This window comes from Buteo buteo, chromosome 22 (assembly GCF_964188355.1).
Source record: "Buteo buteo chromosome 22, bButBut1.hap1.1, whole genome shotgun sequence".
NCBI classification, from domain to species: domain Eukaryota; kingdom Metazoa; phylum Chordata; class Aves; order Accipitriformes; family Accipitridae; genus Buteo; species Buteo buteo.
In genome coordinates this window covers 16,139,510-16,358,121 of record NC_134192.1, presented here as the reverse complement: position 1 = coordinate 16,358,121, position 218,612 = coordinate 16,139,510, and the positions used below count along the sequence as shown (strand labels likewise).

The window sequence follows — 218,612 nt, the reverse complement described above, 5'->3', positions numbered from 1 at the left end:
CACCTACAGGTTGTTAACTGGGGCAGGCAGAGGCAGCGGTGGCTAATGAAAAGACCCCTTACTCTTCGCAGCCGTTTCACGTGCGTAGACTTAAAAAGCCTCCCTCGCCGCCCCGCTGCTCTGCAGCTCCAGTCAAGGTGGGTGTGGAGCTTGGACGTTTTTCAAATTTTGCGTTTCTGGCCCCGCCGAGGCTGCCCTGGCTCACCACGATGTCACCGCGCGGGAATGCGCTTCCCCTGCGCTGGGACATCTCTGGCCAACACCAGATACCCTTCCTTCCTGCCTGCTCCCATGGTGGGGATTATTGCTTTTGGCTTCTCCTGGCTTTGAAAGGCATCCAAAGAGCTCAGCTCTCACAAGCTGAGAGCGGAGACAGAAAGCCTCTCCCCGCCTCACCTGTTTGTGGTTATTCAGCTCCCTCCCTTCACGCTTTGGCACAATAATGGCCTGAAAGTAAAACAAGAGGCAAGTTCTCCCCCCGGCTCAAAGCGCTGAATGAAACCCAGCCAGCGGGGCCTATTGAGACAGCATCGAGACAAATGTCAACTTTAACACAAAGAGGCTTAAATGACTGACACAGAAAGGAATAATCTCGGATCTGTTTTCCAGGCTGCTCCCCAGCATAGTTGTGCTGCAGACGGAGACAATTTTCAGTTCCCCAGGGAGATTGTATAGCCAAAAAAAGATACTTGGTGGTGATATGCTGTAAGACTAGGTCATGAGAATGGATGTTTGGAATAATGACAGAATTCACTATAGGCAAACTAAATTAAGAGAGTGTCTTGAGAAACATATGGGGAGGAAATTGCCACTGAAGCCCTGCAAAGTGTAGCTTTATTTCTCATTGTGCTGGGCTCTCCCAAAGGCCTCTATGAAACAGGACAGGGGGTTATAGGAGTCATTTTGTGGCAACTCTCTGAAACGGTTGCCTTTTTGTTTGCAGAGAGGGGAGGCTGTTATGGCTATTTGCCTCTGAATTTTCTGGGAAAGTAAAAGTAATTAAGGCTCATAATGGTATTGAAATGAAAATACAGCCACCTTCTCCCCAGAAGCGAGAAGCAAATAATGTCCTAATTGGTGTCTTCTCAACCTTGCTCAGACCTTAGCAGCAAAGCGGGCTGAAGCGCGGGTGCTGCCCTGCGTTTGCTGGTGCCAGGCACCGAGAGCATCCCTGCCTGTCTCGGTGCTGCATTTGTCCATGCCAGGCACCGAGAGCATCCCTGCCTGTCTCGGTGCTGCATTTGTCCATGCCAGGCACTGAGAGCATCCCTGCCTGTCTCGGTGCTGCATTTGTCCATGCCAGGCACCGAGAGCATCCTTGCTGCTCCTGCAGCACCTCCCGAAGCAGCCACTGGTCCAGCTGCGCCTGGCTGCAAAGAGCAGCCCCTAGCAGCCCCTGTGGGGCACGTGCCTGGGTCCTTGCCGGAGGCTCCACACAGGGTGGGTTTCTCCCTGGGGTGTCAGAAGGAGCTGAGGAGCTCCCCGGGAGGCCCCAAGGAACTTGAGTTGTGCAGGATTAATGAACCCTTGGTCCTTTCATTAGGATTAATGAAGCCTCGATCCAAGGGATGTCCTCCCCAGGACCTCCATTCCTGCAGGACTCACTCAAAAGTGTATTTACCTTTTGCAATTATCTCTTAATTCAAAGCTGTCTGGTAACAGCTGGAAGCCCCAGGAAAGGTCGCCGTACCTGTGTGGCCAGTGGCCCCATGGTGCTTTTTGGGTGGCAAATGGCTGAGCAGGGACTCGGGACCACGACCATCGGCTTCCAGCAGCGAGAAGGGTCCCGGCTCAGGGCCAGGTGCCCTCGCCCCGTGGAAAGCTGGGGCACTTCTTGTGTGTTTCTTACTTGCATTCCTCTGGCGAAGAGACTGCGGGACTGTAGCAAGGAGCTTTGAAACTCATGAAACAGCAAACAGCTGGAGTATAACAGGGTAGCATTTAGTAGGAAAAAATCAGCCTGGAGAAACTCAAGATGAACAACTGAAGGAGAGGGGAAATTAGGGGCTTTTGCATGCTTTATTTATAGTTGTACATATATATAGGTAACACCTATATGTACATGCCTGAAAAGAATTGAAAGTATGTCACAAATCCAGAGCGGTGTTTGCCCAGAGCGTGGCGCAGGAAAGGCAGGAGGATGCTCTGCGTAGCCAGCACCGGTTAGCCTGGCATCTGTCCTGTGCTATGTAATGGCAAACGTGGTCCCAGATTCAATTAGTAAAGAATTAAAGGATTGAGATTCAATTAATGTGGAGCTTTAAGGAAATAATCCTTTTTTCCAAAGAAACCTGTTTTCATTCTTTGCCTCCCCAGGATCTGTAAATCAAGGTGACAGTGAGGCATGACGCATTTTTGAAAGATGTTTAGCTTAATATTTCAGGAGGTCCCAGTGGTGGGATATGGCAAAGTGTTTAAGAACAAGCTAAACAAGCAACCTCAAAGAGGAGCTTAATGGGGGTCTACTGCAATAGCGTCCCTGGGTCTGGAAGAGAAGAGCCATAGTTCAAAAAAGTATTACTGTTTTTGTTTTGTTTTGTTTTTTAATTTTTCCTCAAAAGACCTTTCAGTGTTGGAAGGGTTTGGGGCTTGGTCCACTGGGAATTAAAACATATAAAAATATATATATACTTTTTGTAAAGTGTTGGCACTTCAACTGCCACTGAGCCCGAGATCTTTGGGGAAGGCTCTGCCTTCTCCTGGGTGGTTTGGGGACCGGGGCTGGGGGGGGTGAGACAATGCGCTAACCCCAGGTTTTCTGCCTGCGCTTAAAAGGATTTGCCCTTGCGGTTAGCTCTGATGCGGTGTGGAAAAGGAAAGGGACGGGGAAGCTCAGAGGAGCTGACAGAGGCAGAAAAAGGGTGTGAAATTCTTACTATCTGGTGTGTCTCCTTTGATGTGTCACACAGAGATTGTGCAGGCGCTCAGACGGGAAGGGGTTAATGCGTTTCTCAGTAACCATTGAAATGGGGGCTGTTATGGTCTATTTAGGCAATGATCTGTTACAATATCAATGGCATTTTCGATGGCAGTGTCTCCTATTCTTCTATTGAAATCACAATAGCTTTGGAAGTTCATGGCCATGGCAGGCTGAGGGACAGATTTCTGTTCATTTTTCTTTGTTGTGAAGATTTTTTCTTTTTTTTTTTTTTTAAAGTAAATTAACTCACACAAATGCGAAAGAAGCATCAAGTGTGTGACCTTTAGACAAAAGCTTCAGATTTGTCATTCTCTCTCCTTAACTTATGCCTCCGCCCTCAGCAATGCCCCAATACAATATATAGCCCAGCTTGGGCTACCTGGCCACAAATAGCTGGGCAAGGCTGGAGTGACAACGTGAAATCTCCATTTCTATGCTGTTGTCAGCTTCTAACACTTAGGGAAAAAAGTCAAAGTTGGGGAGAGGTTTTTAGCTGTCTGCCTCCCATGCATTTAGATATAAAGGGAGCCTCCCAGCTCGGCCCCTCTCTGCTTCTTTAGAAACCAGGGGCTAATGCAGTCCCCAGGACTGTCTGGAGAGGTTACTCGCCCAGCCTTCACTTTGATGATTGATGACAGTGGAGAAACTAATGATATTTTATTCACCTGTCAAAAAAATTACTTGCCCTGGGCAAGGCAAGGCTAGCACAGCGGAATTTCAACACTGCCCTTTTTACAAAAATGCAGTTATCCTATTTCCCCTAAATATTATCTCAAAGGGAAAAGTGCTGTCCTGCCGAGCCCATCGCTCTGGGATGCTGGCAAGGGGAATCTCTCCCACCTACAGAGTGCCTTGAACTTTGCATTGGGAGCGTGAAGCGGGCATTGCAAGTGCATTCCCAGGGGGTCCCATTGCCTCTGCCCCTCGCTGCGTATGGGCAAGCAAAACCCACCAGGGCCTGTGAAGGTTTTGAAGTATCTTTGCCAAAGAAGGCAAAGTATCTTTAGATCAAGAGAGCTCCCAATAACTGGTTGTGCCTTAAGTATTGTGAGTTTGAATCTCCACCACAGACAATTTCCTTGTGTTTTATCCCACTTGGGTGATTTATTTTTACTGTGTGCATTTATATTTCTTGTTTCCATGTTATTACTATCATCTCTTTCTTGTCAAGGAGCGAACTAAATGTTACCTGCTCCTGCAGCTGCCTGTTATAGATGGCTCTTCCTAGACCTGATAAATTACATGTAATTGTTGGCAAAACCATTAGTTACCCTGCTTTCTCTTAGGTGTAGCTGGCTGTGAAGCTATGTCTATCTGCACCAGCCAAGACATCCCATCCAAGCCTGTCTTTTGGTTCAAAGTGAGTAAAATAGGTCGGAAAAGAGTCAAGTGAAGTCAGAGTCGTGGGAGCTGTGAAGGCCTTTTTTTGGTGCACCCTTTATCAGCAGACCAGATTGCTCTGCTAGATGTTACTCCGTGCTGTATCACCAGTCAGGAAGGAAACGTCCACCAGAGCCCAGCTCTTCCTCCAGCTTCCCCGTGCTGCAAACAGGTTGCGTGGGGTGGGATGGTTATGAGCTGACCACCGACGAGTGCCAGATGAAACGGGGCTTTTTGAGGCTCACTGCGCAAAACATTGCCTCCCGGGGAGGGACATGGAGAGCTGACCATGCTGGCAGCAGGAGGGCAGACCTTGCCTCCCCTGCTGCTGCAGGTTGCCCATCAGAATCTCCCTGCACCTGCGGTGGTTTCCCGTTAGACAGAAATGGCAACAGCACAAATTCATCCTGCTTAGGGTCCCGTTGTGTTTGCCGGGGGACATTCCTGTGGCGGAGTGCTCCCGGCTGGCTCTTGGCACGTGCTCCTGAGCCTTTAATCATTCGCAGTGTTGGCAAAATGTTTCCTTGAGGAGACAATTGATAAAGCGGATGAAAAGGGATCTAAATTCCTAGGCAAGCTCAAGCTTTGAAAAGCTGGATTCCCGCAGCACGGCTTAAAGTGCAGACGTATGAAAAGTAAACATTTCATCTTAATGCCAGCGCAGGTAGAGCTGTTCAAATGGGATGCAAACTGCTCTCAGCAGCCAAACTAATCTGAAGTACCATTAAAATTCATCACAAAGAAATCCGTGGCGCAAAAAATGGCTTCTTTCGACCTATTTCTGAGCTTGCTGTGTCGGGGTGCTGCTGTGGTCCCCACAGGGAAGATGAGGGGCCCCCCCCCATGCTGAGAGCAGGACCTAGAGGGCCAGAGTGCCTCTGCGCTTGGGCTAGGGGGGCTTCTCCGCCGCTCCCCAGGATGACATTTTGAGCTATGCAGGGCAAAGCAGACCTGCAACCTGGTCCCAGTGTGACAAGGTCTCCAAATGAGTTCAGATACAGTGAGGAAATGGAGTTGCGGTGTTTCTTACCTGCTCGATGTGAGAACAAAAGGCAATACATAGTGCCACCCCCTCCAGCAAGGGCCGCTGCTGATGCTCCAGTGCGTGCTGGGTTAGTGCACAAGGGATGTCGGCGAGCGGCGATGCTCACCGGTTGCAGGAGAGCCCTTCAGGTGACTTTGCAAGACTGTACTTCTGCAGGAGCTGTGATTAGAGTGAGAGGTGAAATTGAGGGCTTGGGTGAGGTTTGAATAATACCATTATTTTTTTTAGCTTGGCTGATTTTTTATTTTTTTTTTTTTTTTAAATTAGATAACGTGACTGCCACTTTGAGTTCAGGGTCTGGTTACAAGGACTTACCTCTATTTCACACCAAGAAATTTGTCTTGACATTAATCAATGCAGGTTATAAAAGAAAAGAAAAAAGAGAAACTTAAAGCGTTTGCAATGTGAAGGCTCCAGTAATTTCAGCCCCTTCTCTTCCACCTCTGTGGAGAATACCAAAAAAGAAATGTTGTTTTTGACATCTCCAGTGCAATTATGGAGATAGAAATGAAACTTATGGAAATGAAAGTCGCTGCACCTCAGGGATGCCAGACTTTGAGCATGGAGCCTCCCTGGAAAGTGTGCAAGCTCCCTCTCTTGAAAATCTCACTTGACTTTTTAAAATTCTGCCCTGGTGTGATAATTACTGTGTTGTTGTTATTGCTCCCTGTAAAATCACAATCCCATGATTTATTTTCACTACTTCCATAGAAAATGCTGACATTTCAGCAGAAATTTGAGAATCCAACTCTTTTGCTTCAGAAGAGCAGTCGCAACACTGCAGGCAAGCAGGAGCTTGGACGTGTCCTCCCCTTGCACTGGGAATTCCCATGAGATATGGTGCTGGGTGTCGGAAACAGCTCGCTTCACTTTCCAGAAGTTTGGGTTTTCAGCAAGAAACTTGTATATATTTTTTCTCCACAGACGACAGACCCTTCTCATGGGGTGCAGCAGCAGCAGACCCACCTGCAATGCTGTATCTGCCTTACCGGGGGGGCTGATGGGCATTATAGCACTTCCAGCTCTGACCTGTGAAAGTCTCTTCTAGGTGTGTGCTGGTGGACACCACCAAACCTTCTTATGAACGAAAAGCACCGCAAGATGCACATTGCCTTCATAACAGCCTTGATATTTTTAATGTTTTTTCCAAAGGAGATGGGATTTTGTAATCTTCTTCATAACCTGTGGAAAATGCGTTGAGTGGAGACTGGATTATTGAGCAAGTAACCTGCCCCACACCTCTGGGGAGAGTCGCTGAAATACCAGATGGATTTGCAGGGCTGTGGGTTTGCTGGTACACCTCCCCGAGCTATTACTTTACATTGCCACTAAGTGGCAGTCAAGTAAAAAATATAGTAAAATGAAACTTTCCTGTATAAGTATTTCATCTGATGTCAATGCAAGGTGCAGGAGCAAAAAGAAAATTTCTGAGCCCTTGTTCTTGAGCTCCTCAATGCCCCGCTCTTTACCCCGGGAAATTAAACCTCAGGAGGAGACAGCAGTAGCAGAGATTGCAGGAATACATAAAGTTTTTTCTTAGGAAAAGCTGAGTGTGCAGATGGATGCGTTGGGGATGGATGAACAGTTCAGCCAACTGCTGCCTCCTGATTTGGCCAGTGTGCTATTCAACATTTAAAAAAATCAGCCAAAATAGGTTTGGGGCATCAATAAGTGGCATAAAGGTGTGCACGGCTGGAATAAAGGCAGGGAATCAGGCTGGCAGTGTTCCCTACTCACAGTAACTACAAATGATGCAATCCGCAAGCAAAACTAAGATTCCCCACATAGTGAGCCCCTGGGTAACATTTGGCTCTGATGCATTATTAACCATTTTAATTTTTAAGTGGTTTGAAAGATACTCAGGTAAAACCTCCTGAAAGCAAGGCAGAACTAGGTCAGACACAGAGTACGTTGGCTTTAATTAGCAACCGTGCACATTTTTTAACCTTTTGTGAAATTTAGGGACCTCCGGTACCTCCCCTGCTCTGCTCTGGAGCCAAAGCAGAGATGACCTCTTCAGGGAGAAATGGTAATTGGAAGTGTCAGTTATCTGAAACTTTTATCAGAAAAGACAGGATCCTGGGCACTGTGCCAAGGTCCTTACGTTTCGAATATTTTAAAATATTTGAAGAAAGTAGCATGCATGGCATAAATTTTAATGTTGAAAGTACTCCTGAGATAACTTTATTTTTCAAGCGTAAAGCAAATAGTAGAAAGGGAAGATAACCATTACAAAGTCATCTGAAAATGCCAGGGGAGGGTCTGTCTCAGCCACCAGCAAAATCTGATGGTGCAGACCTGCTGAATTTCGACGAAGGCCAGCCCAAATTCAGTGTTACAATTGCTGGTTCTGCGTATAGTTTTTCTGACCCACACTTAAATTGCGCTTACAGGTGCAACGTCAGTCTTGAAGCCAAGGAGGCAGCACCCAGTTGTCCCCAGTGCGTGGGTCCTGGAGACTTCCAGGAGATGTTGCAGTGGGGATGACAGCAGTGTGGATGGAAGATGTTTGGGGTACAGAGGTGCTGCCCATGCTAGGCCTATGGTGAGCCAAAGCAGCAAGCTCAAATAGGTGTGGGGTGGGTTGTGATCTTCCCTCCGGCAGGATTTCTTGGGGTGGTCCTAAGCATCCCCCCACCTGCTGTGATTTCCCCCTGTTCCCAGAGCATCCCTGTGTGGAAAGTCCCCTGGGGAGGTGGCAGCACCAGCCATGCTCTGCTTTGCCCTGGGATCTGTGCTGATCCAGAGCATTGCTGAGGCTTGTTTTCCCTCGTGTTTTCCCCACACAGGGCTGAGCTCGCTCCCTTGGATGTCTCACCACCTCCGGATGCTGGCACACACACACAGTACACTTGCAGCGGGAGGTAACCCCCGGCTCTGTGCTCGCTGGTGGAGCTTAAACACTCTTTGCAGGATCGATATTCATTCAGCGGGCTCCCTCACACCTTCCTCCCCTTCTTGACATTGCCCCTTGTTTCGCTGGTGTAGGTTACACATGGGGCCAGGGCTCTGCAAGGGCACTGTCCCTGTATGAGCTAATTACTACAAGCAGCCAAAAAGGGGCCAGGCATTTCAAACTCTACCCAGGCTGCTATTTCCTACCATTTTTTCAAAAGGTCACACCAAGAGACCATGTTTTCAGCTTTGAGCCCATCTGTTTCCAATGCCACCATTATTTAGTCTTCGGAGGGGCAGGGGGGAAAAAATTAACCTTGCTTCAAAAAGTTATATTTTTGGAAAGCCTAAATAATGCAATGCAAAAGCTTGGCTGAACATCTAAGATGTGCCCAGGCGTACGCGCCAAGCTCCCCCGGAGGGGGTCAGAAAGCCGTGAGATTTCGAGTGTTGTTTTGTCCAGAAGATGAATGTTTCCAGCACAAACTTGTGCCGCTTCCAGACCGCCCGGGTGCAGTGGCAGTGCCTGTGGGATAGCCTTGGCACGGGTTTAGCCGGGGACTGGGACGGGTTGCCCGGCTCGTCCAGGCGCCGTTGTTGGTACCCGCTCCTCAAGGTGATGACGGTGGGATGCTGGGGGGTGGCTCAGTGGAGGGTCCCTGTGCGTGAGGCGGTTTGCACTACCACGAGCCCTGAGTTCAAAGCGCTGGATGGGCGGGCGGGCGGCCACGGGAGCATTATCTGCGCTTTGCAGATGGGATGCTGCAGCGTGGCCGGAGCCAAGCGCTGGATGCGGGCCGCGTGGTGCTGGCAGGGGACTCTTTGCAGTGTGCTGCTGGGGAGCCCGTCCTGGCGAGATACCTTCTGCTGGAGCTGTTTTTCGTCAAAACCTGGCGTGTGTTTTCTTTATGGAGCGGCAGGGCCCATTCTAGGTGGTGATCCTGAGCCCCTCTGCTTTCCTAAGGGCTTTTTCCCTCACCTTGGGTCTAAGTTTGCAGCAGCCTTTCCTATTTTTGAGCAAAAACACTGTAGCACAGATTAATCTGTTTATTTTTGCTTGCTTCTTTTCATGTGCTGATTTAGACATCGGGTTTCCTTTGTAGTTTATCTCAGCCTCCCATCTGGATTCACTCAGATGCTGGGTACCGTTCCCCATCAGTGTCACACCACGAAAGAGCCATGAGCTGCAGACAGTGTTAGCTCTGTGGAGGGGACCTGCAGGCACCCAGGGAAGCGCAGAACAAGAGTTGTCTGAGATGTGTTTTTGGAGTTGACGGCATCCCATTTCTGACCAGTTGTGCACCCAGGATTTACAGAGGAGAGTGGAGCTGTCTCAGGGTCATTTGTCTCCAGCCTGTGACATCCCCTGAGTCCTCGTTTCTTTCCTGAAAGCACCCTGGGAGCGATGTGCTGACCCCCAGCTCTGTTCCTGCACCGTCAGGTTCCCTTTGATTTGTTGAATGTGTTTGTTTCATTGGAAATCAAATGCTCGGCAAATAGCAAATTAGCCCGTGTTTGAATTTCTTCTGCTTCCCACCTGGTGACTCTGCCACCAGTTACAAACTCAGATTATCAAATGCTTTTTCCTTAACCAACATCTCAGTAGAAATTAGATACATATGAGCAAAAAAACTCTGTTCCAAGGATGGCACAATATATTTCTGACTGTTTTAACCTTGTCAGTGAAGTACCAAAATGGATTGGCTGTTGGAAAGCCTACGGCACTATTCTTTGTTGCTGAGCACAGAAGGGGAAATTACCTTCCACTCTTAAATCTGCAACTTCTGCCTTTTGCATGATGATGAATAGAAATATTGCAAGCTATTCCTTAAAACTCTGAGGTATTAAGGTTCCCTTTTACCAATAGAGGGAGAGACATCTAACTTTAAATGTGTGATTACCCCTTTATCTTCAAAGGGAGAGAGCTGTAGCTGGAAGTTTGGCATGTCCTGAGGTCCCTTGCTGAAACAGCGCCTGACAACAGAAGAAATACAAGGAGCTCAAATTTGCCATTACCGGTGCTAAGACTTTGCTTTAAGCAGCTGGAGAAGTGAGTGCACACAGGGATTGGTGCTGAGGTTCCTTTCCAGACACCAGCTCAGGGACACTTGCCGTTAACAGAGAGTAAAGTATGCAGGGTCAGACCCTCCGCTGGAAAAATCTGAGGTGTTCTGCTGGCCCTGCTGGGTCGGCACTGATGTGTATCCAAGAAGGTCTGGCCTTGAAGGCTTCTAGGGGTCTTTCACGAAAGTAGCGCCTGCTGTTTCTTGTCAGGTTTTTTCTGAACCTGCGAAACATCAGCTTGTCTTTGCACCTTCATATTTATTTTCAGTGCACGTCTTGCAGCTAAATGGCACTAAATGTTGTGCTGTTACTTCATGCAATTGGATTGATTTATATGGGGTTGCAGTGGTCTCATTAGGAGCAAGATTTGTTGCTTCTGTTAATACTCAGGGTTAACTTTTGTGCATGTGTGTAAGATAATAACGAGAAAATGTTGATAGGGAAGAATGACTTCTATAAACACAAACATATCGGAGAACTCTGGGAGATCATGTCAGTCGGCAGCAATAGCTGATCAATCACACCGGGCAGAGCATTACCTTGCTGAGGATGGTCCATGTTGCCCCAGCAACACAACCCCTTACGCCGTACATGTGCTCGGAGGTTTACTGGTGCACTAGGACATGACAGGGCTGAGGAATGGTGAGTATTCATCTGCATCTAATTGTGCTGACAGCACAAGGCCAAGCAGCTCATGCCCAGCAAATGAGATCTAAGCAAATATACCATAATGCATGCCTGGGCTTCAGCTGACTTCTTAATCCCACAAGAGTATATAAATATGAGTGGTTTGGGTACCACTGGAGTCCCAAGGCCAGCTCTAATCCATCTGACCTCTCGCCTTGCTCACATATCCCCACGCTGCAGGATAGGCAGTAGGGAGAGGAATGTACGATGGTGTGCCGGCATCTATTTTGGGGAACTATGGCTATGATTTAGGGCAGAGACTTACTTTGTAATTCACAGCTCTAGAACTGGGTCAATTAACAGAAGTTTACTTCTAGATGCTTTTAGTGTGAAGGATGCTGTCGAATTGCTTGTGCTCCTCCCATATAGCCTCTGTTTTTGCTTTTTCAAGTTTGATTTACAGATTTCCTTTCTCATTAAAAGTGGTGGTGATATTAAGCCCGGGAATCCTTGATGGATTTCAGATTGAATACTGTGAGCCTTGTGTTAATGCAGGCTAGCTGCAAATAAGGAAGGAAATCCATTAAGCATGTGGTGTGCATCATAAATATTCCATAACACAAAAGTGTTAATGTAATGATAAGAAAAGAAAAGCAAAGGTGTAGGAGTCAGGAACTGCTGAGTACTGAAAGCCCACTCTGAACATCTCTAACGTCTGCATTAACAGCCCTTCAGGTTATAAAGGCCACGCTGGACTCCTCATTGAGCACTGTGAGCAGTGCACCTTTATTATTATTATTTTCTCTAATGAGACTTTGAAATCTCACTCAAGTTTTGCCTAACCAGCCAAGTTTGAGTGAAATAGTTAATCAAATGTAACACTGAAGACCAAGCGATTGCGATGTAACCAGTAATGACTTCAGTGAAGCTGTGCCCACTGCTGACCATACATTTGTCCTTTGATAAACAATCGGGTAATTGAAGCTCCTGTTTGTCAAATATTAACCCAGAATGAGGCACTGTGCCCTGGAACCACGTAAAGTACATGGGAAGCCATGGTGTAACACGGCAAAGTCTGTGCCTCCAAGTCTGCTTCATATGTTTGCAGTGAGACCATTACAAAGTATAGGTAATTATGAGAGTTACATTAGAAATCAATCCAATGCATCTGCCTCAGAGTATAAAAACACTGAACCGAGCATGTGGAGCGTTCAGAGCAAATACAAAGAAATGCAGCGTATCAGCGAGGTGTGGAAGCCGCTCTGCCAGCTACAGAGACAAATGTTCTGGCTGGATTTTAATAGGCGCATTCATTACTTGTGCAGCTATGCACGCCGAGGCAAGGACGGAGCAAACCCAGCCCAACAAACACACACTCACAGAGAGCCCTGCGGTACCCAGGCACATTCGGAAGGCACAGCCTGCAAACCTCCCCCATCGCCTGAGCTACCGCTCCCCGTATCGCCCAGCAGAAGCGATGCTGTGTTCTCCACCGTGTGCACTGGCTTTTCTGGCTTTTTTTTCCCCCAGGTGATGTACAGTGCACTGTTTTCCAGGCAGCACTCACTTACTGTTAGCAAAGCAAGGAGGTTTTTGTGGTTATTTCCAAAATCTGTAATGGTGGAGGGGAGTGAGGAGGTATGACCAACCCTTTGGCAAGCAGGTCCTGCCTGTTGAGGTGTTTCTCAAGCTGCCCAGCACCCTACACGGGGTAATTTGGCCAGCCAGGGGGTCTGGTGGCACGGATTGAGGAACTGGCTGCGAGACTCACAATTTTTATCAGTTTGCTTTCAACTCCCAAGTCTGAGCAGCACAAGAGGTGGGCTCTGGGCTGGGGTGTGCGGGAGTCACTCAAAACTTCCGCAGGTTTCCCAGCAGCGATGCTGCTCGGTGCCAGGTAGAGATGTTGCAGCTTAACATCTGGCAGCTGCTACACGCACGGTGTGAGCAGCAGCGCCTCGACGGAGATATGCTGGTAGGGATGCTCTGAGCAGTCCGCTGTCTCAGACGACTCTGTGCAGCCAGCAGAGCCCAGCACCACAGCAGGACGGCACCGCTCGCCTCCAGGACTTGGCTGTTTGTCCATCCCACCCGTGACTGTCCTGCTGGAAGTGCAGCACTGCCCGAACCCTGCACCAGGGAAGCACGTTGGGTACAGCTCGTGCGAGAGCCCAGCTGGGCAGACAGTTTCCACCTTGTAGGGTGAGCGTGCAGCTCACAGCGCTGCTACGTAGGTGACGGTACCTCCCGTGGTGTCATCAAAGTACCGGGATAAGGAAAGCGGTGAAGCCAAAAGAGCGTGGGCCTTAATACGAGTCAGGACTGAGCTAGCTGCTAGCTGCTAGTCCGCGTTAAGCATTTGCTGCTGCTGTCGCTGGTGCTAACTAGGCTGTGCTGACATCCTCTGGTGACACAGTTATTCTGCTGGGGAGGCAGGACTCAGCCGCCGGAGCCAGGAGCTTGGGCTGGAGCTCATCCCTTTTAGTATGGGGCGTATCTTTTCTGTAATTTGTGCTTGGGTTTGTTTCTGGAGAGCCCCTGCAGCACCTTGGGGCTGTCGTGCTTTGCAGGATGAGAGCGTTGCTGTGTGGGAATGCCGGCAAGATCTGCCTCCTCTGCACTGCAGGGCCAGGGCTCCCTGCAGACAGCTGACAGCAGCAGCAGACACGCTGCGGGCGAGGGAGCTGGGGTCTCGCCTCGTCTCAGGGCTCCGAACTATTAACACGATGTGTCCGTGCTATTCCGGTTGTCTTCAGAGCCCCTGCCAGATCACATCTCGAGACTGACTATCCAAAATTATCTAATGCATTTTGTTGTCCCATCTAAAAATCAGTGCTGCCACTATCGCTCACTATTTTCATCCTGAAGCAGCACCCAGACTGACTGAAGCCTTTGAAGCCCAAACCTCTTTGAGACCAAAGCTGTGTTGATTATTATCAAGCTGGATGGCAAGGACTGGAGGCGGGGCAGCAGGGGTGGGGAGCATTCTTCCATCCTTCCACATGTCAGTATCTGTCCTGGGCCTCTCCGATCACCCAAATAGAGTGTCATGGATTTTTGCAGGCAGTGATCTGGCTGTTGGACAGGAGCAGGGCTCTCCGCAGTGTGCACTACAAAGTATTTTCAATTCGGTTTCAAATCCAAGGTGGTGGCTGGGTGGTTCTTCAGAGCCAGATGTTTGAGCTGCTGTTTCACTTGGTTGAATGAATGACTGACACCAGGTTGGTTTGGAGGAGACTGTGAAGGATCGTGTCATGTTATGCTGTAGATGATCTGAGACCCCAAATCAGCTAAGAGGTCTGACAGCAAGCCAGTGGTAACTGGCCCTACAGTTCCCTAGGCTGCCTGTGGTGTAGTGGGCTGGCTGTCTCCGTCTGTTTCAGCATCCCTGGGCGCCCTGATGAAGCTGCAGGGAAGTTTGCTGAGGGGCTTGTGTGCTTAGCATCAGGATCTGTTGAAACATAAATCTGATTAGAGGAAGAGTGAGGGGCTGTATGTGGTAAGGCTGGTTGTGGTTTAATTCTGCCTGGCCGGCTGCCTACATATAGGGATGGATAGTGTTTTATGGACATTGTCTCACATGTATGTAGGAGGCACATGAAGTTTACCCTGACCTTGCTGGGGAGAGACCCTTTGCAGAAGATGTCATTGAATCAGGCAGAAGCAGGTGGCCTTTCAGTCACTTACACAGAGATATGCAACCTTTCTCCTTTAGTTTTTTTCTCCAATAAATATTTATTTCTGTTCACAAGGCAAGCAAAACCTGTTTTCCCTTGCTTTTCACTTTGTTGCCATCTATCTCTGGCTTTTGATGGTGCTCACGCTTGTTGGATTTGGGACTTTCTTATTTTCAAATGTCTTGAGGCTATTGAGCACCAGACGATGAAAGATGACCTTTCCCTCAGGGATGCCTAGAGCACCATGTCCTTTGCTGAGGCATGTAAGGCTCGCAGGGCTGTCTTTCGCTTTTGTGCTTGCTATTGTGTGAGGGGCAGGAGGGCAGATGCTGGGGAACAGCATGGGCTCTGGCTGTGGCAGGGGTAGAGCAGCAGTAAGAGTGAGCTGGTTTATGAGACTCTTTGAGCCCTGCCTGTGAAACCAGTTAGTTTCTAAAATGTCTTCGTAGAGTATAAAGAAATTCTGTACAGCGAGCTGAAATGGCCAGATGTCCTGCACTTGCAAGAGAAATGTAGCTTCAGTACAGATCTAACAAGATGCTGTGCAATGTGATGGATAGATATGATACATAAAATGTGACATGTTTCTTTGAAAATAACATTAGAAATCCTTGGCTTATTCTTGGTTTATTGGTATGAAACAAAAGAAAAGAATATAAATCCATCTATTGCAGAAAGTGTTCCAACAAAAAAATACGGGAGCTTTTGCCACATGTTGTTTCTACGTAACCGACATTTTCTTTCCCAGAAGCTTTTGGTGTCTTGGTCTTCATTCTGTGCCCAAATTAGGCATAAGAGATCTCATCAGATGTTGCCTTAAAGTAATTAAGTAGTAGAGGAAGAGCAAGGTTAAAACAGGGAAGAGGCAAATGTACAAATGGTCTGTCAACTTTGCAGAGCGCAAGTTGCTAATTTGCAGTAGATCACCCTGTGAATTAGCAAAGCAGCAGGAATGGGAATGCTCCAGTCCAGCTTGCTAAAAGCAAGCCAGTGGCCAGGCTCATCATATTTGTCTCTTCCTCTGACCCATTTAGATTCCTTCCTCTTAAAGGACGTTTCTCCAAATGACAGTGTTTAACTAATGCAGAATTCCTATGTCTGAAGGACAGTCTGTGATCCAGTCCATTGACTCCTGATTTCATTTAAACTGCAATTCATTATTTTCTTCCTGTGCTCATTCAAGAACCCATTGTTCATTACTCTTTCATCACTCTATGATTGGAACAATTTGTATCTGTCGTTCATACATTGGCCAGATAATGAAATAATCATTTGTGCATCTACACAGTATTTTACATTTATTTTTCACAGTGTAATTCACTTCGTAGGGTCATTTTATCATTCTGGAACAAATTGTGATCTTGTTTAAGCATTTGCTAGTTGGTAACAGTCTGCAACTGCCAATGTCAGGACACATGTCTGAATATTGCTGTCCGCAGACAGAACAGCAGTAAAATAATTGCTGATCCTCCAGCTAAAAAACCAACCCATCTTCTAGGAGGAAGGATTCTGCTGGCCATGGTCTTGATCCAAAGTACACTGATGTTACTGAGCAAAGTCCTGCAGTCTTTCCCAGGGTTTGGGTCAGTCTTTCAGAGAGAGACATAATAAGAAGGGATAAGATTACCTTAATAAAAATTAAACTAGATGATAATGCACCCAGAGCACAATTATGGTGCTATTCAAATGAGCTTCTATTCTCAAGGAGGTCAGCAAGGTTATGATTTCTAGAGGGGTCAAGAGATTAGGAGAATAAACTAATTATTCTGACATCAAATAGATAGAAAGGTGATTGCTGATTGGTTAATTCATTTTTCTTCTGTGAATCTATTTCTGTTCAATTAATTAAAATGACACATATGTTATACTCTCCAAATATCACACACATTATTATGTAAAGGTTGAGTTAGTCATTATGTTGGAAAAGGTCAGGGCTTGAATTTAATGCTGGAGGGAGATACTGTCTTCCATTCACTCGTCTTAATTACCATCCAGTTCCTGTCCTACCCGCTGATGGGATCTCAGCTATGGTTTTCAAAGGACTTGCCACACAAAGTGTTTTGGGCATCCCTCCAAGAGCTTCTCCAGCAAAAGCGGGATTAAATCAAATAATGCAGTCCTTAAACCCATTGCTTTGGCACGGGAGCTGAGCTGTATCAGTGGCAGGACGTGTAATTCTTCTGTCTTCTACCTATCTCAAGGTATCACCAGGGGCCTCTAGGAGAGATGAAGACTCATTTGTGTTGGAGACTTTGCATGAACAGCTCTGGGAGATGTTTGGTTGGCCAAGGTGTGCATGCACAGAACAGACCAGTGGTAGAAGAAGAGTGGAGGAGCTGAGGAGAGGAGAGAAGAACATGGAGGAGTGGGTGACTGTGCAAGGGGGACTTTGGTTCAGCCTCAGACATGCTGACCTCAGTATCTTACCTGATCAGCCCTATGCTCCTAGGCAGGTCTGATGCACACAAGCATCTGAGGCTCTTTATGGTAGTGAAGCTCTACAGGGCAACATAAGAGCAGAGATTTCTGCTACTGGTCAGCAGGTGAGTGTCAGTGATGAGTGAACCACAAAAACAAGCTGTTCTTGCTGTTAAACCTGGAGTGTCTTCTCACAGTGGTGGCTGGGCTTAGAAATAACCTCAAAATAGCCAGAAACCTTTGCACATGGCCACCTCTAGCAGTGCAGACAGAAGAGAAGAAAAGAATGTCAGCAACGGCAGGTTTGGTGTGAGTATGGACAAGGCATGGAGACTGGTGTTCCCACCTTGCCCTGGGAATGACTCCCCATTTCAAGTTCCTTGCGAAGGTTATGCTCTTGGTGCATCTGCTATATGGATATGTGGAGTTTGGTCTTCAGGGCCATCACTCCAGGACACTCCTCTACTCATGGGCTCTTCCCCCAGGAAACACCAAATCTTCTAGAAATGGTGATGATCAGATGGATATTTACTGGCCTTGTAAAACAGCCACAGAATATTCTGGGTTACTATCAAGTAACAAGTTTAAACATTTTCTTATGCTGCTTGGAACAGGAGTGACTGAGGGGACACATGTGGCCATGGGCTTTGCCAGAGTCTGTAAATATAAATCCGTTGTCAAGTTTGTAATTTTAATGCCTTATGTGAGACATTTTACACTTATTTTAATGGCCTAGAAATATTGGGTTTTGTAAATATATTAATTCTTCTTAGTTATGCTCCATTAACTGGAGTTTAGTCAACGTGCATGTAGACTGTATCAGCCATTTTAATAGAACAAGAAGGGGAAGAAATGCTATAAGACATGAGCTGGCATCAGATTTATCTGGAGAGAGAAAATATCGGCAGAAACAAACTGTCGCAGGATGTTAAAAAATCTCCTGCTTCTTAGAGGAGATACAATTGGGTAACGATCCATGGAAACATGAACATTTCAGATTGCATATCTTCTATTCAAATTTATGACCAGCTGTCAGAGCGCTGGTGCCCCTCACTCCACGAGAGGGATTGCTCTTTGCCAAACCATAATGAGCAGATTATGGGTGGCGCTAGAAAAAGTATGGGACTCTTTGAGAAATTGCAGTGCATCGTATTAACTTCTCTCTGATGTTAGCAATTTCCCATCATATTGTATTACCAATCACTGTCACTAATATACCATGAAATTCAGATGTATAATGTAGTGTACAACTCAACCTCTCATTTCAAAGGTTTGTTACCCATAATCCTGCATGAGTCATTAGTAATGTCACTGAACAGAGTAAAACTCATTCACTTCTTACAGTGTTTCCCCTGCTGGCAAATAACTGACATATTACATGTGGGCACAATGCTTAATTCTCCAGGGAGCTTTGATTGCGGCATCGTGAAATGTGTGCCTCTTTAATGGGCAATCAGGTCTACGCGCAGCCCTTGACTATCCCTAGTCTAGCATGCCCTGCCGGATGGCTGAACAGCTGGGTACTCTGATAAAGCATCTATTTTGTTTTCTTTAAATTATTTATCTATTGAAGTGTTGTTTGTGGTGTTTTAAAGGCAATATCATGCCAAAAGGTAAAAATACACCCACTAAAAATGGAAAAACTTAAGGATAGGCTCAAAATTTGGAAAATAACTTAGGGGGTTTTTTTAGGACTTGGTCTCTCTTGCAAAGGTCACTTAAAGGCTTGTGGCCCAAGCTTGGGAACCAAGGTAAGCACCGAGGTCCCCCAGGAAGCAGCAGCACAGAGGCAGGAGCGAGGCACACTGCTATCCATCTGGAAATGAGGCACGGATGAAACCCAGTTGTTGCTGGAAATGCTCTCTTAGTTTTAAGTGCAAGGAGGAGCCCTCAAGGCAGGCTCAGCAGAAGGTTTCACAAGGAAAATCTCTTCCTCCAAGAGGAAAAGGGATGGCTTTAGGGTGTCTCAACCTACTTGTTGGGTTGTGGTATTCCACAAATGGCTTTATTGAACTTCACCATGGTGATGTCGGGCCACTTCTCCCATTTGGGGAGGTCATCTTGAACCATGAGCCTGTTGCCCAGAGTGACATCCCCCCTGTGCAGCCATGCGTTTGCAGTTTTGTTGGTGAACTAGCCGTCCTGCCAGCAGAAGGACAGGGCTGTGTTTGTTGGTGAGCTGCAGATAATCACTTTGAGAATGTAGATTTGTGGTACATTTTCATTTAGCTTCCATTTCCTCATTTTGCTCATGTGAAAGTTAAAGGGGATGGTGTCAAGAGCTTTCCTGAGCCAAGATGTATCACATCTACCACTCCCCTTTGCCTCCATGCTAATTATCCTGACAAATTGGTTTGCCGTGATTTGCTTGGGAAATCTGTTGGTCGTTTCCCACCTTCTTATTGTCAGACTACACACGTAGTGTTCAGTTGTTTGACCCGGTCTTTTTGCAGGCGATGGTTTGTCCGGCAGGTCTGTGCCTCCCAAGGTGCCTCCTGCATGGCCATTGGGCATCATCCTCTATGGAAACTTGGAGAGTTGGTGCTTCTGGGTGAACTTCAGAGCCTGCACCTCTAGCAGCAGCGAAGGTAGGTATGGTAGCAGCACAACATGCTGGTGGGTTAGACCTGGTGGGGGTCACTCCTGGAGGAGACTGCTCTGGATCTGCAGCCTGTGTTGCTGAATGTCAAGGTCGTGCTTCCTTCTGGTTCACCCTGTTTCACGGTTTACATAGAATATCTGGAAATACCACTCTGTTTCTGACTCCTGGATTAGAAATACATTAATAGATTGCCTATTTATTCAGTTCCTTGTTTAAATTAAATCATTCTTTTTATATATTTTATTTTTAGTCCTTAATGTAAGCTTTTTCTTTTTTTTCCCCACCATTCTTTCATCAAGTCCAAGATCAGGTCAACAGCTTTTCGGCTGGCAGGTCAATCTGTTCATGAGGGCACTGACAGGTTGACGCTGCAGCATGTTTGAGGCATTTAAAGAGAAAACCCCCCACATTTAAAGAGAAAAAACCCCACATTTAAAGTAGCAGATGAAGTACACAGCAGGCCGAGTAGCAGGGTGGCAGTGGGTCTGTAAGATCACCCACCAAGGCATGGCTGTAGCTTTTTAGTTTTGCCTCACCTGGGCTGTGTGGAGATGACGTTGCAGCTGTACTCCCAGCTCACATGTCTGACAAAGCTGCAATCATTAATGCTGAAGACAGTGAGGTTCATTGTCGATTCTCCCAGCAATAGTGTGACAGGCCCAGTGGTACCTGCATCGTCAATTCAAGTACTTAGCCTGCCATTCCCAATTTATTTCATGAAGTGTCTGCAGTCTCCACGTTTGCTAATGTCATGATGGTGATGTATCTATTCTTGTCCCTGAAAGGATGCAAAAGAGGGACATTAGAGCCAGCACAGCTCTGTTAAATACCTTGTTGGCAGGGCATATCAGAAATGCAATTGTTTTTTGCAACACAACTTGCTAAAAATCATATTTCATGGAATACATGTTTATTAGGAGTGATGCTTGTGACAGTAACATACATGGCATTTTAGCTGTTGCTCTATATGATCTGGCTGAGCGATGGTTTATGATCTGATTGGCACACCAATATTTTTGCCTATAGAAATAACCAGACAGCTATACTCAAACTGCAATTAAAAATGCGATCCAAGCTGTTACTAGTTTAAATCAAGCTAAAGACATACCAATCCAGGAATGATAAACCATCAGTGACACTATCAGTAACCTACAGTAAATTAACTTTTGCAGCCTGGCCTGGGCTGAGTGTCACGGTGCAGAAATGTGTTATCTGGCAAAGGCTGTGATCCCACATCTGGGTGTTATGTGATACACAGAGCTAGTCAGAAACTTTCAGCAAAACAATTTCTCATCAGAAAATATTAGTTTATCCAGCCCAAAACTTTTGGCAGAGAATACTAGGTCCAGCAAAGCACAAGGGTATGGCATTCACCAGTGATAGCTTTATTATCTAAACCTTATTTTCTGAAGCCCCACGTGAGTGCTGAGACTTCCGAGACCCAGGCTGTGCTGGCTGGCTCTCTCTCAATCCCCAGTTCATCAGGATTCAATTTTGACACTTTTGAAGTTTCAGATCTATTTCTGGCCGCCTCTACCAGTGTACCCCTGCTTGGTGTTTAAATGGCAGGAGGAATAGCAAGGAAGCCTTCACTTCAAATCCCAGTTCAGCTCAGCACTTCTGTAAATTTGAGAATTTGCATAAAAACACCGAGTCTCTACTGCGGTTGCTAAATTGGGCTTTAGGAGAAAATGATTTTAAAAAACCTCATGAGTGGAACGGAGGGATATCTACATGCCTACATATCTCTGACATCTACATGCCTGCTTTTTTGGTAAAATTTTCTGATCTAAAGCCCAGAGTGGCTCAAAGGTGTTCAGGTAAGCCAGATGTTTAAAGCCTTGCCCAAATGCAGCTGCTGAGCTATGAGAAAGTAAAACTTCAACTAAGCCTAATTTTTAGTCATTTGTATTTATTGAGTCACACTGCGGTCCAGGTCTCATTCTGCCCTCTGACGATTATATCTGCTCATTAGAAAGAGGTGCTGAGGCTGGTAGATATGGGTGGGACCCGGAGGCTGGGATTTCTTTGGAGCTTGGAAGCTAGCAAGGCAAGTGGTGCCTTGGCTGAGTGCACGGGGCTTTTGCAGAAGAGAGCGAACTTAGCTGCAGCTTGAGAGCTCATCAGCACAAACGAGGGAGCTGTTTCCTCTCCCAACATGTTTTGCAACTGTGGCACTCATTGCCGCAGGAGGCTGTGGTGGCCAAAAGCTTAAATGGTGCAAAAAACCCAATTAGATGAGTTCATGGCAGAGCGATGCGGCAAGGGCTATTACACACCAGAAGACCGCGTCTGGCTCAGAAAGTCTCTAAGCCTGGATCACTGGGGACCATCAAAGCACCCCGGGCAATTATCATTGTGCATTTGTCCTGTTTTTAATCTTTTCTGTAAACATCTGCAACTACTTGGTGTTAGAGACAAGGTACCGGGCTAGAGAGACATCTCACTTGAGCCAGCCTGGCCATTCTCATAAAGTAGAAGGAGATGACTTGTTTTCATCTCTGTTTTCAACAGCACTTGAAGATGTGAAGTCTGTACGATCTCTTGGGTAAGCGATGTGAGTTCTCAGTGTCTCTGAGAGCTGTTTCTGTTACAAAGAGCCTCAGCTCTCCATTAGGAGACAGTCCTGAGGAGGCTGGCAGTCATTCCTGTGTCCTGCTAGAGAACATCGTGTCTGTGCTGAGGTCTGTATTGGTTCAAGTTAGTTAGGAGTTGGAGAAAAAAAAAAAGAAGATAGAAAAAAAGCAGAGGGTGATTTGGCAATTCCAGTGTCAGCAGGAGCTGATCCCAGCAGTTCAACATAATCACTGAAAGCAGAGAAAATCCAGGAGATTTCACTGGAACTGAGCAAGAGCTAGACAGCTGGCAAATGCTAATGTAAGTAGGCAACTGGGAGCGAGGGGTGGAGGGAGGGTGGTGTCATTTAGCATCGCTTATAGAAGTGCCATTTACGTCTGAAGAGAGCCTGTAGAAAATGTGCCCCTTTTTCCTCAGCCTCCCTCCTCTGTTGCACATGTCTGCCTGCCCAGTCCTGCCGTGCTGGTGGGCGTTTCGGCGCTTGCAGAGCCTCATCTAATGCAAAGCATCTCCAGAGCAGCCTCGGTTCACCCAGCGTGAGGAAACCTGCCTCCTCCGCTGCTGTCTGGAGTGTCAGCACAGAGATGCTTACAGTGCAGCAGGAGCATCCTCCTGCTTTTGCTGAACCGCTGGTTTCTGCCCCGGGGATGGGGAAGAGAAAAGGTGGCTGATGCAGGGCTGGCACCGAGCAGAGCTGGGTGTCCAGCCTCAACACACCACCATATTTTTTGTCATGTGAATCTCTGCTCAAATAGCCTGTTTCTTTCAGTGGAATGAAGGCTGGTAACATCGGTGAATGGCTGCTGTGCTTTTTGTGCTGGCAGAGTTTCCCTGTTTCTCACCAGTTACTGGGTTCTCTGGACACTCAGCATCCAATTTCATTTCTGTCTTACTGCCACTCCAGACTTCTGGCAGGACTTCATCACCAAACGTAGCCAAATCTTTTTTTGGATAGCAGCAAGCGTGGCCATTTTTCTTGTATTAGAGCTAAAGTTCTTTCACGAACATCAAACCCAAAGCAATATTCTTGCAGCGGCAAGTAGGTGCCAAGCATCCATGCTGTGCTGCAGACAGGATCTACCCCACGTCGGTCCAAGACTGCATCAGAGTAGTGTGCACAGTATTTAGGCTGTCAGTACACCAGCAATAACACCCTCTGCACCTAGCAACATTTCTCTGGCTATTGTCCCTCTCTGTACAATTAACTATTTAACATTTGACAGCTCAGAAAAGCTTGATTGTGCTCCAGCAATGGTCTATGAGCCTGTTCCACAACCTAATGCTCCGAAATCGCTCCCTGGCCTCCATTTCCAGCAGCCTTGTCCAGCTCATGAAATAAAGAGCTGAAGCAATTGGACCATATTCACATTCTAACATCAAAATTGATTTTTTCTGCATCTAAATAATAATTCTGTTGTTTCAGGATAAGCTTTTTTGGCCTTAGAGCTCTTGCTTTGATATTTTCTTTCACAAATGCCCGATCACATTAGATATCCGTGCTGGACACTGTGCTTTCCTAAAGGAAAAAAAAAAAATCAGCAAGCGACATGTGAAGGTTGTAACTGCAAACCACAATCCTTTCTCATTTCCTGAATGGCATTGTGCTATTCAGAATTTCAGAGGTATCGTTTCCTGTCATAGACCATATGTAGCATGGGATACACTCCAGTAATTCTCCGTAGAGGCTTAATATTGAACAGTTAAATGTAATGTTAAAGAATCAGATTTACAGGAGAGTGTTTTGCTTTGTTGACCATGTTAATAATAAATTTCTGCAGGAAGATAACATCTGGGTTTCTGTAATCCAGCCTGCTTTCGTGCAGGTTATTTCTGGCTTCCTCTGAAATGTTTAGTCTTAAGATTCTTAATAACGACTTGTATTTGGATGTTTCTGCAGGCACCGTTGAAGCGATGCCTTGCTGATGATAGGCTTCAAGAGCTTGTGGGTGTGTTAATTTGAATTAATTACAGCATATTTGACTTGCCTTTGCTATAACATTCACTTGCCTAATTTGCCCAGTAGAAGTTGTCACTATTAAATCCAGAAGGTTTATGAGGATAAAGGTCTTGGGATTCTGGTGACCCTCCTAAACACTTAATCAGACCAGAGCTGAAATCAATCAAACATGAGGTCCCATTCCTGTATTTAGGGTTGATGAGTATCCTTAAATCCAGGTGCATGCAAAACCCAAACATTTTATGATTTGATATTATTCTAATTCAGAAGTTGTGGGGGAGTCCCCAGTCTCCTGGGACCTGCATTAACTACAGATTTTCACTTTTTGTTTCCAAAACCAGCAATAGGTAGTCCGGGCAGGGGACAACAGAGATGTATGCAGTTCTTGTCACTTCACTCAGTGGGGACAACTTCATTAACGAGCGCGACAGCTCCTGGGAGCCGACGCTGCAGATGGAGACCCCAGGTCTGCAGACCCTCGGGGAAGCTGGTTATCACATGGCGAAGGACCAGCGCCAGCTGCTTTGGTAAATTAAAAGGTAACAGCAGTTCCCACAGGACTTCTCAGCTCTTGGGATATCCGTTTCTTTGGGATGGGGGGAAGAGGCTTATGCTGAGTCCTCCAGACACGCTGGACCACGTGCGTGCCCTGGACTGGGAATGCTGGTATGCAGCTACACGGCTGGCAGGAGCCCTGCCTATGGTCTGTTAAGGAAAAGCTTAATCAAAGGCCATACATTTCTAAGGATTGTTTCTTACCTGGTGCGTTGATGTTTCCTTAAGGAAAACATTGCTATATTGAATTAACAGTGCTGAGCTGGCAGCCTCTCTGTGCCTTTTAAATCTAAAAACTAGAGGGAATGACGCAGTCAAATGGGTTACAGCAAAAATACCCCAAACGATCATAAGGAAATATATTTTTAAAAGGAGAGACGGGGAAAGCCATGGACCTTGGTGGTTAGGGGTTTACCTGGGTGGTCCAGAGAGGCCAGACCTGAGGTCCCACGTGCCGTCCCCAGGCTGTGCTGGCAGGACTGAGCACTGCAGAACCAGCACCCGTTGTGCTGGAACAGTCACCCAGGTCTCATTCATCACTGTGGAAAGTTTCCGCTTCAAACTGCTTCCCCCCAGCCCACCGCTTCTGTTTTTTTCTATGTGAGGAATAAGGGGAACAGGAAGGAGAGATGAAGTTTTGTCAGCAATTTCTGAATGAGCTCTAATGTGAGGCTTTTTACCTTTCAGTGAGAATAGGAGAATTATATGCTGCCCTACTGAGCCAGACTCCAATATCCTGTCCAACACACGTGTGGCTAATTTGTCTTTTTATATTGTTAACATTAAGACACTTTACACCAAGATTAACTCTGCTGGTAATTTGACTTCATTGGTGTTTGGAACACTGCACTATGTAAGCTGCATTTTTATAGCTAATATGTGGAAGAAAATTTTTGTCCTTTTGCATGAGCTTCTCTTGGGCTTTATCTTCATTAGCCTCAGAGCATGTCTAAGATGATAAAAAGATCTGCTCCTATTCATGAGCAAAGCCAGAAGAGTTTCATACAGTCCATGCTACAATTTTGAGAGGAGGCTGATTTCTTGTTCAGACTTAAATGCTGTTTGATTAATAAAATATGTTAATTTACATCCAGTTGGAAATTAAATAACAGCTCTGATGGGAGGCACAAAGTGCCGTTTCAAAATACGTAAGAGCAGGTTTGGGGACTCTCTACCGTACAGAAGATACAGGGGTTTGCAAATGTGACGTGTTGCTCGACAAGCCCTCGCAGGTCGCTGATGCAACCATCTCACTGTCAAAATGATTAAATGATATATATGGCAGGGACTGTGCGTAGGAGAGGTGGTGCAATCTGAACTGCAACACGAAACTGGAAACAGCTTCTTAAATTGGCAGGCTTTTTTGCATGTAATAAGAAAACTAAGGTAAGAACAAGATAACCTGTAAATGGATTAATTAGAATAACTCAAGCATTGTTTAAGCTATGTTTTCCATAATAGTCTGTGTGGTTCAGCCAATGTAGAAATGAAGAGTTTGGTTGCATTGTGTTTTAGACAATTATTAAGGATCAGCATGGAATTTAAGGATAAATAATCTATGGGGAAACAGGAGATAAAATTTTGCAAATAAGTTCATGAAACAGAAATGACTGAATATAGCATGGAATGATAAAACTCAGGACAGATGAGATGTGATGAATGGGAAGAGCAGTCCAAGTGACCTCACTGAGCAGATTACGTCCTGGAGGAAGCCAGCTTGCCAAGGCAGCGCTGAGCTCCTGCTCCTCCGTGGCAGGGAGGGTTCAGTCTTGAAAGACTGCCCGGGGGGAACTGTGCAAGAAGCTATTCAAAGTGGTATTTCTTCCCTGAATCTTGCTGTGCTGAGGATTACCAATTAGTAATGATTTTGTGGTTAGAGTAATTCCATATTTCATTTGTTGTGTTTATTGTGTAGGGCATTAGCACACCAAGTAATGAACCTGGAGCAGCTGACTGATTCGGCTGAGTGTTTGCTCGAATGATGAAGATGGTTGGTGATCAATTATGGTTTTGTTGTTCAGGAGAATGCTGGTTTCTAGGAGCATTAATTTCTGTGTGTGTAGTTACAGTGGAAAGCAATATGCTCTGAGATAATTTTATTGTAACTAGTTCTAGAAGTCCCAGTATTGGAAAAATGAGACTTAAAAATTATGCTTCCTATGGTATTTTACATTAATTTTAATCATATTATTCTTCCTTTTATGAAGTGTCTCTCTGATGCTCATAAACTACAGAAATTGATATCATCTCCTCTGACTACAAGTTTACATGATAAGTTGTTAGATGCAGAATTTGCCTGTTTCTTTATGAGAATTAATACCTGACTTTGTTTTGGCATTAAGAACATTTTCCGTAACTTTACGTATAGGTACAATCCATTCCCTGCTCTGGGCGTCCTTCACACCTGTCAGAAACGCACATAAAAATCAGACATCAGTTATCTCAAGATCAAATCAAATAACCCCACAACCGCATGAATGCAATTAAGATAAATGTACTCACAAAACTCCCAGAGGATTCCACCCAGTCCTGCCAACCTCCCAGCTTACGGTTAGAGAGAGGTGGGGTTCTGGCTATACTATGTGGCTTTTCTCTAAAATTTTTCTTTTCCTTTTTCTTTTCCCCTTCTAAATTTCTTTTAGGTTTTTGGTGTGGACCAATTTTTTTTTTTTTTCTTGGGAGTTTTCTGAGTTTGCGTGTGTTCTTAGCTTTCTGCTAGGGGCTCTCCATCCTCGAGCTGCCCGAGCAGGCACACATCCATTCCTGATGAAGATCCTGTTTTCTTTAGGCTTCTCCCATCAGCTCCACCTTTGACTCATGGAGTATGTGTTAATTAACCACCCCGTTGGCTGTAAGAGAAATATGCCTGCAAATCCAGGCTGACAATCTGCAAGAGGAAAAATAGTGCAAAGGAAAGCTTGCTGTTAGAATAAAGAAAACTCTGCAACTAAAATTTGGTTCACAGGAATGAAGCAGCGTTTTATTCAACAACTGGTTGCCAAAGGAGCTACACACACATGAAAAATCAATATAGTTGATGAATCCCCTTCTATTTTAAAGTTAGGGACAATTTATTTCTAATGACCCTCAGTATGTGTGTGCGCGAGCATCAAATAGGAGGAAGCACAGTAACTACTGCAAAAATTTGGCTTATGCAGAAGACCAGGACACCAGTTTCTTATTGCTGGGGCTTTCTGTTTGAACTCTAGGAAATGTAATAGAATTTAATAGAAAAATGGAGTTGAGCACACTGTTGAATAGCAAAAAAAGAATATTTTATATATTAAAAAGTGCTTCTAATGACATCTATTTTCATAATCGTGTTTTGTTGAATGAACGGCTTGGACAAAAGCGCTGGTAATCGACCGAAACGAGACTGCCTGGCACTCAAATAGCTGCTAATGGTAGGTAGCTCCTTGACTTCTTGTTATATTTCTCTCTTGCATTTAATCCTATCCTTCTCAGTCCATTATGCAGAAGGACACTGCTTTGCTTAAAGGGTTATCAATGTCGCCAGGCATTGGAAAAGATTCGGGTACATTTTAAACATCTTTTTGCAGATGAGACTCACATGTCCTATTGAGATTCAGCAGAGCATCGCTGAGGTTGGAAACCTTCGGAGAAGACCTCTGGAAAAGCTTTTCTGCTGCTTCGTGGCAGCGAGTCTCCCCAGGGAAGCGGAACTATCAGCAGCCGCTCCATCACTAACCACGCAGGACATTTTCCATTTTAACTCCTATTTTTGCTCCTTTTCCAGGGGAGTAATACTTACAGAGCAGGAGCTAAATCTCTCTTAATCTTAACGGTATCTTTGGGCTCAGCTACCCTAATCTCATCTTGTCTCCATCGGGTGTTTCTATGGCAACTCCCCGGGGAGTTTTCCTGTTATCTGGGTGAAGTTAACTGGAAACAAGTAAATATGCTTGAGATGAAGTGGTGGTGGAGAAGACTGATGTGGCCTTCAGAGCGTGGTCTGAAAAAAAGCTGAATTATTTGCAGGACACCCCCCTACACACACCCCCCAAAGGGGCGTGAAGCTCCTGCAGTCAAAGATTTTGCCTAAAGTGCATTTGCCCTCCGTGGTGCGAGCGCAGTCCCAGGTAGAGGCAGATTTTGCTGCATTAATAATAAAGCATACGGAGCCCAAACCAGCCAAGCCTGGAGGTGCCTTGCCAGGGAATGGGATTTTCACAGGCAGTTTGAGAAGAATGATAGTCCCCATTCCAACCAAATTATAATAAACCTGGTGTCATGTCTCATTAGCAGGCATCTCCGTGTGGTTTCATACCGTGTGGGTGAGATCCATCTCCCAGCTCATCCTGGAGCTGCCGGGGGGAAAAACCACCTTTACCACCCACCTGATGGCAGCATGGGGGGGCCTGGACCCGGTATCACCCCTCAGAGGAGGCTGCGCTCCCGAAAGTGGGAGTGAGGGATGGGCCCGGCTAAAGGGATGCTCTAAGGGGAAAGAGTCTTTTCTGCAGCTTTCTGCAAGGAGCTCGGGGGCTGTCGTGGCAGCTTTTCTCCAAGTGAATAACCCAGATTATCCCAAGTCAGAAGATTTGTGTCCCAATTCAAAGTCCGCTCGCTCCACTCTCCCTCCCATTTCAAGGCTGTGGCTTGGACCTTTCCAGGTTGGTGTGGTAGCCGACCTTAATACGCTTTTCCTTTGCATTTTAGACCACCATAGACCGAGCTGTTGGTGGGCCAGCAGCTATTTGAAAGCTGCCAGACATTTTCTAGCTGTTGAGCGTTTCTCTTTGAGCTTAAGAAACGTCTCCGACGGGGAGCTGTGACCTCCCACTGCTGTCACCCCAGGGAATGGAAAACCTGCCTCCTTTGCGGCACGAGCTGCGGATACCAGCCGGCTCCTTCCCCCGCTTTAATTTTTTGGATACCAGCCATGGGTTGCTTATCATTGGTTCTGATCCCTAAAGCCGAGGTGCTGATTCTAATCTGTGGCTGCAGCCGGGTTTAAATCTTTATCTGCAATCGGTGAGTCTGAGCGCTGAGTGTGCAGAGACGTTATTAGATTATTAAATCAATGACACTCAGGTTATTAGTCACACTCATCCGCATTACCTGACACTGTAATGATGTTCTATTTTTACTTCCAGCCTGCTAATGTCCCAGAGGTACTGAAATTATGACCAGAAAATTAATTTCTATACATTTGAACAAGAAATAGAAGTATAGGGAATAATCCCACATCGACAGTATAAATCCTAATGGAGTTGTTTAGAAGAGCAACAGGGAAAGGGAGAGGGTTGAGAACTGCATCTCGCGTGCAGCCTTCCCTCCGAGCTGCCAAGCTCTTACGGGTATGGTGGTTGCTAATAACTGGGCCAGACTATTTTAGCTTGTAATTCATTTGGGACAATTAGGACTCCTGAGCTGGCATTAATGATTTTACTCACTCAGCCAATACTTTCTTGCAGAATCCCTCCACCAGGATGTCACAACAGGCTTTTTATTTTCAGGCGTGAAATCAAATCCAGTAAACAGGAAAAGGCCAGCACATGGCAAGATGTTGTTTATGTTTTCAGAAATTACTCCTTAAGCACAGGCAAATTGTCATCCCAGCCCCCAGGTTGAGTTAAGAAAGGAGGCCCGATCTGGTGACGCCTGAAGACTGAATTAGCTGTTATTTCTGCTCCGCATGACTAACCATCTGCAAGTTGGGAGGAATCTGTTACTGTGGAAAAATACCACGGGAGATACTCAAAGTCCATCCCCACCCTTGTCTAGCAGACCGGTACTCACATCTCACCCCTGCAGCCAGAGACCTGTAGAAAAGTGGCTTTAAGGGCTCCGCTCCCCCCTTCAAAGCCCCTGGGTGGGAGCTGCGGGGGGTTATGGGCGTGGGGTGATGCTGGAGTGGGATGAGGAAAGCGCAGGCATGGGGACAGAAGCCCGAACGCAGGGAGGGTGGCTGGAAGAGGCGAGCTCCGCAGGGGCACCCGCGGCGCCCAGCCAGCTTTCAGCCGGCGCAGCCCTCCGGCACACGCGCAACTTTTACGGGGGAAAACGGGGGGAGCATATGGTGAAACACCCCACGAGGGAGAGCCGTTCGCACCCTTTCCCCCACGCCGCCCACAGCCCCAGCTACTTGCAAGTTCCCTGAGCTTATTGATTACCGGGTGCAAACCTCCATATTGCTTAATTATAGCTTGGTTTTAATGTGTATCTGCACAGTGTATTTATTTCGTATTTGCAATTAATTCCAAAGAGCTCACTGTGCCAGAAATGGAGCAGGGTGACTTTCTGAGGTCTTCAGCTGAGGAATTTCCACTTAAAAATGGAGAGAGACATGTGAGTACAAGTGTGGGAGTAGATACCCCTGCTAAATGCATGTTTCAGGATGCTCTCATGAGCAAAGTTTGTAGTAGAATTATAATGAGCTGTGTTGTTTAGGTGTAATTAAAAGATGGGGTGAGAACTCGCATGGAAATCCTTTTCTCCAAGCTTCGGGAAGTCTGTTAATAAGACGTAAACATTTAGCAGCTCAGCTGGAGTATGGTGTGCTCTTTGGTTAAACATTAAAGGAGCATTGTCAAGTGGTTTTAATTAATTAGCTAGGTTTTAAATGAAATCAAATCAATTTGGAGCGGTTAGGTTCAAAATTAAAGTTGTTTTCACCTGGTGGGAAATGTCCTTCAAATTCTGAACATCTTAAAGACAATGAAAATTAAATATGCCTTTAAGAAATTGCATCCACATAGTTCCCTTTCCTTTTCCCATTTACCCAGAGAATGGCCAGTATTCTCATGAATACGGCATTACTGTAATTCTATAACAACAATATGTCTAAATCAGAGCCTTTTAGTTTATGTCTGCTACAACCAGCATTTACACGACATCTTCTAGACATGCAGTACCCAGAACCCATGTCAAACCTGGCTTATAGGGTCTTGAATATACTGTTCTCCCTTTTTATTACAACTTTTCATGGTGCAACATAGCCCTTACACTAACAGGTAAATAAGGAGGGTGGGCAAATAAGTCAGTTTGCCTGTCATTAATGCTGAACATGAGTGGGATATGGGTATTTTATGCCCAGCCTCCAGTATCTATGAGCTTTCTGGCCACTTTGGGTAATGGGACAGAAATTTCAAGAATTACAAAATTCTTACAGTCATTGTGAAAATCCACAGCTGGGAAGGGGAGGTAGCCCAAACGAGTGCCTGCCCTGAAGGGAGATGGAGCAAGGTGAGATCAGAGAGGAAGGCAGTGGATACAATCTCATTCTCTGGTCAGTGGAGAAGAGGAGTTTCTATTTTTCTTCTTGCTGTTTCTGGAAAACAAAAACTATTCTCAATATTGACTTTTTAAAAGTACAAAAAACCCCAAAACCCAAGTGAGTATTTAGGCATTTCTTATTAGGCTGGCATAATACCGTATATTATCTTAGATGCTTTGTGTTAGATTTAGGGGGGAAAAATCAACACAAACTCCCTGTGACACAATAGGCCATAACTGCTGGAAGCCGTTATGGGCTATTATGCGAAGCCGTTACAGTCTATTGAGTAAATAATCTACAGATTAAAGCTTTCTAAGTACACAGTAACTTGATAGGTAACCAAAGAAGCCATTACGATATGTCATGTCAATAAGAGGAGGATTAAGGTCCCTTACGCTTGGTGCGGTGACAGAGTCTATCTGCTGCAAACTGGTGTTAAACAAAAGCGATCGCCTTTTAAAAACACCTGCAGTGCAGTTGTGTTCTGGGGCTGGGGACCGGGGATTTGGAGAGAGGCAGCTGCCTCTGCTTTAATTTATTGCAACCCAAGGATGATTGTGCAAATGGGCGACCGCGCTCGGTCTCCAGCCCCCCGGGCTCACCTGCTCCGTGGGCCATGGGTGGCCGGAGCCAGGGCCATCTGCCACGGAGAAAGGAGCGAATCGGTGGGTTTGGGGGCAGCTTCCAGTCCTCTTTATGGAAATAAGGCAGAGCGCTTTCTCTCTGGAATCTGGGAGAAATGCGTGTGCAGAGAGCCTTGCTGCGAGGCAGCAGGACAGGAGGACGTAAAGCCCCGCAAGACCCCGCATGGGGAGGAAGCAGCATGCTCGGTGGGAAGCCAAGGGGCTTTCCTCAAGCAAGAGAGATTTCTGCCTTTCTCCCTCAGCCATCCAGCCAGCCACCACCCCGGCAAGCCGCGGCAGGGAGCCTGGGATGCCGCTCCGCTCCCCTTTCCCAGAGCCCGGCTCAGCGCTTCCCCAGCCGCCAGGACACCCCGGTTCCTCCCGGGGACCCCTCCTGCACCTCCGTCTTTTGCAGGGGCCTCCTGGCTAAGGCGCATCCAGCATCCCGCCTCCCCCCTCCGGCATTTAATTACTCCAGGTTTCCAGTCGCTCTGGTGAGTTTAATATGAGCTATGTAAATTCCTCCCAAGAATGATAGGATTTTGACAGCCTGATTTGCCTCGCAGGCATCCTCAAACCAGCTCATTTTCTCTTCCCTGGAATTTTTGAGTGGTCGGGTGGCATTTGATTATCATTGGCTGGCATATCTGAGCTCTGGGGTTGAGCATAAAGATATTTTAAATTTAATAGGTTTAAGATGTCATTATTTCCATGCTGATGAATTTATACTTGTAACCAGAGAAACTTAGAACATTTAATGAACTTATTTAGATATCATGGTGCAAGCTTTAAATCCAATCCCCAGTATAAAATTAAATCAAGTTGGATAAAAACTAACACCCAGAAGCAAAAACTGAACTGGATAAATGAATGAATTTCAAAAGACAGAATAAATACAGACATAAGGCACCTAAGGGACAGATTTACTAAGAGTTTTTGCACTGTTTTCAATGGAGCTTGTAATAACATAAAAGTATTAAATCTGATTTACTAGAAAGGATTATTATAGTATTTCATTGCCTGCTTCCCAGTGCCAGCAGCCCCTTCCCCATGTCTCCCAGCTCGTTAGCAGGAACTCTGGACACAGCCGAATGTGCAGCGGAGAAAGCTCCAGCTTTGCTGAGAGCATGCAAGCAGCCAGAGAAGAAAGTAACGCAACTGTTCAGCGATCCAAAAGGATTAACAAAGTGATTCTATGAAAATCAATTCTCATTCCAAATGGGTCAATATGGAGCAGCCCCGCTGCACCGGCCGGCAGATGGATTCTGCACGCTCACCCGCGGGACAGTCCTGCCCACCCTCCCCGGTACAGTGGGGGTTTGGGTTTGCCAAGTTAGATTTGAAATCTCTTTCCCAGCTTCTCGTGCCAAGGATTTTCTGAATATCTTTTAAATCCTACAAACTTTCAGCATTCATGCAAAGAAAGTGTCCCCTTGGTAATAAGGGAGGCTTCAGTTTTCCCCATAAAGAATTGGTTGTGTCATGTGGGGTGATGACACACAGGCCAGGTTTGGAAACACCATAGGTGACATTTTTTTTTGGAAACAATTAGAGAGCCCAGGTGAGGGGAAGCCGCTCTTGATTTATTCTTGAGGACCTCATTCAAGGTATAAGTACTGATGAGCTGCTCTAGTAGTGACTGTTGTTATCAAATTCAGCATCCCTATGGAAAAAACATCCTATCACAGCTATATTTCATTTTAAATGAAGACGCGAGAGGAGAATGGGAAAACAGATTAAGAAGAAATTGGAAGGAATTAAATTTAAAAGTTTAAAAAAAGAAGAAGAAAATTTGCCTCAGTGCTACCTACAAGCAGAGATTGCTCATTTAGTGCTTACCAGAAGCATGCAAATGCACCAGAAAGCAAGCTGGCAGGACTGAATGATAGAAAAGAATAGCCAAAAGGGCTTAATGGGACTAGGCTTTCACAAGATTAGTCTTCTGTGGACTGGTAACAGGTAGGAAACCAGGGCTAGGAATAAAAAGTCCTATGTCAGTTTTTACAGTGGGTGGAAATTAGAGTAGAAATCCTGCAGGTACCTGTGCTGGACACTGTCAGCATATTTAGAAATGATCTGGAAAAAAGACGTGACTTGGTGAGGTGGTGAAGTTTGCAGGTGACACAGATTTGTCCAGGGTAGCCAGACCTAAAGCAGAGGTTTGCAGAAGGATCTTAGAGAAATAAGTGTCTGGGTGATATGAACTGGCAGGTGAAATTCAGTGCTGATAAATGCAAATTAATGCCCTTGTTAAAACAGGTCTACCTACATATACAGAATGATGGGCTTTGAATTGGCACTTACCCTTAAGCAAGAAAATGTGCTGGAGCCTTTGTGGCTGCTTGTCTCCCAACACTGGCACCATCCTCACAGCCACAGGGAGGGTGGAGGAAGGCTCCGAGAATGAGGGGCATCACTATGCCATGGTTAGACCCCTGCACACCCACACCTCCGATCCTGCGTGCAGGGCTGCTTGCCCATTGCAGAAAGGCTGCAGGAGAACAGCAGAAGGTACGGGGAAGGCAAAAAACTCTCATTAGACATAGGCACCAGCCTCTGTGGTAGGAAAAGCTCAATAAGTTTAGGGCTCTTGCTTGGAAAGGACATGATTGAAGGGAAAAGGGTAGAGGTCTGTGCCACTGTGAGTGACACGAAGGTGGATAGGGATGAGCGTTGCTTGTAATGCAAGAGGGAGAGTGCGCGGTTTGGGGAGAACAGGGCTTGTTTCTTTATTTATTAATTTATTTCAAAGTGCGACACTCAGCTGTATCGCTGAATGATCAGCCGCCAGTAGAGCGGGTCAACAATTTTCCAGCAGAATAGTTTTCTGAGCCACTTTCTGTTGGAAAATGCTGATTCGATGGTATCAAGATGCTCTGTGGGAACATGTCAATGCCATCAAAGCCGTCAGCAGAAGCCAGACATCTGCCCGGCCTCCTTGCCTGCTGCCCAGCTGGCTGGCTCCCTGGGACAGCTGGGGCCCTGCGCCGCAGCCAGCCGCCCGTTTGATTTTTCTTTACTTTGTCGTTGTTCTATTTATATTGCATTTTCCCCTCCATTTTCATCTTTATAGTTTATATCCAATGTACTTAGAGCATTAGAAAATCCCCCGTTGCCTATCAGAACATCAGGTGTCAAATCAAAGTGCAAGTCACTCAATGAGAATAATTAATATTATAATTTAAATTAGTTTTAAGCATGTATTTTAAGGTATAAAAATAGACAAATGTAAAGAACACTTGCAGTAAAAAGTTGGGTTTGGTTTTATTTGTATATCATGTCAAATATTAATATGAAGGCATATTTTATGTTGTATAAAGATTGAGTGCATGAAGCCAAAATGATATTTTATATTTGAATCTCTTTCTAACTCACTGGGCTAAATGGAAATGGTGTTTTTGTAGGACACAATTTCAGAATTTCACTCCCTGGGCAATTTCAACATTTTGCTGTGTTCAGTTGCTTCTTTTCACAGATGTTCCCATAAAAAGCAGGAAAGCTGGACTGGACATTCTCTCTACTTAAATGAAAATACCTGTTCTCAACCTGAATCAAGGCTAATGTATCACAGAAAATGAATGAGCTAGATTTTAAATATAGGTGGAAAATCAGCCATATCTGGGGTAAAATGGGCAAGCAAAACCCCTTCCCTAGTTATCGCTGGAAATGGGAGCAGGAGCAAACTATCTAAAATACCCATCTTTGTAATCCAAGATGGGAATAAATCAGAAGAAATAGATAATTTTGTGACCTGGGATGATTTCCAGCATTTTTGTTTTGTCTGCAGCAACCAACACCTACAACGGAACAGAAACGTCCACCTAGACGAATAGTGCCTGTGCTACGGATGAGGTTGTCACTGGCTGCAGGTGGTACCAGGTCTGATGAGATAACTAGCCCTTGCTCATCATTAGATAAGTAACTCCTTTGCAAGTCTCACCAGGCTTATTTTGATTTGAAAGGCTTAAGTTTGGTCCATACAGCCGTGTGAATGAATTGAAAGATTGACTTGGAGGTTTTTTTCCTGGTGAACTGGTGGTGCCGGAGCAAGTTAGTGCAACTCCTGCGTGCAGCAAGCTGCAAGAGGGTTTGTGCCCGGCGTCCTGCCTGCACGGCAGCGCGTTACCACCGTGGCCACCTCTGATGGCAGCTCAGGTGAAAGCAAAAACGCTGTTTGTGCCAGCAGCATCTGCAACTCTCCCAATGCTTGGTGTGACGATAAGTCCAGCTCGTCATGTTTATGAGACTCCTCTGCCCTCAGAGGGGGGATAACGGGGAGCCAGGTGATGGAGATGATGTTTCAAGTCATGTATGGTAAGCCACCCCACCATCATCCCCAAATCCTGTGGCCACTGCCACTGCTTCTCTTTTTCTGTGGTGATTATTTTCAATAAACTTGAACACTTGGCTGAGATAACTTCAGCACAGGGAGCCGGCGCGCCACGGGACACCATTAGCAATTAAAATTAGATAAAAAATTAGCCTGTGAACTTAGCACCCGGCCACCGCTGCCTCGAGAGCCGCTGCAGGAGCCCCCCACAGCTGCTGTATGGGCCGGTGGTCCCCAGGTCAGAGCAGCGCTGGCGGGTTGGGATGCAGTGGGATGCCTAGAGGAGGTGCAGGCATCGTCGAGGGGACTCTGGGGTATATAGTGTTATTTATTATGCCTTCAGTTTCTTTTTCTTCTCCCCTTCTTCATCAGGGCACTGGAGGGAATAGGAACATGCTATCTAATTTCCTAATTTTCCTGTCAGCTTTCTGGCTTTCAAAATGATTGCAGCAGAAATCTATAAAATGAGGATGAGGGAAGCAACCTTAATACCGTTGTAAATCTCCAAAATGGATGCAGAAACACAGTACTCAGATAGGAGTAAATAAAAGCAGGGAGAGATTCATTCCAGTTTTCTCCTCTGTAAACCTACCGGCAGCTTGGAATTATTCAGAAAACAACATTTAACTGAGAAAAAGGGAACCCTGTAAAATAGTAAAGATTATACTGTAAAGCTAAGCACCCTCCATAAATCATAGCTGGGAACATTGCTAAGTTATAGGAACCTGCAGATGGCTGTCATTAAAGGGAAAGAGCCTCTCCTGGCTTGGCGGGCCATGCTGGGCCATGGTGTATAGCTACAAATCGGGCTGCTTTCATGGGGGAGCCACAAAACTGGTTTTAAAGTACGAATTTCAACCAGAAGCCACGTGACCTTTCAGTAGGACTCAGGCTTATTGAGAAACTGCAGTGGTAATTCCAGGCCTGATTTATAGGACACTCTAATAAGCCTCCCCTGTTTAAATTAATATGGCAAGAGTTCATCGGTAGTGCATGCCCAGGGCTAGAAGAGCAGGTATGGGGCAGGGTGCTCTGCTCCCGAGCCTGGCATTATCCTCACCACAAACAGGGACAAACCCTGCCTGTCCAAAGGGTTGAGGGCGACTGGACCAGGTAAGGGGCTGGGGGTCCTGTCTCCCAGCTGGTGTTTGGGAATGGGTCGGGACAGACCAGCAGGCTCCTTCCCTGCTCTGGACACATTCCTGTGTGCTCACCCAAGGCATCACTGTTTTTCCCTTTGGGATGAACTCGTCTGGGGCTCCAACTCAAGAAACAGCGGGGGAGATGCTCAAAACAAGCCTGCGAAGCTGAAAATAGCACACACCGGCTGCTGCTGCTTTCAAGATAAAGATGTCACCAGGTGAGCTCTTCTAGGATTATATATTAAGCCACACCATGACGTAGCATCAAGACACTATATAGCCCCCGCGGGGCGGTGCCATCTATCTAAGCCGTGCATCGCAGATGTGCAGGGATGTCCGTGCCAGCGCTCAGCCGCAGGGTGCTGGGGGGGAGCCTGGGCTGCGCCGGCTCCCCGGGAAGGGCTGTGCCAGGCACCGCTTCCCAGAGGCGGATCACACTATCTGCTTTCTCACGAGAGCCTCTATGGGGACTTAATCCTAAATAATGCCCCGCGGCACAAGCGCTCCCTGCAGTGGTCCTGCACCAGGAGGTTCAGATGTAGGTCTGGTGATCAGAACACCCAGCGTGTAACCAGACGGCCACGAACCCAACCTTACTCTGAGGTTGGAAGTGCTTTGTCCCACTCAGCCACGCTCACCAGGGTTCACGGTTTTTCAAGGTCACCATCTCTAACAAGGTCAGGGGCCTTTCCTGATACAAAATGGCACAGCAGCAGATGACGTTGATTTTAATTCCCCCCCATTTCTACTGTACTGTTCTCATTTTCCTTTGTCAGCATTTCTGCAAGAGCATCATCTACCTGCAGGTGCTGGCACACACTTGCTGGGCTCAGTATTCACCAGGCCAGGGGCTTTCCCAGGTGCTAAGCAGGCTCCCTGAAAAATCTGTAGTCACAACGCTTTCCAAAAACATGGCCAGGAGGAACTGGATCCCACAGTATTTTTCTTCTTCTCTGTCTCTGTGTGAACTCGAGAACTGCTCACTGCATCTCTAACAACTGTGTTTAGCTCCTTGTCACAACCCCCTTTTGTGCTTCGGTAGAAAAGGCATCACCAGCAGATGCGATTTCTTTCAGTGCTGGAATTGTGTTTATTTTACTGGAATTGTACTCCATTTATCTGGTTGCAAAGGGACTAGGCAATTTATATTGGCAGCACTGAATGTACCGAGATTGGCAGTGGTCGGGCACTCACGGCTTGTTACCCAAGGAAAGTTTAGCGCATACTAATTTATCCCACCACGGAGCAGCAAGAGAACAACTGTACCGTTGGTATCAATCAGTCTTACATTAGTAACACTGTAAACATTTTTTAAGATGGTAAAAGATCCCATAAATCTGCTTTATTCTGTTCCATTGTAAGGTCCAGTTCTTCCTTTCCATCATACAAACAACTTACAGGTAATGGAAGGGATATTGCATTCGCTATTCACAAATCACAGTTTGACCTATTATTTGTAATTTTCAGTGCCTGCCTTCTTATGCAGTGTTCATAAAATGAGATTAGAGTGATTTACAATAGTGAGAGATGGAAAAAGACTAAGAGGAGATGTGACTCATTAGACATTATCATGTGGCTGTTGGAAGGAACCCACATTGCTCAGGAAGATGTGCTGTGATTTTCCAAAGCAGTCTAGGGGATTCAGATGTACATTTGAGGGGTTTCAGCACCAAATGTCTGTGTTCCACCTGAAATCATGACTCACCAGTCCTGCTTTTATCTTGTATAAAGCCAACCAAGAAATTTGGTGAGGCTCCCAAAACTCCTTTCCAACCCGCTAGTGCTCTTCATGATATTGCTCTAAAATGGTGTCCTTTAAATGTTGTGTCACTGAGCTTTTCAAAAGTGAAAAGGTTACTTTTATTTACATTCAACATGGGGAAATTATACTTTGGTTGTAATGGTGCTTCAAAATTTTCAGTATTAGTTATGGTTCAAGTGCTTAGCTGCTGTATCTGGACTTAAAGAACTTGCTACCCTGGTGGACAAACCAAAAGTATTTTCATCTGTCCTGTTAACAGGTATCAATTGGGCTTCATCGAGCAAATGAAAAAGAAATAGGAAGGACACCTGAGGGTTTATTTTAATGAGCAAGGAAATGAACTCCAGCAGAAGCCGGTCCACCTCCTGGAGTCATGGATAGTACTGGGATCAGGTGAGTGGGTTCCTGTCTGGCCATTCAGAGGGTGGTAATAGCCTCCTTGGTTTAGTATCTCCTGCTGCTTGGTTTTCTCTTCTTGAGCACCCGCATATTTCTGCCAAACTGTTTAGTGCATCTCCCTTAAAAAAAAAATTGCTTGTCAAGAAGCAGTACTCGCTTCTGTTCTCTCTGAGCAGACAGGATCTGTAACAAATGACTCACATGCAGTAATTACACTCTATTTCTTCCTATCTTGCATTGATTATTCAGATGTAGAAAGAATAGTTCTCTCTTGAATAAAAGAAAAGATCTGAAGACCCAAATATTGGATCTTTGTTATTTTTTCTTCCTCCTCCCCTCCCCTTTGTTTTTCAGGTACTGTTTACAGCCATACTATACTGAGGAGATGAAACATTTATAAACAGAACCTCCTGTCAGAGTGCTTGTAGTTTATGTTTGTTTAAAGGACAATTTTGTGTCACCTCTTTGTATTTTAATAGTCAAAATAAATTTTGCATAATAATTCAGCTCCTCTCTGCTGCCTGTAATGACTATCTGCATTTTTCTGATGGATGTTTGTATTTGTTTCCTATGATTTACATGACCTGACGTCTCATATAATGAGCTTCCGAGCACAAATGCCATTTGTGATACTCCGTGCAGCACTAATCTATCATTTGATGACCTTACAAGTGCTGGGGTCATGGATTCAATCAGTAAAATGTTTCAGGGTGTAATTAATTAATTTCCCCCTCCCCACTCTACAACGGTTCACTTAAAATTTGATGAAAGCGATGTTTTTTTGTAACACTTCTTCAATACATACGGTTTGTTTGTATAATCAATCACGCTAAGTTGGGGAGTTCTTAGTATTCATGGCTTTGTCTTGCTTGAAACTTCCAAACGTTTATTTTCTAGCATAATTTAATAGTTTAATTAGCCAAACAACTAGCTACTGTACTTTTGAAAGTACACACAGGTTGTGATTTAATAACGTGTTTTTGCCTTTGCTAAAGCTGGGCTGGAATGCACCGCGTGGGCAGCGGAGCCGGTCCGGCTGTGAGCGGCACTGCCGAGCTGGCTGCGTCCCGCGTCAGCCTTGCATGATGCTGAGCCGTGCCGCAGCCCATTGCAAGCCGTGATAGATCTGTTGGCTCTCTACTTTAGGCGCCTCATCAAACAAAAAAGGAGGTTTCTGGTCTTGGCCTTTAGCGTGCTTTGCTTGCGCCTGTATTGCTTGAAAGATCATGCAAATGTCAGAAGTGAGGGCTGCGGATGATGGCTCTTGTGCATAGAGCCATGGGATTTTCATGCTGTGGTTCAGGCCACCCTCTGGATGTCTATGGGTCTTTTCCAGAAGTCCGTGCAAAGCAGCTAACAAAAGCTAGGCTTCAATTCCCTTTCCTGGGATTTGCATCTTCTCCAGAAAGACATTGAAACGTGCCCACTGGGGAGCACTGACACCCACTACAGCAGCACTGCACGACCTGGTGCCATCGTCGCAATGTCCGCCTGTCCCAGAAGCCCAGGTTTCCAGCAACCTTCTCCAAAACAAGGGCATGAGCTTCCTTGCACCTGAGGAACATCACAAACCCCAGCTTTCTGCTCCTCCCACAAAGAAAGACCAGTTTGACTCCTGATATTTCTAAAGCAAAATGCTTCACTTTTTGACAGCTCTCACCCTGGAGATGGGAAATGCAAAAATCCAAATTTTTGCTGCTTTTCTGGGGTACTAATTAAAGATACACCAGCATGAGGTGTTATCTAAAAGGCTGTACTATATAGGTGAGACACACATGTTCCCATCCCTGGTGTATGTTGTAAAGGGTCTGGCATTTTGTCTCTGCCTTTGACTTTATGCAATGTTTTGTAGATTTTTGTTAATAACAGAAGCAGGTGTATTTTTGTGTGTATGCAGCCATCTTTTCACCTAATAATGTGAATCTCTAATTTACAGATGGCTCTGGAGCTGTCCTCCAGGTGTGTGTTGGGAGAATGAGAGGAGATCTTTGCCAGCAACACTCAGGACTAAGCTGCTGAGGCAGCTTGGAAGGAGCAGAAAGCCCTCGGTGGCTTCAAAATGAATTCCTCAAGATGCTGTTATTATGTTAACAGGTTTTCTTTTACCCTATTGAGGTCTTAGGGAACCTTTCTATTGACCATTAAGGCAAAGCAAAACAAAACATGCTGAAATTGAGAACTGAATGCTTATGGATGGAAATCCTATAATGTTATGATTCAATTTCTCTCCAGGCAAATACAATTGTTTCTGCAATCCTGCTGCTTCGCTCACTGAAGCCCAGGAAAAGACTCAAAGAGAGGGAAGACAGAGATGGGGGGGGGGGGGGGATAAAAATTGGGAGAATATTCCAAATCCACCTGATAAATTGGGCTTGGAAGAGGCACAGATATGTCTTTAAGGGAGAGCAGCCCATTGGTGCAGGGCAGTAGAATTTGGAAATAACGCTGGTGGCATCTCCCTGAGGTTGGTGGCTTTTGTAAAGGGCTTCACACAACAGCAAAACCTCTTTAGAGTGAGGGGTTAAAGTGGTGCTGGGAATGCATTAGATGAGACCAGGCTGCTAACGCAGTCCCTACTGCTGCCTGTTTGCTGGACCAGCGTTATCCCGTGTGGAGCTGGCCCCACACTAGCATGGCCTTTGTAGGGAGGAGGCTTTGGGAAGAAGGTGTGGTGGAGACAGAGGCTGGGAGGTGATTCCCCGACATGGCTTCAGTCACTGCTCCACAACTTGCTAGAAAGATCTCTTTCTCATAAATGATGTTTTCTTTCCTCCGTTTTGAACACACTGTGGGTAGTAAATCACAGCGACGCTTGGTTGGAATAATGGACTGATGTGAATTGGTGTAGCAATGAGTTTTGCTCATAGTCTGTAGCCATTACTTTGATGGAAAACAGGCAGGGAATGCAGTGGTCCGACGTGCTTGGGGTAGTGTCTTAGTCCCATCCAACTCTGCAGTGTGGCTCATGTTTATAAACACACATGCAGGCATTTGCAGAATTAATGCTTAATACATTATTTCACCAGGAATTGGCTGTATCCAGCATGAGACATGGTCAATATTGAGAATAATACATACAGGTCTGCTATATAGACTATAGCCATTGCCATAGTGGGGGAATTGCTGTTGCTGTACAAACTTCTTGCAGTGCTATTTGGGCTATGTAGGATCTGTGTTTTCTTTGAAATGTTGGAGGTCAGGAATGACTAGTCCCAGCTAAGAACTAATTGCCTGGAGCAAAATTTCTCTATAGTGTGAGAGTATGGAAGTAGCATCTGAAACTACAAAAAAGTCACTGTGCTTTTTGCTCTATCAGCAGACTTTAATGAAATTTTGAAGGGGGAAAAAATTGCTTCTTGGTTTAAAGCATGAGCTATGTTATTAATCTCGGCAAAGGAGTTTTATAATTGAAACGCCAATGGAACGGCAGCTCTACTGACTCAAACGATGACCTAACAGTATCTAATATAAGCATATATGAGGCTGCATAATGCTATGCCATGATTGTAAGAGTTCCCCATAATGTGGGCAGGCTGAAAACTGTGGCTTACACTCTTAGCTAAATTCAGTTCCTTTAAAACTGTTTTTTGCCGTCCTCATGGCATCTGGTTTCTGCGTGATACCATAAGGACTTGGACTGTCCTGCGAGGTCACATGTACTGCAGGGGTTGTCTTTGGTAGGTTATTGGCATGGCTTATGCTGCCTGTTGGTAAAATAGTATTAACTTGTGTTGTCATTTTTAACAGTAGTTTTAAAAAGAAAAGTGATTTTAGTACTTATACTGACAGTGCCTGTGATCTCAGGTCAATAGCTGGCCATTAGGAAAGACAAGAGTGTTCTCCATACTGCTCTTCTCAAGCTCTCAGCCAAACTGTATTTGAAAGACAATTTCTTGGCCAGGTTAGCTTGACAGCCTCTTGGCCAAGCCAGAAGCTCAACTTTTCCCAGCTCATCCTGGTCTGCATATCTTATTCTGGGTTTTTGCTCTGGTTTGCTGTTTTTGCTCCAGTTTGCGCAGCCCTAAGGAAACCAGGACTTCACAGGGCTGGCATGCTCAGGGAAACCTGCTCAGATCTGCTCTCTGAAGTGCAGACATCTAATGGTAATTTTTATTCTGATTTCTTTATATTTTCCCCTTCTTGAAGTTTCAGAAAAACTGTGAAGAAAGAGACATATAAATTACTTGTCTCAGCCTGTGCCTTTCTGTGTGTGTTTCTGATTAATACACACCAACATGCCTTCATTATGGCCCTGTTTTGTACCTACCCGTCAGATATGTAAAACAAAGCCAATATCAGAGAATCTCGTCTTCTTCTTCCCTTTGTTTGAAAGTAGGTGAATGTGCAGACAAGGTAGGATATAAAAAAAAAAAGACTGCAAGAAATAGCTTTGGCTTTTTTAAGTAACAACGGGAATGGCAATGTTTAAGTGGACAAGAAATGCAGTGTGTACTCTCCCTGTCTCATCCTTTTCATCCAGGCACTGGGGAAAGTTTAGGAAGATGAGAGCTAAGAGGAGATGGGAACAGAAACCCGTCTTGGAATGGAGAGCTGGGAGGCATCGGGAAGGGCCTCGCTGGTGGGAAAGGCAGCTGAGAGCACTGCATGGGCAAGCAGGAGCTGCCACACTCCTGCCTGCAAGCTTTGAAATAATGCCAATTATTTCTGGCATTATCAGATTTCCGCTTTGGTTATTTAGACCTAGCATTTCTACTTAAACAAAGCGCATTTCACTTGCCAAGCAGATGCGTCTCCACGAGAAGGGCAGTGCAGGGGAACCAGACCTTTCCTGGTGCCGCAGACCAGCCCCGCTCTGCAGCACCGTGGTGGTTTCCCCATGAAGATGCAATCCAATTTGGACCCCTTATGGGTGCTCAAAAAGCTCTTCCTTAAAGATATTGAGGAGCCATCAATGCCACAGAGACCTATATTTTCCTGGTATCTCCTGATCCTGAGAGCTTATGAAAAATGATGCCCTGGTGGTATCAACTGGTTTAATATCTTCACTTTATATTTATGGTACATGCAGTTCTTTGTGGACCTTTTAAATGTTACATTAAAATACAGAGTGGCGCCAGCTTTAAAGAGTTGAAGCACAAAAGCTCCTTTCCTGCTCTTGTCTCTTATCATGAAGAATTTGCAAAACTCTCAGGGAGGCTCTTGAATTATGGCTCTTCCTCTTCCTCATGATGCATGGAGAAAACAAATGTATTATTAATCTGTCCACTGTCAGAGATCTCTGCTCTCTCTCTCTGCCTGTACACAAGGAGACAGATTGACAGGAACAGCAGACGTATGCAGAATTGCCTAGCATGCGCTCAGGCTGGTGAATCACCAAACGCTCGGGATGATGAGATGCTCGGTTTGAACCGGGACTGCAGAGCTCTGAAGGGATTTGCTGTAGGAACATAACTGTGAGGAGCATCTTGGTCCTGGACCACGGTATCCTTCAGACATTTGCAAGCTCTTTTTTTTTTTTTAAGCCTGTTGGTTTGAGGACAGCCAGCTCAAGACACAGTGAACTGCATTTTTTAGAGGACTTTGGAGGACAACCTGTCTGAAGTGTGTGGGTGCGGCGCCTGCAGGGAGGGGAGTGGGAGCGGGTTGGGTGCAAGCCCCAGCACTTGGTGGGGATGCCAGGAGTGATGTGGCCTGAAGAAGCTCAGGCAAAAGGGACATCCCATCCCTCCCTGAGCTCCTTGGTGTGTGCAGAGCAGCCCAGTGCCCCTGCGCACCCACCGGCTGCATTCCTGCTGGGGCTCCGCTCTCTTTCTGCTCCAGACCAAATGGTGTGGCTCTGTGCCACTGCCTACATCTAGGAGGGGGGGATGGAGTGGGACTAGGATCTCAGCAGGGGCTTGTTTTAGCTTTGGAGAGCAAGAGCCAAGCAGGAGTCGGCAGACGTGAGCGTGTCTGCATCATGACTCAGCCCCTGTAGGATGCGTCTCTCCCTCGGGGGAAGCCCGGCAGCGCAGAGCATGGCAGCATCGCCTGCATCTTGCCAAGAGTCCTGCTGAGCTCTGCCTTGGCTCCCAAATAAAGAGGGATTTAGTCTGGATGTGTAAGCATGGGCTTTCCCACAGGGTCTGTGAGGTTCCTCATCTAAGGAGAGGGAGGGATTGTGCTCACAAAGGAAAGACCCCTGGGGAAGCAGGGAGGGACTTGCTAAGGTGAAAAGCCTGGGCTGGAAGGTGACACTCGAACTGCCGTGGGTGTTGGTTGCTCTCAACACCCACTGGGTCCTCCCTTAGAGATGACAGCCCTTGGCCGTGCTGTGCTTGGACTGTCCATCCTCCTTCCAGCTCAGGGTGCTGGGATGCCCAGTGGGAGATGGGGTGCTGGCACGTCCAGTGACGTCTGTTCGTATCATAGCATGGGGATGTTGTTTGCTTGCTCTGCTCTGCTTCTCCCTCCCATACGGACCGGTTCCTTCATCTATGCATAGCTCCAGTGGGAATGCTCTCACTCTTAGATGGTATTCAAAAGGAACTGGTTTCATATCATATCATGCAGCTCGTTGGTGGTTTGCTTTTTGCAGCTTCCTGAGCTTAGCTGCAGAGCTTTACAGCTTCTAGAAACCCTAGATCTATCTGCAAGAAGACAACCAGTATATCTCACCCTCCTACTCCCACAGATCGGAATATTTTCTATCAAAAAGTCTGTTGGAGTATCTGGGCACCAAGTGCTGCCATGCTACAGCAGCAGAGATGACCACACATGTGTCATTCATATGACGTGCAGCTTTAGCACCTCCGTAGCGGGGATCCTACCACTTTCTCAGCCCTCTCCTCGGTCATATGAGAATTTTGTTTTGTGGTTCTGGGTTCCTGAGGACAGGAAATTTTGCCTTTCGTGGGCCAGAGCGTGAGGCTCAGTGCGGGACAGTGGTTACAGGACATCTGGTTGCAGTGGGCTTGGAAGAGCCGGGCAGGGTGTTGCATCTTGCCCACTGTATGCATCCCTGACAGAGCAGAAGAAGGGTAGGAGAAAAGCTGTGCTTCCCATGTGAATTGGTAATGCCTCTTTTAAGGCTCAGTTTTAGTGGTTTTGCTCTGTTGTTATTCTGCTGGTGCTTTGTTGGTTCTGTTTAGTTCTTAGTGAGGCCATCACGTTCCTATTGCATGCAAAGAAATTGTTATTTTCTTCCAGAAGGTCCCATTTGTGTTTCCTCCTGTTTTCTGAATCCCTTTGGAGGATGGTCAGGGTCTGTTCCCAACCTGAGCACCATGAGGTGTCGAGAGGGAAGGTTGTATTTGTATGAGCAAGTTAACAGTCTGGAGACATGTATTGATGTTAATTGATTTCCTGTCTCTTTTCCATGTCCAAATGATCTGCTATATCACTGCTATAAATATCAATAACCTCTTGGCTGAAAAATGTGACACAAAGTTGTAGCCTTGTTGCTGCGTGTGCAAAGGGCAAGAGAAACACCAGCTGCTGATCAACTTGTAGGTCTTATACACTACAAGTGTCATAAAGAGGCAAACGAAACCGCTGATGCTGTGAAAACAGAAGTTTAGAAGGGATGCAATATATGAGGAATGTAAGAACGGTATGACTTGGTGTGAACTGTCTGGAAGCCCTGTTCAATAGGTGGGTAAGGTTGAGAAATGCCTGGATTTTGCATTTGGTGAGACCTCTCTGATAGTTTGGTTTGGCCTAGAAATCCTAGGGAGAGGAGGGTCCCTCCACTGAGTCTTGAGTTAAGCCAAATTTCTTTTGCTTGACCAAGGCCATAACTATTACTTGGCATCTCTTGAAGTAGAAGCTCCCAGCGTTAGAGAATTCACCACAGCTTTTGAGCTGGCAGTTAATTGCCTTCCCTATTAAAAATGAGGCTGTCGTGGTTTAACCCCAGCCGGCAACTAAGCACCACACAGCCGCTCACTCACTCCCCTCTGAGCGGGATGGGGGAAGAGAATTGGAAGGGTAAAAGTGAGAAAACTCCTGGGCTGAGATAAGAACAGTTTAATAATTGAAATGAAAGAATAACAATAAACTGTAATGAAAAGGAAAATATCAAAGAGAGAGAAATAAAACCCAAGAAAGACAAGTGATGCAAATGAAAACAATTGCTCACCACCAACCAACTGATGCCCAGCCAGTCCCCGAGCAGTGGCCCCCCTGCCAACCTTCCCCCTAGTTTTGCTGCTGAACATGACATCCTGTGGTCTGGAATATCCCTTTGGCCAGTTGGGATCAGCTGTCCCAGCTGTGTCCCCTCCCAACTCCTTGTGCCCCCCCAGCCTCCTCACTGGTAGCATGGGGTGAAAAGCAGAAAAGACCTTCACTCTGTGTAAGCACTGCTCAGCGGTAACAAAACCATCCCTGTATTATCAACACTCTTTTCAGCACAAATCCAAAACATTGCCCCATACTAGCTACTGTGAAGAAAGTACCCCAGCCAAAACCAGCACAGAGGCTTACCTTCATAAAAAGGGAAGCTTTGGGAAGGTCTGATAAAAACCTGTGCTCCTTGGTTTGGGTAAGTTCTGAGGTTTCACATCATAGAAGGGGAAATACAACTTCGTCATAAATTCACTGTCAATTAGCAGAATCATTTTGACAATCCTAATAACAATCCTATATCTGATACTCATCCAATTAATGTTGAACTGATTTCCTGGCAAATAACCATCACTGGTAAAATGTTAAGTGAATTCTCCGCTAGGAAGTGGGTAAAGGCTGTTCTGTGAGAAACAGGAGGGCAGTAAGATGGTGCTGGGTCTCTACCAAGGCAAGTTTCATGAAAGCATTGCATGACTGGCTGTTTAATTTTGCAGTCTAGGAAGGGCCACCAGAGGCTGTTGTGGTGTCACTGTGCAGATCCAAACTGAGCAGAGATGTTTGCACACTGCTGTCTCCAGTATGACGCTCCTGATTATTACAGAGTAAGTCTGGGCCAAAGAAACTGGGGTGTGTGGAAGGTACATCCCACTCTGATGGCAACCAAGGAGGTCCTAAAGGAGCTGTACTTTGCAATTTTCTCAAAAGGTGTCCCAATTCATTAGTCTGAACAGAAATGGTTAATCTTAGAAATCAGGGACAGTTTGAAGAGCCTGGAGAAAAGCCCTCATCTGCCCAGTGCTCAGGGAAGGCGAGTGACATGGACTGGGTCGTGATGTTGGGTCAAGTAATGAAAGACCAGATTCTGGTGAATGAAGTGCTAAAAGAAGGTGAGATAATTCATGTCAGTCACTGTAGGGCGGTGAGAACATAAACATGATGTTGTTTTCTCATTAGATTACACCTGGGGTCGATAAAACCAATAGTATTGACCTAGTATACATAGATGTCTGTAAGCATTTATGATTTTGCAAATTTTTACTATCAATCAAGAGTGATATTTAGTCATTAGAGCACACATTAAATGGTTCAAAGGGTGGCCAGCCGATGTCCAAAACGAAAACTGGTTATCTAATTTCTTGTTCCTAAAGATCAGCCCCTGTTCCTATGCTTTTTGTAATATTTTTATCTACAGTGTAGAAAAAATATTCTGAAAGTACAGATAAGTTTCCCAAGTGATTTGAAGACTGGAAATGTGGTAAACAAGGAGACACTTACTGATATACAACCTGGGCAGCTAGCTAAGCCAAGGGCAAGCAGACAAATCTGCATCTCACGACATGCAAATACAAGGTCAGGCATTTAGAAACAAAGAATGTAGGTCAGGCTTGTGGAGGAGGAGACTGTCTCAGGAAGGAGAAACTCAGGAAAAGGATGGTGGAAAACTAAATGCATATGACTTCCCACTTGTGGTTGCAGCTGAAAGACCAGTAAGATTTCCCGGGTGTACAGCTAAGTATAGTAGGCAGTAGGAGTAGGGAGGTTGTATTACCTCCGGGTTTGGCACTAGTGCACAGCTGCTGGGTGCTGTGCTCATTTCTGGTGTCCACACTTCCGAAAGTATGGAGAAAAAATTGCGAAATGTCGGAGGAGAGACACGAGAATGATCAAAGTGTTGAGGAACCGCGCCATGGAGTTTGTGAGAGTTGCCTCATTTCATTTATCAAACTGAAGGTTAAGGAGTACTTTGAATCACAGTTGGTGAACGTGTTGGAGGAAGGCAGCTGGGTGGTACAGCAGAGTTCTTCCATCTCCAAGATAGATAAATTCAGGTGGAAAATAAGTTGCGAACTGTTCACAGCCAGGGCAAAGACCAGTTGCAATGGCTGCAGGTCCTCTACCACTGGAGATCTTCACAACCAGATTGTTTTTTTCCAAAGAGATGTATATTCCCCTCCCAGGACTCCTCCTAAGGTCTGTGGCCAAGGTGGGGTGCGGGTTACCTGATCTCCAGGCTGCTGACCAACCCAACTGACATCCCTATATGCCCCATAGGGCAGCAGCTGTGCCGCAGAGGCAGGCAGAGGGGTGCAGGCAGGTTATCTGGGAAGCGGGGTGGTGTGGCTGGGATCAGTCCTTGGTGTGCGCTGCTGTAAGTGTGCCTTAGCTTACCCTGCTTTGCATCTCGGGGTATGTTTGATACCTCTCTGGTCGCTTCATTGGCTGATTTCACTGCTAGGTGTTTTTGTCTGTTAAAACATCTGTTTGCATGCAATTTGTTTTCTCTTATCAATTCATCCCAGGTCCACCTTACGCTTTTGCAGGAGTTATTTATATAAAACAATTTCTTTTCCCATAGGTCTCTCTGCCTAAAGTAATATTGTAACCTAATTCCCTCTGGTAAGCAGTCTTATCCAGACTTTCTGTGTTCATCTAAAATCCAGCAGTATAGTTTTTAGAGATCCCAAGCCCCAAGATATCATGCTGGAGCAGCTGAAACCAGTACAGGAGATCAAATATTAAAGCAGATGGGTCAAGGTGGGGTACAGTGCTCCACAAGAAGCTCTCAGCAGTGCTGCTGACTTCTACAGAGACTACATTATCAGATAGCATTTCGTTGCATGTTTGTAATTATTGCTGCATATTGTCATTGTTGAGTCTTGGATTTTTGGTTTGCCGTTCTATTGCAGTGCTTCTGCACTAACAGCATGTAAGAAGCGTTGCCAATAATAAATAACCCCTGATTTTAACATACTGTTACTTCAAAGGTTAGGTTGTCTCTATGACAGCTTGACATTCAAGGATCACAAAGCTTCCCCATAACAACAATGCATGGGATGATGTAATTATGCTTTGACAGGTCATCCCACAAAACGATTAGGCAGGACTGGAGGTATTTTTTCATGTTGCTGTGTGTGCTACATGTCAAAGACATGAAGGTAGGAAAACTTTAAAATAAACAATGCTTTCAGGCTAGCGGCTGCTGCTGGGGTAACCTGAGTGATTCCCTTTCCTTCCTCCTCCCACTCCCTGGATGGAGGCTGACTTGTACCAGCTGAGGTTGTAGCTCTTAAAAACTTTGTCTGCTTTTGTCTGCTTTTAGCTACGGCAAATTGTTTAGGAAAATCCTTTTAGTGACTGGAGAATTTGGACCAAGTGCACCTGGGGCTGCAAAATGCAGCAAATAAGTTCCCTGAAATATTTGATTGAATTTGCCTTGGTGTGTTCCTTTGGTACTCAAGCCTTACTGCGGTGCGGCTGGCTCTCTCCTTGCTAGCACATCCTGTGCTCGTTTGCACTGCAGGTAAAGTGTATTTCTGCCCTTATAGCAATATTTTGCTGGCATGTTCTTTTGATTTCAATGGTCCTGCTGGGCAAGGCAGGTGGAGCAGGTCAAGTGAGACAAGGAGCTTCACAACACATAGTGGCTATGATGCCCAGGCCAGGTACATCTTTGGAGTGATGGCAGGAGAGCCGTTCCCCATCACCTGGAGCTCCCGGGGCTGGGACACTCGCCTCTGGACCTGAGTCAGCTCAGACAACGGCAGGTAAAAGCTGGGCTTTCCCAGCTTTTCTCCCTTGCTCCACCTATGTGTGGTTCAGCCCTGGGCGAAAGCCCAGGTCGCGTCACCCCTGGGAACAGCATCGCCACATCGGCACGTGTTGCACTGCCCCGTGCACGCTGAGCCCCTGCAGCCCAGAGGGGCTCTGCCTGCGGCCACCTTGCGATCACACAACGGTGCTTCCCAGCCTGTCTTCTTCTGGCAGCGCAATGCGAGTGTGCAAGTACAGAGGGGTTTTCATTCCAGGGCCCTTAGTACCAAGCTGCAAGCTGGACGAGTACCCACAGGTAAGGCAGCCTTGCTCTGCGTTGCCTGTATCAGGAATAAAGAAAAAGAGTGAAGTCCCTGGCTAAGGTCCTTTCCAATGGATGGTTCTGGGGAGAGCTTCTCTGCAGCAGCTTAATTGCTACATGCATAGTGTAAGACCCAACCACCCTGGTGCTCTTGCAGGGATGCCTTCTTTTATTTTGGAGCTAGTCACAGTTGTATGCTAAATTATGACTAAATGCTTTGTAAGGAAAGCACCAGCAGGACCAAGCTGATAGTTTTTCCATGAACTGTACCTTTCGGCTCGTTGCTGCCTCCTCTACTGTAATTTAGAATGAGATATTGTCGTGTTCTTGGCAATAATTACATGTGTATTATTATAAAGGTTTTGTTGATTAAAAAGCTAGAATGCATTATTTAAAATGGTCCAAATATTGTTTCCATTAAGATAAAGGGTTTATTTAGTATAATAGAATGCTGCTGAGCATTTATATGGCATTCTTCCTCTTCAAAGCACTTTACCAAGCTTAATCTAGGGAAAAGAGTCTTCTATAAAAACTGGACGATAGCACTGGGGTCAAGGGGACAGTTCTCAGAGTTTAATGTTTTATCATCATCTGCTGAAAGGCTGGAACTCTTCAAAAAGGCTTCCCAACTAATTTTGTTTAGAAGAGCAGAATTTGACCTGTTTCACATGCCTGCTATGCAGGAAAATGGTCCAATCCTCTGATCAAACCTCCAGGAGAAATAGTTTCCTATTTTAGAGAGCCTGTGCCAAGGTTTGGCCCCGAAGGCTGGGCTCTGAGAGGCCCTGAGCATTTAGAAATGTGCTGTGGAAGGAGAAGCAGAGTCATCCTGAGCAAGAGGAGCCATAGGCTCTTGCAGCACCTTAAAAAGGCACTGGGAAGCTTTTCAAATTATTATCCCGTTGTCCTTGGTAAATGCCAGGTTAGAAGATGCTTCATACAACAAGTTATCTTTCTTTTTAAAATAAAGGTTAGTTTAAGCTTATCAAGAAAATTAATTGCCATTGCAATGTACCATGGAAAAAATGCTTTCACTCCATCCTGAAGACAGCTGTGAGGCTGTAACTCTCCTTCTGGATACAAGAATAAGTTCTTTGCCAGGGTAGTAATTATCTCAGCATCTGTCTCTTCCTTTCTCTGCTCCAAGAGAATCGAAAACCTCTGACAAGGTTTGCAGATCAGCAAACACGAGGGAATTCTCTGCCTCTCTCCCCAAGGAACAACATTTATGTCCTTACCTTCCCGTACACTCTCTCCCTTTCCTTTGCTCCAGAAATAGGAGCCGTACTGATGTCCCCTACTCAGGGCTGAGGTGCGTTCCCCCTCACTGCCAGCCCCAGCAATGGGAGGGCGTTTGCAAGACCCCCTTTGCCATCGCTGCACGGCTCGGCTGGCACATCACGGCTGCGGCATGGGCTCCAGCCCTGCATGCCTCATGCACGAGTGCTGGCAGGAGAGATGTGCATATGGCTCCTCCAGAGGCAGGGGAAGCCATGCTTCCCCCTGGGGGCATAAGGAGGAACAAAAAAAAAAAGAGAGAATTTGTTTTATCAGAGCTTTACCCAGAGTCTTTTGAGAAATTAATCTAACCAGCATCAGCCCTTCTCTGAAGGGCTCTCCTATAGCTCCTGAAGAGTGTGGTGTAGTCGCAGACAACCCTGCCGCCGGTGCTTTCAGCTCACATCGTGTCCCCACTCACCTGAAGGCTGAAACATTGGATGTTATTGGACCCAAAGGAGGAGCATGAAGCCCAGTTCTCCCTCCTCCTCCTCTGCCAGTGCCGTGCCCTGTCCATCCCATCTCTGAGACCCATGTCCTCACAGAGTGCTCTCCCAGCTGCCGTGCCGGATCCTGGGACAGCTAATCTTAACTGCTTAGTCTTCGCTCCATGGAAACATGTCTGAATTTGTGAGCTCTCCTTACCTTCAATGTGTTGCTTATGCTCTTCCCCATACAAAGAAATCAAAGCCCACAGCACTGCAGGATTTGCTCATTTTCCTACTGACACCAGCATCCCTTCCCACCTCTGGCTGAGTCCCTTTGGCACATCCTTGTGATGTGCATCTCCTGCTCCCTGCGGTTAAGTGCTGCCCTTGAGGGCTGAGCTTTACTCATTATTCGTCTCTGCTTTGTTGTGTGAGATCACTGAGACGAACACCATCTTTGGTGGCTGTCCCTACCATCATTTCACGTGCTCTTTGCATGCACCTCGCTTCTCCTGTTCCGAGCTGGAGAGCATTGTCCCGCATGTTGACAGCTCCTCCGTGATTGTTTTGTACTGTGAACAAATTGCATTGCTGGTCTGTGCCTTCATCCTTCCAGGTTATTGATCATACAAATTAATTAAACTGATTCCAGTATTGATCTCAATGGCAGTCTATATTTTGCAACCCAGACTGCTTTCATTTAACTACTCGTTCTCATCAATATCACAGCCAGTTCTTTCTCCACTCCGGCAGCTCCATCTATACAACAGCCAATACCCACGTAATGACCTTCCAGAACAGCCCTTGCCAATTCTTCCTCTTATCCAAACCCTTCTCTACAGTTTTCTGGGGTGTGATCACTTTTTCTTATGCTCCTAGCAGGAAAAAAAGGGGCGATGCAGGCTGTGCGAAGGGTTTAGATATGGGAATAATCATGGCTGGAAGGAGGGAAATCATACTCTATACAAACATCAGCTTTCACTTTAAAAGGCAGCACTTGCCCATGCTGACGATGGTGCAGCTTCCCAGGGCAGAGCTCCCTATTCCAGGCAGGCAACAGGCAGGGTCTCTGGAGATGCCACGCTTGCTTCTCCTCAGAGGATAAGGCAATATCTGTCCTCTCCAATTGCACTGACCTTTTATTGGCAATCATCACGCTTGTGTTCGGCAGAGGTGTCAGTTTGAATCTGTTTAACTCCCAGGGGTCTGATACGTCTCTCTTCCCCCCGCACTGTAACTTGAAGAAAGCCTCTCTGCCTGTTTCCAGTTTATCATGATCCTCTGCCTTGGGACTGACACTGCAAGATCTATTAATTTCTCATTGCTCTGAGTTTAAAGTGAAGACCCTCTTGTAACCCACTCATAACCTTCATGGGAGAGTGGAGTATCCTTGCCAATTATCTCAGAGATAGCTTTATAAACTCATTCCCTCCAAATATATTTTACAGCAGGAATAACTCATATGAAAAAAAAATTCACCTTCCTTTCAGCAATGTCATTGGAGTCACAGCAGATTCAGAAAAAGTTGAAGCACTAACAGGACTCGTATGAAATCTCACGCGCTTCCTCCTTGCTTCTTGTTTTCCCTCCGCCATCCCTCCTGGCTGTCAGAGCTCCCAGTCACATCTTGAGCAAAAGAATCTACATTTCTAAGTCCTTGTGCCCTTTGACATAGTCAATTTGTCCTTACCTCCCTTCAGACCAAAAATAAATGGGAGACTTCTTCATTATCTTCCAAATGAGATGTGAAACTGAGGTCTTGACCACTTGTGATCATTAGAAAAATCCCATGGCACTTCTTGCAAGAGCAAGACCATTAGCCCTGATGTCCTGGCAGAACTCCAGTTTGGGTGATTATAATTACATTTTGCCTGCTTTTGTAGCTTCAAAAGGATAATAGAACTTCCCTCCCCTGCTGTCCCAGCCTGTCGTGCAGGGCAGCAGCGCTGGCCGCCCTGCTCCCCCATCCATGGGTTGGGGGTTCCTCTGCCAGGGCAGGTTGACCGAGGGCTTGCTTGGCCCAGGCAGGCTCTGGGAGAGACAGGTCATGGGCTGCTGCTTTTCCAACTCTGGTTGCTGTTCTGGGTTCCTAGAAAGAGTCTCAGATCTCCATGCCAGACACCTCCAGTCTGTGCACTGGCTGCATCCCCAGTAACTCTCCTGCTTGCTGCGAAAAGACCCCCTGGGCAATTTGCTGGTATCTCACTGTGTTTTCTTGCTCCTGGACATGGCTCTCCTATAAAAACATTCCAATACACAATCTTGGTTTTCCATTCAGTCCATGACTACTTGTATTATATGGGATTGAACAACAGGTGCTTTCCTGTTATTGCACTTTTATTTTTGTTATGTTTTGAGTTTTTACAGCCATGCAATCAACCCGAATAACATGCCCATCTGCTTCAGGTGGAGGAGAATGAATCTTTACTAACCTTTTGCATGGCTGCCTCTTGCACCTGCATCTAGGAGGTGTCTGTCTGCTCTCCATAACTTTTTGGAGAGCCAGTTGCATTAGGTCCTAGGAAGACACTTTTAAATGCAAGTTATGGGTCAGGATCCAACATCCACTGAAGTCAATGGAACTACTTCCAGTGAGTGCCATAGCTGTTGAGTGAAACCCTAAGGCTATAAATAGCTTACCCAGAGTTTGAACCGTGCTGAGGGAGGGGAAACAAATTGGGATGAATTATTCTTCAGAGCTGACTCAATGGGAATTAGGTGTCTCTGTCCCTTTGAGGATGTGTTTCAAAAGCATTCATGGGGCACTGTGAGCAAAACAACACGAAACTGGGTAATGCAGCTGACACCCTGTTTGTTGGCTGTGTCATAGTCTTGGGGGGGGAGCTTTAGGAAACCCAGGACATCTAAGCTACGTATTTTCAGATGCATATGTGGCAAAACAGTGCCAGTGCTAAGAACCACCTCTGATCATTTGCATTTAATGCAAACTGAGTTATGGTGGACTCTCCAAGTCAGTGTTGACCAAAACATACACAGGAGGAGGGATTTTTTTTTTAATAGCTATCAAACATTATTAAAGACTTTTCTACAGAAAACATCAACTTCTCTGCAAAAAAAAAAAAAAAAAAGTTAAACCCTGGAGAGGCAGCAGGATCTGGGAGCTCAGGCCTCCGCAGCCCTTCTCCCCTTGGAGGGGTGGGATGAGCAGCCACGCTGCCCCAGAGCTGCTGCACACCCACACTGGTGCTGCGACTGTGGGGCAAAGCTTGGAGCTGTGGATCTGATGCCCTCTGGACATGCTGGGAAGCCACCCGGCTCTTTAAGACCCTTCCAATTTTCATTTTACATCCAGAGTTTTGGTCTGAGTTCATTTGGTCAGAGACTCTGGGTTTTTTGCCTGTGTTTATTTGCCCATCCGGCTGGCTCAGTATGTGTTTCATTTCCCTGGCTCCTCTGGCGTTTCTTTGAAGTCTGATTAGAGCAAATATGCAAACCACCTTTCCTAGTGGGAAATTCCTTCTGCAAACACGCGGGTGCCAGCCTGGCTCTGCAGCAGCCAGCCCAGCTTGTCTGGGGGAGCGGGTTTAGGAGGGGCGTTGCCGCCATCCCGCAGAGCCACGCACCAGCCAGGATCTGCAATGCTCATTCCCATGGGCATCACGTGCGGACTCATGCCAAGCTGAGCCACCGCCTGCACCACACGGACCTTCCCAACAGCATCATCTTCGCCGCTGAGCAATGCAAGGACAAGCAGTGGCCGTGCTGGCGCCCAGGACGGTGCAGGATTGGCACACAGGACCCAGCGCAGAGCAGGGCTCCCTGGCTCAGGGCTGGCACAGGCCACGCCGTTCTGCGTAGGCTGGTGAAGAGCAACTCACAGTGGCTGCATCCCTGCAGGAGATGAGCAAGCATTTCTGGTCAGGGCTGCCTCTCCCCCCTGCTCGTTGAGGAGGCTCCATGCACCCGGAGGCTGCATCCCAGGCAGCCACAGAGAGGGTGAGTGTGCAAAGTCACGAGGAATCCTTCATTGGGCTTGGAAAGCTGCTGCTCACGTTGTGCATAGACACATTTTGGCATTATTTCTCCCTGCTGCATCCTGGAGCGGCCAAATACTGCGACAGAGAAGAACTTGTAGAAACAAAAGATATTTCTCCCTAAGCCAAGTGTCGCTGGAAAGGGCTCAGGCTGCAGTAAGCTTTCACTCCCCTATCTCTATTCGTAATTAAGCTTTGCATTAATATCAGACGAAATTAATGCTCAAAGCTCATTCCCTATTAATGGAGAGGGTGGTTGCTGTTGTGCATATGTGTTTAAAGCAGAGTTGTACCTGCTGATCTTGATGAATGGGTCATTTGTGCTCTGAGTTTTCTCTGGAAATGAGGAGGAGACTACACAGCCCTGGTGCTGATAAGGGATGCTGTTATTTTGTGTTCTGTAGCCATTTCTCCAGGAAGCCGTTGCTTCATTTGTATTGCTTTTTTAACCTTATATGCTCAGTGGGCCCAGGCGAGGCTTCTTTCTTCTTGAATTAAATGTAATCAGGCTGAGCAGCGAGGAAGAAATGATGAATGAGGACATCATTTTGGAAAACACATATCTCCTGACTGCTTATCTCAATGACATAAGAGGACTTGAATACAGTATGGAAAATAAATGCAGATGGGGGCTTAGCATATCATGCTGGAGAATAATAGCTCAGAGGGTTAGACCTGGCCAGAAACTATTTATTATTTACAGCATTGCTGTTGTAATTTATAAAGGTTAATCATTAAAACTTTAATTCTCCTAGAGGAAAATGGCTGAAGAACTCTGGCATTTGTCATGCTTGCAGCAAGAAGGGACCGCGGCAATGAAAGAAGCAGCCTTGCAGGGAGAGCCAGTGCCCGTGCTGACCCATCCAAGAGGCCATCATTGTCCTTTCTACCTGCAACCAGATCCAGGGCCAGCCGGACCCACCGTGGGAGAGCTTTGGAGGCAAGGATGGGTGGCAGGAGGGTGCGTGTGAGGAGGTGAGGTGTCAGCGATGCACAAGAAGACTTGCAGACCTGTAGTTACAGCAAGGAGCTGTTGTCCTTCAGGGAGGGCACCAAATAAAGTCCCGCTACCTCGCAAGGAGCTCGTCTCCTGGCCACCCTCCCGGGCTGGCAGCAGCAACTCAGAAAATGTTGCAGCGCATGAAGTCTCTAGAGGACAAGAGGAAAAAGGGACTCAAAATAAAACTTCATGAAGTGGAAGAGCGTTGAGATTGTCTCATCATTTCTAAGGCTACACTTTTAGCCCAGGGTGCATTTGTTAATGGCCCTATAAACCAGGAGAATAAGGAGGAGAAGAAAGGGGGAATACTTGCCAAATAATTTGCTTTTCAAACACTCCAATGTACCACTGAAGTTATTTATTTGTGATGTGACTTCTTCTAGATAGAATAAATCTGATAAAGTCTGGCCACGCAGAGCTAAAATAGCATTTGAGCCCACTTGTTCAACACAGGTCAGGGTGTAATTATGGAAACATTCACATTTTCATCTGGAGCAGAACAGGCCACTTTTTGCCATGAAAAAGAAAGGGGCCTTTGCAATTTCAAGTCATCAAGTCATGGCTGTGTTCTTGGGGGGGAATGCTGCTCAGCCCAAGAACAAGGAGTATGGCACATCCCAGAACAAGTCCAGGGAGAGTCTACGTTAAGGGAGTATTAATTATGGTAAATAAAGATGGCAGAAAAGTTAGCGTTTGGAAAATACATGGAGGGCTAGGCCCAGCTCAACCCATGCTCAACCTCAAACAACCCTCAGACTTTGAATATTTGAACTTTGAGATTGGAGACAGTCTTCAGTGCTAATTGAAAAACGCTTATGAATGCAACACAGTGCAGTTTACCAGACCCCCATGTCAAGTGCATTTCATTGCAGAAAAGGCCTTGAACATCGTGGGAATCCTGGCTCACCCACCAGCAGGGCTGTGCAATAAATCAGCTTACATTACATCTCATTGCCCAGGGAGCAGCCAGATTCCTCGCGGAGCTGAGGGAAACATCCAGCTTTGCTTGAAGGTTTGCAATATCCGGATGTGGGGGAAGAAGAGCTTTGGTTAGCAATCTGAGTCCTAAATGAGTTTAATTGAAGCAGGTATTCATTAGTGTCTCCGTTTATTGGCATTGCCATAAGGTTTTCCGTTAATTCACAGAGTGGCTGTTTTGCTTTGCCCATGAAATCCAGGTACCAGGGCCCTCCAGGTCCTGGGATGCAGCCCTTCCCCGAGAGCATTCCTCACACCACTAGTGTGCAAAATACACAAATGCAACTGCTGGGAACAAGGTGAAAGCAGCAAAGAAAGCATTAAATTTATGTACTTATTCTTGTTGTTGACCTCCCTCATTCCTGGGAGGCATAAGTTAGAGCAACCTCAGCCTGGTTGGTATCTTGCACTTACCTGTGATGCTACAGGGCTGCTGCAGCCCAAATATTGAGAGTGCCTGGATGTAAAGCATTGATTTGGCCGTGTGTAGCCTTCGAGCAACATGCAGCTTTGGTTGTCCCACGGAGCAGGGGGTGGGATGGGGTTAAGCTGGGGAAGGACTTAGGAGCGCTGCTGTCCAAGGCAGCAGCAACCCTCTGGATCAGGCACTTGACATCCCTCCTGACTGCAGCCCGTAATGGAGGGCTAGAGGATTTCATTCAGAAAGCCTGTGGGTCCCTGAGGAATGGGTGCTTAGGCTCTCTGCAAAATGATGGATCAAGGTTTAGCAAGGCAAACTGAGAATTGGGACTGACGTGGTTTTGGAAATCCTTCAATGGCCTCCTTACCAAAAATGAAAATTATCCTTTTGGTATTTCATTCTCCTCTTTTTTTTTTTTTATAATTTCACTTTTAAAGCATATGTTTTCAAGTTTTTATTAGGTCTCCCCTTGTTTCTGATTTACTTTGGCAATTATCTCTAAGTAGGACTGCAGTGCCACGAACTTGAGGTGTTCTTCTGCCTGCTGAAAAGCCACTAAATCTTGGAAACTAACCATGAAATCTAAAAACAGAACAGAGACAATGGCTGGAGGAACACTTCCTCAGAAAAGGGGTGGTGGAAACCTCAAACACAATGAGCTCTTTGCCTTTAAGATGGTGTGTGACAAAAGAGAGGGTACCACACAGGGTGCTCCCATCCTGCTGCCCTGGGCTCAGCAGTGGCACGCTGGCTGCCAGCGCTGAGATTCAGCCTATGCATGGAGCTGCCCTGAGAAAGATGCCGCCTTCTCCCTCCCTCTCTTTCCATCTATAAATTGGGAATAGAGATAGCACCTGCAAATCAAAGTCAGGCAGGGAATGCTTTTTGGCAGTACTTATTCTGAAGACCACCGCGCAATGATCTCGCGGATCACGCAATAAATGGCAAAGCGTTATGTGTGACAAAGGGAACCTCTGGCTTGTAAAACAACCCTTTTTGGAAGTGCCATAGAAACCTGCCAAGTGCTCATCCTTCAAAGTGGCTGCTGCGTAGGCCAAGGGCTCCTCACTTGCATGCAGAACAAAAACAATGTCTGTGAGGTAAGAAAGTGTGAAGGGGAAATAGTCTTCCCCTCCATATTTGCACACTGGTCTTTAGATTGCATCATATAAATCAGCCCCACCAACTAAATGTGGAGTGTTCTGAAATATTGTATTTGCTTTGGATCAGTTCACAACCAGATTGCTTTTATTTTGTTTCATAAGAAGTTGAGATTGGAGATGTATGGACATGTTACTCTTTATGTTTGCATCTGCCACCCTGGCAGGAGAAAAATGGTTGCTTGGGTTTTGCAAACGTTCTCCAATTATTTTCCTAAAATGGTTTGGATGAAATACTGTTGGTTCATATAATTAGCTGAAATAATAAACTGGCAAGAGTTTGTTTTTGTTTCCTTTCAGAAGGAAAAATACTGCAATGAGCTCAACACCCCGTAGTGCAGTTGGCATGAACTGTAATGCCATGATGTGAACAATTTGGGGCGGATCACAGACTGCACCCAGCCCCAGGGGTGGTCCTGGGTGGAGGGACCTGAATTCCCAGTGCTCTGTCTCCCCTATGGCCATAGGTTTTCCATTCAACTCTTACAAAGGCAGTACTGCTGGGATGGGATGCGATATCCCTGCAGAAAGGAATGTTTCCAGGTAGGCAAAGGGAGCTGCAGAAGAGCACGATGCTTCAGGTGTGCATGTTCCTAACATGCCAGAGAAGCGAGCTTAGGTTCACCTTCTCTTTTTCTTACCAGCATCATTTTCCAGACAGTCTGAAAACTTACTCCAGTGAGTGCCAAAGGACAAACCCCTGATGCACACAAGCAGAAAGGAGAGATGCTCCCAATGCACAGCTACTCATAGGTAAGAGAGTACTGTGGCAGCCCCAGTATGCTGGGCCAGAAATTCCTGGCATTACGGTGGGCAACTTGGTTCTCTCCTTAATCCTTCTTTCAGCCCTTGAAGCAATTTAGTGATTTTATCATTCCCTCAGGAGGAGGCACAGGTGAACTGGGCACATTTGGGTCTGTTCCTCAGGGCATCGGCAGTCTCCACATTGCAGCATCCACTGGTTCTGGGGGCCAAACACAGAAATTGCACTGTGGCACATACAAACCTCTTCTGCTTCCATTGCCCATGTTTAATAAAAGCAAGCAAGCAACAGTCTAAGTAGCAAATGCTGCAGACTACTAAAATAATCTAATTTTGAGTCAGCTTTGGAAAAGATGTGTGGGTTTTTTAAATGCTTTTGAACCTGACAGTACCAATTTTTATCCCTGACCTCTACAACAACCGTGCCTTCCTTCCCACCTCTCAGCATACCCTCTCTGTGCAATAACCTCTGCTCCTCCATCCTGCATGAGTTGTGTACACTTGGATAGTGGATCAATCACCATAATAGCTGTTGTCTTCAAGGTTTATTAATGCTTTCCAACTGAATTCCTGTTTTCCTGCTAAGAACCCTACCAGTGAAACACTTTTGTGGACACGCAATTATTCATGTGGCAAACTTGCCACCCGAATGGTGGTAGGTAATTAGTAAGCCTTGAATTCAACTAGAAGCAAGTCATTTTTAATTTCTGCAATAGGCTTGAAGCTGGGATTATTTCACGGCAGGACTGTCTTCACCCCAAGCAAAGTTTAGGAAGGAAGAGCAGCTGATGTATGTGGAGGGAATGAGACGGGCACAGGTACTATGCACAGGGATTCGTTTGGCCCCACAGTTCATATTAGCAGGCTTGTCCCTGCACTTTGACTTGTAGAGGGCAACTGGAAGGAGGAGAGGTCTGATGTGAAGGGGGTAAACAGAAGCTGGGGGTTTGGCCCAGCTGCTGCTGGTAGCGATGAGGAAAAGCTATGTAGAAAGAGATATGTCACGGTGGTGGAACAATGAAGTTCCTATGGGGCACGTGTGGGTCAGGCTTGTTTCTGCCTCATTGAGCAACAGTGGGTTGGGCAAAGCCACGACAGAAATGCTTCTGCAGCAGCAATGAGGAGTTCTGCTATGGCGAAAACCAGGCTGGGTTTATTTATGCTCCTCTTGTTTAAGCAAAGCTGCAGGTATCACTTCACTAGTTCAGCTAATAGCCACTATCTGTCCCCAGCAGTTCTCTGTAGTTTTTGGTAGATAGGCAATGCTCAGGACTAGATGCAGCTGCTGGGGTCAGCTCCAGTTCCCTGTGGTAGAGGTAGATATAGGGCTGTATATGGACTGAAGATAGTACGTGGTCTTTTGCATTGTTATGCTTTGTCATTTTAGTGTATATTATGTTTGGCAGTCAGAATAGTTGGCCAAGCTGGAAGTCATCTCACTGCTTCAAAATAGTGCAAGTTGGCAGCTGTTTATCTTTTACTGATTCATTTTGGTGGATGCTAGAATTTGAGAAGTTTAAAAATTAAAAGGAAGAGCCTGATTGCTGTAAAGTATGGGGTTTAACTTGTGGCTTTCTTTTTTTCCTTACACTTTCTTTATTGGCCCAGGCACGAGAACAGAGCTATCCATGCAGGCAGTGTCAGTATTTTTATGCTGACTGTAAAAATACCCTGAACCACTTACTCTGAAGAAGCCAGCACCTCTCTCAAATACAGCATTGCTGGGGCCAACGTATTCCTCTTCCAGACAACTGAATATGGAAAAGAATGCAAAACACACTGAAAAAGCAGAACCTGTCAGTCATCCCTTGGCGGCTGTCAGCGTCAGAAAGGATGGATGCAGAAGTCAAACACAGCCATCTTCACCCAGGCACTTGCATGCCTAGCTTAGAGGTAACTCCTCAGGAGGTGGGATGCAAACTTTTCTCTGGGACGTGCCCTAAAAGTCTGTGGCTTTGCAGCTGAGTGGATGTACTGCTACAGGGCAGAGTGAGGCCATTGCCAGCATGTGTTTGACAAGAGGCTGGGGCAGGGTGCAGAGGGAACAGGGGTCCTGCAAGGCCCCTCATCAGCAGTGGGACACCTTCAGCTGATGCAGGAGCTGGGTGTAGGGTTATTCTTGGGGAGCCAGGCATTGCCGGTGCTGCAGTGCAGCCCTGATGGCAGCTTCTGCAGCAGCTGTGTGTGCTGGACCTGACCCCAGTCTGCATGAGGATTTAAGGGTTGGTGGCTTTATCATCATGCCAGAAAGCTCTTGCAGGGCTGCAGTGACCCTACCAGCACCCTCTTCCCCATCCATCTCCTCCAGCGTGAGCAATACATGATAAATGCATTGCCCTGCACACACGAGTACAATCCTGACATTTCCACAGTCAGCAGCAAGCGCCCATCAATCCACTGGAGTCGCTTTAGACTGCTTTTATTCTATTTGTTTCATTATGCTGTTACGGCTCTCCTCAGACACAGTGCTAATTAATTCAATCCTATCCTAGCACGTCCTGGCTCCCACATCATCTCCAGGGTTTCCAGTCCAGGGAATTGTAACAGATCATTTATCCTAGGGGGTTTAAATGGATGCTTTTCCATGATGGAGCTAAAGGCAGAGGAACTCATGATTGCAAAGGTGCATTCAAGTCTCTAATTCACTGTGTAGCATCAAAATTTGTATAGATTTTAAACAATTTGTCATTGGGCTTCGCTATATTTAGTCATTAAAACTAGGAATCTAGAATTTTGTTCTGCAGAGAGAGTGTGTGTCATTGTCAGAGTTTAGCTCTGCTACCCGTGTCCATGCAGAGGAGTTCAGACAAATTAAGTTGGAGGAAGTGACTGGCAGCAAAAGATACAGGAAAATCTGTGACGCGTAATAATGCCATGAGAGCCTCCAGGCAGCTGTGGGCTGGTGATGCTGGTACACAGTCCAGCAGGACGTACACTGCCGAGGTGTTGAGAGACTTAATTAGCAAGGACCATTGCCTGGGATTGCAGGGTTAGAGCCATTTGCCCGGTCTAGGTAAGGTCTTTGAGCTTCAACCCATGAGCCACCAGTGCTTGGGGACTGTCTCCGTCTGTTGCCCCCTGTTCTGTATGTGGATTGCAAACCACTGGAGGCAATTGCTCTTGCTCTTTGCTGTGTCCTGCCTGTGACTGTAACATAGGCAACGTGGACACTTGTACCCGTTAGCAGGCACAGCTGCAGGAGTGGACTCTCAGTCACAGCTGGTAGAGACCTGAGGTTTGGCAGATTCCCAAACCCGCTGCAGAAGGGCTGAGTTCCACTGCAAAGGGGTGGTTTAGAAATATGGACCCATAGCTTCATTTTCTAGCTACACAGTTTCTGGTCTGGATCTGCCTCTGTGCCTTTCTTGACCCAAAGGAAGTCCTTGAGAAGGTGCTCCAGTAGTGATGAATCGGGAGGGTTCTGCATGCAGCATCTCCCAGACAATGAGATCTACTCAGTGTGCCTAAAGTTATCCCAGCCACAAAGTAATCTGGAGCCTTTTGTCCAAATGATAGTTTGTTTATGTGCTGCCGTTCAGGAGGGGGTTGATTCTACAAGGTCTCAACACCTATTCACCTCGACAGGAGCAGGAAGCACTCAGCACCTCTCCTAGGATCTCAGCGCATTGCACAGGGTTGAAACCTTTTGTCTCCCTCTTGTTTTTATGCATTACAGTCACATTATAAAGAAGTCCTGCAGAACATTCAATTACTTACTGCACAATTATAATCATATTTATATACCTATAAGTAGGTCACCAGTCTCTTAGGTTAATCAATTATAATGGCATTCACACCGGTTTCTTTCATAAATCACTGGCTTTTAGTGTATCCACTGAGATAATGGAGGAAAACCATCTAATTTTGATCTAACTAGAATGAAATGTGAACGTGCATAATTTGCTCTTACAAAGTGTATCTAATGTTCTCTACATCTGTATTTATTTGTGCTGTTTCATGCTGCATATCACTTAAGTGGCAAAAAACACAGAGGCTGCTGCACTTAAAACTAAATGACCCAGAGTAATACAATTTATCTGCATTTATTTTACATTGTTCATCATGACAGATATTTTAATAACCCACTTCTGATGGCTGATGCACTGATTACCAATCACACTGAAATTTGAGGCCCGACAGCAAGACTGTTTGGTGTGCCGCAAGAACATTTGGGAGAGTCGTTTTGCCACGTAAACTAAGTGGTTAAGTAGAGAGGGAGGACTTTAGCCAGGCTGGAGGCTGCGAAGGCTTTAGGGCATAGCTGGATGCCACCAAATAGTGAACATCCGCTGAGCCACTGACACCGCAGTGGCTTTAATGCCTACCCAAGCTGCAGCGTTCAGACAACTCAGTGAATGGGATAAATCATAACTGAATGGTTTCTCTTTTCTGCCCGCTTAACTGAGGTGCCTCAGCGCTGCTGTCAGAGAAGATGTGTGGGACATCCCCATGCCACCCTCACTGGTGGCCTGGGGCAGTGTTTGCTTGGCTGGCTCCAAGGGAGTGGGATGTATGTTGTGAAGTACAGAGCAAGACCTAGACCTGTACTACCAGATCTGGCTGATCCCAGTTTAACTGGAGAAACTGGAGAGGAGAGCTATGGAGATGTTCAGGGCCTTGGGATGCCTGCCCTGCAAGGCTCTGGCTGATGGGCCGGGGCTGGTTTAGACTGGTGAAGGGGTAAGTTAATAGCAGCCTACAGCTACCTGCAGAAATGATGGAGCCGAACTCTTCTTGGTAAAGGCAAATGATCTTACAAGGCACAACACCGGCTTGGGAGGCTCAAACCGGGCATCTGGAAAGACTTCTTCCCCGTGAGAGACATGCATCCCTGGTCACCCAGCGGGGTTGTGGCATCCGCGTCCTGGGAGTTTTTCACACCGTGGCAAGACAAAGCCATGGCCAAGCTCATTTAGTGCTGGTGATACCCCTGCTCTGAGGGGAAGGTTGGATAAGAGGCCATGGAGATCCCTCCCCACCAACACTGCAATCCCATGCTTCAGTACCCCTGAAAGGGTATTCAAGAAAGGTGACACGATGGGGTGTGAACCCTTCCCTTCATAGCAAATACACCTTGGCTTTCGACTGTCAAGAAAGTGCAGACTGATCCGTCATCCCTTTATTGAGAGACACACCGCTACAGGCAATGGTGGCAAGGAGGTGGAGGGTCTGGTATCGGCAGAGACAATTCCCTGCCACGAGCATGACAGTACGCTCCTTCCAAACAAACTCGACGTCCGCGCGATGCGTTGGCTCAGTCCCCTTGCTGAGATGCAAACCACTGCTCTCCATCCTGCCCCTCTCAGAGCAAATGTAATACAACCGGCTTTAGCTATCTGTCTGCATGAATGTCTGCCTAAGCAGCCCTTTGGCTGCCAGCCTGGAAAATGCCAGTGTTGGAAAGGTGGCAATGCAGGGACCGCATCCTGAACAAAACCAGTGTGCAAATTAAAGCCAGAGAGGGCTGCTGGGACTCACCTTGTGCTGAGTTACTGACTACTCTGGAAATGAATTATTGGTTAGGAAATGGATTCTGCTTAAGTGCTGTCTATTTTGGAGCTGTGGAGCAATTTCGTGCTGATTTCTAAACAGGACCTGAAAGAGCAGGTGAGCGTCTGAGCTCAGCTTTATGAGATGGCAGCTCTTTGGGTCTTCCCCAGCTTCCAGCAACGCTCCCTGCCTAAATCAGCGCGGCAAGCTGCAGGCTTGCTCTGGGCACGCTGCACCTTATGGCTCACTTCCACGGTGTGAGTTCCACCTCCCAACAGACTCAAATGGCTCTCTGCTAGCTCACAGGGCTGCTGTCATACTGTTAATCCCAAACCAGCTCATGAAGGGGATCTGACAATACAGCTGGGTGGAAATTGCCCTTTTTTTTTTTTTTTGGCCTTAGTTGCAACCTTCTACTAAAAATCTCCATATTTTCAGAAGAAGCTGCTACCTGAGAAATGAACAGTGTTTTCAAACCCTCTTGTGAGGATTTTTCTGTATATTTTGCATAAAACCAAGAGTTCTTATACCTGAATTGTTTTCTGCTTTTCTTATGGAAAAAATAGCAATTTTTATCCAAGGGATGCTTGCTGCAGGGAGCTGGGTTTTTTTGACAAAATTTGCTTGCTTTTTTTTTTTCCTTGAAATTGTTTACTGACAAAAAATACTCCAGCTACTGTGACTTGGCCAACTGGAAGGTCTGGCTCATTATTAACATAATTATTTACAGTTTTGTTTGTGGCAGCAGCAAGAGCCCTCAACATATCCATGGGCTCATCAGTCTTACGAGTTGCTCAGGTTCCTGTGCAGATTTGGTGACGGTATCCGGGGATGGCAACGTGCTGAGGTGAACGAGATGGGGATGGCACCCTGTTTTTGGCAAGCATCCTTCGTGCCCCCACATGCACAGCACGGACTATGGGAAGGGGTGCCAGCCCAGCCCTCCGTGTCGGTTGTGCCGCTGCTCAGCTCTGCTCCGGAGAAGCTTTTGTGAGGATTTACGTGTGTCGGGCTCCTATTTTAGGAAGGAAATGTGTCAGTAGATCATAACTGTTCTGAGTGATTTACGTTCACCGGTGCGGGTGTCTTAGCCCCAGGAGTAGATAAATTGTGGTTTAACGTTTTATTTACGCTTTCAGGGAATTTAGTGTCTTTGGAAAGTACCGGGTCAATAGTCCCGCAGGGAAGTTGACTCCCGGTGGGATGGATAACCTGCGGGAAGGGCTCTGCTCCCCAGTCCCGCTCTGCACAGGGCATTGCGGGAGGGGTTGAAAAGCAACTTATCTCTTAAATTGTTTTACATCTGAGTAGATGGTTTTAATCCGTTTCTATTTCTATGGGAGTTTGGAAGTCCTACACATCTGAAATGACGGCAGATGGCACAATAGAGGGTTTAGCTGAGTTTTAGGTATGCAGACAAGTTAAATTAATTAACAGTAATCTCTTTAAAATGTATGGCAGAGTAATACCAGGCTAGTGTATAGAAAGATTCTTTGGGACTTAATAAAGACCTGGGAGTAATTAATTATGCAATAACCCATGGTTAAGCAGATGATATCGGCCAGTCGGTGGGTAGAGTTTGGATTTGCCCTTTTCCAAAGAGGATCCTTTGTGTTTGCTATGTGGAGTCAGTCTGCACCGGTGTCTATGAGGAGTGCCCGTAGTCCCCAAAATTCCCATGTGGATCACAGGTGTAATTGCCCACGCTTCACTAAAGGAAAACTATTATAGCATAAAGCATGCAGGCTCAGAGCAGGTACAGTGGCAAGGGAAAATGGAGTATTGTGTTAAGAACAGATAGTTAGCTTATTACCTTGTAAGCACCTATCTAAACTCTGTTCAATTAATGAAACACGATTTAAAGCAAAAAGGATTGGTACCAACCAAACCATTGCACTATAAGTTCTTCTAATTATGCAATAAAATAATGTCCACTAGATTAAAATTTTAATTAGCTTAATTTAGAAAAAGAAAAAGCATTAGATTTCTAGTTCTGGGACACCTAAAATGACCTCAAGGGGCGAAAAAAAAATTGAAAATCAGTTAAGCATTGTGCATGTCCTCGTGTCTGCTGTTTTCTGCAAGACGTCAGCAAATCCCAGTGGGTTTGGGCTCCCGGGTTTGCTTGCAAGAGGCTGTTTGGGGGGGTTGTGGGGGCTCTGGGTGCAGGGGCCAGTGCACAGGGGTGCCCTTGGTTTTCCCCAGCACTCATTTCCAGCCCCAGCTGCCTGCAGTCCCTCTCACTCAGCTTTCAGAAGGCGGAAACATGCTGGCTATAATAGGGACTTTTGTTCTTTTTTGTTTTTTCTCTTTCCTTTTCCCTATTCATAGATTTAAAGGCCAAAACAGACCATTAAATCCAACTAATCCTACATCCTGCATGACAAAGGCCATCCCGCCCATCCCCTAATTCCTCAATACCATGGCTGACCATGACCATGTGATTATATACCCTCCTGTAAATGCACTGAGAGCCTCTGTGTGCTCCAGGCATGGAGCAGGACCCTACTGAAAACACCGAGTCTGGATTTAAAGACTTTAAGGGGCGGATGATTTATCACATCCCTCATGAAACCACTCCAATGCATAATTACACTTACAGTAAAATAAGTCATTGGGGCTGAAAGCGTGGGGAGCCATAACATGCAAAGTGCACGGTATACAGTTGTGTTTGGTTATGAGGTAAGGAATCCAACAAATCTCTTTTTATGTCTTTTCGGGGAAGAAACAAAGATGTTTGAACCATTTGCACAACACAGAAGCTCTCCAGCCCACATCTTGAAAGGGCTAGAGGTTTGCTGGGGAAGCTTTGAGGAGAGGGAGTAATAAAGAAAAGAGGGTTTTACGACGCAAGGTCGAATGGGAAACTTTTATTGGAGGGGCTTGGCCAGTTCCTAGTCCCATGGGGGAAAGGAGGAGGAATTTGAATGCAGCGTTTTTCCCTTTTGGAAGGTCAAAGACATTCCATACAATTGCAAAGCAGCATAAGAGAAATACACTTATTCCTCTGTCACAGCTGTCAAAAATGGAGGAGGGGAGGAAGTCCCAAACACTACATTTCATCAAAGCCCTGAAGGTAAAAATGATCCACTGGCTTGGAATTTATCTTAATGAGCAAAATCCAGCCAATGGAACAGGGTGCAGATGAAAGTGACAGATGGGATCATTTAAAGTTTGATTCTTTGCATGAAAGAAAATAATATTTTTGATAAGTTATTTTTCTTCTGGTTGTTACAGTGTTCTGCATAGTGTCACAGCCTCCCATTGGCAGGCCCAGGTCTCTGGCAGATTAATTTATCCAGAGCGTCTCGAAAATTCAGAATTAGAGGGAGCTGCTGGAACTCTTTGGCTCACGTAAACCAACAGAGCTGGTCCAACAGCTGGTGGCAAGCGGAGATAGTCTCCTTGGCCAAGAGATTTTTGCTAGGGAGGGACTGCAAGCAAAGACATGACAGTTTATAACCCAATGCGTGCATTAATCTTTTAGTCGGTGGGTTGCTCCCAAGAATGTGTAAAGGCACAGATCGGTTGGGGAAATGCATTTTGGTGAAAGTCCTATGGGGCAGGGTGAGTAATCCTGGGTTGGACAGTCTCAGGGAGAACCTGTCCTGCAACAAGGTTCTCCCGCAGGGATGGCTGCAGCAGACTCCTCTTTGGGAGCGCCTTCTCTGAGGCAGGACATTGAGTATGAAGCTGTCCGGGATCAGCCCTCGAAAAATATGAGCAGGCATCAATTGGGCCGGTTGGAAGAGTGTATAGAAATGTATCAATTTGTTCCAGAGTATTTTCAGACACAAACAACTGCAAGAATTTACCACTGCTATATAAAAATATCGCTTGGGACCTAGGCAGGTCCGTAAAAGCTCTGCACAGTTGGAGGATGCATTTCCTTGTAGGAGATCTGCTGAATTTTGATGCTGAGAGGTGCTGCTGTCATACACCCCTCAGGGTGTAGGACCATATTGTTATGTGTTGCTTATCTTTAATAGGGAAAGATGAGCAGGAAAAGGAGTGGAATCAGCCCCGTGCGTTAAAATAATAGCTGTCTTTACCATCTCTTTGCACAGGTAATTTTTGCCACAGTAATCTAGTGCATGCACAACATCTGTGTATAACAGAGTGGACACACAACAGCAGCGGACCCTGCCACCCGTGACAGGGCAGGAACAAAAGCATTAACCTTCTCTGCTGACTCACTTTCTGATTAGATTAATCAGCAGTTCACAAAGGTTCAAGACAAAGAAGAGTTCCTCTGTTAGCTTCTCTTACTTAAGCAGTGTTGGACTAGATTCTACAATCCGCATGGCAAATGTTTGACTACGCAGCTCTCAGCCCGGAGGATGAAGAGCTCTCGTTGGCATCAGATGGGTGAGGGGATGCCGAGGCTGCAGTGGGGCTTCTGCTGGTCCCCAGCCATCCCTTCCAGGGACCTGCAGCACCCCAAACCTACTCCAAGGCGCTGAGCAGGAGGCTCGGACAACGACGGGGCCGGTCCGTGCTGCTCGGTCCTCACCAGCCAAAGGCGTGCTCGCAGCAAGGAGCGGGTACCCCCACATCCACCTCTCCCGTCCGAGGCAAGGATGGATCCGGCCAGGGCACGCTAACCACACGTGCGCTCCCTGCCACGCGGCTCTGTGTCAGCTGGGGAGAGAAGAAAGGGATCGCAAGGAATTTCTTCAGATGTATTCCAGCAGCGGATTAAAATAGCTGCTACTATTTTAATCTGGCGAAGTGGCAGCTAAGGCACATGCAGGACTGGCAGCATCTCCCACAAAGCGGGGATTCAGAGAGCAGCCTGTGCCTTTAGTAATGCAAATGCAGGGCTGGCCATGAGCGCCCTGGGAAAGCCTGGCCCCAAGCCACATGACCCAATGGCTAGAATTTAGCATCAGGAGGTATAAAAATCATACTGCCCTGCTTTTCTTTCAGTTATTGCAAAGTGTTGTAATGCTACAAACCCTAAGTTTTTTTCCAGAAATAACAAGAAATTGCTGTGCTCAATATTCTTTATTTACATCCAGCCCAGCTGGGGATTGTCTACTAAATTCTGTTGTGGTGACATCTAGATTTTACACGTTGATTTTTGTTTTCTTATTCTAGATGTTTCAGTATAATATAACACAAATATTGTGTTTCCCTGTGGATTTGTGGCAGCGGAGGAGGGGGCTACAGAGAAAGGTGAGCTTTTTCTTTTTTAGGAGTCCTTTTACACATAACTGGAAAGTGAAACTCTTGCTTTGTCCCTCATTTTTATTTTGTAGGGGGATGTTTGCTGTAGGCCTTTTGCAACTGGCAGAACTAGATTTGAAATACAGGAAAGAAAATTTATCTTCATGTCTTCAGAAACTGCGAATTATTTATTTGCTATCCCTGGTAAATCTGCTTTTGCAAAATCTCACTGTGAAATGAACGTTTCTTTGTTTCACTGGACTACAAGATGAGTCCCTGAAGATTCATCAGCCCTGCTGCTCGGGAGGCTCTGGGAAGAAGCTGGCCTCAAAGCTTCTTTTTTTATTGTTATTTGGTAATGCTTGGGGTTCTTCTTGCTTCACCTTCATTTATTCTTTCATTCACTTTACAAATTAGGTAATTGCATGTACTCATCTGTGGAAATTGAAGATGTCTTCCTGCAATCTTTTTTTTGCTCCTGTAGCTGATTCCCCTCTCACACAGGTTAATCCCACAAGACTCTGTTGCCCAAATTCAGCATCAATTTCAATAAGCAAATATTTATACAGCATCTGAGATGCAGTCTGTGCACAGAATGACACCAAATTAAGTTACATCGATACAACTACTCCAGGACTGAAGAGTGTCCAGACAAAAGGGTGGTACCAGTTTACCTAAATCTATTTCAAAACCAGTGTGATTAAACTGGAATAATTTCACTGTGAAAGGCAAATTTCACCTTTCAGATTTCTTGAATGCCTTTGGACCACTGTATTTACTCCACAGGGGACTACCTATTGAGATAGCATTAGGTAATACTGTGTCTTTTCCCACTGTTCCTTTCAGGGCCATGTGAAATAATTTCCCCCTTGGGTTTAGGAAGATGCAACAAATATTTGTACGCGTCCTTTCACAACCTTTCTCTCCAGCATGAAACCACTGCTGAAGACCACTCTACATTATCAGAGTTAGTCTCTTACCTACCTTAATCGGGCACATGCTGCAGGTTTTGTTGTGAAGTAGGTCAGATAGATACACCAGGTTTGCATTATATACCTTGGAAGTGGGCACCAAATGTCCCTTGGACCATCTGGCCTGCAGCCCTGGGCTTTGCTGGCTCGCACCCTTTCTAATTCCTCCTAATCTGCTCATAAGCACCTCCAAAAGGGTGCTTCACACACCTCACCAGTAATCTCTTTCAATGCCTGGTTGCTCTTTGGCTCTAACGCCAGATGGTATTAATATACCCATCACTGTAATTATTCAGACAAGCAAACAGTGGCAAGAGCGGTCCCAACTTCTCGCTTTTCCCACTGATTCAGAGGCATACTTGAAAGAGCCCTTTCATCCCCATGGATGCTGTTCCCTGGAGTTGTCCCAGGCTGCCCTCATCAAAAGAGAATTTGATGTTTCAGCAGTTTCTCAGCCAATTTCATGCTGGGATAAGAATCAGTGGTGATGGGACAGTATCATTTATTCACTCTCTGACTGTTGCCCAGAAGCTTGGTACATGTCCAGATGCCAGCCCCACATCAGGTCCTCCTGTAAAAGCTTTCACAGGACCGAGATCTATTTGCGAAATGGAAATGCTACTGGTACCTTGTAACTTGAAAGCTAGCCTGCCTTTTGTCTGGCTCCAACTGATGGTGAAAATCCAAGGTTTGCTCTAATGGATGGTTTCTGATGCTGTGTGTTGGGAAGAAGGTACTTCTGAAAGAAAGCTTCCTGCACCCAGCAAGTACTGTGCAAATACCTCCCACCAAGTTCATCTTCCCACGTGTGAGTTCTACAAAGTTTATTTAGCGATCAGTCAGCAGCAAAATGAAACCATAAGGGATTATCTTGCAATCTCTTGCAATTATCTTGCAAGGTGGGTTCCCTGAGTTTCCAGGTCTTTGTGTCAAGCTTTTAAAGGCTGCCCAGTTTCCCACACACCCAAAGTGCTTTGGGCAATGTTTGTATTCAGGAAGGCAAGATCTATAGGTAGAGATAACTGCTAGATCAGTTCAACAGCTGGAAAAAACAGAGGTGCTTTTGGACACCTCAGGCTCTCCAAGACCCATCGCGTGATCCAGAGCGAGACGTCATGCTTGCATCAAGTGTTCCTGGTTTTAGGAATGAGCAGCGGTGATGCCATAGTGACAAGAAGCAAGGCTTTGATGCCCACATTACAAAGAATATGCAAACTTGTATTATTCCTTTGATTAGCTGCTCTCTGATATGTCAAGTCCATGAATAATCAAGCTTCATTTTCTAATTAGTTTTACTCATCACCCTGCTGCTCCATGCCTTTGCTCATTTGCATACCCTTTCTCTAGATAAGGGCCTTATTCTGTGAGGTGCTAGCAGAGTTTCTGTCCCTCTCCCACCACAGCATTTCTTTGGTCCTTTGCTGGCTGCTTCCTTGCTCTTGGCCCTGCGTCTCCTCCTGTGCAATGACCATCTCATTGCTCTGTGCTTTTCCACTCTTTCTAAGTCCTGTTTCTTCAGGGAACAGGGTGGTGTCTTCATGCTGTCTGGCTGTCTGTCCCCCAGTGATATCTTTTGGCTCCATAATCCAGTTTTACCCAGCCTCAACAGAGAAGTAAAACTATCAAAGTACTGGGTTTGCACATGTCTTACAGAAGCAGTGGGGGGAGCGGTCCTGCTGGGGCACGGGAGGACAAGGCTGGAGCATCCGCTCCATGACGTTGAGGACCCACGATGGGAAGAGTGGTTTTGAATGCTCTGGCCACAAATCTGTTCAGCCATCAGCCGCTCCAGCTGGGAGAGACAATTCCATAAAAGAGAGCTGCAGCAGTTGGGCTGGTAATGGTTGTGTTTGTTATTTTAATAAATATGCTATTTTTATGACACGAGAGGCTTTTCTGTAGTGATTTCATTTATCTTCTCCCCCTTCCTGCACAGGTACTGTAAGAAGAATCACATTACAAGGAGATTTAGCAAAGCAAAGTTAATGGCTCGTTTGCATTTCTTTTAATCAAGTTATTCTAATTGCGCTATTGTGCAAATATAGTTTCCCCTCTGATTTGAAGAAGACCTCATCCTCCCAGCAGCTGCGGGTACCCCAGCAGTCGGGGTTACCCCAGCCCAGTCCTGCCTCTCTGCCCAGGGGGTTCACAGCTGCCTGCTGCAGCAGTGGCGCTCGAGCTACTCTGGTTGAACTGACATGAAACCTCGATCCTTTCAATAAGCTGGAGGCATTAATGCCTAATAAAGCTCAATTTTACACACTGACAGCCCGCTTACCTCAAAGCTGATGTGTGTTTTCTTTTGTTAGGGCCAAGCAGTCACCATTTGCCAGCCAAATGCAGAGGTGAAATTCAGATGCTGTGGAAACAAAGGTCTTCAGAAAATATACAGGGATGTGATGATCAGTCCCGCACAAAGAGCTAACAATAGTTTCCTGAAGCTGCAAAAAATCAATTTAGGGCTTGAGGCACAAGGCGTTGTATTGATCTGTCTCTGGGCAAATACCTGGTGCCTTTGCACACAAAACCCACGCCTCTCTGACCGCTTTCCATGTGTAAGTAAGGGGGGGGTCAGCCCAAGATGAGATCCTGCACCAGCTCAGCTTGACCCTGCTGTCGCATCTGCAGCAGCAGGAAGGGGGCTGGGACTGGAGGCACTGGGGGAGGCTGTGCTGGGGGGCGCAGCTGCTGCTGGGGTGGGGGGGCCAAAGGGACCAGCCAGCGGGAGAGGATGCTTGTAGGCAGGAGAGAAGAGGAGCACTGGCCTTACCCGTGTGCTCGTCTGGGCACAGCCATGCACGCACATATGGAGGTGGGGGGACCCCCTGTAGCAGCGGAGGACAAGGGTGGTGTGTGGGGAGCGGGAATAGGGACCGTGTCTTTGGGGACTGGGGGGATACCGCGTGCCGGGAAGAAGGCAGAGATTTTTTTTTCCACTGGCATCACTAGGCGCTCGGTATTTTTGCTTCACCTCTTAACTTAAACCAGTTGCTGTGCCAGCAGTCGAAACTTGCCCGTGCTGTAAAACCTTATCAGCTCTGTTCTGTCCTACTTTTATCTGGTTCGGGGCAATTTTCATTTCTTTAGTGCCTAAGCAAATGTTTTGTGTCCCTGGATCAAAGCTAGGGAGCATCATTTACATACTGTGGGTGAGAAGGCAGCAGACTGGAGACCATCACTCATCAGTGAAAGGATGATCATTGTTTGTTTAGCCCATTCCAAAATAATGGCTCTGCTGGGAACACCAACCCAGTATGCATCATATCTTTTATAGTATATATTAATTTAGTGTAGACATTAGGCCATCATTATTCTCTCCTTTTAATTCTCATGTATTAGCATTCAGGATCGGTTTTAACCCAGCACACATCTTTGTTATTTCATAATGTAAAATAAATAAAGCTGGAGGCAAACGGGCTTTTTTTGTATAAACAACTGTGAGAGAGTGATGGATATAAAGCACTGAAACATCTTTATAATTTTAAGGCTTGAATTTCAGAACACAGCGTTTTCATTAAATGGTGCAATCCATTCATTTTGGAGATACAGATATAAACAGAAGCAAATTAACTCAGTAGTTCTCATGCCTAGAATCTTTGTGATAAAATTGCCTATTATTGTGAGTGTAACTGTTTTCAAAATATTAGAGACAACTGAAGAAAAATAGGAAAGACAGGATGGGTTGCTCAAGGATGAAAACCATAAAGACAACCCCTCCAAACACCGCATGTACCTGGTGAAATTACTTAAAGTGAATTGCTGTGAGAGGAGGAGAAAGGAGGCAGGCCTTTTTTTTTTTTTTTTAATGATGGATAAAGGTCTGGGAGAGTGTTTTCAAATTATTTTCTTTGCTGTCTGCTGTGCATATGAGAAAAGTCAGCTCTCAGCTGAGTGGCCAGGCAGAGAAACAGGAGCATCACAGGCAACAGGAGAGTGAAAGCCGAGGTGCCGCGGTGGGAAGGACTGCTCCCTCCGCCTACTCGGGAGGGGAAGGAGAAGCTCAGACATTTCCAGCCCTGCCTAAAATCATGGGGTTTTGAGAGGGAAGGAGCGTTGCAAGATGCAGCACCTCTGTGTAACATCTGCAGCTGAGCCCACCAGTTAAACATCGGAGCACATCAGTTAAACTGGGGGCAGCCAAACCCCAGGTCCTGCCCTGGCTGCTTTTCCTTGGAAGGACAGAAGGACACCAGGGATGGGGCGAACACCTCCTTTAGCCAGAAGCCTCATTTTTCATTTGCTTTTTCTAAGTCACTCGCAAGGCTGCAGTTCTCCCAGACATTAATTGCCACGACACCGGTTGCACCCAAGAGGGAAAGAAAAAGCCCAGACTCGCTTGCTGTGCTGGGCTCCCTGGCCCTGGCGGGCGTTTGCAGGCGGCGGGTGGGTGTCCCTGCAGAACGGTCCGTGGCGAAGAGCGGCTCTGCAGCCACGCTCGCAGCCCGGCCGGGGCGAGCACCCGTGTGCTCCCGTCCGCTAGGCCCCACTGACGACGCGCCCGGAGCTGGAGGGCTGAACGCCATTTGCGTATAAGCATACAAAGGACTTTAATCAGAGAGCAACCCGCAGAGTCCTCGTCATTATCGTTTCCTTTACGAATGCTCTCGTTGTGCAGAGGGGTTTCAAAACACGCCGGCACAGACAGCGCATGTGTTTGCTACCGGAATCCACTCGGGGCGTCAAGACAGACGGCCGATGCGCTCAACCGCTCCCCGCCAAGCCCCGCGTGTTAGTGGGCGGCGTGGGGGGAAAGCAGAGCTTTACAGGCGGGCTGGACGGTGGCACTGCGGGGACGTGCCGCGCCGCTGCCGTTAACTCGGGTGTTCCCTGCCGGACCGGCAGCCGCCGCCGCGGGGTGCGAAGGGTTACGGGGCCACGCGTGGACTCCCGAGGGGGCGGCACTCCTCCGTCTGCCGCGCGGTCCGCCGCCGCCGCCGCAGCGGCGCCGAGCCCCCGTGGGGCGGCTCGGTGGCGGGCCACGCTCGGAGCACGGCTCGCCCACCGCCCGACCGCGGCTCTGCACCGCGCAGCCCGGCGGAGACTCTCCCCGGTGCCGGGCTCGGCGCGGCCACGGCGGGGGCGGTGCCGCGGGAGGGGGCGTGTCCCGGGGCGGTGCCGGGGCGGGGCGGGGGCGGCGCGGGGGCTGCCGGGAAGGGCCGGCGGCGGCGGCGGCGGCGGGGCGATGGCGGCGGAGCGCGGCCGGGGCGGCCCCCCGCGGCGGCGGCGGCGGCGGGGGCTGCGGCGGCGGCTGTGAGCGGCGGCGGCGATGCGCGGCGGTCCCGGCGACGATGGAGGACCGGTCCCACAAGGTGCTGCTGGCGCTGGTGATGCTCTTCCTCTTCGCCGTGATCGTGCTGCAGTACGTCTGCCCGGGCACCGAGTGCCAGCTCCTGCGGCTCCGCGCCCTCAGCCCCGCCGCCGCCGCCGACCCGTACCGGGCGGAGGACGAGACGCCGGCGCGTTTCGTGCCCCGGTTCAATTTCTCCGCCGGCGACTTGCTGCGGCGGGTGGACTTCAACATCAAGGGGGACGACCTGATCGTCTTCCTGCACATCCAGAAGACGGGCGGCACCACCTTCGGCCGGCACCTGGTCCGCAACATCCAGCTGGAGCAGCCCTGCGAGTGCCGCGCCGGGCAGAAGAAGTGCACCTGCCACCGGCCCGGCAAGCGGGAGACCTGGCTCTTCTCCCGCTTCTCCACCGGCTGGAGCTGCGGGCTGCACGCCGACTGGACCGAGCTCACCAACTGCGTCCCCTCCGTGGTGGACAGCAAGAAGGAGGTGCGGCTCCGGCCCTCCAGGTGAGGCCTTCCCCCGGACCCCCCCCCCCTCCACCGGGATGGCCGACGGACCCGCTGGGCGCCGACGTGGCGGGGATGCCCCCCGGGGGGAGGTGGTGGTGGTGGTGGGGAGTAGGGGGGGGTACCCAGCACCCCGGCACGGAGCGGGGTGCAGCGAGGGCTCCGGCAGACAAACCGGCCCGGGGCTGCGGCGGTGGGTGCTGTGAGCCTTGGGCTCCGCCGAGCAAACAAAACCCTGACCCCCCCCGCTGTGCTGCCGGTGAGGTGGTTTAAATGACGTCCCGTGGGCTGTCGCGATCCGAAGTGCCGGTGGGGAAAACCCGGGAGTTGACAGAGCCCGGTCCTCAGCAGCCCTGAGCATCCCCGCACGGTGACGCGCCGACAGGCCCCGCAGCCCCACGGCCCGGGGAGCGCCCGGTGCGGCTCTTCCGCGGCTGACGCAAAGACACGAGGGTCCTCCGGCTGCCTCCAGTCTTGCCCCAAAGCTTTTCCCATCTCCGGCAAATCGCCTCGTCGTACTGAGCTCCCCGGGTGCGCGCGCTGGGGCTCCCGGTGGCTTTGAGAGTGCTCATTGAGCCGCTCTGTCTTGGTACGTCTGAAGTTTAGCTTATGCGGATGGCGGCCTTGCAAAGTAAACGTTACTCTTATGGCTCAATTACCTCCAAATATTTGCATTGTCCTTTAGCCTTAACCTTGATTATTCTGTGTTTACGTTTTGAATTTTAGCGACGCTGCTCTCTTCATCCCTGCGCCTTTGAAGTTGCTCACCTCGCCCCACCGTAGCTAGGTGGTTGCCTGAATGCTGCCCTTGCCTTTCAAAAGCCCAGCTGGCGGCCGCTCCTAAGCAGCGAGGACCTGCTTCCTCTGCTCCTGGAGCTGTTTGCTTACAGCCTACCTTCAGTTGTAACAGGCTGAGTAGCTTGTCCGTGGCTGTGCACGCAGCTGTACCGTGTAGCAGAACAGCTCAGGGTTTTAGCGTCTTTTCACATCGCTTCCCTGGGAAATAAGAAGCTAGGGTATCACTCCTATTGGACTGTTAGACTTATGGCAGGTCCCCTTACAATGAGGGTACTGTTATATATCATGCTAACTGAAGTCAGGTCTAAGCACAGATTCACTTGAAATAGAAAGCAATTTCTTTCTAGAATTCCTTTTATATAGTGTGACACTACACTGCCATCTAGTAGAAAAATGGTTAGCGTCATTATCTTCCTGTACCCAAGAAGCAGCTCTTTATGAGTCTTGGCTATTGTGATTCCTGCTCTTTTGTTTTCCCTACCGCTTTAAAATTTAATTGTCTCATTTTTGTGACATCCCATTTGCAAACATCAGGAACCAATTCCTTGCCCTCTGGGTCAATTAGCTTCCCGGTTTCAGGATGCTGAGCCTTGCAGGCTACGTAGTTTATTTTACCTGTTCTATAAATATGTTGTTTGTCAGCAGAAATGGAAATTGCATAACGTGTGCTGTCTTTTGCTGAACAGCTTCCCTTGATCTTCCTTTCTCTTCCCCCGCAGATGGGTCTGGCCTGCAGAGTTGTAGTTGTGGGGCACAGATTCCCTTCCTTCCCCCGAGACAGGACTGTCTGTGCTCAGGGTTAGTCATGTCCCCCAGAAAATGGGGATAGTCCTCGTCCTGAACCCACCACCTTAAGCAGAAGGGAGTGCCAGGTTTTGAGAGCTGAGTTTTTGTCTGTAGCTTTTGGCTTGGTTTTTTTTTTTTTCCTGTTGGATTACCAAACATGCTTTTCCGCATCAAAACAGAAGCGTTTTGTGTACCTGCCCAAGAGTTCAGAGCGAGGGTTTCTCATCCAGCAAACCATGTACGTCGTCATAGCTGACTTCTGAGAGGTCGCTAGGACTTGGGACTTGGGATTGAAGCCAGGAGAGAGGGAGGAAAATGAAGCTGTGATGACTTTGTGTTAGGTTGAGGTCTACTGTCTCAAAGGCTTCAAAATGATGTTATATTTTTAATAACCTCATTACACAGCTTGCTTAATAGCTGCAGTTGTTCTCCCAAATAATGTCTTGACAACTTCTAAATGTTTAAAAATACAGGAAGAGAAGAAATTCTTAAGTGAACAATAGTCCCTTCAAGTCTTTGTGCCCACTGTAATACCCTGTCTTTAATTTTATTTTGCGTTCTCGATTTAGCAACATTCAGCTGACAACTAGTTAATTAGCACCTATTCCTAATGCCAGTAACAGACGCTAATCTAAGCATTTTCTGGACAGATAATAGCTTCTTTCAGAGCAGCAGTAGGTGTGGGATGAGGGGGTCTGAGCAGAGGAGCCTTGCTGGCTCTGAGCGGGGCCAGCCTGGCTGTTCCTGGCCTGGGGTTTTTGGGGGGAGGCCGGACTGTCCCAGGTGGTGTGTGCTGGGTTAGCACTGGTGGGGAGGGAAGGAAGGGCACAGCCCTGGTGTGCGGATCCTGAGAGAGGGCGCAGCGACTCGGGGGAGCGCAAAGCCCATTTGAGGAGCATTGTCAGGGCAGAGAGCAGGATTTGGTCGGGAGCAGAGGACAGTTTCCTCAAGTGAGGCTTGGCTCGATCAGGGTGGGAATTCCTCCATTTATAATCAAGGTGATTAAAAAGTGAGACCTGCTGTAAGAGTGATCTGAACTGCTTGGCAGCTGCATAATGCAGTCTGTAGTTGCTGTCTTTGGGCTGTGTAGCCTTGTCTGGCAGCAGCCAAATGAGTGGTCCTTGTTCCAGCAAACTTTTTAAGTTGCACCTGTGTGTGATTAGTTTGCACAGAGGTTTGCCTTGAGGGGCATGGAGAGGCTGCTTGTCAGCTTGCTGATTAGCTGGGCTCTTCTGTAGGGGCCTTTTCTTTTGTTTCGAAGTTGAGCCTTTGACAGTCTGGAGGATGCTCTGTGCTGGATCTCTTACTGCTCAGCACTAGGTACAGAGTATCACCGTGGTATGATGTGATGGGATCAGCCTGGATGGTGTGTGTGTGGAGAACGTAGTTGCCTGCAGCATTCATCCTCCAGCCTCTGCCCTTAATCCCATCACCAGTCTACCTATGTTTTCTTTGGGAATTGCAGGCTTGGAGGGTGGATCCTGCACTGGAGCAGCAGAAATACTCAGGATGACTGTTGTGATTTTTTTTTTTAATTTTATTTTTTATTTTTCTTTAACACAATGGTGCTTTCCTGTCTATGAGCATGTAGGTCCCCCAAACTTGAGTTGCTTTGTAGTGGTAGCCCGTGCTCCTTATGTGAAGTAAGTAGCTAAATGGATCTCCCTCTCCTCCTTTGGTCCTTCCTTGCCCTAGAGGAACACAAATCTCTGGGTGCGGGGAGAGGGTTTTGGTTTTTTTCCTCCCTGAGTCCCATTGGGGTACATGTTCTGTACACCCCCTTTCCTGCTTGTCTCCTGTTCCACCAGTGCCACTCACCACTGCGGCATCTGGAAATCTCAGGAGAAGGAAGGGGGAAGGTGCAGGCACAGCCGATGCTTTGAGTGCTCTGGATTTGCTGCTTGGGAGGTTGGCGGAATGGGCTGATGGTGGTGGCAGAAAGAAGGGGATTGTCTCAGCCACTTGGCATCTGTGGTGAGAAAGGAGAAATGTGCTTTTTCCTAGTCATGAGTGACTGACTTTGGTCACTTGATTGATTGTGGAAGCCTCAAAGCTTTTGGCACGCTGAACGGAGACAGCATCCAAAGTAACTGTGCGTGAGAGCATCACAGAACTGAGATTTTGCTCGGCTCTGGCTAATTATTATGGGAAGTATCTACTGAACTTGTCTATAGCAATAAATCCAATGCCACCATTGCAAGAAACAAAAGGCCTTGGGGTTAGACTGAGAAATGCAGTGAGACATGGGAGCAAATACAGATACCTACATTCTGAAGTGGTGCTGTGGTTTTGTACCCTCATCGGGTGAGACACTTGGCTGTGGGTAAAGGTTGGGCTGTATTTGGTGTCCCTCCCGGCTAGCATTAAAGGAAAGAGGCACTCTCCATTGAGAGAACGAGCTTGCAGAACTGCCTCTGGAGCCAGAAAGTCTGAGATTGGAAGAAATGTTACACTGCTGGTACAAGCCTGTTGGACCAGGACCAGGGATGGTGCCTGCTGGCTTTTGGGAGGGCTGGTGCTGGCACCGTGTTGTTGTGATGTGGGACAGAAGCCCTTGGCAACGCGTGGGTGTTCTTGTCTTGTCCCTACGTGTTAGTTAAACTCTTCCAAGTTGTCTTACGAAAATCTAAAGAAAAGATGCATTAAAACATTTCCCAGCAAACTGGAAGTGTTTAATGTGTGTGGCTCTCTTGGCTGAACAGATTAATCCCCATGCACTTGGAAACGTGGTGGGATTTGCATCTGCGAATCTCATCTGCTCTGTGGTCTGCCGCGGCGTGCCCGACTCCTCGCGAGCCGGACTGCTGGCAGAGCCCCGGGAAGAAGGCGGCTTTGCCGCAGCAAGCGTTGCCATCGGTCCTGGCATGAGCTCGGATCCTCCTGGAGCAGGCTGGGCCCTGCGCGTGGGTTTTCCCAGTAAGCTGCTTCTGTGTGGAGTGGTGGGGGTGAGAAATCATGTAATGCTGCCAGGGAGAGAAAAATTACTTGGGGGTTTGCTTCTTAGGGAGAAGCGTACTCAACAGCTGCTGTTGAAACAGCAAAGGTGATACATAGCTGTGCAAGGGGATGAGCTCCGTTGTTTCACCTGTAGTGGTGGAACTTGGGGAATAGTTAAGCCCTGTAAATTGGCCCTAAACCCCTTGTAGGCAGGAGAGATGTTGTGGGGTCCCACTGTGCCCCGACGCTTGGGGTGGATGATAAAGGCTTCGGCGGGAGGCGGACAATTTAAAACCTCTGGATGCTGGTGGAGCAGATGCCATTTCCAAGGATGGAGGCCCCCAGCGCTGCCGCTTTGGGGGCAAAGCCTGGCCTGGGGGGGCCTGCTCGGGGAGAGAAGGGGACCAGCATGGCTGAGCTGGAGGCTGTGAGCGAGCAGATGGGGTGACCTGCTGTAACTTGGGTCCCGGCCAGAGCGCCGGGAGGGTGCCTGCCTGCCCTTGAATACGCATCACTGAAACTCCCTGGGAAAAACTCTGCAACAATTATAAAGGCCCCCCCCCAAAAAAAAAAAAAGTAACGGAGCGTTTGCAGAGATGCCGCCAGGTCGGAGCAACTCCGTGCCGCTTCATTTATCAGCGGGATTTCCTAATGACCCTGCTCGTTGCGGTGTGGTGGCCGCTGTGGCTGCGGGATGAGGTCGGTGGTGAATATTGCCTCGCCACCTGCGACTGTGTGTGTGTCTGCGGAGCTGAATTTCTCCGCTTGGTGCCTGGTGGGACCGAAGCTGGGTCTGGCGTTGGGGCGTTGGAAGCGGTGGGCCAGCCTGCAGAGCAAAAAAGGGGCTTTGAGGGGAAGGGCAGGGGATTATTTTCCGAAGGACCGGTGGTTCCTTCACCTAATCCCATTACAGGGCCTGACCTTGAAAGTCTTGGTTATAAACTTAAGTTTGTGGGTTTTTAAGTTTGGACTATAGGACTTGTAAAGGTCTCTAAATTGATATCGCTTGTGTTGCAGATAAAGTGTTGGACTTCTTAAACGACATCTTAAAGGGATTAAAAAATCATTTTCCCTATTAGGTCTCTTCAGTTCTTCTCTAAATCTTTAATAAAGTGCAAATTGACTTTTAGTTATTTAAAAGTATATGTTTCCTACTGCCTTTTATTTTAAATTGGAGAATTTTTTTTGTGGGTAGAGAGAGGATGTTAATTGTTGTAAAAATAAATCCCAGTGATTGCAGTAGAGCAAGAAATGAGGCACAGGTGTTATTTTTTGCACTGTTTGTTCTATTTGTTATCTGAGTTGGTCCTCCCTAAAGAAGGGAGGGGGGGAATATGAACACTGTGACATGGTGCTGTTGTACTAAACATGATTACTTTTTCTTGAGAAGGTGCCTTTCTGCTAATTTTTTCTGGGAATTTATAAATATTAAAATGAAACTATAAATACATGCTTCAACTGTATTAAAATAGACACAGATGGTGCCTTGTGATCCCTCTTCATAACTTTATAACCTTTAATAAAGGTTATCAAAGGCGCTTGGAAGTCAGGCATCACCCATAGGTTATTTATTTTTATTAAAAGAGAGATTTTTAAGTTTAACAAGTTGCGCATCAGTTCCAAGGTGTATTAACTGAGATTAATTTGTCCCTCATTTATTTAATCTGAATTGTCAGGAATCATGTTCTCTACTGATGTAAATGTCGGCAAAAAGGACTTATTAGTAGATTTGATTGCTTTTTAAATTTAACTAGCAGAGATGCACTGGCATGCCTAAGAGAATTGGTCTGTTTCTTGTGAACGGTTCAGTGCCTAATGAATCACTTCAATGTACTTTTCTGAAGGAAAGCAGAGCAATTTAAATGTGCAATGCATTGATTTACCTCAAATGGATTAGGCCTCTGTGTGCAATCCTTTGCATTAATTTACTTTCTCCACAACTGTAATAATAAAAGCAGTGTTTCTGTACGGCATCAGCCCAAATTAGGTCACGTAACTTCCTAGAAAGCAAAATAATTAATATGTGGCTGAAAATGGGATGCAAGAATGGATCTTTCTGAGAGGACGCGGGTCTTCGGAAGTGCCTCTGGGTTCAGGACGCCTCTGGGAGCTGTGCTGGGTACAGGACCACGGGGCTGGATGGAGCCCACTGTGGCCAGGACCTGGTGGGGGCTTTTTGCGTGCCCCATCTGCCCTGGCGAGCACTGACTGAGTGTAAGGAGGAGAGAATTGTGCCTAAAGTAGTGGTGATTTCTTGACTTTATTATGGGGCGGGATAAAAAAAAAAAGTGCTTGTAATTTGGTGGAACTTTAAGAGATTTCTTTGATGTAGTCAGGCTTGTTTTTTAAACTGACTGAGGAAAGAGTACAAAAATCTAACTCCAGCAGATTCGAACATATTTTATTGCCGTAGTAACTTTTTGGTCCCCTCTTCCCCTCCCCATCGCGTCCCATCTGCCATGCAGTCCCAGCATTGGGCTACAGCAGCCAGGATGCAAAACTGGGGGTAATTCCATATTTAACCACTTAGCTGCAGAAATGGCGTCCGGGCTTTGTTTCGCTCTGCGGGGATTACTGCGGCCGAGCAGCCCTCGCAACTCTCAGCCCTTTTTGGAATTATCGTTGTAGGCTTCTTACATACTTGCGAGGATTAATCTCCCCTCCCCTTCTCGATCGGCTAATTCCCGTTGCTGGGCAGCTGCCTGCCCAGATGTAAACCCGCAGGGAAGTGAAGCGATGGAGCATCCCCAGCCGCTGCCTGCCTTCCTCTCTTCGGAGCCCGGTTCCCTGCTCCCAGTTTGAGGCTGGGATGCTCGCCCGAGCAGCGCCTGTCGGAGTTTGCAGCATCTTGGATGGAAGCAAAGCCAACCAGGACAGGAGATGCGGGATGGTGGTTTTGTGTGGGAGGACGAAGGCAGTGTGGTGACCAGAGTGGGGAGGCAGTGCCGCTTCTGCCTTCCTCCTCCTCCTCCTTTTCCTTGGCAGCTGGCACCGGAGAGCAAGCGTGGATTATTGTTTGTGATTGATTTGCTGATGCTGGCAATTGTACAGTGTGTTCTGGGACTAATAGGGTAGCACCGAATTATTCAGGCGTTAGTGAAATGAATCACATTTGTGATGAGTAATAAGTAGCAGACTTTGGTATTTATGAATAATTAACACAGTAAAGTTTTTCTTAAACAGACATGAAGAAATGATTTAATTTCTACTGTGAACACTCTGTAAAATTAATGAAAGATAATTGCATTTGCTAATGTGAGACTAAGAAGCCAAAGCAATCTATTTTTTTGTGTTTAAGTTCATATTGCTGATGTAAACAGTGAATGTATAATTCCTTCAGTATGTTTTCACTGGGTGGGACCTGTGTTTAACATCCAGTGGGGTGGTTTTTGTTGGAATAAAAAGTCTATTGGTAAACAAATCACAGTTGCCCTTTCCATCCACTCATGTATCTCTGGGTGGGTAGCATATATACATATATAACAAGATAATGGTTTTGGATGAGTGGCTATTAGAACCAGCTTTTTTTTTCCCTCTTCCCTGACTCTGGTCTACTTCCTCAGCTGTTCATGCCTTTAAAGACAGAATCCTTTTAAGATACTGCTTATATACAGCTTTGAGTGAAATCTCCACTTATTTAGTCTTGAAAAAAATCGTTAGTCTTTAGAGAACTGGAAGTCATAAGATCCATTAGGGGTGAGACTCAAATCATGTTACTTCTTGGTTCTCAGCTGCTTATCCAACTCTGAGGGAGCCAAACTTTTGATGTGATACAACTAAATATATGCAGCTATGAGGGAGATAATCTTGCAGCATTAAACGATTTTGCACATCTCCATAAAAGCATGAAGAAGACTATGCCTTTCATGAGATCCTTGTAGCAAATGCTCCTAATTTCCCATAATCAAAAGGACTGTGAAGTTTTGATGCTCTTAGAGGGCCAAGTAGCTGGAAGATCAATTCTTTCTTTACTCCATTTTGTGTTGGGTAAATTAAACATTGCAAGGCTCCCAGCAGTGGGAATCTGCTCATTCAGACTGCTGTTTGAACTGTGGGATCCTTCAGCAAACGCCCAAATCAAGTGAGTAAAGCACTCTCTGTGACTGATTATTTTCTCCAAGCTTCCTTGTGTTCAGAGTAAAGCAACTGTTTTAACCTTCCTATTAAGAAAAACAGTGTTCCCTTGGTCAAAGCCAGAGAAGCTGCTTTTGAGAGTTGCTTTTTCAGGGTAACCGAGGGGAGAGCATTTCCTTTTGCCTGTGGGAAACTACTCCCTGGAGCAATCCCAAGCCATTCTGAGGTTGTTGTTTTGTTGTTTTTTTTTTTTTCTCTTGCGGGTTCAGAGAAAGTTATTGGGAATGTGCTTGTGTCCTGCTTGAGCAAAATCTACCAGCTACTAACTTTTTCCCTTTTTTGGCAGTAGCTAACTCATCTTGATAGGGAAGATGCTGTGGGAGTCGTCCTCCCATGGTACTCGTTGCCCTTGGAGGACTTTAATGGGGCTGGATGTGGGTGGAGGCATCGGTCCGTGCGAAGCTCCCAGAAAAGCAGCAGGCTTTGTTCCTCCTGGAACTGATGTCACCAACTGGAGATGGGGAGGAAGGTGGCTGCGTGGCTTCTGCCTTTCACAGAGCTGTTTGTTTTTCGGGGGGGGGCTTGAATCTAATCAGTACAGTGGTAGCACGGAGAAGTAAGACAAAAGTGCTCAAGGAAATGTCAGACGCAACAGGATGCGTCTGCCTGATGATAGCTGAGTGACTTGCAAAAACATAAATGGCATAAATTAGGCTTTAACTCCTTCAATTGTTGTGTGCTGCAAGTCAGTCACTGGTAAGAGAAAAAGCTTTTGTGTTGGCATGGTCTCCCCGTTACACTTTCTTTTTTCCTAACTGTGCATCTTTAACTGAAACTTCAGTAGGTTGGTTTTGGATTATGGTAATTTCCAATAACTTCAGATAATAAAATGTGGAGTAGAGTTTGGCTTTGTGGTGGCAGGTTGCTGCTGGGGTCTGTCTTCTTGGCTCTGGTCTGCGTGGGCGAAAAGTGGTGGCTAAACATGCGAGTGGGATGTGAGAAGCTAGGACTTTACACCTCCATCACCATGCCCGTCCTCTTCTTCTTGGCCTCTGCCTTGTCTATGTAACGCAGCTCTTTGTGTCAGGATCTCTTTCGGTGTGTACGTAGCATAAAGGATGTTGGATTTCCTGGCCTGACTGCATATACGTGACTAATCTTAGGTGGAGGCACTGGAAGTACTTTTAAGTGTTTAGTTTGAATTCAGGGAAGCTGTAGTTTTTAAATGTCAACCCAACGTACCGTACTGACAGGTGACTCCAGCCTGCCGTGCACGCTGCCCCGTGCTGGTGTCGCGGGGGGGCTGTGGTGGTCCTTCTGTTCCCGGGAAGGGAAGAGGGAGGGAAGCTCCCTGAGCACGTAGCTGCTGGTGCGTTCACACCAGAGCTCTTGCGTGATCTAGTTTTTACCTCCTTTCAGGGATGAAGTGGTCTCTGACTTCACTCTTTGGAAGGAGCAACTTGGGAAGATCAGAAGCCCGGTAGAGTTGTCCTAAAGTCCGGTCTAAGCATGCCCTAAAGGTGTGTCTGTGAGCCTGGTGCTCTGGCTCATAGAAAAGGGTAGCGAGGAAAGCTAGGACCTGCTCTCCTAAAGAGGAGGCATCGGGTATCTAACACCAGATGTCTTGACCATAGTCGGTAGGAATGAAACATCGCTGCTCTGCTTTAAGCTTTTGCTTTGGATGCAGTGGGTGACTGTTAAGGCTGCATCTGCTCAGAGTGGAGAGGACTAGACTGTCAGAAGGCAGCGGTAGCAGAGACCTAAGAGAAGCTCTAGTCAGTTCCTTATATCTCTTGAACACTGTTAGTTTGCAAAACTATCCTATATAGCCATTTAAACCAGTCCTGCTTCTGGAGCAGGTCAGATAGACCCCAGGTGAGCCCATGTTCTTGAATATAACTGATGGGTTTTGCAAAGCAGAGTTATAAATGCCTTTTTTCATCCCATTTCCAGAGGAGAGGCAGAGAAAGCAAATGAAAAGAGGAGTTGCACCTGCAGCTGCTTCTCCTGAGAAGCTACTGGCTCACTTTCCATGCTGCTAGTTGTGTTTTGGATGCCAGCAGCATTCTGGGTTGGAATATGAGCACTCCCAGAATTTTTATGGATAGAGGCAACTTCCTCACTAAGTTAGATTTAGGGGGTGGTGCTGAGGTTCAGCTGATAATACCTGCTGGAGTTTGGAGATGGCAGCTGGCTAGCAGTGATGCAGAACAGCTGAAGAAGAGGGCGATGGCTAGGGATGAATTTTGACTGGGGAGTAGTTCTGCAAGCTGTCTTATCACCCAGTGTTTTGTGGCATATTTAACATGCTACCACATGCAAGAAAAAAATTGCAATTTTGCTAGAAATATAGTCAGCAGAAAATGTTGCAGGGGAAATGTGTGAGTGCTGCCCTGTGTTTGGATTACTGAGCTCTTTGTTGCTTGCAAGGACAAAAGCGTGTGAATAACTATCCTTGTCTGCAAGCGTGGCTAAGTGCGTTGGACCTGAGGTTTGGAACAATATGGCTTGTGGAAAAATCTGTCCTAAATCTTTTTAAATTTATTTATTGGGGCATTTAACTGAAGGCATATAACAGAACAGTGCTGATATTTCTGGAGAAGGGATTGGAAGGACGTTGTGCATCACTAGGTTTAAGATGCGCACAAACTATATCTTGTCAAGCCTGAACTCTATTGTGTGAACAAAAGTACTTAAATATATATTGCTTAAGCATATACTTGAAGTGTTTAAATGTATTGCTAAGTGCTTTACAGAACAGGGGTCACTCTAATGGTGTGAGCACCTTTTGTTGCCCTGAGGTGGTGAAGTTTCCTGCTCTGCAGAGTTGGGATTTCATGTGTCTTTGCTCTTGTTTGGGATGCCAGCTTTCCATACTGTAATTCTCCTTTTCCTACAATTTGGAACTGGTCAGTGCTGCAGCTGTGTGTGCACCAAGACGAGCAGAGGGTGTAGAGTCTAGAGACTTGCTGAGACAAGTGAAAATTGAGATTCCCTGTTACAGGACCCAAAGACCTAGAGAGCAGCTTGGGTAAGTTGATGCGTCCATGTGACGGTGTCCATCCTGGCTAGTATATCAGGTTTGGGTTGGGGACCTGGAGAACCAGAAGCAGCAGCTGTTTCAGACTCTGTATAACAGCCAGTCTTCTGCGGGAGAAAGCTGTAGGAATAGATGCCTTTCATGGGCAGGTTTGGTTTGAGGCTGTAGGGGAAAAGGGGAGTTTTAGACCTCTTTTCCACCAGCATCTGGGAGCACATACCCAAAAGGCCAGCTCCATCTGACCTGAATCCGGACCTCCCGTCAGCCAATCCCTTTTATAAAATTGGTCAGTGTATCAGGCAGCACAGGAAAAAAAAACCACAGAAAGGACTTAAGAATAGCTGAGCTCATGGTGAGATAAAAATTTCTCAGAGCCTGGATTATGGAAGGATCCGGTTATTTGTAAAATATATAAGCAGATTCTCTGCCTCGGCCACAGTGGCTCGGCAGTCGTGCTGGAGGATTTGATCGTGCGCTCAGCCCATCCTGCTGCTCTCTCGGGTACAGCTGAGGTCTGGAAATTGAGGTTTAAGGCTGATGACAACTTGTGTATTAAATGTCGCAAGTTAACTGTACTTTGGAAACTGCAAATACAGGCTTTTTAAAGGAATCTAAGGCTCTCTTGTTTCTTGTCTAAAGGGTTGTTTTTGCTTTTCCTGTCATGTTATGTTATTTTCCTGGAATTAGCAGGACAGCTTTGCTTCTGCTTTTCCTCATGTATCAGCTGAAGTCATGAAGGTGAATTGCTTCCTGCAATAAATGTGTATTCATGGAAGAGTTATGGGTATGAAGTACAGTATCATATTTTTTCCCTTACAGTAAAAATATTTAATGTCTTATATAATGTTCTATCAAGATAAGTGAAATTGTGGTCTCTTTACTCCTGTGCTTAAAAGATCTTTTTAAGGATATTTATATGTCTTGGTACATACTGGAATCCAAGTACTTGTACCTGTTGCTTATAGTGGAGGGTAGGTTGGTTAAACCTGAGATGTGCCATCTCATGATGATGGATACTCAAGCTGAAATCTGATCATTGAGAGAAACTAAAACAGTCTGTGAAGCAAGCTGCTCTTTTTTGGCAGCAGGCATTACCAAACTGAACCTGTTGCCTTATTGAGGACAGCTTTGGGGTGGAAACCTCATCTCCTCCCTCCAAACACAGGGCAGGTAGAAGTCTTTGGGCACATGAGCGTTTGCAGATGGCTTGCCTGTCTAGGGCCGCATCTTTTACAGTGCAGCTAATAGTTTCAGTTACGACAGAGGACTGACTTAATTTTCTATAGAAAGGAAAAGCGGGCACCTGGGATGTGATATAAAGGCAGCAATTGCAGTTCTGGGATGCCAGAAGTCATTGTCTTTTTGCATTTATGGAGTTTGTGTTGGGCTCTGTTACAGGACTTGGGAGACACACTTTCTTTTGGAAGTGGGTTATGGTAGGATTTATAGATGCTGAAGAACATGTTGTGTCCCAAGGGCATGACCTGTGCAAGTGTAAGTGATCCTAAAATCTGCAGTGTGCTAGCTGGCTGGTGGGAGTCAATTTGGGATGTTTGGAGAAGGAGGGAGCAGAACAGAGGCTTTTTAGCTCATGTGGACAACATCCTTTTATTTTACAGGTTGGTTTTCATCTTTGCTTGAGCAGCTGAGATGAAACATGCCTTTCTGTTAAGAACAAAAGCAAAAGCCTTCCCTTTAATGCAGGTACCAGGGCTGGGATGTGCTGCAGTCACTTACTGCATCGCTTGGCTTTGATCCTTGGTTGTGGTGTAAGAGTGCACAGTACAACTCAGGAAGGTGTGGTGGTGAAGTGGTTTTAAGTCCCTGGTCTAGACTGATGCCTGTGTCCCTGGCCCAGAGTAAGTTAAGATTTCTCCAGGCTGCAAGCGCTGTCAGGCTCTTCAGGGTCACCTACAGCAGTCGCATCCCCTGGTGCATGCAGCCCAGCTAGCTCTTCCCTTACCGTCTGCTTTCCCTACTCCTGTGCCCCCCAGGCAGGGAGACTGGAGGAAAAAATGCTGGGAGGAATGTCAAAAGGCTGTCTGTTCCCTTCCCTGTTTGAAGATTGGGATTCTCTTACTGGTTTTTATTTTCTACACAGTTTTTGTATTAAACGAGCAGCCTTTTTGCAAGCTCCACTGCTCCTTGGGCTGGGAGCAGGGTGAGTATCTGCCTAGCAGAGATTTTGTGGTAAAATTTATTGTTGCTGTACTTGAGCATTAACCTGAGGGATTTTTTCCCTTCTCTCTTTAAACAAGCTTTTTTTTCCCCCCACTAATGGAAAATTTCAGCTTGTCTTCCACTTAACCACAGTCCAGGCTTTTCCAGGAAAATGGAATGAATCAGTAATGCTTCCCTCCTTTGCTTATTGTGTGCTTAGCTGATTGCATTATTTTTATTGTGGGTTTTGATTGCATACAGGCCTTCTTCTGTCCCCACCAAACTGGTGTTGTTTTCTAGACAAGAGAGGACAGCCAGGATCTCTAAGGTGGTGCTTCTCCCTCCAGGGCTGTGTTACCCCCAGACCTTCAGAGTTTGGAAATCACGGATTTAGGAAGAGGATGAAGCTGAACAAGGGCAGGCAGACACTTCTTACAGGGCAGCGTTTTACTGTGGGCTGAGGGCTTTTGATTCAAGTGATGTGCAGGGCTGAGCATCCAGGAGCACAAGGGCAACTTTGAGCTTACCGTTTGGTGGCAGGGAGCAGCAGCTTCCATCCACAGCTGTCAGGGAGCCTCTTGGTGCTGCTCGGCTCGCTTGCTACCACTCGCTCCGCTGACCTACAGGTTTGTTCTTGGTTGTTTCACCTTTCACATAGACTCGATGCTCTCTAGATTGATGTCTTGAAGCGTGGGTTTAAAAATCAAATAGCAAATGGCTGCACTGTAATGGATGATATTGCACTAGACATTATATTATAGAAGTCACTGTGGTTAAGTGGAGTATCTCTGGAATCTTGTTTTATCAAGACGTTTATGTTCCCCTCCAATTTTTGTGGAGAGTCGTTTAGATGTTTTCCAGATTAGAGCATAATGGAACTGCTAGCTATAAATGTTCGGAGGAATCCATTACACATGGTGATTTAGTGGTTAGTCACAATTACTTTGGAGCTACAGTGTCAAATTTAACACCAACCTTCAAAACCACGTATTGTGAAATCCGGTCATCCTTCCTGTGAGATGCTCCTCTAGCCTCCCAGAGAAGAAAAAGACATTTTGTACAGCAAGATACAAAAGCAATTTGGAGGGGACAGGCTGATGCTGGAGGAACAACTCAGTGTAAGAAGCAAACCAGCAGGAGGTTTTTCCCCATAAGGTTTTAGCCTTTTTCTCTCCTCTTAATTAAAATCCAGAAGACTGGTGGTGGCAGCGGGTTGGTGTGCTTGTTTCCCTTCCCGCTGGAGGTGCAGGTGGAGGCAGCGACTGACGGAGCTGGAGCAGGACGGTCCCACGTGCCGCAAGCCCGGGTCTCCATCCTGCAGCAGCGCTCAGCACGGGGCTCTGGCTCCTGCCGCGGGACAGCCGCCTGCTCCCGGACGGCAAAGAGCTGGTCTCCTCGAGACCTCGACTGGTGGTTTTGTTAATGGTGGTGGAGATGTTCCTGCGGGTTTGTTGAAGAAAGCACCACGGGCTGTAGCTAATGACTAGAGCAACTTTTGCATAACAGAAGTATCAACGGACATTTTCACTTACTCTAACTATATATAGGCACCTGCTTTAACCACAGCCTGTGAGCGGAAGCTGTTTCCCCTCTTTAGCTTTTGAAATACCACGTTTCCCCGAGACAACTACCTGCTTGTTGCAGCTGGCTGCCCGTTCCCGTGTTTGACCCAACGGGAGTTGTGTGCGGTGCCTTGAGCTGCACCTTCTGCGACCTTCTGGGGTAGAAATTACTGCTCTGGGTTGAGTGACCTGCATCTTGCTGGTTTTTGTTCGCTGAGCAGAGGTTTTATGACCTGCAGGGCTGTGTGTTTCCTTCCTCTCAGCTTGTGAGTTGAAAGTGAGTTCATCTGCAGACTGTTGTAGCACTCTGTGTCGCGGGTTTTAAGCCCAGGGTGGAGGCTGTCAAAATGAAATGTGTAAACCTGAGATTTAGAGGATGAGCAAGTAAATCCCATTAAATTTGTGTGTCGTAGAGTCTCGGAACAAAATTTGGATTAAGGGACGAGCTCATGCAGTTGGGTGTCCCAAAGCTCCTCAGTCGTCTCTGGGCGTATTTGTTTCTGCAGTGGTTGGTGCTAGAGATGCCTGCAGGATACCTGAAAACGCTTCTCTGTCAGTATTTTAATAGCAATGATTTAATAGCACATTTTAAAAAGAACATTATTTGGGATTGTTAAGACTTGGCCTCGGTTTGGAGTTCCTTCTTGATACCTGGAGGAGATCTTGAAATTCTAGGTTTGTGCAAACTTGAAAGGGTCAGTGCTCTGATCTGTAGCTGAGTTTATTAGTAAAGCTTTGTAAAACATCTAGGAATTTTTAATTAATTCAGGTCAGACCCCCACTTCTTACCAGCTGTCCAGAAACTTGAACAGTTTAAAACCTGTATAACACACAGATCATCTAATCCTTTCATTCCCTTTGGTTTAGAATGTTAGTCTCATTCATGAGCACAAGATAAGCTTTTAGAAGAGGTAACATTAGAGGACTTGAGTTTTGTGATGAAATTAGAGTTTTCCAGGAGCTGCAGCATAGCAGCAAGGTTGCCGGGAGTCCGAACTGCCTGGGGAAGGAGTTTGTACTTGCTGTCGTGCCTTCGGCAGCTCATCCTCAACTTGCTCCTGGAGGCATCTGAAGGGCATTGAAAATGTCAAAGCGGACATGGTGACCTGGCGTGCGCTCGTGCTGCCCGTCCTCTGCGTCCTGGGGTGCTGCCAGGTTTGATCTTGGCTTCGTCTCCGGTGCTGCCCAGTCTGGCTGCTGCGTAGCCGAAATTAGCACACTCCCCATCGTGTATGCCGTAGGCTTTGCAGGGGTGATGCTTTCATGGCCTGACTCATCCGTGTTAGAGACAACGGTGCTCATCCCCTTGATTGGATGAAGAGCCCCATTCCCCGGAGGGGTGGCCTCCCTGGAAAGGAGATAATTCATGCCCCGCAGCAGCTCTGTCTTAAATCGGTTGAAGAACGGGATCTGGTTGGCTTTAATGATAAGAGCTGGGGTTTTGCAGTGTCAGCCGTTTTCCACACGGTTAATGCTGGGACCACAGAACTCATTAGAGTTGTATGATGGGATGAGAGGTTAAAAGCCAGTGTGATACCTACAAAGTGCTCCAGCCGTACAAGAAATGTCACTGCATCCTCCTTAAACACTCGTAATTAGTAATTCCTGATTTGCCCTGGCTCTTCGGAGCAGTCTGCTGGGAGGACAAGCTTGTGAACAGCACTCGGCTGCCTGGCTAGGGCTCTTAAACAAGTGTGCAGGTTTTGACATTCTTAATTTTTAGAACTGGGTTTCCACATCTTGCTTTAACTGTTATCATTAGCAATTTGCTGGGCTTCATTTTGGTGATGGAGAGCATTTTGTGATCTCGGAAGCATTCTGTAATGCAGCAGTGTACAGGAGTCATAGCACATAAACCGGAACTGCTTTCTAAGTGTGTTTTTTAAACTTTTGTTCTTTTAAATTAATTCTTCTTGGCAACTCAACTGAGCATATGTATCATTCCTAACATTTTCTTAAAATCAAATATGGTATCTACTTTTTTTACTGTTGATTTTAAAGGACTAATTTATTTTTTTTAGTAGACTGCGTTCATCCTGCTGTCATGACTTTTTTCCTGTTTAGTTGCTTCAGTATTGCATTGCATTCTGCTTTCACTTTTTAATTGGCAATCATACAATGTCCAGGGTGGGAGAGAGGGAATTTCACTGTGGAATTGGAGGCAGAGATTTGGACCGCTGTGTTTTCGTTTAATGAGGAAAGTACTTCATACTTCTTTTTAAACTGTATGTGCTACAGCAACAAATGGTGTCTGCTTAAGTGAAGCCTATCAGACATATAACACACACTTCAACTCTCTCTTTAAAGAATGATAAATTAGGGCTTCGATGACAACTAATCCAGACTTTGTGCCATGGCACAGCCGAGGAGGAAGGTTGGTGCTGGCATCACGGCGGGGATGGGCTGCCGTGGGTGGTAGGGATGCGGTCAGAGAAGCCTTTGCTCCTCTGGCTCCCGAGTGGGTGGGTGAGAAGGGTCTCACCTTGGCTCGTGGACAGTTCTGTACCCTCTTCTGTGCTCCTGGGCTTTGCATGGCAAGCTGGTCAACCTGGCATTAGCACGGCAGCAAAATGGCTATAATCAAGATGATTTCAAGGTTAGAAATTTCTTCTTCCCAAAGGGTTGCGATGCCCTTGCTGCCCTTACGTTCCCCATACGTGAATGCTTAGATGCAGCTTTTGTGCATTCTCTTTGCACTGGTTGCACTGGGAGCTGGCTCAGTGTAGAGCTATACCTGAAACCGGGCAGCACAGCTGCTCATACTTCTGCCAACTTTTCGCCCCGGGTCCTGTTTAAACCACCCAGCCAATTTTGTTAGCAGATGAACACTTCAGCCGAGTTAGTGTATAAATAGCTTTTGGTATAGGAGTTCAGCCTGTATAAATGCCGTAATGTCTTGTCTGTGATGGTTCCTGCACTTAATATTTTAGGGTTCTTAGGGTATGGCACAGACTACTATTGATCGCTTCTTATAGGTGCCTGTAGTTAGCATAAAACAGGAAAGTACAACTCGTATTGTGGGCACTTATTTATAAATATCTCGGAGCATCCAAGGAGCCTCGGAAGGCGCAGTTTGGGCCCCCCGGCGTGGGGCTGCGTACGTACTCGAGTCACCCCAGCGCCTGGACCGGGGAGTTCGGAGCCGAAACCTCTAGCCCTGCCATCAGCACACACCGCTGCCGCGCACCTGGAGCTCGCTGCGTGGGTAAGGAGGCGTGAAGGAACAGCAAAGCAAGTTGCACTTTTGCATAATAACTAAGAGTCTCGTCTTGCCACCTGCCCAGGCATTGTCGCTTTGAGGTCACATTGATGCAAATATGCTGTGCTGTATGCAGGGAGAGCGTGCATCTTTCCTGCCACTTTACCCTTTTGAAATGCATGCTGCGCAGTCCTGGAATTCAACTTAATCAGAGGCAGGAATGTTTGTACCAAGATTGGCTGATGTATTTATTTTACCCAGGATTAATTTATAAACTCTATCTCTACCTGGAGAAGTTTGATTAGCATTATAAATCCAACGTGCGTTGGGTACTGAAGGAGCTTGATCTTAAGAAAAAAAAAAAAAGCTGGAAAATTGGTGGGAGAATTCAGATTTCAATTGCAAAGCTACCTATGGTCCTGGAAGAGCTGAAGTTGCTAAGGTCGTGTGCCCTGAAAAAATGTAGCACATTTGGGATTTAATTTTTTATTTATTACAGGCATCCAGAACATGTTTAACAGCATCTGGACATGTCTTAATGGTTTAGATGTGGTAACAATAACAGTACTTGTGGAGTTTTTTTTAAAAAAGCATAAATTTAGTTGCTAAACTACAAGATATTTCATTCCCTAATATGACCCATGGAAATAAAAATGGAAATCCCAACGAGCAGCTGTGATTGTGGTTTTTTGTATCTGTGATGCACAAGATTTTCAGCAAACATTAGCTGATGAAATGGTGCCCATGTGAACATGCATCTGTGCTGCAAGCCAGATGTGTGTCTGAGCCTTGATCAAGCTCCTTGTGGCCATCCTGCAAACATTAGCAGAGCTGCTGCTTGCAGGATTTACTTCTATAAAGTTCAGAGCGCTGGGATTTTCCTCCAAGGGCAGACGCACAGCTTAGGGGACAAAGGGAGATCTTTTCCTGAAGAGTGGTGCCCAGTATTGATAAAGTTTATTATTGACATTGATTGTAACTGCAGGCCTGTTTGAGGGCAAGGGATATTTTTATAGAATAAGATATTTCTTTTTTCTGTGTTACTCCCAGAGAAACACTGCTTGTTGCAGCTGCCTCTAGGATTTTGGAGTCATTGGGGAAGGTACTGGTCTATTATTTTTTTTTGTTTGCTTTCCCAGCTGTTCTCCACTACGTGCTAAATGGGTCTTGTAACCTAAATGGACGCAGCTCATGGATGAAGGAAGGCAGCTAGAGGGAGAGAGGAAGAAGTGAGGAAATATTTCATGATGCAGCTGAAGTGAATGATTTTGCTGATTGGTGAGGTGGCAGGTGGCCATCTGCTTGCTCTCCCAATCCTTTCCAGTTGACCTTAGCTTTGTTCTTGGTGGATTTCTCCTAGAGCCCGTCACAGAGTTGTTGGAGAAGCATTTAGGGAGAGGGAAGACCTTCACCACAAATGGATTCACAGGAGGTTACTCCTTTATCTCAGACCTTGCCTCTCTTGTACCAGGTTGCTAAAGCCACTCTTGCATCATCTGTCCTTATCCCAGAGCAAACGTTAATGGACCCAGCGTCTCTGTACTGCTGACGCAGGCAGAGGGTCCTTGAAAGCAGGCAGTGACAATGCAGAGTTGGCATTTTCCACTAGGTCTGCTAATTAATTAAGGTCACATGTTCCAGCTATTAGTTTGGCCATTGCTTTTCTCCATTAAGCAGGCAGTGAAATGCCAGGGAAGGGGAAGAGGGGTTCTCCCCTCCACAGAGCACCACCACGAGACCTGGGTGATGGTCGCAGGGTGCTGTTGAGCCGTGGGTAGGCCAGCCTGTTGATGGAGCAGTATTGTTTGCGGCTCCAAAGAGGAGAATTTGGTTTATGTGACAGTAAATTATCAGAAATTCTGCCTGCTGGAATGTTTGCTTGATCGTTGTAAGGGTCTGCTACGGGAAAGGCTTGCTGGAGAGCGAGGTGTTACTAGCTAAACTTGCTAGGTGCGTGCTGGCAATGCTGAGAAGCAGGCTTTGGTATTTTTAAATAAGCAATCATTGCCCTGCTTTTTTTAAAAAAAAAAATATTTCTAATCAAGACTTATTGTTGAAATCTGGAGGACATTCCAGTGCGGAGTACGTCACCTCCGTGATTGTCTAGACAGGTTACCCGTGTCCCTGTTAAGCAACCTCATTATTTATTTATAGTTATTTATTATAATAAATGTGATTGCCTGCAGTAAGACGCTAACTCCACTGAGTCATATTTCACATCGCACAGCTGTGTTGGTTGAATTTTCAGAATAAATAAAACATTTGCAGCTGCACATAGAGCAGCCTCTGACTCTGATGGCTCCAGTAGGTGCTGTTCCTGGGAGAGGTGCAAGGGGAGGAGATGCTCAATTTTTGGGAGGAGGAGGAGGCGTCCTTCAAGCTCGCGTGCTGCCTGACCTTGGATGATGTCCTTGCGGGGTGCAGGAGCTGGTGGAGCTTGCTGTCATTGCTGACTTCAGCAGGGCTAGGATAGTACCCTGGATGCTGCATTTAAACCCTTTAAACAGTTTGAAAACATCCAGTCTGTACACAAAAATGGAGGGTTTATGGATTTGGTGTATTATCGCAGGGATCGTGTTCTCTGCTACCGGCCCACTGACTTTGGTAGAGTTACTTAAGATTTGCCTGTCTCAGTGGCTATGACGAAAATTTGGTGTGTGTTTTTCCCCAGAGTTTTGTTGTGCAGAAGGAGCTTGTCGGCATCCTGACAGCTCTGGTTTACTGGGAGAAACCAGCAGCTTGCAGGTGTCTGACTTCTGTCCAAAGGGAATGACTTCCTTTTGACCGTGTACACAAAATCTGCTGTTGATGAGCTGTTTGGCTGAGGAGGGGGGATTGACAGTAAAGCTAGAGATCTCTGTGCATCCTTTCCTCAACACAGGAGAGAAGTGACCAGGGGAACAGTTACCTCGCTCACCCTTTCTTAATTAGCGTTCAACCTAGAAAAGGTCCTTGCTTTTCCTCCCCTTGGAGTCTCAGGTCTGCATCTTCTGGGACTGCTCTTGCTGCTGTGCTGGTTGTTAAGCCTCTTTCAGAAGCTTTGCAAAGCTCCTCTGTGTGGAGTCCACTAGATTTTGGACATGTGCCTGTCCTCTGGGTGTATTGTGATTGCTTCAGCTCCTTGGCTCTAGGGACAAATAAGCTCCTTTATTTATCCTAAATGAGATGTAGCCATCACACCCATCTGTCAGGTGAGGTGGGACCCAAGCCTTAGGCAGAAGACAACCTTGTATGCTGCCAAGGAACAGTGGAAAGCTTTGCCAGTGGTATATTTTATATGTATTCTGAGTGGCAGGATTATGTATAGTAGATCTGTTTTGGTTAGGTTGATCTGATGGCAACATATGGTCAAAATGGTTGAGCTTGGCTGGACGGATGTTTTCTTTCCTGTAGAACTTAATTTTATTAAAGTGCGAAAGAACTTTAAGTTTGGCATTTTATGCAATTACTTGAGGGAATTGAAGTTAGTTGTTCCCTGTAGCATTTGATAAAATACACAAAGGCCAGAAGGAATGAATGATTCACTTCTCGACTGTCAGCTGTGGTGGAAAAATGAGGTGAAGCTGGATTCGTGATTTGAAAATCTGTTCATCAGCACTGGAACTTGTCAAAACATAATTTCATCTTGTTAATTTTAGTGAGTTATTGACTCAAAAGTAAATCATGAAGATTTGTAGAAGGAGAGCAAAACAGTGTTTTACACTGAGTGCTTTTTTTTTAACTTGATTTTTTTAAAGGAAGTTTTATTAAAACTTCCTGCTGTTATAAAGTTAACGTGCTCTGGCTCCAATAACACCTGCCTGATTGCAGAATTTGAGGTTTAATCATGCACCATCAAATTCTATTTTCAAATTTAGAGTTAAAACAGTCTTTCAGGCTTAAGTTAACCTGCTCATTTTCATTTCAGTGCACACAGTGGCAGATAATTATTGTGCATGCTGTATTGCTCTCATTAACATTTATAGGTTAGTATTACAGCTTCTGCCGGACCACAAATAATTGAGGGGTACTTCAAGTATGACTTAAAAAAAAAAAAATAAATAAAGAGAGAATTTTCAAGGAGTTGTATGCAGTGAGGTAATGAGGGTCTTGCAGCAGAGACCAGGTAAATGAGTTAACAAGTCCAGATCAGCTGGACTCAAATATAAAACCTGTTCAAGCTTGTTAGCTAATCTCATCCATAAAATTAACTGCCTATTCTTCATGGATGTTAACCCGGTTATACTAACGTTTTAAGGTAAAAAAACCTACAGAAGTGGAAATGTTACATTTGAAAAGGGAATAATAAATGAGCCTTTCTGCTGTAATTAAGCAGACTGTTGATTAAGCAGACCTGTAGGCTGATTCAGACACTACTGTTTGTGGTGTACAACTGGTTGTGTTCAGTCACCGCTGTTGAATGTGATTGACCAGCCGCATCTTCAGCAAGCTGCCGGGACAGGGACTTCCAAATTTCTATGCCAGAGTGTGCATGCAGCAGATGGACTTCTACGAGAGGGGAAGAAGTAGGCTGGCGGTGGGAAGGATGTACGTGGAGGGAAGGAGCACTTACAAGCCCTCTTGTGTCATCATTGACTTGGATGAGTTCATGTCTAGTAATATATGCAAGTAGTGCAGCATTTTAGGTCTGCAAATTACTCTAGGATGCCTGGATGAAAAAGAGTCTATTGCTATGAATTGCTTATAAGTGGTTTTGCTGGAGCCCTAAAGAAATAGCAAGACTTGAGTGGCTCGGGCTGTTCTTGGGCAGCGCAGGGTGTGCTGTGTCCTTCCTTCCTCCCGCCGTCTTCAGAAACACTCTGCGGTGGAAAATGCAGAGAGGCCCCGTTTTTGAAGAGGCAGTGGGATGTGTAAAAAGTAGCGCTCGTCTTCAAAACTGGCTTGTCTGGCAGGGTCCCTCTGCAATGCTTGTTTTTTCAAGTGGTCTTTGCTTTTTATACTGTTAAAAAGCAGTGCAGTCTTGGGATCCAGCTGTTCTTCCCGTCGCCTTTGGAATTGTACACCGTAGAGGTGCTCCAGGGTGTGTGATGGTCCCACCTTCCAAATTGGCACAGGAGGGCCCAGGGCAACCATGTGTGTTGGCACCACCAGCAGAGACCTGAGGGAGCTGGAGGCTGAAGGCTCTTGTAGGCACCTCAGGGCACTCTTAAAAGTGTTTTTCTAAAAGGAGGGGTGCTGGTTTCCAGATGCTTTCCTTTATGGAGGGGCTTGCTATGGGAGAAAGCCCAGAGGCTGGGTGGTTTGCTTGGCTTATGGATGGTGTGGGCAGCTTGGAGGTGGGAGTCAGCTCTTCCCAGCAGGACTGGGAGGTGGCGGTCAGGAAAGGGTAGGAAGGGCCCGGAATATGAAGCCAAACAGCTGGCTTGGTAGAGAAGCAGGGATGGGGGAATATACGGGTGGAGGCGCAGTCAAAGTTGCTGGCTAGGAGAAGGACCTTTCTCCCCAGCTTTCCGAGTGGAGATCGGCAGGGCAAGATGCCTTTGTCAAGGTCGAGGAATGTGCTGTAATTGAGTTGTGAGATGAGCGGTCCCCGGGTGGGAGCTGCTGCGTGTGGCTGGGTAGGAAAGGCTGTTCTTTAAATCTTATGCAGAAAGAATCAGCAAACCTTCGATACCAGCCTGGCCGTGAGGATCTCAAGTGGTTTGTTAAAAGCATGTTCGACGAGTGTAGAGATGAAGGGAAGATGGGGAGACAGACGGAGAGACAAGTGGCACCGGAGCCTGGGAGAGCAAAGCCCGTGTACAGGGGGAGGGTGACGAGGCGGTGGGCAGAGCGGGGCTGGGGGTCGCAGCTCCGGGGGGGTTCATCGCTCGGGGTGCAGCGCTGCTCCTCGGTGCTTTGCGGTTCTGGTGGCAGACTTGGAGAACTGGCGTGCTGTGTCGCCAGAAGGAATAAAAATCCAAATGCTGCTTTGCTGTTGAGAGTGCAGGGTGCTTGTACAAAAAGCTGGAAGAAAGGCAAGCGTTAAACAGGGAGGATAGTTCGACCCATTGTCAGTCTTCTGCTTGCTCCCTCCTACCAGTTTGCTGAATTTTAATAGGGTCTTAATAAGGGAGGAAGAAGAAAGTATTGTGACCAGTTTGCCGTTATTTTGGAGCCAGTTTCTGGTGGCCGTGGCTGCAGCTGGGGTGGGTGGGCATTAGGAGAAGGAGTCTTGAGCCGAGAGATGCTCCCTGGAAAACCAAATCAACCTCCCCAGTTGTAACCAGCTCTTACTCCCCATGTCCTGCTTTCAACCTCTGATTAAACTTTGCTCATTTTAAAGGGGAGCTGACTTCCAGAAGAGCTTGATGGTGTGTTAGTAAAACTACTTGGCGTCGGGTGTTTCTGCTGTTTCCTTTACCAGTGCTATCGAGACTGAGCTCTTCTGTGGTTTCCCACCTCAAATTCTGCATAGGGGGTTGTAGGAGCAGGGGGAATTGTTCACTCTTTTCCTGTTAGTTTACCCTGTAACATACCCATGAAATTGGTAGTTGGCAGGATCTTCAGTATATATAATCTATCAAAGAAATATTCTTGAGCTGGAGGTGAAGAGCTGCAGTAGTAATTCGGGGGGATGTGTTTCTCCCTTCTTCAGCATCTTTTTTTTTTTTTTTGCTGGTGTTAAGATCAATATTGAGTAAGTGCTGTTTTGAAAAAACTGACATTCAGGTGGCCAGAAACAGTAAACAACAGACAGCAGTTGAAACAGTCCTAACATGGCCGGGTGGGGGAAGGTGATCATTCATCACACTCCCAGTTCGTTAGAAAGATAATGTTTGAGGAAATTAAAGCACGGTGCAGAACTGCTCAGGGGTTCTTTCCCTGGACCATGCATATGCTCACGCTTTATTTGCAATTATTCTGCTGTTATGTATGTTTGGCTGCTAGCAAGCACATGAAAATCTAATATCAGGCTCAAACTGTGCCTCCTTTGTTTATAAACAGCTTTTCTTTTGCGTTAGGCTGATAGAGCATGATACAGAGACATCTTGCGATAGACTATTTCAGTATAAGGTGCCAAAAATGGAAGAGGAAACATTTTATGTGATTAAACAACTGAGACGTTCTGACAGATGTTTGCCTGACAGAGTTTGCAGGAAAAGCAGCGCTGCTCGGATCTGGTTAGCGCTCGTGCGTGTGTTTGTGCCCCAAATTCAGGGGGAGGTGTTAATAGCTGGCTGTCTCGTGCAGACTTCTAGGACCCCTTCCCATTTCTGTGGGCTTTGCGGTGTGCATTGCGCAGTGCCTCTGAGTGCATTTGGCATGGACTCAGTTCTTGGTGCCGGGCTAGCTGCAAAATCCTTTCCCATCCCTGTCCCAGCAGCTTTCTCTCCCATTTTTCTTTTCTAGAGAATTCCTTTTTCTTAGCATCTTTGCTTTTGGTTTTCTGGATCATGGCTCTGTGTTTCTTGCTTGTACTTCAGGAAGTTATTAACTGGTTTCAGTAAAAGCTTTTAACGTAGATCTTGATAAAATAAAATCACAGCGAAGGTTCTGGTTCTGACCTCTTGGTCCTGGCTGAATGTCCTTCCACTTTAATTCCCAACCAGATGTTTTTGTGCTTTAAGGGCTTGGGACTTTGACAATTTTTTAGTATTAAAAGACCTTTAATTAGAAGTTTGAATTCAAGATAATACAGCCATGGCTTTGGAAAATTTGCAGTTGATTATTTCCTATTCTTATGTAGGTGGCCGAAAGGCCCTAAGTATTTTGAAATTGTATTTGGAGAATAAATAAAAATGAATTCAGACCTGTCCAAGCTATTCTTTTTTTTTTACCTCAGATTAGTTAGAGCAGGATGGACCTTTTTGTGATGCGTAATCAAGTTGGAAACTTGTTTTGAGTCAGACCGCAAAAGTTTAATCCCCTTCAGGGATTATGGTACATTTTGCATATTGCCTCCAAGTGCCTATCCGAGGATTCAATGGATGCTTTAACCCTGCTGCTATCTATAGCACTTTGGAAAGCATTCATTCATAAAAATGGATTTTAACAACAGCTTTGCAAAGACCTGAAGGAAAGCAAGGGTGCCTGGGAGAACAAGGAACATCACTGATTGCCCGGGAAGACATCATGATTCTGGCAACTGCAGTGATGAAGAAGGGCACCTACCTTGTGTGCCAGGAGTACTATAACTCATTTGGGGTTGAGCTCACCCCAAAAAGGAAGAGCAGGGTGAATTCATACAAGAACAATTGTGGGCTAGTGAAGTTGCAATGCTCCTAGAGCCAGCTTGGACAGTTTTCACTCAAGTTTGCCCCCTTATAATGTGCAGATTTGGAAATAGGGTGAGTTTAGAATAAGAATACCCAAGAATGGCATCCTGTGATTAAGTCAGATAATACATATTTCTCCTCCCCCCAACCTGTGCAGCCCTCTCCTGGGGAGTCCAAGCAGTATTCGTTCTCCATAGACTCCTGCTGCGTCCTTCTGTTAAGCCATCTCCCCAGCTTATTGCCTGCCCTGGCATGAGTCACAGCACCAACAAAAAAAGAAAAAAAGGGTGTATGTGTCATCCTTTAGTCTGCCAGCTCCCTGAACCTGGTTTTCAGGGACCTGCAGGAGCACTAAGGTGAAGTCTTATGCCAGCAGTATGTGCCAGGGATGCTCCTGTCCGGGGGGCACAGCTGTTCTCTCATGGCCCTGTTAAATTGCCAACTGTATTGATACAGCGAAGTTAAATCCATGTGATACTGTCGGCACATCTGCCGGGTCAGACTAAAGACCTGTCCGGCCCTGACAGCAGATGCTTGGGCACAAGTATAAAAAATAATCCAGATCTTTTCCCTTCTGCATTTGACAGAAGTCAACAACCCAGTGTAAGCTGTAAGGCATAGCTAAAGTGCATTTTTATATGTGTTTAATGGCAAGAATTGTCTGATTTTTCGTCAGTGGGACTCAAGATATTTTAGCGATGAATGGCAAGATCAAGAGTGTGTGTTTGCTTTCCTAGGCCAGCTCTCTGCTTGTAAACAGCTGGTTGTGTTGGAGTAAACCAATCATGGTTTGCCATTAAATCTTAATTACGTAACAAATGGTAATGTATTACATTATATCTATTTAATCTCATTTGCATTGGGTGGAAGGTAGCGTGAGGACTCTTACTTGTTGGTGCGTGGTTAAGAGGATTAGACTTGGCTCTGGAAAGGTGTGGGGAGCTGGGAAGGTGGGACAACGTGTGCCATAGCATCGCTTCTGCTGTAAACGTTTATATAAAAGAAAACTCCCCCTTTAGCCTGCTGTGCTTATGTTGAAGGAAGCACATTTGTTCCTTTTGACTCGGTTGTGAGAGAATACTAAATTATTGCTTCAGCCTACAAAGGCACTTGGTGAATGGGGTGGGGAGATAGCATAAAGGCTAAATAAGTGTAAAAGATTTAAGCGTTTCTAATTTATGGCACAGCGCTCACAGGGGAATACGCTCACGAAGACCTGCGGCATCTTTTCCTATTGAATGAACGGATTAATGATGGCAAATTCTGCCGTGTTAGGGGCGTGTGTGAGGTCACTCCTTGTGGTTGGCCGTAGGAAATACTTCAACTGGAAAAAGCCACCGTTTCCTTGCGGCTGCTTTGGATTCTGCTTTTACAGTTGAGAGAGCAGACTCTTTTTCTGGAATAGTTTTGGAAAATATTTAATTAAGCAGCTCTAATGAGGGGCCATTATAACTGCAAACAGAATTATTGTTATCATCATTTCAGCTGTTAACATTTTAAGGGCAGTTGTTCACAAACTGTTCAGTAATTAGGGCCCAATTCACTGTGGAAAAATTGTAGTTGGGCTGCTGTGTAACAGCAAGCAAGTGTAACATGGAAAGGAGCATTTGAAAAGAAGTCATCCTTCCCAAGGTGTGCAGTGGACACGTGGACCCATCACTTCTCCGTAACGTAGTCTCTCTTCAGTGCAGGCTACAAAGGTTTAGATCCTAGAAGTGATGTGGGTTGCTTTGGCATATGCATGATAAGCTTATTCACTGTGGGGAGTAGCGTGAGATTATTTCATGGTCCTTTTTTAGGTGTGCAGAGCAGAGCAGAGGCTTGGGACAGAGCTGTGGAAGCTTGTACTTCTGGCACAGCTGGTGTAGTGATCATGGTCTATGGCAATTTTGTGAACATAGTGATATCGTTACATTAATGGCCAGGTGAGCCTTTTAACCTCCGAGGAAATTAAACAGTACAAGGCGGGGAAAAGTGCGAATTACCTTTCTGTTCTTGCTAAGAAGCAGCACCTTACACAGCTTGATGCAAATTGTTTCTAGTTAAGGAATGTCTTAAAATGCAACTCTGCAGGGTTGCTCAGCTGTAGCTATAGTTAGAGCTGCAACTATAGATAGCATTAAATTTATTTAAGTGCTAATAAAGTGAAGTTTGGCATTTCCTTCGAGACTTAATTTTAGAGCAAGTCTATCTGAATTGTTCAGCAGCTTAGTGCACCTCCTGTTCAAGCACCTTTGTACTGCTTCGGCTGGGCAAGTTAACGCGGGGCTCTGTCGGTGTCGGGCTGAGCGGGCGCTTTGGTTCCTCAGCCTGCTTTGGGCTGGTCCCGCAGGAGCTGTGCTGGTCGTACCAGCCTTCTGCTGCTCCTAGTCCCGGCAGGGTGGCAAAGTGCAGCTGGAGCGTGGGGCTCTGCTCCCTTGGGGAACCATCTCTGGTATTAAACTAACTTGGTGTAAATCTCATGCTGAGAAACCCCGGTTCCTCTGGTTTTGCTTTCCAGATTGGAGCACAGGCTGCAACTCTTGATTGGTAAATCCTTTCTAAGCCAGCGGCAAATGTACAGTGCTGGGCGTGCAGAGGGCGGGTTAGGAGCTTTAGCTCAAGCATGGGGCTTGGTGGTGGCACAGAAAGAGCTCTGGAAAATGTTTGGTGCCATGTCTAAGCCCTGAGACTCTCTGAACTTTCTTGTATTTTCTCCTCTTCAGCTTAAGTAAATGTCTTCTCTCCTGAGAGCATATATATAACTTCTGTTGGATCTGGGCAAGGCATTTTCCAGTTAGCAGTGGTTTGATCTTGGCAGAGGACGTGGTTAGGAAGTCATTAGTGGTCTCAGAAGAGGTGCTGCCAAAAGGCCGTGGAGGTGGTGGGAGATGACGGTGTCCCTATCCAGCGACTCGGTGGGAATGCGTGGCCTGTCCTTACAGGACCATCCCTTGGAAAGCGGGCCTGGGGATTAGGGGTAGGGACCCTGGATGGGTTTCGGGCTTGAGACCTGGCTTCCTCTGTCCTGCAGAGCTGCTTTCCCATTTTACAGGTAGGAACCGTGGATAAAATGGGAATCTGGTTTGGCACTGCGTTGCAGCTGTGGGGGAGCCAGGGAGTGAAGTGCTGTGTAGTTTTGGTCTGAGAAATGGTGTGTTTTTCCAAGGGAAGGGGAGGATGCCTCATGCCCTGAACGGTAGCTCGTGGTGTACCTGGGGCTACTGCAGAGAGAATTAATGGTGCCTTCAGAGACCAGTGAGCCAGCCAAGGAGTGTGGTAGCCCCAGGATGTGTGCGGGGGTGCGGAGGAAGCTGGTCCCACTCTGCTTCCTTGCAGGCTCGTTCCTGGAGATAAGGCAGCAGCTGATGGGGCAGTGAGCTGAAAAACCCGTCTGAGTTAGCATTTCCACTCCAAGGAACAGTCGTCGATACCCTGGAGCTGAAGTCTTGTTGCTTTGCCTGCGGGATAGAGTCAGGACAGGCTGAGCAGCATCCCGGTGAGCACTCCTCACCTCACGGGCAAACTGTTGCTCCTTGGGGGTCCCTGGAGCAAAGGGTGGTCTGAAGGCACTTTTGGGAGGGTTTGAACCTCAGCTCCTCAGCAAAACAGCTGTGACTCGTGGTGAATCATGTGCACACTCTCTGCCTCAGTTTCTCTTCCCCATAGAAAGATCTCCTATTTTTTGTCTTCTCTGTGTAAGGTACAAGCAGATCTGCAGTGCTTGGAGCGGGGAGCTGTTTGGTGCCCTTGCAGATGTCCCAGCTCCTTTGCAGGTTTGTAGCGAGCCAGGCACAACCATCTCATACAAGAGCTCCTCCACTGCTGTACTGCAAGGAATAAGCCAAGATTTCCAGCACTGGAGAAGGTGATGCTTGTTTCCATTCCCATCCTAAGCAGTCTGCTAGCAGAGGAATTTATGATAACGAAAATATTTTTTGTGCAAAGTGCAGTAACACAGAGCAATAAAACCCCATAATTGCAGCAGGAATATTCCACGTTAAACCAAACTATCAATTATAGTTTGCATGGAGGTTTTCTAGACTAAAAAGGTGGTGCTTTCATGTGAAAAAATATTCATTATCTTCTTTCAAACACACCTTAATTGCCAACATCAAAGTTATTAATTAAGCAATACATCTTGCAGAACTGGATTGGCTCATCCAGTGCGTGTGGAGTGTAGTAGGAAGGGTACGGGAGAGCGTATGAGCCTTCTGGATCCTCGCAAGGGAGAGAGCTGTTAAGGTGAATCTGTTCCTCTCTATAAAGGCTATACTCCCAGGAGTTGATTTTACAGGAAAAGCCATGCTTTAGGGTGCAGCGTACCTGCTTTGGCAGCAAAGCTGTCCCAGAAACAGCGACAAATTCTTCCGCTAGTCCTTTAGCTTCGGTTCCCTGCTCGACGAACGCTGCGCAGTCCTACGCTGCAGCCGGCGCCGGGGATGGTGCGGCTTTGCGGTAGGCGTCACTGCTGCCAGGACTGCCTGTCCCTGGGGCTTAGTTCCAGATGGTCCAGGTGCCCCAAAGCGTGATTTGGAAACACCCATAACAAGAGTAATTGGAGCAAGAAAAGGCAAGGAAGGAATTTGAGTTTTGTTTTGGTCGTCTGTCCCCAGTTGTACCTGTGCTGCTGGTTTCTAGTTGCTTCCAGTGCTGTTGTGAAAAGCACAGCTGCTTTAAAAAACAGAGCTATCCTTCTTGAGCTCCTTATTCCTACATACTGGAGGCATTTTGTATTTCCATGCTAGCAGAGGTCTCTTGCCTTGGATAAAATTCAGTTTTAAGACTGCAGGTTGAGACCTGGGAATTTAATTTCTTTAGCTTCTGGTAACTCAGTCGTTGCTCAAAAATGGCTGTTCTGTATAATGTGGTTGGTCAGCATCATATCCGATTAGTGCAAGGAGAATCTCAGATCAGTTCTGTTGTGTATCAGATGCTTGTTCTTTTTTTTCTAGTTTCCTTTCCTCTCCTTTGTTATATCACTCAGGAGCTCCCCAAAATTCATGGTGAAAAGCTGTCACAGAGAATGGTCCTCATGGTTACAGGTGAGACTCCAGAGTACAGCTGGACCAGTGGGTGTCCAGTTCATGCTGCGCCAACTGGACCTTCCCCTCTGGGTGCCTCACTGCACCCTCCGTGGGCAGAAACTCTCCTCACTCTTTACTTACGTGCTTAAAGCCCTTTTTGTGCTTGACCCTAATTTTGTTACAGGTGTGAACTTGCCATGATAAGGATAAATAATTTTTTCTCCTCTATATGATTTTGTATAACTTCTTTCCCACTAGCTCTGGAGGAAACCATACCTCTAAAGTATTTGTCTCATCAATTTGCAAAGACATCTTTATTGCCCTTGGTGGATCATAAAGGCTGGTTTCCAAGAGGGATGTTTACTGTAAAAGCTAATGAAGACATCATTGCTTTCTGTGGCATCTCATAGCTTGTTCTCCAGAAAGAGTGATTGACTCCTTGTTGTGGCTGTATTTTAACTTCTGCTAGGTGTGTGTTTTTATGAATTTTTTATTGGGTTGTTAATGGTGGAGTTGAGGGATCAGACAAAGAGATTGTTGTCTAAACTCTTGGGCTTGCTTGCAGCAGGCAGGGAGGATGCCTGGGCGCTCTATTTGCTCTCCAGGTTTTCTTTGAATAAGAAAGCGTTATTGTGTGCATCACTTAAAATTAGACATTTAATAATTAAACAATTTTTTTTAAAGATTTTTCTCTCCCTCATCTCGGTGCGAGTCGGAAGAGTGTTCCCAATTACACTTTTATAACTATAGATTTTCCACTTCGCATTCTCAAGAGCATGAAAACATGATTAATGTAAAAGATTGTCAAACAGCATTAATCACTGTTGATTTCTTATCGATTCCTGCCCTCCCCTTTTCCCAGAGAGCCAGTGTGCTTGCACTGGCCGGTCAACTTCTGTGCAGTGAATAAAATCTTATACCTTTGTTCATGCCCTCTTACCCTGTGGTTTGAAGTAGTACGACGAAGAGCCAGGGAGCTGCTCATCTGGGATTATTGGGAAGCTTTAGTCACAGTGGAGAGAAATAATGGGTGGAGAGGATAAGCATATTTTATTTGATGCCGTTGCTTCGCTGTTACATGCACTAAACTATGCACGCAAGACAAGTGGTTTTACATCTAATGTATATTTTCAGCCAGGGTGGCCTTTGCAAGACATAAATGACATAAGGTGAACAAACTGCTTATTAAGGTAAGACAATGAAGGCCCAATTTTAAAAGGTTAAGATGTACTAGAAAGTATCAGTGCATCCTCCAAGTCATTAATGCTATACAGAATGCACAGCGTGTGGTATTTTGAAAGGCCACTGTAACCTTTTCAAGCATGAAGCATGCTAAAAGGAATCTATTTCCTTACTGCCTTGAAAAGGGAAATCAGTCTTAAAAAGCCTTAGTTTTTATTTGTTTAAAAAGACCTTTCCTTGGAGTGTAAAAACAGAGGGAGGATCCTCAAAAGCTAAGTGAGCGGTGAGCTGTCTGTTGAAAGGAGCAACCCTGCCAGTCCGTAAGCGATGTGAGATGTGAGATTTTGTTTTTTAAAGAGAAAAACATTCTCACTCTTGTACTTACTTCCCCAAATCCTTAGCTGAATTTTAAACTTTGCACAAGCTCGTTTTTGTCTCTGTTCAACGCAGCGAAATGCAGCGGGTGGACGAGCGTTGCGGTGTGGGATCTCAGCGCATCCACACGCGGTGTTTGCGGTGGGGAGCGGCAGTGAGGAGGCTGCGGAGCGGAGGGGGAAGGGGCAGCTTCACCCACCCGTGTGCGAATGATGTCCTGGGCTGCAGGACCTCAAGCATTGAAACAGCGGTTATAGATGAATGCGTTTGGAAGGTTTGTGTTTGGTTTGGGGGGGGGGGAGGGAAAAAAAATCCAACAGACAAAGTTTTCAGGCAAACAAGCTACAAAGACCTGAAAAAGGGTTTATATATTCCTGAAAGCTTGTCTGGTATTTTGAGTTAGATTGTTTGGCCTTATCTAAGGGACGACAGCTCCCCACAGAGCCAGCCTTGCTGTCCTGTGCTGTCGGGCAGCAGCACCACCGCTCCCACTCGACAGGTCTCTGTGCTTCACAACCTGTTGCTTCTCATTACCTGCCAGCGCCTGAGAGCAGGAGCAAGCGTTCCCTCCTGCCCCGCGCACGGTGCAGCCTCGTGCCCGTCCGGGAGGTGTTTTGGGGATGGCAGTAGTACCCAGACAGCAGCTGATTGACCTGCTGCCCCGCTCCAGGTCTGTTGAGGCAGGTTGGGCAGTACCACGCTTTTGAAGTGCTGTGGGCGTCCGGTCGTGCCTCCTCTTGCTTGCGTGGTGCAACTCGAGGACTACTTTTTTGTATTGTTCCCCTGCCTGCTTTGCATTTGCAATTGCATTTTAACAGGGAAGGCTGTGAAGAGTTAACAAGCCTCTTCAGACTTGAGGAAGCCCCCAGGTTGCCTTTTGCTTAAGTCAACTTGACTGTTAGATGGCAACACGGAGTTGGAGCAGCTGGGCATTGCAGCAGGCATCTTGCTTTTGTTGCTGAGAAGGTCTTCATGAAACAAATTAGCCAGATGCAAGTTTTGACTTAAGCCCACTGGGAACTAGGAAGATAGCAGACCATCTTGCTGTAAGTTAGATATGAACACTATGAAAGAACAATGTAAGTGCTACTTGTAGTCTGTCCTTGGCATCTGTTGGCTAAATAGCCTCTTCAAATATACACTACAGCTCCAACTTCACTTAGCTGCAGCTAAGCTCCTGATGGCAAGATGCTTTTTCCTCCTGACTATTCAGCCTTCGACTCTTGCGGTGTCAGTGGAATTAAAGAGCATAAAGAGCAGGGTTTTACGGTCAGTGCTGCTGCTTTTGCTCTTGAACCCTGAAAGCTGCTCCGGAAGAGCAGAGGGAAGAGATGAATTAAAATATTCTATCTCCTCCTGAACACAAGAGAGAGAGAGTCCTTATGTTTAGATGATCTCACTCAGTGGGCGTCTAAAGAGTGAGTGAATGATGTGTAGTGTGCTGGGGTTTTCAGTACATGTGGCAGGGGAGTGGGCTTTTTTCCTGTTCTGAGGGGATGGGGGGAGATTTTGGTCCATCTGGGGTTTCTCCATGTTTGGGATTTGATTTGCAGGCTAGGTTGTGCAGACTGGCAACCAGGCAGTTGTCACCCATGTCTCTCCTTTCAGACGTTACAGCTCCATCTCCCACCTCTAGTTCTCGTTTTCCTGAAAACCAGTGGCAATTTCAGTGACCTCCATGGGACTCCTGTGGGACTGCTCCTGGTGTGACACGTTCAATGATCAGATCATAAAAGGGGAATCTAGAACATGCAAGGAAGGGACAAAGCAAGGATCTTGGCAGCTCACCAGCCTTGCTATCTTTCTTGGCTGAGGCTTGCAAGCATCAAGTTGCACTCCTGTGTGGAGGAACAGTGGTTTAATGTTTGATAGCGATCAGATCAGGAGGAGAGCAGAGCACCAGGCATCCGACAGGTTGTCAAACCTGTCACTTCCCTGCCTTTTCTTCCCCTTGACAAGGTTAGCCACTGACTGACAAGGGTACACTTTGCCAGGATGGCAGCAGAGCCTTTAGAAGGAGGAAAAATGCTTTCAAAAATGAGTTCGGCTGCTTTCCACGTATTGTAACATCTCTGTGCAAAGCTGCATTCTCAGATGTGCCTTTGCAATGACTTTGAGTCTTTTCCTTTCTCCTCTTCCCCGTTACTGGAAAAACAAACACACGCAGCGCCTTCTCCACAGGCTGCAGTCACTTGTTGGGTGAGACGTGGGTGGGCTGTGAGCAAGATTGCGGGGCCATAAGCATCCCTTACGATGGCTCCTGGTGTGGGATGGACACCTGTAGTCTGAGGACAGGGTGCACCCAGCCGTGCAAATACACCTTTGGTGACATTGGTATTACAGATACGGAGACTTTGGGAAGGGATGAGTTTCTTGTCTGAACTGGAGAGGTTTCTCTCTTGATCCCTTCGTCCCCTACCCACCCTTGCCTCTCTTCTTTTTTTTGGGATATTGGAGGGTTGAAAGTGCCACAGTCTGTCCATCTGTTCCTTGCGCACAGTGTTGACTGCTGTGTTGGTAAAACCAGTTCTAGCTAAATATTTTTAAAATGCACATTCAGTACTCCCTCACTCCCAAGTGCCTGTGAATTTTTGCAAGGCACCTTGGCTCTAGGATTTTATAATGCAGACCGGTGTAGGTTTATGTTGCACACTTTCCCCTGCTGTGTGCACATAATCATACATAAATGCATGTGCCCTCAATGTTTGCTCTCTTTTCCCAAACCGTGGCCAACCTCAGTCGCATTAATATTAAGACTATAGTTTTGAAAAACCTTAGTGGAATCTGCATTCATTGTAGGAGTGAAAGGATGTTTGTTAATCCTTTTCCCATGACGCACTTTATACTACCTTGGATCTGGTATAGTTTTTGCACTGTTGAATCAAAATCATGAAGATGATCGTCATAAGGCATAAAAAAGTTAGCATGCTCTTATCTATTTTAATTTTGTTTGAATGATGCCATCTGCTTTTCTGAATATGGCAGGTAGTTGAAGGAGGAGAATGTACCAGTTGGGAACTGCTGGAACAAAACAATAGTATATTTCTTATGGCTGATGGATTGTTACTTCGTCTTTTTCTTTTAACATGCTCAGTCATGAGTGAGAAAGCAAAAATCAATGTTAGGGAGAAACAAACAAAGAAGAAAAATTGAATTATCAAATTAGTTTGGGTAAAAAAGTGAATTTTAAGCGAGAAAGCCATGCATCCCTGTAGGTCCTTTGTGCAGAGTTCGTTCAACAACCTTTCAGAGCTCTGAGATCTAATTGCAGTGCTGGTTTCCTCTAACTACCAAATTGCCAGGTAATTGTAGCCAGAAAGAGGTAGATATGTGTGTACTTTTGCGAGGTAGGTTAGCTGCACAAATTTCCCTTTTGGGAATAAGTTGGGTTTGCACCCTCTTTGTCAGTTCCTTGGCAGGATGAAGGCTGCTTACCTGTCCCTCTGCTGTAGGAAATGCTGCTGGGATTTTATTTATCCCACGAGTGAGGATGCACTTGCTGTGAGACAGATTCCAGCCTTTGCAGATGCAGGTGTTCCCTCACCTGCATGGGGCAATGGTTTGAGATTAGGACTGAACTGCAAGACTTTCAATGAACACAATTATTTTTCTGCTGAAGTATTATGGCAACAGAGCAGGGTGTATTATGTAGAAAGCCGCATTTCTGGAGTACTCACTGCTGTTTGCTATCAGATCCAGAAAGGTATAAACTGCTTTTTTTTGTTGTTGTGGCTTTTTTATTAGAAAGACAAGAAGCAGCTGCTTAGCTGAGTGTTGGTGCACAAGTTGGTTGTTTGATATTCATCATGTTGCTCTAAGCATCTGTTGACAGGTGGGAAGAGTTCTTGGTGAGCAGGCTCATGGTTTTATTGCCTACTTGGGTATAACTGCTGCTTGGAAGGCTGACAAGTTAGCAGAAAACCACTACTTTGTGCTGTGCAGAAATCTGTTAGTATGGGTGGATATGGACCAAGCCAAGCAGATAAGAAAGACATTAAATAAATGCCCTAGACATGAGAATGAAGAGCTGAAGCTGAGCTGTTGTCATGCTAATGCTGCACAGGAGCACGTTGTTAAAAGTGGTGATGTATGGCAGTTGCTTCGTTGTATTTAGTTTCCATGTCATGTTGGGAATTCAGTTTAACTCTGGAAGACAGTACTTGTCCGATGAAACTGGTATTAGTGCCCTGCCAAGTGAAATAACCAGCTTTGGAGACTGAGAGGACATTGGGCTCTGGAAGGTATTCGCCGTGAAGTTGGGTAACAACTTTGTGGGTGTAGAAAGCACAAATGTTTAAGTGGGGTTCATGCTGCCTCTGTACTTCTCAACTAGAACCTTTCCATGTTCTTGATGACTAAATGATCTAAAAGACTTTAGTTGGAAAAAGAAAAAAAAAGTTCATCTTTTGACACAAAGCCTTATATCTATTATATTCTTCAGAACGTATGAAGACAGTCTTTGACCTGCACAAATATCAGAGGTCCATACAGTTGCTCTAAGGTCGCTTGAATAGCCCTGTAGAATAATATGCTGGCATTGCCTTTGACAGATAGCCTGGACATTTGCTTACTGAAGCCAGTCTTCAGAGCCACTGTGTCTTGGTAGCAAAGACTGTAATAAAATTGTTCGGTTCAAAACAGACCATTCTTCATTTTGACTCGTAATCGATAACTGTCTGTGGCTGGTGTCGCCTCAGACTCTGTCTCACAGGGACTTATTGTACAGTGAAGTCCTCTATGCTAATCTGTGTCTATAAATAAAGATCCATCTCTGTGAAGACTTCTGCATCCTTCTTAGGCTGGTGGAGAGCTAGGGGCTGAGAGGGGAGCCCTTGTTGTTTAGGGGCTTGATAGACTTTGATTAATTTGTATTCTGGATCTGCTTTTTCCTGAAGAGATACAGGATTTAGTATACTTAGCTGGACAAGCGGTATGTTTGCCACGTCTTTGCCAAATGTCTTTGCCTTCTTCGAGGCTGAATAAAACAACAGCCACAGTGTTTCTGGCAAATGCGCGTGAAAGGCAAGTTGCGGCTAACCCATGTTGCACGTGGGGGACTCGTCCCCACGCCCAGGGCCCCCGGGTCGGTTGAGCCAACTGCCCAAAAGTTGGGGCCGGCTCTCGGTGGGTGCACAGGGACGGCTTTGGGAGCAGGGCAGGTCTGCGGCAGTGCTTCCCTGAGCCCTCTGCTCGACGGGACCATGCGTCACGGTGGTGCCCCGCTGCCTTCCAGTGAGATGCTGGTTGGTGATGGGGATTTATTTAGGGATGTGGCGAAGTGGCACAGGAGTCTGGCTGGCTCCCTGTGTCCCAGTTTAGCAGCAGAGACGCTGGGAGGGAGCAGTGGGCAGAGCATCCCGATTGAAACGTGAGGCTCATGTGGGATCTGCTGATTTACAACTTGCCTCTGCTCTGCTGGAGTAGTGGGATTTTTTTTTTTTTTTAAAGATGCCTGCAAAGGCGTCTTTATATGGGTGTCTGAGGGAGAGGCTGGTGGCGTGGTGGGAGGATATTGAGTTACTCTGAGCTGCTGTAGGATGCAGTGTCTGTTGAGCAGGCAAGTCTCTATTTATATGCGCGGCTGACGGTGGGCGTGTGAAAGCTCTCGGGCTTTTACACGACCTATTGTCTGTGCTGATGTGAAACAGCCAGATGGATGCTGGGGAGGTCAGAAATGCTCTGCGTTCCCAAACAGGGGCTGTACATAATATCTGATATATTTGCTATCTTAACTCTTGCCATAAGCACGTGCAGGATGAGACCTAGACGCAACAAAGTACCCACCTTCAATGCCACGGTACCCGCCGGAGAGGCACGGCTGCAAGGAGCAGTAGGAAAAGGGATGCGCGACCGTGGTGTGGGGTTATTCCTACAGCCGTGGTGTGGGGTTATTCCTGCAGCCGTGCTCCCTCGTGGGCACAGAGCAGGGGTTTAGGCACGGCCCAGCAAGGGGAAACGCCACGTGCTGGGGAGGAGTAGGATGGCTGTGCGTGGCTGAGCTCCAGAAGAACGGGGGGAGCGCGTTGGTGGCTGCTGCTGGATGATGATGAATATGAAATAGGAGCAGGAGAACATGGATCTAACTCAGAGTCTGCCCACGCTGTTTCAGACCATGGCTTAAAGAGCATTTCTCTCCATCAGCTGAAGCTACTACTGCTCCGCTGCTTTCCTCATCGTGGCTGTGTGTTGAATCAGGCTGGGGAGTCAATGCGGGGTAAAAAAAAAAAAAAAGAGCTGAAAAAGAGCGTGCGGCTATGGCACACCATACCAAAGAGAGAAATGCTTGCCAAAATGTGCCCACAGGGCCAAAGTAAGAACATTACATGTTTTGAGCCTTAGATGGCATGCTGAAACCAACCAAGAGCAGTTTTTTTGTTTTTACACTTTTTTTTGCTATTGTTGGAATGCTGCTTCCTTTATATGAAGTGTCTCATACTGCAGGGGAGGCTTGAGACTGGTGTATTGAGGTGTCCTGGCTCTGCATGGTTATCTTACAATGTGGGGTGATGCTCCAAAATGTGCAGCTTTGGGATCTTTCTCCCTTTGGCTATCAGTTTCCACACTTAAATTGCATAGCTGGCAATAAATGCTGCCAAAATGTCATGTAGATGAAGCAGCTTCATAAGAGCTTTAGTGCCACAACCTTTCCCAACCCCTGCAATTACATTTTAATTCAATATTTCATTGGAGTTTTCAAATAATTTTAAATTAATAGGGACCAGATTGTAGGGGGAAGAGCTGGCATCGTTCTCTGTTTGCTTAGAGTCTTCTGCACTGCAGATACCCGGTCGATACACGCAGCTGGGAAAAAAAAGGTTTTCTCTGAGGACAGTTGAGCGATTCCTGTTACCAGCGAGAAACCAGAGCCCACCTAGAGCTTAAATGCCAAAACAGGTCCCAGGAAGGGACCTGCAAGGGGGAGGGTGTTGGGGGGGGATAGGCGCAGGGAGGGAAGGCAGAGAGAAAAGCACTATTTTAGTTCCCTCCTTAGTGTAGGAGTGTTATTAATAAGCAGCAAATCAGTTGCACAAAAAGTCCTCTGCTGCGGTGCCTGGGTTTTTGAGCTTACGGATGGTGAGCAGGCGCGCAGCAGTGTCTGGGGGGGGCTGCTTGATTTCAGGTGCTTATGGTGCTTCTGCCTGGGGAGGCACGAGGTCTGCGGTTTGTTCTGCGTTTGGCGAAATCCTTGCAAGGGGCACCTTCCCCTCGCCACCATCCATCACGCTCACGGTTTTGGCCTGGCGCTGGCCGGCCGTGACATCTTTAGCTGAGCTGTCTGCTTGCCGTGGGGGCTGGATTATCCTCCCCGATGCCAGGGCTGAGGGATTTGCTGCCAGGGGCTGGCTGGGAGCTGTGCGTGGCTTGAGGCTGGGTTGTCGGCTTCCCAGGCAATCCTTGAGCAATGGGCATAAAAAAAGGATGGCGAAAATCCCACCGATTCCTCCAGAGTCAGGATTTCACCCTTTTTGCTTAAAAACAATCAGGCGAGGAAAGCACAGCAATGATGGGCTAGCGCTGGGCAGGCTTGCGTCAGACCTCTTAAATGCGTTAGGCTTGATTGATTTAAACCACCGGGTTTAGTCACGATTTAGATCAGCAAGCAACAGCCTTCATTTAAATAATTGACCTGAATCTTGTTTTTTGCATTTATATTTATTAAAGTGATTCTCATGGGCTGGTAGCCGTGAAATATACTGAGGAAGAGAGGCTGTGTTGCATTGGATTTGGTGTTCCTTCTTTCATAGTCAGGAAAAAATCCAGTGCCTGTGCTTACATATTAAATAAGTTGTATAGGCTTATATGTGTGTGTTAGGATTTGTACCATTCTTGATATATTAATTACTGTTGTTTTGCTTGTGATTTTATCTCAAACTCTCTTTGGAAAGAAGCTGGAATTCAGTTACTGTGCACAAAAATAGCATTTGCAAAGCTCTATTGAAATAGAATTATCTGAAGCGTATCAGATGCACACAAGAAGTACTGAAATGCCCTTTGCATTAGGGCTACTCTTCTAATGAGGAAGTTTAGAATGTGAAAAATTTGCACTGATTGCCTGTTCGTACCATGCTGCTAAAAATCTGAGGATTAGTAGGATCTCATTGTTTCTTCATAAGCAAGAAAACCCAAGCAAGTTCCCACTTCATCTGATGTTAGTTTTTCAAGTCTGAGAGGGTGAAGCTATTTGCAAAGCCTCGGGCTAGCCCGGTACCTTCTTGCAGGGTGGATCTGCTGAGGTCCTACATGCTGAAGTCACCTTCTCAGACCAGTTCAGTGGCTTGTACACTGTAAAACTCTGTCGCCAAACCTTTTATAAAAAAGTTTTCCCTTTAACACAAAGGCTGAAATCCCATTTCTGGTAAAAAAATAATGAATATAAGTATTTGGAATCTTCAACTGATGGTGAGAGAGTAAGAAAATGTATTTATGATGTAGTTTGAGAATAATATTTCTTGTTCAAAAAAAAAAAAACCAGTGCAGATTCGCAACACAAATTATTGCTTCAAGTTCTGGTCTTGGTCTTGCAGCTGTATTGCTTTCATGTGGGAGTCCCACTGAAAAATTTGTTGCCCAGATGCAAGTGCAGGCTTTGAGCCACTGAAAGTATTTCTAATAAATTCACTTTTCAGGCAGCTGAGGGAAAAGCAAGCTTCTGTTAATAAGAATCCTTGTTATCTTGGAAAGTCAGTTATGAATGGAGAAACCGTAGCATCATCAAAATGTGTAAAAATAAATAAACTGCATTTTGAGCATTTACTAAGGAAAAGATGACAAGACAACAAACCAATGTTCTTTAAGACCTAAAGATAGGAACTCTGATCGTGAGAGTGAAGAATTGGGCATCTCTGGGTCGCTGTGGTTTCTGATACAGGAGGGAAATGCATTAACTTCATTCAAAAGGGAGAAAATTGTTTTTTCGTCCTATCTATAAGCAGTTTCATTAACTTTTCATGATCAGTAGATTGTGAAAAAGAAACAATAACTGTGTGACAGACTGAGGTTAGAAATTTTGTAATTTTAGTGGGAATAAAAAGACTATGGTTCTTCATTGGCGTGGCTTGACATAAATTAAGCCTGACATTGCCAATAGTATTTAAAAAATTGGTAATGCGATTAGTGATTTAATGCTGACTTTACATAGAAACGTTCTTAATATTTAATCAAGTTAAACAGAGCTTCAGTCATTTTCTTTTATGGCTTAATTTTCCACCCCAGCATGGGTACTTTGGAGACAGTGGTGGTGTGAGACCTTGCAAAGCTGCTATGGCATATGCCAGCACAATGCAAGCTGGTCACAGCCTGTCCCCAGCTCTGAAAGGGCACCTCTGGCTCTCTAGAGCTGTCAAGTCCTGGTCCTCCTGTGATTTGGTCGAGCAAATTTGATTTTTGATTGCCGCCACCATTAGAGATGCGCCATGGCGTCCCAGTAACAGTATGGCCCTTGTGTCTCTGCTCTGCCCCGTGAGTCCTTTTGGCTGCTCCTCCCTGGATGCTTTCTGCCTCGTTGGTACCTTTGTGGTACCTTTATTTGCACTGAAGCTCATCCAGCCCTTTTTTTTTCTCATTTGCTCCATTTTTTTGAGGTTTCTCATCGCTATTCAAATCAGCAAGAGAGATGTTTTGAATCAATCTTTTCAAACTTCCCATGTTAGGTTGATTTTTTTTTTTTTTTAAGTAATTCACTTTTACCAGTGGATAGGAGTATTAAAACGTGCTGTTTACAGTTGTTAGCATTCCTGCTCTAAATCTGTTGTCACACTTGCTGAACAGGCAGGCACACTCTGAGCTAATGATGTGGCTTAGCACACGTCCATCTGCATGTATTTTTATGTTGGGAACAGCGAATGCCATAGCTCATGTTTACTACAAACTGCTTATCTTGGATGGGCACCAAGTTGCGTTTGCACAGGGGTTGGAATTTAATTAATAGAGAACGTGGGCTTAATTTTTTTTTTTATTAATGAAAAGTCTTAAGCATGCTAGATGCCTTAAAACCATGTTTAAATATTATTTTATGCTGACTTACTAAGCAAAGGAAAGATGGGATCAGATGGGTCACTGGAGTCACTTTTCAAGGGACGTGGGTGCCAAGCCCTATTTATTACAGCTACGTGAGGACTGTAAAGTACTCCTCTGCAGTTGGTACCAGTGGGAGCTGGGTGGTCGACTGATTTTAGGATGCTTATAAAAATCCACTGAGCTCCTGTTGACATTATCTGGATCTAAGAGAGCTTTTAATGTTTCCATGCTTCATGCTGGGTGCCCAAAACAGCTGGCCCTGGACAGCGGTGCTGCAGAGCTTGTGTGTTTGATGGCTTTTCTGCAGCTATGGTCCAGCTCTCTGCTTGAAGGGATGGAGACCAGGTCCCTCCGATGGCTTTCTTGGCATCTGCTACACAAAATACATGTGCTTGCCGATGAGGCAGCAGATTTTAAAACCTGACCTACTATTAGCAGCTCTAAAGTTCCCTGTTAGGAATTTGTCGGTGGGTTTTCACACTTTGACATGAAACAAAATTTAAACTTTCTTTTTCTCCCAGAGCTGTGGCTGGCAGTGGCCCCAGGGTAGCTGCTGTCTAAATGGATGCTCGCCTACATGGTGCAAAAAAGCCGCATTTTCAGGTTGAAGGCTCCCAGGTGCTGGGGTGGATTTCCCTGGGATCCTCATGCTCGGTGTGTTTGCATCCGTACACGACAGCGCAACAGGACGTAGATGAGAAGAAAGCTGGAGCGGAGCATCAGATGCTTTAATATCCTACCTCTGACTGAAACAACCTCCCTGTGTGGAAGATAATAAACATTTCTCGTCTCTTAAGGGAAAATCATGCACAGACAGAGACAAGCACATATAAATAATTTACAAAGCTGTAATACACTGTAAATAACAAGCCTACTGAATAATGAATTAACCCAACTGCTGATTCATAGGTAAATATCTCTTGTAAAGCAGAATTTTTATAGATTTTTACAGCTTAGTTAATATCCCCTCGTATTTTATTAAGGCTATTCAGGTGAAGTATTCTGGTAATAATATGTATATCTTCAGGAGTGAGACGGAGTGGTTGCGGGCTGCCGTGCTGGCGGCAAGCCTGTCGTCCCTCTGCACCGAGGAAGCAGAGCCTTGCTGGGCCTGGGCAAGCTCTGGCTTTTGTTAGTCAGGCTTTTCTTTCCCTTTCAAGCAGGCAGCAGAGATTAAGCAGGAAGAATTTTGATGTGGCCAAAGAACTGGAGAGCTACAGGGAGGAAGAAGTCTCTGAGCATCTTTTTTTTTTTTTTTTCTTCTTCTTTTTTCCAAGCTTCTGGTAATAAATAATGCATTCACTCTACTTTGGCTGTGCTCTAGACATGGTGAGATTTCTCCGTGCCTTCGAGGATGGGGAGGCGGCGAAGCTGCTGGGTCGGGATTGCCACATGCCGATTCCCGAGCCCCTCCGTGAACACCGCGTCCTTCCTGGCCGTAACAGCCGTCTGTTCTCAGCCCCTCTCGTCAGCTGGTTGGAAAGAAACCAAACATGACATTTGCTTCCTCCATGCTGTTTCAGCCCCCTCTTGCCCCTCTTTCTCAGACAAGCCTTAATAAGAAATAAAAACAGTTGCTAAGCTACAGGATAGGGAACATCGCAGCATTTTGTTGCAGTCCCAGTATGAACGTGCCTTTCTGAGCACTGGGCAAGTGGGAAGGGCGCTCTCGTAGCTTGAATTGTTTGTCAGTTAAAGTGTTGTACTCCTAATGCAGATGATATTGAACGTGTCAATTTGATTTATGCCCACGTAGATGGGGGCTTTTCTCCCTCCCTTCGTCTTTAATGTGGAAAAAGGTATTATCTGCTTTCTTTTTCATCTGTTTTGGGGCTTGTCACTTGTCAAACATGTTGCTGTTTTGTTTTATTTCTGATAGCTTAAATAATTGCTTTCATAAAAGTTAACTAGATTTCTTTCATCTGGAAGTACATTAGTTCTAAACTGCATTTTATGTTAAAGTATAGATGTCAACACTGATTTTTTTCACTGGCAACGTACAGTGCTGCCACTGAAGCTATCTGTGGCAAGGGTCCATGTTTAGGGTTGAAGAAAATACTTTATGAATGAGAATTATTCCGGGATGATGTGCATGGGGTACCTGCTGTGCTAATCGGGTGATTTTAGGGTGTTTCCTTGTAAAGAAATGGGCATTTTGCTCAATATGCAAGGCTTTCTTGTAAAATAAGTTCCACACACGTTTGACTCAAGAGGTGGGATGTGCCAGCATGAAAGTGTTCCCTATCCTTAAATACTCTTAATCTTCAATTCTGGCCTGCCCTAAGTACCTTACCCCGTAAGAGGAGAGTAGATCCTGAGATACTCATTGAGGAAGAGGATGCTGCTGCCCGTTCTCTTCTAGGTAGCTCAGGATGGGATTATACCTGAGTTTAAACCTATTTTCCATGAACGTAGCTCTTCCGTGTAGAGTTTCTTTATATATGATGTTAAAAAACAACCAGTGCCACTAGTGACACCTTTTATATAGGTTGCAGTGAAAGTAAATCTGAAATAGCACAATATTCTGGGTTCCTATTTCCTTTGCCTGTCAAAATACCCCATGAAATCCTTGCCACTGCTCGGCAGTGTACTTAATTAAGCGAACCATAAGTTCAGCGTGCCGCGCAGATGACTTTGCAACGTGCTCGCTGCCACCGTTACCGACAGGGAAGTACAGTAACATTTCTCCGTGCCCAAGGAACAAGGGGAAATGCTAATTGGTCACACGTATGGCTCTCCTCGCATGCTGCATAGCTCTGCATGGCATTGGACCCCAATTAATTCAGAAAGTTGGTGCATGCACATCTTTTCACTCGTTGCCCTTCTGCCAGGAATAAGCTGTTGGATTTTTACACTCAAAATGTCATTTAAAAAGTCCCACCGAATTACTAGGAATGTAACTTGGGCTTGAAAGGAGGAGGGTATAGTCAGGCTCAGGGCAAAGTGTAGATTTTTTTGTGTTAAAGGTGTTTCTGCAGTCTGGCTGGCTGGAGAATTTCAGTGTAGCTTGTTGAGGCTTCGAGGCACAGCAGTGCAAGTAATTTACAATGCAAAATGCTATTTTTTTCTATTTTAAAGATTAACAGAGCCTAATTTGGAGGAAAGAAAAGTGTGTGAAATTAGTTCTCTAGCATTTGTAGCTTGTTAATGCTTACATTCTCTTAATCAAGAAGAATTTAAAAATGCTTTTGTAGTGCTCTGCTTTTTTTGTCCATGAAGCATTTTCCTTTATTCTTGCCATTCTATGTAGAGGCATTTCCTGGGGGCTGAGGAAAACTTTCTATTGTAAGGAAAAGAGAAAGAATAACCACTACGACGACTTCCAAGTTGCTGGTGAAAAAAATAAGGGCAAAATACTATGTGGTGGAAGTCTGTCAAGATTTTTATTTTTTTAAACAAAGTTGTAAATTAGATATATTTATAGTTCCAAATAAAGTTTGTGTTTATAAAGAGTAATGGGCCGAGAGCTCAGCTGGGATCTGACTTTTTACCCTGCCAGGCGCTGTGCAAGCACCATCATGAGGTGCTTCCCCAGAGAGGCCGTGGGCTGCCCCTCGCTCCCTCCGGCTGTGGGATGGTGTTCCTGCAGAGGTGGAAAAATGGCAATGATAAAGACCAAGTCATTAGTGGAAAATCCTATTTAAAACTTTTGTTCCCACCACTCTGTATTTACTCACTATCTTCTAGCTGAGTAAAAAATAGTCTTCCGTTTTCCGATGAAAGCACTAGACTGTGAGCAACTTTTCTGGTGTTATCTCTTCCATGTAAAGCCTTTGAGACCTGTTGCCTTTTTTCCCCCAGGGGATGTTCGTGGTGGTTCCCTCTGCACGGTGGCTGCAGGTCGGTCTGAGGGATGCCCCAGCGAACGCTGTGGGAAACCAAGACCTGCTGGGGACTCTGCCCAGTCCAGCCTCCAAAGCGGGAGGATGCTGGTCTGTCCCGCCATCCTTGTTTCTGTAAGGACTCAGGTTTGATGCTGGAGCATTGGTGTGCGAAGTAATGCGTGGATTTCATGTCTGAGGGGAGTGAAACCTCTTTTTGTAGCAAACAGCCTGAAGGACAGGTTACAACTGTTGTTCTTCCACCCTTCCCACAGAGTGTTGCTGAGCATCTCTTAAAGCCGTGTCTTTGGGTGTCCGTTACGCAGCTAAAATAAGAAAAGATGGATAGATTTGCTCACAGATTATTTTTTTGCATCTAACTGTTGTCAGCTTAAGCCTCTACTAGTTAATGAGACTTCTTCTGACACCTGAACCTCCCGTCCCTCCCAGGACTGTGGTGGTCCCTCTCTGCATGGGTGACACCCCATGGCGAGCAGCTGTGACTGCTGTGCTGCCGGCAGCAGGGCTGAGCTTTAGAGATGCACACGAAAGAGAGCTCACACTGCCTGGAAAACCGACGGTGGGGGACAAGGGTATGATCAAAACCTGCAAAACCACGTGTGGCTTGGAGGGACCAAACTGGGGATGACTGTTTGCTGCCTCTCACGGTACAAGGGCCAGCAGGCATCAACTTCAAACAACCTCTGGGAGGTGGTTCCTGATGACTCCTCATCACTGTGGGTACTCAAAGTTTGTACGAGCTCCAAGACTGGGCAAATTCACCTTGGGATGCTGGGCTAGAGAGATCTTTGGCCTAAGTGAGTATCACAGTCCTTATGTTTTAAAGAGGTCTTACTATCTTGCTGCTGAAACCAGCTGTGCTCTTCCCTGAATCCTGCTTTGGGAGAGGCGAGCTGTGCCTTCAATGATGCACAGCCTCCTGGGCAAACCCAGGGATGCATTTGTGGTGTTTCAGCGATGCTCTGCAGTCGTGGTGGGGTCTCTTCAACGCTTGGTCTGTCCTCAGGGTGTCCATCTCAGAATTCTTTGAGGATGCTGGTGCCAGATTCAAGAATATGGTGTAGGGCTATTGCACAGTGCTTTTTGTCTGGAGTTCCAGTAGTTCTCTCCGAGAGAAGCTCAGATCAACGTCTTGTGGCAGCAGGAAAATAAGTTCAGAGGCTTGCTGTGGCTTGAACCAAGGTTGACGACAGAGCCAGACTTTCACAACCTCCTGGTTTGATTCCCCTTCGAGTTTACTGGCGCTGAATGTCTTGTAAGAAAAATCTGTAATTACTGGTATTGCTACTGGATGAAAGGTTAAGAAACAGGGAGAGACCGTTGGCTGAAACTGAAAGTGTTAGCAATTGAGAGGTACGCTTGGGTGGGAAAGGCTAAGCATTGCCCTAGGCTTAAACATCAACAGGTCAGCAAGTCAAATGGTCTCATGAAATCCTTCAGCCCTATCTTCTCTGATTTTTTGCTGGAGGTTGCTTCTACCTTTAATGAGACCCTTTGCTCCCTGGGTTTTCTTGGTTCTAGGCTTGTTTCTACACTGCATGCTCTTGCCCTCTGAAGGTCATAAACCAACAGAAGTTACCTGTCAAGACCCTTGGCAGCCAGAAGTAAAGATAAAAGGGATTAAGAGAGATGGGGTCTTTCCTGTGAGGCTTCAGACACTTTTTCAGCTCCACGTGCTCTGAAATCTCCACTCTGCTACCAGCTCACCCAGTGTAAATGAGCTGCTTCACATGCAGTTAGTGCATCCTTGGCGCGTGAAAAGCTATGGACTAAAAATGTAGCTATGGTGTCACTGGGGCTGCTTATAGATGGGTATGTACAAAAGCTGTTGTAGCTCTTTGGTGTCCCTCGAGAATGGGCATGGGAGGACAAGCTGTTACAGGGACAGGCATGAACACAGGACAGTTGTGTGCACAGGTTGCTGGCCTTGGAGCCGCTTTTCAAAGTGAGGAAAAAGCATCCAAGTTCTTTGAGTAACGTTTCTGTAGAAAACTGGATTTGGCCCCTGGTATTGTGCTGTCTCCTGCTTCCTAGCTACCCTTGTCGAGGAAGTCGTGTGCTCTGTGCTGCTTCCCTTTGAGCTCTTGAGTCTTGAGCCATCACCTGCCCATCCGAACCAAGGCAGGGGGACACCTCTCCTCTGCTGTGGGACCCACCGCCCCAGCCATCTGCTGCCCAGTAACGGCTTTAGTCTAATTCTGCTTCTTCCTGTGTTAAATGAGAAAAGTGGCCTCCGTTGCTTTGTTTGGCCTTTATCATGACAAAGGGTGAGTTTTCATCTCTGTACTTGTAAGTTCCCGTTAGACTCATTGCCGGGGATTCAGAGGCAAATACTTTGCTGAAGCGTCAGAAATCAGTGGCATAAGGTCCTGCTGCTTGGATACCCTACCACTTGGTCTACAAAAGGGGGTGTGTGGGTTGGAAGGGAGGAAGGAGAGAGAGCACAGAGAGAGACCTCTTCACATCACCTCTCCTTGACTCTGACTCCGGAGCTCAACGGTTCCTTTCTCGAGATCTTGGGACAATGAAGAACTGTGTTGGGAAGCAGCCTGATGCACAGATGTGCTGATAGATGTGACAGTCCGTAGGAACCCCCTACATCAGCTTTGCACATGGAGTTTGTTAAATTTAAACTTGTATAATGACCTTAAATTACAACTGACTTTAGAAGGATTAATGTGTTTTCTGGAGCCTCCTCAGCAGAGTTGTTTATCTGCAGGGAAGCAGACGTATCTTCATCTGCTAGCAAGGCTCCAAACCGAAGCTGAATGCTTACGGGCAGCGTATTGCTGTGGAGATGAGCTGGCCAGAAATATGTTTTGGCTAGGAACTGAGGAGCTTGAAATGCTCATTAGAGCAAGAGGTTGTTCACAGCCTCCTGGGGAAGACAAATCCTGATTATTTCCAGGATAGAGCTTGCTTAGTCTGAGGAGTGGGGATGAAGGCATGCAGCTGCTTGGGAGAGAGAGCTCAGTATATGGAGATGTTTCCAGGCTGGTGTCCCAGCCTTGCTACAGCACCCCTGGGCAGAATGCGATTCAGAAACAGGCGGTTCTTAAAGGGCAGTGAAGGAATTGCTGTTGTCCCAAACCTTGCAGACTTCCTTGGTGCCAGACTTCTCTTCGAGTGAGGTAAAAGTGCATGCCAGGTTATTTTTGATTATGGCATGGTATAGATGACAAGCCAGCATCTGGTATGTCTCCAGTTTCCCTGGGGAGACGTTTCCCCCCCATGCTGCTTCGTGCCCTGCTGCAGCAGCACATCTTGGCTAGGGTTATTGCATTGCTGTGCACGTTTGGGTTTGCAGAGGGGACGAGTAGAATGAGGATTTGCACGTGTAGTGTGTACGCCTCTGTACACTCCATCTACCGGGGTTTGAGGAGGTTATGTTGACCCCTGTGTTTCTAGAAGACGGTTCCTTTTGGACTGATCACTCCCCATAGGTGAGCTTGGCTCCTCTTCCGAACGCATCAGGTACTTCTGGCCGTGGACATAGCTTGCTCTCTTTGGAAAACATTGCAGTTGTTGCAATGCAGGCCAGGTACTGCCTCACCTCTTACGAGCATGGCATTGCTCCTGGTGACCTCAGCCAGAAGTACTGCGGTAACATCTGCTGCGGTGCCTGGGTTTGGATGGAGGAACACTCTCTAGCCCCAAATTATTTTCCTGGAGATCTCCCCTAAAGTGCTTTTAATATTTTGTAGTATATCGCTTTATTGCTCTTGGATGAGTACTCATCTGGCAATGTTTCCTGTCTGGAAAACCTTCAGTTGTGTGTTATCGCTTGGTTTTGGATGCTACTGAGGGCGAGGGTGGGAGGCAGCCCCGGCCAAGGGTGCTGCGGGGCTGTGGGTGCTGTGCTGCCCAGGCGCCTCGTTCCAGGGGGTGGGGGGCTGCCTGGGGCCCTGCCTGCACCTCACAAACCCCACCAAGCCTCCTCTTACAAAATCGAACAGTGGGTGCAAGGGGAAGCTAAGCAGAAAATTCATTTGAACACCAGGATGAATCTGCTTTTGATTTTCATCATTTTTATAGGGAGTTGTAAGACTTTCAAAAATCCTCTTTTTATGTTGTTCATGACTTTTTTCGCTAATTTGATACTCTGGGATGTTGTTTTACATTTCATTTTAGTCTCTAATCACAGAAAATTATAGCTGGCCGCACACGCTGGCTTTGCATTCTTGCATCTTGTTTATGTTCATTTGTACTAAGGGATAGCGCTCGCCGCGTCTGCCCAATTTATTTTTCTCCGCAGCAGCAGGAATTTCCAATACTCTGGAGCTTCATTACCATGTGCAGGAAACTAAATTCAAGGTTATCTTATTTGAACTTTATGACTTCTTGATGTACAATGTTTTATTTATTTATTTAAGGTTTATTAAACCTTTCAAAAAAGAAGACCTTTAGAAAAAGTGCATGATGTGTAGCTTATTAAGAAAACTTAATTTAATTTTGAGATTTAAGGAGTTTGAATTATGTCCCAAATATTTGATTTCTGCCCTGAAAATGGGCAGAAATGGAGGGGAGAGATGAGCTGTTGGAGCCAATGCCTTGACTTCTGATGTCTGTGAGGCAGCAAAAAGCATGTTTTCAGAGAGGGATGAATGCATAGATTTTTTTCTAATGGGTCTCCTTGGTGATTTCTTGAGATCTCATTTTAACATTTGGGTTTTACCCCATGACCTTTCAAAACCTCTCTTTACTGACAACTAGAAGATAAGGATTTTTTTTTTCCCCCCAAGGTTGTTTAATAACCATTTTATGAGTCACTCTTACTGCAGGCTGATTTTGGCTGTTGGTTTGTTTATTAACTGAAAGACTATTTCTTAATTCTGAGCACACCTATGGTGATCAGAACAAAATCTCCAGATATTTTATAGGGCTTGTAGTTAACAGCAGCACCTGTTGGTTTATATTTTGAAACCTTTCCTTGGATAAAAATGCCCGTGAGGTGGTTTTCTGCTGTAATTACTTCTTTCCACAGGAGATGGTCCTTTGACACTAAATCCACCGCCTGCTCTAACTCACAGCATTAAAGGTCATGTCCTTGGTGACATCTCCTAAAGCAGAAGAGCACTTTTTTGGATACGCATAGTAAATGTAACTCACATTAATTTTTAGCAGTGGCTGAAGGATTCCTCCCGCCCTTGTAGAAAGGTGCAGTTTAGGAAGGCTTGATCTTTGCTTATTCCAGAAAAAATGCCGTTGGCTGATGGGTTTCTGGAGTCGTTCCCATGGTTTGTGTTGTCTCGCTGGCCTTGGTCATTCATCAGCATAGGTGGGCGAGGGAAGTGTTTGTGGACTGTCTGCGACCCAGTCTGCTTGGAAGTCTGCTGGCTCTGGGAGCCAGAGAAAGTAGGGGTTTCTGCACTGCCGTTGCTCGAGAAGCACTTCTTGGCTTCGCCCCGCCGTCGTGCGCATTCGGAATAAACTCACACTTTGCTCAAGAGGGCTGTTGTTCATCCATGTCTCCTTTTCTTTTTCATCATCTAACAAATAAATAGCAGCTTGAGCACCAAATAACGCTGCTTTCAGAAGAAGCCTCCACGCGTCTTCCTCCTCTGTGGGGAAAATGCTGTCAAACGTTCTACTGAATGAGTTTATTTTGGTGCTTTGGAAAAGACGTGGGAGCTGGCTGCTGGGGGGGGTCGCGCTGGTGTGAATGGGCGTCTTGTGAAGCCTGTCGAGATGGCAGCACGGAGACTGACGTCTCTGTGTCCAGACAGCAAGTGCTCTGTGGGCAGCGGTTGTGGAAGTGCTCCCGCTCCCCTGCCAGCTCGTCCCGGGCTGGATGCGCAGGCGGCGGGTGGGCAGGAGTTGGGGACAGGCAGCTGAAGGGAAGAGGGGGGCGAGCAGCGTGCTGGGACCCCGAGGATGGGGTTTCAGATCGCCGTCTGGACACACGGTTCCTGTTGGAGCTGCTTGCATCACGTCTGACTTGGGGAGGGACAAGAACTGGGACTTTATTTACGTCAGCGATGTGCTGGGATTCCTCATTATCTTACGATGCAGCCGCAATTATTTATTTAAGGCACTCCCGCCCTGTGCGTGCCACACCGACCTTGTTTCTCCAAAATAGCATATGGAAGCCTGAAGGGCAGCGTGGTTTCCCCTTCCCTTGTTTTTCCCCGGCGCGACCTGTTGCGCGGTCCGCAGAGGAGGGGGCCGGCTGCTCCGCGGTGCCGACCTGCTGCCCGTGTCCAGCCCCGGGGCTGCGATGGAGCCCGCGGGTTCCTTACTGGTTTGCAGGTTTCCGTGCGCGGTGGGCGAAAGTCCCGTGCTTGCGTTACCTGTGCAGCTTCCCATCAGTCACAGAAACCCCTGGCTTCTGTCCTCTGTAAGATAACCAGGCATCGATGAAGGATTAGTGAGGGATTTTAATTTAGCACAAATAATTGGATTAAGCTGGAATTTGCTTCCCGTTAGTTTTAGATTAGCCAATACAAATAGACGGAGCTTGACTTTGGCCTGTTCTGCATGTGCAAGTGCTGCATGGAGCTGTCGCAGGGGCTGCCAGCCACCGCTGATCCATCAGCTGTTGGTTTCCTTATTCGCGTGTGTAAATGGGTGGTTAGAGATGTAGTTCAACTCTGCAGACATGAAAATATTACAGAACCTGAGTAAGATAAATATATATTATCATCGGTGTTTAGTATGGAGGGAAAGAACTGATAGCTGATGGATAAGCAGTGGCTGGCAGCCCCTGAAACAGCTCCATCATCGTTCCTTGAGACGTACAACCTCCAGGTGCTCTTTCCATACTAATCACTGATGATAATACATATTTATCTTACTGAAATTCTGTAATATTTATGTGTCTGTAGATTAAAACTACAAAGGAGAGCTACCATGCGTGTTTCTGGCGTTAAGGACATTGTCAAAAAATTTGCTAACAGGGGGGCTGCAAGGAGAGCAGGAGAAATGCTGGATGTAAAGTGGTCATATCAACCTGCCGTGCCCTAGGATGTCGGAAGCAGGAGGTGATTTCTCTGCTGTGTGAGCACAATCGTCACCCCCAGATTTTACCAGACAAGCAGAGAGGCTTGTTTTATAGCCCAGGAGATATGGTGCATTCATTAGTGGTCTGTTCATGGCTATCTCATCTCTTTGCTGGAACCTTTTTTCTTCTAAAACAGCTCAAATCTCCTTGAAGGGAGATTTTTTTTTTTTTTTTTTTTTTTTTTTTTTTTTTGGTAGTACCACTAGGCTGCTAATTTTTTCCAAGCGGCTTCAAAGCATTCCCTTAAACAGTCTTATTTGCAGTCAGCATTTGTCCTAGGGATGGATTTTTACAATGGGTGCTTTGTAAAACTATTTAGCGTGTGGAAGATCTTAGGGTTTTTTATCTCTTTCTGATGCACCACTTCATTTGATTTCTTTCTCTTTCTTATCATTTCTGTTTAAGGGTTTGTGAACTGATCCCTTTATTTTCAGAAGAGAATACCAAATAAACAGTGATTAGCATGAAATATGACTCATGACTTCCTAAAGGATGTGCTTTAGAACTGGTAAACAGTTGTAATTGCTGTTAGATGAAAGTAGCAAATTGAATACATTCTCATAATAATTATAAAGAGATAGATAGACTATTCTTGCTTTCAAATCTAATTGGGATTAGTATAATGTTCAGTTTTCCTTGTAGAGGATGATCTGTATAAAAGTTAAATGTAGTTATAAATGTGTTCATAGAAAGCTGATTTTAAGTTGGTGAAAGAAACCAGCTTCTACACAGAGGCTAGGGAAGCAGCTGCGGTGTGTTTTTTTCTGAGGGCAAAGAGTTGAATGTAATATTCTAATGCCTGGAGACCATCTCATCTGGAGTGGTGTTACAGCTTTGCTGGGATGGTGCCAAACTACTAATGTCTTTGTTTGCAGAAGACCCTAAGTGTGAGCCTTTGAAAAGTCTTGGAATCTCTTCTGTTTCTGCCAGAGTCACGTCTGAGAAAGGGTGGAAGGGGGGCATTTTTGCAATATCACTAATTTAAATCAGAAACCTTAAAAGAAATAATAATAAAGGTAATACTTACTGAGTAATTCATTATGGAAAACCTATACTTTTCTTAATGCAGCTGCATTAAGAAATCTTATAAGTTACTGGTTCCTTTGAATCCAGTTAAAATTTTAGGGAAAAGCTTAGGGTATCCGTATGGTGTGGGCATGCATCCGTCAGCATCTCTGTGCAGTGTCTGGAGGTCTATCGAAGAGGTCTACCAAAGAGAAGCGTCAGGTCTGTTCACACTTGTCCTTTGGATAGGACTGGCTTATGGCTTTTCAGAAAACGAGGGTCTGCTGGAGTTCTCAGATGTCCCTTTGCTGACCTGTGCACTCTTTGCTTGCACTAAGCCCTGGGGATGCTCCGGAGGGATGGCCCCCAGCATCCCAGCCCTCACGGGCTGCTTCTGTGTTGTTCCCCTCAACTGACAGCCAAGAGGAAGAGGAGGAAGAGGAAGGCTCTCTGCCAGTGTGCCGAGGTGCCGTCCTCCCATGCTGTCCTCCGCGGGCGCTTGTTCCAGCAAGCGTGCAGGTGCACGGGGAGGGACGCGGGAGTACTTGCAGGGAGCTTTTCCTGCCCTTTACCATTTGTTATGTGACTAAAATGGCTTTCCAGCCGCAGGAGAAGTGGATTTTGCTTCACTCGGGTTGCCCAACAGTAAATCACTGTGTCGGAGCCATGCAGGCAGCGGTGTGATCCATGCTGGTTGCTTCATCCAACAGCAGAGGCAGGGAGTGGACAGCGGGGCTTTTCCCCTCGGATGCCCTGGCTGGGATGCCCTGTGCCACCGTGCCACCCACCGGGGGACGTGCCACGGGTGCCCACGGGTTGCTGCCTTCTCCTAGCGCTGGCAGCACCCAGCTTATTGCGTTGCAGTGCCAAGCAGCAGCCAGAGGCTCCACAGTCAGCTTCTTAACAAGGAATTTATTTTAAAAGAGCCAGTTTTGTAGCTAAACTTAGTACGCTTGGATGTCATCCAAAACTCCGCAGCAATAATGCAGCAAATACAACTGGTTTAAAATACATTAAATATGCAGGTTGGCTCATGGTAGCTAAGCCCTTGCAGACAAAGAATAGGTGAAAACCACTAACTTGCACTGTGTGCCTGTATAGCATGGTTAATCATTTGCAAATAAACATCCAAGTGGGGAAAAAATAGTAAAACAAACCATCAAATTGCAATGTTACAGGAATGTATTCTTGGCAAGAGCTCTTTCGTTTCTAAACTGAAATCCTTACTCAAATCTGAGCTGTAAAATATACCAAAGGAAAAAAAAAATGATAAGCCTGTTTTAGTTAAACAAAAGCAATGGATTCAGCGTTTGCTAGAGGCAGATTTTGAAGAGAAACTCAGCCTGAAACTAGCACAGGAATCCTAATTAGCACATTTTCCTAACAATGGCATCATCTTTCCAAATGAACAGAGGCGTACAATTGAGGAATTTTTAGCAGGGTGATGTTTTGGTTTTGAGGCACAATTTGATGAATCTGCAGTTACAGTGTTCTCAAAAGTCTGTCCTGATGCAGTTCTTCCAGATTTCACCTTCTTAAGTACATGGATGAAAACTGATTCACTTAAGTGTTCAAAAATAACAGTGATTGGGCTCAAAATGATAGCAGGCAGATGATTCCTGTTTTTAAAGGTTAGTTGTATCGAGGTACATAATTTTTTTTAAAAAAAAACACCTTATAGCTATTGGTAATTTCAGTATGTGGCTATTAATAGAGCTTTTAGTGTATATTTTCTTTAAAACATCAACAAAAACCCCACCACCAACCCCCAAAGAAACACCTCCCCCCCCAGCCCAGCTGAATGCAGTCTTTCAAATTAATTTAGGCAAACAGTGTGCAGCTTTGCTGTACCCTTTTTATGATACTGAGGTGAGGGTACTGCTTTTTAATTAAACAGTGACTCAGGGGGGAAATGGATATATTTTTAGGCCAGCTCAAACTGCATAAATGTGAGTATCTTGTGCAGGTGTAGGTATCTGTTATTTTCGGTCTTTACTATGGATTATGCTGGCATTTATGGTTTTTTAAATGTTTGCTGAGAGCTGATGGGTCAGGAACAGAAGTTGGGCCAACAAGGGGATGCCAGTAGTAGGCAGAGCCTGAAGAGGAGGAGGTGGATGAAGCTTGCTCTAATACCAGGAAGACTCCTAGTTGCAGTCTGGGCTCTTGGTGGGGATTTGGACCACCTTGATACCAGCTGCACTGTAGTCTGCTTTAGTATCCTTGTAGCCAAACTGGGAGATACAGACTGGGTGGGTGGACTGCAGGCTGGAGGGAAAACTGGCTGGACACACGTGCAAAGGAGAGTTGTTAAAGGTTCTGTTTCTGAGTGGCGTTCCTTGGCGGGGATGCAGGGACCAGCGCTGTTTAGCATCTCCATGCTAACGCAATGGAGATGTTTTGCATCTCCATGGTTATAGAGACGATGGAGGCAGGGTACGTTCTGTTCCTTTTGTACTGGAGATCCAATTGCTTTAATTACCTTTGTCAGCTTAGCTAACAGGTGCAGAGAGAATATTTTCTAGTTTGGATTTGTTTGAAGTTGAGAAATTGTTTGAGAGCTGGGAAAAAAGAGGGAATTGGTAGTGGTGGTGATACATATTCCTCCTCCAGTCCTTTCTCACAGCCTTGTAGTAATAAAAATGAGCAGTAGAAGACCCAACCCCAGGCTCTGCAACCCCGGAGGAGCAGGGTCCTGTCTCCGATGTGGGAATATGTACATTGACTTCTGGAGCAGTCGCCATGAGTACCTAATCAAATCCTATATCGAACTGCAGCTGATTTCAGTAGGTAATACACCTCTGTCCGCATTTAGAAATGCTGAGCTAAATTTTGGAAAACTGGTCTGTCGCAACTGGAGGCAAACCTGTCAGCTTTGCTTTATCTACATTTACACACCTTTCATTAAAGCGGTTTCAAGTGCAGGTATGTTGTTAAGAGGATGCTGTTTGTGCTTTGCCAGGCTTCAAATTCAGCTGCCTTAAAGGATCCAGAATCTGTCCTCTGGTATTAATATTTTCCCCAATTGAAGCTATTGCCTCTGTGGTTTCTGTGGGGTGATACAGGCTGGGGTATGCTGCTATTTTATTTTTCTTTTTTGGCCTGTGGCCACATTGTGGCAAGAGCATGGTTACCAGCTAATTACAAGTAATACCTCTTCTTGCTCCAGATCCAGTTTTCCAGGGGAAGGTGATTGCCGGTAGTAGAGCCAGGGTTTGTGAAGGATGCCCAGCGGTGGGTGCTGGTGTGGGTGCCGGTGTGGGTGCCTCCTCGGAGAGCCCGGGGACGGAGGGAAGGCTGTGGTGCCCAGTGGGATGGATGAGGACCGCACAGCATTTTATACAGGAGGGAGGAGTGAACAGCTCGTTCTCAGCAGTGAATTTTGAAGTGAAGCAGAAGTGCTTGGCAGATACCTGCTTGTTTGGTGTTGTGTTGTCTTTTTTTAACAGCCAAACAATAAAAGGTAATGTTTGGAGGGGGCGGGAGGGGACTGATTTTTATTCCTTCAGAATGTTTTCTTGGCTGCTGTTCCCAGGCGTTGGAGTTGTCTGGGTTCTTTAGGACTGTCTTGCCTGAATGAGCTCTGCCTACTGTAGGAATGAGGACGGGGGAAAGGATTTCAGGAAAGATAGTTTTTAAATGATGATGCCTTGTTGAAGTTCATGCAGGTGCTGCTGCTGTGCTCTCTAACATTTGTTCAAGGCCCCAGAGAAATTTGGATATAGCAGGACTTGGGTGCAAGTGCTCGGACAGGTCCTTTAATGTGTTATTTGAAGTCTGGCTTTTCTATGGATGGCTTTCAATAGGGGCAGGCCATCACTGAGGGAGAAGGGAGGGAGGAGAATAGGTTGACTGCCCAACTGGCGTTATTTGCAGAATAGGGACCTCATTTTGTACATTCAGCTTTGGGCTGGGCTGGGCTTCTGCTTTTCTGACACGGCTTTTCTGTGTCCAGAAAGAGAACCTGCAGCAGTGCTTTCACGTTAAAACTTCTGGTTTAGACAAAAACCAGTTTGCTTGCTTAGAAGTCAAGGTTTTGCTCCCTATGGGGATGCCTGTTATCTGGTTACAAGATAATACATGGCGGAGGCATGCTAAAGAGTGGTAATACACTAAATGCTGCAGCTGTAATTGAACCACACCAAGCATCACCTGCTTTTAAGTTATTAATGAGTTTGAACTATTTATAAACAAGGAACAGTGTGAAAAGAGAGTGCTTGTTTGTCCCTGGAAGAAAGCCCTTTAAGGTCTTGGAGCATGCTTTTATGTTGTATATTCTAGCAATGCAAAGTCTAGATGGGGTGGCACCGTGTGTCTGGCACTGAGTAAAGCATCTGGCGCCAGCAGAGCGCGGCATCCATCATCATCTGAACATCCTCCTCTTCCTCCTCGCTCCCCAGGAGGACATGCAGCCTTTGGCCATTCATGCACTGTTAAAATGGCTTTGAGTGGTTGCCACGCTTGGGCCAAACACGCAGTCAGGTGTGCTTGGATCGAGGTGTCTGTCGCTGCCAGAAACACTGCTCTGCTCGGTCGGCTCTGCTGCTGCTGAGTGGCCCTGTGTTACAGAGGCTTTGGGAGCATCTCCAGAGCGGCACAGCTGTAGGTCACCGTGCTTCATCTTTCACAGTCTGGAGGAATTGGGAGGGAGGCATTTCTTCCTCTCCATTTCAAGAACTTATTGCCAAACTGCCTGGTGACATTTGGTCAAGTGAAAAACTCACAGGTAATAGTATAGCGTAGGTCAGTGTTGGCTTCGGAACAGGAAAATAAGGGGATGAAAAAACAATGGTATGGATCAGATTTCAGGGGAATTGAATAGACTGCTGTTGGTGTTCTCAGATGTGGTTTGATCTTGAAGAAAAACAGATCTTCACTTCATCATTTTAAACCAATTTCATGCTTCAGCGGTTCTACCCGCTTCTGTCATCTCAGCACCACAGGTCGCAAATGGGACCCGTGCAACTTGCAGAAGCCGAAGCATTACTGCAAACACCCTTCCTGCGCTCAGCCCCGTGAGTTATATAGAGCTGTAAAGGCCAGACAAAGTTTCTTCTGATGTCCCCAAAATTGAGACCTTAAATTGGGCTGTTTAAAAGGTTGCAATAGCTTATAAATGATGTATTGGAGCAAAAATAGAGACTGCTTGTCTGACTTCAGGGATTTAACTGTGAGGCTGTGACCTCTAGAGGCTAAAAATAAGCAAACATCTTTCCATCATTCTCTGCTGCAGCAGAAATGTGTTTGTGTGGTGACACATTTCCATGGCATCTTGTGAGCTCTCGCTTCACACGGTGATTCCTCTAACTTTGGGAATGTAATTATAGTATGATGTAAATTCGTCACTTTGGGCAAGATTATTAGCGACGGACAGTTTGTTTGCAGAGGTCATTTTTGTAGCTGTTCTTAAACTAATACCTTAAATTGGTAATGGACATCTAGACTCAGTAATACTTGTGCCTAAAGTGCCACATTGATTTTTTGCACATGCATATTTAAGTGCATGTTACATTAGATTTAACTTTAAGTAACCTCTGCTACTGCAGTGGGGCCATTTCTGGGATGTAATATACAGCCACAATTTGTTGTCGTTGGCATTGCACGATAGGGGAAGCGGAGAATAGCTTCTCTAGCCGAAAGCGCCGTGCCCAGTGTGGCTTAGCTTACAAGCTCAGATGGAGTTGCAGATGGTGCTGCTGATACGGCCATGGGTCTTACTGCAAACAGCAAGCGCTGGGAATGAAGTCTTGTATACCCTAAATAAGCCAGCAAAGTGGTCTTGATTCCTGCCTGTGGAGTTCCCAGCATAACATTATGTTTTTTCTGAAGTAGTGTATAGTTTAATGTCTGAATCTTTCAGTTGGTTTATATTCGTTTTCAAGGTGTAAATGGGGCGGTCCCCATGCTCGTCCAGCAGTAAACAGGAGAATTGCTAAATGGGATGAGATCCACGGTGCTTCAGAGGAAAGTGCAGATAGACCATAACCTGAACTGAGGAGGGAGGATAAATCACGTGCGAGGTCTGAAACCAGGTTCTTTGTTCCAAAGAATATTGGATTTTGTGGCAAGCCCAGAGAACCTGGTGATGTCTGCAGGTGGCAGGTCCTCCCTTCAGACGTGCTGACATTCCTGCCTCCCCTCTGCATGCAGCATTGAGTTCTACCATAACCTTACATGCTGCAAAGGGGAAAAAGGATAATATTTTTTTTCTTTACTATTTTATAAAAGCAGGTTGCAATTTCAGGGCTGTAGTTGCTCCTAGCTGACCTTGTCGCTGCCATCACCCAAGGTGCTGAGGACCGAGCAGGATGCCTGTGAATGGACCCCGAGGCTGCTCTCTCAGTCTGGTCTCTTTGCAAAGGGAAAGGTGGTAGAAGAGGGGTTGGAGAAGCGACTCTGTGTCCTGGAGAGTGGGGTCTTCATTTTTAGTTGCTCTTTTGGTGAAATCAGTGTGTGCAGCCCCTTCCCCTTTCCCGGTTGTGATGGGGAAGGACCTCCTCCTCGGAGAGGTCTGGGGTTCGTGAGGAATCTGGTGTTCAGGAGATCATGCCTCTGGGGGTGACGTGGTGTAAGGGGAAACACTTTGGTGACAGTGCATGCATTTTTCTTGAAACAAAGACTTTTCTTGCATAACCGGTGCTGCGTTTGCCCTATTGCTTCAAGGGGACGATGTTGTAGCAGATGGCTGTGCTCTGTTGTCTGGTAATTGTCTAAATGCAGTGGTGTTGATTTGGTGAGCATTTTTCTTCTGTTCTCCTGATTTATGCTTGTGAACCTTTTTACTGTCTTTTTGTGTGTGTGTGTGTGTGTGTTAATGATCTTAGCCTTTTGTTCTCAGTCTATTTTAAGGCTTAAATTGTTCCACGTGCCACGATGGGAGCTTCACAGAGCATTGCAGAATGCCGCTGTTTTCTTGACTCCCTTAGCCGAGATACAGAGCATAATCTTGCACGTCCATCTGCAGACATCACGGCCCCTGGCACGCCTGGTGTGAAGGTCTCCTCCGTGGTGGGACAGGCAAGCAGAGCTCTTTCAAAGCAAGGGTCTGCCGCGCAGTTTGCAGAGGGTGGCACGGATCGCACAGGTGATCTTGGAATAAATGGGAATTATGGACTGAACAGGTTTAGGAGAATTAGAAAACCCTAATGAATATCCACATAGCTTTGTAATACTGCGTTGCCGTAGAAACATAGTTGCTACAGCACCTCATCATCGGAGTTGTGCCAATACTCTCTCCTACTTCACCCAGTTGTAGAGCTGTTTTAAGCAGCTGAGAGCCCTCGGCTGTAGTATCATGGGGGTTTTCCATGCAAGTTAGCCAAGATAACACCCAGCTGGCATAAGTTAGCATCTAGCACGGTGGAACTGCCGGGTGCTTTTGCTTCAGGGGAGTGCAGGTGCAGTGCGGCGAGGGCTGGGACCCCCCTGGGTGCTGCTGGTCCACCCTGAGCGGAGGGTGGGCTGCTCGGCTGGACCAGCTTGCGGTGCGGGTTTGGTGATGGCTCCTTTGGTCCACAGGACTGCTCTCTGCAAGGAATACAGCTTGTCTGTCATCACGCTGAGTGCAGTGGCTGTGACTCAGTGCATTAATGGCTGTGGTCATTATCACTGTGTGCAGATGAGGCTGGGCATTTTCTCTGTGAAAATGCACCCGTGGAGAGATGCTCCCTTTTATTTTACAGACAGCGCTAAACCATGTTGTTTTCCCACACCTTTTCTTTCTTCCCTGCCTCTGCTCAGGCTCCGGGTGAGCCACTGATGAAGGAAGCAGCACGCAGCTCCGTGACAAAGGGGAGTATAAGCATTTTGTGAAACGCGCTCTAAATGCAATATTCAGCCTCCCAAAATATACTGTGAAGCGAGCCCCTTCAGGGGCAGGCAGCAAGAGCAAACCCCGATCCAAACATCTGAGGAAAATAAGAAAGCTGCCTGGTAAGTCCTGAGGGCTGCACTCTGCAGAGAGGCTCAGGGCACCGCAGGAATGGTGCTGAGCACCCAGGGGGTCTCTTTCTTAACGAAAAACAAAACAACCCCCCCATAGACCCTTGTGCTATAGGGACTTAATTAAGCAACAGCTTGTGGTTCTTGTGCTTCTTGATGATAACTGAGTGCCAGATGATGGGATGTAGCAGAGCTTTTTCTCATGTAAGGACTAGTATTGTGCTGTGAAAATGAGAATGGCATTAAAAACAGTCCTCCCGATTAATATTGGAAGTTGAGTGCTCTGGGTTCTTATGTATGAAATTAAACATTGCGCGTCTGATGTAAAATGCTTGCAAGACAGGTAATTAATAACATTAGAAACTAATTAACTGGAAGTCCCATGTACCTGATGACAACTACGTGAGCAGACTTGATTTTTGAATCACTGTGGATGTTGTGGAGAGGTCTGGGGTGTTTTCTTCGCTCATGGGCGCCTGCTCCCTTGGGTGCGGAGGGAACAGCCCCAAGCAGGGGCTCTGTGCCATTGCAGGCTTGGGGCGACCCTCGCCTTCCTCTCCTGGAAACATCCGGATGAGCAAATTAGCAAACAAGTACGTCCTTCTGTGTTTTCCCGTCCCAGTGACAAGGATCCAGTGGGAACCGATGGCTGCCACCTGGGGAGGAGGATGCAGCAGGGCTCGGACTCAGTCCGTGTTAATGAGGTGGTGCCTGCCTCAGCCCAGGCTCCCCTGCGCCCAGATCACGCTGCGTGACGTCTGCCAGGGCCACAGCGAGACAGAGCTGTGCTTCAAGTCTAATTAGCAGCGAGACCGTCTCCGACGCAGGGATTCTTTCGCTTCTCCCGTGTTCCTGCTTCTATCCAGCAGTAGCAGCGCAAGGGTGGACACAGGTGCTCAGCGGCAGAGGGTTCAGTGACCCCTCGTCCTAACAGCACCCCGTGGTCCCCATAGTCCGTTCCTGGAAAGCTACTGCCTTCTTTCTGTGTTGGGTTCAGCGTTGGTCAACTTGGGATGGATTTGGGGGGAAGAAAAAAGCAGAAATTAGCAGCTCTGCTGTCTAGCTGTCCTGTGTCCCTGGCCCCTTGCTAGTTGGCAGCATGGTCTTCAAGTCTTGGACGTGGCATTTTGGAGATGCTGTGGAGGGTGGTAGGGGAGGTACAGGGAGAGGGCAGCGTGCCCAGGCTGTGGGATTTGGGCACCTTGCTGCGGGGGGGTGGCTGGGTTGTCCCCCACCATCCCTGGCTGCGGGTCCTGTGTGTGGAGCAAAGATGCTTCAGAGGTAGGTGCTGCTTTTAACGCCACCTCCCTCCATCTGAGCACATGGAAACCGTGACGGAAGAGGGCCAGAGACCTCAAACCAGCAAGGCTATGGGGAAAAGTTAAAGGGGGGAAAGTGTAAGAGTGAGCTATGTGTCTGCTTGCCTGGTTTGGGATGTTTTCCCAGCCATGAGGGGTACCGCAGGCTGCTCCCTGCGCCAGAAGCGCTGCCAGTGTGAAGTGGCTGCTTGGAAGTGCTGAGGGTGAGTAAGACCCTTCGGTGCTTTTTGTTGCCCTTCTGACAGGTAATAAACGGGGCTCTCTTCTCATTATTACTAAATCAAAACCCTATTGATTCGTCGTGTGAAAATCCAGCACGACATAAAATGGTTTATTTATGCTTTTAACCTGGGCTCGCCACAAAAATGCTGGTTTTGTAAATAAATGAAATGAAACTCATTGCTGAGCCAGAGGCTCTAAACACAGCCCAGCTCTCCCTGGTGTCCCCCAGTTGATGGGAGGCTCAGCCACGCTGGCTGGTGCCGACACAGTTATGGGGCTGTCAGAGAGCTGCCTTGAGCACCACGTAGCGTGGGAACGGGATCCCGGCTGTGTGCAGTGTCAGGACCAAAAGTGCTCTCGTGTCCCCATCTGTCCCTTGTCACTGCACTTCCTCCAGGAGCTCAGAAGCTACCACAGTGCTAAAACACCTTTCCCTTCCCAAGAGTATTCCCTGTCTGCTCGGGAAGAGGGGAGCAAAATGCGAAAGGTTTTAAGAGTAAAATGCTACTCAGCAAGACATCTCTGCCCACTTTGCAGGTGCGTTCTGCAAAGGACATGCCAAAAGAAGGAAAGCAAGTCATTGACGCTGCGTGCTGCTGCTCCATTCATGGACAGTCAGGGGAAATGGCCCCGTGATGGCTTTGGTTAGTAGGAATCTCCGGAGCTGGTGGGACCAGGTTCAGACCCTGCGGCTGACCTGGTGCAGGGGCGGTTGTGCAGAGCACTGAAGATGGAGGCGTTGCGTGCAGCGTGGCACTTTGCTTGTCAGCGCAGCATTAATTGCAGTTGTTTAATGTGGTGATTAGTGTTGTTTGTTCAGATGTCTAATGTAGCAATTAGCCTCGTCAGGGTGTTCAGTGATAGGTTACGAGTGCTTTCTTCCTGCCAAGAAGTACTCTGCATCTCCAGCCTCCCCTCCCCGCGCTCCTGGGTGCTGTACTGCTCCTGCACCTCATCTCGCAGATATTGCGGGCATATGGCTACATTCACGCAAGGCGACGTGACCTGCTGGCAGAGGGATGCTGCTGGGGTACCCTTCAGTCAGAACCCAAATTTTCACTGGTGCTGTCTCCAGATCAGCTCCTGGAGTATGTGGTGGTGTCCTTCTGCAGTGGCCTGCATGGCTTGACCTGCATTGGTCCATCTAATGCTTTGGTTGAACCTCAGCTTCTTAGCAGGCATGAATTTTGGCCCAGAGAAGTGGCCTATGGCTAAAACCCCCTGTGATGTGCCAGATGTCCCTAGCTGCTGCAAAACCATCACTGATACGTTATCTGGGATCATGTCCCTTGATTAAGACCCTGGGAGAGGAGACAAAATACATCCCCTCGTGCCGAAAGAGAAAGCTATCGATTTTTCTTCCACTGGGTGAGATCAGTTTCTGGGTTTTGATGGATGACAAGTTGAAGTGTAACACAATCCCCAAGCTGTGAGGGTTTGGTGCTCTCTGGGGCTGATGCCTTCTTATTCCCAAAACTATTAGCACCGGCAGGCTGCTGGTATCGCCCCATAGTGCTGCCCTGCTCAGCAAGAGGGGCGCGAGGGAGAGGGAGTCATTGCAACAGCAGCTTTGCAATGGATTGTTTAATTAGCAGAACACTTAAATGCGAGCACCAGATTAAAAGGCTGGGGCCGAGAAGTACTGTGGCTCTCAGGGGAGGGGAAAATGTACTAGATTTACGCAAATGGGCTGTAGAGCGTTAGCAGCTTTCTCTGGGGGTTCTCTGGCCCCTCCGTCGAAGGCCTGGCAGGGGGAGGCTCTGCAGTGGACCGGCTCGTGCCTCGTGCGTGGGATGCTGGCCTGTCCCACCCAGCCGCTCCGATCTGCTCCGGGAGCCCTCTCATTGCACCCTCCACTCTTCATCCTCCGGGGTCCCAGAAGCGCGTGAGAGGCATTAGGGGCGCGGTGCTGTCTGTGAGTTGAAGGCAGCTACACAAGGAATTTGGGGAGAAAGGAGTTGTTCCTCATCCTTGAGGGGTTCTGGGCTGTAGCCCACTGCTGAGCAGCGGTGCCCGTTGGCTGCACGCCGTTCTCCAGGTGGGCTGAGGACTGGGAGCGCTGAGGTCCCAGGGGAGAGGCTGTGGGTAGGTGAACCCCTGCAGAGGTAGCTCTGTATTTTTGGCTGGGCTCCTGCCACGTGGCTGATGAACATATTCACTTGGGGAGGTTTCTGGGGGAAAAGGAACCAGAGTTGCTTCCAAGCCAGGTGAACTGCTCTGGTGGGGACAATTTCCCCCAGTTCTTCATCATTTGAAAAACAGATCCTTTAGACAAAGTTGCTTCTTGGACATCCGGATTTTTATCAGGAAAGCAAGCCGACTTCTTCCTGGTTTTAAAAGTAAAACTGGAAGTAGAAAGATAGCTGCTGGCAGTAAGCGCATGTCATGGGAAAGCAAAACTTAAAGGTGCAAGAGGTGAAGCTGCAGTAGATGTGTGCCAGGCGTCCTACCACTTCCAGCAGCCCCTGCCTCGGTGGGATGCTGGACCACCAGCTGTACAGGCATCTGACCCAGGGAAAGGGTTACTACCTCCTCACCTCCAAAAAAGCCATTCTTTAAGGAGTGTGAAGCAGTTCTGATGTTTACAAACCCACCAGGGAAGATGCCAGTGCTGAGAAGTACTGTTTGTTGACTGGGAGTTTACAGAGCGAGATCAACTGTGTTGGTTGCTGCTTCACGCCCGGAGGCTGGGAACTTCAAAGTGAATTATACAAGTATTGCACGTCCATGCCGGGAGGGTGGCTGCTGGAAGGAGCCTTCTTCCACTCCTTCTCTGGCAGCCCTTAAGGCAAGAGCGGAGCTGGCTGTAGAAGAAGCACTAATTCAGCCCTGGGGGCAGCAGTGCTGTGGCCAGTAACAACAGCTTGGCTGGACATGTTTGAGTGGAAACGCTGAAGCGTAAGGGAACAAGGGAAAACATTGCACTGAAGATGAATTCTAACGGTGGTGTCAGGCTATGTCTCCCTGGGGGGGGTTCCTAGCCTTCCCTCCCATTCCCGCACGTGTACCCGCACGTGTACTCATCCACCGACGTTGTGTGCTTTCCGTTATTCCGAGGCATGTCTTCTCCTTGGGCACCCCTGCTTGCCTGGGCTGGGCTGAGGATGGAGCAGAGCTGCCGGCAGCGATCAGGACTGCTGCATCAGTGATGGCCCGTGGGAGGTCAGCCCCGGGGTACCTGTGGCGGGGAGTGGTGCCGGGGGTGGCTGCACCCCGCTTGGCGCAGAGGTCCTGCGGCAGAGCCCCCACCGCTCGGGGTCCGCAGCCCCCTCCGTCGAGGAGCTCTCCGCAGGCTTTGGGCTCCCAGGGGGATGCAGAACCCTGCAAAGCCCGACTTGGTGCGCCGAGGTCTGCTTCTGCCTCTGCTTTGGCTAATGAAGGTTTTGCTTTTTGTCCAGCACTGCTCTTTTACGAGTCTGCTGTAGAAAATCTCAGTGTTTCCCCAAATGGTGGGAGAAGTCTGCAGAGGACATCCAGAGCAGGGGGTTCGCGTGTCCTCCAGGTACCTGAGCCGTCCTTCGCCCTGGGCTGTTCCTGGGATATTTATGGGACGAGGGGTAGGGTTGTCCTGCAGAACCAGGAGCAACAGGCGTCACGGGGAGGAGCACTGCAGCACAAACACATCCGCTGCGATTCCCGGTGCACCGCGATAAGCTCTCTTGATTTCTTTGTGAATTATTTAAAATGCAGGAATTGCAAACAGAAGCCTGGCTGGTTTTGTTGTGTGCACAGGCTAGATTAGAGCAGGAAGCTTCGTTACAATGAGCTTAGAAGTCTTCAAAGGCTTGGGTGTATTTTCCCCTTCATTGATAAGCAATATTGATTTCAGCAGCGGTTGCCTGCTGTGCCTGGCCACAGGACTGTGGTACTCCTGTGGACCCAGAATTGTGCATTAGCACAAAATTGTGCACTTACTGTTGAGCAAACTACGTTTTTTTCCCTCAGGCTGTTAAATCACTTGTGGGAGAGAGGGTTCGGAAGGTGTTTAAAGAGGAGATTTGTATGTTTCTGTGCCAGGTAAGACCATCACAGCTGCCGCATTGTATTGCTGCCCCTCATGCTGGCTGCCAGAGTGCTGCTCATCTCAGCACGGAGTAAAGCAGGTTGTCTCAAACCTACTCTACTGCTGGAGAAAGCTCTCCCCATGGAAAGGGAGTGTTTACCCATGGTCTCTGTGCTGAAAAAGAAGTTCTAGGTAACGTGCTGCTTCCAGTGAAGTCTTTCTTCTCTTTATAGCATAGCATTTTATCACATATTGTGGTGCTGCAGGAAAAAAAAAAAGTGTTCCTCCTTATAATTGACCACCTAAATGCAGGATTTTGCTGTTTGTGAAAGTGGGTCGGGCATCCTCTTATCAAGATGGGCATCCTGCCCAGGTCAGGCATCCAGGTACCAGTGACAGAAAAGAATATGATGGTCTTAAAGGGGTTAGGAGAGATGGGGGAAGGAAGCGCTTCCCTGGCCCGTACGTGCTCTTGACATAATTAAAGGCAGGCAGCTGGTGGTACTAGGCTCATGGTATGGAGTAAACCAGACTGATCAAAAGCAGTGGTTATAAACATTGCCATTACATTGATTTATGTGCAAAGATTTATCCTAATCAACTGTTCCTCATAAGTCGCATCAGCTTGCCCAGATTTGGTGATACAGCCAGGCAGCGTGTAAGGCTGGGGTCTGTGCACCTGGAGAAGACAGACATCTCCCATGGTTCACACACACATTGCCTCTACTTTTTTGCCTGCTTGTGCTTCTGATTTTTTTTCAGAAGCAAAATAACAAGATAAAGGTTTAAAAAAAAGATAACGCTCAAGTTTCTTTGCTGTAGAATATGCTTCCCTTTGGTTGTGATCCAGTTGTCCAGAAAAATATGGCTTAAATAAGGTGTACCTGATAATGGGTCATAAATACCTGCTGAGGCACATCTGGATGCTGGAGTGTTTACTGCAGCGTGGAGAGCTGTATGGGAGTGTTCCCACCGGAGTCGTGTGAGTTAAGATCTACCCAGTGCTAGGACTGCAGGAGCATGTTGGAGGTGCCTGATGATCGTCCGTTAATGGGCTCAGCCAAGTTGAAATTTAGCCTCTTATCTAATTGAGCTCTTGGACTATTCTCAAAGAGATTTGAGTTCTATGAGGATTTAAGCTCAAATTGCATCACGATTTGCATGACTAATAATGTGTGTGTGATGCTCCACATAGCAGCAACCATGACCTGAGCTCGCATGCAGCAGCTTCTGCCTGTGCAATATGTTTGACTGAAACGTTAAAATCACCAGAATGAGGGAGCAGCAACTTCTTTTGTATCTTGAGCTTTTTGGATGCCCTTGGATCACATTGAATTTTTGGTTGTTTTCTTATTACTCACTTCCAGAATGACAAAGACCCAAATGTTTTATAACTGGAAACCCAGTTTCATAGGTGAAACTATAAGAATATAAAATATTGTGAATTGTGTCGTAAAGCCACATGAATGTCAGTGCTGATTCCTGGAGGCTTGATTTTCTTCTCCTTTACACTCACTTAAATCCAAATTAACCCTGGTTCAGCTGCCTTAGGCTGGCATGAGACGGGCCCTGAAGTGGGCTGTTTTGGTCCTGAGTGGGCTCACGTGTTTGCAGAGGGGTTTGAAAAGGCTGCGCTCTTGGATGCTCTCATCTGCATCCCAGTTTCTTCGGCATCGATCTTGCTCTTCTGCCACTTGGAGGTCCAGGCTTGGAGTTCCATCGTTGGTTTTTGCATAACTAAAAATTGACCTCACCAATGCATGACCTGAAATGAAAAGCACAGGCACTTCACGCCATGGTTGCTAAGTCTTTCATGTTGTCCCTGGATTTTCTCCGTGGTTTTGGCTTACCCTTGCACTCTTGTAACTCAGTTATGTTTGCTGAAGCTGGAGGGGATAGAACCCTTTTCCTTCTCTCTCTCCTTCAGCTGATTTGCTCTTTGGAGTAGACTTGTGAATAGTTCTGTTCTTTTTCTGCTAGTAAGTCTCAATGAGAGGTGATGATTAAATAGAATGATGATGATGATGGAAACGTTGACAGCCGACACTCAACATGATGGCAAATATCTGTCGCAGGTGTTTTGTGCCTGGAATGTACTAAATCAAAAGAAATAGTTAAGAGTGGTTGTCATTTAAAGGTGAGCTGGCTGAAGCCAAGAAATACTTGAGTCCTTGCAGTCCAGTGCTGTTCAGATTGCCTGGAAAGAGGGAGGCTTGGGCAATGGAGGTGTGTCTTCTGCAGGTACAGGTGAGGTCGAAGGGAACTGAGGGACAATAACCGATCACAGCTTCACCTTTAGAGAGCTTTGTCTCCAGTTTCTGGCTGGTGTGTTCTAAGGCCTATGCTTCAAAGTCCACTTTATCTTTTATTCACAAATGCTGATGTGTTTAAATGAATGGTGCAGTGCAGTTGCTATAAATAAGTGAGTGTCAATACGAGGCTTTAGCACATGAAAGGCTCATTGATGGGAGCTGGCACTGATAATGGCTCTGCAGGTTCCTTCAGAAGTCTGCAGGACACGGGAGAGGAATCAGGCTTGCGATCTGTTGCAAGAACTTTTTGATCTTGGCAGTGGTGCTTGCTCTGTGCACGATGGGAAATGGGGAAATAATGGAGAAGCCATTTATTATTATTCTTGTGAAAAGATGGGGGAGGACCAGTGGAGGTGGCTATGATAAACTGATATTTTATGGGAACATTTTTCTGTCTTAACCTCTCTCCTGCAGTTGCAGGAACCTATAGCTGTTGATCCAAATCAATCCTTTCAGCTACCTGCTTGGCATCTCGCACCTGCAATCCCTTCTCTGGTTTTATTTGCAAAAGTAAAATATCAGCAAGCTATTCCAACCCCATGCCCGCATCTCTTGCCTGTGGCTCTTGGGGGTATATGTATGACACACCTCATACCAGAAGATAAATGTTCCAATAACAGATGCTGTGTGTCTAGATCTCTGGGCATGGCAGGGAAGTTCTGAGTTTAATAAAAGCAGTACAGCCTTCTGCCTTACCGTGGCCCTGCTGAAACTCGGGAGGTTCAGTAGCAGAGAGCAGCATTGTGTTGGCTTTGGAGGACGGCTGCAGAAAGGGTCCCACTGCAAGATGCTCTCCATGGGAGATCTCTTTTGCTGTCCCCTGGTGCTTCTTCCCACTCTCGGTTGAGGATGGCTATAGCTCAGCATCGTTGCAGAATCAGGCCTTACTTGGATCTGGGTGCTGCAACCTGTCTCTGGCTCAAACCGTGCATCAGCCCGTGGAATTGGGGTGGCCCTCGCTTGGCCCTGAGCTTTGGGGCAGGCAGGTTTGGGGGAGGGAAGGGACAAACCTATAGCACGTGCGCCGGTTGCACAACGTGCTGTGGACAAATCCAGGGGCTGGCTTTCAACCAAACATCCTTCTGGAGGCATGTTTTATTGTTTCTTTTGTTTGTTTGATTTGTTGGGAGCAAGTCAGCTTTTATTTGCTGGGAGCTCAAAGGAATTGCACTAACGTGGTCAAGAAGAGACTTTCTCCTTTGGAGACAATCTTCCAGGCTTCTGTTGGGTTTTAGGTAGCTTCAGGCTGGCTGTGCTTGGCCGGGCATGCAGGGCTGCTGGTCTGTCCCCATGCCTGCGGAGGCACCGAAGGGTGCCTTAGATACAGGAACAAATAGCTTGTACAAGGCATTGGCTTTAATTTGAAGGCTGTTTCCTGCGGGGACAGAGAATTTCCTCCTACGTGCAGCATCAGTTGACGAGGATGCGTTTTATTTTCATGTCTGTCACCAGGCCAGACAGAAGGCTTGGTGGTGGTGCTTGGGTACTCCAACTGGGATGCAGGCGCTCTCGTACCCTGGCATTTCCAGGGGTATCCTCCTCCGTAAAAATGCTGTTGGCATAGAGACGGATTTTCTTAACGAGGAGACTGATCCCTTCCCTGGGCCAGGTTCTGTTCCTGGTTACCCCAAAGCAATTTGTCTTCAAATTAAGGAGGGACTGGCTCATTTGGGGGCTTTGTGACTTGGCTGTCCGGCACGGTTCGTGGGTGGGTATAGCGTGCCTCTCGTCACCGCTCGTTTGGGACTGCCGTAGGGTGACAGCAGGGAGCGGGCTGGCTTGCCTGCTTCGCTCTTGTCCCTGCCTGTTTTTCTCCATGGCGGCTGTTCTTGTTCCCATTTTTTACTGGGCCACCATTGCACATTGTGCTTTGCTATTGCTCGCACTTATTTTTCCCCTGGATTTTATTTTTAATGTCACCGGGGCTATGATGATAGCTGTTTTCTTTCCCCCTGCTGCAATAATTGGTACCTCAGAAGAACTGAAATAGGCAGCCCTGCCTTCCTGCTGGATTGCTTAATGCATTTAAATTTAATTAATTAAATTGTCCATTTTGGTTACGTCATGGGCGAGGCACAGGAAGTCAAGACCCAGAGTGGAGCAGGCTGACGCAGCTGGCAGCACACAGCCTTTTAGCGCTTTATAAAAGCTTTTGTTAGAAGTACATGTTGCTGGTTTTCCCCTCTGTAGTGGCTCCATTAAGGCTGTAGCTCTGCGGTGGGGCCAGGGTGGGTGTTCCTGTTCCGCACATTTGGATTCATGCTATTTGGTGTCCTTTTTTTCCAGATTCTTGAATGGAAAACAGTCCTGCAGTGGTGATCTGCTCAGCTTTCAGATGATGATATTTGAGCTCGGCATCTCCAGTGCTGTGTTACTGGATGCTGGGATCATGGGGATCTTGCACTTAACACCCTGCACTCCATCTCACTGTTGTACCCCGCTCTGGGTGTGCGCGTTGCCCCTAAACTTTCTGACTCCTTTTAAGGTGTGTACAGCAGGACGCGTGAAGGAAGGCTGGTCCACTGTGTGCCTTGCTCAGTGCTGCAAGAGCAGAAGCTGAAATGCGGCTCAACTTCAGTAAGACCAGCTTTTTGGGGATGACAGTCTTATCTGTGTGCGTGTTGTCTCTCAGGCTTCTATCACATTGTAGTACATGTTTTTATAAAGCCAGAAGGCAGCATTACTCTTGCATTGGTATGGCTCGCTTTACCTCCTGGTCCAACCATCCTACCTGAGTCGCTGGATGTTCAGCAGCAACTCCAAAAAGTGTTCACAGGGCAAGCCCCAGAGGTCAGGAAACCTGAACTGTGGTTAACATTTCAGAAAGGTGTCCATTCAGCCTCTCCACTGAAGTATTCATGGCTGGAATCTTTAAAATTGCTGCCCAGAGTGGGGAAAACAGATGGACAAACACAAAAACCTCACTTTTGCTGATTTGGTCTTCCATCATTTAGCCAGAGAGCTGCTGGCTGCAGTATGAAATGTTACAGCAAGCAGTGTTGTGATAGTTCATCCATCAAAATACTTGTCCCGTTAATAGCTACAGCCATTTTTCTTGCTGATGAATCCACACAGGAGAGAATGGCCGGTCGCCCTGGGATCAGTTAGGTGGTTGTCACCCTCCCAGAGTAAGTAGAAGAGCAGTGTTGGGGTAGGACCAGGGACGCTTTCTAAGTTAAACTCTGCTAAGCTGAGATAAAAATCAGATGCAAGACTTGCTGACTTACACTGCAAAGATGTCTTGGAAAAGTCAGTGAAACCAGCAACGGCCGAGGACAAGTGGTTGCACTTCCCTGAGTGATGGCTTGTAGGGGTGCTGTATGATGGCACTGGTGGTGGGCATTTCTCCCTCCATGCTGCCAGTGAGGGTGAGGTGGTGGATGCAAAGCTGGAAAAAACTGACTGCCAAGTTACCTGCTTGCTTTGTTTTGCGGGCGCTGCTCTTGTGCAGAAGGCCGGGGTCATTGCAGGGAGAACTCCTGGGCTTCCCGTGTGCTGGGGGCTGGGGAGGGACAGGGCACCCCAGCCTGCTGGAGGGCGATTCAGTGGAGTGCAGCACGTGGCTTGCTTAGTTTTATTAAAGCTTTGAGATAAAGGATCAAACTCCAATTTAACTTTAAAATGGGATTCTCAAGAACTGTTGGGGCTGGACTTATCAAGTGATGCTGCATAATTCATTGCTGATTTTTATCGCATCATTTAAACATAAAAAAAGCTATCAAAGGGTCAGCCCAGAAAAGTCAGCCGCTGACAGCAACCTTCTCCTTCACTCGCCCTCTCTCACACCAGACATGCTAGCAGACTGCATCCAGCGGGCAAGGCAGACCCCTGCTGATGGAGCCCGGCAGAGCCATGGCGAGGGGAGAGGGGTGCGGGGTGGGTTTTGTGGTGTAGCTCGAGCAGAAAGACGAAGGGAGGCTTGAAAATGATGCTATGCTCAATCTCAGCCTTACATCCTGCAGAGCAGAGGGCTGGGGTGCTGTGGTGTTGCCCAGAGAGGTATAAAATATAGCTGGTATTAGCACATGATGGCAAAAACACGGCCCTTGGTGCTGGCCCATCTGCCACTTCCCATGGGGGCTGTAACTGATGGAGGCTTCTTGCAAGGAAACTTCATAAAACCTGCATTTTATGGGTTTGCTTTCAGGGCCTTGATACTTTGGGAGTTAGCACTTCTCCTCAGACCCAGTAATGCTCAGATTGTGTTTTTCCCCACAGTGCAATGGCTTTCAGAGGGGGTCAGTAATTCTTCAATCCAGATTTCTTGGTTGGCCCTAGGTTATCTGAAGCATTTCCAACGTGGTTCACAGTAATTGTTGTTTGGTTTCTTTAAACCCTGCTTATCCTTGGGAATTCACACAAAAAAGTTGTTTTTTGTATCTTGGAGTGTCCCATAAACAAAGCTGGTGTGTGTCTGTGTTGTGCTGATGCTGTTGGTTGTTTTTGGAGGTGAGGACTGCAAGAGGGCAACAGAAGAAAATATTTGATGGCTGTATTAAGTGTTTGTTCCTGATTCATTTAATAGAAGTTAATTTAGATTCACCGTGATTTAACTTCAAAAAATAAATTGGCTCTACTTGAGGTGTTAAAAATAGAATTTCTAATTGCGATAGCATCTGGCAGAAGTCCTGGTTTTGTAAGTAAAGTCAGACTTACTTCTATGCCGTAGGTGAGATTGAGTCGAGGAGGTGACAGGTTTCTATTTGAGATGAAAGTAATACATTTTCGTGTCTTTGTCAAGTCCTCCCAGCTAGTGCTGTGGCCCAAGGTAATACGCCGTGGGTGATACGCCAACTTGTACAAAGGCAGGTCTAAAGAGATGGGTCGGCGTTCAAAGCTCTGGGTAAAGGCTTGTACGTGAAAATAACTCTTAATGCAAACAGGCATGTGTTACCAGCAATGCCAGGTGGGCCTGTCTGTGCTTTGTGTGGGTGTTTTTGTTTTCCCTGCAGCCTTTCTGAAAAAAAAAAAAAAAAAAAACCACCAAACCTCAAAAAACCTCCTACTTTCCACAGTCATCAGGGGCGATCCCAGCAGTTTTCCTCCATCCCTTCTCCTAGGAACTGACCAGAAAGCAGGGAGCCCCGAAAGCAGCAACGAGGCTTCATCGGGACCCCGATGCTCAACACCCCAATGGCTGGGTTTCCTTAGGCTCCCTGGGCTGCTCCAGCTGCTGAGCCTCTCCAGCTGTGGCCGCGATGCTGCTGCCAGCCCCACGCTTTCTGCTGCTCTCTAGACCAGAGCCAGCGCGCGCTGACCGCGGACCTGCTCCTCAGCCCTCGGGTCACTCTTCTTGCTCTCGTCTGAGCCCCTGTAAATCCCCAGAGTTTTTCCTGCATGGGAAGGAAATCTCTGCCGATATTTATGAAACTTTGTTTTCATAAACTGCTGGTTGTTCAATAGGGCATAAAACAGCCAGTATGAGAGAGTTATTTGCTCTACAAAATCATTTTGCTCCCTAGCTCCAATTTTACACGGCACTTACTGCATTTCATTTAGTTCTCTAAGAAATGTGACACAGTAGATTAACTATTGATAGCGAAATATGGAGTTTCCTGTACGACTGTCACTTACCTTCCTCCATCCTCTCACTTTTAACCCTAGATGATCAAGTAGTGCCAAACCCTGTTGCTCCCACAAGGAAATAAGTTCTGAAATGCCTCAGTGAAGAGGAATTTTAGCAGGATGTTTTAGGCATTTCTGCTGTTTCTTACTTCTTCTCAAAGTTAGCATCAAACTACTGATGTCTGTAATGGCTGTGAAGCATTTTGTTCAGCCTAGGTAGCAGCATCTCTCTTGGGTGACTAGTCGGCATCCACCACCTTCAGCACAGAGAAATATTGCCATCGTCAACATAAATTACCATGTATTAAGTCAATAATGCATAATTAATGTCACGGCAAATAATTTATTGTGCAACCGATCAGGAAATACTCAGTTAAAAAAAAAAAAAAGTAAATAGGTTGAGGAAACCTACCAGGAGATTTGATTATTTTTTTTTGTTTTTTATTCATTTCCCATCTGTTTGGGACACCTGACTGCAGTGCTGCAGGTGTCCCTGGCCAGTACTCGGGGGGACGTTGGTGGGCAGCAGCCAGCGGTGGCATTTGCAGCCTGGCCACAGGACAGCGAGCCTGGGGAGAGGAGAGGAGGCTAACTGCCTTCAGCAGTTATTTTAGCACAGAAAACGTTTAGTGAGAAGAGGGAAAATCACCTGACCGAGTCCCTGTTTGGTTTTGCACAGGGTGAGAGTCCCCTCTTGCCCCCCCAGCGTCGGTCTTTCCCCCACGGTCTGTGCCCTGTGCCACGGACGATGCAAAGGACGAGGCGTGGGAGCCGCTGGCAGCTGGGTCTTGCTGGCGAGTGGGGAGGCACATTGTCCCACTGGCCGTGGCGTTGTCCCACCATCTACATCACGGTGCTACGGGGACCAGCTCCTTAAAAAAGATACCCAAAGTGAGTGCCGGAGTGGGATGTAGACATCCTCGAGCTTGTTTTCAAATTGCCACAAAGGTGGCTAAGGGGATGTGTTAGTGTACAGATGCCTTCATGCAAAGAAAATAACATCTATTAAAGAGCTCTTAAATCGAGTGGAGGATCCGTAGCAAGAGCCAGAGGCCAGAAGCCAAATAACCTGGGCCTGATTTCCTTGCGTGGCTGTGCTTTGACCATCAATACAAGGAGTGCAGCAGAACACTGAAGAGTGGAAACATTGGTGCAGCGTCAGAGCTGCTGGGGTGCTTCCGACTTTTCTGCAGAATTTCCTCTTTGTTCTTTGAAATAGATAAAACTCAAACACACGTGATGGGTCCTTGGGCGGTTGGTGTTTTCAGAGCCCACGATGCAGCAGATGCTTGCAGAAGTGGCGAAAAAACTCCTCAGTAGCCAGGAAGGGTGAGCTGTGGGCACAAGGAGAAAGAGTTATGAATCCTGTGTTATGTAAAGGGCAAAAATAGCTCCCTCGCTGCGATGCTGCTGTGTGTGGGAAACTGCAGGTAACGACAGGAGCATTGCAGCCTCGCGGTGCCCGCAGGGTGAAGTGCAAGTTGGGGTTTGCTGCGACTCTGAGTCGTTTTCAGACCTGGCTTGTTCGGAGTCGGTGTCAAAGGGAGGCTGATCTCGAGGGACAGTGGTTGGAAATAAAACTGCCTGCTTCCCCAGGTGAGTAAAGTTTTGCTACTTTTAATATCAGTCCTGTGGAAGCCTCAAAATTGTGAAGGTGTAGTTCCACCCCAATGCCTTCCCTGCTGATTCTAGGGAGAGCAGTGTAAACCCGGTGGAGGAAACATCTGAGTACAAACAAGTTACCTGTGTCAGTCTCAGTGGAGCACTTGACTTGTAAAACATTTGTTACCAACAGCGATGCAAAATAAATCAAGAAATGGGCCAGATCCTCCCATGCCAGCCAATTTATGCAGTGGTATTGAAATAAAAGGGGTAAAAGCTCTGTACTTGAAAGCTGAGCAAAACTGCTAGCAATTACTGTGAAGCAGTGAGTTTGGTGTCCTTCCAGTGCTTTTTTTAGGGGATTGAACTATGTCTTTTAGAAAAGGATGCATCCACAGTGGATGGGCAGAACCTGGGGTTAGTAACTCAATGTTTCTCGTGGGAGAAACGTTTCTTATGCCTTTTGGCACAGACAGGGAGAACCCAGCCTGCCCCTTATAAGGCTGCTTCCATGGATGACTTGGCAGCCCCATGCTGGAAAAGGGATGTTCCCTAGGGAGCAGGAAGGTTTCCTCTGAAATGTTGTGGCAAGCTGTGTCTTGACAGCCCTGACAGCCCTCTTCCTCCATGCACATCTCAGGGGTGGTGGGTGCTTGTGAGCAGAAATCATTGCAACGCAGTCAGGTCTAGGAGGAGCAACCTTAAATAAATTTAAGTAAGTAAATAAATAAATAGTGGGCAAGGCCTTCATAGAAGAAGGTCTTCCAAAAATGAAGTTTTTGACCCAGGTTAGTTTAACCTAGTTATTTGCAGGAGGGTTGTAGTCCTGGTTCAGCAGGGGGGTGTCTGTCCAGCAGCGTGGCTGCCCGTGCAGGATGCGGGCGTTCGTGTGCCGTCCTGCTGTCTGTCCAGCGCAGAGCTCAACCAGGAGCCCTGGGGCGAGGAGAGCCCACACTCCCTGCTGTGAATTGTCCTCATCAGCTCATTTCTCACAAGTCTCCAGCTAGCAATTTTAATCGGCTGTATTTGAGCAAACATCGATGGTGCAGAGAGGTTGGGAGGCGTGAGTGTTTATTTTACATGCATTTTTACATCTGGTCTGACGGTCTCTCCTGGACTGTGGCTCACCATCAGCGTCGAGTTAAATGACCCCAGGGAGTGTAATTCCAAGTCCTTGCACAATTGCCCGGATAGCCGTGCACCGTTAGCCTGCTGTCTGCGGCTTGTGTTGACACAAGCCAGTGTGGGAGCATTTGAGATCACGCTAGCGACTCGGGCATTAGCTGGCCCAGAAAATTTGGAACTACTAGGTTTTCAAGACAGGAAGATCAAAAGTTTGATTTCTGTTTTTTAGGGGCCCTTGCTTCCTCCTTAGAGGGCCAAGTGTAATTTCAGGTCTGCTTTGTTTGACCTTTTAGCTTGGAGAAAGGCAACCTTTATACATGATGCATGAGCACAGTTCTTTGAAACCTGCAAGAAATGGTTTGTTCATTGAACATGCAAACAAATTACTTGCTCTGGCCTGGAATTTAAACTGACATTAAGCTCAGAGAACATCTATATTTAATTATGTATAAGGGCCAGAAAACAATTTATAACCTTAAAATGGTGTAATTAAAAGTGAAGCCCTTCCTATGGAATGAATTTATCCTAATAAAACCCTAGCTCTTTGCTCCTTGGAAAAGCAAAGAGGTGTTAAGTAAAGCCAACCATTTTTAGCACAGCAAGTTTTTTGGTTGTGTTTTGGGACTGGCTTTGGGTTTGGATGTAACCACGTGCAGGAGGTGGTGTAGAAATGCAGCAGGAATCGTCCGTCACCCTTGTGTGGGGTTTTTGCCCCCGATAGCATCTCTCGGTAGCACCCGTGGCAGGGATGCAGTAGCTCTCCCGAGACAGCTCTTGCCTCCTCGCCCTCAGCTCCTTCAGAGAAACAATGCAGGAGACTCTGAGTGCTTTTTGTCAGATGTTTAATATTCTTTCCGCCCTGCTTTTATTAGTGCAAATAATCTCAGGCAGAGATGGGCAATAACTGGGGGAGGAATTAAATGGTTTTTTCTTTTTTTGTCCTGTTTGAGGAGTTCAGAGGGGATGGAGACTTCTGAAATAGGTATATACTTGGGTAATTCTTTTTAGCAGCCTTAGCCAAATTACGTTGCTTTGCTATTCTTTTTGCATTTCTTCTTTTTGCAGCCACATTTTGTCCCTCTCTGCCCCAAAACGCTGCCGTTTCAGGCAAGCGGTTGGACTCCATCTTGGCAGTTTGCCATCTGCTGTCAGAGGTGGCAGCATAAAAAATTATGGATGCAATCTAGTGGTAGCCCTTTGCAAAACTGACTGTAAAATGCTGAACTGTAAAACCCTTTCCTCCTTTCAGAAGCAAGGCCAGGGTTATTAAACACAAAATATTGCACATTAAAATAGCATTAATCAGCTTGACTGAAAAAAATATCTCTAGGAATCCTGCAAAATCCAAATCAACGATAAGGTTTGTATCTTTGTCCTTGACTTGCTCTGTTTTACTGTGTGCGCAGTTTCTCAGTTTTCTCAAGATTGCTGCAAGCACAGGCTCTTGACTGAGAAAACAGTCAACTTGAAAAGGATTCAGGCTATTAAAAATTAGTTTAGACTATGGTATTCAGTGAATAACTTTCAGAAATTCTTAGTATTCATATTTTCTTTTAATATTTTTTCTCCTGCCTTGTGTTATGCAAAGTTTATGCTTCTGGAGAAACTGATTTTACAGAGGAAAGTGAGGGCAAGCTCTGTCCCATGCCCAAAGCAAGAGTGACAACGGGTGAGTCCAGAGCCGTTTTGGCTCGGGGTCTGTGCTAGGGGACGTGGTCTTCCACAGAGGCTGCGGAGATGGCAAAATAAACGGTCTGTGTCAGAGGAGCCTGCCTCTAAAATGGGAATATCACGCTGCTTGCAGTATTGAAGCGCTCTGCAGCTGCCTTTGGATGGTGCCGTCATGCTGCTTGGGCAGAGAATTGCACATCTGCATTTCTGGGCTGTGGTTCCTGTCTGCTGGCACGGGCTGTCTGCTGCTGCCTCGGTGTCAGCATGGGCTCGGGCCGGGGTCGGTCGGAACGGGTCTCTGGCCATCCCTTTTGCAACCCTTTGCTCGTAGCAGGGCCAGCTTCAAAGTCAAATCAGGTGGCTTACGGGGAACGGCAAGGTGATTTCTGCTTTTGGGGGAAAATCCGCACGTGCACGTGGGCATCCCACACTTGGACAAATCGCTCATCGCTTAACCTGTCATCAGAAGGAAATTATCTAAACCCTTCTGCTTAGAAAGGTCCCTTTCTAAGGTAGTCAGGAAGCACTTTAGGTAAACCAACTGCAGAACATACGACTCTTTAATCTTTGCGAAGCTGCAGGCAGGAATGTATTTTACAGGGAAGGTGTGCTCAGAGGAGTGTGCAAGTCTGCAATGCAAATCGCGACGGCGCTGGAGGGTGGGGGGAGGTATGGAAATGGCCAGGCTTTGCTCAGCTAATTCGCGCTCCGGAGCGGGAGAGCTATACCTATAAATACAGGGAGCTGAGTGCTTTAAGGACCTGTATATCAGCTGGCGTGGCATGGTTAGCATTCGCATAGGCAATAAACACCATTTGCTGAAGATTTGTTCAGCAGTTCTCATCATCAAATCCACTTACTTTAAAAAATGTGATTGGTGCCTTGGTGAATACATTGCTGGGGGAATGTGCCTTCGTTCTCAAAGGAAGTGGAAGAAATATCAGAGTCGCTGGTGTTTATCATTGCAATCCAGCAGTAAAAACAACATTTGGGGGGAAACATGAGAAATGAGCATTAGTAGAATGCGTGTTTATGGCTTAACAGCTACTATAAAGGAATAATTCAAAATGTAGTTTGTTAATGGCTTTCAAGTGTCTTCTCTATCCTGCTTTTGATTGCAAATAGTCAGGTTTAAAAAAGGGGGCTAGCAGAGGTTTAGTCTACTTCATTTCTGGTTGGAAAGCACTTTAGCTCACTTTACAACAATACAACATTTTTTTCCTTCAGTTTTTCTTCCTCTCTCCTTTAATTCTGTGCAGTTGCTGTTTTATTGTTTTTCTTGTACTGTATCAGTTCCATTGGATCTGCTGAGACGTCTCACTGGGCTCTTTGGAAAAAGAGCCATTGTGGTATGATGGGCGCTTTGGGGGGGAGAGGAACATTGCCTTTCCCTTTGCCGTCCTCCTGTGCTCGCGGTGACTGTCAGGGCTGTGAGCTGTCATCGGGCAGCTCCCCTGGACTTACCAGTTCAGACTCATTAAAAACAAGCAGCAGTGGAAGAAGAAGAAGGTGGTGTTGAGTATAGCATTGATTTTCCCATTGTCAGTGTCTGCTTGCAGTGACCCTTGGGGATATGCTAAAAGAGTGAATTCCTATCAGAAGCATGTTGGTTTTGAGGATTGTATGATTTGATGGAAAAAAAACCAAAGAAGACAAAACAAAAAACCCCTTAGTGTTAAGCTAATTCTGAGATCTTGCTAATAGTCACTTTTTCATCTTAGCTGATATGAGCAAATATGTTGGCTGAAGACTCGATGGGCCATTTGGTGCGTGGTAGATGTTTGAGTGAAATCCTTTTAATTTTTTTTTTTTTTTTTCCCCCAAAGCTTGAAAATGTAGACCCCTCCTGTTATTTTGCTTTCCAAGCTTGTAACTGAGGCTATAATGGTTTGGGGTGAAGTGCAATAACAATTTTGTAGTTTTTTTGCCATTTTAAGCCTTGCAGAGTTGAAGTAGCACAGGCGTGGAAGTAATGTTTATGTTGAAGGTACTGAAAAAGTGCTGCAATGAAGATAGAGGCAAATGGGGATTTTGTGGTGTCTTTTAATTTTTTGGGTCTGCTGCCCTTCCCAATTCCCGCCTGGGGACACTGGAGTGGTGGTGGTCGATAGCTGCTCTGTTAGATCCCCTCACCCACTGAAGGTCTGCAAAGACCTTTCACCTTTCTAAAGACTGCTGAGTAAATATTTTTATGCAAACATATTAAGCTCAGTCCTCAGCGTTTAAATTAAAAATCATGAGCCAGGCTTTAGAGAAGCTGAAATACCATTAGGTTAAGGCTTAAGACCTTAAGATTTTTTTCCTGATTTGATCCCACAAATCTCTCACATGCTTGGAGTTCTCTAGAAGCTCACAAAGTCTCATTGATTTCGCAAAGCTAAGCATGCGCTTAAGTGCTTTGCAGGATCAGAGCCAAACTTGGGTTTTCTTTATTTGCTTATACCAAGCCTGTAGGGATCACGTTTTCAACCTTTTCCTAGTAATCAGGGAGTAGAAATTGTTAATGTGTTTTTTACAGCAGTTCAGATTCTGATTTCACATGATTCCAGGAGCTAAGGTTCTCTGGTGCTCAATCAGATGTAAACAGTTAGCAATACTGTAAGGAAATGTCTGTTTGTCCTGTATTTCTTATTTTATCTTTGAAATACCAGTTCACATATTTTCCTTAATTTTTACAGAAGGAGGAGGAGAATGAAAAACACAACAAAACAACAACAAAAACAAAAAAATACAAATTCTAGGTAGAATTTCTAGGTAGTAACCTCCAGCCCGTCCTTTCCTAAAGATGCACTGCAAGGGTAGATTCCTCTTACTGCTCAGATGAGAATTGCTCCTTCTCTGTGAGCCGGGTCAGTTATAGCTAACTGCCCTGTGAGTTTCCATCTAGCCATTGGGGAAAAGTGCGAGCCACTAAGGAGCTGTGAAAAACATCTAAAATTTGCAGTCTCTAGGAGTAGATGGAAAGCAGTATGCTCCATCAGGTTGGAGGAACTCCTCAGCTGTTTAAATGTGCGCTCAAGTATTATAAAACTATGTTTTACAGAGTTCTTTTTATTACGGTTATGTGAGGCTTGATCACATAAAGTTATATGGGCAACAAACAGACTGGTGCTGAAATGAAGTTCTTATGGCTTTGTTTTGATTTCCACAAGGAAGAAGAATGAATTTGAAATGCACCTTCTAGCTGCAGATAGAAATCTTATTACAAGCAGAGCAAACTCTGAATTGGAAGTTCTGCTTGCCACAGGGTATAAATTACAGCTGTCCCCTTACTGGATCTCTTCTGGGGGGGGGTTGTTTTTTCTTGGCTGGGGGACCCAGACCTTCAGGCTAAGCTTTGCAAAGCTTTCCTTGTCTTGTCTGCAATTCTGTGGCTGTTGTGGGAGCTTTGCCTGAGTGAGGGCTGTAAGATGGAGCCCAGCCTTCTGAAAAATCGTATAAATCCAATCTCAAATATAAGCAAATCCTTTAAAGGAAAATTGGAATGAGAACTCTTGGTTCTTAGTGGAATTATGAGTGTAATTAAGAGTTAAAAATATGCATTGCAAACACTGTATTTGTTATGCTAATTGGTGTCTTTTTGTTTCTCTCCTAATGCCTTTCACCTGCAATGATCTGGAAATGCTTGTAATGGCTGGATATTTGGCATTTTCCACTTTTCATCACAACTCTTCTGGAAATTCCTACTTGAAGGTAAGCCCATTTTTATTAAAAGTATGTAGGTCTGTATCTCTGGTCTAGCCTAGGTTTTTCCATTACATTTTGGGGAGGAAATTGCCAGCAATTGGAACTGATCAGTCTACGGTATATTCCATTCTGTCACCAAGGATTAGGTATCAATGCTGCAAAATGCTCACCAGCCACGGTAAAACTGAATCTAGTGTGCCGTGTTAGAGTCAAACCTGGCATAATACATTCAGGAACCTGCCAAGTGTTTACAGCACTGAGGATCACCTCTTGAAATTGGTGTGGGTTTTTTGATGGTTCCTCTCTAGGAATTAATATTTCACTTGCATCATCCTTCTGTGAGGAACAAATGAGGTTTCTAATCCTCTAGCTCCTAAGGACAGCTTGAAGACAAGAACCTAAATGCTCCGAAAGCAGAAGTCAGATACAAATAACCGAGCATGGATGATTTTTTTATAGCTCGAGGATTCTCAGGGCTTTTCTCAGGTTTTGAAGGCTTGATCCTGGATTGCCTCTGGTTGCCATTCTTGAGTTGCTCTCTTACACAGCATTCACTTCTGGAGAGCTGCTGCTGTTGGTTGGCCAGCACCCATCCTTAGGTGCAACTCTTCCCTGCTGTTGCTGTATGCCCTCTGCAAGGCAGTGAGATGGTCCCTTGGGCGCTGGGATGACCTCAGATGGGTGCCAGGAGGCAAAGTGCCAGGACCAGCTCCGATGCACTGGAGCTGGTGCATACTGGTGCGTGCATGAGCACCACCAGGTGATGTGCAGTGCCAGGCTGGCTGGCCCATTATGAACGGGAACCCAGTCCTGCACAGATTTACTGTCTTCCCTGGTTGCCTCCAGCTCCTTGCAAGCAGAGGACCGTGGTGAGCAGCACCCAGGTGTCGTGGCTGCTTTCTCGGTGCCAGCATGGGGCGGCTCTCCAGCCGCGACGCAGGGCAGTTGCTCTAGTTGCTCACCCAGCAGAGGCAGCCAGGTCTGAGCAAGCTGTTTCTTTCTTTCTCTGAGTTTAACATCTCACCAACAGGCAAAAAAAAATCCTTGGCAATTCCTCCTGGGTCCGCCTGGTTGGTCTTTTCCGTTTCCATGATGCAGCAGGTTTTTTCATCAGGACACAGATCGCTGTTCTTATTTTGTGGAAGGAGATTTAATTACAGCGCGAGTGAGCCACATCCATCATTTCCAGTTCAGAGCCCATCCAGAGCTTCTCTCCGCTTTTTGGGTGCATGAAGTCACAGGGTTGTTTTCACTGCATTTCCCTTGCGTTTGCCAAAATGATAGCTAATTAGGGCAGAAGCAGGCCGTCTTCCAGGCTGTTTCCTTGCAGGATTTTTTTTTGGATGTTGCCATGCACTTTCCCCAGCATTGCAGCACTTTGTGCTCTTACCTCTATGGTTTTTTTGCAGTAAGTGGTGGAAGCTTCTGAATTTGGAGCCTTATGTGCAAATGATAATTCAATGCTGGTTTTATTGAGCTGGAATAACTGGTCTGGGAAACTGGGCAGAAATAGCGAGGCAAGTGTATGCTGGCTGAGAGCAAATGAGCAGGAACTGCTCTAGGTTGGGAAGGTTTGTGTTGCAGTCTTCCTTCTCTCTCATGGTTTTTTTTTTTTGTGACTGGTGGTTTAAATCAGTCTCCCTCAGTCTGAAGCAAAAGGACATCCCTGAAGCTGATTTTTTTTATTAAATGAGGTTCAGGATAAGTATTGCAGCTCAGATTTCATGTGTCTGCTTCATTAGTGGTAGGAGGATCATATTTTTAGGTACCTCTGAGTCTTTTTCCTTTCACCTCTGGGAGTTCATCCCAGAAAATGCACACTCTCGAACGCCTACCATCTCTTGTGCTTCTGTCCCAGATGCACCAGGTCAGGATTTCAGGCAGGTTTGGAGCAGGTGGGACTTGACCTGGTGGTCCTGTCGTGCCCTGAGAGCCCGAGATTTGAAGCCTAGCAGCATGGAGAAGTGGCAGAGCACCTACCTACGTGAGCTTTGTTTGCACCTGGTTCTCAAGTGACAAATTAAAACCAGTGGGGATGCTTGACACCTACTCTCCTGTTTCTTTTTCTCAGGGGTACCTGGACTTTTTATTCCTGTGGCTGTGTTATTTTCCAGTATATTAAACCTTCTATTTTGTGGCCCTCCTGCATCCCAGGGGTACATGGCAGCTCCTGGGCTGTAATACCCGCTGCACCAGGCTGCGATGCCGTGCAGTGAGCCAGCCCATTGGCATGACTTTAAAAAATGCAGTGAGGACAATAAGGCAACTATTGCTTTAGCTATCCCTGTTGTACATGCGGTTGCATAAATGTGCTAGATTATGATTATCTCTGCCTCATAATTAGCAATTTGCATAACTGCTTGCTGTGAACAAGAAGTCCCATCAGTGTTATGAAGGATTTATTTAGCCGTCTGAATATATTTTTGTTATCCAGTGCAGAAAGAAAACAATCGAAATGGAAGCAGTCCCAAACGCTTGGTGTTATTTCTAACCCGCACGCATAATTAACAGGAGTACTAATTGTTCAGCACCAGAAACTCATTTGTTTCTCTATAGACTGGAAGAACATTAATTCTCAGAGTGCCTCTCTCTCTTTTTCCCCATAGCCAGCGGTATCATAAGCTCTGCAGTCAGTTGTAACCAGATTATATTTGTTGTGTTTGCAATGTAGCATTTGTGATAGTCTTGTCTTTTCCCAAGCTTCTGTCTAAGAAGTGAAATGTATGTAAATGTATGTAGTCAGGGCTGTGTTTCAGTCTCTGAACAATGGATCCTTGTATCTGCCGTTGTCACATGAAGCGAGGGCTCAGCCGAGGGACCGGTGATACCTCAGGTACCTGCTCATTGCTGGAGCATTCCTGCCTAGCGAGTGCCAAGAGATGAGACCCGCCTTCGCTTTCTGGCTTTACCTGTTCATCTGCTCCTATGCTCCAGAAGATAAAATATACCCTTGGAAGAGAGAGTTTGCATATGTGGTTTTGATTTTGGAAAATTGGGTGTGAAGTTGGTCTTGCCTATGTGAAGGACCAGGCTGACCCCAGACGAAATGACTGCTTTATTTGTACTCGTGTAGCGTGAAAATCATGGGAGCTGGGAAATCCACCTCTGTGAGCACCATTTCTTTTGAAAGCCATTTAAGTGTAGTTGTTTGGTGTAGCTTTTTCTGCATAAATAATGCTGGAGAAAAGTAACTTGCTTGCGGAACATATGTTGTATGTAGCGGCAAACATTCACAATGTCTAGACCAAAAGAAGCACTGCTGCTAGGAAAGCTCTGAAGCACATGCACTGAAATCATGGGGCCCTACGTGTAGGGTTGAGGGTGCTCTTAAATGGTGGCCCTAATGCACGCTGGCTAAAAGGGCAGAACAGTGTCTTTAGAGAACTTGCTTGAAACAAGATGATATTGTGTAATCCAAGAGCAAAATGATTTAATATGCAATGAACCCAAAATCTCATTTAAAGAAGTGAATGTGCAGGCTTGCACCAACATAATTTACTTATTTTTATGAGTATCTTCCATGCACTGCTAATAAATATGAACCATTAACGGGGTTTTAATCTGATTCGCATTTATTACAGGTTGAGTGTGAGGCTATAAATAATGCTTGCTTAGAGGCATGAAGTGTAAAGCTGTGTGAGTGGGTCCGTCATCCATTCCTGGAGCCTGGGCTGTGCAAGGCAGCGCTTATTTGCAATGCTGATTGGAAACCAACTCAGCAAGGCAGTTAGTTAATTCGTCAGGCGGGTTTTCTGCCTGTCTTTGAGGATGCTCTTTTGGAGCATTCACGCCACCATTTCCTCTGAAACAAGGTCTTGCTCTGAGTGCATGGGTTGAAAAGAGGTATTTTGGGGCATAATCGGTTCAGTGGAAACTTAGAAGTCAAACTGCTCGTGAAGGGGGAGAGAGATCTTGGAGATACTTATAGCTGATGTTTTCCAGTCTCCCTTGCACTCCTCTGTCCCTCCCACCCTTCCCCAGCCATCAGGTAATACGAATAATACATGTTTATGTGAGGAGGGGAAGAGTTAGGCATAAATCATTGGAGGGAAAGGGGAAGACATCCTCAGGGCTCCTGTGCAAGGCTGAATGTTTTTAGTCCTTTTTTATTTTTCTCTCCTTTCATGGAGTCATTTTGTCCTACAAGGTTGGGTCCCCAAACAGATGTGCTTTCTGGAGGGGGGATGGGGGTTGCAGATTGAACAAGAATAAAATGAAAATTGCCTATTGGAGTGTTCCCTATTTCCAACTGGGAGTTTTCAACTCAGGAAGGGGAAGAAATGAGCACCTCTAGCATCCCAGGATAGCAATAGCTAGGGCAGGTAGGAAACAATTGCGGGTTTCCTGCTGGAAATTTAGCTTTTATCAAGGAGAAGATAAAAAACAGGAACTGCAGAGGGGCTTCACGTTCTCATTGTACTGCAGCAGGAGCACGTTTAGTCCTGTACTGTGTGCCTGTTGTGTCCTGACAGCATGTGCTGCACAGCCCCTCTTGCTCAGCTGCTGCAGTGTGTGGTGAAAAACGCAGCCCAAACCAGGGACGTTTGTCCAGAAAGAGGAAAATTCAAGGAGAAGGCAGCTGTAGGACTGCCCAGTGAGATGGGGCTGCTTAGCTTCTCTTGGTGGCTGGAAGCTTTCTGATTGTTTTGTCTCAAATGTTTACCTTCCAGATCCGCAGAAGCTCCCTGAGGAAAAGGAACTCTTTGTGATAAATAGTTTTGTCAAAAACCCAATTTTCCTTCAAAAGCGTTCTGATGGAAACTTCTTAGTAACATGCACCCTTGGTCTTACTTCTCCCTTATTTGCACAAGCAGGCTTGATTTATTTGCCCTTTGATGTATCGTGCAACTCCCATTGAAAGCAACTGTGGTTGTGAATAAGTTGTGGGAGCGACTCTTTGATGGTTCCCAAGATTGCATTAATGAGCGGGGGCGACCCGCAGTCTCAGGCACTGCCTGATGGAATTCTAGCTGGCAGAAATTAATTTCTAAGCATCAATCTAAAGTACACAATGACATGGGCACGTTATAGATCTCGTGATAGCTGTGTTTATTGGTGCATTATGATTTTCACACTGGTTTCCATTCTGTTATGTGGCTGATGATAATTAATTGCAGAGAGGAGAGGCTAAAGCCCTGGTCCGATGGAAGAGCCGAGAAGGTCTGTGTCCGCTTAGCTCCATCTGGTATGGAAAGGCAACTCTGAAGTTTGTGTGGCATGTACATTAACAGCTGCATGCTTGCGTTAAAGGAGAATATGATAAATATTTTATTCCGAGATTTTTTGTGTGATCTGTATAGTGTCATCTTCAGTACAAGGGCAGGGAGGATGGGAGAATGTTCGAAAGTTCCTTATGGTGCCATCTTGAAACTGCTTATGCAACAGCTTCGTTCTTTTGGATCTTTCTCTACATGTTCCTTGCCTTGTATGAAAATCAATAAATGAAACATCAGACCTGAATCCCCCAGTCTTCCCGGGGCGTAAGAGAGGAAGGGTTCCCAGCACAGCTCTTGCAACTGCAGCTGGTTCCCATTGAGGGCTGCAGAGCTGGATGAAAACTCGACAGCATCTGCAGGAAATGCACAGCGGGGGTCTCTTACCAGCACTGCAAAACCTGGCTCTGCACGGGATGGCGTTTTCTTTTGATGGTTGCGTTACCCAAGTTTTGACAGCTTTGTGTGGCTTCAAAATGTATACTGAGTGCCTGCAGCATGGGTTTTCTAAAAGGCAGATCGCTGTCTTTTCGCTTTGGCTAAGTCAAGTCTTAGGGGTTTTGTCGGTAAGAGCAATGGCATGGCCAGTTCGGTGGGCGACAGGCTGCTTGCGGGCTCCTGCAAGCAGGCTGCGGTGAATAACGCAGGTGTTTGTCCCTCTCAGATGGCACTTAAGCATCCAACTTTAAGTATTCATCCTGCTTCCCGCTGATAGATAGGTGCCCATTGAATGCAGCCAGGCTAACTTCGCTGCCCAGGTGATATTTAATGAATTTGTAGTGCTGGCAATGTTGTTTGCTGCTTTGTTATATAGTCTAGAGTAAGAGCAGGTCAATACTGCATTAGTTCTGGCTTGATGTGACCTATCCGAAGTCACCAGAGTAAATTCAATTTGTGTTTATTTCTGTGCCGGAGTCTGTTCTTCACGGGCTTGACAAGGAATTCATCTTACCTTGTTTTTACTTATTTTGAAAGGAAGAACAGTGGAAAGACTTAATCCTGGAAAGACTTTGTGCTGGCTTTCAAATACTCCTTGTCTAATGTTTCTGTACAGCTTTGGCCTGTTGATGCTCAGCTAATCCATCTGATCGTAATTCTCACAAAGTCCTTTGCAGTCCCTGCTCCCCAACCTCCGATTCCCAGGAAGCGTTTTTAAAGCTGAGACAGCGCTGTAAATACTGCAGTTCTTAGCTGGGATTTTCCACCCCCCCCCACATAATTCATGGACTTCAGTAATGTGACTTCCCCCGTGAAAGGGCATTTATAGATTTCACTCTCTAGAGCCTGATCCGTGACCCACTGCAGTCAGCAAATGTCTTTCTGCTGACCCTATCTGGCTTTGGATCAGGCGATAGGGAGCCTCTTGAGTGAAAGCTATCTGCTCCTTTCTAATGGCTGTATCATATGTCATAGATTTTTCCTGGTTAGAAAAGGGTATAAAAGCTGTGATGTTAGAAACCATAATACTTTCTTAATTGGATTGCATTAAAGCACGTTAATCAAACTGAAAGGGAACATTAACTGGATTTTCATGTCTGCTAAAGAAGCACTTGGAGCCTTCTGCAAAGACGAGGACCTGTTTAGTGGTGCTTGGGGACACGGGAGTCAAACCAGCGTTTCCTTGCAAGGAGCTGCAGGGTGCCCGTGCGACTTTGTGGATGTGGGAATTATTGGTGAGGTGCAGGATCAGGCCCTGTGACCCCAGCCCTCCCAGCATGTTGGACCTGCAGTCTCCAGAGACCTGAGTTCAAACCAGTTGAGGATTCAGGTTGGTTGGGCTCCTTAAACATGTGAGGTGCAACAAAATTTTCATGTAAAGAAAAACTGGAGCCTGTCTATCAGCTTTCCCAGTTTTAGAAGCTGTTTCTCCTGAGCCTCTCCTGGCACAGATGGCTTTTTCTCTCTTCCCAAGAAAAGTTCACCAGGCAGAAACAGCAAAGCCGAGCCTGTGAGCGCGTGGGCATCCTCACAAATGTGCCAGCATTGCGGGTTTGAGAAACAATGCTGGTAGGTTTCAAGTCCACCTTTATGTAGAGATAAAGATGTTAAAAGACCTATGGGTCTTTTTCTAGGAATCACTTACGAAGGACCATGGATGAGATGATAAAGATACTGCTTTGCCTATTAGGCTTCTTTTTTGTACATCTCTCTAGCTTCTGGGAAGCCTGTTGGCTGCACACTTGTCACCAGTCGCTTAAACACAACAGTTTTGGGTTGCGGGGGTTTTTTCTGCAATAAACTATTTGCCATTTCAGTGGCAGATTCTCATTATGCAAAAGGAGAAACAGACAAGGTGAGTGTTTAAAACTACTTAAGATTTGGACTCTCATCTGTATAATTAAAAAACACTGCTTGGGTCGTTGTTCGGTTGCAGCTTTGCTGCTATTACTTTGGCAGGTGCTTAAAGATCCTTCCTGACTGGTAAACCTGGCATAGGGACCGAGCCTTGATGTGCTACGGGGCCCCGTGCTCCCCCAGCACATGGAGTGCATCCCTCGGAGCCGCAGCGAAGGAACGGGCTGCAGCTTGATTTCCCCCACCACAGCCAACCCCGCAAGTAAACAAGCATTAATCATCCACCCCAATGAACTGGTCTTAAATCGAAAGCGGTTGTTAGATTCCTGATTGTAATTGTGATTTGCATTGCCAAGCAGTACCTAGGGTTTAAATAATCGATGTTTCATTTTTTTTGTTCTGTTTGCGTGTGCTGGTTGTCTCCCTGAAGGGAGGTTTGGTCTGATTGTTTGGTACCTCTCGCTAACTGGGGTCCCCTCGCATTACCTTTGCAGCTAATTGCTAGGTTTATCTTTGATTCACAATTTACCTTGAGTTGTAGCTGGGTTGAAAGAGGCATTCGATAAAGTCACTTTTTAGAATTTGGTGTTAATTTACTAAAGTAACTCAAAGGTAGAGGACATATAAGGAAACTAGCAAGTTTCTTGAAACATTTTTTCTTGCATTCCACGTTGACTGGGAAAGGAAATATTACCCACAGTTACAGTCAAACCTGGTGATACCTGGTCATCGCATCCTTCAAGATGAGCAAGCAATTTCCATCTTCTCGCATCTCATTTTTATTCATGAACTGACAGAAGAGCAAAAGCTGTCATCTTCTGTCTCCTCTTGTTCTGCTTCTCAGCTGTGAATGATCCAGTCATTAGTGGACCTATCTGAGTAAGTAACTGAAGAGAATACCATCATTTCTCAGCAGACAGTTCCTAGGCTGTCCTCAATGTGCCCCATCCAGCAGACCTGGCAGCTAGAGGAGCTGAAGGCTGATGGGAGCGTCGTTCCCATCACCCCAAACCCTGGTCCTGGTCTGCTGGAGGGGTGCAGAGCAGACAAGGTGCACCCTGATGGGGGGGTGCGTAAGGAAAGGTGAGCCCACATCCCTCTCTCAAGCCCACATTCCTCTGCTGCTTCCCAGTTCATGTGCAGTTTATCAATACAGATGTGCATCACTGTCTTTCCAAAAATGTGTTAAAACATTTCTGAGAAAGAGGTGTCCCCCCTAATGCTGTCAACTGTGTTAAAACAGCAACAAAGCAATATGCTTATCAAGTATCAAAGCCAAGGTAAATCAACAATGCAGTGTTGATGGTAATTCATCAAATTAGTGAAATCACTATGTAAGGATTGATTAATTTGAGTACTAATTTGAAGTCTAAGAGGGTGACTCTCTGTCTCGTACAGGTCATCTTCTGGGATTTCCAGTAAGTCAATCAAATCTATAATTGCAAGCTGGCTAAATCATATGGAAAATAAATTATTGTCTGACACTTCAGCCACTATGGCAGAGCCAGCTGCACACATGTGGCGCAGGAGGGCTGGGAACGGCTTTCAAATACCTTTTGGCTTGTCACACAGTGTTTACTCACTAGCAGGATGAAAAGCCATCAGGGCTCAGGAGCGGAGGGTTGCTGAGCTGTGGAGCGGGTCTGAAGCTGTGGTCTCTCCCTCGTCTGTCAGGGAGCATGGTTGCGGATAGCTTGTCGGCATGTTCCCGGGGATTGCGGATGTGTTTGTTTTAATGAGAGGGGACTAAAAGGCCTGCTGCGTTTTTAGACAGTTTTGCATGGTGCACAGTGCCAGATGCAAGCTCTTTTACTGTTGCTGAAGGAAGAAAGTGGAAATAAAATGGGACTGTAGATGTCCCCAGGGAGGATGAGCCCAGAGCATCCGAAGGGGTCACGGCGGGGGCCAGCCCGGACAGACCTGCCTTTCCCATACATTGCCGTATGAGAGGCGATCTGTCTGTGTGCTCACCTGAATCCAGGGACAGTGAAATTCCCTTATTGCACAAGGTTGTGGGGAAGATGTAAACGAGGCACTCGTACTCTGGGACTGTGCTATCAGAATCACACAGGTGTCCAAGGTATAAACCCGAAAGAGTAGAGCTGGCAAAAAGAAAGGGTGGGGGGAGAAAAACTCGACAGGTCTAAAAACAGGGGAGTAATTTGTCCACTTCTTGCTGACTTCGTGTGCAATGGTTTCATCGCGGTGTTTTCAGGATGCGGTGAGAGGTTGCAGAGGGTGTCGTAGCTCGATCCGCCTCTAAAAGAAACCAGGGTATGAAGGGTTTCTCTGGGAGCTGGTGGTGTTGGTGGAGATACCCGAATAGAAGCGCTCCTCTTTGCAAAAGGAGATTGAAGCTGGTTTTGCGGAGCCAGCCCTGTTCGGGGCAGCTCGCCTCAGTGCGTGAAGCCGCAGGCGCTGGCCGGGGATGGGTTTCCGATGAGCCCGGCCGGCACGCAGCACCTGCCCCCAGGGAGGCCGATCTCATCCGGATGGCCGCTGCCAGGAAAACTCCAGATGAAAAGCTGAGAATTGCTTCCTCTAATGGCTTTTTATCCAGCAAAATGTTTTGTTGCCTTATTTATGACTTCTTCCGTCATGCAGGAGCCTGCGATGAAAAGGCTGAAGGCTTCCTTTTATTTTTGTCTGCAAACTTCCTCTCACTGCCGTGGATTTGCAAGTTCTTTAGCGGGATGAAAGTTGTGGCTGAAGCTGGCCTTCCCCTGAGTTGTTTCATTATGCTGTTGACATGAACACTAAATCCTGCTTTCCTTTGCTGCGTGCTGAAGGTCACTGCTGCAGTATGATCGTAATGAGCCTCATAAGCTAGTGTCTCATCTCAGCAGAGCTCTCCGCGGATTGCCCAAAAAAAACCCCAACCATTTATTCTTTAACCTTATCAGTCTACAGATGCCGAAGGCATCGTGTGAGCTTAGAGTCTTGTAGCTCATCGATGTTGGATGATGCTTTGATCTTATAGGACTTGGGGGGTAACAGAAGGACTAAGGCAGTGGAGTAGGCAGTGTTTCAAGCAGTAAATGCAAGACACAGCATCTGAGTGACTGCGCTGAAAGTGATGCACCTCGTGCTGTGTATCCTGTACATCCTGGCAGGAGGAGGTGGTTATACAAGCCCACCTTGACTTTTGCTTGCACGCAGCGTGTGAGAGGCGTAGGAGGAGTTCTCCAGCGCAGAGGCCGTGCCCGCTCTCTTCAGCAGGATGCAGTTCCCAAAACAGAGGGACAAGTTGGAAATGAGCCATTTAAATAAATGCACCTGCAGCTTCTCCACCCTCTATCTGATCATCATTTTCAAATTAACACCTGCACATTTAGAACCCATTAAAATAATAATTTCATGCTCCACTGACGACCCTGGCTGTTAAAAATGCAGAAGGATAGCCTGGGAATACCCAAACAATATTCTTGTAGAGGGTTTGTCATTGCATAGATCGACATCAAGAAGCAGCCGTTTGTAAAAATGTTTATTACATTGCCATTTAGATTGTGTGAGTTTGATTTAATTAAAAATACAAAGAGGGGGGAGAGAAATCACCCAGAATTTGGAATAAAGCAGCTGACACAAAATGTTTATCAGAGCGTTTAATATAATCGATGCAAGATACATAGATCAGAAAATACCTGTCTATCTTTGGGTCAGAATAGGTATCTTGGGGAATTGAAAACAGCTTATCGGCTGTGGCGTACCCATCAGCATGTCCCCATGTGCGCTGTCACCTGCACCATGGGCAGAGGTCCCTAATGGATGACCAGGTGCCTCTCTGGATGAAGGCAGGAGTGTTGGCTTTCCATGCATTTTATTGCTTGTGTCATGGCTGCACCATGCCCTAAGGGTGCAAATAAAGAGCTTTCAAAGGGTGAGGGACTCGCTAGGCTCAGCAGCTCTGGGCATTCACCTTTCCGGACACAGCTCCTCTTCCCAGCTTCGTGCTGCTCTGTGTCCTCCCCTTGCTTGCAAAATGAGGCTGAGCTGAAGAAACGCAGACCTCTTCCCTCTCGTGCTTGCTCGTCTTCGCAGTTGTCACAGTCTCTGTCTGCAAGTTCACTTTTGCAGTGCTTCTGTTAAACATGATTACTCCTGAGTCAGTCTCGGGTCAGCAGGAGGGAGTTCATCTCCCTCGATCTTTCAGATGTCTAAAAATTACTTGGAATTTAAAGCCTACGTGAGCGAGGCTTCCCTTGCAGAAAAGGGGGGGGAGGATTGTGGTTGTCTAAAGGCCAATTCCTTTCTCTTTCCCCCTTGTCTTCCAGCAATAAGCCTGGAAGACTGCCTTGCACTCGAGCTGCTAACAGGGGTGTGCGAGGGTAGGAGTAGGACCCCTCTGGTCGGGGCAGAAGCTCCTACTGGAAGCTCCTCCTCTGCACAGTGGTCTCCAGGGCTGCTCTCGTGCTCTGCTCTTAAGCAGGGTGACGGTCGAGCTGGCTTTGCGATGCCGTGCTTGCAAAGCCTTCCTCTGCATAACCCCAGAAGAGTTAATTCACTCCTGCTTAGCTAACTGCAGGAGGGTGAATTGCACGAGCTGTTACTAGTGTGTGGGAATTTTCCCTTGGATTTGTGAGCCAAGACAAGGATCAGGGGACCTTTATGGGGCTGTGTTTAGGGCCATATTTGCTGCTCGGCATAGTGAAAAAGAGATTGCTGTAAGAGACGAGGGAAGGCACTCATCTGTGATACAGACAGTGTATGACAGCTGATTCAGCCCGAATTGGGCAGCCAAGCATGCAGAGCGCAATAGGCTTGTATATCTTGCTCCGATCGGCGTTACAAGTATTCCTGGGTAAGTGCCGCTTGCTGACTGTGCAGACACCCTGCAGGGGAGGGAGGCAACTGCAGAGCCAGTGCTGTGCAAAAGCCAATTATCAGGACGTGGTTTTCAGCAGGAGGGTCTTTCCAAAGCACGTGAGCAAGGAAATTTGCAAACTAAAAAAGCTGCCTTATGCCCAGCTTTTGCTTTATTTTAAAACTACATCTGCCTCACTAGACACCTGAGTTTCTTCCCGTCTTTTCCTCTTGTCCAAGGCAGGCTCTCCTGTGCCTTCGCCATCCTTGACGTGCTAAGAGATGCCTTAAAAACTTCGGAGGGCAGAAGTTCCTCTTACTCCCTGGGCAATCCATCAGCATCCTGGTTAGTGGTAACGCCTGCCCACGGGCATCATTCAGTGCCGTAGGAGCAAGGGCATATGACCACCCTGCACAGAGAGGTGGTGCTCCTCCTCGGAGCATCACGGCAGTTTGCTGCGATGGGCTGGCTTTGCTTAAAGCTCACTTCTCTTAGTGGCCCCTGGTTGGTGAGCAGAGTACTAACTCGTGGTCTGACTGCCAAATGTCTGATAAGGGTACGGGGACTATCCCCCCTGCTCCCTGGAGCCCTCTGAAGTGGCAGTGCAGTTTTTGCCCTCAGAGCTAAGGTTGGCTCCACCGTGAATACATATTACTGCCAAATTCATGTTCTTTGACACTAACTTGGCTAATTTTGTTATGATGTTGTTAATTTTTCCCATGATTTTGTACTGCAGAGCAGCACACAAGTCTGTGATCTGTTTAGCATTCTAGTGTTTCCCCTTTGTTTTCCTTTGCATCTACTACTTTTAATTGTCATCTGGGCAAAGTAAAAGTAAATTTTGTATTGAGTTAATAAATGCTGGCGCACGTTGGTTCTGGAGCAATGCCTTACAGTACCTGTGATGCCTCCTGGATGGGAAGGAGGCCCCCAGCAGTTCCCTCCTGCCAGCACCACAAGCTCTTTTCGCCCACCTGGTGTATAGCAAGGCTTTTAGTTGCTACCAGGAGAGAAATGTTAAGGCAGGCAGAGATGTAAAATCAGCTGAGGTTTGGTGCCGAGTTTTTGCAGGCGTCTACTTGGAATAAAGGGACTGCTCCCATTGTTTGGTCTTTGGAAGAAGAATGGGCTGACACAAACCAGCAGGCAGTTTTCTGGCTGCCTGCTGCTTAATAACACATTCGATATTGATTAACTGTAGTTTTAAGCCCGTTTGGACAATTCAGCCACTTGACTGAGGGGTAGAAACACAGTGGAAGAAATGTTAATAACTGTAGTTCCCTGTTTGATCATGAGTTTAAATTTTAAAATCCTTCGTGTATGAATTGAGTTATTGTATTCCCAGGGAGATGCCAGTTTGATTTATGGCCTTTTGATGTCCCAAATACAATTAGCACTCCATCAGTATGCTGATACTATCACAGGGTCCGGTGACTTGAATGACTTCCAGTTACCCCTGTATCGGGAAGAGGTGTCACAGCTAATGAAATTCTCTCCAAAAAGTATTGATTCATTAGACAACACAATCCTTTGACTGTCCTTTGCCCAGTGAACTGTCAGGAAAAATGCATCTCAGGATGTCAAAATGTTCATCCTGTTTCTCATCACAGCTCTTTCTCCCTTCTGATGCTCGCCGGGATCACACATGTTGTACGTTGCTCGTACTAACGTGCTGGGGGCTTTTGTGCATTCCAAAAGTGTGACCCAACCCTCTGCCCAGGTTTGTGCAGTGCAGATCTGCCTGGCTGAGTAGATGCAATCTCCTGAGCTAAGGTACTCGCATGGCCAAATCCAGGCTGAAAGACAGCAAGTGCATCTTGGAGGATGTGGGCAAAAGGAGGTAGATGCAGTGATTTGCAGAAAAACTGGTAACTCCTGCGTTTAACTTGGCACCATTGATATTCTTAATAGATTGGTGACAGCCAGAATCCCATGCAAATATTTAGAAAAACTTAGTGACAGCACTCTAACCTTATGTTAAATAAACCTCTTCTCTGTGTCCCTGCAGTATGCTAAGACACTATTAATGCTCTTTTTTAACGTGCGAGGGAGATGGAGAACGCAGAGCCACAGGGCTTGGCCAGCGCCACCGGGAGCAGAACTTCGGGTTTCTGGTTTCCTTTCTTCACAGATGCACTTCGGGCTGTTTTCCTTTCATTTAATTACCTTGATGATAGCTGCAGTGTTTCCAGATGCTTTTTTAATTTATTTCCTCTCCCAAACAACTGCTGGAATGGCAGGAAATGTTAAAATAGCAGCAGAGAAACAGGGTGATGCACATCTGAAGCCAGGCTCACCAACAGCTTGTGCCTGCTCGTGTAGCACGGAAGTCTTTACTTGCCCGGTATCCGGAGCAAATGAAATTTGATGAGCTTTCTGCCTTTTCCAAGGGGGAGCTGGGTGGTTGGTTTTTTGCCCTCTTCACACTGCCGGCTCTGTGCACCAATTAATCCATGCTAAAAGGACTTACAATGAGCTTGTTATTCTGTGGGCTTGTGAAGTGGCGGCTCGCCAGATTTGAGCTCGTTTCAGATGTTTAATAGATAGAAAGTTGATCACTTGGCAGCTGAACTGACACCCTGGAGACTCTTCCAAGGCTGTAAAATACTCTGGGATCCAGCAGCTTGGGAAAGGCCAGGTATTTATGAGATAGAATAACTTTTAGCCTAACTAAAACAAACACATGGATACCTGCCTTAGCTCCAGATTATTTGAACTCCAGCATGGCTTCCCGTCTGCTAATGCGATGCTGTCCTGTTTCATCTCCCATCAATATAGACAGCGATAAGCAAATAGAAAGATAATCACTGGCAGATTAGTTGTTGCTGTGGAAGATTATGCTTCAAAGTTATGCAAATTTTGCTCTCTTCATTGAATCCAGCGCGTGCGTAGAACTAAATTTTCTTGTTTTATTGGCCTTGGTTGTAATAAATAAACCCAAGCTGAAAAATATATCTGGAGTCTATAAATATGGATTTGTTTGAGGCAAGATGCTTCTCAGGCAAACTTAGAAGCATCCTTGCCAGCGATTTATGAGGACAGGCTGTGTGTGATCCCGGGAGAATATTTTGCCGTCAACATCTGCTGACACCTTAAAGGACAACACGTAAGTTTGGTGAAGGGCAGTAGTAGCCTAGGTCAGGAGGAGGTGGGTTTTTTTGGTTTTGCAGCTTTGGGACACCTCTTTTTTAATCAAATTAGGAAGAAAAAAAAGCATCCAAAGTGCCACTGTTGGGGGACAGGGGTTAGAGATCGTTCTGTACTCACAATTTGTAGAGACAGCATCAAAGCAGGCTTGCTGCAAATGCTTTCTGTATAAAGCTTAAGGGGGGGTTGTCCAGGGAGGGAATATGGGCAATAAATTGCGTGCAAGTCTGCAGACTGCAGAGTCTCTTGATAATGGCAGACGCTGTGCAGAATAGTCTGTTCCAGTGTCCCGAATGCTGTGCCAGAAAATCAGCAAGACAGCAGCAAATGTAATGAAATTCTGTAGCTGAAAGCAGCAGAGGGAGAGTAGTTTGTGCTGGGTGTCGTTTTTTCCTCCAGATTTCTGTTTTTTGGGACTTCCTTGTGCTTTGCTCGCTGGTGGACCTAGGTGGTTTGAGGATGGGCTAAGTCAGGCTTTTGCAAACTTGGCAGGCAGAGGTCCTTCTGGTTCATCGTCTTCGCAGAGCCCACAGAGAGCCCAGGGACTGGTGGAATTCCTGAAAATGTAGTGTTTTTAACAGATTGCTACCTCCTCCTAAATCCTTTCACAGACCCTTGGAGGATGTGAGCCCTGCTCCTTTCTCTTCAACTTGCCTGTGTGACTTGGGGTGCCAAAAAAACCCCCAAAGAAACTTAAAAGGGCGTTAGTTTGACAGGACGGCTCACAACTGCTTTTTCCCTTTGTTATCTGTTGCACGGGTGACAAAAGTTTGGGGAGTTTGAGGTTTTCTCACTGAAAAACGTTTGATCCCCCGGTGCCATCAGGGACGCTGAGCCCACTTGCAATCGTCCCTGGTTAAATGAGGGATAAAGCCGAGTCCTGGTGTTTCACAGCCGGAGCAGCCCCAAGTTGAGCGTTGGACCCCGGGGGTGCTCTGCTGTCCCCCACCACGGTGGAGCCCTCTTCAGCGGCCCCGTGTCTGCCACAGCAGCAGGCGGAGAGCTGCCCAGGTCCAGCCACCGTCCTGCCGCAGCACGGGATGGTGGCGAGGCGTGCACCGCCGTGGGCTCTGCTCTGGCAGCAGATGGGCACGTTGGTGCATAAACGCTCGTCTCGCACCTAGATGCTCAAATTAGTGTCACAGCAGGGCTCGGGAAGGTCCAGATGCCCTGCAGAATTAACCGGGGGCCAGACCTGTTTTGTTTTTATCTCCAGCCTGGGCATGCAGTAGGTTTTGCATTACCTGTTGGAAATGCCTGCGTGTGCAGCTTGGTTCCCTCTCCTGCCTCAACGGCCTATTTTGGGATGGCCTATTTTTGGATTGCAGCACAGGTGACGTGCCTCGGAAAAGCAGCGTTGCATCGCTAACGATTGCTGCGGCGCCGCTGAGAAGATGACACCTTGCTGTTCCTCTGAAGTGAAGAGTTTAAATGAGTCGCTGCCTCTGTGATTTATTGGGAAGTTTGGGTTGTCGTGCCGGTTCTCAGCAGCTGACAGGGAGAAAGGGGGGAAAAAAACCCCACCCCACAACAAACCCCTGCTGGGAGGGAGGACTGAATGGCATGTTATATCCATTGGAGCCTTAGGTATAGGATGGGAGGATCAGTATACTAGTCTAGGTAAAAATATAATGAAGTTACTGCTGTGCATATGTTGGCTTTCAAAAATGCTAATGATTAAGTAATTATTCCTTTTCTCCTGCAAGTATCCTGCCTATCGAGTGAGATAAAGCAGTAGACTGTTTGATTAGTACCTTCGTGCTCAGCTCAGTTAAATCTCCTGTTTGAGGGCTGTTCCTAAAAACACTTATAAATGGAAAGTTATGTCTTATTATAAATGAACCAAGGCCTGTTATTTAGCTGTGATTGGTATGTTTGTGTGCAGAACAGAACGTGCTTTGTTTATTGAGGCTTTTATTTCCCTATGAACGCACCGCAACTGGATTAACGTACCACGTCCCACACCTTGCCCTGTTGAAGACTGGCATGTGTTTATTCAAATATTCTGTTTACTGGCGATATCTTGGTGGTTTGTTAAAAGCAGAAATGAAGATGTTTCCAGTTGCATTCCCCTAAGTTGTCTCAGACTAAGTGAAGCTTGCAAATGATGTGCTGGAATTAAATCCCAATTACGTTAATAAGGAGAAAGCAATTGCAAAGATGCACGTGTATCTGCACTGGGGCACCAGGGACATTGCGTGTTAGCGGTGGGCATGGCACAGGGCAGAGGTTTCGCAGAGCCCTTGTGTGTACGGAGCTGCTCCCGTTAGTGCTTGCAAGAAAGTTTGTCCCTTTGCTTTATACTGAGATAACACGAAAAATTTGAAATAAAACAGAAAAACAGCAGCTGTCCTGTTAACTGCCTTAATGTGGTAGTGAAGAGAGTATCCCCAAGGTGTAGGGATGGCAACAAACTGCATCAGAAGAAATCTTAGAATTGGAGAGAATATTTGGAAACCTGTGCTTGGTGCGAGTTCGGCACAGCCACCCTCTTGCCGTGACGGGTGGTGGCTGCTGAGCATGAGAGGCTGTCTCCCTCCCTCCCTCCCTGAAACCCAGAGTTACTCCTCTCAAATGACTCCATCAATGTGGCTCGAGCTGTTTTGGCTGGAAGTCCAAAGCCTGGAGAGTGTATGTTTCCCGGAGTAATTCAGAGAACCCATAATGTATAGTGTTCACAACTGGTCTCCAGTTGTGAATTTTTAATTATGCCAGATCATTTTCGGTAAATGGGACTTCAGGCTCAATTAGGGCTGTCAGATCCAATTTTTCACTCACCTACTATTGAGCTTGTCCTGTGTTGTTTGCAGTAATTGCCAAATCCACAGGAAAGACGAGACTTGCAAAAGATGAATGTCTGCGGCATTGCCCATTCTCACAGCCTCCTTCAGCAGAGTGATAGGGAGCGCTGGATGCAGGGGAAAGTAGGGTGCTCGGAGAACCGTTTTGACTGTTGAGAATATTTTGCCAGAAGTAGCAAGCATACAGTCTGGTCTTTGTATACAACAAGGCAGCTCAGTATACTAAGTCCAAGAACTTGCGTCTTAAAAAAAAATCAGCTCATTTCCTCCAGTGTGAACGTGGTTTTGTGGGGCACTGCTCTGTTGCAGGATCTCAGCATGGGACACCAAGCCTGTCCCTGAGACGTGACAGCCTGGTTGGAAGTCTGCTTGACTGGCAAGCTTGCAAGGACCTGCACCGGCCCCGAGGGGAGCAGCGCTCCTTGCCCTGCTCCTCCTCACGGCTCATCCCACCCTGGGGCTGGCTGGGACCAAGCTGGTAACCTGCCTTCACTGAAAATGAGCTTGCCCTCTGCTTTTCCATTTCTTCAGCTTGCTCTAACTGTTGTCTCTCTAAAGCAGAGACAAGGAAGATGCCCAGAAAGCAAAAAAATGTTGCCTTTGCTCTGTAGACTCATGCCAAATTTATTTTTTTTAAATGAAGGGGCATCTCTGTGTGCACTGACCTGGAAGAGGCTGGAGGTTTCTGTTTACCAGACTGGAGCTGCACAGGGGCAGCTTTCCTACTGCCTTTGGCTCTTGGGGCACCGCAGAGCCACAGATGCACAGAGCATCTTCTGAAATAAGCCCTGAGTAGGCTCAGGCAGCTGTAGGCAGCGTGGTTTGTCCCTCGTGAGCTGCCTGGTGCAGGTACCTGTGGAGAGACCCCCTGGTATCCAGACCCTCTGGCTGGGTGCAGGGGTGCATGGAGAGGTTTATTTGGGACAGAAAACAGCACACAATAGCAAACTGTCTTGGGTCGACCAGCTCTGCACCGGGGTGCTTGGCTGTTTGCGACCAAACTGCACCAAGGCTCTTCGCCACACTCCTTAGTTTTCTCCTTCTTGAATAATATGAGCCGCTCGGCCAGATCTGCCAAAGAAGTGTTTGAAGCAAAGTCCCTAACAGATGCTAAATGGTACAGTGAAGTCCACTGCAGCCCTCAGCCAAAAGTAGTGGGGAGCCCGGCTGGCTATGTTGTGAACCCGCTTTGAAGAACAGAAAGGCTGTGGATGTGTGTGTGCTGGGTGCTCATGGTGGCTGGCTGCCCTCGCTGCTCCTGAAAGGTTTGGGGAGGTTGTGTTTATCTTTTTACTTAAATCCCAGAACAGAGCAAAACCCAAGGAACGATGGGGAAGGGGATAAAATGAGCTGAAACCAGTCTCTGAGTATGCAAAGTGCCTGTCCTTACCTGCTCCCTGAAGGAACCGGTACGTGGAAGGAAAGGGATAGCAGGCTTTAGATGGTAAAGCCTCTTCCCGGGGAGCCTTTCCCTCACCATCTGCTTTGCCCGGGCGGCTGCTGGGGCAGAGATCTGGCACCATCGCTGAGCAGCCTGCTCGAAGACTGCGCTGAAACGAGAGCTGGCTTACAAACAACGGCATCTGTATGGATCGCTCTCCCCTCCGCTTTCCGCCGATGGTAGCACCAGCTAATGGACCCAGCGGCGTCGGGCTGGGGAGCGTATTTACCCAGCCACTTACCTGAACTCCAGCAATGGATTTTAATACCACTTAGCCCTGTGGAAACTTAATAGCCTGCAATCTCTCCCCATCCTCTTAGTAAAACACTGACACAGGTGAAGTCTGTGCTAACTAGGTGAAGAAAAACTGCTTCTCCCAGCCAAATGCTAGCATCTACGGTTTGGTCCCTGCTCCAGCAGGCACTCTCCCGACAGGCGTCTGTGTTTCTGCACCCCCGTTACCCTACAGCCTGTTTCCTCACCCATTTCTCCTGTGTACGAACTCTTCTAGCCCATGTGTTCTTGTGGCTGAGCCATCCTCCGTATTTGATGCCTTTTCCTACAGACAGGGAACAGCCAGTTCTCTCTGCACGCTTGGATCTTCTCCCTTGCTTGATCCGAGAAAACCATTAAACAACAATAAAAATACATCAACAGTGGCGCTCAGCAGAACTGGCTTTTCCTGTTGTCCTGGCATTTTGCATCTTTGTCCCATTTTTATGCCTGATTTGAGATGACGTCTCAGCTCCTCTTGGCAGGAGGTCTGTAAAACGTCACTGACGCTCTTGGGACGTGGTGAACACTGCTGTTCAGCAAAGCCATCGAGCGGTACCTCTGTGTTGTGCCCCTGCTACATCTGCCAGCTTTCTATCCTAAAAATCACTGTGTATCTCCATCTCAACTCGAGCATGGGTGATGGGAGGCACTTGTGCTGTTGGGCCAGCCGCGGCTCCCAGCAATGCCTGCTCTCCATCACCAGCTGGGTGTTTTCCCCTACGTCCCTTCTCAACGCTTATTTATCTTCCACCCAAATTTGACAGCAGAGTCTCCAGATAAGGGAACCAATTAAAAAATTATGAGGAGGCTGGTGAGAGAGGAGGGAGGTGGACAGTGTGTTCATAAGAGGCTGATTTCTTTAGGAAATAAGGCTAAAAATAAGTTTAATAATGTTTTACTAAGCTTTTGCTTCAAAGCAATCTGCTGAGTGCGTCTCACTCCTTCCTGCTCTGGGCGTCTAACTGCTGTCATGTTCTTGGCTGTCATTTTCCCTGCACTTTCAGGAAGGCTGTGAGATCTTTGCTAATCACAGAGGGCAGACAAGACCTCCGTTTTAAAGGTCTCATAAGAAGAAAAAAGAAGAAGGAAGAGGCATGCAGTAAATGGTACGGAGCTCCAGTGAATCTGCCACGGAAAGATGAAAGCTTGCGCTCTGATCGCCAATATTTGAAGTGGCATCTCCAAAGTCTCTGGCAGAGCATTAACCCACCACTGCTGGCGGCACGAGTCAGTTATCTGATAACAACCAGCTCTCCCACACCATGTCTGATGTGGGATGCCACAGCACCTCAGATAACCACATGTAACCGGGGACCAGCTCTGCAAGTGCAGTAGTGGTGAAGAGGATGCAGCTTTGATTTCCCTGTATATGTGGTGATAGATAAACCAGCAAATTAGCTGCATGGTGCTGCCTGAGTCTCCTGTGTGATGGAGATAAGGATCCGGAGAAGCATGGAGTCGATTGCATTTTACTGATTTTAAAGGCCTGGATGTCTTCCCTTACGAAGAGGAGCACAGCCCATGGTACCCATACATCCAGACACGCGGGGACACAGCATCCTTTGTCACTTGTAGCCACAGTGGTGCTAGGAGCTTTTTTTTATAGAACATTTAGGAAGAGCTGCGCTTAGCACCTTCAGACTGACAGCCAGGAAGGCATGCAGAAGAGCACTCCGGTATTAATTAACTCGTCCTGCCAAGAGCAGATATTGATTTGCTTTTACAGGACTTTGATGAGTCTTGATTATGATTCTATGGAGGTAGGAAGGTTTCCTGCCCTCAGAAGACTAGAGCAGCCATAATTATAAAATAATTGTGCTTGTTTTCTTCTAAAGTAGTATTTTATTATTTGATGAATCTCTTGTTTGTACTGAGTAGACAGTATGACTTCACAAATTACTTGTTTACTGTCATGCCTTGATTTATAATTCTCCCTTAAAATTTTAGAGGGTGGGGTTTTTTTCCCAGATATGCATTCAAATTACTGTAAAAGTAGGTCACATCATATTCGTGCAGATGTTACCCTTCCCCTCTCGCTCTAGCTCTCCACTGGTGCATGGGCTTGACGATAAGTTTGCGCTGATGACCCAAGGCAGCACTCGCAAAAGGTGAACCAATCTCATAAATCTTTCACCGTGATCCTGCTGTGTGTTAAAGGCTTACATGTAGTTCGGAATATTAATTAAAGACAGTTAAGTGGCATTTTTTAGAACTGTGTCCTTAGCATCTCCTACCTAGCAGAGATGCTTATTCTGCATTTGCCTTGCGTGCATGGTCCTGTGGCAAGTACTGGCTGGAGTTTGGGGGCGGGTTGCTGGTGTGGAAGGGTGCAGGTCACCCTTGCTGCCTGTGCCAGTCCCGATGTCCCTGCCGGGACAGTCCCCAGGCTCCTGGGAGAGTGGTGGGGGGTCTGTCCTCCTGCCAGAAAGCTGGGGGAGAATATTTACGGCGGCTTGCTTGGAGAAGGGAAGCAAAAACAGGGTAGAAGAGCAGTAAGCCAAGAAGGGAGCTGGCCTGGCAGCTGCTGCGAGTGCAAGGCGGGTCAGATGTAGCAGAGAGCAGATTTACACCACCGTTTCCTCGGCACTGAATAAGAGATTTCCCTTAGGAGGTTTTTATGGAGAGGTGCAAAGAGCTGTTAAGTCATTAGTGCAGTTTCCCATTGTGGCAGCATTATTCCTTGTTATCTCCACTTTATAGCTTCTCTTTCTCACCAGCAGCTACTGACCCAATAAATATTTGTCCTGACTGTATTATCTGCATCCCAAATGCTTGCCTTGTCCTTTCCCATGCAACTTGAAGACCCTACAGCCCCTTCTTCTGCCTGATAGGCAGAGTCTGGGCTTAATCACCCACCAGTGCTGCGGGCTAATGCCTACCCAGGAAACAAATCCTGACCTTAGGTAAGGACTGGGGAAGTTTCCCCCCACAAAAGCGCTTTTCTTCCTTCAGCTTTTAAACCCTCCACTTCCAAGACGCGTCCTTGACACAGCAGCTTCTAAAGCAACCTCCCTGTTTCACAGCAGCAGCTCTTTGCCTTCTTTTTTTCTATTCCATTAACTCAGTGTTTTGCAGCCAACACTCCTGTTAATTAGGTGCTAATTTATTATTCCAACCAGCTGTTATTACTGTGTAACCCCCACCACCACCCCCCCCACACACACACACATATACGCAGCCCCCTCTCCAGCCCCAGGCTGTTTCACGTCTGGGTTTTGGGTGTGCTTCCAGCCATGGCATCACTATTGATTGGGTGACCAACATCCCCAAATTAGCATCTGAGAGAGGCACCAAGGCTGCCCCGGGCCACGAAGGGGGACAACAAGGTTCCCTGTGGACAGGGGGAGGACTCTGGGGGAACGTTTTCCTTCCCCAGCTCAGTATCGCACCAGCGCATGGACCCCCACTCCAGTGTGGTCCTTTCCAGGTAAACCAGCCCCATGAGCACCAACAGGACCTGCTTTCTGGGGGATTTATGTCTCCTGGTCAGTTGATTTTAAAGAGGTGTCAACACTAATTGAAGCACATGTCATCCCTCTCCCGTGTGGACCCCCTTGTGTCCAGTAAAGCCTGACAGCATTGCCCTGGGGGAAGGATGAGTGACACTGGGGGCACTGGGCAGTGGTTTTTTCATTCTATTCTTATAGTAATTTTTTTCTTTAAATATTCATAAGAGCTTTTTTGATTGGAAATCAAACTCCCAAAAGAGAGGAGTCATTTCCCAGCTGGGTCTTGTTAGTGCATTTCATAGCTATCAAAACCAATGTTCTCCTAGCTCCCTGCCCTTGCTCCAATTCATTAATTAGTGATATTAATTAGTTGTAATGTATTAATTACGAGCTGATACTTCTAACGTAAAGGAGGCTGAGTGCAAGAATGAGCTTCATAACGTCTCTGTTTGTGGATGAGTTTTCTGAATTTTGCAGCTGCCCTGGAGAGTTGTGGTTATGCCTGCCAGATAACAAATGCGGCTATGTTCGTTACTGCTAGCAGGAGCATCGTACAATCGGGAGGTAAAATACTGATTTTAATGATGTTGTATGGGTGTACAGGGTCATGGCTGCTGTGCAGGTGTCTTCCAGCTGGGTGGATGTCGGCATTGGTTCTTGCTATTGTGTTGAGGACATGGCTGTTGTTCAGCATCCCAGTGTGCCTTTCCCTCCTCCCCTCCCTGGCTGGGATGCTCCAGGGGTTTTGTCCATGTTGGTGCAAAGCAATGTGCCATGGTGAGCCTGGGTTGCAGGCTCCTGGGTGGCTTGAGGGCTCTGCAACTCAACTCTGCGTTGCAGAAGGCAGCGAGTCGCCCTGACTCCATGTAACTGCCCCAGGGGGTGTTTGTCGTGGCTTCTTTTAAGCCACATCAGATAAAAAGTCTGCATCAGCCCCAGTTTCTTGCTCTAATGCAAAGAGCAAACCTGTTGTAGCCCATCCCGGAGGTCCGCAGTTGAGTCCCTGGTTTGTTAGCCGAAACGGCAGCCTCTCTGCGAGGCGGCTGTGTCAAGTACACGTTGTCTGGTGGCGTCAGTCGTGTCACTCGAGGGTATTAGCACAGCGGCATCGAGCCCTGCAAAGACTCAGCCTTAGCAACGTGGTTGAGGTCATTTGTGCAACCAGACATGCTCAGGCTATAAGACAGGCTGGCGCTTGACGTGAAGATGTAAGGATGTATCATGTAATTTAGGCTGTCTTTCAGATCTTTTGTATATGCCACAGTCACTTAAGAGGATCTCTTTGGTCAATGAGAGCAAAGCACTGCCATTAAGGAGGAGAGCTAGTCTCTATGGAGATGGGCGCATGGCAAGGAAGGTCACAACTTGGTGGCAGAAAAGGCTGAAGCTGCAGATTAACAAAAGACGGTTTGATAAAAGAATTGGGGATGCTGCAGTCAGTAATCCCGTTTGGTTTTGTTTCTGCTGTGGTCAGTTGACACTCCTGTGATACTCTGAGCATGCTAGGAGCAGGTAAACGTCCTTTGCAATTTATTTAGCAACAGCTTCCAAGATGTGAGCTGAGCAGAGAGCCGTGGAAGCGGGGAGTTCAGGTGTAGCTCCCTGCTGTGCTCCTCCAGGGCAGTGCTGGGGCAGGCAACCTGCACAGCCAGTGCTGCTATCGGAGATATTTAAACTGCTCAGCTTTAATCCCAAGGACGCTTAGGGATCAAGTACTGTCAGCGTAATTTGGTAATCTTTAGATTTAAGATGTGCCAGGCATTGCCAACTCTTGCAAAATACTGAGCTGGCTGGTTATTTTCCTTTTCCCTTTCCCTCACTTTAGGTCTAGAAATGTCACTAAATATTAATGCAATATTTCGGACTGGATGAGCCATCAAAGCAGGACCACGTGGTGGTATTGAAGCGGTGGGACAGCCCCACTTGGAGCGTGGGCTCTCCTGTCACTGTTTCTTTCCCTGCCATGCGAAGCTGCCCCGTTCCCACCATGTTTATCGCTTTCCGTGGCACGGTTGCCTCCAGGAGCTCGGTGCAGAAGCAGCCGAGGAGTTGGTGGTGAGATGGCATTGCTCCCGCCCGTGGGGCAGGAGAAACCCACGTGGCTGAAAACACGGTGCTGGGCAACCCCAAGGAGCGTTCGTTCTTCATGCAGGTCTTTCATCTACATGGATTAATGGCCCTTTACGCTAGCTGGAGATTGCACAGGCTTATAGATTTTAAGGATACAACTTTTTGAGGGTCCCTTCTGCAAAGGGCTGCAGAGCCGGGACTGCGCATTTTTGGAGCTGGGCGGGCGCTGGGCTGCCTGGTGGTGTAATCCTGCACTGCGACTCAGAGGAAAACGCTCAGACCCCAGGAGCGCAAAGTAAATATTTAGCTGGCTCCTCTCCGTGTTGATCTACAGGCGGAGGCTAGGTAGGTAGTTAACACTTTTCCCCCTGCTGTGTGCTGTGTGCTCTCACAAGTTGAGGTAATTTGGTGATTTGACAGCATTTCTCCCTCACACTGAATATAAATAGGCGTTTGGCACACCTACTGCATAAATGCAACGCTGCTGGAGGTGGGGGGCAGAGGCAGCCGAGAGCTGTTGGCGTTAGAGTACAGCGTGCTGATGTCATTCTGAAACCCGAATTTCTGCAGTGCGCTAGCTGCGTTAGAGTCATACTACGTAGAACCCCTCTTGCTGTCGCAGAGCGCCGGCCGGTTGCCCGAACCCCTGCGTGCCTTGGGCTGGACCGCGGGTGGGATGCTCTGCTCCCCTGCCCATTGCACGGTGCTGCCTTGGGTGCCCCCAGCTCCGTCCTCAAGATGTCCTGATGGCCCAGTGAGGATGGGGGAGCCTGAGTTGTCCCACAGTTAATTAACTAGGAGAACCACGAATTCTATAAGGCATCAGAATTCAGTTTTTTCTTAGTTTCTTTTTCCTTGTTGTTTTTGTTAATGAATGCATTCCATGTGCGCATGGAAATATCCTGATGAAGCTTGAAGAGCTGAATCAAAGGAAAAAAAGGCTCTCATTTTGCACCAGCAGTTAGCTGATGAAATGTAAAGATGCAGTGGGCTGATTAGTGATTCTGGTAATGTAATTAATGCCTCTGTTCTTTCACATGTGCAGAGCTAGAGATCGAGCTAAGCGCTCAGTGGAAATTTGCCCTGAATGTGCAGTTCAGTGCGCTCAAAGTTATTGCTCCCTAGTTATGATTCCTTCAGTAATTCCAAATTAAAGTTGATATACTTGTAAACGAAAAGCAGGGCATGCTTATGAATTACAAGGGCTGGAGAATTTGGTTGCAAGATGTGAATGTTAATGCATCTGAACCACCGTGTGCTGGGCAGGGGAGGGACTGGCAGCAGAGAAAACGCCTTGGTGGGTGTCACTTCTCCCAGGTGCAGAGCTGGTGGAAGGGGCTGGCCGAAGTCCTCATCTCCACTTCCCTGGCTGCTACAGGCAACCAGCTTCGCATAGTTCTGCTGTTATGTCTTCTTAACATCTCAACCGTCATAAACCATTAACATAATTCCCAATCTGAAACCAAACTCAGAGGAGCTCATTTTTGCATGCAACATGATTTTGGCACGCCTTACATGAAACTTTTCTCTCTCTTTTTTTTTTTCCCCCCCATCCCTCCCCCATTTTTAATAAACATCACATTATCAAAATATTAGCGACGCCGGATTTGCTGTCGTTGGTTTACCATAGATAACAGCATGGAGCGTTCTTTCCGTTTTGATTCAATAGTGCATGACAAGGGAATCCAATTTGTTCAGATTTAGATGACATGCCTCCAATTATGTAATTCCATTAGGAGGTGCCTGCAGCCAAGTCTGTGCTCACAGTCTCAGCAGACATAACTCTAATGGGACGTGTTGCAATATTGCTGTGTGGTAAGCACAACTTTGATAGAGAGCACGACCTGTCTCTCCCAGTCGTGTTTGTGGGAATGGAGAAGATGAAAAATGGTCTAGCTGTACTTAGGGCTCTAATCTGGCAATAAGTTATGTCACTACAAGAACAAAGCTTTGCAATGAAAGGTGAATTTGTAATGGCTATATATTTTATGTATTCAAAATCAGACAGTAAATGCAGCACTTTGAATATGATCTTATATTCAATTCCATAAATGGAAGATATATTGGTTGCAGTTTTTCCTCTTGAATACCATCTCAGATTCCTATATACTTGGGAATGTTGGATATTTATGAGGATATAAAGCAGTGATGAAAACATAAGACTAAATCTTAGCACAGTTACAACTTGCTTTAAATTATTAATCTTTAAGAAGCACGATAAAAAATTCTGCCATGCAAATTCTGCGGGACTGGGGTTGGTGTACATACACATTACCATAGAGCTATCTAAGTAATGTCTTTAAAATAATTGTGTAATGTTGATGCAGACTTACAGTTTCTGCAGGCAGGAAAAGGCAATTCTAGTGGCAGATCTGTCTCCCCAAGAAGCGGGATGTAACACCACTCATAAATAAAGCTGTTTAGATGAATTTAGCATCACTTGCAAACCAGAACATTTCTGCAACGCCTTTGGGTAACAGCTCAGATGGGGCTTGGTTGGGCTCAGCTCTCCGAGGGCTGGGAAGGGGGCTGGATGGGGCGTGTGGGATGTATTTTTGGTAGAGGATGCTCAGACCTGTGGAAACTGCGGAAATTTAAATAGCACTTAATAGCTATAAAAAGGTCAAAGCTCTGACAACCATAAGATATCTCTTGCTCAGTCTTGCTCTGATTGGGTTGGACCTGCAGGCAGGACTACTCCACAAAGTTGGGATGTGAGCTGTACACCCCACCTCTGTTGGCCAGTACCAGCTAGGGCTTGGTCAAACAGATACTATTTAAATATATAGCTTTTATTAAGAAGAAAAGCTCCTTAATCCTTGCTCTGGGAAAGTATGAGTGATAGCATCTCTTCTTTCACAGTCTTTTGCAGTTCTCACATGAATATATGAAAGAATTCAATAATGTTCTAGGTTAGAAAATAGGGTATGCATATGTATACATCTTTAAAATCTATCTTCTCTGACTTTCTCTCCCCTTATTTATGTTGAGAGAGGAAGCCAGCAACCGATTTCAATGTATGATGCATCCAATATCACCTTTCACATAAACAGAAAAAATATGCTTCCTCTGTTGATGTGATGAGACCAGGATGCATTTAAGTGTCTAGAGCAAGTGTCATTTTGTTTAAAATAATGTGAAGAGAAGCCCAGTCTCAGTATGTTGAAGTGAGTTACGGGGGTGCTGCTGTTTTAATGACAGGATGGTGGAGATGTAGCTAAAGATGCCGCTGCTGTGCCTGAGCCCTGGCCCAAATCGCCGCTGTCGTGAGCCCTTTCACACCCGTTGCTCTTGTCCATGTCCCTGCTTGGATGCTTTGCCAGAAAATCCGGCTCAGGTGGCATTTGGCTGTGCGTTAATCTAGCCCCTCGGTGGATGGCTCAGCCTGCAGATATAATGGAGTCTATCAACCTCAGGTTCAAAACCCAGTGTAATTTTGTGGGAATGAATTCTTCAGATAAATTCGGTAGAGCACAGTTTCTTAATCTGCTAAATGGGAAAAGACACTGCTGCCTGGCGTTTATTGGATTTTGTGCGATTTGGAAAGAAATTAGATTGTTTTAGATTAACCCCTCCAGGGATGGACACCTAAGAAGAGGCCGTTGTCGCTCAGACAGTTGATTTTCAGGTTTATTTATCGCAGCAATCCAGCTGCCGGTGTGACTGAGAGCAGAACCTGCGCTGCTGCGATACACTTCATCATGCTCTGGAGCACCCGTTCGCTGAGTTCAAATGAGAAAGCATCGATCTGCGGCAAACCAGGCTGCGTACCCCAGTATCGGTGGCACCGGCCGGTGCTTTGGCTTTTCTCCCTGGGAACCAAATACCCAGGTGGGTTTCCCTGGGTGTCCAGGGGCTCGCTGGAAAGTGTCTGTGAAGGCACCTGTGCTCCAAGGCAAGCTCTGCCCTTGGGTCCTTCCAGCTCTGCCAGCACCCTGTTTGGCTCCCTTTAGGAAGAGGTTCCCCAGGTGGGCTCAGAGGACCACCATGGGTCTCTCCATCTTCACCTCTGGATGCCAACGTGTCACTGGATTAAGTGACAGCAAGCAAACCTGCATGCGAAAGTGAAAGCCCACGTGGCGAACGCTTTTCTGGCTGGCGGGGTGAGCCAAGCATCACTGGCTGTCTGCAAAGCTGGCATTGGCCCCTGCACCTCCAAAGCTCTACTCCTGGACACGTTTCAAAGCAAAATGGGAAAAGTCTGGGGTCCGAAGGGGCTGCGCCTTGGCCTGTGCAGCATCTCCACTTGTCTAGTCTTCGCAGGAGTGCTTCCACACCCCACGGATATCTGCACAAGGGTGAACTGTGAGAGCAGACCTGGTGTTCCCAGCGCTCTGCTCGCTCAGGGGCACGACAGGAGGGGTGCCCGTCCTCACAGACCTAGCTGGAAGCTAGCCTGGTGCTGACGTTGAGAGAAGGGGTTATTACTCAGTCCTGCGAGTGGCGAGAGGAAACGTTCAGCGTATTATATTCTGGGACACCTTCCCAGAAAACATTTTCTTGCGGTAATTACAGCACTGATGCCATAAGCCCCGGCAGCGGCTCCCCTTTGCGGTTAGTGGAGATGAATGGAGTGGAGTAGCAGGAAAGCTCTCCGAGATTCAGTTTGGCCATAGCCTGTTAAATTAAGAGCCCGTTCAACGAGGGCATCGTGCGCTCCTCGGCCTGATGGGGACATAGCCTGGCCACACGCAGCAGGGAGTGAGAGCCGAAATCTCACTGCATTTGCTGCCTGAACTCCGGGGCTGCCACCGCAGCTCTCCCCCCACGGTCGCTGGACCCGCACCTTCTCCTAGTGTGTTGTCTGAACTGGATCATAAGCTCCTCGAAGCAAGAACCACATTGCCATGGTGCTGTAAACCCAGGAGATGAGCGTTCACCGGCTTCATTGTGTTCCGTGGGGGGTTTACAGAAGAAAGGTGCAAGCCACAGGGTGGACCCAGCCTGAGCTGGGTCTCCTCTAGGCTGCGCCTACATCCATTGCTGGATAATGCTCAGACACGTCTGAACGTGCATTTACAGAGTTATGGTCAGTTGAAGGTGGCCCCAGGTCCTCCTCGTCCCCCTCCACATTGTGTGACATGTGTGATGATATTCCCCTATGTGGCTCCTGTTTCTTGAATTATGTTTTATTTTTTATAAGAGGGGGGAAATAAGCACATGAAAGCACAAATCTGGTCACAGGTACTGTTTTTTTTGGCAGGATGGTAGGCCAGCAAGGATGAATGGAAAAGCTTCTGGCCTTGCTCCTCTCTCATCCCCTGGTGATGTGGGACTTGGCACTGATGGGTGCTGAAGGGACGCTCATGGATGCCATCCTGTCCCTTCCCTTGGGGACGCCCTTTGGGAGGACTGCCGAATACACCACAGGGGAAGAGGAGGAAATCTGGGGAGCTATAAATGATATGAGTGGGATTCGCTGGGGAAGATGCTGAGATTAACAAGTTAAGTCCTTCACTGAGATGGAGGTAGCAAGGTCACCTCTTTGCTCCCTCGAGTAGGGCAGTTCCTCTTCAGCCACCTTTCATCCCTTCATCCTTTTTCCAAGGCAGATGCTCTCCTGCTTCATACCTGCCGTGCTTTTGGGACGTATAGAGTTGTGTTCCATTTTGTTTCCTCATTGTGAAACACACTGTGCATTTGCTTGGAGGAGGACAACTTGCGTTGAGTTTCTGCTCCCAAAGCTGCACTCCCGGCATCAGGAGGGTTGCAGCAGTTCAGATGGGGAGGGGAGACACGGTCGAGGCAGGACTTGAAGCTGGCTGATTGGTGAACTGTAAACTTGAGCTGGAAAATGTGGCTGTACTGTAGAATTCAGGACACCATCTGTTTCATTGCTTGCTTGCAGTAACATTTGTACTTGATAATTAAAATGTCATACACATTTTTAGCCAGAATAATCCATGGAGGAGTAGAACTGTGTCTTCTGAAAATCATTCAAGAGATGCTCGCAGATAGGAACGATGCTGTTTTGAACCATCTCTCGCTGCTCATAGAGGAGTTTTGCGCCTTTTTTTTTCCTTCCCATTTTGAGGAGGAGGTTAGAGGAACGGGAGCAATGGCAGATCCTTTTGGAAGGAGCTGTGAATCTTAGTGAATAACCCTGGATATTATGTGGTTTATTTTGCTTTAGGTTGGTCGTGCTGGGGCTGGGCTGGTGGTGCCTCTCCTGGTTTTCTTCTGGCAGTGTGGGTTAGCTTTTGGCTTCAGCTGAAACCGGCTTGTGTTTAAGGGTATCTCAGCTAACTTAAGCAAGACTTTTCCTCCAGCTGGTGTGGCTGAGGGTTCAAAGCTCTGCCTGCTTGGTTGGCTGTGGATGGCGCGGGGTGGGAGCTCAGCTCCTCTGAGCAGCAGGCTCGGGGCTCAAGGACCGCAGCGAGAAGCTGCCGAGAGAAAGGTCAGGTCTTGACACGTGCTCGTGTTACCTTCGCTGCGAGAGAGACCGAGCAAAAGGCAAAGCAAGCAGCGCTGTTCGCGGGCGGTGGAACCGAGTGCTTCGTGCGCAGCGATGCCAGCCCTCACCCGTTCCGCTGGCGCGGAGGGCAGCTGGGCTCCTCTCCTCGCCTAGCCCAGCTTGCTCCGTCTCCCCTTCGCAGTGGCCTCAGCGCAGCTGCCAATTTGGCTGAAGTTTGCTTCGTGGCACTGAAAAGATGCAAAAATTGAATTTGCTTTTGGCTGTCCTAAAATAGGATTTTGAACATCTTAATGCTACAGATTAATTAACAATATAGGAGGCATCTGAAATCCATAAACACGCAATGTGTCCTAGCTGATATCTGTGCTGAATGCGGTGTCTCTGACGCCCAGGAAAGCATCTGATGAGGTTTTGCCAGCTCAGTCTCTGGTTCCCAGGCACATCACGTGCTTGGACTGTGTAGATGGTCCTCCTCTGAGCACAACACGATGGACACATCCCTGCGTTGGTTCAGGGTTGTGTAAGAGGCAAAAGTGGCGTTTTCCATAGATGTGGCTTTCTAAGGGCATCAGCCTAACAAATTCAGACCAAGTACAATATGCTTTTGCTAAATGTATGAGGTGGAACTAGTGGACATGGGAAATGGGATGTTCTGCACATCTTGTAATGTTTGCAAAGTCTTGCTTGCTTAGCTGATGTAAAACCCCTTCCAGCTGAGCTTTGACACAACAAATACATCTATGGAGTTTTATTAGAAATGCACTCTGCTATTCCATGCAAATTTTAAATGCAGTTATGTCAACCAACTATGTGTGAATAAGATTTTTAAAATCCTGGTCTGCTGGGAGACATTTGAAGCTCACAGCTTTACGGCGCATCAGTGTGTGCTATCAGTAACTAGTCAAGATTAAAGATGAAGTCTGCAGAGGAACTGCAGTGAGTACTTCAGAAATGCTCGCCAGCCGGCAAGGTGCTTTCTGGGCTGTCTCCTGGCTTAAATCAAACATTTTGATGACATCCCAGCATCCATGCAGACCTTCTTGTGCATCAAAGTTCAAGACATATCCTTGCAGTATCAGATCCTGTGCTTCTGCCAGGAGACTGTATTGTAATGTGTGAGAGAGAGTTTAAAATATTCTAATTGTCTGCTATGAAATTACAGTTTTGTTCCCTGGAGTAGAAAAGTGAGTTTAAATCATTAACGCCACAAGTCTCAGTGATGATTACGGAAATGTTTGCAAGTGACTTAATCAGTATAGTTTGTCTGAGTGGCCCATTTTAATATTATTGCACTGATTAAGTTTTCTTAGCTAATATGTGTTTCATTTCCAATTCAATTAAATGAGAATCCCCTTCTATTACATGATATTACTGAAGTGCCCTAGTGGGGCAGAAGCACACTTGGTATTTTCAATTGATACAGATTTCTTCATTATACAGTCTCATGGTGCTAAATGAAATCAATGAAAACTGAAATTAAAATTGTAGCAAGTTGCAGCTGTAAATACATTGTCCACTCCTCTGTCCCTCTTTTAGCAGTAGGCTGAGAATAGATTGTGATAAGCAAAATATAAGTTGCATTAATGTGCCCTTTTTATAAGCTATATATATCTCCTTCCTTTAGTTTTTAAAAGCACTTTCATGTAACCTATCGTGGGATATATTAACGGGCATGCGGAAGATTATCTGCAAATGGCTTGTGAAGGAATTAACATCAGCCTTACATTTTTTCACAAGGCAAACCTCCTCCTTTTAGGTATTATTGAAGAGAATTGATTGAGCTCTGATATAGTAACAAATGATTTTATAAATACCTCTCTGGAGTTAATTCCCCATTGTGGGATATGCAGAGCTCTTGGAGCTAATCATATGATCTTTTTCTTGAGAGCTCCAGGATTCCTCCAACGTTGAGGCGGAGATGTTCAGCAGTACATACTTTCATATACGAAGGAGCAGGGAGGCGTGTTACTACAATTCAAGCAGCGATTAGGAAATTGCAACGAGTGCTCAGGAAATACAATAAATCACAACTTCTAAATACACATTCATACATTCATAAAAAAGACAAATGTACGTGTCAAGCTGAGACGGGAGCCCTCTGCACCCTCTTGCTTCTAGATCATATTGACAACAAAACTTGCAAGTGAAGTGCACGGGGTTCAGCAATCTTCTGCCTCACGTGCACCCTTTGGTGGGTGGCAGGACACGCGTGGGCAGCCCTGGGGAACGTCGGGCAGGTTCAGCACGGCAGCCCCTCTCTCACGTTTCTGCTTTTGTGCTGCTCCGAGTGGCCGTGCGTTCCGCTCGTGCCCTCCGCTTGCACGCTCAGGGCACAGCAGAGGCTGTCTGAAGTATTGGTTTTATTAAATTATTAAAAGTATTTTCATCTGGTCAGAGAGCATGTGGCTTAGTGCATTTAAGACATAGCTAAAATACGTATGGATATAAGGATAAAGCTTTTTTCTTTAATACTAAATACATGCTTTTTATAAACAAGAACCTGGAGATATTTTTTTTTTTTAGACTATAGTAAGTATTTTAGCATAGTTATTCTGGCTCCATAAGTGCAATGAAAATGTTAGCCTTGGCATATCAATCGTGCTTTACAGATGACTGTAATTTCCTGAATGTCAAAACTCCAAATTTTTCTACTAAGCAAACTTTTCAGTGGCAAAATAGATTGCCTCCATAATATATCACTGTGTGCAGGAAAAAATGAAATCTTTATGTACTGTATTATGAATCAATGAGGCATTAAGATTCTTGGAAGGGTGAGTGGACTCTGGAAAATGAAAAACTGCCACTATTCCCTCTCTGTAAACCACTGCTTATGGAGTGTAGGCTCTGCAAACCTCTATCCTCGCCGCCGCAGAAATATCAGTTACAAGTTGAAACCAATTCCTGCGACGGCATTTAGATAGGGTAAATACTGTTGTAAATATCTGATTTATAGCAACATCCTGTGGTTATTCACCAGCTCTTTTGCAGTGGCCTCCTTTTCGCTTTGGGAGGTCTGCCGTGCTTTTTAATGAATCCGTAAGAGCTCTGCGAACGGGGAGGTGCTGTACCATGCCTGGAAGATGCTGCCTGCTGCGGCTCTGTGAGACGTGAGCTCTGGGGGACAGGGATGGTTCCTCGCGCCGCGAGTAGGAAGGTGCTCCTGGTACTCTGTGGGCTTCAGAGCTTGATTTTTCAAAAGACATCACTCACACCTTGACTTTTCCTTGCGTGTGTTAAGGGCAAAATTCAGTTCTGCATCCTGTTTCGTAAGGGGTAATCGCCCTTAGCAAGAAAGGCGCTTTCCAAAGCCAAGACCGTGCGTGCTGCCGAGGCCAGTGTCACCAATCCAGCGTCACCCAAACTGCAGCTCATCGTCAGCAAGAATGAAGCATGGTACACTCTTACACTGTTGATGCTCCTCTGCCGCCTTCTGTCTCCTTTCCTGGGGTTTTACCTCGTGTGCAGCTTGGGGGTCTCGGCACCACTGCTGCCCTCCATCCAGATGCCTCTATCATATAATTAAGCTAATGAGGTGGGAAGCTTTGCTGCTCTGGGTAGGTTGTGGTGGGAGGTGGGTGTTTCCAAAGGGCAGTTCAGTCCTTTTCCCGATAGTTTGGGTGGGTGGGATGGGTCTGGGCCCCTCTGCCCCGCCTTGCCACCCCTTCCCGTGCCAGACTCCGGGGTGGGAGGCGGTGAATTCAGGACTGGCTCCAGCGGCTGAGTCACTCTTCTGTTTGCCGAGTCTAAAAACGGAAACTTGCTTCCCTTTTTATACACCGCTAAAAAAAAAAAATAAGTAAAAAGGCCACTGTTCTTGCTGAATTGGTTGTGAGCAAGGGTATCCTGCAGAGATCTTCATAATACAGGCAATTATGAAATTAATACCACTCTGGCAAATCTGCAGGGCAGCTCTCCCCTCTACAGGCAATGCTGTGGACAATTAGTTTGTGCGTGAGGGTAGCTGGGAGCGTGTGCATGTGTGAGGCTGCATATTTTTTACTTATTTAAAGCCTTATTTTCATTTTCTTTGTGTGCGTGTGCCATGCCTGCACGTATATGAACATGTACCTTGAGCTGCAAAATCTTAAATCACTGCCTTCCTCTGTGCCTGAAATACTTCTTTTTTGCAGATCTTTCCTATTTGATAATTTCATGGGCAATGATGGGCTGGTGTAATTGCCATTCTTGAAAAATTCAGCTCCTTTTTATAGGTTCCTCTGGCACTTTTCTTCTGCTGCCGTTACTGTGGGTAGGCTGCTGGCTTCCTACCCCCACCATTAGTGTTTCTAGACAAAACATCTCTGTGATTCATTGGGTGCTGATAGAAGTGAAAACATAATGATTACTTAGAGGAAATGTAAATTTACATTTGCTAACGGCTTTAATTCACAGTTCTGAAATACTTATCTCCTTTCCTCCCAGGCCTTGTTCAGAGCTAATGCATGATTCTCCTGTGCCACCCTGAGACCCAGAGTAAAGGAATATAGTCCGCATGCTCATAGTTTTGCAGGCTGCTGCAGAGAAAAGCGGTGTTTGTTCCTCCTCCTCCTTCTCTCCCTCCCCGTAATCTTCATACTTCACTTCTTGAAGGAAGAAGTCATTTGTTCATCTGGATTTTGCGGTACTTCTAATTTTGGATGAGGTGGAGCTGGAAGTTTAGTTTAATTGAAATGATTGAATGAAAAGAGGTCTTGTATGAGCAAGGAGGACCCAGCCCTGGGTCTGTTTGCTTGGCAGGTGCTGAGGCCGTTGGGGAGAGGAGAGGAGAAGCAGAGCAGCCCTGCTCTGATAACCCTGTTGTGCGCTCGCCTCCTTGCAAGCGCAGCAGGGGAGGACCTGCCATGGGCAGCCGGGCTGCGCATCGGGGCATCAGGCAGTCCTGCAGCCTCCGTGGGACACTGGGTGTAAGATCTTCTCCCTGAAGCTCCCAGGGAGCACGACAGCCTCCCTTGCTCCTCTCCTGCTCAAGGGCTCGCTGTTGCCCTTGTTCGTGGGGCCGGGAGGGCTGGGAGCAGAGAGGAGCGTTGCGGGAAGCCCACGGGTGATGCTTCTCGGCTGCTGCCGTTGCCATCCGCATCGCTGATGCGAAGCATCTGGGACCGATCTGGAGTAGATGCAAACATTTGATTCCCAGCGCGGCGTCGGTGAGCTTGCCAAATCTTTCGGCCTCGTCTCTGCGAGCTGTGCTGCGGGAGCACCTCTCAGCGGGGAAGAGGTATTCCCATTTTGAGGGGGTTTCCAAGCACGCATGGTTGAGGCGGGAGAGGCTGTCACCAGGGTGCTCACCCCTGTCCTTTTAATTGTGTCTCTAGGTGAGAAAGTTTGTTAAGAATCAGGATGAGTCACAGTATTAAATGAACATTTTGCCTCTCTCGGAGCGATCTCCAAACAGATGCCTGCCTCCAACAAACAAGGCAGCAGGGGTATTTCTCTTGGAGGAACAATTTGCGGTATTAGCAAATCAAATTCTCAGTGGGCCACTCTTGATGGGAATTAACCTCACCTACTGGGAGCAAAGCACTCCCGGCGCCTGGCGTGGTGTAATTGAGTTTGACTTCTTGTAGAGACATGGTGGGCATGATTGATCGGTAGGGAGACCTTCTGCCGAAGGTTAAAATCCATCAGCAGCTTCAGAGCTGCGCAGGGAGGGTTTCTAAGAGCAGAGCAAGAAATGTGAGACTCGCACCGTTCACGTTCCTGACCTTCCATCATTGTCCATGACTTTGCTGTCAAATTATCCCGAGCGGAGACGTATCGTGAGCGGCGCGGGGCGAGGGAGGAGCGCAGGAGCCTGCCTGCGGCAGAGTTTCAGTTCACTGCTGGGAGCGGCGGCGGAGAAGGGGATGGGATCTCCCACCCGTGCATGGGGCCACTGTGTAGGGGCATCTTCCTCTGGTCGGATGAGCTGTGTGAGAGGAGTTGCTGTCAAAAAAAACCCCTAAACTACTCAGCTTTTAAAAGAATGAGTATGTGACCACTTTTTTATAAATGAGCTCTGTGGATTTTTATTCAGTGGCATGAGCGGTTTATGGGGAGGGTGGGAAGAACACTGATCGTCCTTGTGCTGCTCGCCAGTTCTGGTGATTGTGCATTGTTTCTGGTGCCGAAGCACCAACCCTATGATTATTTTTCTTTTTTCAGTAGCTCAGTCCTTAATCCTTTGCATCATATGCAGAATCTCTGCTGCAGGGGTTTAGTTCATCTTATTTGCTTTTCTGCTGGATGTGGTACATACATATCTGGTCTGTCCCTTTGCCCCTGCCCCTTCAGAGGGAACTTTCCTTTCAAAATGTCCCTCTTCACCTGGAGCATAACTTGGTTTCACACTGCCCTGTTAATGTACCACAAAGTCCGTGGACTGGGGAAGAAAGTCCCCCAGAATAGGAAACATTCCTTATTTCCTGTCCTCCCCCATCTCCACCCAAAGAGATGGAGACACTTGTATAAAATTGCCTCCCATTCACTGCACAAGTCCGTCTGTGACTCCAAACCATCCTAGCCAGGCTTGCCATCTGGATGAGCTTGACCTAGATACAAACTGGTATGCCTGAGCCTGCTTAAAGGGTAGCCTTAGTTTTGCTGGGCAAATGGGACTGCCCCAGTAGGTTCCCTGGAAATCATAGCTCTGCTTCCTCAGCCCTGTGCTAAAGCTGTGTTTTCCTGGGTTAGTTTGCCCCCGGGGCACAGTCTGGGGGGGAGGTCGGGATGTTCCCGAGGCTGCAGTGCTCCCTTTGCTTAGGCTGTAGGTTTCTCACCCTCTGTAGCCTACAAAGCCCTTCTTGCTACAGCCTCATTTCTCAGCAGAAATGGGAAAAGGTCACTCAGTCCCTCACCTACTGATCCATACGCTAATGGATGTAATGGTGAGTGGATGTTTAGCTTTCAGCTCCCCTCTCCAGCTCCTTACCTCATAGCTCCATCAAGCCAGGCTCAGGTTTCCAGGCTGAAGGCATGGCAGCTGCCAGCGTCTGACCTCCAGCCTTCCTCTACCTCAACGAGCAATTAACCAGCGTGGCAGCCTCTGTCCTGGGGCAGGGATCAATCGGCCTTGGCACCAGCGGGAGTTTTAACCCGAAGGGGCTCAGACACGCCGACCTGAAGCCAGCCCTGGTTGTGCTTGTCATGGAAATGGTTCCCGTTTGGACCCCCCAGCAGTTGCTTAGAGCCACGCGCTCCGTCCACAGGTTTGGCCGTAACCCTTTCTCTCTGCATCGCCTGGGTTGCTGCTGCTTTGCAGTCCTGCTTTGCACAGCCGGGGCAGTTGGGTTGGGATGAGCTGTACTCTTACTTGGGGAGGTTCTGGGCCATTTTGCTGCTAAAGCAAAGTCCCCCCTTCCTCACCTCGTTTCAGCAGAGCAGCTCCACGCGCGATGAGCTTCCTGAGCACCGCGGCGTGGGTAGCTGCGTATCCCTTCCCTGGCAGCTTCTCCGGGCTCTGAAGTCTCTGGCTTTACTCAGTGCTGTCATCCCCTGGGGTTTCACACCTCCTCACTTTGACTTCAATTTATTTTTTTCTCTTTAATGTTGCTTTTAGAAGCTTGCTACAGGGATGCTTTTAAAAAAAATCATTAGATTGGAAAAAAGGACTCTCATTCAGTGCCTGTGCTGGGCAGAGGTGGGGAAGGGGCTGGCACAGATGCGCTATGTGACCACAGAATTATCCTTCAAAGTGAGCAGATGGCTCAGTCTCAATAAACCCCTCAGAGAAATTCACAGAGGTCTTTGAGGCTTCAGTTTGCTTCGTATTTTCTCCAGGCGCTGTGCAGGAAGGAGAGAGGGGGCTGCTGTGGGCCGAGGAACCAGACAGCTGAAAGCAGGTCCATCCACTGACAGCATGTGTTTCTTGGTCCCTCTCAACCAAAAACATTTTATCTTAGCAAACGTCATGTCATAGCAACAACGTCAGGCAGGGGCTTGCACTGTCCCCCCAAGCCAGCATGCGTTGCTCCCGGGTGGGGGGTCTGTGGGATGCTTGTGCAGGAGGAAGAGGATAGAGCATCTTCATGACCATGTAGGTCATTAAAGTGCTCTGGTACCAGCCACGGGGCATTGGCGTGGCAGCACCACTGCCCCAGAGATGGTGCCCGTGCTGGGTCAGCTGGAGGGAGCTGCAGTTCCAGCCCATGGGTGAAACGTGGCTTTCCTGGCACTGCAGTGGTGCCAGGACGGTGTGGCAGCTGGCGTGCCAGGAGGATGCAGCTGGAGGGCTGGCATGGCTGCGGCTGTGGGGAGGCCGAGCACATCCCTCCTCTCTCCATCCCTGCCTTCCAGCACATCAGCCTGCCTGTCTGCGCCACTTTCCTGTTTTCCTTGTCCCACCCATGGGTAGAAGCGTCAAAGCACCAAGAAAGCCCAGCTTTCACACCCTGGCAGACGATGCGAGCCATTAGCTGGGCGTTTGTCTGAGGGGAGCTTCTGACCTTTCCTGAGCAACTCTGCGGTAATGGATCATGCACAAATAATTCACGGCTCCCAAAACCACTGTGGCTTCAACCTTGCAGTGATGTGATAAGCAGAGCGGGTGGTGCAGCATGGGGGACACACTCAACCTCGTGGGACTGTTTGGTCCCCGCGTTCCTCGGGGAATAGCTGTGTGCAGGGAGATAGCACGAGCAAGTGACTGTCACACCATCTCGCATTCCTGATGGCTCCAGGGTCAACCTACTTTTTGAGTTGCTCACAAGCACCTTTTGTTCTCTGCTTCATAGGCATCCAGCTCAACTTTATCAGAAAATCTGTGTTTCTGATGAGTGCAGCTCTTTAAGTCAGAGGGATGATTCACAGTAAAGTTTGAGCTCTACCTGCAAATGTGTTGTCTCGGGCTCCGAAGCACAAGCTTCAAGGAATGGGCAAGAGCTCAACACCCCCTTGTTAAGACAGCAGAAAGAACAAGCTGTTACGTACAGAGCTAAAAATAATTGAAAAGCTTTGAGTCTTCCTCCCAGTTGCAGCAGAAGGATGCGCTAAGCGCTGATGGCCGAATCCATCTCTGGCACAGCTCTGACTTGACGATACATTAAAGCTTTTGTGACTTTTTGAAGCTCAGTTCAGATAAACGCAGAGCAGCGTGGCTGCTTTTCCAGAGCTGCCATGATTTCTAACATGCTTGAGAGTGGCTTGGGGCAAACCCAAAAGCTGGTGTTCCCAAAAGGGATGGTGCCTTTTTCAGTAGAATTTTAACAGGGAAACTTAAGAAGGGCAGAAATGCACAAAATAGCTGATATTGGCCCAGCAGCTGACAAAGCATCTCTCTGTAAGCCATGTCTTGAAAGCAGGATTCATCTGGTAAATAACGACATGATGTAAATAACAGCGCTGAGCCTGTTTGCAGGGAGCTGCGCTCAAGCTGGGTAGGATATGGGCTCGGTCTGGGGCATCCTATAAGCATCCCTGCCGATGGCCTGGCTTCCTGAGCGTGGGGTGCTGGAGGGAGCCCAGACACCTCCACGCTCACTGCAGAGTCCAGTGAGCATCCTTACTCAGCCTCCACTCCCTGGTCTCCCTCGACTGCAGCGTTTTCCTCCGATGGGCGCTGATGGAGATATCTCACTGGATGAGGCCGCTGGCCACCTGGGGTGATGGGGATCCATTATGACACAGTTTCTTCTGCCAACATACAAGTTTTTATTCATTCTTTTGTTTTTACAACAGCAGCCAAGGGAGGCACTTTGTCACTGCCTGTGACCAAAGAGCACAGAGGGAGAGTGGCTGAAGAGTTTGAGCTATGATAAAATGCTCGCTGTATCGATCTTGGCTCAGGATTTGTTTCCCTTCTTGCATTAACTCCCCATTGATTGCCGTGATGACCTTAGAGCATACAGTTTTGTTGGCCTTCTCCCTTAGCCGGCAGCACCCCTGTGCCTGCACCTCGCTCCCCCCCAAGCCTTGCCGAACTGTTGATGGGCCAGGTCGTACAAGGTGCTCTGGGGTAAGCAGAGCTTTGCTTTTGCCTCCTCTGTCATCAGAGGTTTGATGGCTATATGTTAGTCGCTATAGTTAGCGTAGAGGTTAGTGCTATATGGCACTAACTTGTTATTGCTTGAGGGTCAGGTCATTATTTTAGTGCAAATAAACTAGATCCAAGGGTGAGGAGTCCCGGCAGGAATTAAAGAAGGGGCTTGGTTTTGCCCCGGAGATGCTCCGTTTCCCCATGTCGGGGACCCTCACGAGGCTGTGTCATTGCTGTATCAAAGGAGGCCTGGTGTACCAGGGTCAGCGCAGGTCCGTCGGGGTGACGGTGCTCATGGAAAGCCCTTTGCCCTGCTGGGTTCTCCAGCACTGCCAGAGACTTGCTGAGACGACAGAGAGTGAAACTCTTCCCATCTTTGCAAGGGACAACGTGAGGTCGGTGGCTGCCGCTCCGGGTGCGCGACGTGAAAGTCGCCTTCATCCTTGCTCCCTCTTAACTCCAGCTCTCACGGTAAAATCATTTAATGACCCTGTTTTGGAGAAAAGTACCTTCCTCGGGGTCGTGGCGGGGGCTCTGGCCTCCTTCACCTGTGTGAACCCGCGGCCAAAGCCCTCGGAGCCAGGGAGCAGCACCAGGGTGAGTGGGGTGGGGATGGCAATAGTGCTGATGGCGGCTCTCCGACTGTCGGGTGCCATTGTGTCCGGCCGCTGATGCTGTACTGGGCTCCTTGGCCTTATTTGGTTTTGCAAGTTTATTGTACTTTCTGCTTATTTAATTATTTATGAGCGTGGATGCTCTAAGTGGGAAGAGGAATGGTGACTCTCCCAGTTCCCTTTCCCCTGTGCTGTTGGATGCTTTTGGTGCTTGTGATTCACTTTTCAGTCCACCCAGAGACAATTTGCTGTAAAACATTGACATCTAGTGGCTTTTCTGACGAAGGGAACGATAGGGAACAAAAGATTGGCCAGTCGTGATGCCACTAGGGAAAGCAAATGAATGTCCCTTCTCCTCCTTACGCAGCACCAAGGACATGGCGATCACACCCCGGGGGGCTCGGGGCTCCCGGGCACACGCTCCTCGGTGTCCTCGTCCTGGAGGAGCGGTCTTCCCTGGCAGGACAATTAGCTTATTGAGCTACTTTAATGCCATTTACTTAAGCAGAAGGCTGGTATCCTGACGGCATACCGCCGGCATTATCGCTGAGGCTGTGGTCATATTACAGGAGGTGCGAAGAGCTTGGTGTGTATGGCTTCGGGCTGCCGACGGTGGACAACATGGTGTTTGATGGTGGATGTTAATGTGCGAGTGATCTCTTAATAACATATGTAAGGTTGAGCTTGCAGCATTTCCAGCTGGCAGCCTGACGGAGTTCCCTGCAGCAGCATGTCCCCCGTGTGTGCCACTGTCCTGTAGCTCCAAGCCAAAGTCAGCACCCCCCTTGGAAATGTTTTCTCTTACCGAACGGTGTAATGCATCCTTTAACTTCCCGTTATTCACTTATCTCTCCTCTCTCATCGTTGCAGTCCTGTATCAGGCAAAGGCAGGAGGATAAAACGAGATTTGCATGGGCTTTTCTGAGATCCTTATTTCAGTGCAAGTGGGTTGGGGCTTCTGGGCACATCCCGTCTATCCGGCCTGCGAAAGGAAATGTCTTCCTCGTAGGTGTAGCGCTGCTCAGGGGCTCATGCAGCTGAGACCCACGGCTGCTCATCGGGACAAGTAGCACGAGCAGCTTTTTGCAGCCTACATAAACTTGTCAGTGCAGCTCTGTTGTACAAGGAGACTAAAAAAGCCAGTGCTACCTGTGCCCTGCTCGGGTTGGGGCTTACATCCTGGGAGATATTTTGATTATTCCCCCGAGGTCTGGGGTGAGCACCAGTTGAGGCACCCAGCAGGAGCACGTTGCCCCGTGGGCAGCCCAGCACAGAGGGGAATCTTGGGTTCCCTTCTGCCTCTGTCGAGGCAAAACCCACTAAGCAGAGACGGACGTGTGCAGGTAGATACAACCCTTCCCGCTCCCCCCGGGCAGTTTGTTCAGCCACCCTTCACCCTGCAGAGGTGAGCGCTCAGAGGAGCGCTCTGCGGCAGGGCTCCTGAAAGCCTCTTCGCGCATCTCCAAGTTTCTATCGATTTCGAACGTTAATGCGCCGTGTGCTGGAGGCACTTGGGACTAAACGCTCTGCCTTCCTCTCCCCTTGGCAGGAATTTCTACTACATCACCATCCTGCGTGACCCCGTCTCCCGCTACCTGAGCGAATGGCGCCACGTCCAGCGAGGAGCGACGTGGAAGGCGTCCCTGCACGTCTGCGACGGCCGGTCCCCCACCACCGAGGAGCTGCCCAGCTGCTACACGGGGGACGACTGGTCGGGCTGTTCCCTGCAGGAGTTCATGGATTGCCCCTACAACCTCGCCAACAACCGCCAGGTCCGCATGCTCTCCGACCTCAGCCTGGTGGGATGCTACAACCTGTCGGTCATGCCCGAGGAGCAGAGAAACAAGGTTCTGCTGGACAGTGCCAAGGAGAACCTGAAGCGCATGGCCTTCTTCGGCCTGACCGAGTTTCAGCGTAAGACTCAGTATCTCTTCGAGAAGACTTTCAACATGAACTTCATCTCGCCGTTCACGCAGTACAATAGCACAAGGGCCTCCAGCGTGGAGATAGACGAGCAGACTCAGCAGCGCATCGAGGCCCTCAATTTTTTAGACATGGAGTTGTACGATTATGCAAAAGACCTGTTTTTGCAGCGGTACCAGTACATGCGGCAGAAGGAGCACCAGGAGGCGCGGCGGAAACGCCAGGAGCAGCGCAAGATCCTGAGGGCGAAGCAAGCGCGCCTGAGAGAGCAGGGGGAGAACAGCTCCAGCACTGACTACATAGGGAACGTGGAGCGGTGGCGGCGGTAGTGCGGGGCGGCTCGCCCGACACCAAAAACCGGAGCAGAACCCAACCCCACCCGCGAATCGGAGACGCCGGAGCAGCCCAAACAAATCACGCTTCTCAAGGGTTTGAAGCAAAAAGAGGTTAAAATGTTGCCTTTGCAGTTGCCTTTGCAGTAAATGTTGTACTGTACGTGGAACGCTTAATCTTAGCGTGTAATTAAATTGTCCTTTTTAGGTTTGTTGGATTATTTATGAAATACGGGAGCCAAGTAGGCTCATCGGAAATGGTTGCTTGGACGTTTATTTAAAAGAAAAGAAAAAAAAAATCCGTAAATTAGTTATGAGTACAAAATGGGATGCTGGAAAATGTTTATGATGCTCGGCTGAAATCTATCTGGGAAGCAAACTCATTTCCTAATAATGAGCATTTAGCATACTCTCACAATACAGTGTATGAGCAAAACCTTTTCCCTTTGATTTTATCTTAATTTTATTTTAATTATACGTTTTCAAGGGCACCAACTGCTTATGGTATTTACCAAGTTAATGAATGGACGATGAAGGGAACAATAAAGGTCTAGAAAAAATATTGACTAGTTTTATGTATAATATTGGCTTTTAAAAGGAATAGAAGTAATTTCTCTAGTTATATAAATATTTAAAATTTTAAACTTTTTCTACCTACTGCTGTTTAGAGTTTTAAGCTTGGTCTATCTCATATTAAAAAAAAAGAAAAAAAAAAAAGACATACGTACTTTTCTGAACTCAATGCCAATGTTATAGACACTGTTTCCAGAATTTTTCAGGGCAGTATGATTTTAACCATTCTGGAAAAGTTACAGCACATCTTCATGTTTCATAAAGCCTTTTCCAAATTATAGTCCTGTGACAGTGTCTAATTTTAAGTCTTTCTTACCCATTAGAATACATAATGCTGAATTTATCATTCCTTAATAATTGGTGGTATAAACTAGATGAAATTATGTTGCGGATATTTGTGTAGTGTCTTTAAAAAGTCATAAAACTCTCTAATCCCAGCAATATTACAAAGAGATTGCTCAATGGAAGAAGTAGATTTACACTTGAATTAGGATTTACTTCCAGTAAATCTTTGCTACACCAGATAAGAACAGGGTTGTTTTTTTTCCCATGCTCTTGAGCCCTTCTTAGCGATGACGGATGAGCGATGACTAAAAATGACGGAAACCAATTTTACCATAGCCATAGTTATACAGGATGAGAAGGTTGCATGGTGCACGGGGATGCAGCAGCCCGCTCCCGAGCAGGCTCTGCTGGGGCGCAGGGTGCGGAGCTGGAGCTGGACCGGGCTCACCCACAGCCCTTCGGCCTCACCGAGACTGACGGCGAGAGGAGATGGGGCAGGAGGTGCCAGGGGCTCCTATAAATCTCTATGCAAAAAAAAAAAAAAAAAAAAAAAATTAAAAACCTCTGCAAGGCTTGGGCTAGACATTCAGCAAGTTCAGAAATTTTGTATGTAGCCTGCAACGCTCCCGAGCTTGGCCCTAAGTGGCGATCTCGGTGTGGGTGCGCGGTGACGGAGGCACCCAAAAAGGGCGCTCTGTCCCGAGGTACACAATGCTTACAAGGCTCACTTGCACTATTGCCTTTCACCTGTGATATTCTGTACACCGAGAGGGCAGGGGGGCATAAAACAAGGCAGAAGGCTTTAAAACCATCTTATGGCTCCACGCCTAAGTTATCTGAAAGTTGTTTTACATCTCATGTTGTATTGCAACCCGGGGGGCAGCAATACTGCCGGGAGCAAGCAGAGAGCAAAGCAGCAGCAAACCAATACCCTGCATTAGCAGCTTGGAAAAGAGAATAACTTCATGTACAGCAATTTATTTTTCTTTTTAATGAGAACTGCAGTTGCCAATATGATGTCTTAGTTGTATTTTGGTTTTTACGGGGGAAAATAATTCGCTGTTAAAACTGAAAGGCACTGCTGTAAACAGGACTTAACTGTGGGCAAGCTGGAGGGCCTGTTGCAGAAGGTGCATTTTGTTTTTATGCTGTGGTGTGCATGGTTTACAGAGACTAGTTGCATTTTCTTTGTGTATACTGTTTATTGTATATAGGGGATGTACGAATATAAGGATACCATTTTGTCATAACCATATCAAATTCTACTGATTTCCACTGTAGACGCTGTCTTATTGTGTAGATTTACAGGCCAATCCACTGACTTTGATTGTGTAATTTAACAATAGAACTGATAAATAAAATTTAACTACAGTCTTCTGATTTTCATGTGATTATTTCTTCATCTGACAATGTGTTGGGAATTGCACAGTTCAGAATGAACAGTAATTTCAACATGAATGAAATAGCAGTTGACAGGCAAGTATATGAGTTTAAAATCATGGCTTTTCCAAAGTGTTTTTAAACTACAGCTTTCAAGGGCAAAGCCACTTTGGACTTCCTCTGGTTTAGGAGTTACTGCAGAGGTTTTGATTGCTTTTCTGAGCACTCCTCAGAAACACAAGCTGTGGTTTCTGGTGATTTTAAATATGAGGTCTGCAGCATTAAGGGCTTTTTTCTGTGTGCACATACGTGTGTGTGTGTATGCGTTTTTTGGGTGGTTTTTTTTTTTCATTACATGATACCCTCCACTTTTGCTCCAGCTGGCTCTGGAGGATGCTGCCTAGCCAGTGACTTCCAGTGCGTCTCGCTGTATCCCTTCCTGGGACATTTTAAAACACAAAGAAGCTAAACCAGACTTAGATGCAAAAGCAGATGAGAATGAATTGAGCATAATGCCCCAGATTGACTAGGAAAGATGCTTTTTTACAGTTTGGATGGCGGTGGTTTTTTTCCTGGTGACTATAAAAGATCAGCAGACTTGCAGGACTTGCAGCGGGGCAGTAGACCCAAAGGTACCCATAGGAGACCTTGCCTTAACCTGGTCAGATTCCCCTGTGAGGACGGAGGTGCCCTTCCCCTTGCGAGTACCTGCGGGGGCATCTTACCTCTGCGAGGCTTTTTGAGCCATGGGGATCAGGGAATGGAGGGATCTGCCAGCGCATCTGCATTTGACTGACGTGGCTTTATATATGGGTCTATGAGTGAACTGGAAAAGCTGCCAGTGGAGTTGTTAATGGGATAGAGGTCGTGCAAGATGCTTCCCTGCAACTGAAAAAGCACCCAGTAGTGAAGTCTGGTGTAAAAGCAACTGGGGTTGCCTTTTGAGAGGAGTACTTTGACAGTTGAGAAAACTTCAGCTGCAGGAGAGGAAGGACAGAGGAGGCGGGGATGTGCTCGGACAGTCAAACTTCAAAAGCTGAGGAGCTACAGCAGTGAATCAAGTAGCACTCAAACCTTCTGGTAAGTTTTGCAAAGCTGGGACGCACGTTAAGAAAACTCTTCTGAACACAGAGATACCGCTTAAGTTTCCACCAGACAGGGATGTCAGCAACACCGGTGCTGCCAGCATCAGCCCGGGGCAGTTGGTGTGGAGCTGAGGGCTGCTTTGGAGATGGAGATGTGTAGCGCTAATATGTCACATAAAAGGGAATAGGTTGGTTCATTTTGCCCTCTGAAAGATTGGAAAGTTGATAGCTGTGAAACCTGTGTGGCCTTGCAAAATGCCATATTTGGGGCTAATAGTTTGGGACTAAAACTTCCCTAAAGGCTACCTGGTACATAAGGGTTGTTGGAAGTGAACTGCTCAGCTGATTTCTGTGAATGAACTTTGCAACATCTTTATATAACATGTGATATATTTTAGTGTCCTGTAATGTATGTTTGCTTCCAATTGTGTCATTTTTGAGTAAAAATGAACGGGCTTTTTCATGTAATTTTTAAAATTTGCGTGTTATCCAAAACGATCAGAGCCGTGAAGAAGACCTGACAGATACCAGTGCGATTGCTGTTTCAGCTCCTGAAATCACTGAGGAAGGGAGAAGAAAACCTGATACGTCTCCTCTCTTAAATTTCAGCCAGAAATACCAGATAATTGAGGGAACCTGTCAAACTAACGCAAACCTTCAGCTGCAGACCCAGGCTGCCAGGCTGGCCTGCACGCTCCCAGGGAGGCACAAAGAGCAGCTCCACGTAGAGGGCTCATCTTTACGGAGACGTCTTCTGCAGCAGAAGTATTTTCCAAGCAGGTGATAGATTTAAATCTTTCACTCACCAAAAATATCCCTGTGTCTAAAGCGTGTGGGTGGAGCTGGGGATGGTTTGGTTATTGCTGGACCCTGCTGGCGTGGCAGCACGTGGGAGGGGAAGAGCGGAGGGTCCTTCCCACCGCATTGGGAACGGGGATGCGCTGAGACGGGGGACTTGGGATCTCCTGCCGCCGAGGAGAGAGGGGGACGGAGCAATGACAAACCAAGTGGTGTTCCGAACAAAGGTGGGATCCGGGCTCTGGAGGCAGCCGGCACCGTCTGTCCTTCCCAGCCCGCTGCCAGCTGCGGCTCCTGCGCGGCGGGGAGGAACAGCCTGCACAAAACCTTCCTGAGCAAATAGCACAACATCTGAACTCTTACCTATGAAATTAAATTCTGGATTTCCTAAAGCAATCTCCCTGTTCCGCCAGCCTCATCAGGGAAGAGTGTAATTTCATTTAATCCATTTCTTGAGTTCAGAGTCAACTGCATTGCCATCATGCTAATATCACTGCTCTGCTATCTCTAGAGACGGAGTGACGAGTTTAGACCTGAAATCGAATTTGGCTCTATGCTTCCAGAGGATCTATCAGCCAAATTACCCGTAGTCTCTACCCGCAAGCTTTGTCATGCAGTTTAGCTCTGCGAGGATGCATTAGGCCAGGCAGGTGAGGTTATATCACTTTTTGTTTGGGGAGCAATGAGATGCTGAAACAATATATATGCAAAGCAATCAAAATATTTATAGTGAGGGCTGAGTGTTCATTTTCAGGACGACTGCCACCTTTTGGTATTCTCAGCTTTTTGAATTTGTATCTTCCCTCTTACGACTGCAAATAAGATTTTCACTTGAAAGATGTTCACAAGCAGTTGTTGACATAAACCTCTACATAAACAATATAAACTACATAAACTGTGTAAACTATATAAACTACAGAGGTTTATGTCAAATATATGTATTTTCTGATGGGCATTCATGGACAGAGGGCTGCAAACGACTCCTGGCACACCATTCACTCGAGCCCTTGTTCTGCTAATGAGGTCTCAGCTCCACAGCATAAATTTGGTGGCCAGTGGCACACAGTCATTTTGACAGTGAACGGTAAATTTTCCGGTAAATGAAGTTTGGGAATGAGGAGACCTATAGTGAAAAGGGATGAGTTCAAGGGATATTTAGGCCAAATGAAAGGTGAGATTTCAGAACAGCTCTCTGTTTTGAGGTTCTCAGCGCACACTTCCATTATTGTTCCTCTTTGAATTTGCTTTAAAATTGTAAAGGCTATCTGTAATGAGTTCGAATGATCCACGAGCTGAATTAAACCTTTGATTTCAGGTCAAATGGTTTAGCCTGACCCAGGATGGAAATGTTGTGACCTTTTCCTTTCAAAAAGCCCTACAAATATAAGCTGCTTTTTTGGGGTGGGCTGCAGCTGGGTGTGAGCCCTGGAGCAGTTTCCCAGGGAAGGAAGGATGCTCTGGCTTTTCCAGCGGGGTCTCTGCTCCTGTCCCCGCAGCAGGAGCTGCTGCTCTGTGGCTGCGAGGGGATGCGGAGCCTCGAGGGGTCTCTCTCCCCCTTTGCAATCAATGCCTGGTGCTCGGTATAGCAACAGCTCTGTGGTGTTATTAATACTAGGTGAAGCACATGGAAAGTATTATTTCGCGCAATATAAGCAGGTGAATAGGGGTTATGCCGCACGGGAGATGCGTGCTCCGCAGGGGGAAACTGGGAATTTCCCCTCTGGGCATGGCAAGCTGGGAAGCATATTAATAGACATCATTACATTATAATAATTGCTGTGGAATCAGCAAGCGCGTACATAATCTTTAATGCCTGGGAAATCTCACACAGTTTCAAAATAATTAAAAGTGGGATTAATCTAGATGCCAGACAACGCCTGCCTAATTACTAATGAATAAAGCTGTCTGAATGGCTGCAGCACCCTCAGCAGCATCAGCTGCTCCAGCACTTTGAAGTCAATCCCCTATTAACGCACTACAGGGCAGGGGCTCGTCCTCTCAGGCTGCGACTGTCCGGTGGTCCAGACCGGCTCCTGCCTGGGTGAGAGCCCAGCCGGCCGCGGCACCCGGCGGGGATGCTCTGGGGAGATTCTGCTGCGGAGCTGGGGGCATGGGGTGCATCGGGTGTGGGATGCATCGGGCATGGGGCTCTGGGACCAGCCTGTCCCTCCTGGAGCATCTGCGGTTGTGCAGATGTGCTCTGCTCTACGTGTGGCTGGTGAGCCCCATGGCAGGGGTTTTGGGGTAAAGGGGTGCAGAAAATGGTTATGTGACTGGGTGAGAAACCTCAGCTGGGCAGGGGTCCTCAGCACCTCTGAGCAGCAGGACCCTTGTAAAAAAGCACCCATCGGGAAGATGATCTGTCCCCACGCTTTGAGCAGTACTGTTTTGCAGACCTGAATTTCATATGTCACTTTTAGATGCCTTTCAAAAATAAATCAGCAAGACTGGGAGGAATCCGGATCCCTGCGGAGCCCCTACCTCCTAAACAGACGTCCCCTTCGCCGAGCGCCGCACAAACCCAAAACCAGCGCGCCTTTTGCTGTTGCAGCATTGTGCCGACGCTCACCGTGGCAGCAGGGATTTGCTGCAGCTTCTCGGCTCCGGCAGGCGGCAGCGGCCCATGCGGTCGCTGTAATGCGCAGCCATGCACCGGCCCGTGCCACCGACTCGCATCCCCAACAGCGGCGGGGCGAAACCCCCCTGCGGTGTGCCGCTCTCGGGAGCGTTGCAGCCAGCCCGGCGGTAGCTGGCGGTTGCCCACGTCTCACAGTCTGAGCCGGGCAGGGACCTCCGCTCCCGTTGGGCAGCTTTGTGGTTTTATGAGGCTGTAAATAGACAAAGAACCAAAATCTTCCCTGCAGGGAAGGTGCTGCGATGCACATCCCAGCTGAGCCCCCGTGATCCGGGGAATCCGCCGGCACGGCTGGGGCGCGCTGGCTGCGTATCAAGCTGGCTGCGTGTCGGGGTTGGGATGCCCGTGGTGCCAGTGGGTAGAAGCTACCACATACTGATTGTCCCCGTGTGCCACTGGTGCCCAGTGTGCCCCACGGTTATGCCCCCCCCCCGAGCTGTTTGCAGAGACCAGCCACAGATTTACAGTCATTACTGGGATTTTTGTGTTCTCTGGAGAGCTGCCACACCTGGAAGAACTCCTGCTGCTTGGGTGGAAGGCCAGTGTTAGAAGCTCCCCTTCCCCCTGTTCCCAGTGCTGTGGGTATGGTGATGCTGGGGGGGTAACCTGTGCTGCTGCTGGGCAGTGCATTTGCTGCTGCCATTGCCGTGTTTGTTGTAATCCTTAGAGGTTTTTTATGGGCATGTATTTATTTTGATTCAGTAGAAAAACACATTGTCCGCCCCTCGGATGAAGACAGGCTAATTGCTCGGGTGGACGGATGAATGCAGTGAGCAGGTCCCTCCGGCTCCAGGGGGGCTCCGAGGCCCCCATCTCCCTTTGGCTAACCCAGCGTCGCCCTCTTTCAAATGGCAGCTCCTTTGGTTTCTGAATACCTCCAGATGAAAGAGAGATAACTGGCAAACAAATTTCTCTGATCTCTCTTTACAAGCGGCTCTTTTCCCCTGGAGAGATCAGTGGTAGGTGTTGGAAAAGGGTGTTTTATTTCAGGTCAAAATTGTTCATGCTGAGGATTCCCAAGCAATGCTGTCCTCCCTGCGACGGGCCCTGCAGGTACCGCTCGCATTGCAAAATCCCTCAACGTCCCTGGAGTGAAGGAGCACGTTGTGCTTTTGCAAATAAGCAGCTCCTGAGGTGCTGGGGCTAGCGAAGCTTGGATTTTATAAAAGACGACTTATTTGTTACCATCAGTTTGGGAGCTGCAGTTGGAGCTGTGCAGCTCAGGCTGATGGCACCGGGCACCGGGGCGCGCCGGGGCGTACCTGTGCAGGCAGAAGAAGTGGCCCCGTGTCACATCCATCCCCCCTCTGCCAAGTTCAGGGCTGCCTTTTGCCGTCGAGGAGCTGGTCTCATCGCCAGCATGTGGCCGCAGCCATGCCGGCTTGGGCAGCCAAAAAGTGGGGTGCTCCAGGGGGCGAGGCAGAGGCTGGCAGAGGGGATGGGGGTGAAGGGGGTTTGGAGCTGGGGTGAAAAGCTGCCCGTCCTCTCCAGGGAGCCCAAGGTGGAGATGGGGGAGCAGGGAGGCTGTGCAAGCCGGCATTTCTCCCCTGATTAAAGAACGTAAAGCTGAATTTGATGCTGTGCAGAATTAATGGGGCTGCATTGTTTATTTATACATATATAAAAGTTACAAGTGCTTCCTGGGAGGAATGAATTGTGAATAAAAAGCAGCAATGTGCTGAAGTTTTAAAATACAGAAAAATTTGTTCTTACAGTACAAATGTGCGATAATAATGGGGAGGGAATCGCAGAACTGTTTCCCTCGGGCCCTGCGCTCCAGTGTCCCAGTTTGCCCGTGGAGGACTCACACCTGGAGGTGGCCCAGGCGGTGCCAGGTACCGTCGGGTGTCCCTACGGCCGGCGCAGCGCCCGCTCTGTCCTTGGCGGACATCGAAGCCGAGAGGCGACACGTGGGTGCTTATTGCCGAGAGGAACGGTGGAGAGCTCTGCCCCTCGCCGAGGAGCTCAGGATGTGACCGTCACCCTGGAAGACGTGGCAGGTTGGTGAGCCACGAGCGTGCCAGTCCCCTCCTCAGAGGGGCACACACGGGAGCAGGGACCCCCCGTCTGCTGGTGCAGAGCGGCAGCGCCGGGACTGCTCGGGGTGGGTGAGTGGGGGCCCAGAGAAGGACGGTGTCCGTGGTGGGTCCTTGTCACAGCCCCGTGCCCCTCTGCCCTGCCATGCTTTGGCCAGCACCGCTGCGTTTCGGCTGCCTCCGTGCTGGAATCGCTCACGGGGTCCCTCCGCGGCTCAGCCGAGCACCGTGCCGGATCCTGCCCAGGGAGGCCACATGCACCAGGTTCTGCCAAAATAATGCTGGCTGCTGGGACCGATTTAGGTGTGCCAGGGAGGCAGTGCCATTGCCAAAGCAGGCAGAGGGGGCAAGGTTTGCGACAGCAGCTTTCCCAAGCAGTCACAGATTTCACGGCAGCAAGAACAGGGCTGCTCCCTTCTGTTGTGTCCTCAAGCTCCGTCGTGGAGAGAACACAAAAAAATTAAAATTAATGACGGCCTGCCTTCCTCCAGTGCCCTTCAGAGCTCGTTACGCACTGCAGCTGCCTGGCTGGCCGTGCTGACGGCATGTGCGAGGCTGGCTCTGCGGGGAAGCCGCGGTGCTGCTGACTCACGCGCCGCGGTGCAGCTTCCCCTCACCGCCGGGTCACACTATTGCAATGCTTTTTTTTTTTCTTCCTT

The 218,612-nt window shown here is 47.0% G+C and overlaps 1 protein-coding gene across 1 annotated transcript; it reads left to right on the top strand.

The window, feature by feature from the left end:
• The first annotated feature begins 79,239 nt into the window (after window positions 1–79,239).
• On the top strand, window positions 79,240–211,399 carry HS6ST2 (heparan sulfate 6-O-sulfotransferase 2). The gene is made up of 2 exons (XM_075053794.1): window positions 79,240–79,807; window positions 208,456–211,399. The coding sequence occupies exons 1-2, from the start codon at window positions 79,296–79,298 to the stop codon at window positions 209,156–209,158; spliced, it is 1,215 nt and encodes a 404-aa protein (XP_074909895.1). The 5' UTR covers window positions 79,240–79,295; the 3' UTR covers window positions 209,159–211,399.
• The last annotated feature ends 7,213 nt before the right edge of the window (window positions 211,400–218,612 follow it).

Bases quoted from the DNA above. Each gene is read 5' to 3' on its own strand.
- HS6ST2 (XM_075053794.1), top strand. From the start codon at position 79,296: ATGGAGGACCGGTCCCACAAGGTGCTGCTGGCGCTGGTGATGCTCTTC. The intron at 79,808-208,455 runs GTGAGGCCTTCC...TCCCCTTGGCAG, and splicing joins GTGCGGCTCCGGCCCTCCAG to GAATTTCTACTACATCACCA.